At 41.2% G+C, this 202,317-nt stretch overlaps 8 protein-coding genes across 9 annotated transcripts; 3 read left to right on the top strand and 5 right to left on the bottom strand.

Moving 5' to 3' along the window:
- Positions 1-31,834: 31,834 nt before the first annotated feature.
- On the bottom strand, positions 31,835-37,810 carry OOSP4A (oocyte secreted protein family member 4A). The gene is made up of 5 exons (XM_073022844.1): positions 37,744-37,810; positions 36,415-36,593; positions 34,967-35,064; positions 32,902-33,036; positions 31,835-32,128 (listed from the first exon to the last, which is right to left on the bottom strand). Exons 1-5 carry the CDS (start codon positions 37,808-37,810, stop codon positions 32,050-32,052), a joined length of 558 nt encoding a protein of 185 aa, XP_072878945.1. The 3' UTR covers positions 31,835-32,049.
- Positions 37,811-41,307: 3,497 nt separating this feature from the next.
- Positions 41,308-54,551, bottom strand: OOSP1 (oocyte secreted protein 1). Its single transcript, XM_073016888.1, is given in 6 exon segments — positions 41,308-41,466; positions 45,714-45,742; positions 45,745-45,842; positions 47,902-47,999; positions 49,789-49,970; positions 54,476-54,551. Coding segments are annotated over 6 exon segments (642 nt in total).
- A 17,147-nt stretch (positions 54,552-71,698) lies between these two features.
- OOSP3 (oocyte secreted protein family member 3) lies at positions 71,699-75,386 on the bottom strand. The gene is made up of 4 exons (XM_073016922.1): positions 75,314-75,386; positions 73,469-73,647; positions 72,475-72,651; positions 71,699-71,998 (listed from the first exon to the last, which is right to left on the bottom strand). The coding sequence occupies exons 1-4, from the start codon at positions 75,384-75,386 to the stop codon at positions 71,918-71,920; spliced, it is 510 nt and encodes a 169-aa protein (XP_072873023.1). The 3' UTR covers positions 71,699-71,917.
- A 6,439-nt stretch (positions 75,387-81,825) lies between these two features.
- Positions 81,826-97,592, top strand: TCN1 (transcobalamin 1). Its single transcript, XM_007997101.3, has 9 exons — positions 81,826-81,977; positions 84,276-84,458; positions 85,562-85,702; positions 86,601-86,756; positions 89,186-89,376; positions 92,386-92,575; positions 93,600-93,783; positions 95,092-95,210; positions 95,377-97,592. The coding sequence occupies exons 1-9, from the start codon at positions 81,899-81,901 to the stop codon at positions 95,436-95,438; spliced, it is 1,305 nt and encodes a 434-aa protein (XP_007995292.3). The 5' UTR covers positions 81,826-81,898; the 3' UTR covers positions 95,439-97,592.
- A 5,162-nt stretch (positions 97,593-102,754) lies between these two features.
- CBLIF (cobalamin binding intrinsic factor) lies at positions 102,755-118,406 on the top strand. The gene is made up of 9 exons (XM_007997140.3): positions 102,755-103,083; positions 104,414-104,590; positions 105,327-105,440; positions 105,886-106,026; positions 107,543-107,724; positions 110,793-110,970; positions 112,133-112,334; positions 116,188-116,306; positions 118,134-118,406. The coding sequence occupies exons 1-9, from the start codon at positions 103,005-103,007 to the stop codon at positions 118,193-118,195; spliced, it is 1,254 nt and encodes a 417-aa protein (XP_007995331.3). The 5' UTR covers positions 102,755-103,004; the 3' UTR covers positions 118,196-118,406.
- A 10,495-nt stretch (positions 118,407-128,901) lies between these two features.
- On the top strand, positions 128,902-133,544 carry MRPL16 (mitochondrial ribosomal protein L16). Its single transcript, XM_007997153.3, has 4 exons — positions 128,902-129,096; positions 129,784-129,849; positions 131,840-131,988; positions 132,847-133,544. The coding sequence occupies exons 1-4, from the start codon at positions 129,042-129,044 to the stop codon at positions 133,330-133,332; spliced, it is 756 nt and encodes a 251-aa protein (XP_007995344.1). The 5' UTR covers positions 128,902-129,041; the 3' UTR covers positions 133,333-133,544.
- Positions 133,545-136,974: 3,430 nt separating this feature from the next.
- STX3 (syntaxin 3) lies at positions 136,975-183,822 on the bottom strand. Of its 2 annotated transcripts, XM_007997174.3 has the most exons (11): positions 183,578-183,822; positions 165,233-165,316; positions 152,418-152,517; positions 150,604-150,678; positions 148,962-149,029; positions 147,455-147,563; positions 146,527-146,600; positions 146,181-146,315; positions 144,224-144,334; positions 142,293-142,406; positions 136,975-138,829 (listed from the first exon to the last, which is right to left on the bottom strand). In XM_007997174.3, exons 1-10 carry the CDS (start codon positions 183,605-183,607, stop codon positions 142,323-142,325), a joined length of 870 nt encoding a protein of 289 aa, XP_007995365.3. In that variant the 5' UTR covers positions 183,608-183,822; the 3' UTR covers positions 136,975-138,829; positions 142,293-142,322. The 2 variants fall into 2 exon arrangements, with proteins under 2 accessions (XP_007995365.3, XP_007995400.1); XM_007997209.3 differs by lacking the exon at positions 142,293-142,406.
- Positions 183,823-191,618: 7,796 nt separating this feature from the next.
- On the bottom strand, positions 191,619-192,527 carry OR10V1 (olfactory receptor family 10 subfamily V member 1). Its single transcript, XM_073015933.1, is given in 3 exon segments — positions 191,619-191,911; positions 191,914-192,032; positions 192,034-192,527. Coding segments are annotated over 3 exon segments (747 nt in total). The 5' UTR covers positions 192,447-192,527; the 3' UTR covers positions 191,619-191,696.
- Between the last annotated feature and the right edge of the window lie 9,790 nt (positions 192,528-202,317).

Genomic DNA, 202,317 nt, shown 5'->3' on the forward strand with positions numbered 1-202,317 from the left:
TTTTTGACCAATTATGTAAATTTTAAGACCAGCTTGCCAAGTTTTAGCAAAAAACAAACAAAACAAAACAAAACAAAAAACCCTGTTGTTCAAGAGAATGAGAAGACAAGACATACACTGTTAGAAAATATTTGCAAAAGACATAACTGATAAAAAGACTTTTGTTTTGTGGTGGGCAGATCTATGCAAACCTACCCCAAAGTCCAAGGAAGCTGAGGGACAGAAGAAAGTGGCTGACAAAACCAGTTTCTTAGAAACATTTAACAGGGCCTTAGAAACCATATAGCCATGTTTGTGCCTCAGTGGCACTGAGACCAGATGGTGGATCCCATGCCTTTTCCCCCTAGACCCAGAAGAGTATACCATAGGGAAGGGAAATATGTGATTCAGAAGAGATGTGTAGGACAACTGAAGTATGATGACATGAAGGTTGTTTTGACCTACAGGCAGGATTTACACACTCTTACATAGGTAGCAATAGATAAACTGGAAATCTCTTCTTGGAACCAGGGTTAATCAAAAGTCAACATGGCAAATTAGCATTCGAGATGTAGTTGCTTTATCTCCACAACTGTTATCCAAAATACACAAAGTACTCAAAGTTAACAATAAAGAACCAAACAACCCAATTTAAAAATGGGCCAAATACCTGAACAGACACCTCACCTAATAAGATATGCAGATGACAAATAAACTGCATATCTTTATTTGAGAGGTTGCTGCATGTCACCTGTCATCAGGGAAATGCAAATTCAAAGAATGAGATACCACTACACACCTATTAGAATGGCTAAAATCCAGAACACTTGCAACACCAGTTCGTTGCTGCGAGGATATAGAGCAACAGAAGTTCTTACTCAGGGCTGGTGGCAACAGGAAATGGTACAGCCACTTTGGAAGACAGCTGGGTAGTTTCTTACAAAAGTAAATATACTCTTAGTGGCTGCTCCACCAATGCGTTCCCTGGTACTTACCCAAAGAAGTTGAAAACTCATGTCCACACAAAAACTTGCACACAAATGTTTATAGCAGCCTTAATCATAATTGCCAAAACTTGGAAGCAACCAAGATGTCCTTCAATAGGTAAATGGATAAACTGTGGCACATCCAGACCATAGAATATTATTCAGTGCCAAAATGAGCTATCATCACACCATGAAGAGACATGGAGGAACCTAAAATATTTGCACATTACTTAGTGAAAGAAACCAACCTGAAAAGGCTACATATGGTATGATTCCAACCATATGATATTCTGGAAAAGGCCAAACTACAGGAATAGTAAAAACATCAGTGGTTTCCAGGAGCTGGGTGGAGGCAGGGATGATTAGAGCACAGAGGATTTTTAGGACAGTGAGACTGTTCTACGGTACTATAATGGTGGATATAAGTCATCATACATTGATCCAAACTCATAGAATATGTAACACCAAGAGTGAACTCTAGTGGAAGCTGTGGATTTTGAGTGCTGATGATATGTCAATGGAAGTTCATCAATTGTAACATATTTACCACTCTGTGTGGGGGTGTTGATAACAAGGAAGGTGAAGGCAGGGGAAATATGAAATATCTCTGTACCTTCCTCTCGATTTTGCTGTGAACCTAAAACTGCTATATAAAGATAAAATCTTTTTTAAAATGGTTGCAATTTTTATTCCCCTCCCTATGTCCATGTGTTATCATTGTTCAACTCCCACTTATGAGTGCGAGTGTTTGGTGTTTGGTTTTCTGTTCCTGTGTTAGTTTGCTGAGAATGATGGTATCCAGCACACCGGGGCCTGCCAGAGGGTGGAGGACAAGAGGAGAGAGAGCATTAGGACAAATACCTAATGCATGCAGGGCTTAAAACCTAGACGATGGCTTGAAGGGTGCAGCAAACCACCATGGCACATGTATACCTATGTAACAAACCTGCACATTCAGCACATGTATCTCAGAACTTAAAGTAACATTTTTTAAAAATGGTACCCCTATATAAGGCACTTACTATGAATGAATCTTGCAAGACTGGATGTCGCTCTGGGTGAGTCAGTAAGTGAGCAATGAGTGAACGTGAATGCCTAGGACATTACTGTAAGCTACTGGAGACTCTAAACACTTACACTTACACTTAGGGAGGGTCCATGTGGGAAGACATGTGAGTTCTCTAGAAGCTGAGAACTAGCCCCAGCCGATGACCAGCAAGAAAGTAGGAACTTCAGTTCTCCAATTGCATGGAACTGAATTCTGCCAACTTAAATTACCCCAAGAGCCTTGCCGACAACTTGATTCACTCTTGTGAGACTCCAGAGAAGCTAAATGAGCCACTTGGTGCCTGGACTCCAACCCTAGAAACTGTGAGGTAATAAATGAATGTTTTTAGAAGCCGACAAATTTGTGGAAATTCGTTGCAAGAAAAACAAAGCTAATACAAAATGTATATTCTTGTGCAGGGAACTTATCACATTTTCCCAACGTTTTATGATAATTTGGGACTTTCAGATTTTGCATTCCAATACTAAATTTACGCCAAAGTATGAATTTTGCCAATATCTTAGCTCTCTAACTGTATTTGCATTTACATTTGTTCTTTTGGAGCACATAGTCTAATAATTCTTTTTTTTTTTTTTTTTTTTTTTTGAGACGGAGTCTCGCTCTGTCGCTCTGGCTGGAGTGCAGTGGCCAGATCTCAGCTCCCTGCAAGCTCCGCCTCCCGGGTTTACGCCATTCTCCTGCCTCAGCCTCCCCAGTAACTGGGACTACAGGCGCCCGCTACCACACCTGGCTAGTTTTTTGTATTTTTCAGTAGAGACGGGGTTTCACCGGGGTAGCCAGGATGGTCTCGATCTCCTGACCTCGTGATCCGCCCGCCTTGGCCTCCCAGAGTGCTGGGATAATAATTCTTTAGAAGGGGATCTGTATTATTTATTGTAATCCTTATTTGATATTTTGATATCTTTATACCATCAGAGGATATCTAAGGTGAATAATACTTTAAGAGTATATGTTTAAATCTTTTTCTCCTCACAAATGAAATCTAGTTAGCCTGAATATGGGGGAAAAGATTAAAATAAATTTGATCACAGTTACTATTATTCTGTAGACCTTTAGCATCCAAGTTTACAGATAAGCCTGTACAAGTTAATAACCTTTTGTAATGTAGATTTACTGTGTGATTTGAAAATATTTGTCTCTAAAAGCAAGAAAACAAAATGGTGAAAACTTACTAGAAGTGACATAAGCAAGTAAGAAGCCAGTGAAACAGGCAGAATAAGATGCATTGAATATAGGCGAGTGAAATGCTAACCAGAAGGATAGATAAATAGAAAATAGGATGAAACATATAAGAGTATCAGGAGAAAGAGAGAAAAAAATATTTCTTCCATCATGCCATCACTGACCAGACAACTCTGTAACTCCAAATTGCCCTCCAATTAGTAACATCTAGTTTGGTGCCATTCTGGTCCCATGTGTTCCACTGCACCCCCCTCAAACACACACATACACACACACACACACACAATCTCTTGGAATTATGTCATAGCTATCTCCAGTAGCACTTACCATTGCATCTCTCTGACAGAGCAAATGTGTGCTATTGACCCTGAGTACCTTCTGTTTGTGGCCTTGCTCAATCCTCAATGCTGGTCCTTGTAACCTCATAATTAATCAGTAGAGAAGGATGATACAGTAGGGAAAGATACAAAATATATGTACAGTATACACCCCAGGATGCTGCAAGTGTGGTCCTTCCATCCTGCTTGCCTCCTACTCTAAATGTGTTATCTTCCAACAGTGCCTACTTATCTTCCCTTGCCTCTTACTACAAGTTTTAAATTGATTTTATACCCCGTGTGATTTCAGCATCATCCTTTTGTCTATGAGCTTTGGGAGGTGCTGTGTGTTTCAGAGATGGCCTAATGTGCCTAAAACTAATAATGCATTTTCTTTTTGCTTTTGATTTTATTTAAAATTTTCAAGTGTTCAATTTTTGGCTTCCTAGAATTTCAGCAAGCTAGATCTAACTCAGGAATATTTGGGTTGAAAGACATCTAGGGAATATGTAACTTTTAAAATATAGGACATTCATTTACAGAAAGAATTACTGAAACTCAAACAGCTAAAATAAATTGTCCTCAATCTGGTAGAAATGAACCACTCATGATGTTCTAGTGATGTAATCCCCAGAGAAGGAAAATAAAAAATAATTTCATATAAATTGAAATTAAAAATCATGTTCTTATATTCAGGGTTAGAGATATTCGACAGTATGTCAATGAATCCTCTAGTCAGTATTTTGTTAGAAACGGAGAGGGGGTGAAGTAGAAAATAAACAGAAAAATAGAGGCAGGAAAGTAGAGTTGAATGAATAGCACTAAGGGAATGTATTCACTTACTCTACTACCCAAGAAGGAGCCACACTTGAGATATATTTCTGGACTGTAACTTTCATCTACTTTCTCATGAGAGAATTCAATCTTTATCCTATCTGCAAGGTGGAAAAAAAGTCACTCAACACCTTAGCTGGTGTTTTGCTGCCCCCTCCCCCTTGGAATCTTCCTGGCTTCCAGGTCTCTTGTAGTATGAAAACCGAGGCAGGTGTCCCATCCTGGGATTGATTTAGTCCACAAAAGGGCAGGCTTTCCAAAAAGAGTCTGATTTTATCCTGGAGGTTACTTTCTCTTTAGTAGTTGTATGAGGAATAAAGAACACATTGTATTTATGATTTCCTTGTTACTTTTGCCAACTGATTCCACATCCAGAGAAAAATAAGTATGTAGGTTTGAGAGAACACATGAAAGCATGTAATTTTTTTTTTACAAGATTCTTCAGATGTTACCACTTAATCCATCACTTTAAATATTTTCAGATATATGAACAAGAAGTTAGACAAGATTCATTTTTGGTTCAAAGTTGTTATAAATTGTGACATCAATTATAATATTATTTCCCCAAAAAATAGCTCCTTCATATGCACAAAGCGAATGAACCCAAAATTTCAAACTCACTTGAAATTACTATTATTTAGAAAAGAAGTAAAACTGATACAAAAAGGAGCAAAAGAAAACTACAGAAAAGCCAGAAGTAGGAAATAGAATAGTCTACTTTTTTCAGCCTCACAGAGAGAATCTGATTTCAGCTATGTTTATACGTATCATTAGAAAGAAGTGAAATGGCAATTAATCAAAAAACTATATACCACAGTATAATAGTTACTGAGTCTCCATCCAGATTGTTGGGTAATGAGTACACCTTTATCCTTCACAAAATATAGGTGCCTGAAAAAATACCCTGTAAGTCAGGATTTCAGCTTTCTTCACAAAAGAGAAATAACTATTCAAATATTCAAAACTTTATTTTTAAAGGTAGCCTTCACTACAAATTTAAAAGTCTGGGGAAGTTCCTTTTTACCCCATCCAAAGAGTTCATAAACACATGAAATAGAGCAAATTCATTTTTAAAACAACATTATTAAAACAGCGAAAGATAGCATCCATCGGCATTAGTGCAACTTCTGAAAGGTAGTGCAAAATCCTCAGGTAATCAGAGGGCCAAGGTTACAAAGGTTGTCTTAACCACCAGAATTCAAAGCTCAATTCCTTTGCTTAGTTCAAGGAATAAAAATTACATAGTCCAACCAGAGAAAAAATTGCTCCTATAAGGAAGAAAAACAACAGGCAGTAGTACTGATTAGAAGCTTTTACATAAAAATCTTAGATATTTCACTGTGGCTCAACTAGGGAGGAATAAAGGGATGGAGAAAGAGGGAATTGATTTTAAACTGCATAATTTACCACAATATTATAATAATCCCAATTTTAAACTGCAGAGATGACTACAATATTGTAATGATCCAAGTATAGTCATTGCAATACTTACATGTAGCTATTAACAAATAATTATAAAATTTATATAATAGCATCTCAAATTTCAATTTAAGATGGTTAATAGATCCCTGAAATAAGAATGTACAGGTTCTGTACCTTCTGGGATCTAAGGTCCAAGAACTATAGACTATATGAATAGTTCTTAGGACTCAACTTTCCATTCAAGAGTGGAAAGTTGATTTTAGCTCTTCTGTTGTAGGCATTTTGTCCTTGCAGAACAAAACGCAAGAGTTAACACGCATATCAATTACTGTCTTCATGGTAATTCCTGGAAATTTCTAGTCCCATTCTATAGTAATGTTGTAGTCAAATTTTCATTCTTTGGTTGATTGGGATTCATAACATGAATAACTATTGAGTGTTGCTTGCAAATTGGTCACATTTTACTCAAAATAGTAATGAGAAATACTATGACAGAATATATCCCTAATCACCACAAATGCATGGTAACGATGATCCTAAACTGGAATTATATGGGCACATGCTGTAGAATATATGGTGTATGTCACCTTGAACCCTCACCTTTTTTCTCTTAATATAATGGAAAACATTTAGAGTACTAAGTCAAAGTACTCACCTAAATAATACTCCTGGATACACAAATTTCCTGCTTGATAATACTGAGTTTGGACTGTTTTCTTAGATTTATCTGTATTATTCTGTATTACGTTTTGTTCAAGTAAAGGAGGCTTTCTGAAAAACAGGGAGAAAAACATATGCAGGGATTTGAGGCTGGTATATACATTACAGTTATTTTTGTAATGGCTGGGAATATGAGAATAGAAATAAACTAGACATTCTCTCTTTGGGTTTTAAAGGATAGAACACCAAATCAAGTCACTTCATGTTGAAACGGAAATTTGTTATTTTGCAGAAGGCTGAGGAAAAGTTTCTAACAGAATGTTAATTAGAACCTCCCATTACCCCAGAATTAGTGATTGTGACCCAGAACTAAAATCAAAGTAGTTGCAAATGCCAGAAACTTTAAAATTTGCTGGACCAGATCTGGTATCTCTAAACATGTCACCCTATGGTCTATAGAAAATGATGAAATTCTGTTTTGCATTCCTGGCCTGGTGGGTAAGGAGTCTACTGAAATACTCCTCTTCTTTGTGAAGCGAAAGTAAGAGTGTTTTAAATGAAGATTTAGACACCGAGGATACCTGCACTGGAGACTGGCATCTCACTTCCAAGTAGCATCTGCTCATGTAGCAGGCTGGTGTGTCTTCCACATATACCTCTTTAGTATGCGGGGAAAAAAATTGAGAAGTCCAAGAAGCAAAAAGAATAGAGTGGAAGAGCCGTACAACCCCAACATTTGGCAGGTGATTTCCTACCAATACCTGGGATTGAGTTATTTCTGAAGTATAACAACTAGCAATGCTTTATGCATGCAGATTACTAATTATCTGTGTAGGGCTCCCCAAGAAATAAGAGGCTCAGTGATCAACAACCAAGTTAAGAGACTGAGGAGAGGTATCAAAACTAACATCTGGGTGGAGCCGGTAAAGCATTATATAGATTGCCCCATCAAAATGTACACATTGGCATCTCTATGCCTTCAGTGAGCCCTAAAGACCCAAGCAAATTTGAGCTACATTTAGAGTGTATAGTAAAAACTTACTTGATCAAAGCTACTAGAAATGGATGACAACTGTGCCAGGTTGACACTCATCCTTCCTTTCTTTTTATTCTTTTTCTCAACCTTAACACGCCAAGGCAGGGAAGAACGCAGAAGATAAAGTATTTATAGAGTAGGTTGAGCCCTCTTTTTCTCCAATCGTTTGTACCCAGGGCTGGCAGTAGTAAAGGAGGGGAACATTAAATTTGATATGAAATTGAGGTTTTCATTAAGCTTAATTTATCATAGGAGAAAAAGGTAAAAGATATAATGGCATGGGAAGAGAAGACTTTATAGAACAGAACTGAGCTGAGTTACTGAAAAAGAAATACAATCATTTACTTATTATGCTTTTATATAGTTTGGATTATTCAAAAAGTAAATCATATTTAAAATTCCAACAGATACGTAATTGGGCCACATAAATAACTGAGCCAAGAATGAGCCAAGGTACCTCACCTCTGCATCTTCTACATTATTCTCCCATTGCAGAAGTGTTCTCAAAAACAAGGAGAAAATGGTGGTCATCAGCAAGTCTTCATTGTTATAACTCTGGGTAAATCAGAGACTGACTCTGTTTTAGTTTGAAAATTTTGGAAGAAAAAAATCATTTTGAATCCCTTGGGCCATTCTCTTCCCTGGGACAATCAGCGGCAGAGTGGTGGTATGTTCATAGAGGAAATCAATAGTGCCTATGATAGCCTTGGGACTGGGCAGGTTGGAAGTGGTGGGTACAAAGAATGCCCAGGAAAAGGAAAGTTCACTAACAAAATCCTGTTAGAGAAGAAAGAAAAACCAGGCCAAATTCAACTGATGCCCATCCACAGAGAGATCATTTAAACTATCCCTAGCCAGAGGAGAATCACCAATCCCAGTAGTCAGAACCTGAGTTCCTGCGAACCTCACCACAGAGGGCTAAAGTGCTCTGAGTCTCTAAACTTGAAAGGCAGTCTAGGCCATAAGGACTGCAACTCTTAGGTGAGTCCTAGTGCCGAACTGGGCCCAGAGACAGTGAACTGGGGGAACACATGACCTACTAGGACACAAGCCATGCAGCTAAGGAGGTGCTGGCATTACCCCCACCTCTAAACCCAGGTTGCACAGCTTGTGGCTCCAAAAGAGAGCTCTTTCTTCCACTTGAGGAGAGGAGAAAGAAGAGTGGGGAGGACTTTGTTTGCATCTTGAATACCAGTTCAACCACAGCAGGAGAGGGCATTGGTCAGAGTTGTTAGTCCCCTCATTCCAGGTCCTGGCTTCCAGGCATTTCTAGACACACCCTTGGCCAGAAGGGAACCCACTGCTTTGATGGGAAGGATGCAGTCCTGGCAATATTTATCGCCTGCTAACTGAGAAGACCCTGGGCCCTGAATTAGCAGCAGTGATAAGCAGGTACTACATTGAGGGCCTGGGGGGAGCCTATGAGACTTGCTGACTTCAGGTGGGACTTACCACATTCCCAGCTGTGGTGGCTATGGGGCAAAACTCCTGCTTGAGAAAAAAAAGTCCAGGACCAGACAGATTCACAGCTGAATTCTATCAGGCATTCAAAGAAAAATTGGTGCCAACCCTATTGGCAATGTTCCACAAGATAGAGAAAGAGGGAATCCTCCTTAAATCATTCTATGAAGTCAGTATCACCTTAATATCAAAACCAGGAAAGGATATAACAAAAAAAGAAAACTACAGGCTGATATCCCTGATGAATATAGATGCAAAAATCCTCAACAAAACACTAGCAAACTGAATCTAAAAGGATATCAAAAAGGTTATTCACCATGATCAAGTGGGTTTTACACCAGGGATTCAGAGATGGTTTAACACATGCAAGTCAATAAATGTAATACACCACATAAACAGAATTAGAAACAAAAGTCACATGATCATCTCAATTGATGCAGAAGAAGGATTTGACAAAATCCAGCATCCTTTTATAATTAAAACCCTCAGCGAAACTGGCATAGAAGGAACATAGCTTAAGGTAATAAAAGCCATCTATGACAAACTCACAGCCCACATTATACTGAACAGGGAAAAGTTGGAAAGCATTCCCCCTGAGAACTAGAACACTACAAGGATGCCCACTTCCACCACTTTTAATCAACATAGTACAGGAAGTCCTGGCCACAGCAATCAGACAAGAGAAAGAAATAAATGGCATCCAGATCAGTAAAGAGGAAGTCAAACTGTCACTGTTTGCTGATGATATATAATCGTATACCTAGAAAACCCTAAACACCCATCCAAAAACCTCCTAGAACTGGTAACTGAGTTTAGCAAAGTTTCAGGATACAAAATTAATGTACACAAATCAATAACTCTGCTATACACTAACAGCAACTAATCCGAGAATCAAATCAAGAACTCAACCCCTTTCACAATAGATTCAAAAAAATAAAATAAAATACTTGGGAACATACCCAGCCAAGGGCATGAAAGACCTCTACAAGGAAAACTACAAAACACTGCTGAAATAAATCAAACAACACAAATAAGTGTTTCCATGGGATGGAAAACACATCCCATCCTTATGGATGGGTAGAATCAATATTGTGAAAATGACCATGCTGCCAAACACAATCTTCACATTCAATGCAATTCGCATCAAAACACCAGCATCCTTCTTCACAGAACTTAGAGAAAACAACCCTAAAATTCAATGGAACCAAAAAAGGCCTGCATAGCCAAAGCAAGACTAAACAAAAAGAACAAATCTAGAAGCATCACATTATCCAACTTCACACTATACTAGAAGGCCATAGTCAACAAAACAATATGGTACTGGTATAAAAATAGGCAGATAAGCTAATGGAACAGAATAAAGAACCCAGAAATAAAGCCAAAAACTTACCAACTGATCTTCAACAAAGCAAACCAAAATATAAAGTGGGGAAAGGACACCCTATTCAACAAATGGTGCTGGGATAATTAGCAAGCCACATGTAGAAGAAATGAAACTGGATCCTCTTCTCTCACCTTATACAAAAATCAACTCATGATGGATCAAAGACTTAAATTTAAGACCCAAAAACCATAAAGATTCTAGAAGATAACATCAGAAAAACCCTTCTAGACATTGGCTTAGGCAAAGACTTCATGACCAAGAACCCAAAAGCAAAAACAACAAAAACAAAGGTAAATAGATAGGACTTAATTAAACTAAAAAGCTTCTGTGCAGCAAAAGAAATAATCAGCAGAGTAAACAGACAACCTGGAGTGGGAGAAAATCTTCACAAACTATACATCTGACAAAGGACCAATACCCAGAATCTATAAGGAATTCAAATCAGCAAGAAAAAAAACAATCCCATCAAAAAGTGGGCTAAGGACATGAATAGACAATTCTCAGAAGAAGATATACAAATGACTGACAAGCATATGAAAAAGTGCTCAACATCACAATCATCACCACAATGATGAGAGAAATGCAGATCAAAACCACAATGCAATACCACCTCACTTCTGCAAGAATGGCCATAATCAAAAAATCAAAACATAATAGATGTTGGAACGGATGGTGTAAAAAGGGAACATTTTTACACTGTTGGTGGGAATGTAAACTAGTACAACCACTGTGGAAAATAGTGTGAAGAATCCTTTACAAAGTAAAAGTAGATCTACCACTCGATTCAGTAATCCCACTACTAGGTATCTACCCAGAGAAAAAGTCATAATACAAAAAAGATATCTACTCGCACATTCATGTTTGTAGCAGCACAATTTGCAATTGCAAAGATATGGAACCAGCCCAACATGCCCATCAATCAACAAGCAGATAAAGAAAATGTGGTATGCACATACCATGGAATACTACTCAGTCTTAAAAAGGAATGAAATGACGGCATTCACAGCAACCTGAATGGAATCAAAGACTATTATTCTAAGCAAAGTAACTTAGGAATGAAAAACCAGACATCATATGTTCTCATTCATATGTGGGAGCTAAGCTATCAGGATGCAGAGGCATAAGAATGATACATTGGACTTTGGGGACTTAGGGGAAAGGGTTGGGGGTGGCGAGGGATAAAATACTACACATTGGGTACAGTGTACACTGTTCAGGTGATGGGTGCACCAAAATCTCAGAAATCATCATTAAAGAATTTATTTATGTAACCAAACACCACTTGTTCTTCCAAAATCTATTGAAATTAAAAATTAAAAAAATTTTAAATCAGTAGCATTTCTATATATCAACAATAAACAGTGTGAAAAATAAATTAAAAAGTAATCCCATTTACAATAGCCACACACAAAATTAAATATGTACGAATTAACCAAAGAAGTGAAAGATCTCTACAATGAAAATTATAAAACACTAGAGAAAGAAATTAAAGAGGACACTCCTAAAAAAAGGAAAAAATATTCCATGTTCACGGATTGGAAGAATCAATATTGTTAACATATCAATAGTACCCAATGCAATCTACAGATTCATTGCAATCCCTACCAAATTCCAAGACATTCTTCACAGAAATAGGAAAAACAACCCTAACATTTATATAGAATCACAAAAGACCCAGAATAGCCAAAGCTATCCTAAGCAAAAAAGAACAAAAGTGGAGGAATCACATTACCTAACTTCAAATTATACTACAGAGCTATAGTAACCAAAACAGCATGGTAGTGACATAAAAACAGACACATAGATCAATGGAACAGAATAAAGTACCCAGAAACAACAAATCCACACACCTATAGTGAACTTATTTTTGACAATGGAACCAAGAACATATACTGGGGAAAAGACAGTCTCTTCCATAAATAGTGCTGGGAAACTGGATATCCATATGCAGAAGAACGAAACTAGTTCCCTATCTCTCACCATATACAAAAAGTCAAATTGAAATGGATTAAAAATTTAAATCTAAAACCTCAAACTAAGAAACTAAAAGAAAACATTGGGGAAAATCTTCAGGACATTGGTCTGGGCAGAAATTTCTTGAACAATACCCTACAAGCACAGGCAACCAAAGCAAAAATGGACAAATGTGATCACGTCAAGTTACAAAGCTTCTGCACAGCAAAGGATACAATCAACAAAGTAAAGAGACAACTCAAAGACTGAGATAAAGTATTTACAGACTACCCATCTGACAGGGGATTCATCACCAGAATATATAAAGAGCTCAAACAACTTTTAGGTGAAAAAAAAAAATCTAATAATCTGATAAGAGAAAAATTGGGCAAAAGGTTTGAATAAACATTTCTCAAAAGATGACATACAAATGGCAGACAGGCATTTGGAAATGTGTTCAACATCATTGATCAGAGAAATGTAAATCAAAAGTGCAATGAGATATCATCTCACCCCAGTTAAAATAGCTTGTATTCCGAAGACAAGCAATAGCAAATGCTAGTGAGAATGTGGGAAAAAAGGAACCCTCATAGCCTGTTGGTGAGAATATAAGTTAGTACAACCACTATGGGGGACAGCTTGGAAGTTCCCTAAAGAACTAAAAATAGAGCTACCATGTGATCCAGCAATCCCACTGCTGAGTGTATACTCAAAAGAAATCAGTAAGTTGAAGAGATATCTACACTCCCATGTTTGTTGCAGCACTGTTCACAATAGCTAAGATTTGGAAGCAACTTAAGTGTCCATTTTATCCAGGTGAATGGATAAAGGCAATGTGGTACATATACACAATGGAGTACTATTCAGCCATTAAAATAAAGAATAAGATCCCATCATGTGCAACAACATGGATGGAACTGGAAGTCATTAGGTGAAATGAGACAGGCAGAGAAAGACAAACATCACATGTTCTCACTTATTCGTGGGATCTAAAAATCAAAACAATTGAACTCATGGACATAGAGGGTAGAAGAATGGCAATCAAAGACCAGGAAAGGTAGTGGTAGGTTGGGGGAGCGGGGAGGTGTGGTTGGTTAATGCATACCAAAAAAATAGAAAAAAATAAATAAGACCTACTATTTGATAGCACAACAGGGTGACTGTAGTCAATAATAACTTAATTGTGCATTTTAAAATAAGCGAAACAGACCAATTAGATTGTGACACAAAGGATAAATGCTTGAGGGGATGGATACCCCATTCTCTATGTGATTATTATGCAATGCTTTCCTGTATCAAAACATCTCATGTACCCCATGAATATATATACCTACTATGTACCCACAAGAATTAAAAATTTAAAAAAAATTTTTAAACCACAATTTCTCCATCAGCTACCAGAGAAACAAATAGTTTCATTTTATTAATAAAATACATTGAGACAGTCAGCTTTATATATAAACATATATATATTATATGACATATCTACTCATATAAAAGAACAGAACACTGTCCATCAGTCAGACAGGTCTAAGGGCTGGACCTCAGCATATTTTCTAACATCTTAACTCTTATCGGAAACACCTTCCAGCCAAGCAAATGTTAGAGAACCTTAATCTCTGTAGCCAGCTAGACTTACCTTTCAAGGGAGCATCTTACTGGGATGTAAGTTATGATATTCAAAAACATTGGTTGATATCTGACGAAACTCTCAATAAGAATGCCCCATGGGCGTTCCTGAAGAGAATAAAAAAGGTATGAACTTGTTTTACTTAAATCTAACAGTTCAAAAATAAGAGTTAAAGTGTTTAAAATACAGAAATGTTTATTTTCTATTAAGTCAAAGGACAACAGAGCTAAGCAATAAAATGTTTATGTTTAGAAAACACCCAAGTAATAGCTCCTGACATTATGCCACAGACATTTTGTTGTCTGTCAATGTGTAGACGACTCCTGATCACATTTGTTTAAGTGTAAGGCCCTGATTTTGGCAGACCTGTATTATAGGACAGGCTCTGCAACTTACTCTGAGTATGAATTTTGACTAAATATTTCATCATTTCAGAGCAGGTTCTACCTTCCCTACTCATAAAATGGAGATAATATAGCTCAGGGGCTGTCAAACTGTCCAGAGAATATTTCAGTCTTTGCAGACTGTACTAGCTCTCTTGAAAATACAGACCTACCTTATTTTATTGCATTTCACTATCACGCTTCACAGATAATGCATTTTCTACAAACTAAAGACATGTAGCAGTCCTGCACTGAGAAAGTTGAGCACCATTTTTCCAACAGCACGTGCTCACTTCACGTCTCCGTGTCATATTTTGATCATTTCACAGTATTTCTAGTTTTTCATTATGGTATCTATTGTGATTTGTGATCAGTGATCTTTAATGTTACTATTGTAATTGTTTTGGAGCACCAGGAACCATGCTCCTAAAGACAGCAACCTTAATAAATGTTGTATATATTCCTACTGCTCCACTGACCAGCTGTTCTTGTCTCTCTTCCTCTTCTCAGGCCTCTCTATTCTCTGAGACAACAATGTCAGATATTAATAATCCTACAACAGCCTCTAAGTGTTCACATGAAAGGAAGAGTTGCATATCTCTTACTTTGAATCAAAAGCTAGAAATGGTTAAGCTTAGCGAGGAAGACATGTCAAAAGCCAAGATAAACCAAAAGCTAGGCCTCTTGTGCCCCACAGTCGAGTTTTGGATGAAAGGAAAAGTTATTGAAGGAAATTAAAAGTGCTACTCTAGTGAACACCCCAATGATAAAAAAGCAAAACAGTCTTATTTCTGATACAGAGAAAGTTTTAGTGGTCTGGATCAAACCAGCTACAACATCGCTCATGCCAGAGCCTAATTCTCAGAGCAAGGCTCTAATTCTTTTCAACTTGATAAAGACAGACAGGTGAGAAAGCTGCAGAAGCGAAGCTTGAAGCTAGCAGAGGTTGGTTCATGAGCTTTAAGGAAGAAGTCATCCCCATGAAAGTGAAAGGTGAAGTTGCAAGTGCTAATTGAAAAGCTGCAGCAAGTTATCCAGAAAATGTAGCTAAGATTACTGATGAAAGTGGCCACAATAAACAGATTTTCAACACAGATGAAAAACCCTTACATTGGAAGAAGATGTCGTTTGGACTTTCACAGCTGTTGAGAAGTCAATGCCTGGCTTCAAAGCTGCAAAGGACAGGCTGACTGTTAGGAGCTAATGCAGCTGGTAATTTTAAGTTGAAGCCAAAGTGCATTTACCCTTCCAAAACTCCTACGGCCCTTAAGAATTATGCCAAATCTACTCGGCTTATTCCCTGTAAATAAAATCACAAACCCTAGATAACAGCACATCTGTTTATAGCATGGTTTACAGAACATTTTAAGCCTACTGTTGAGAGCTGCTATTCAGAAAACAAGATTTCTTTCAAAATGTTACTATTCCTTGACAACACATCTAGTCAATCAAGAGCTCTGATAAAGATGTGCCAGGAGATCCATGTTGTTTTCATGCCTACTAACACCACATCCATCCTGCAGCCCATGGATCAAGGAGTAATTTTGGCTTTCAAGTCTTTTTTTCAGAAATATATTTCGTAAGGCTATAGCTGCCATAGATACTGTTTCCTCTGATGGATCTGGGCAAAGTAAACCTAAAAATTTCTGTAAATGATTCACCATTCTAGATGCCATTAAGAACATTTGTAATTTATCAGAGAAGGTCAAAATATCAACATCAGCAGAAGTTTGGGAGAAGTTAATTCCAACCCTTGTGGATGACTTTAAGGGCTTCAAGACTTCTACTACTTTCTTCAGTGGAGAAAATAACTGCAGGGATGATAGAAATACCAAGAGAGCTCAAATTAAAAATAAAGCCTGAAGATGTGACTGAATTGCTACAACCTCATGATAAAAATGTAATAGATGAGAAGTTTCTTCTTATGGATGACAAAAAAAAAAGTAGTTTCTTCAGAGGAAATCTATTCCTAGTGAAGATGTCATAAACACTATTGAAATGACAAAGGATTTAGAATATTCCATAAACTTAGTTGATTAAGTAGTGGCAGGATGTGAAAGGATTGACTCCAATTTTGAAAGCTCTACTGTGAGTAAAATACTGTCAAACCGCATCACATGGTACAGAGAAATCTTTCATGAAAGGAAGAGTCAATCAATACAGTAAATTTCATTATTTTCTCATTCAAGAAATTTCCACAGCCACCCCAACCTTCAGCAATCACTACTCTGATCAGTCAGCAGCCATCATCGCTGAGACAAGACCTTCCACCTGCAAACATTATGACTGCTGAAGGTTCAGGTGATCTTTAGTATTTTTAGCAACAAAGTACAGCATTTAAAATTAAAATTAGTATCTTTTTAGATATAATGCTATGGCACACTTAGTAATCTGCAGTGTAATCGAAACATATGTGCACCGTAAAACTAAGAAATTTGTGTAACTCACTTTAATTTGATGGTCTGGAACCAAACTCAGAATACATCTGAGGTATGCCTGTACTCAATTCTGCCAATGTAGCATATGAACTGTCAATATCTAAATGAATGTACCCATACTCCAATAGAACTTATAAACATAGATGGCTAGCTGAATTTAATCCACTGGCCAGAAGTGCCAATTCCAGACATGAGCTATTATTTGTGAATGAGAAATTACAGCACCTACAACATAAATAATAAATAGAAGCATTTCTAAAGAAAAACAAGAGAAGTATATATAAGCACACCTCCATAGTGGTAGATAACATGGAAAGTACAAGTAAATATAAGTGCATCTCATGTACTATCATTTAAATATTCATGGTATACTATTGGAAAATGCCAGTGTCAAACGGAGATAATTCAATTCTTTCGTGCAGTCATAGTCAATATTTGGATATATTTCAACTTTAAATACACATCGTACATGTTTAAACCATGGTATTCAAGGATGTTTGCTAGTACTTCAGATTGCTAAAGTTCAAATATCCCTTTTGGCATTGCCTGTTTATGTAACAATAAGGAATAACTAGGCCCAAGATTTTCAGTCTATAAAATGGCTGTAGTGAGCATGTGTAGGGTTAAGCATTATCCAGGACAGTATTTATCACACAAAAGAGACATTCGAAGTAATCTAAATTTAGCACAAATTGATCAATGTTCCTGAGGAGTCCCAAGGTAATCTTGCTTTAGGAATAGCTGGCAATAGAATTCCAACCACATTGTCAAATACCTGTCTCTCTGCCCTACCTCCACTGCCCTCCACAAACTCCTGTCTTTTTCATCCCGTGTTAGCCTCTTTTTCAGGGAAGGTCTCTCCTCAGGGGTGACAAATAGAAATCTCAGCACTTACTTCCTTCAAGATTATCTGTGTATAATCCCAGTGAAAAAGAATAAACTACGTCCCTAGAAATCTCTGAAAAGTTCCTAGTGTAGTTCCACTTGACCTGCCACAATTATCTAACCTGACAATTGGCATGACCTTTTCATTTATTTCACAAATATTAACTGAGCACCTATATTTTATTTAAATAGCAGTTATATAGTGGTCACATGCTGGGCATTGTTCTAGGTGTTGGGGATGTATCAGTAAGAAAGGGTATGGTCATGTACCTGGAGACAGAGGCAGAATTGGTACAGATAAATCAGATATATTAAAAGTGGGGCAGATGCGAGTCCAAAAAGGAAAACCAAGCTGTCATTCCAAATACAGCAGGAAGATAAGGCAAAATCAACAGATGTGAGGCATCAGACTTGAATGGGTTAAGGGCATGAATGTCCAGTTCAAGTCCCAGCTACTCTGCTTTCTGTGTGACACTTGGTAAATTACTTGCTCACTCTATTCTTAATGTCTGCTTTAAAAATGGAGATAATACTATTTAGCCAAGGGTGTTACTGTGAGAATTAGGTAAGTAAATGACTCAGTACGTAACACATACTATTTGTTTGTTAAATAAGTAAAATATGCACTGACTGCAAGATCAAAGAACTGAAGCTTCTAACATGCTCTTTAGCACTAATTGACACATGATTACTTAAGTGTTACTTCTCTCATTTTCTATTGGCTGTCTGTCTAATGATCCATTTTATTCAGGATAGTTAATAGAATTTCAAGTATTTTGGTTTCAGAAAAGAGAATTGGGTTGTCTTAGTTACACAGCAGTTACATAACCAGGTAGCCGCTATTTTAGTCGGATATTCTGATCAACACCCACAACTGGGTGAAGGATTGTAGTGTTATTTTAGAATAAGATGTTTCCTTTAAGTTTGATTTTACCCCAGTTAATATAAAATTTCTCCATCAAAGGCAAGGGAGATGTGTAGCAAAAAGCTGGTAAAAGAAACATGTTTTCTTTAAATACCACAATTTTGTCTTGCATTTCTTCTACTATAAAATTGTCCGAAAAGTTAGAGAGTAGTCAATATTACATAATATAAAATCAACTATCAATTAAAAAACGCAGTGTTAATAAGTGAATGTGAATCCTAGAGAAGACTGTCATTTGTAAAAATATCAGCCATTCTTACGTATTTCATGATGCCACAAAAATCAAGAGCGTAACGGAACTCAAAGATATCATTCGTCACTCTGGTTACAGGACAGTCATTTCCTAGAGATAGCTCGTAAGGCTGAGGTTGCAGGTTTTCCACAAGAGGTGCTCGTCTAATTTCAACCAGAAGCCAAGATTCAGTACACTCTACAAACACTGATGGAAGAACGAGAAGAGAAAATGTCAGATAGCATGTCTACCTCTAACCAATAGTTCAGAAAACATTAAACCTCTTAGTCAACCTGAATGCCCAGCTCCAGAGTAGATATGCCTTGGATCTATTTTTATGTTTTCTACTGTGAGATCTTGGATTATTTACTTAATCTTTCCATGGCTTAATTTCCTCATTTGAATGTGAGGAAGTCATAGGAGCTCCTTCCTGGGACTCACTGAGTGTTAAATCACAAAGTCTCCAATATAGGACCTAGGGTATATTGAATTATTGCTTGATATTACTAATGAGGAAGACTGCCTGATAATAAAAAGGTTTTTTACATGCTAAACTTGTTATCCAACATGTACACATTGTCCAAAGTGAAGCTAATGAATACCCACCTTTCTTGTCAGAAATGATCTGTTAGAACATTTATAACATGAAATAGGACATTTATGTTGCCCACTTCAAAACAAGTATATAGTCTCTTTACATTTTCAAACAGTATTTCATTGTTTAATATGATCTTATTTATGCATATTCTGCAATTTGCCAAAGTTATATTGATTTGATGATTAGTGTCTTATGATACCTTCTAGTAAAGAAAGTTTTATCCTCACTCACATTTTACATCAGGTTAATTCTGTTTCCTAATCTGTAAGATGATGTAGCATTAAGGCTACATACAGTTTGAAAATAAACTAGACATTAGACTTAGCTAACATTTCTTATCATATCATATCATAATGGATTGCTTCTGTTATGAACAGGTATATTACTACAACCACATAAGAATATCCCTTTTTACGGCTATAGAACCATTATAAAGATTAGACATAGGCACGTTCACAAAAAAATGCCTTAATCAACTATTACTAAGTTTTATAGGCCAATGTGGCCATTGTCTAATGTTAGAAATAAAGTAACATAATGCTTTTGATCAAAAAAACATTTACTAAAAATATTTTAAATCCTATGGAACTTGCTAATCAGAGGAATATACCTGTGATTATTTCCTTTATCAACCCAGAGGGAATCAAGGAAACTTTTCTCACTGCTTCCATCCCCATGCTACAACACTTGTAGAATTCCTTTACATTTTACTTCTTTCTCTTCCCACTCAACAAGACCTTTGAAATGTACTTGCTTACCTGTATCTCCTACCACCTACGTTTCACTAAGATAACTTTGTACTAATTTGAATTTCTTGAAACAAAGGGGCCGCATTCTGAATCAGTGGTTCTCAAAGTTTAATCCTTGTACCAACAGAGTTGACATCCTAAGGAACTTCTTAAAAATACAAATTCCTAAGCTCTATTCAGACCTGTGTTTGACGGGGTTGGGTCCTGGCAATCTGTCCTAACAAGCGTTCGAGGTGAGACATGTAAAAGTTTGACAACCACCATTTTAAACAATTTTTTAAATCTCATATTTTGTCGTAAGCATTGTATTTGAATATATGCTGAGTGATATATTTTGAATATGTTTTTGAATATATGCTATCACTGTATCATATATTCAAATACAACTATATTTAGCCTGAAATAGTCTAGTTATCTAGACATTGTTCTCTCTTCTTTCCTCTTTATTTACCCCTATCTTGCGTCTCTGCTGACTCACGCTGTCAAGTATTTTTCTGTTTCTTCCACTACAGATAGAAGAGGCAACAGGTTTAGTTAATAGGGATGAAGGAGCATTCAAATGACTGCATTCAAATGAAAGACAGTAGAGTACTGACACCACAAAAGGTATTATTATTGCTCCTTCTTCTCAGTTATCCCAAGCTTGTCCCAACTTCTCCAAGTGCTTGATTTTCCATCCCAACCCCCATTCCACTATGTGAACTGATAATAGAAAAATTAGAGGACATTAAAATATGGAGATATCAAACAAGCCCTATTGCCCATTGAGCTTCTATTCTAATGGTTGGGTAAGATAAACTAAAGAACTATTTTAGATAGTAACCATTTTGAGGAAAAATAAGACATGAAAAGGACACAAAATAAGGAGAGAGTTGAAATTTTAAATACGATGATCTGAGATGGTCTCTTTAAGGACACATTTGAACAAAGCCCTCCAGAAGATGAGTAGAAGAACTAGGCAAATAACTAAGGGAAGAACATCCCAGACAATGGGAAGAGAAAATACAAATGACAGGTACGAGAGTTTGCTTGGAGAACCTGGGCAGTGAAGAGTCCAATATTGCAGGAAAAAAGATAGCAAGTGGGGCAGAAATAGGGCATGAGATCAGAGAACTATCAAGGAACAAATTACATGTAGTCCTGGAGGCCATTCAATAGGCACTTGACTCTCGGGGGATAAGTCGTTGGAAGATTTTGACCAAAGGAATGACGCATTCTTTCTTACATTTTGATGAGAGCTCTCTGGTTGCTTTATGGAAAACGTAATTTAAGGGGATGGGGTGACACATAAAACAAGTTACAAGGACAGTGCAATAATTCAAGCCAAAGATACTAACGATTTGGACCAGCATAGTAATATTAGAGTTGATCAAAAATGGTCCAGTTCTTCAAATATTTTGAAGATAGAATCAGCAGTTTGCTGATGTATAGAGTAAGAGAAAAAGGTAGCCAGGATGGTATCACAGTTTTCAGCTTTAGCAACTTGTAAGGTGCAGTTGTAAATACAAATTGAAGACAAGAGGCTTAATTCTTCCCATTAAAAATAAGGAAAGATTTCCCTACTCTCCTTTTGCTTAGAGCATTTACCTTAGAAAACTTGTACTTTCTCCTCTTTTTTAAAAAACGTAATTTTAAAAAAAATATATAGAGCCATTTGAAGAATTAATAGACCTTTTGTCAGCTTTAAGACCTAAGAATGTCTTTCTCAATGACCTGAGGCCATCTCTTTGGAATGTAAACATCAAGGAAGAGGGTGCTGCTATCTCAGTTTCTAGGAGAGGATGAGAGCCTAACTCCAGTAGATGCCTCGTTCTAATTTGCAGAACTATGTCCTATCATAAAGAGATGAAAAGTTCTTTTTCTAGATAAAACCAATTACCTAAAAGAAGTTACCTCTATTACCAGGTAAAAGCTAGGATAAGTTACATATGACAAATGGTACTGTCAAGTCCTCTTTCCTAAGGACTAATTTTTTTAACTTGAGAACACACATAGGGGATTGTATCTGCGTAGCTATATGGAAGAATGAGATTTTCTTTCTTTGCACTCTCTTAGCAGATTGACTGTGATGTCTATTACATTCTTATTCAATAATAGAACTGTTTTACTTCTCTTCTACCACTGTGGAGTGTTTTCCTTGGCTGGGAGAAGATTTTGTTTTAGTTATATTTTCCCAACATAGTCACCATTGACTGATATGAGGGGATAATGTGGGAGAAACAAATGTGGCAGTTAATAGCAGAAGTTCAGTTTGGAAAGGTTAAGTCTGAAATGCCATTAGATATTCAAACAGATGTCAAACAGATAGTGGGAAATATGCATCTGAAGTTAAAAAAAGAATACTCAGACTGGGGGTTAAAAGTGAGATAATTATGAACATAAAAATGATATGTGATATCATGGCTCTGGATAGGATAACCAAAAAAAAAAAAAAAAATTAGAATAAGAAAGAGGTTCTGAGATTGATTCTTGTGTGACCAAGATCAGGCAATGAAGGAGACACTAGAAAAGGAAAGAAAAGAAATGTCAGCGAGGCAGGACAAAAGAGAACAGTATGACCTACAAGCCAAGTAAAGCAAGCTTTTAGGAGACGAATAATCCATCCCATGGACTATGACAAAAATCAAGTAAGTGAGGGCTAACAACAGAGCAACTGTCAAATGTTTTAATGTAGAAATCACCAATGTTTCAGGCTAATTTTTGATGGAGTGTTTTTGGTGAACGACTCATTGAAGTGAAATTTTAAAACAAAGAGAGAGAAATAAGAGAGAGTGAATACGGTAACTTTAAAGAGAAGAAAACTGAGGCAGTAACTGGAAGAGGAAGTGGGATCAATAAGGCCAGAGATGTATAGACGATGGCACAGAGCTCCAGGATGATACAATTTCTTAGGAAAAGGAAATGTGAAGTTTGCATTAGGACACAAGATGGTCGGAAGTCTGGGAGATTCAAATCATGTGCGTTGATTACAATGAAGCTGTAGGCCAAATTCCCCACTCATTTAGAGTTTATTCAATTTTTTCATAGGAAAGGGACCCAGGAATACATCTTTGAAATTTTTCCAAACCTGAAATGGAAGTTTCAATATCCAGTTATACTCACTTGGAACAATGTATCAGCTGCTTTGATATATAAAAAAAATTTTGACGCAGTTCATTTGACCCAGTTAATATGAGTTTGATATGCTATTTGAAAGTGTGCTCTGAAAAGGAATCATTTACAATGAAAGCAGCTGACCACTTTGTCCAAACTTTAAGCCACATGGCCAAAGGCATGAACACCTAAACAATCTCCACTCTAGACACTGAGCAGAATCTCCTGATTATCAAATCATTGTGAATATTTCAGACACTACAAAGTGACAAGCATGACTAAGACACAAGAAAATAAGAACCTCAGAAAGTATTAAGAAAAAATATAATCCATCTAATTATGGATTTAAGGCGAAATTACAGTAGTACAGATGCATGAATAAACTGAGTGAAAACAGCCGGTAGATATTAGCAGATGATCATCAGATTATGAAACCCTAAAGTCAAAAGTATGTAACAAAGCACCCCATTGCTTAATAGGCCACCCTCCAGCATCCTCTCTTTTTTCTTACTATTTTCAAGAGCATGAGTCGACGCAAAAAGTATGAGGAGCCCTCCTAAAACTCCAGAGATCTTCATTGCTGCAGATCGTAAACCAAGGAATCACAGGAAGCAGGTTTCCGCAGGTGTTTATAAACCTCTTACCTCTTCAGCTGTGGGTGATGTTTATCATTCTGGAGCGCACCGAGAAACACTCAGCACCTCATTGGCTTTTCCTCCTTACAGGTGAAGTCTTTATAATCATAATTCAGAAAACACGTGGGAAAATGTGAAAAAGGGGGTTCTAGAATGTGCTCTCTACCCCAAGCACATGGTAAGGCTGAAACGGTGACTTATATAATATTTGATGTGTGTCTGTTGGAATGTTAAGAGCAGGGCTTTGCAGGATGATTTGAGGAGCTTCAAGGGGATAAAAAGAAGACTCATTTATGATTTGATTGATAATATTGTTTACCAATCAAATTAACCACTCTAGGATCTTGTGACTCCCTGGCCTCACAGCCAGTGGTTCTGACCCAGTGAGCCCATTAATGTGTCCTTCCAGCAAGCGCCAGGAGACTCTGATTCAGGAAAACAAATTCACAAAGCTGCGGTTTCAGCTTTGAAAAGCCCCAGTCTGCTTTAATTTTGATTTCCCAAAGTATTTTGTCGTGAATGTGTATGTCTCCAGGTTGCTGAAGAAAAGTTCGTGAGATAATTTTTGTCCAGTAAAACCTAGGAAGGCAAAATCCTGGCAGAGTGAGGGATTGTGGATAAGGATAATAATTTGACCTGGCTTAATATTTTGGGAGAAACTATTCATTATAAAAGCTCCGCCTCAGAAGCAAGAGTTTAATGAATTAGCTGTAGAAATTACATAATATGTTACATAGATTGTCTCATTTTCTAAGTGCGGGATACTTGCTGGTGAATATTATCAAAATTAACTATAGGAATCTTGGGCTGGGCATGGTGGCTTACACCTGTAATCCCAACACTTTGGGAAGCAGAAGCAGGTGGATCATCTGAGGTCGGGAGTTCGAGACCAGACTGGCCAACGTGGTGAAACCCCGTCTCTACTAAAACTACAAACGTTAGCCGGGTGTGGTGGCACATGCCTGTGATCCCAGCTACTCGGGAGGCTGAGGCAGGAAAATCACTTGAACACAGGAGGCGGAGGTTGCAGTGAGCCGAGATTACGCCACTGCACTCCAGCCTGGGCAAAGAGTGAGACTTCGTCTCAAAAATTAAAATAAAATAAAATAAGAATCTCCAAGACTATGTGTTGACATAGCAAAGAACAAGTAAAAAGAGATATCTATGATTGTCAGAAACCTCAAGTGACAGTTCTTTCCACTAAATATTTGTATTATAACTCAAGTGCTACTTCCACGGTACAGAATGGAACGATATCAAGGATGAATCTCTACCTGCATTAAGTACCTAGAGCACAGTTTCTTAACCTCATCACTATTGACATTTTAAGCTAATGCATATTTTATTTTTCTTTATGGTTAGTGCTTTTTGTGTCTTCTTTAACAAGTCCTTCTTACACCAAAATCATGAAAAAATTTTCTTCTATTCTCTTCTGAAAGTTTTTTACAATTAAGCTCTTTATATTTACATTCTTAATCCACTTGGTATTAATTTTTCTGAATAGGGCAAGGTAAATGACCATATGTATATTCAAATGAATATCCAGATATTTCAGTCCCATTTTTAAAAAGTCTTCCGTTATCTACCTCTCTGCAGTCTGTTCATCATAAATCAAGAGTCTATATATGTGTATATCTATTTATAGACTTTATATTTTACTCATGGGTTTTTTTTGTATATTCTTATGCCAATAATACACTATCTTGATTATCAATTTGTACTTCATCTTTATATATGATACATGAAGTCCTCCTTCATTTTCTGTTTGACAGTATTTGACTGCATTTGACCAATTGCAATTACATGTAAATTTTAAAACCAGCTTGCCAAATTTCAATTTTTAAAAAGTTGTGATTTTTAGGAGATTAGAATCAATCTAAAATCCATGAGTCTAACAATCAATGAACATATTGTCTATTTATTTAGATCTTTGTTAATGTCTCAAGGTAAATTTTTATAATTTCCTATAGTTTTTGTACGTATTTTCTTAGATTTACTCCTAAGTATCAGATATTCTCATCCTATTATCATTTTTTCTATTCACTTACTGTTGCTGGTTCAGCAAATTCGAGTTGCTTTTTGTAAATCAATTGTTAACTCTAATAATTTATCTGTAAATTCTTCTGTATTTTCTATATACATAATTATTCACTTGTGAATGAGTTTCTTAATGGTTAACTAACAACTTATCTGTAAATTCTTTTGTATTTTCTATATACATAATGATTCACCTGTGAATGAGTTTCTTTCTATATTATCTTTTATTCCTTAATGTTGCTATGTGTACTCTATCTAGAACCACCAACAAAGACTTTAATAAAAATAGTAATCATGGGTACCTTTATCTTATTTCTTATCGGAGAGAAAGGTATCAGCCTTTTACCCTGTAAAAACATGATGTTTGATATAGGGTATTTTAAACTTTACCAAATTAAAGATGTTTGTTTGTATTGTTTGCTCACTTTTGTCATCATCAGCTGATGTATTTTATCAAATATGTTTACTGCATCTACTGAGTTGACTATATTTTCCATTAATCTGGTATTGTGGTAAAATACTGTGATAGGGCCAAGCGCAGTGGCTCACCCCTGTCATCCCAGCAGTTTGGCACGCCAAGGCAGGAGAATCACTGGAACTCAGGAGTTCGAGACCAACCTGGGCAACACAGTGAAACCTTATCTCTACTAAAAATTCAAAAACATAAGCCGGGTGTGGTGGTATATGCCTGTAGTCCCAGCTACTTGGGGGGCTGAAGCGGGAGGATTGCTTGAGCCTAGGAAGTCAAGGCTACAGTGAGCCTGACTGTCTCACTGCACTCCAGCCTAGGTGACAGAGTGAGACTCTGTCTCAAAGAAAAAAAGGATACTGTAATAGCTTTTTCTAATATTTAGTCCAGATTTCATTATTGATGCAAAACAAATTATAATGTATTATTATTTATATATTTCAGGTTTTTGGTTTTTTTTTGCTTAAAACTTTTACATCTATATTCATTGGTGAAAATGACCTGTCATTTCCTTCTCTTATGAGGTTATCAAGATTAGCCTAGCTTCATAAAGTAAGTTGATAATTATTTCTTTTTCAATTTTCTTGAAGAGTTTTAGATTGAAATTATTTTCCTCTTAAATGTCTTGTAGAAATATTACATGAAGCAAACTGGGCCTTGAATTTGATTTATAGCAGGTTTTTGATAATTTATTTTATTGTTATAAAACTATAGTTTTAAAATAATGATCCCATAATTACTTTTGTTGAGTAATGTACTTCTAAGCATTTGTCAATATCTTCTAATATTTCAGATAAATTTTCATGTAATTGTTCTTTATGTCCTTAACTATTAAATAAATAAATAAGTCTATTTATTAAAGTTATTTATTAGCTGCCTAACCTGATGCCTCTTTTTCATTTCTGATATTCAAAGAATCACAGTTGGCTTTGTTGAGCTTTGTGATTTTTTTTCAGAAATTTTAAAATCTATGCTATTTTTATTTTTTACTTTTTGCTTCTTTTTTCTTTGAATCTATTTTGCTCTACAAATTTCTCGAAATGGTTTGTTAGTGTATTCTTTTCAAGCTTTCCTGTCTTCTAATACATTTCATTCTATAAATCCCTTTCTATATACTGTTTTAATTACATCTTACAGGTTTGGAACTGTGGCCTTTTTGTAATCATTTTTATTTGAAATATTTTCTAATTATTGTTATGACTTTTTGATCATTGATTATTAAGACATTTATTCCTCAATTTATGCACATAATGATATTTAAATATATTTTTTGTTGTTTGGTAGAGACAGGTTCTCACTTTGTTGCCTAGGCTGGTCTCGAGCTCCTGACTTCAAATGATCCTTCTTACCTCGGCCCCCCAAAGTGGTGGGATTACTGGTGTGAGCCACTGTGTCCAGCCTAAAATATCTTTTTTTAATTTTTGAATTATAGAGACATTCTTTGTGTCAGAAAATACACAACATTCTGTATGATTTTAATCCTTTGAAATGTATTAAGACTTCTTATAATGTTGAATATTATCTTTTTTGTGCTGCCCTTTACCCTGCACCTTGCTGAATTCATTTATTAGTTCTAGTAGCTTCTTTGTGGATTCTTTGGATTTTCGATATATAAGATCACATCATCTGCAAACACAGATAATTTTACTTCTACTGTTTCAATTTCGATGACTTTTCTTTCTTTTCTTGCCTAGTTTGCCTGGCTAGAACTTCTAGTCCTATTGCAATCTTTATTTTGTTTTGCTGTTGGATATCTTCACATCTTCAGAAACCATCTAAGGTTAATAATATTTTAAGTTTATATGTTTCCAAAAATATCTATTTTCTCACAAACTCTTTCTGAATGTTAATGCTTTTTATCCATAGTCTTCTAGCATTCAAGCTTATAATTAATTCTGTAACAATTTAACTTTTATAACATGTTTCATCTGTATTATTTGAGAGTATGGAATTGTGCTATCAAGGCAAGAAAAGAAAATAGTTAAAATCAATAAGGAGTAATAAACTTAGATGTAAATAACATAGGCAAATTTATAGGGTATCTTAAGTACGGAAATATTAGAAGAAGGTTGTGAAACACCACAGAATTAATAAAATCTGTTAAATATAGATGAGTCAGTGTGATGGTTGATTTTACGTGTCAGTCTACCTGGGCCACAGGGTGCCCAGCTATTTGGTTAAACATTATTTCTGGGTGTGTTTGTAAGGGTGTTTCCAGAGGAGACAAGCATTTGAATAGGTAAGCTAAGTAAAGCAAAGCGTCCTTCCCAACGTGGCTGGGCATCATCCAATCTGTTGATGGTCTGAATAGAACAAAAAGACAGAGGAACGGAGAATTCACTCTTTTTCACTTGACTACTTGAACTCAGATATTACTGGTCTTCTTCTGCCCTCAGGCTGGGACTCGCATGCTTCATGTTCCTGATTGTCAGGCTTTTAGACTCAGACTGGACCTATACCATGAGCTTTCCTGGGTCTCTAGCTTGTGGATCTTGGGAATTAGCCTCCATGATGATCTGAGTCAACACACACATGTGCACACACACACATATATATGTGTGTATACATATATTGACCTAACATCTGTATAACATTGCCCACCTATTGGTGATACCTAATGTAGTCACATTATGGCCCTCGTATGTTTTTTACTCCTCTGCATGAATTCCATGGCAGTACACCACATGAATTGGTGAGCTACAGCTTTGGGCAGGGAGCTTGCCTCTGTGACACTCTGATAGAGCAAATGCATGTCCCTGACCTTGAGCACCTTCTGCCTGGAGCCCACTTTTTCAATCCTCAATTCAGGTTCTTATAATCTCATGATCACAATCAGTGCAGAAAGATGATGCAGCAGAGATAAGGACAGCACATGAACAGTGCATATTTGAAGATGACAGTAACATGGTCCTTCAATTCTGCCTCTACCCTATCCTAAATGCATCGTCTCTCTTCAAAACCCTTCCCCACTTATTTTCTCTTGCTTCCTTGCTGTATATAGACTTAAATGTGTGTGGTTGTATCATCTTTCATCTATGACACCTCTGGGAGGGATGGACCAATATTAATAGGTCCTGCACTGATGACTTCTACAAAGGACACTTGTGTGTAGAAAACCTTTTTGCTTTGCTTTTAGGCTTGGTGCGGTGGCTCATACCTGTAATGCCAGCACTTTGGGAGGCCAAGTTGGGTGGATCACCTGAGGTCAGGAGTTCAAGACCAGCCTGACCAACATGGTGAAACCCCATCTCTACTAAAAATAAAAAATTAGCTGGGCATGGTGGTGCATGCCTGTAATCCCAGCACTTTGGGAGGACAAGGTGGGTGAATCACTTGAGGTCAGTGAGACCAACCTGGCCAACATGGTGAAACCCCATCTCTACTAAAAATATTTTTAAAAATTAGCTGGGCACAGTGATGTGCACCTGTAATCCCAGCTACTAGGGAGGCTGAGGCAGGAGGATCACTTGGAGGTTACAGTAAGCCAAGATCGTGCCATTGCACTCCAGCCTAAGCAACAAAAGTGAAATGCAAAACAAACAAACAAACAAACAAACAAAAACCTTTTGCTTTGCTTGACATTTTTAAACTGCTCTGTAGGATTTCTCAACTCTTGGTTTTCTAAAATTGAAACATAAGTCTAACAAAAAGACACTTAAGTTGAAAGAATTGAGGAACAGAGAGCATATACATGTATGAATCATTCATTAAAACAAGGAATTGCAGCAACTCAGTTAAATTGTCAAATTTACTTAAAATAGGTGACGCATTTCTCTCTAGAGAAAAATGAAAAATGTCTCATGAATTAAAATGAAAATCATGTTCTTACATTCAAGCATTGAAATAGTTCATATTGTGTTAGTAAATTCCCTTAGGGGCTTAAGAGGGGAAAATGCACTGGGAAATAAACAGAAATAAAGGACAGTAGAACAGGATAGCTCTGGGGGACCATGTCTATTTACTACATTACCCAAGAAAGAATAGCATTTGAGACACATTTATGGACTTCAACTTTCAATTTTTCTCATAAGAAAATTCAATCTTTAATCCACTGGTGAGAACAGATGGAATCACTCGACAGCCTTACCTGGATTTTTGCTGGTCTGGAAATCCTCCTGGCCCCAGGCCCTTTACATCTTATAAACTCCAAGGCAGAGATTCCTCCCTCTGACTGGTTAAGAAAGGGCAGAGATTTGCAGGACACTTTATTTGTCCAGGGCTCTAAACTGTTTGACAGCCTTATCAGGACTAGAGTATGCTGCGATTATGTCCCCTTGTTACTTTTGTCAACTGATCCATAATCCAGAGATTAGGAGTGAAGAGTTTCAAGAGAATCCCTAAAAGCAGAAGATTTTTACCTTCTTTTCAAATGCTGCCATTTGCCTTTAGAGATATTTGGACAAGGAAAATTCACTTTTGGTTTGAAGCAATCATAATGCAGAAACCAACTGCAATTTTATTTCCTCTCAATTCTAGCCTCTTTATATGACCAGATGGATGAACCTAAATCCCCGAACTAATTTGAAATTGCTAACACACAGAAAAGGAAAGTGATACAGAGGGTAAAAAATACAGAAAAGTAGAGATTGAAATAGGCTATTTTCTGAACCATTTATAAAGAAAATTCTAGGCCGGGCATGGTGGCTCACACCTGTAATCCCAGCACTTTGGGAGGCCAAGGTAGCTGGATCACGAGGTCAGGAGATCAAGACCATCCTGGCTAACGTGGTGAAACCCCATCTCTACTAAAAATACAAAAAATTAGCCTGCCGTGGTGGTGGGCGCCTATAGTCCCAGCTACTAGCGAAGCTGAGGCAGGAGAATGGTGTGAACCCGGGAGGCAGAGCTTGCAGTGAACCAAGATCATACCACTGCACTCCAGCCTGGGTGACACAGCAAGACTCTGTCAAAAAAAAAAAAAAAAAAAAGAAAGAAAACTCTGATTTCACCTTATTTTACACATATCATTAGAAGTCAGTGAAATGGGGAACAACTAGAGAATTAGATTATGATACAGTAGTTCCCTTTATCCATAGGGGATGCATTCCAAGACCCCCAGGGGATTACTGAAATTGTAGTTAGTACCAAACCCTGTATAAACACTGTACTTTTTCTTATACATATCTATGATAAAGTTTAATTAGCCACAGTAAAAGACAAACATAGAATATGCTACAACAAGAGTTATGTGAATGTGTCTCTCTTTGGAGTATGTAACAAGTATGAAATGGAATTACGAATTTCCATGAAGATATTAAGACTATGTTAGTATTTTGAGACCACAGTTGACAGCGAGTAACTGAAACCATGGGAAGCAAAACTGAATAAGGAAAGACTACTGTGTATTAGATACTCTATTGCTACCCAAAACAGATGATGGGTAAGCCTAGTCACAATATGCAATTGTCTCACACTTTATAATGCTCTGTGAATCAGGACTTAGGCTTTAAAAAATATAAATAACTATTAAATAAAACTTCATTTAAGAATACCTTTATTATAAGTTTAAAATCTGGGAAAGGAAGGCTTTTCTCCCTACGCCAACAATTCATAAATATGGACAACAGAGCAAGTTTTTCATTTAAAAATATCACATTTGAAATGATAAAAGACAATATCCAGTGACTAGTTCAACTTCTAAAAGGCAATGAAATCCTCAAGCGGCCAGAGTACCAGGTGAAATAGGGTGGCCTCATCCTCCAGAATGTATAGCTTTGTTCTTACACTTAGGAAGGGATACAATTAGGTAGCTCAGCAAGGGAACACTGTTCCTGTAAGGAAGGAAAAGAAACAGTTACGTTGTTGTACTGATGGGAAACTACTAGCTAACTAAAGAACCACCGAGGCTCAACCAAATGGGAACCTGGGAAAAAGGCATCAATTTTAAACCCCAGGAACCATTATAATATTCTAATGATTCAAGTATCACAAATATGATATATACACATGTATATACACATACATGTTATGTGTATATATAGCTATTAGTTAACAAATGCTTAGTAAATGATTATAAATTTTACATGAGGACACCATATCAAGTTTAGAATTATGAGGGTTGGCTGATACGTGGAATAAGGGCCTGTCCCTCTAGCATAATAAAGTCTAAAGATTATAGCCTATTTGAATATTCTTATGGCTCATTTGAGTTTTCTCTTGCTGACATTTAGTTCTTTTAGAACAAAAAGCTGGAATTAGAGTTAACATAGATATCAATTACTATCTTTATGGGAATCCATGATCCCGTTGCACACTTATATTACATGCACCAAAGATGGTTTATCTCTAGCTCAAGAAAGTTAATATAAAAGAACTATTGAGGTTACAATTACAAATCTGTTTTACATAAGGAAATAATGAGAAATGCCAAGATAAAATATATCCCTAATAGATACAAAAAATGCAGTATTCCAATGATCCTGAACTAAAATCATAGGGGCAATAGTACACAAAGTGTGGTGTATGTCACCACCTTACTAAACTCTGGCCTTTTTTATATAAACGTACTGTAAGCATTTATGGTACTAATTCAAAATACTCTTACACATAGGACACTCTTGGACGGATTCCCAAGTCTTCAAGTTTGCGTGATAGTGAGCAGTGCTGTCCCACTGACCTTCTGCATTCACGACGGTTGTCATTCTCTCCCCTTCTCATCACTAAGATTATTGGAAACCTTCTGAAAAAGAGAAAAAAATAGATTTAAGCTTTGTATCTATTATGCTTTTGGAGGTGGAGAAAAAGTTGAAATGTGGAGAAAACTAAATTAAACAGATCTCTTCCAGCTGTGAGAGAATGCTAAATCAGCTAGCTTAGACAAATATGAAAATTTATTGTTTCATAGAATATGAGAAAAAATTCACAGATGGTTGAATACAACTTTTCATTATTCCAGAATGTACTATTGGGACCTGAAGCTAATTTCATAGGATGTCAAATACCAAGAACTCTTAATAAGTGGCTGAAGCAGTTCTTATCTCTAATCATCTCAACGGATATCTACAGAGAGTGATTACAGGCATGAAGTTCTGAGTTCTTGGCCTACGACAGAGGGATAAATGGGGTCACTAAAGTTCTCCCTCCCTTAGTGAAGCCAAATAAAGGTGCTTCTATCAGCTTCTCCAACACTGAGTTTCCTACAGCAAGAGGCTGACATTTTACTCCCAAGTATCTGCCTATGCAGTAGAATGACATATGAGAGACATGGAGTGTAGAAAAGGGGACAGAAAGGTCATATTCTCCCACCATGAATTATAGTATGACTAAGTAATTTCTCCCACAGGTACCAACGTTTTAGCTGTATTTCCAGGATTTCTCTCAAGAATACCTGTGAAATGGGGAGGGGACCGCAAGAAGTCAAGATACTGGAATAAAAACCAAACAAGACAGAAAATGAGCAGGTTGTGTGGAGGCCTACGGTGGCAGTTGTATGGACTAAGAAGGAATCCTTGTTTAGATTGGTCTATCAGGAAATATGCAGTTGTGATGGCCACCCCCTTTCTAAGGACTCCAAAAAACTCACATATCCGTAATTTGAGACACACTTCTGGGTGAAGGTGTGATTATCTAGCCAGCATTGCTGGAAATGGACCACAATTGCACCCTATAACCATGAGATAATTGTGACCCAACCTCTTTCATCCTGTCATACCCAGCAAAACATGAAGAGAAAAGCAGCAGAGGGAAATGTACTACTCAGATTATACTAAACCCTCTTCCCCAAATCCTTTGTGTGTTCTGTAAAACTCTAGGAGTCTTAAAGGAAACCTAAATTTGATATAATACTGGAGATAGGGACCTGACTTGATTTTTACTTATGAGAAGGACCAAAGATGCTGTTAATGAAGAAAAGCAAATATTTCACAGCACAGTTGAAGTCAGTGGTTGTTAAGATAAATATAGCCATTAAATTCTGTGTCTCCAGAGGCCAGACTGTTCAAAATAGGTTGGAATGAACACTCTAGGGGCAGAGAGAACACACGTGCAATTGGGCCTTGTGAACAGCTCACCCAGGGATCTGACCACAAGCAGAATTGCCTCAACCTTCATCAACAGGCTCTCCTGCTTTATTCTCTCATTGAAGAAAAGTTTCTCCAATAAGGAGAGAATTGTGGTCATTAGCAAGTCTTGATTTTTATTTATATTGCAGAAACTAACAAATCAGAGACTAACTCGATTCTAGTTTTAAAACTGAGAAAATACTGATTTTGAATCTCTTGGTTCCTCCCCATATCTGCAGAAAGGTGGTATGGTTTGTACAAAAACTTAAAAGCTCCTATAATAGCCACGAATGAGGCAGTATGGGTAGGTGCAGACAAGGAACACCGCAAAAAAGGAAAGATTACTAACAAAAACTTTCTGATATAATCTCTTTAGTGACTGTAGAATTTAATTCTCATATAGCAACTGAGCCTCATCTACTCGTTCAGAAACTGCATTGAGAGAATCAATTTTTTTAGACCTACTCACATGACCAAACAGAACACCACAGATCAAATTTGATCCAATGTCCAACCTTAGCATAATGTTCGGCAGTTTAACTGATCAAAACACCTAGAAGCCAAAGATAATGTTAGATAGCCTTGATCTCAGTAGTGCACTGCACTTACCTTTGCACATAGCATGATACTGGGATGTGTAAATTGAAGTCAAAATTCGGTGGCTCATACATAATTAAACTTTCAATGAGCATACCTACTCCGTGTTCCTAAAGGTGTAAAGGATATAAGTTATCTTAATTATATTTCTTTCAAATGCTTTCAAATTCCATTTTAAAAATATAGATTAAAAACAAAATAATAATTTTTACTTTTATTTTTACTTGATGACATAAAGTAGGTATGAGTGCAAGGTTTACAACAGAAAAGCAGAGCTAAGTGATAAAAATCCCTGGTTTTAGCAGACATTAATAGCTCCTGCCATAGTAGCAGGGACATTGTATTCAGCAGTTGAGTCTGCATAGACAACTTTTGATCACCACATTTGTTTAAGAGTCAGGGTCTGGGTCAGGCGCATTGGCTCGCGCCTGTAATCCCAACGCTCTAGGAGACGGAGGTGGGCAGATCACTCAGTCAAGAGATTGAGACCATCCTGGCCTACAAGGTGAAACCCCCATCTCTACTAAAAATACAAAAATTAGCTGGGCATGGTGGTACACGCCTGTAGTCCTAGCTACTCGGGAGGCTGAGGCAGGAGAATCGCTTGAACACGGAAGGTGGGGGTTGCAGTGAGCCAAGATTGTGCCACTGCACTCCAGCCTGGCGACAGAGCAAGGCTCAATCTCAAAAAAAAAAAAAAAGAAGAGTCAGGGTCTGATTTAGGGAGACCTAAATTATTCAGTGTGAATTTTGGCTAGATATTTGACAATTTTAGAAAACCAGTTGAGTCAGCCTCATGCTAAATTGAGTACTTGCCAAATGCTAGACTTTTTTTTTTTATACTAGAGATACAGCAGCCAACAAACGATAAAGTCATGCACTTAGATCCAAAAATAGGATCAGTTCACCTAATCTTTACTAGAAACAGATGTGACTCCAAAAAGGAAAAACCAGGCTATAATTACAAAACACAGCAACGATTTAACATAAAGGAAAAAAAACAAAAAAAAAAACAAAAACCAGCTTTCTGGTGACAGGAAAGATTGATTTATCTTATTAATACAGGAACTATATAAACTGATACATTCCATTTTCATCAAAATTTTAGGTCAACAAGAGTTGGGTATTTGTGACACTGTTTCAAAACAAAATGTTTCTCTCAAACTAGATTTAACACAGAGTATTTTAAAAAACAAAAAACCACTATCACAGGCAAAAGAGATACGTTGCCAAAAAAAAAAAAGGTTTTTAAAGTAGGAATGCATAGTTTTTGGGATCCCAAATCCTATTTGTCTTTCCGACAGATAGAAGCAATATCCAAAAATGTGAAAGAGAATAGTCAATATTACATGAACTATTAGCTGACAATTAAAATTTGAATACTGCAGTTTTAGTCATTGGTTTGTGGACCCAAAACAGTCAAAAGATAAATTATTGGTTGAAATAATAACTGCTCTTACGCTCACTCTGATGCCACAAAAAGTTAGAAGATACAGGAACCCAAAGAAATCCACCTCGACCATGTTTACAGGACAGCCAATTCCTAGAGAGAGTTCGTTTTGCAAAGGTTGCAGGTCATTTAACAGTGGCGTTCGTCTAAGTTTGACCTGGAGCCAGGTTTCAGAACAGGTTATAGACACTGTTGAAAGAAAATTTGAAAAGGGAAAACATCAGATAGTATGTCTGCCCCCACACAAAGCGCTCAGGAAATGTTCAACCTTTTGAGCTGAATTCCCAACTGTAGAGTGAAAATGTTTTGTTTCTATTTGTATATTTTTCCACTGGGAGATCTTGGGCCAATTCATCTCTGTGTGGCTCAGTTTTTTTTCATCAAAATGTGGAAAAACCGTAGAAGCACTTCTTGAGAATTTCTAAGCTAAATAAGTCAAATATCCCAACATACTCACTTTGCTTTTAGGGATTGTTCAAATTTTACTAACAGGTCTCATGAATACATTTTTGAAATATATCTAGGTGTAAGTGATATCTATCTGAAATGGAGACACAAGAAAAAGTTTTGATATTTGGTTGCACACAATGGAAAAATAGATCATGTGCTTCCACTTAAAATTTTATTTGGTCAAAATATCTGAGCCAATAAATATTAATTGGTATGTGAAACTCAGGATTCAGAAACAAAATAATACTGCAGTTACTCCGATAATTTTTTTATGATTGCCAACTACGTTAAATTTTGGTTTGGGGTCTTACTTCATTTTCAGTACATTTCTATGGAGTCAATTTTATCATTATCCCATATTTACACATGGATAAATTTAAGGTCACATAGCTGTTAAATGGCAGATCAGGATTAAAACCTATGCAAAATCTATTCAGAGCCTCAACTCTGAAAAGGAATCAAACAATTGAATACAGCTGACTACTCTCTGTCCAAACTTCATACCCCATGGCCAGAAATGTAGACCTAGTAACCTCCTCTCCTAGGCACTGGGCAGCCTCTCCTGATTTTGCCAGTCACTATAAGTATTTCACATTCAGCAAAGTAACAAGCTAGTCTCCAGCAGAGAAAGAACCTGGAAATATTTTGCATGTAAGAAAAATAAAAATGGCACCTTGAGATCAACTTAGAGGAAAAATTCAAGAGGAAGTACAGGGGTAAAGATAAAACTATGTCTGGCTGTAACTTTGCAATCATTAGCTATTAGCAATTGATCACCAGGTTATAAAAAACAAACTCCCGAAGTCAACAATATGTTTTTTAAAAAAAAAAGAAAAAAAGGCCCTGCTGTTAGAAATCGCCATCTCCAAAAATTCCCGCTTTTTCTTACAATCTTGGAGACCATGAATCAACTCGAAAAGCATGAGGAGCTCTCCCAACACACAAGAGATCTTCATTGCTTCAGATTCCAGCCCAAGGTATCACAGGAAACAGAAAACCTAGGGCAATGGGCCTCCACAGGTGTTTATAAACCTCTTACCTCCTCAGCTGTGGGTGATGGTTTATCATTCTGGAAAGCACTGAGAACCCCTTAGCATAGTTTTGGCTTTTCGTCCTCACAGCTGAAGTTCGGTTGGTGCAAAAGTAAGTGCGGTTTTTGCCATTGAAAGATAAATTAGAAAATCAGGAAAGAACATGTGGAAAGTGGTTCTAGGCTGCATCCGCTATCACCATGTCTTTTTTCCCAAGCATGTGGATGTGCCGGAAATTGTGTCTGACATAATATTTGATATGTGTCTATTGAATTGTTAAAGTAGGGCTTTGCAAGATGATTTGAGAAATTCAGGTGGTGATACAGAAGAATTACTTATGAATTGATTAACAATATTGCAATATTGCATATTATAGTCACTCTGGGTTCTTGTGAAAAAAGGAAAAAAAAAAAAAAAAGAGCTATTGCTCTAGCTCCCAAGCAATGATTCAGATCCAGTAAACCTGGGCCAAGATGCGCTCACTAATCGGTGCTTGTAATCAGCTTCAGGAGGTTTTGATTCAGGTAAACGAACCCACACACCTGTGGTCTAAGCTTTGGCAAAAGAGTGCTTTCTGGTTTAATGTTGCTTTCCCTACAAGCATTTTATTATGAATGTGCACATATCTAGAAATATTCTCTAAGGGCATTTTTGGACAATTAAATCTAGTAATGAAAAATTGTAAGATATGGGATAATAGATAATAACAGCATCACTTAGTTCTACATTTTGGCAGAAATCAACCTTCAAAAAACTTCCTTTCAAAAAGTAAAAGTAAAAGCCTAATAAATTATTTTTAGAAATTGTGTAGCATATCACATAGACTGCCTCAGCTTCTAAGTACAAAATAATTGTTTCTAGCTACATGAATCTCCAGGATTATGAACTGATGTAACAAAGAGCAAGCAAAAAGTAACATCTGTGAACATCAGAAACCTCAAAATCCTTTCTACTAAACGTTTTTATTATATTGCATGTTCTTTAAAATTAGTAGGATTTTATGTTAAGGTATCTATCACTTAAATTATATTTGGGAATAAGAGCCTTACAGTAGATTGAATTTATGAAGAATATTTCAGTGGTTTTTATTTGAAAATACGTATCTGTTTTCTTATTTAAGATGTGAATAAATATATTGTTATTTTAAATAGCTAGCTATATAGAAGTACATAAAATAATACTGGAATTTCTAATTCTAATAGCTTACATGCTTTCCTCCTCTGTTAAAATAACCACTAATTTTTATAAGTGTTAAATTCACATAAAATTAACAATTTTGAAGTATATAATTCAGTGGACTTGGTACATACACATGTGTGAAACTATCACCCCATAGTTCCTAAATATTTTCATCATCCCCCCAAAGGAAAACTTATACTTCTTAAGCAACTCCACACTCCTCCTTTCTCCCAGCCCCTGGCAAGCACCAAGCTACTTTCTATCTCTTCCGATTTACCTATTCTGGACACTTTGTAAAAATTGAATTACACTCTTAACTTTAAAAATCATGCTATTTATTTGTTTACAAATAAAAGAGGCTTTATGTCTTATAAAGGGTTACAGACTGCAAGACGGCCATCCTAACAGGCTGGGATGCACAGCCTCCAACACAGTCTGAAAGGCAGGCACATTGCAAGGAGAGAGGAGTGAGATGGGAATTTATGCTGAATGGATTGGCCAAGCATACGTATTCAACAGGTTATAGGAGGAGCTATGAATATTCTCTAGGGTGGTTCTAACACGTAAGTGCTGAATAAGCATGCATGTTATATATGACCCATGTTCACTTTGGGGTGGAGACTTAACATTTAAATGTATCACAATTAGGCCTTCTACATCTAAAGGTCTTTCCAAGACACAAAGTTATACAAGTGTGCAACCTCTGTAAACTGGCCAGAACCAGTTCTTGCTCAGTTGTCTCTTATCAGGAGAGAGTTGCTGAGATGAGTCCCTTGTCCAATCAAAGCTGTAGTGATGGCTTGTAGCACAGGAAGGTCAGCCTCTGGCAGTGAACGAGCTGTCATTGTTAACATCGCTTATCTCAAGGCCAGCGCTTGTTTAGCTGCTGAAAAAGAAAAACCTTGTGGCAGTTAGAACAAAGTTTATTCTTTGAGTGTAGGGGTGCATGACTTAACCATTACTTGGCATGGCCTTGGGTGCTGTTTATAATTTTGTATGCTATTGCCACAAAGAGTTCGTTGTGTCAGCCTCATGATCTTTTTTTGAGACAGAGTCTCACTCTGTTGCCCAGGCTGGGGTGCAGTGGCGCAATCTTGGCTCACTGCAACCTCCACCTCCCTGGTTCAAGTAATTCCCCTGCTTCAACCTCCCGAGTAGCTGGGATTATAGGCACACGCTACCACGCCCGGCTAATTTTTTTTGTATTTTTAGTAAAGATGGGGTTTTACCATGTTGGCCAGACTGGTCTCGCACTCCTGACCTCAGGCAGTCTGCCTGCCTCAGCCTCCCCAAATGCTGAGATTATAGACATGAGCCACCACGCCCAGCCTGATCTCTTTTTTTAATATTAATGCTAGTCAGGTGTTGTGTCTAAACCACAGAAGGGAAGCGGTGTAACAAGGCATGTCCAACCCCCCACCCCATAATGGCTGGAAACACAGTTCTTAAGGTTTCTCTGGGGTCCTCTTGGCCAAGACGGGGGTTCATTAAATCAACTGAAGGCCTAGAACTTTATTTTTAGTTCACATGGTACCATGAATCCATACTTCATTTCTTTTTATGGCTGTATAGTATTCCATTTTATAGGTATAGCACATTTTCTTTTTTTTTTTTTTGAGATGAAGTCTCGCTCTGTGATCTTGGCTCACTGCAAGCTCCAAGCTCCACCTCCCGGGTTCACACCATTCTCCTGCCTCAGCCTCCCAAGTAGCTGGGACTACAGGCGCCCGCCACCACACCCGGCTAATTTTTTGTATTTTTTTAGTAGAGACTGGGTTTCACCATGTTAGCCAGGATGGTCTCGATCTCCTGACCTCGTGATCCACCAGCCTCGGCCTCCCAAAGTGCTGGGATTACAGGCGTGAGCCACCGTGCCCGGCTCTAGCACATTGTCTTGAGTCATTCAACCACTGATGAACTTCAGGGTTGTTTCCATCTTTGCAAATAGTGCTACTCTGAAAGCTGTTGTTCAACATTTGTTTCAATTCCTATTTTCAATTATTTGGGGTATTTGACTCAGCTTTAATTGCCTCCTATTCACCCCCTTGCTGAGGGAGAGATTCCTATCCTAGGGCTATGGCCACTAGCAGGGCCACTGAGCAGATGCACTCGAAAGCAATTCACTGGTGTGTACATTCACAGCCTCGCAAAGGAGAACACCACATAGCACATAGGTCCACATGAGGGCTGCACTTAGGAGCACAGGGAACAACCAGGGGCTCTGGAACATAAGCTTTGTAATATCAAGAGGGTGCGGTGACCCCTAGATCCCACAGGAGCGTATGATTGGTTTGTTTGAATAATTCTGCAGACTGCCAGGGAACTGAAACCCACTGTTCAGAGATAAGCAGGAACTGTATCTGGTCTCCTTGATAAGCAGAGCTGTGTAGCGGGGACCTTATCTGCAGGAGCAGAGGAGAGAGAGAAATGTGCAGTTAGGCCATTATAGCCCTTCCAGTTTCACCAGATGCAGGGATAGCCTGTGATACCAGGCCTTACTATTTATTAGTCCTTACATGACAGCCTAGGAGTGAAACTGCCAAGCTCCCCACAGCGGCTGTATTATTTTACATTTCTTCTTTGTTTTGTTTTGTGTATTTTTTTAATTTTTTTGAGATGGAGTCTCACGCTATCGTCCAGGCTGGAGTGCAGTGTCGTGATCTCAACTCACTGCAACCTCCACCTCCTGAGTTCGAGTGATTCTCCTGCCTCAGCCTCCCAAATAGCTGGGACTACAGGCAAGGGCCACCATGCCTGGCTAATTTTTGTATTTTTTGTAGAGATGCGGTTTCACCATGTTGGCCAGGCTGGTCTCGAACTTCTGATCTCAAGTGATCCGCCCACCTCAACCTCCCAAAGTGCTGGGATTACAGGTGTGAGCCACTGCACCAGGCCTTTTGTGTATTTTTAACTTTTAAGTTCAGGGGTACAAGTGCAGGTTTGTTACATAGGTCAACTTGTGTCATAGAGGTTTGTTGTTCTGATTATTTCATCACCCAAGCATTAAGCCTAATAGCCATTGGTTATTTTTCCTGACCTTCCGCCTCTTCCCACCCTCCACCCTCCAAAAGGCCCCAGTGTGTTGTTTCCCTGTACATGTTCAGGTGTTTTCATCATTTAGCTCCCACTGATAAGTGAGAACATGTAGTATTTGGTTTTTGTTTCTGCATTAGTTTGCTGAGGATAATGGCCTCCAGCTCCATCCATGTCCGTGCAAAGGACATGATCTTGTTCTTTTTTATGACTGCATGGTATTTCATGGTGTATGTGTACCACATTTTCTTTATCCAATCTATCACTGATGGACATTTAGGTTGAATCCATGTCTTTGCTATTGTGAATAGTGCTGCAATGAACATACACATGCATGTCTTTATAACAGAATCATTTATATTCCTTTGGGTATATACCTAGTAATGGGATTGCTGGATCAAATGGTATCACTGTCTTTAGGTCTTTGAGGAATCTCCACACCATCTTCCACAATGGCTGAACTAATTTACACACCCACACTGTTCAAGCATTCTTTTCTCTCTACAGCCTCACCAGCATTTGTTATTTTTTGACTCTTTAATAGTAGCCATTCTGACTAGTGTTAGATGGTAGCTTAAGAATTAAGAACCCTTAATTCTCATCCCACTTAACTTTTCAGCAACAGATAATACAGTTGACAGCTCTGCCTGCATGGCTCCCTGGACCCCACTCTGCCCTGGTTTTACTTCCAATTGACCTTCTCCTTGGCTCATTCAAAGGTTCTGCCTTCTCTCAGCAACCTCTTAACACTGGATATCCCAAGACCTAAACCTTGGACTAATTATCTTCATTTTCCTCACTTCTTTGCTTTGAACTCATGCAATCTTACTGGCTTTAAGTATTAATATGTGCTGATGAATCCTAATGTTCTACATCCAGTCTGGACCTTCTCCCTGTGAACTCCAGACCTGTATATTCAACTACTCACTTGCTCTCTCCTCTTAGAGATCTAAGCAGCATCTTAAACATGACATTTTCAAAATAAGGTTTCCAAACCAACATATTCCACATTTTTATCCGAGATAGTAGCATCTCCTACTTTATAGTAGCTCATAAATCCTAAACTCTCCAGATTCCTCTAACATACTTCATATCTAGCTGTCTGCAAATCCTTAGATCAATTTACCCGACCTCTTCCTATGAAATCCATGCTACATCTAAACCAGGGTTCTCATCCTCAGTACTATTGACTCTGGGCCCGGATAACTCTTTGTCATCAGTGGCTGTCTTAGGCACTGTGGATGTTCAGCAGCATCCCTGGGTCTATACAGATGCCAGTAACACACTAACACCATCACTGTAACGAACAAAGTTCCTTCCAGATACATCCCCCAGAGGGTAAAATTGGCCCTGGCTGAAGACCACTGACCTTGTAGTCATCACTACCTAATCCCTCTCCCTACTTCAGTCCCTGCTTCCTCTTGGTGTCTGTTTTCCATCCAGCAGCCAGGGTGATCCTGATAACAAAAATCCAAGTCAGATCACATCACTCCTCCATTTGGAGCTTTCCAGGGGGTTCCCATTTTATTTCGAACAAAAGCCAAGTGTGTCAATCAACTTTGGGAAATTAAATGAAGTACTCCACTCATTGTTTTAGTTGTTTCGGTTGTTGTTTTAAGATCTCATCTGTATGGCTTTACCTCTCCAATCATGCTGGCCTTGTTCTGCAAACACTCAGTGACTTTACATCAACTGTTTCCATAGTCTTGAGCAGCCTTCCCTCCAGGATCTGCCAGGCTCATTCCCTCACTTCCTCCAGTTCTTTCCTCAATTATCACCTTCGAGGGATGCCTTCCCTGATTCCGTATTAAGGACTACAACCCTCACCCAAGAATTCCCTATCTTCTTTCTCTGCCTCTGTCCCCTAAGGTGCATTTACTCTTTCTTAAAATACTATAGAGTATGTTTTTTTGTAGACTCTGCCTCCTCCTACTAAAGTGTGAACTCCATGAGGGATTCTTTGTGGAATAAATGAATGATTAGGCCCTGTTACCAGGACCAACCACAACTAAGCTAAGGGCATGAATCAGCAACTGAGAAGAGTTAGTAACCGTACCCTTAAAAACCTATTTCTAATGAGCATTGAAGCTTAAAATTACATAAAAGTCAGTCTTGCAATAACTAGAAACAGACATATAGTAGTACAAACTTTATTCATAAATAAAACTTCATAAAGTTAAAAGCAGTGGCAGTGCCTATTTTAAAAAGGGAATAGTGGAAGGCAGTCTGCATTTTATTTAAAATCACAAGTTAGGTTTTTCAGATGGATAACAGTTGAGATCATTAAATCCCCTTCCTGCTTCTCAGATTTTCACAAAATAACACATTAAATCCTCAGTCCTAAGCAATCATGGCAGAGATTCCAAATTGCCTTTCAGTATCAAAGTGGACAGCACAGTTTCTTCTCTTGCAATAAAGGCACTCATTTGATGAACAAGGGAGTGTAGCAGTCACATTCTTACTGAAATGGAAGAAAGACAATAAAATATATGTCCCAATGTAAACATTACTTTGCTACTTCTAAGAGCCTGTTATTCATAAGTAAAGCAATGTATATGTATGGGAGTGAAGGAGAAGGTGTAAGTAGAAGGTAAGGAAGGAGAAGAAAGAAAGTTTATGTTCTATCCTTGAGACTGTAATCCTTAAGTGTTTAATGATTCAAGTGCAAAGTATGCATAAGTGAATAAGGAGGGCCGGGCGCGGTGGCTCATGCCTGTAATCCCAGCACTTTGGGAGGCTAAGGCGGGCGGATCACAAGGTCAGGAGATCGAGACCATCCTGGCTAACATGGTGAAACCCCGTCTCTACTAAAAAAAATACAAAACATTAGCCAGGCGTGATGGCGGGCGCCTGTAGTCCCAGCTACTCGGGAGGCTGAGACAGGAGAATGGAGTGAACCCAGGAGGCGGAGCTTGCAGTGAGCCGAGATAACGCCACTGCACTCCAGCCTGGGTGACAGAGCGAGACTCTGCCAAAAAAAAAAAAAACATAATAAGTGAATAAGGATACTTTTGCCCTCTAAGCTATGAAGTACATCCCAAATGTTCTAGGTATCCTGTTTACTCTCTATTAAACACAACTCCATCCTTTTATTAATAGCCATATATTAATATGTGTGGATTTTTCATAATATGCCTTCATATGGGGCTCAAGAATGAAAAACTGTACTACCTTACAGTCATTTGGTACTTTCTGGAAAGAGTTGCAACACAGACTTATGACACTTCTGAGTTCACTTTCCCAGGGATCATCAACATATCTAAGCCACTTTGTAGGCTCAGTGTTAATACTCATTTATTACAATTCAGAACTTTATTGATATTGAAATTGATAGCTTTTTTCTTTTTAGTTAATTATAGTATTTCACATACTACCCAAAATGGATAGCTCTTACTTATATGGGGTTCCCAGTTAGTAACAGGTTATCAAGACCACCATGATCAATAAAATCTTCAACAAACATAGGAAAGCATGAACTTGCATTCTTAAACCAGAAACATTTTAGGCACAATGCACCTTAAGACAAATGTGTGCCATTTTCTTGACAATTGTATTGACTGCTATCTACGACACACCTGGACAAAAATCATAAGATGCCAGTTTTGAGGGTTCTTACCAAGATTGTGTTGCAGAAGTTACTACCGTGTCTTCAATCGCAATCTGTATCCTCAACTCTATCTCCCATTCATCAACATTGCCAGTTTCCCCATCTCTCGTTTCAGCTACATTTAAGAGAGGATGCTGACTAAAATAAGAGAAGATAGAAAAATATCATAGTGGTTAAGATCTACTCAGATCCTAGCATTTACAAGGCTGAACTTGGGGCCAAATTACTATTATTGGTAGATATATTGATTTCTGCTTCCCACCACCACCCACCAACACACCCCACCCCAGAACATCACAGGCAGTATTTGTGGTGCTAAGAAGCAAAGACTTAAAAAACAGACTTCTGGGTTCACTTCTTGATTCCACCATCTACCAGTAAATGATGTCGACCAAGGAACCTAATTTTTCTGTGTTTCAGTTTTCTCACCCTGAATTTGGCATGATAGTATCTAATACCACAGCTGGGTACCTATAGTCCCAGCTACATGGGAGGCTGAGGAAGGAGACTTCCTTGGACCCAGAAGCTCAAGATCAGCCTGAGCAAAATAAGGAGCCTCAACCACTTAAAAATAAAAAAATAAAAGAATAGTATCTACCTCATTGAGTCAGCAGGAAGAACAAATACATTCCTACAAGCACAGTGCAGGCATAAGGTAAGCAATTAATAAATGTTACCTGCTACTATAATTATCTGCGGGAAGAGTTCAGTGTAATGTGACTTTTCTGTAACTACTCAAGGAAAAAAAAATTCAGTTCAGGATTTTAACCAGAAAAACCTGATTGAAAAATTGCCCAAAGTCCTGCCAAATATATCACACTTGTGCTAAGACCTAATCAAATTGGTTGTTAATGTTCTAAATTTTTTTTAATTCTCAGTTTTTGTGGGTACATAGTAGATATGTATATGTATGGTACACGAGATATTTTGATACAGGCATATAATATGAAATGAGCACTTAGACTTTCTCAAGATGTCAATAAAAAAAAAAGACCCAATCTTAACCCACAAATCCTGTTTTAAGATGTCTCTCTCCCAACACTGTCAGCCCTGCATAGTACGTGCTGATCTTGATATCCTGATGAGTTCAGTATCTTTTAGACTTTATTATACTTTCTCTTATTGCCTTCAGGAAACTTGCAGATGGGCTCAAGTTTAAATATTGGTTGACGAAAACCTATCAGGTTTTCAGTGACCCTGACGCTTATATCAAAAAATAAGTCATCATTTCATTTTTCAATAATATTCCCAGTATTCCTATGTTCTAGGGGACAGTTGTGACAATTTTTGATGAATACAGGGCCAAATGATATGGTTTGGAATCTGTGTCCCCACTCAAATCTCATGTTCATTGTAATCCCCAATATTGGAGGTGGAACCTGGTGGAAGGTGTTGGGGTCATGGGGGTGGACCCTTCATGAACGGTTCAGCACAGCAGTCCCCAAACGTTTTGGCAACTGGGCCAATTTTGCGGAAGACAATTTTTCCACGGATAGGGGATGATGATTTGGGGATGCAACTGTTCCACCTCAGATCACCAGGCATTAGATTTTCACAAGGAGTGCGCAACCTAGATCCCTCGCATGCGCAGTTTACAATAGGGTTCATGCTCCTATGAGAATCCAATGCCACCGCTAATCTGACAGGAGGTACAGCTCAGGTGGTAATGCTGGCTTGCCGCTCACTCCTTCTGTGCGGCCAGGTTCCTAACAGGCCAGGGACCACTACATCTCCATGGCTCAGGGGTTAGGGACCCCTAGTTTAGCACCATCCCTTTGGTGCTGGTCTCACGATAGAGTTCTCGGGAGATGTGGTTTTTTAAAAGTGTGTAGCACCTCCCCCGACCACTTCCACCTGCTCCAGCCCTGTGAGTATGCCCGCTCCAGCTTTGCTTTCTGTTGCCTTATGCCATGAGTAAAAACTGAGGCCTCCCCAGTCATGCTTCCTGTGCAGCCTGCAGAACAATGAGCCAATTAAACTTCTTTTCTTATAAATTACCCAGTCTCTGGCATTACTTTATAGCAAAGCAACAGAGGACTAAGACACCAAAGATCAAGAGATTTGTGTTCCCATTAGACTTTGGTGTCTCCTCCACTCCCCTCGCTGGTTGTACCATTTAATCTTTCAGGTTTGGAATTTTTATCTGGACAGTTAATGACGCCGGGGCTAGGACAGGGGTCTGGTACTCCGTACTCACTTGCGGACAACACACGACAGAGGCATTTCAGCCCGGACAGCAGAGTCTCTTGAGATATACTTAATTTTTGTTTTAAGCAGAAGAACTCCCCTGAGAGGCTACAAGACAAAGAGAGGTTTTAAACCCATATTTGTCTCAAGTATCTCAGGAAACTTACAGGTATTTAAATAGGAATTTATAGATACATCAAGCTTTCTAAAAATGGTCACACTCTCACTAAACTATAAACAGCATCTGTTCACAGGAAACAGGACCATTTTCCAAACTGACAGATGGGTTAAAATCTGGCACAGTGCTTGTACATAAAAGGCAAGCAATACTTGTTATTTAAAAGAGAAAGGAGTTTTGTGATTCACATTCAAGAAAGCAATTGACACCTCTTTTTGAGACACACAATTGTAGTGATACATTGCTTATTCAAAGAGAGCATGGGTTTTGAGATCATATGAATCACATTTGGAATCTTGGAGCTGCCTCTATTCGTCATGAATCCTTGAAAACCGTGTTTAAACAATTAAATCTGTTTTCTTATTTCTATAAAAAAGCAATAATTATGGTGGTAAAGAATAATAGTGATTAAATTATCAGCATATAGTAAATACCTAACAGGAAGAATAGCTGTTTTCAGGGGGGTGGGGGGGAATGGAGTTAAGACAATTAATAGTAAAATATTTTTCTAAGGACATTTAGCATATGGTTCTCAATATAAGGCCCAGTCTTTGACAGCATAGGAGGATACAATGATTCAGAGATACCCATATCCATTACATAATTTTAAATGTTCCTATCTCAGATATATCCTGCTCTTTTTGGATAATTTGAAAATATAAGCATAGATAAAAACTACCACCACCCAGATTATTAACATTTGAATATTCCCCACTCCCTCCAGTTTATATCAAGGTTGATAGTGCCCCCCTAATACATGCCGTGGTGTATTAGACCTGTAATGTGCTTCCCAGATCCCCTAAGAGCTTGTTGACCCAGCTGTTGGGAATGCTGTTGCCAGATAGCCTTCAGCCGTCAGCTCTCACCCCCTCCAGGAACTGTGTAGCTGCTGAGAGCTGTCTTACCCCTAGCCACACCCCCCTCCCAGGGTGGCCCACTTCTGATCACCTACCCAGCAGGAATGTGAAGCCCTGTGTAGGGTCAGCTAAAGCTGTCTTTGAGGCTGCATCACAGCTCAACTTTGCCCTTTGCCCAATCTTCTTTCTCCCAAAAGCACTTCTTAATAAATATTCCACACACTCAACTCTACCTCAGATTTTGCTTTTGCTTTCTGTGTTACCCAATCTGTGGCATTTATCTAAACCTGATCAAATTCTATTACTTCTCTTAGCATTTTATTTGGGATAATGAAAAAAATAAGGAATATCATAGCAAGATTTTACTAACTTTAAACGCTTTTTAAATCAAGTCAAAATTCCAGTTATACTTTTATCAGTGATACGCATAATGACTTAGTATACCCAAAATATCTGATGAGTACGGGCTAGGGCTAGGAGATTACTGAATATTTACTTTGAAAAGGCTTCTGATGCTTGATTAGTGTTACTCCCACCTTCTGTTTGCAATTGACCAAACTTCATGAATTATAACAAATAATTAGTTAGACAAACAGTTGAAAAACCTTGTGGTGCATGGAAAATACTTTCCTCCTTCAAAACATTCAACTCTCCAGCCTGCTCCATCACTAAATGAATAATTAGTGTTTGCAATTACCACCCAACAAGAAAAAAGCATTTAGCATCTCCTTTCTTAACTGCTTCTGTCCTAAATGTGATCATGAAAGAATCTAGCCATATTACAAATAGACACTTAATGACTTCTGGTTTGTATATTGAAGGAACCATAAGACAGTTGGGTTTTGATAGCCATTTCTCTTACTTGAGTTACAATACCGCAGTCCTGAGGATGGTAGAAAAACTCATAGTGGACATTTGGCAAAACATGGGTTACAGGGCAGCCATCTCCTAGAAACACTTCATCGGGGTTCACATACAAATTGTAAAATATCGTGGGTTTAATCCTGGCAAAGAACCAAAACTGGGTGCAGCGTACTTGAATAGCTGAAAAGCAGAAAAGAGAAACTTTCTGTTAGCATGCAATTAGATAGATCAGCTCAAAAAAAATTTAGCATACCCTGTTAATACAAATGAAGAGATCATCCCTTACTAAAACAAAATGTCTTAAGAGGTGAACAAATTTGCAAAACATGGTCTTTGTATTGTTACTTCATCCCCTAAAAATATCCACACATATACTCATCCTTCAGATACTTTCTTTAGTGAATCTATATATAGGGGAAAAAATCAATACAAAATAAGATTTCATCTAACCCTCCAAAGTCACTTATTGTAGAACTAGAATCACAAGACTATATCTATATTATAATGTTTATACTAAGTGTAGAGCATTTTCTGTCTCCCTTGTTCAACTGAAGCTCTTTGAAGCAAGCCCTTTCATTTCTACAGAAGCAAGCAAGTTTCCATTTTTATACCTACAGTTTCATGATATATAAAGACTTGTCCAGAAAACTCAAGGTAGCAACCAGGCTTTTATAGAAATTGAGTGAAAACAGTGCTATCCTTTCCCTTCTATCTTGAAATATCTGGACATTAAGTTTTTTTAAATCTGGAAATGGAAATAATTTTCTGATATAATCTGCTACTTGAATTAGGTCCCAGGGGAAGAGAATTAGAACAAACTAGAAATTATGAGACTGGGTAGGCATGAGTTTTTGTTTTTGCTTTTTTAAGAGTAAGTTTGGCTATTCTTCTAGACTTCACTAAAGGAAAATTTTATCAGTTGCTCTTAAGATACTAGAAGGAGCCTGAGTTCTCAGGAGATACTGAAAACTCAGCAGAGAAACCGAAGCTATATAAATCTGCAATCCTTTCGCAGAAGGGGCTATACACATTGCAAATAACTGTATGAAAAGATGTTTAATACCATCAGCCATTATGGAAATCCAAATTCAAATCACAATATCACTACACACCTATCACAATGGCTAAAATGAATAATAGTCAAGACACCAAATGCTGGTGAGGACACTGAGAAACTGGGTCACTCATACATTGCTGGGACAATGTGAAATGCATCAACCACACTGGAAAACAGTTTGTCAATTTCTTCAAAAACTAAACATACAACAACATATGACTCAAGAATTAAACTCTTGGGCATTTATCCCAGGGAAATACAAATGTATGTTCACATAAAATATACATAAATGGGCCAGGCAAGGTGGCTCACTCCTGTAATCCCAGCACTTTGGGAGGGCGAGGCAGGTGGATCACAAGGTCAGGAGTTCAAGACCAGCCTGACCAACATGATGAAACCCTGTCTCTACTAAAAATACAAAATTTAGCCAGGCATGGTGGCATGCACCTCTAATCCCAGCTACTCAGGAGGCTGAGGCAGGAGAATCACATGAACCTGTCAGGTGGAGGTTGCAGTGAGCCAAGATTGCACCATTGCACTCCAGCCTGGGTGACAAAGCTAGACTCTGTCTCCAAAAAAAAAAAAAAAAAAGTACATAAATGTTAACAATAGCTTTATATGTAATAATCAAAAACTGAAGGCAGCCCAGATGTCTTTTGGTGGGTGAATGGTTAAACAAACCATGGTATAATCATGCCATAGAATTCCACTCAGAAATAAAAAAAAAATCAAGCGTTGATACACACATCTTCGATGAATCTTCAAGGAATTATGCTGAGTGAAAAAAAAGTCAATTCCCAAAGGTTGCAAACTCTGAGCCCATTTATATAACACCCTTGAAGTGACAAAATTGTAGAAATGGAGAACAGATCTGTGCTTGACAAAAATTAAGGAATGGGGAGACAGAAGGTTTGGCATGAGTGGTTCAGGGGGAAAGTAGAAGTGGCTCTAAAAGTGGCATCCTGATTACAACAGAGACGTTCTGTCCTTTGGCTGCATCAGTATTAATATCCTAATGTAATACTGTATTATATTTCTGCAAGATGTTACCATTGGGTGAAGCTGAATAAATGGTATACTTCATCTCTGTATTACTTCTTACACTGTATGTGAATCTACAATTACCTAAAAATAAGACTTTCCTTAAATGTAAAAGCCCCAGTTATTCATATCCAGATTGGCAAAAGTAAGATATCTAAGAGCACCAATTCGAATTAGAGAACGATTGAGCAAGAGAGTTACTTTTCAGATCTGCACCTGTGGCCTCCCAGTTCCATTCCTAGATATGTACACACACACACACATAAAACACTCAAATACAAACAATATTTGTAACAGCCCAAAGCTGGAAAAATTCTATCAACATGAGAACAGAAACAATTTGCAATGCATTTATTCAATGCATTGCATTCAATGGAATGCTAAATAGTAATTAAAATAAACCAGAGCTACAAATGTAAATCTCCAAGTGATGGATAACAAAAAAGCTGTAGAATTAAATAGAAATAGAAGATAAATGCCTGCAAAACATATTTAAGGATCCACAAATTTGATGTAAAATTGTAAAACACACAGGAAAATGAATAATTACCAAACTCACATATGGACAAAGAGGGAAGAGAATAGAATCAGGAATGACCACAGGGACTTCAACTCTACTTCAACTTTTACTGCTATTAGAAAACAAAATTTAAGCAAATGTAGCAAATTATGGATTTAATAAAGCTGAAGACCGGATCAGTGGATATTGATATGATTCCTTACAGTTACTTGCTTTTTTCAACTTAGTTATCCATTTTAAATAGTTCCTAATTAAAGAAAGCATAATGAATACACTAAGATTCTAACATGAACCCATGTCAGGTGTAAGTTGTCTTGTTGAACAGGTAACTTGACAAATATATACAACCTTTCATTGCAATTCTGAAATCTTAACCTTAGAAATTGACAGCCCAGGCAGGAAGCAGTGGCTCACGCCTGTAATGCTAAAGCTTTGGGAAGCCAAGGTGGGAGGATTCCTTGAAGCCAAGAGTTGGAGACTAGCCTGGGCAACACAGCAAGTCTCTATGAAAAAATTTTTTTAAATTAGCAGTTCACAGCTGCAGTGAGCTATGATGGCACCACTGCACTCCAGCCTAGGTGACAAAGAAATAAAGAAAACAAAAGAAACAGAAAGAGATAGAAAGAAGAGAAAGGGGAAAAGAAAAGAACGAGAAAGATGAGAAAGAGAAGGGGAAAGAAGAGAAAAAGAGACAAGAGAAAGAAGAGAAAGGAAAGGAAGAGGAAGAAGAAGGGAACAGGAAGAGGAAGAGAAAGAAAGAGAGGGAGAGAAAGAGAGAGAAAGAAGGAAGGAAGGAGAGAGAGAGAGAGAGAGAGAGAGAAAGAAAGAAAGAAAGAAAGAAAGAAAGAAAGAAAGAAAGAAAGAAAGAAAGAGAAAGAGAAAGAAAAGAAAGAGAGAGAGAGAGAGAAAGGGAGGGAGGGAGGGAGGGAGGGAGGGAGGGAGGGAGGAAGGAAGGAAGGAAGGAAGGAAGGAAGGAAGAGAAAGAGAGAAGGAAAAGAAAAAGCATTCAGCATGGTGATTCATGCCTGTTATACCAGCACTTTGGGAGGCCGAGGTGGGCAGATCACTTGAGGCCAGGAGTTTGAGACCAGCCTGGCCAATATGGTGAAACCCCATCTCCACTAAAAATACAAAAATTAGCCGGATGTGATGGTGCGCCTCTGTAATCCCAGCTACTCGGGGGGTTGAGGCACAAGAATTGCATGAACCCGGGAGGTGGAGGCTATAGTGAGCCCAGATTGTACCACTGCACTCCAGCCTGGGTGACAGCGAGATTCTTGTCTCAAAAAGAAAGAAAAAAAATGATGAAAGGAAGGGAGGGAGGGAGGGAAGGAGGGGAAAGAGGGAGGAAGGGAAAAGAAAGAGGGAGGGAGGAGGGAACAAGAGAGAAGAAAAAGAAGAGAGAAAAAGGGAGGAGAGAAAGGAAGGAAAAGAGAAAGAAAGGCAGAAAAAGAGAAAGAGAAGCAGAAAAAGAGAAAGAGAGAGAAACTGACAGCCTGAGTTTATACTCAGGGCTACCAATCATTCTGGTTTGCTCCGGACAGGAGCTTTTTAGGGCTAACGCAGGAAAAGTACTGGAAAAACCTGGACCACTGCTCACCTCACTTAGGAGGCACTGACTGCTCCCTCTGAAATGAAAAGGATCTATGAAGGACAAGGTAAAGAAAGGCTAAGACGTTATAAGGCTTTCTTCGTGTATGTGACACCCCACAGAGTCCTGAGTTCCTACCACCACCCACTCCTCTGCTTTCCAGGCCACTCGACACTCTTCATATTAAACCTACTTCAAGTATTTGAGCCCCAAGAATTGATATGGTGAGAATAAGATCAAAAGGAACGGGGAGTTGGAGAAAGACGGTCTCAGGTTAGGGCACATTCCCTAGTCTCAGTGCTGGTATGCAAGAGAAAAACATGAGCTCTCAAGATTGCACTTCTAAAAGAGGCACCACCCCTCCGTGTGTCCTTGGCCATTATTAAGATTCAACCAGACCAAAACTGTAAAGAATCCAAAGCCACGTCTTCCAGCCCTCTTTAAGAAACTTCTATTCCCCAAGTCATAAGTTATACCTGACCAGTCTTCAGCACAGGTCCATATCAAGGAATGGAGAAAAAAGAGCCCTCGTAACCCCAGAATGGTCTTCATTTGCCCAGATTGAAAACAAAATCTCACTCAGGAAACAGAAGTTGGGGAGAAGAGATAGCTTTATATGCCAAAATACCTGAAGCCACACACAGGTGTGGGTAATTAACTACAACTTTGACTAGCACACACGTGCCATAAATATAATTTTGTTTCATTTTCTAAGATGTTAGTTTTTACTCAAATGTCAAAAAACAAGAGTAAAAGTAAAGCAAAATGTGCCGAGTATAATAGAAGTCTTCACTTGCTTTAGAGTCCAAAGCATCAGATATAGTTATTTTTATGCACTAAGGTTTACTTTATTAAAACTTCCTATCATCCTATAACATCAGTCTCCACATCTGAACACTAAAGAAATAACTGTATAATTTAATTGTTCTGTGTATCTCAAAAGGCAAAGCCCTGAGAACATGGGAGTTGAAAGATTTCATCTACTTATCACCTGTTCTCACCAACCAATCTCTAAACAGTGGCACTCAATAGATAGCAGAAGCACCGGGAGAGCTTGTTGAAGCACAGCTGAGTGTCACTTAGTTTTCTGATTCACTGAGACTGGGCTGGGACCTGAGAATTGATGTTTCTCACAAGTTCCCAGGCCATGCTCATACTGACCACCCAGGGACCACACTCTGAGAATCCCTGGTCTACAGGGTTTTGCCTTCAGAGTGCATGCTGTGTTGATGCCCATTAGCAGCAATGCTTGCTTCTCAAACATTAAGGAGCACACACATCACCTCAGGCTCCCTTTACAATGCAGATTCTAATTCAGAATGTCTGGGGTGAAGGCTAAGATTCCGCATTTTAAGATTGCAGGGATCTTGCTCTGAAAACTACGTTGTGAGTAGCAATGCCTGTAAATAGTTACTCACACTTAGATTCCTTTCTTCAAAACAGAAGATGCCAACTTAAAAATGACAAATTCAAAATCTCATTACCAAAACAAGCCTAAGTGAATGTTTGGTTCAAATATATTCTGATTTTTTTCACTAATAACCAGTTATTAGAGTTTAGCAACTGTGTCCTACGTTAATAGAACATGGAAAGTAGAAGGTAACCAAAACCGAATAGAAAAGACTACATAAATGCATTTAACTATCCTTGATATTATGTGAATTTTATCATTAAATTTAGTCTGTTCTAAAAGTTCTAAAATGCCGTTAAATGATGGGCTCTTCAAAGGTTGGGACCATTCTGCTATATTTTTATGTGTCCTAAGTTTCACAAAATGGGTGCCCAATAAAAGATGGCAGGAGAAAGAAGAAAAAAATAGAATTAATTAGTTAGCATTTGTTCTTTTTTAAAGTTTGTTGTTTTTATTTTGTTTTTGTCTTTGCTTTTTTTGAAACAGAGTTTAGCTCTTGTCACCCAGGCTGGAATGCAATGGCACGATCTCAGCTCTCCGCACCCTCTGCCTCCTGGGTTCAAACGATTCTCCTGCTTAGACTCCCAAGTAGCTAGGATTACAGGCGCCTGCCACTATGCCGAGCTAATTTTTGTATTTTTAGTAGAGATGCGGTTTCGCCAAGCTGGCCAGGCTGGTCTCGAACTCCTAACATCAAGTAATCCGCCCACCTCGGCCTCCCAAAGTGCTGGGATTACTGGTGTGAACCACTGCACCTGGCCTAAAAAGTTTTGAAATGTTTGCATTTCACTTGTGTTAAAGATACAAATATATTTTAATTTTAATAATTACGCTTTTTAAATTTGATGTGTATTGAGATAAAAAGTACATTAAAACATCATTTCAGATATATTGCTATCTAGGTGGACAGTGCTAAGGTTCAGTTCAAATGAATGTCAAAACGTTGTCCACAGGTACCTAAGGATGCACAAGGCAATGTCTCCGACTTTCAGCCACCTAGTCTTAGCCTCCTACATCTGACAATCTGCAAAACTACTATTGTTATCAAATTGTCAATAAACTAGTAAAGAATAGGCGGTTTAAATCTTAAAATTACTGGTTAAATCACTAGAAGAGCAATACTTTCAAGGTGAGGATGGAAGCATTGAAGAGGTGGTTGTTTACAGTTCTATTATCCTTTTTATTTGTACCCATGAGCCTTGTAAGGAACATGACTGTGCTTTGGTCAAGAATAGGCCAAGGTAGGAATATTAACATCCTTCGTGATTCAGCGAGTTTAGGGCACAGGCGTATAACTCCACTTGTTATCACAGACATGTAGCCATAACATGGGAAGACCACCCCTTGGCTCTAAGCCGCTACTGTCTGTAAAAGGTATAATTGCCCTGCTAACACTGTACATTTGCTTGCACTGGCACCCAGAGAAAGAGAGAACCAAAGCTGTCCATCTGGACAGAGGGAAGCCAGGACATAGCTCAGCTTACTCGTGCCCAGAGAGAGAGAGAGAAAGCCGCTGACCCTGAAGGCAAGGGAAGGCCAGTCGCTCACCTTTGTGTGGAAGGCTCTGGACTAAGCAGCCGTGACAGGGCAGTGTGAGAAAGTTCTTGATGAGCGCTGCTGTTAAATAAAATCATCTTTCACCTGCCTACAGCCCCCCTGAGTGTTCTGCTCATTCACCCACTCCCTTCAGACCTCAACATGACATTTGGCATAGTTGTGAACCTGACAAGCTTCTATCTTCAGGCTTTCATCTTTTTAATTTGTTTTATAATAAATCTATGATTGCTTTCATGTCCTAAAAAAAAAAGTCTTCTTTTTAAAATAAACTTTTTTAAAAATGTTTTAAACTACATTTTAAATACTTACAAACACTAAATACATTAATGATATATATTTTAGTGAAAAAAATTTCAATTTTTGGAACAAAATGGTTAAACAAGAGGTAGCACAGGAAATAGCTGAAAGTCATTATAGGACCTACCCCTCTTTTCCAATGTTGAAATGCTAGAAACCTCCAGATTTATTGGGGGGGGGGTGATTTTCTAATATAAAAACCAAATTGAAGGTTTCCATTGTTCTCAGTATGTCTTCTTTTTGTTGTATCTATTTAAGGTATATAACCTGATGTTTTGATATAAATATACATAGCAAAATGATTACTACAAGCAAACTGACATAACCATCACCTTCCATAGTTACCTCGTCTGTCAGGAGGGCACCTAAAATCTTACCTCTTAGAAAATTTTTAGTACATGTACAATATTATTAATTATACTCCTCACTCTATACGTTGGATCTCTAGACTTACTCATCTTATGTAATGGCAAGTTTGTAGCCTTTGACCTACTTCTCCCCATTTCCTCCCCCACCAGTCTTTTTATAGCTATTCACTGCTATTTGTTTTATTCTGACTACAATAAATATTCATGCATTGTTTTCAGTTATTATATCACTTCAATTTTCAACAACATACTAAAGTCTAACCCTCGACTTCTTTTTCCAGTGTACATTTTTATTCTTTTTACTTTTTTTTAAAGTGAGGCATCACTTTTACAAAGAATAAAATTCACTTTTTAAGTACACAGTTCCATGAATCTTGAAAAATGTATATAGTCACGTAACCACTGCAATAATCAAGATACAGAACATTTCCTTCACCCCAAAATGTACCCACCTGCCTCTTTGTAGTCACCTGTTCTCCAATCCCCAGCCCCAAGCAAGTGCATGTTTTCTGTGTCTATAATTTTATCTTTTCCAAAATGTCATTGAAGTTAGATCATATAATGTGTAGACTTTGTATCTGACTTCCTTTGGTTTCATAATGCTTTTGAGATTCGTTCAAGTTGTTAGGGGTAACTATAGGTTGTTCTTCATTATCATAGAGTATTTCATTGTGTGGCTATACCACAAGTTGTTTAATCTCTTATAAGTTTATAGTCATTTAGACTGTTTCCATTTTATGGCTCTTATGAAAAAGGCTGCTATAAATATTTGTGTATATGTAGATCCTTGTATAGACATATGTTTTTATTTCTCTTAGGTAAATATTCAGGAGTGGAATTGCTGGGTTGTATATACTTAATTTTAGTAGTTGCTAATCTGTTTTCTAAAGTGACTGCATCATTTTGGAATCTTACCAGAAACATGGCAATTTCCAGTTGCTTTTTATCATTACCAGCACTTGGTGTTGTGGGCCATTTTAAGTTTTGCCATTCTAGGAGGTGTGTAGTGGTCTCCCTTTGTGGTTTAGAGTTTCCTAATAATTAGTGATATTGTACAACTCTTCATATGATTCTTTGCTATGTGTATATCCTTTTGTTTTTGTTTGTTTTGTTGTGTTTTTTTGTTTTTTTGAGACGGAGTCTCCCTCTGTTGCCCAGGCTGAAGTGTAGTGGTGTCATCTCGGCTAACTGCAACCTCTGCCTCCTAGATTAAAGTGATTCTCCTGCCTCAGCCTCCCAAGAAGCTGAGATTACAGGTGCCTGCCACCACACCCGGCTAATTTTTGTATTTTTAGTAGAAACAAGGTTTTACCATGTTGGCCAGGCTAATCTCAAACTCCTGACCTCAGGTGATCCACCTGCCTAGGCCTCCCAAAGTGCTGAGATTACACGCATGAGCCACCGTGCCTGGCCTGCCATGTGTACATCCTTTTAAGGAAGTATCTATTCAAACACTTTATTTTTATTATTTTTCATCTTCTTGAGTTGTACCTCATGACTTTTGTTTTGTATGGAAATGTCTTTTTAGAAGAGCCTTGGCTAGTTATCTTGAGTAAAGACACTCATTCAGAATCTGATTATTTCCTTATAATTAGACTAAAACCTTTTTGACAAGAATAAATGCAGTTAAAAATGTTATAATCTTAAGAACATTTCTATAGCTTTTCCATTGCCTAGTTTTTTCTTTTTTATGTCTTAGAGCTTTTTATATATTATATATTTTTCTTTTTTATGTTTTAGAGCTTTTTATATGTTATATATTTTTATATATTAAGGAGATTATCCTTAATATCCTGTGATATAAGATGCAAATATTTTCCTCCTAGGCAATCATTTGTCTTTTGATTTTGTTTGTGGTATTTTTGCCATCAAAGTTTGTTTAATTTTTGCTTCAGATTCTATTTGGTCACATTTTACTTATTGCTTCTGGAATTCGAGTCATAATTACAATAGACTCGCTTATACCTATTTAATATAATAATGAATACAAGCAGGCTAAATAAACATTGAGCATTTTACTTTGACTGGAGTATGACCAGTACAGGGCTGGTCATTCACTATTAACTGTGTCATTTGTTTGTCTCTATCCAGTGGGATCCCCAGACACCTAACTGATTCAAATTCACTAAATGGCTAACAACACTAAAATATGGCAGCTATGTACCCCTTAACACTTGTATTCAGACAGAAAAAAATAAGAAAGAATCCTCTCACTAGCTAAGGTGTCCAGTGGTCTGGCCTACAGAAGTGTCTCCCTGTCTAAGGGAAACAGGATACTTCAATCTCACTCTCAATAAATCTATGGACCAGGGCTCAACAAACCTGCCCTTTCAGAGGCTGAAGATCCTGAGTAATTCCCCTATATGTATCTGCATTCTCTTTTCTTGCCTTGGGTTTAGAGAATTACACTTCTATTTTGCCAATTTTTTTTTTTTTTTTACAAAAAGAATTATTACTCTTGGAAAATTTTAAGGATATGTGACTAGTTATAGCAGAGGGTCCCAAACATTCACATAGTTCTCTTAATGATAGAGTAACTTTTGTTTTTTGTTTGTTTGCTTTTTATGGCATCCTTTCATCAAAAGAAATACATAACAGCTTCATTTATTGTTACATCAAAATAACTTAAGTATTTTTGTACTGACAACTTAGTAGCCATTTGAAAACACTGAAACATATACATTGGAAGAAAATATTTTTATTTTATTATTTAAATAACCACAATTACTAATAATATGTATATGACTGTTTGACACTGCACAGCGTCTCAGCTCTTGAAATCAGATTGGTCATCACCGTCTTCATTTCTTGTTTCACATGGATTTTCCCACGGTGACTGTCCTGGCATTTCATCACAGCAACCACTAAATCCCAAGCTGCACAAAGTTGTAGACTAATAGAAAATAATGTAGTGCCACCAAAGGTTGGGACTGTGGACTACCTTGAGCTGGTAATTTGCATCATGTCTGACAGTTGTCACGTATCACTCACTGTTTCCCTGAAATTTTTTAAATATCCCCTGGTACCGCTGTGTGTTCACTGCAGTCCCTCTGGGATCTTCAGCACAGAGAATACAAACTGTGGTGATAAGATTCGTGTTTTTATAGACAAATGTGACCTATTAATGACCTCTTTAATGGAACAGTAAATTCTCACAAACAGGTATTTTACTAAATGAATGAAAATAACCACATGTGGTACACTTTGTTTTCTATTCTCTTCTCACTAATTTATTAATTCAATTATTCAATAGATATCTATTAAGCAAATGATATGTCAGGGGCATGTCTCAAATAAATGAAAATTTATTTTCACACAAAAACCTGTACACCAATGTTCCTAGCAGTTGTATTCATAGTCGCAAAACACTGGAAACAATTTAGATACCCTTTTTTTCTTGAATGAATATCTAAACGAACTATAGTAATCTATACCATGGGATACTATTTAGCAAGAAAAAGAGCAAATTATTGCTTCATTGGGCTTCATTGGAACATTCTGAATGAATCTCCATGGAGTTATGCTGAGTAAAAAGAGCCAATCCCAAAAGGTAATATGCTATACTATTCCATTTATATAACACCCTTGAAATGAAAAAGTGGAAACAGAGAGTAAATTAGTGGTTACCAGGGTTTAAAAGGGGATGGGGACCGAAGGGAAGTAGATGTAGCTCTTAAAAGATCATTATTATGGATCACTGTGCTGATGAAAATGTTCTGTGTCTTGACTATATCAATGGCAATATCTTGGTTTTAGTTTTGCAAGATGTTACCATTGGGGAAAATTGGGTGAAAAGTACATAGAATCTCTTTGTGTTGTTCCTTACAACTGTGTATGAATTTACAATTACCTCTAAATGATTTTTAATGTAACAAAAACTACCTAAAAACCAACCAATGACTACTTTAATAAATTAAGTAGATAAGACCATTTTCAATGACCCGTAAATCAAACCCATAAAGAAAAAACAACCCAAGGATGGGTCTGCCTTTATGAAAAGGATCTGTGCTACAAAAAAAAACTAGCTGAGCAAAAACAAAAGACCAAAAAAAAATCAAATTTAAATAAATAGGTATCTTTCCACCCTTCTGAGGAAAAATGTTTCAGAGATTTGTTAACATTCAGTCATGACGGTTTTCTTAGAAAAGAAATAATATCATTTACTTCCTATGATGAAGTAAATTGATATATTTCCAGGGACAATTTAGCAATAAATACTGTTTTAATATGTTTATTCTTTGTCACAATTCCTAATATATTATTTTGTCCCATAGAAATACTGATATGAGATTGCAACAGTTTATCTTAAAAGATATCAATTACTGTACTCTTTGCAATATTAGCAAAGTGGAATCAAGTCAACAATCCATCATCTGATATGAGTTAAATCAATTGTGGTATATCAATACAATGCACTGATAGTCAGCAATTAAAATAACAAAGTAAATCTATATACCTACAGTATATATATAACATATATGCCTATCACACATACCTACAGTATATGTATATATACAGTACACATACACAGATTTATACAAAGTTTTCTATAGTATGTATACACATTCCTTAGCAAGAGCTATGGTGTTAATTTTATATATAATATAATATATAATTTATTATATAATATATAATTTATTATATAATATAATTATATTAATTATTAAATGTTAATGTTTAATAATTAATGTAAATGTAATATTATATTAATATATTAAAGGTTAACATACAAGATAGAATATAATATATATTAGTTTATATAACTTATTTATAAATTTTATATTTTTATACAATGTATACATATGCTATGAAAAACTTTAGAAAAATTAACCACAATGGCTATCACCAAGGAATATATTAGATGAGACTTTAATTTTTTATGTTTAACATTTTCGTCTTGTTTGCATTTTATATTATTTCATGAATTTTCTTAAAGCCACCTGTCTTCAATAGTACTTCCACTGCCCCCAACTTCTGACTGAAATATACTTAAAACTTAGGTACTGGATTTGCTTCACTTGATATAACTTTTAAGTCATTTTCTAAAATCAACGACATTTTCAGATCTACTTATCTGATGCTTTTTAACTATTTCTGAAATGACAAAAGATAACATAGTATAGGGTTATAGCTGAAGCAGCATGCTTAAAATATAGTTTTATTCTAATTATTCATAGGCATCGCCCTTTCCTTTCTACAACGGCATCCTTTTTATTTACATTTTAAATAACATTTTAAATTGTCCAAATAAGTCATTAAGTAACTCTCTTAATAGACTGTCTGGGAAATTTTGCCATATCCATTCTTTGACTATATCGTGGTACAATTGATGGTGGCAGCCGCTCCAGTTCGCCTGCTATCATCCCGGCTGCAGCAAGGAGGCGCCACCGGGCCTTCATGCTACACAACAGGCAGGAGCCCTGCCCTCCTGGGTGGGGCTGCAACTGCCCAAACTGTGGCTGCAGACTCAGGCATCCCTGCACTCTTGGGGGCCTGGGAAGGCCGCCGACTCTGCTCTCGCAGGCTTGGAAATGCCGGCCCCTGCTGTCTGGCTTCTCCCTGCTGTTGGCACCTGCTCCAATCTGGGAGCAAAGTCAGGCCAAGCCCAGGCACCATGAACAGTGGGAGGCAGACAGAATTCCAAGTGAAAGGGAGTGAGTTTCTGGTAAGGTCCCTCCTTCGAGCATTCAGCCAGCACATAGGCCTGAGATTCTATCAGCAGCAAAATCAGCACTTCTGATTTGATGCCCAAATTCACCCTAGTTCCATTATGACTGGGGGCATATAAAATGCCATTAATACAGAACCAAAAATTAAAATTACAAATAAGTGTTATATGGGTTTTAGGCTAGTTGAGATGCTAGTGAGCTGGAATGGACCCAGAGACCAAAACATAATTATAGGGATTTAGCAGCAACAGCCTTTTCCATTTATTAATCCCTAACACTCATATGGAGCTGTCATGCCATCCCCCACCTCCAACACCCACATGCTAACTTAGGACAATGGATGATGGCAGAGACCTTGTTCTCTGCTAAAGTGCTGTGGTTAGTGGAGAGTCCAGGCCTCAAAAATAGCTTTGCCATCATACCATATCATTATAATTTCTTACTAGATAGAAATAGTTGGTTTAAACAGGACAGTCTTAGGCTTTGCCTAAAAGTTTAGTTACTAGAACGCAAGAAAGTTAATGTAGGTCTTTCTCGATCCAGCTTTTCCTAGTGACTGTTAGCCAGAAAAATAGAGGCTGAACAAACATTTTAACTCTTTCTTTCTCTTTCCTTTATCTATCTGATGTGCCAACTCAGTCTTGCCTAAAAAATAATAACTGCTCATCTTAGATCTGACTCATGGATGGGTCAAAATAAACTTGCTAGTTTTAGGAGATACTCACAGAGAGTTGGATGGTGCCATTGCCAATTTTTTTACTTGTTATTATTCTTCTAGTGTTTAAACATGAAGCTATATTAGAACAGAAAGAATTCAAAGCTTGAGTGTCATTTTTGGCTTTTTGAGTTCATATCTTCTAAAAAATGGGCCTCTATAAGTTTCAAAGGATAAAGTGGGTAGGGGTATTGTATAAAGAGCTCTACCAGCCAGGCACGGTGGCTCACACCTGTAATCCCAGCACTTTGGGAGGCCCAGGCGGACGGATCACAAGGTCAGGAATTCAAGACCAGCCTGACCAACATGATGAAACCCCGTCTCTACTAAAAATACAAAAAGTAGCCAGGCATGGTGGTGCATGCCTATCCCAGCTACTTGGGAGGCTGAGGCAGGAGAATCGCTTGAACCTGGGAGACGGAGGTTGCAGTGAGCTGAAATCAGGCTTCTGTACTCCAGCCTGGGTGACAGAACAAGACCCTGTATCCAAAAAAAAAAAAAAAAAAGAGCTCTACCTTCTATGCTGTTACTGCACATCTATCCAAACAGGATGTCATGAGCTGCCTTCCCTGCAGATGGCACTGTTTAATGGGTTTAGAAGAAGGAAGCCACAGGGCCCTTTGGAGGGGAAAAAAAAGTCTGGGGTGAATTTGTATTCACTCACCTAACAAATATTTGAGCATCTCCTCCCATTTTTCATTGAATCTAAGGTTTAACTATACCACTATTTTTCATACAAAGATTAAGGAAACTTTATATCTTTAAGATTAAAGAAGCTACCAATGAATCAGGCACACTTTACTACTTAGTCTTCGAATCATTTTATAAAAATTGAAAGAGCTCTTATGGACATTTTTAATCATATCACTCTTGTGCTGCATACAAAAGCAAGTATAAACAAAATGTATTGGTTAAAGTAATCCTAAAATCTTCTTACAGTGAGTCTCACTCTTCTAAATCACTTCTTGGATCACAGTCATCAATGTTCCTGTTTCCCCACAAACATCTCTCTCTTTGAGCCGTCACCACCATTGGTGATTCAATATCTCTTAAAAGAATGCTTCATTCTTATCTCCAGGTTGTATGCCAACTGGTGGTACTTGTTTCTCAAATTTTCAAGCCAGCACTCTCTGACCTTACCAAGAGGTGCCAACAGAAAGTTTCAGATCAAGTTCTCCATGTGCAAATGATGACAGCTACAGCATTCCTGTCCACTGACCAATCATTATATATAGCTGATTACAAACTTTCTAGAATTCTGATTTTTTTTTACTGGTAAAAAAACTGTCCATGTTAGAATAAATGAAATATATCATGTGCCAGTTCTGTTCTATGCACTGGAAATCTCATGTAGGTGACATTATAATGAAAGAATACAGACAATAAAAAATAAGCAAATTATATATCACATTAGATGGTGATAAATGCTATGAAAGAATAAGGCAGGTAAAAAGTTTAATGTAGTACAGAGGATAGGATTTTAAGTAATTTTTTGAATAAGGGAAGGCCTCATTTAAGCAGAGTTCTTTAGTTGTCAAGGGAACTGATCATAGAGGAAAAGGGTTTGGTTGTGTCCCCACCCAGATCTCATCTTAAACTGTAATTCCCACAATTCCCACATGTTGTGGGAGGAACCTGGTGAGAGGTAAGTGAATCATGGGGGCAGGTCTTTCCTGTGCTGTTCTCATGACAGTGAATAAGTCTCACGAGATTTGATGGTTTTAAAACTGGGAGTTTCCCTGCACAAGCTCTCTTCTCTTGCCTGCCACCATGTGAGACCTGCCTTTCACTTTCCACAAAGATTGTGAGGCCTCCCCAACCACGTAAAACTGTAAGTCTATTAAACCTCTTTCTTTTGTACATGACCCAGTCTTGGGGTATGTCTTTATCAGCAGCATGAAAATGGACTAAACAGTAAATTGGTGCCAGTAGAGTGGGGCACTGCTGAAAAGATACCTGAAAACATGGAAGCAACTTTGGAACTGGGCAACAGTCAGAGGTTGGAACAATTTGGAGGGCTTGGAAGAAGACAGGAAAATGTGGGAATGTTTGGAACCCCCTAGAGACTTGCTGAATGGCTTTGACCAAAATACTGATAATGATATGGACAAGGAATTCCAGGCTGAGGTGATCTCAGATGGAGATGAGGAACTTGTTGAGAACTGGAGCAAAGGTGACTCAACATTTTAGCAAAGAGACTGGTAGCATTTTGCCCCTGCCCTAGAGATTTGTGGAACTTTGAACTTGAAAGAGATGATTTAGGGTATCTGGCAGAAGAAATTTCTAAGCAGCAAACCATGCAAGAGATGACTTCCATACTGTTAAAAGCATTCAGTTTTATAACGGAAGCACAGCATAAAAGTTTGGAAAATTTGCAGCGTTACAATGTGATAGAAAAGAAAATCCCATTTTCTGAGGAGAAATTCAAGCTGGCTGCAGAAATATGCATAATTAATGAGAAGCCAAACATTAATCCCCAAGACAATGGGGAAAATGTCTCCAGGGCACATCAGAGGTCTTCACAGCAGCCCCTTCCATCACAGGCCCTGTGGCCTAGGAGGGAAAAGTGGTTTTGTAGGCTGCGGGCCCCAGGTCCCTGTGCTGTGTGCAATGTAGGGACTTGGTGCCCTGCATCCCAGCCACTTCAGCCATGGCTGAATGCAGAGTCTGAGCAATGGCTTCAGAGGATGCAAGCCCCAAGCCTTGGCAGCTTCCTTGTGGTGTTGAGCCTGTGAGTGCACAGAAGTCAAGAACTGGGATTTGGAAACTTCCACCTAGATTTCAGAAAATGTATGGAAACACCTAGTTACCCAGGCAGAAGTTTGCCCCAGGGGCAGGGCCTTCATAGAGAACATCTGCTAGGGCAGTACAGAAGGGAAACGTGGGGTCAGAGCCCCCACACAGAGTCCCTACTGGGGCACCACCTAGTGGAGCTGTGAGAAGAAGGCCACAGTCCTCCAGATCCCAGAATGTTGGATCCACCAACAGCTCGCACTGTGTACCTGGAAAAGCCACAGACACTCAACGCCAGCCCATGAAAGCAGCCAGGAGGGAGGCTGTACCCTGCAAAGCCACAGAGGCAGAGTTGCCCAGCACTGTGGGAGCCCACCTCTTGCATCAGTGTGACCTGGATGTGAGACATAGAGTCAGAGGAGATCATTTTGGAGCTTTAAGATTTGACTGCCCTGCTGGATTCTGGACTTGCATGGGGCCTATAGCTCCTCTGTTTTGGCCAATTTCTCCCATTTGGAATGGCTGTATTTACCCAATGCCTGTACCCCCATTGTATGTAGGAAGTAACTAACATGCTTTAGATTTTACAGGCTTATAGGCAGAGGGGGCTTGCCTTGTCTCAAATGAGACTTTGGACTGTGGATTTTTGAGTTAATACTGACTTTGGGGGACTGTAGGGAAGGCATGCTTGGTTTTGAAATGTGAGGACATGAGATTTGGGAGGGCCCAGGGATGGAATGATATGGTTTGGCTGTGTCCCCACCCAAATCTTGTCTTGAATTGTAACTCCCACAATTCCCAAGTGTCATGGGGAGGAACCTGGTGGGAGGTAAGTGAATCATGGGGGAGAGTCTTTCCCATGCTGTTCTCATTATAGTAAATAAGGCTCATGAAATCTGATGGTTTTAGAAACAGCAGTTTCCCACACAAACTCTCTTGTCTGCTGCCATGTGAGACGTGCCTTTCACATTCTGCCATGATTGTGAGGCCTCCCCACACACGTGGAACTGTCATTCTATTAAACCTCTTTCTTTTGTAAATTGCCCAGTCTCAGGTATGTATTTATCAGCAACATGAAAACAGACTAACACAGAGGCCAAGGAGAATTCCAGGCAGAAGGAACATCAGATGTAAAGGTCCTAAGGCAGGAGCATGCATTCAATGAATGGCAAGAACATCAGGTAGCTACAGCTGAATGAGGAGGATGGAGCAGCAAGGTAGATAAGGGCTGGCATTTTCTAGCCCTCTTCCCTGGGAGACGAGACAGAGTGCTAGGGCCTTAAGGGCCATAATAAAGACTGTATGACTTTTACTGTGAGCCGGATAGATACAATGAGGGGTCTTCCGCAGAGGATGCCACAATCTAACTTGGTGTTATAGACTGAATTGAGTCTCCCAAAAAGATATATTGAAGACCTAACCCCTAGTACTTTAGAATATGACCTTGTTTGGAAATAGGGTCATTGCCTATGTGGTTAGTTAAGATGAGGTCATGCAGGAGTAGGGTGGGACTTTAATCCAATGTAACTGATGCCCTTATAAGAAGAAGGAAAACAGCCATGTGAAGACACAAACACACAATGAGTAAAGGGTTAACAAGTAGTAAGATACAACATGAATGGTTGGCAAAGAATATAATGTTTTGTGTTACATGTACTTTGAAGGACCATCATAGACTCACAAAGCTCCTTAGAGAAACAGAAACTTCAAGGCAGACAATAAAGCTAATACTCCCAGAGTCTGCCTGGGTGTGAGGGGAAGTTCAGGGCTTAGCAACCAAAACAGCTGTCCTGCAGTCAGCAAGTATTTTGGAACTAGTGTGCAAAAGAGAAGTAACATGTATTGAGCAGCTACCATATGACAGTCATTTTGCTTCATTTATTTTATTATCAAAGATCAAATATTGATGACTCTTTCCTATTACTATTGCTTTTTAAATGTTTTAATAACCAATATTAAAAAGCAGGAAATTTTATACCAAACTTCTGCATTCTTTTGAAAATTAGAAGATGTGCATTTGTGCTTTGGCTAAATATGGACTGTACCCTCAAAAAAATGGTTTAGGTTTTCCAAACTATCTCAGTTTTCATCATTTTTCTTCTTTTTATGTTATCTATCTAGACACTATTTATTTCTGAAATTTTTATTCTTTTATAACCCTATCTTTCAAAAATGAAAGATATGTACATAAATGTATAAGATATAGATAACTTCCTATGGATGGGACCAATCCAGGGGGGTGGGGGATCAACGGAAGTGCTTTTTTTCTCTCTTTAGAACTTTTTTTATATATATTTACTTTTTTCTGTTTCGAGGTCCTCTGTAATATATCAGCTCATTTTGAGGGATCTCACTTATCAGTGGTTCTTGGGTTTTCAGGCACTTTATGCAAATGTTGCAGGCTCCTTAAACCAAATATCTTTTAAACTACATACAAAAATATCTGCAAAGGCATTTTTGTAGGAATTCTTAGCAGTAACCACACAATGCAGTAAAAATCTAATACAGAACACAGCTTGGCAGAGACAAAATAATCCATGCTTACCGTAAGCAAATGTTAGTGTGTAGGATGAGCTTCAACAAAAACAAAGGCTATTTTCAGTAAACTTTTACACTCAGTAGTTAATCCAGGCAAGGCTGCTAATGAGGTAGTTCAATGTCATTCCCCCTAACTTAGTGGTAGTAGAAAATGAAAGGTTACGGCTATTCAACTAAGCCAACGGGAAAATCATGACTCTCCCACTCTAAACTATTTCTGGATCCTTGTGAAGAATTTGCCAACTCCCTGACGCTCTCCCTTTTGGCATATGGAATATTTTCACCAACACACACACAAAAACAGTACTGATTCTGACATTGCAAGCACAACACCATTCTCAATTATTTCCCATAGGTGAAGCTTTCACCAAAGGCCATGCTACATCGTTCTGAATCTGCTTCAGGACATCACTATTTCCTCTTTTATCTTTGCCTGGAAATGTAATGTTTGGGCAAAGAAGGAAAAGGGAAAGTAAGAAGCAGGGATGAGTGAGAGACAGACAGCAGGAAAAGGAAATGGGTGGGAAACTGAACACTACCCGCAGAGTAGTGGCCTCTGGCGCACCGCGCGCCCCGCTTAGCCTCTCTCTTTAGAACTTTAAATCTTTTTTTTTTTTTTTTTTTTTTTTTTTTTTAAGACGGAGTTTCCCTCTTGTTGCCCAGGCTGGAGTGCAATGACGCGATCTTGGCTCACCACAACCTCCACCTCCCGGGTTCAAGCGATTCTCCTGCCTCAGCTTTCCAAGTAGCTGAAATTACAGGCATGAGCCACCACGCCCGGCTAATTCTGTATGTTCAGTAGAGACCGGGTTTCTCCACGTTAGTCAGGCTGGTCTCTAACTCCCGACCTCAGGTGATCCGCCCGCCTTGGCCTCCCAAGGTGCTGGGATTACAAGTGTGAGCCATCACGCCCAGCAATCCTCCTTTCAAGTCACACACCGGGGCCTATTATGGGGAGGGGGAGGAGGAAGGGGGGAGGGATGGCACTGGGAGTTATACCTGATGTAAATGATGAGTTGATGGGTGCTGACGAGTTAATGGATGCAGCACAGCAACATGGCACAAGTATACATATGTAACAAACCTGCACGTTGTGCACGTGTACCCTAGAACTTAAAGTATAATAATAATAATAATAATAATAATAAAAGAATGAAGCATCACAGCTTTGGGACACTGATTGCGGTTCTCACTCTCTGTCTGCCTTTACCACCCCTGGCTCCCATTCTGGACTTGGTGGGCTTTTGGCTTAAGGGACAATGGAAAAACAAGAAATATTTTATGAATGAAAGTAACAAGTTCCTTCCAAATGAATGCTATATATGAAAGAGACTAAATACCCAAACTCTATCCACTCTTGGTCCTGATTAAGACAAACATTCTTGCATGTCTTCATTGCTGAAATGGAAACTACCCACTCGTACCACCATTTTCTGAGTTTTCCAGCTAGTTTTCCTTCTTAAATTACTGGGGTTTTTTGAAGAAGGACAGGAGGGGTATGAATATACTGTTTATATTTAAAGGATGATGCAAATATCAAGTAATGTTTTCTATGAAAACACTGGACAGTTTCTATGAACTGTAACCAACTTTAGTCCTAATTAACACACAGATCCTTGCTGGTCCCCTTACTAAAACAGAAAGCAGTAGCTGTGTTGGTGCAGCAGGTCTATGTGTGTTGGTTGCCTGTGGTCTCACTACCACCTGTGCCTTTCTCTGCCCTACAATGTTGGAGCCAAGAGTTCAAAAATTAGATTTTCCAGCCTCCCATTTAGGTTCTGCCAGCTGATGGAGATTAAAAGACGTCTATCTTCACCCAGTTATTTTCAAATAACAAATATCTAGTCAATAAACCCTATTGACTAAGGTTTCCCAATATGAATAGGATCACACAGGCAGGACTTGAGCCCTCAAGGTTTTGTTAGAAATATCTCAAGAAGATCCTCATGAGCATGTTTCAGAATGATGTTATTACTAACTGGAGAGTGGTCATTGAAATAAAGAAGGATGGTCCTAAGGGATCACTAAAGGTTTAGTTCCTAGAGTGCCAAGAATAAAAACTAATCTCACCCTATTGATCTTGAAGAAAGATACAGAAATATTCTGCTATCGCTGTTTCCCAAAGCCATGGGCCTACAGGAGGTCAAACTTTATACTCTTATTTCCTGGTTGATCCAATGGTGTTCATTTCTGTCATGGATACTAAATCTTTCTTAAGGGAATTAAACAACTATGTAGGATTATTCTAAGTCTACTGTATTTAAAACATGACTTGTACACTAACAGCAGGTGGAGGACAGAGACTCTTCCATGCCTACATCCCAGCCTAGGTTGTTTTGAGATTATAACCCAGTCGTCAAGAAGCAAAGGCACAGCATATTTTATTTGTAAGATCAACTCCACATAAAAATTATACTTAGACATCATATTATAAGAGACTATGCAAGGGCAGCATGGCCTGTGTTTAAAAGGAACACTTTTTAAAAATATATGAAGCACTGGGCACTATCCCAACCCAATGTCCTCTCAGGAAGTGGCACCAAAAATTGATAAATCTGTAGTGAGTGGTTCAAAAATTAAATTTTAAGTAAGCTGTAGCAACAGAGTTATCAGGATTGCCATGGAAGAACCTAGAATATAGCTACATTTGCACTCTCATGGACTAATGGATGAGACATATTAAGTAGGAGTGACGGATGAGATACCTCTACCTACAGAGAAAAAAGAAAGGTAGTTAATGAAAAGTTTCCAATGTAACCGCTTGATAAACTTGGCACAGAAAACACATTGACTAATACATTGACCGGTGAACATGGAAGACCTACTATGTGCCAGGGATTAGAGGGAAGGGTTGAAAGACTTGAAAATTTTTATTCAAGTGTCTGAGCACTACTTAAAGTGAACAGTCTATTGACTCAGATTATGTTTAAACTATACTAGAGATTTTTGTCTATTTGTCATAACTAGGGTAAAGGGAGACTTATTGACAAGACCAGGATATATGTAGACACGTGGAAGTAGCATTTTTTCTAAACACGATTGAAATGTAATGTGAGACCCATCACATAGACACTATTTAAACAACAAATACCCTCCTTAGTAGAGATTCGAGCTTTTTCTTCCTTATGTCAATACGATCATTTCTATGTGGACACTGCCACGTTTTGTCTTTTCTAAGGATCCTCACCGAGGAGTCTTGAAAATAAGGAATCTGAGTCAATCCAAATAAGCTAGGGTTGGTTAAGTTCCAGGGAGTATGAGAATTGGTAGAGGGAGGGTCATTCTGGAATTCTGTAAGATTGTTATGGATAGAGCTTGAAGTGGTATCCAAAGATAGTGAGCTGAAAGTTTTAAAGAAGACACAATTTGCACATCAGATTACATTTAAACATAAACCAGTAAGTCTCATTTTGTCTCAATTCATTTTTGTTCCTTCTACTTTCGCAGTAGTAGATTTACTACCACTGCTACCTCTCTGCCTTCTACTTGTCTTTTTTTTTTTTTTTTTAAGGATTAATACACTTCCATTTAGGGGTGTTAGTTCAAACAAACAACAACAACAAAAAGTCCTACCACAGGAAAATGTATTCTAAACAGAAAACGTTAGCTCTGATAAGCTAAATAAAATCCCCAAGACAATCTCTTACAAGCATAAACTGAGAATCCTGGCTCTTTTAAAAGTTGTCCTTCATAAACTACTAAAACGTTAACAGCATTCATCCATTGATCCTGAAGACATAGCAAAGTTTCAGGGATTTCCCCAAAAGTCATCGGGCCATAGTATATTAAGAAAATATCTGGCCGGGCGCGGTGGCTCAAGCCTGTAATCCCAGCACTTTGGGAGGCCGAGACGGGCGGATCACGAGGTCAGGAGATCGAGACCATCCTGGCTAACACAGTGAAACCCCGTCTCTACTAAAAAATACAAAAAACTAGCCAGGCGAGGTGGCGGGCGCCTGTAGTCCCAGCTACTCGGGAGGCTGAGGCAGGAGAATGGCCTAAACCCGGAAGGCGGAGCTTGCAGTGAGCTGAGATCCGGCCACTGCGCTCCAGCCTGGGCGACACAGCGAGACTCCGTCTCAAAAAAAAAAAAAAAAATCTCACACTGACAGTACACACAGTGCTACTGCAGGGTACAACCTAGGGGTTAGTTTATTTTTTGAAACGCTTGCAGCTCTTACCTCTTTCTGAATCCCACACTCAGTGGCAGGGTAATTAAACTCATATCCCTTCGCAGTTACCTTGGTTACAGGACAGCCAGTTCCTAGAAATGCTTCATCAGAATGCAAAATATGATCCTGACCAAGTAAAGTCGGTTCAGCCACAACCCAGAACATAGAGGAAGTACATCCTACTGACACTGTTGAAAAAAAATATTAAAAAGATTTAGATAGCAATTTTATGCTAAAGGACACCCAGAGAAAGTTTGAACATAGCATATCTAAAAACAAAAAAAAAAGATACCGCTGTAAAACAGCCTTGAGAGATACAATATGATCACTCAGATGAAGTGGTAAAATTGTAAATGAAGGATCAGTCCCATTCAAGCTTATCTGGAGACAACCTGTCTCCTCCCCTTCCAGTACTGTTTCCTTAAAAGTTCAACATTGGCTGGGCGCGGTGGCTCACGCCTGTAATCCCAGCACTTTGGGAGGCCGAGATGGGTGGATCACGAGGACAGAGATCGAGACCATCCTGGCTAACACGGTGAAACCCCATCTGTACTAAAAATACATAAAAATTTAACCGGGAGTGGTGGCAGGCACCGGTAGGAGGCTGAGGCAGGAGAATGGCGTGAACCGGGAGGCGGAGCTTGCCGTGAGCGGAGATCGCGCCACCGAACTCCAGCCTGAGCAACAAAGCGAGACTCCGTCTCAAAAAAAAAAAAAAAGTTCAACATTAAGCTAAATATGGGAGGCTGTCTCTGCTTCTTTTGCTGTGTGGGGTTTACTCTGGACTGGGGGAGCCTCAAGCTGGTGGCCGGCCTTGAGTTTATATAATTAGGCCTGTGTAAATGACTAATAGGGCACTGAAGCTGCAGCTTCTATGGCCTCTGACTCTCATCCCTGGCAGACATCTACGACCCACGTGGGTGAAGAGACAAGGGAAACTGTACCCTGGGGCATTTGTTAGACCTGCCAATAAGACGAAGATCTGCACCTGCTCTGTCTCCACCCTGTATCCTTCTGTGATGTACAAGGAAGATAGTCTCAGATTAAAACCTTGTGTGGTGAGTCTGTCAACTCAAAACATTCACAGCTGTGGTGCTACAACAGCATTTCTTCATTTTGTGTCCATTAATTCTACTACCGGAAGCATATCCAAAAAACGTTTTTAGACAAAAACATGTCCCATAGATAAAGCAATTCATCACTGTATTTTCATGAAGAAAAAAACTAGAAATAACAAAATTACATGTATTTTATACATAGTATTTCTATCCATTAACTTTTTAAATAAAGAAAAATATATAGTTTGGATGAGAAAAGATTACTGTAAAATATGGAAAAAGTAAGTGGAATGTAAACAAAACGATTAATATTAATGGTAACAACTTTATGACTTAGGGAGAATAAGAAGTGAAAGGAGAAAGAATGAAGAACTTTATTTTCACAACCTGATTTATGATCACTAACTCATGACCATTTAGGAGGCAACAGGGCCGGACAGGAGGCAGGTGGCAGGATTATGAGTGGGAGATCAGGGTGGGAGGTGGAAGAGCAAGTTGAAACCTTAAACAGAGAAATATTTTTCCACAGGTAGGGTGAATAGGGTGAGAAAACACAACAGAAAACACCTAAATCCAGAGGAAGAATAAAACTAGCTCTTTCCTAAGCATTAGGATAAACTAGATAAATCACTTGCTTTGCGGGGTGGTAGAGAGCAAACAAGAGAAAGCAATACCACTACAGAAGTCAGAAAACTACACTGGAAAGTCACTTCTACTCAAAACAGCAAACAGTAAAAGGCCCATAACCGCTAAGAAACTATGCCTTCAAACAACAAAATAGAAGGGTCACTCGTACCTGACTTTTGCTCAGAAAGAGTCAAAATCACGCACAAAAGGAAAGACGACTGTAACCCCGCAAAATCCTTCATGACGTCAGCTGCCAACTAATGACCCCTGAAAAATTCAGGAAATTGGAAGCGGCTGCCCTGCTTTGGATACTTTTATACCCGCTACCACACCCAGCTGACGACATTTACAAATCACTTTTTGCCAATGGCTCATATTTTCCAGGAACGTATTGTTTTTGCCAATTTAAATTGTTTAATGTTTGGAAAATACAGAAAGTATAAAGAACAAAATTAAAACTCTTTATAAAAACCGCGACTTTTATATTCACAGATAGGATTTTTTCTCCCTGCCGAAACTTGACATTCTCTTGATCACTCCAGAACCAAAATCAGGCTGCAAACAAAGTACCACTGACAAATCTTTGAGAACGGTGACTTCTTCAGGCCCTCAATGTTCCTAGAACAGAATGTTCACAGTGTCAATGCATGTTTATTGAATTGTTGGGAAATGATTTTCAAACTTTAGCAGCATCAAAAACACCTGCAACACTTGTTAATCCACCGATAGCTGAACTGTGTTCTGGAGACTGTTATTCACGGCTGGGAATCGGAGGGCCAAGAATTTACAATTCTGAAAGTTTCCAGGTGCTGCTGATGCTGCTGACCCCAGGATCACACTCTGAGATCGTGCCTCAGGCATGGTCACTTTAGAGAGTATTTATTTCCATGGCTTCCAAATTTTAGATTAACTTTCAAAATCATCTGGAACACTATTTAAAAATATGTGTATCCTAACCCCAATCTAGTCCATTGAGATCTGTTGTAGCTGGAAATGTAAGAATGCATATGAGTCACTGTAGGGTCTTGTCAAACATGCAAATTCTCAAGTCTAACTCAGTGGGGCAAGACCTAGGAATCTGCATTTTTAACAGTTTCCCCAGGTGACTCCTAGAGGCTGACACTTTCAGAAACTCTGAGCAGAAGTCCTCAGGGCTGCTGATGAGGGAGGGAGGGAGGCAGACCTCCAATTCTCCTTCAGTTATTTTCATTTTATTTATATCTGTTTTATGTTAGATCCTATTGGGGTTTTTTTTGAAAACACTAACATTATAAATTCTCAGCATCCTTTGACCTGAAATGTAACATCATAATTTTAAATAAGAAATCAGATGTACCTGGGGCTACCCATTAAGTGACCTCTTTGATGGATCAATAAGGAATAAAACAATGAATCCAAATCCTATTTCTCATCTTATAGTCTCCTGACACTGCCAACATCTATAATATAAACTTTGCAAAACATGTATGTTATCTGTGCTGCTAGTCACTATCTTCTGAGAATCTGGGATGACCAAAAAGAAAATAGAGACCAGTCCAACTAGCATGACATTGGGCCAAGTTCCAGAATCAGTAGTCTACACACAGCCTTCCCATAATAGATACAAAAAATAAAATAAAACAAAAATTCCTTCACCCAAAGAAACATTTCACATCTCCCTCCCAATTGAGCTTCTTCTACACACCCACATATTATAACAGAAAAAAAAGACATGGAAAAAATCAGTTTGCTACCACACCACTTTGAATCACCCTCAGATCTGGGAAGGAAGAGCCTCTGCTCGGGGACCCATACTTTAGAGGGTATCGCTCCGAACTGCTCCATCATGTTCTTCTCTGGGCACAAGAAATGTGTTGAAACAAAGGAACATGCCATCCAAATCCCAAGCCTTCATAATTTCCTGCCCAAATGGCCTTGAACTTACATCCGAGGACTGCTTGAGCCCCTTCCCTAAGTCAGTTCTCTCAGGTGTATATAGCCCTGGGCCTAATGGTGGCCAAGGGGCAGTTGTCTGCTGGAAATACGGACGGAGCTTGGATACAACACCTGGAGTGTCCACACATGTGCACTTGAGGCCCCCTACAATGCAGGTCAGAGTGGGGTTAGAAAGAGGAAGGATTTAACCACGGGCCATGGGCAGGGGAGGGTAGTAGAGTGGAGATAGATGGTGGCTCTCACCACATTGCAGTGTTCCAGTGTGAAATTCTAGAGATTCTAGATTCTGAGAATTCTAGATTAAAGTCTATCTTTCTATCTCATTATGAAAGTCAGTTTGTCAAAATAGCAGACATAACGTATCTTGTTTAACAGTTTCTTCATGTAAAGCTTTTACAAAAATATACATGATATGTGCCTCCACTTGTACCCTTGCTCCAGTCCCCATGCATGTGAGGTGGGAGCAGACTTGGGGCCATTTGTCCTCCACGCAAAGTATTAGGGTGGTGCAAAAGTAATCTCGGTTTTTGCCATTACTTTTAATTTGCAGTTACTTTTAATGGCAAAAATCATGATTAGTTTTGCGCCACCCTAATAACTTATCTTGGGAGAGATCTACTGATTTCCTTGGGAACTCTCTTAGGGCCTTGTCTTGCTTTGCCAATAAGCCTGAAAGGAGCTGAGTTTTACTAAACATCCTTGTGCTTAGGTCACTCATCAAAGTTCACCTTCAGTAAGTCAAGCAAATAATCAGAATTATGTAACTCTTACTTAGCATAGAGAGAGGCGAAACAAAAGGTGTTGATTATTTCAAAGTGGATCTGTTTGATGAGATAAAGGAATTCCGGGTAAATGTTGACAACATACTTAATGCTTGGGCCACTTTGACTTCAACCCCAGATGTTTACATCCCCATGGCATTCTTGATTTCCATGGAAGGCCTCTCTATCATTTACTTTTTTTCTAGTTTGCTCCTGTAAAAACTTCGAATATTTATCCAACAAGATTATCTACTGATACGTGTTATTAATTTATCATTTGGCTTAAGGATCTGAGGTTCCTTTCAGCAAACATTTGATAACCTCTTACATCATAGGCATTTAGCAAGGTACAGTGGAGGACACAATAGTGAACGAGAAAGACGTATCCCGCCTTTGATGAATTCACAGTCAGGCAGGGAGACAAACATTAAATACACACAGTTAAGAAATAATTCTGCAAAAATTAATTGCTATTCTCATAAGTACTGCAAACAAAAGTACAGAGTGTCAAGAGAGTGACTAACAAAAGGCCAGAAAGTACTGGTTCTGAGAGATCACATTTCAAGTCTGGAGTTTTATTCGAAATGCAGGAGGTCAGGAGTTCGAGACCAGCCTGGCCAACATGGCAAAACCCCGTCTCTACTAAAAATACAAAATTAGCCGGATGTGGTGGCGGGCACTTGTGATCCCAGCTACTCAGAAAGCCGAGGCAGGAGAATTACTTGAACCCGGGAGGTGGAGGTCGCAGTAAGCCGAGATCTCGCCATTGCACTCAAGCCTGGGCAACAAGAGTGAAACTCCGTCTCAAAAAAAAAAAAAAAATGAAGTTCTGATACATGCTACGACATAAGTGAAACTTGAAAACATTATGCTGAATGAAAAACTAGTTATAAAAGACCATATATTGTATGATTCCATTTATATGAATGTCCAGAAAAGGCAAAGTATAGAGACAGAAAGTAGATAAGTGGTTTCCTAAGACTGGGAGGACTGGTTAGTCACTGCTAATGGGTGTGAGGTTTCTTTTGAGGTGATGAAAATGCGTTATCATTGATTATGGGGTGATAGTTTGCACATATTTGTGAATACACTAAAAATCATTAAACTGTATACTTCAGTTCAGTGAGATGCCAGAAATTTGTGTCCAAAGGCTAAGAGAGATAAGAATTTAGAAGGAGATTTACTGTGTACAATATTAAATTGCCTCTGGAACCATCATTAGGATTGGATCCCATTATGCCCCAAGGAGACAAGTACAAAATCTGTTCCAACTCACCTGGCCTCTTTCTTTCCTGGAAAGGCCCAGAGAATACTACCTTAACTAGACATTAAGATATGAATTAGTAAAGGGAATTTGTTGGGATTGACAGTGAAAGATTTAGCCATTGAAATTATCTCAGTCACTATGATGCGATTCCAGATGAGCCAAAATTAGATGGCAGTACCTAATCATCAAAGACAAGTTGTAGAAATTACCATAGTTGGCTACAGAATCAGAGTGACAATAGAAGTGTTTTGATCCACAGTGATTTATGACATCATCTAACAAAACATGAGGTAACTGGGAGTGAAATAGATGGTCAGCTGATTAAAATACTGCTTGAACTATATAACTGGAAAAAATTCTAAGTATAATGTGTTATTTCTCTACTGCCACATAACTACCCCAAGACTTAGTGGCTTAAAACAATCATTTTCTCACAAATCTATGTGTAGAAACTTAGGCTAGATTTAGCTAGGCACTTCTACTGGTCTTGGCCAGTGTTATTCACATGACTTTAGTCATCTGGTAGCTCAACTAAAGCTAAAGGCACTTCATTCAATGTCAGGCAGTTGGCAGCCTACAGCTAGCATGTTTCAGTTCTCCTCTATATGACCTTTCTAGAAGATCACAGCTATAACAATAGAATGGTGGTTTCCACGTATGTATTACATAAATACAAGAGAGAGAGAAAGAGATTTATTACAAGAAGTTGATTCATGCAGTTATGTAGGCTAAGAAGTCCCACAGTCTACTGTCTGCATGCTAGAGACCCAGAAAAGTCAGTGCGGTGATTCAGGCCAAACTGAAGGCCCAAGAAGAAGGGGAGCCGACAGTGTAAATCTCAGTTTGAGGGTTGGGGAAGATAAGATGTCCTAGCTTAAACAGGCTGGCAGGAAGCAAAAAAGGGATGAATTCCCCCTTCCTTCACCATTTTTTTCTATTCAGGATCTCAATAGATTGATCGATGCCCACCTGCACTGGAGACAGCATTCTGCTTTCCTGAGTCCACCAATTAAAATGCTAATCCCACGTGGAAACACCCTCACAGATACATCCAGAAATAGTGTTTAATCTGGGCACTCAGGTGCCAGTCAAACTGACACAGAAAATTAACCATCACAGAGGTACAATGCAAATAGTGGCTCATTAAGTCATGACGTCCTTAGCTAGGCTGACAGTATTCTCTAATAGTTCTCAGAACTGTGACAGGCAACACTTCTCACATGTAGCAACTGTCCCGGCAAGGCAGAAATTCACATTTGATGTATAGCTCTCTGGTTTTCCTCCTTGGTTAGGAAACTCTCAGGGAATCTATCTTAGGAGAAAAATCATAGTTTGGAAACCACTATGCCAAAGATCGCCTCATGTGCTGGGTTCTCCAATACTGCCTGCTTCAATTTCAGACTTACAACTTTTATTTCCTTTTTTTTATTTCAATTTTTGTGGGTACATAGTAGGTGTATGCATTTATGGGGCACATGAAATGTTTTGATACAGGCATGCAATGCATAATAATCACATCATAGAGAAGGGGGTATCCATCCTCTCAAGCATTTATCCTTTATGTTACAAACAATCTAATTATACTATCAGTTAGTTAAAATGTACAATTAAATTGTTATTGACTATAGTCACCCTGTTATGCTACCAATAGTAGATCTCATTCATTCTTTCTAATATGTTGTACCCATTAACCCTCCCCACCTCCTTCCCACCACTACCCTTCCGAGCCCCCGGTAACCATCTTTTTATTCTCTATCTCTATGAGTTCAATTGTTTTGATTTTTAGATCACACAAATAAGTAAGAACATGCAATCTTTTTCTTTCTGTGCCTGGCTTATTTCACTTAACATAATGATCTCCAGTTCCATCCATTTTGTCACAACTGACAGGATCTCATTCTTTTATATGGCTGAATATTACTCCACTGTGTATATGTAGGACATTTTCTGTATTCACTCATCTGTTGATGGACACTTAGGTTGCTTCCAAATCTTGGTTATTGTGAACAGTGCTGCAACAAACATGGGAGTGCAGATACCTCTTCAATATACTGGTCCTGTTTCTTTTGGGTATATAGCCAGCAGTGGGATTGCTGGATCATATGGTAGCTATGTTTAGTTTTTTGAGGAATCTCTAAACTGTTCTCCATAGTGATTGTACTAATTTACATTCCCACCAACAGTGTACAAGGCTTTGCTTTTCTCTACATCCTTGTCAGCATTTGTTATTGTCTGTCTTTTGAATAAAGCCATTTTTAACTGAGATGAGAGGATATCTCATTGTAGCTTTGATTTCCATTTCTCTGATGACCAGTGATGTTAAGCACCTTTTCAAGCACCTTTTCCTGTGCCTGCTTCCCATTTAGATGTCTACTTTTACTTCCATTTTTATATGTTGTATGTGTTTGCATGATAAAATCTACTTTATCAGGAAACATAAAACATAAAGTGAAATGGAAAAAAAAAAAGGAAACATTACAGGAAACAGTCATTCACCTAATATATGTTCACTGGGCGGAAGGCAAATAATAGATGTGAACCCCGAAGGTTTAGGACAGGAAACAAAGGAAAGTTATTTCCTCATTCTCCCTAACCACATCCTTCAAGTCTTCTTCCTTATTTATTACATCACATGGACAAATACACTTGACCACACCTCCTGACATTGCTCAATATTTGCTTGAGTGAAAAGAGGCCGAGGTAACCTGAAGGAGGAGCTCTCATTACCTTCTGCCCATCACTTAATAAATAGCCAGTCAATTCCTCAACATTCTGTTACACTGTTGGAGAGATGAGACAGTCACACCAGCTGCCCCTAGTGGGGCTCTTATTGTTTTCTCTTATTCCAAGTCAACTATGTGAGATCTGCGGTGAGTACACTTTGAGCTAAAATTACTCTGGAGTGATAGTCTACTGAATACTCTTGACAAGAGACTCTATGTAGAGTTACCTGAGAAAAGATCCCATTCCAGTTTCATATGTGGTTGGACTCTATGAATGATGAAAAGGGTGGCAGGAGATAGTGAGGAGAGTCTCACAATGCATGTCGTTGTAAAAGGAATTACAGATTGTGTGTTCATTTGCCTCACTGCTCTTTCTATGCTCAGATCCTCTCTAGCACAGCATCCTACCAAATAACTCTCTATTCATGTGAATTTCCAATGACAAAACATGTATGCTCCCAGAAACTTTTCTAGATCATGGAAAATTATCTTTTGGTTTTGATATGCAATCTTTTTTTCCTGAAATTCAACACATGATTTTTGGGTTAACCCCCTTGTAACTCCACAGAAAAAATAATAATAATCTCTTTCAAATAGTGATGACTGCTGTCTTGTCATGAGTTAGTTTAGATGTTCCAAGTTGCATGTCCACCTCCCTTCAACTCTTTCCAAGGACACACGGGATAAAGTTCCATCATCTCTTGCATGGGTGTTAGCCCCAGAGATTGTGTGGTTCTGTAAAAGAACATTAAAGTAAGAGAAAGGAAAACTAAATTCAGGTTCAGTTTGATCCCTTAGTCGTTGAATGACCCAACGTTTCTGAATTTCTTTAGCTTCATTTGTTAAAAAAGGATAATGAGGGGAGATGCTTGAAGCAAATTATCTCCTGAAGTCTGGTGCAGTTCTCAGGTGCATGACTTCTCTTTTCTGAGACTTTACTCTGAAATTAAGCTTCAAACCAGTCCAAAGATGACCAGGTGGTACTATCTGTGCTCTCTAACCAGTAAGAAAACACCACAGAAGACAGGTTTGTATACATACAGGCTAAAGCATAGACTCTTCTGACTCTAATTTTTCTTCTTGGCCTGACATTTCCCCTGTTGGATCCTAAGAATAGGGGATGGCTATGTAGGTTTTGGCTTTCTATTGATTTTAAATAATAATAATAATTAAATTGATCTTTGAGAGTCAAGGAAGCTGATTTGAGTTGTTGACCAGGAACTGAAAAGTCTGTTTCAGGGCCAGAAAATCTGCTGAGCTGGATGCTTCCACAAAATCTCAGAGAATTGACTCACAATTGTTCCATTGTGTCTGCAACAAACCATGGCCTTTCTACAATCACTCTATTCAGATCTTCTTGACTCTTTCTTTTAAAGCAAAGAAAACTGGGCAAGGGAAATTACATTTCCTTGATTCTCAAGTATAGTGATAAAAACTCCAGTTACGCTGGAAAAAATAGCATGTGCAGCATTTTACAGTTTATTCGGTGGTTTCTTGTCCAATATCTATAAGGTAAGTGTTAATAGCCACAATGTTTAAATGAGAAAACTAAGGGTAACACGAGTTCCATGACTTACTATCCACAGTCATAAGTTAAGGAGCACAGAGAGTGGCCAAAATCTGAATCTAAAGCTCACGTTCTTTTCACTCTCCCACTAATCTATTAGGTAATCCGGAGGTGTGTAGGATTTGGGGCTACTCCTCAAGATTATCGAAAAATATATTGAGAAAGTGTCCTGTGTTTTCAATAGTAACTCTTTTTATTCTCCTCTATTTCCTTGGGAGCTCTGGATTCTCCCACTTCCACAGTATAATGTGACTTCCCTCCATCTCTGGATTTGGGGCATGTTGTAGGCTAAAACTGGAGAGTTTTTCACAACCTGCATAATGTTGAATAATGACCTCGATGCCCAGCCAACTGGGCAATCAGACAATAAAGTTTTGGGGTCAATCATCGGTATAACATAGAATTTTTACCTGCATTTTCTCAGCATTAACCCAATTGATTTAGAAGATGGAGAAGGAAAGAACTGAGTCCAGGAAGTAGAAAGTCCTGCTTACTGGGAGTCAGAAGACATGTAGTCTAGTTTCAGCTCAGCCTCCAATTATGGAAGTTTCTTTAAGGAGGCTCTCTCTAAGTTTCATATACAAAATTAGGGAATGATGCTAAATTTCCCAGGCAGGAGTCTGCGAGTACACAATGATAACTCTGCACCAGTTGTTAAAATATGAAAACATTTTCATGCTGGTTGTTAAAGGAGTAATGTCTGGCATGGGGGTAGGTTCAAGACCCACCTTTGTATTATTCCACCAACACAGTCAGCAGCCACTAGATTGGTCTAGGTCTGTGCCATACCTGTTACTAAATATTTTTATATAACCCCTGCTCCAAGTCTTACTATATTCTGAGTATGTGTTTCTTATTTCCTTCCTTCTCTGCCACAGAGGTAAGTGAAGAAAACTACATTCGCCTAAAACCTTTGTTGAATACAATGAACCAGTCAAAGTATACCAGGGAAACCAGCTCCTCTGTCAATGTCCTGTTGTCCCTCCAACTTGTTGGAATCCAGAACCAAAACCTGAAGCAAAAGCTGATCCAACAAATCAAATACACTGTGAAAAGGAGATGTAAGTTGCTGTATTCTCTGGAAGATTTAGAAAAAATCTACCTATTTAAAGATTATCTGCTACTAATCCTAAAAATTATGCATCCGAAATATCCCTGCTATATCCATTCTAATGGGACCAAACTTGAGGTAACAGAAACATAAACATGCCCAAAATACAATCCCACACCACTCACTCTAGAGCTAGGTCTTGCTTCTTTTGGTCTTAAAAATCATTTTCCTTCAAGAAGCCACAAACAAAAGCTATGGATTCCTACCCATTAATGCTGTTATATAAGCTAGTTTAGTTCACAACCACATGAGAATACAGATCATAACTAAGAAAGCTGGTGTTGGAGAGCCAACCATGGAACAATCCAGATTTGGACTAGGTGTGGGTTGGGCTTGAACCAGTCATGTTAATACTGAGTCTCAGTTTTCTAATTAGTATAAGAGGAAATGAAGCCACTCTTACCTACCTCATAATATTATTATAAGAATTATGAGAAGCCTGAGAGTTTTGATACTCTATAAGGAAGAACATAAAAATTCAAGTATTACTATCCTAGCAAGCTGGTACCACAAAGAGAAAGAAAAAAAAAAAAAAAAACACAAGATCTTGTTGTTTATCTATTTTTCCTCTTTTTTCACTTTCATAAGGATTGCATAATTCCAAAACAATTCTGTGATTTTTTGGAAAAGAACAAGATTTAGCTTGCATTTATATAATACTGCTCTAAAAAGCTCTGCTTTGAGGATAAAGAAGAGAGGAATCAAATATTCGTACAGGAATGTATCACATAATGGTGAACATATATGACGGTGGTCCCACAAGATTTTAATACTCTATTTTTATTGTACCTTTTCTGTTTGTAGATATGTTTAGATACACAAATACTATTTGGCTACAGTTGCCTATAGTATTCAGGACAGTAACATGCTGTACTGGTTTTTAGCCTGAGAGCAAACAGTTTCTCAGAATTTATTCCTATCATTAAGTGACATAAGACTGTATAGAGCGCAACAGAAGAAAGAAGTGATAGGCAACATAAGTCTCAAGGAAATCAGGAGGCCCGAAAAATCACAAGCATGTACCTTGTTAAGCTTGAATACTTTTCTTTTCAGTGTCACAGGTAAACTCAGGAGAGCTTGCCTTGATTACACTGGCTTTGGGAGCATGTCATAACCCTGATGAAAACTTAATATATGATTACCACCTGATTGACAAGCTAGAAAATAAATTCCAAGCAGAAATTGAAAATATGGGTAAGAATCAAATATTTAGAGACCCTAGACAACATTGTCTTATCCTCTGCTGATTCAGAACTATATGAAGTTTACCTCCACTCTTTCCTTCTCCTCTTCATCCCATTCATCTCACGATGTCTTTGCAGGGCACTTCCCTTTTTCCCTTTCAGTATGCATCTTGAATTTTCTTTTTAAATATGTTCAGCTGAGCATTTACCCTATGTCAAGTACTACTTTACATATGATGGCAGACAGACATACACACACACACACACACACACACACACACACACGACACCGTTCTCTAATCCTCCAGGAGGTTGACTTTAAGTCAAATGATGAAATACACCAGAAATAACTGAACAACACAGGACAAAGTGTCATAAGTACCAAAATACACAATGCTAGTATATGAGCTAAAGGCGGCCAGAGTTCATTATCACTGGGAAAAATCAACCGGTCATGGTGGCCACTAGTGAGGTGCACTGTTTTATTTCAATTCCTACCCAACATTTATTCTAGTTTTCTTTAAGTCCATCTTCCTTTGAGATGGCCTCCAACCTAGATTTATACTTACAGTTTCAACACCTTACTATGGAAATCGCAAGAGGCTTGGAGGTAGAAAACCTGTATTCTGGCCCTAGCTCTGTAACCACCTGAATATCTAGATAGCATCTTAATCTCTTTAAGGCTATGTCCCCTCAGTAATAAAATGAAAGAAATTGAGTGGAATTTAGTGGCCCTTAAAAGCCCTTACATTTCTCAGATTTTCTGATTCTATGGGTGACCTCCCCCTTCTATTACCCACCTTTCCTTAAATGTAAAGAAATTGAAATAGAGTAAGTAGGAATAGATGGAAAATGCATACTCCATTACCACTTCCATGATTAAGGGAGGTATTTCTTCTCTTTTCTAGAAGCACACAATGGCAATCCCCTGACTAACTACTACCAGCTCAGCCTGGACGTTTTGGCCTTGTGTCTGTTCAATGGGACCTACTCAACCACCGAAGTTGTCAACTACTTCGCTCCCGAAAATAAAAACTATTATTTTGGTAGACAGTTCTCGGTAGGTGAGTTTACTAAGCCCAATTCCCTTGGTACAGAGGACATGGTCACCAGTAGGTCTTGCCCTTTGAGTTCTTCTACCAGTAAGTACTTGGATTTTATTTTCTACCCTCTTTGCTCCAGTCCTCTCAAAAGGGAATTTTCTTTTTGAGAAGAATGGATGATGGATGGCATTTAAGCCTCTTTCTAGATGTGTGGTATACTAGAAATACCCGGTTCCTGCTCCAGCTCTTCTTTGAGTTATATAAACAACGAATGTTAACTCTTGATCTTAATTTTTCCATCTGGAAAATGAGGATAAAGCATGAGTATATTCACAAGAAATATTTTAGAAACGGTAAGTTTTAGAAAAGGGAAATGTAATGGAATTCGTTTAACTTAACACCGTCTCTTTCTCTAGTTTATTGGGACAATTGGGATACCTCGATAGTCTTGAACAATACTACCTCTCCAGTGACAAAGTCCAATATTATAATCAATAGGTTATATATTCACCTTGGGAAATGAACCAGAAATTTCCCACTGTGTCAGCCTTAACATCCAAAAAGAAGTCTTTAGACAGTTAGTATAGGTGCTTAGCCTCTATGGATCCAGATATACAAGTTCATCTTTCTCCAAATTCAAAGTTCAAATTTAAGTTCAAAGCAAATCACCATTTTAGTATTTCTGGATAGTAAGGAGAATGTGAGATTTCTCAGACTTCTTTTCCCATGAGAGAGGAAAGGTCCAAGGAGAATGTGAGATTTCTCAGACTTCTTTTCCCATGAGAGAGGAAAGGTCCAAGGAGAATGTGAGATTTCTCAGACTTCTTTTCCCATGAGAGAGGAAAGGTCCAAGGAGAATGTGAGATTTCTCAGACTTCTTTTCCCATGAGAGAGGAAAGGTCCCATGCTAAAGAACACAGGAGAGACCAAGTATCAAGCCAGAAAACGAGTCCTTATCTTTCCTTCTTCCAATCTCTGGCCTCATCCTCTTTTGTAAAGAGGTTTGCTGGGCAACAACTCTGTTAAGTATTATTTTCTAATCAGTCTAATGAAACCCTTGAGAGGCTTACAAAGATGTAGTTTATTTGATGCATTGTCCTAGGTTTCTCAATCCCTCAGCCAACATGGCTAAAAGATTAGAGAAAGATAGAAAAGATGGGAGCAACCAAGATATAAAAGTGAAATACTGTCCATGTGTATGCACCTACAAATCCATAGGTGCTTTATGACCAAGGTATGTGTAATGAGAAAAATGTGTATTTAAAAAAAAAAAAAAAAGGCAGGGCATGGTGGCTCATGCCTTTTATCCCAGCACTTTGGGAGGCTGAGGCGGGCAGATCATCTGAGGTCAGGAGTTCAAGACCAGCCTCACCAACATGGCGAAACACCGTCTCTACTAAAAATACAAAATTAGCTGAGTGTGGTGGCGCATGCCTGTAATCCCAGCTACTCAGGAGGCTGAAGGAGGAGAATCACTTGAGCCCAGGAGGCAGAGTTTACAGTGAGATCGGAGCACTGCACTCCAGCCTGGGTGGCAAAAACGAGACTCCATCCCAAAAAGTAAAAATAAAAAACACTCTAGACAGCAGCAAGAGAGCTTTAGAGATCTGTGCTACATCCCACCCCTAAACTGTTTTTAAGCTAATTTCCTGGCTATTTACCTGCTATGTGTGTGTGATGGGTCTCTTTTCCTTGGCAAGTTCTTAGATATTTTCCAGCATGTTTGGATTCTCGGACATGCCTGTTCCTCAGTTGGGCTCCACGGCCTGGACTTCAAAGTTCAGGCAGCAGACATATCTTTTCTGGGCCCTTCCCTGTTTCTCTTTCAGTATGCATCTTGAATTGTCTTTTTAAATGTGTTCAGCTGAACATTGACCCTATGTCAAGTACTACTTTACATATGATGGCAGACACACACACACACACACACACACACACACACACACACACACGACACCGTTCTCTAATCCTCCAGGAGCTTGACAAATGATGAAGTCAAATGATGAATTACACCAGAAATAGCTGAACAACACAGGACACAGTGTCATAAGTACTAAAATATACAATGCTAGTATATGAGCTAAAGGTGGCAGAGTACATTATCACTGGGAAAAATAAACTGGTCATCGTGGCCACTAGCGAGGTGCATCTCCCTTAAGTAACCTGGTGGGAGGCCCATCGCACTACAGTATGAGGCATGAACTATGGAGTACATGGCAACTGAACATTGGGAAGAAATCTTTCAATATTTGACTGGTTAGTGCTGGAGAGATGATTGCTGTATCTTGAAATCTTTCTTCACCAATTAGCATGACCAACCACACCAGTTTTTCTAGATCTGTTTTTCTTTCAGCACTGAAACTCTCACATCCCAGGAAACCTCTTAGTCCAGGACAAACGACAAACTGAGATGGCTGGTCCCCTATCGACAATGTTTTGTTTCCTGACAGATACTGGTGCAATGGCTGTCCTGGCTCTGACCTGTGTGAAGAGGAGTCTAATAAATGGGCAGGTCAAAACAGATGAAAGCAATTTAAAGAACATCAGTATTTATATAAAGTCACTGGTAGAGAAGATTCTGTCTGAGAAAAAAGAAAATGGTCTCATTGGAAACACATTTAGCACAGGAGAAGCCATGCAGGTAAGTCAGAGGGTGAAACAGGAGGCAGAGAAGGGAGTCTTCTCTGGAAGAAAGCAGTATCTTATTTTTTATTTTTTTGAGATGGAGTTTTGCCTTTGTTGCCCAAGCTGGAGTGCAATGGTGCAATCTCGGCTCACTGCAACCTCTGCCTCCCAAATTCAAGCGATTCTCCTGTCTCAGCCTCCTGAGTAGCTGGGATTACAGGCACCCTCCACTACACCCAGCTAATTTTTTTCTATTTTTAGTAGAGACAGGGTTTCATCATGCTGGCCGAGCTGGTCTCGAACTCCTGACCTCAGGTGATCCACCCGTCTTGGCCTCCCAAAGTGCTGGAATTACAAGTGTGAGCCACCGCACCCGGCCAGTATATTTTTCCTTTCTTATTGGCCTCCTAAGACCTTACTATCCATTCTGCGGTTCCTATACTAACTTTGATTTTGCTGATATGATTCCCTTCCCCTGCCTGACGTACTCTTCTCATCTTCAGCTTTACTTCCCCATAACCAATGCTTCCAGGAAGCTTTTCCTAACTACAATTTCTCTAAGAAACTCTAGAATCTACTACAATCTACTTTGTTGTTCTATCACACATGGTTGTACACTTTCACACACACAGTAGTCCCCCCTTACCCACAGTTTCACTTTCCACAGCTTCAGTTACCCAAGGTCAACCGAGGCCTGAAAATATTAAATGGAAAATTTCAGGAATAAACAATGTGCAAGTTTTAAATTGTGCATAATTCTGAGTAGTGTGATAAAATCTTGCACCTTCCCGCTCTGTTCCACCCAGGAAGTGACTCATCCCTTTGTCTATGCACGTTAATCACTTAGTAGCCGGTTATCAGTCAACTGTCCCAACATTGAAGTGCGTGTGTTCAAGTAACCCTTATGTACTTATTAATATACTACAGCAATGGTGCTGTAGTATATTATTATAATTGTTCTATTTGATTATTGTTGTTGTAAATCTCTTACTGTGCCTAATTTATAAATTGAAATTTATTATAAGTGTGGATGTATAGGAAAAAAACGTAGTATATTTAAGGCTCAGTGCTATCCATGGTTTCAGGAATCCACTGTAGGTCTTGGAAAGTAACCCCGCTGATAAGAGGGAATTACTGCATTACCTCCATTTCCTAAACTATGAGCATGAGTCACAGTAACTGTGTCAGTAAACTACCTAATCTCACAAAACCAGAAAGTGGTACAGATTGGGATGCGACCTGGGCCGTTGTTCTCAAAACTCACACTCAGCACCTACACTGTCATGCATACGCTCCTTGAGATCTGAGACTTTATTCCTGCATTCATTGAGCCATTGATTTACAAACTCTAAGGGGAAGATATAAGAAGTGATCAAGGAAGGCTTACAGAAAAAAAAAAAAAAAAAAAAAACCTTTACTGCGTCATCAGTATGAAGAGATATTTTCCAGGCTGACTCCGGGCTAGAGGACTTTCAAGGGAGAGACAAAGACAGTGAGGAAAAAGACCCACAAGCACAAAAGAATATTAGGCATTTTAAGGTCAAGGTGCTCAGCATGACCAGCACAGAGTCCGTGAGAAATGTAACAGGAGGCTGGAGGTGTAAGCACGGGTCCAATCATAAGGTTATCTGTTTGTTGTTACTATTTATGTTGTTGATTGCCTTGCTAAGTTTGAACTGAATATAAACTGCTTTCCCATTTTGGCTGCACATTCGAACCACTTGAAGGATCTCTTAGGCAACACTAATACCCAGGCCCACACCAGCCGGCTAGTACAGAAATTTAGAGGTGGAGCCTGGGCCTTGTTCTGGTTTGAAAGCCCTGCAGGTGATACAAATTCACAGTAGAATCAAGAGCTACTTGCCTACAAGATATTGCTGGGTATTTTTAAATATTAATAACATTTAATTTGTTGTTATGTATGTTCATAACATTTATTGATGTGTCTTAAGAGGAAATGTACTATGACCCGGTTTTTCTTTTTTCTTAATATCCCACAAATTCTTGTGGACCACTTGGTGAGCTTAAGAACCTCCAAGAAAAGATGAAAACAGGAACAGTCCATCCCTGGGAAACTACAGAGCAGCATGTTCAAGTCCGACCCACTTTAATTCCTGTCTTGCTCACCCCAATGTCCTCCTAACTTTTACTACCTCACAGTTCTGCCCCTTCAATCGAGCTTACATTCTGCTGCCAGGAGAGTTTCTGTTTAATGAACTATTAGACTCCCCATTGTCAATCAAATAATGTCAGACACCTCCTCATTGTTGTCAATCAAATGAGGTCAGACATCTCACCATAAAATTCAAGCGTCTACTAGTCTAGCCCAACTTCCTTCTCCAGCCTGTTCTTCCACAGTTGCCTCCAATGTTCCCCATACACCAGTTCTCCTAAACCAGGAGGAATCCCCTGAGGAACTTTGCTAAAATGCAGATACTCACAATGCAGATACTCTCATGGTCATGTCCTGGCCATTCCTACCTAACACCTTTGTTCATGTGTGAGTGCAGAGCTCCTCACCTCATCTCAGAAGCCAAACTTCTATCCTACTCTCCAAGGCCTAACTCAAATACCACCTTCTCCAGGAAGCTTTTTTTTAGCTTCATTAAATGTTTGTGAGCTCCTCTCCTCTTTAGAAAGACGCATCCCACTAGATGCCTCCCTTAGGGCAATTCCTCTGGCATCTCCTTTTACAATAGTTTGTTAATATTTATTGAGTGTCTCCTATGTGACAGGTATTTCCCAGCATTGGGATATAGAAACGAATGTGGCAAAATCTGCTTTCATTGGAACTATTATAGCTTGCGTTATTAAGCAGTTCTGACCTCCCTGCCCAAACAGATTTGTAAGCTTCTGGATAACAAGAAAGATATCTGAGGTATCTGAGGTGCTTCCTAGGTAGTCAATGTTCAATTGATACTGAATTAGTTATATATAGGCTTCCCCTTACTTGAAGTGTCTCATATTCACTGTCTCTCTTTGTCTCTCGTCCCCCACTCCCACCCCTGCCCCCCTGCCTCATTAGGCCCTCTTTGTATCATCAGACTATTATCATGAAAATGACTGGAATTGCCAACAAACTCTGAATACAGTGCTCACGAAAATTTCTCAAGGAGCATTCAGTATTCCAACTGCTGCAGCCCAGGTCTTACCTGCCCTGATGGGAAAGACCTTCTTGGATGTTAACAAAGACTCTTCTTGTGTCTCTGCTGCAGGTAAAAGCATTAAAGAGCAGACTGTTCTGCTTTTCACCATAGCACCCAAAGCACGTGAGATTCAGGTGTCCTTTGAAACCAAAAGCGACCAGATAAACCTCCAAAACAAAACAGTTGCCAGAGAGAATTCTGTTTTCATCATGTTATCAGGGATTACAGCCACCTGAGGATTTCTTCTTAACTGAGTGCTAGATGTCCTTCTTAGTTCAAACATAACAAGGCAGACCTGATTCAATAATGTTTATCTTCAAAGGCATATTTTCTGACTGTTGGATATAGAAGGATCTAAGCACCATTCTCATCCTAAATAAAGTACAGAGGATTGGTACCGTGCTCTGACTTTGCACAGTGAGTGATGCCTCAGGGAAATGAGACATCTATGTGGAAGGGATATGCCAGTATTTGAAAATTATAGCATACGTTACTTATTCAAACGACTTTGTAACCAGGTAGAAAGAAAGGAGACATTTCCTTACATCTCTGTCTGTTCCTGGTTCAGCCACTTACAGGTTTAGGAAACTTGGACAAAATGTTTAACCTCTAAGCTTCAGTTTTCTAATGTAAAAGTTGGAAACAAGGACAGTATCTAACATAGGTTTTTGTAAAGATTGAATGAGACAATCCATATAAAATGATTAGTACAGTGCCTGGCACTTCATGTGTTTTCAATAAATGTTAAGCAATAAAAAGGAGAAAAGACAAGCATGATTGTATGCTGTACCAAGGCAAAAAAAAGAAAAAAATCAGGATCCTCTGTGAGAAATAGAAGTTAGAACAACTGAATTGCTTAAACAGCTGGGAGTTGAGCCAAGTACCAACATTCACAAGCTGGTGAGTTTTGGTCTTAGTTTCTGCTTTAGTTATACGAGAAATTTGCCCCTTGACTGATGATAATTGCTCCTTATAGTAAATCCATGTCTGCATAAAGGCAAGGAGTCCTTGGATAGGGGTTGAGGAGGTCTGCAAACTCTAATATCATTTTTAGTTTTCCGAATATTGCTCTGGGCTTTTCTGTCTCTGCCAGGTAACTTCAGCAACTCCACTTATGAGCCTGTAACTGTGACCACTCCTGTCACACCATCATCTATCTCTGTCAATTACTCTGTGAGAATCAATGAAACATATTTTGCCAATGTCACTGTGCCAAACGGTTCTGTCTTCCTCGATGTGATGGAGAAAGCTCAGAAAATGAATGATACTATATTCGGGTAGGTCTGTACCTAACCTAAGGTTAAGGTGTTTGCTGTCACTTCTAAAGATGCAGTAAGAATACATTTGCACCTAAATGCAAAGTATATTTAAGATGCTTCTGGGTCAGTAGCTTTGCTGTCCCTCTGCATCCCACAGCAGGATTTTATAATAGGAGGAGAGATATTTCATCTTCTTTCACATAATAGGTAGTAAATTAATGTTTACTTAATAGATTAATGAATCTCATGGCTCTCTCTTATTTCAGTAAAACTCTTTCAGTAAATGCAACTTCTAAAGTCAAACATCTGAGATCTAGAACCGTGGTTCTTACTCTTTTTGAATCACTGACCCCTTTGAAAATCAGGTGAAAGTAATGAATGTTCATCTCAGAAAAAAATGAACATACACAAAAAAATTGGCATTTGTTTACTTATTTATTTTACAGACGGCATTTTACTATGTTGCCCAGGCTGGTCTTGAATTCCTGGGCTCAAGAGATCTGCCCACTTCAGCCTCCCAAAGTGCTGGGGTTACAGGCATGAGCCACTGCCAAATTTAGCATTTAAACTGGGGGTTTCACAGATGCCCTGAAGCTTCCCCCTGCCCTCGCTTTCAGAAAATTCATAGATCCCTAAACTAAAGTTACTGGTCAAGGAGGTCAAGTAATGGCTCTGCCTCTGAAAAGTATGATTTATTTGGCTCCTTAACTCTAGTTGACAGTTTTTTATCATATTTAACAACATAGCGTAGGATGCTATAAGGAAAATCAGAATAATAATATAATATATATTATAAAGGCTACCCTTGTGGGCTTTAAGGGAGGTAGAAAAATGACTATGAAATATAAAACAGATATTGACCATGTCACTTTTTAATAAACACAACATGAAATATCAAATTATCCTTTCCTGTTCCTCTTTTCTAAGGGAAAACCCACTAACTTATGGTGCCTCTAGCACATGAGGATAACATGTTCTACTGAATCAATATCTTCAGCAGTTACTATCTTGGGGTGGAAGGTTGAAGCTGTTATCTGAAAAGTATCTACCATGGCAGGTTGGGGGGAGCAGAAACCAAGAGCATCATTTCTCTCATTTAGCATGGAGTATCTGCATTAGAATCAGCTAGAGTGTTTATAAAGCATGCAGATTCCTGACCCCCAGCTCATATCTAAAAATAAAAGTATCTATGGATAGGGCCAGGAAATCTGCATTTTTTGTAATGTCATCAAGTGATTCTCAAGTACATTAAAGTTTGAGAAATGCCTATTGTGGGTTTCCTTTGACAATTCTAAGTTCCAGTAACCTCTTGGATGTCACCCACAGTTTCACAATGGAGGAGAGCTCATGGGGGCCCTACATCACCTCTGTTCAGGGCCTATGGGCCAGTAATAATGACAGAACCTACTGGGAACTTCTGAGTGGAGGCATACCACTGAGCCAAGGTAAGGGAGAGACATTGCAAAAAGACCCATGTGAAAAATGCCCAAATGGAGAGGGGTGTGAGCCTTTGTGGGGACTGGGCCAAGGGGTTAGTAGAGATGACATCCATTATTTGGTGATTTCGTGGTCGAATCATTTGACCCAGTTCTCGGCCTTCTTCCTTTTCAGGAGTTGGTAGTTACGTTGTCCATGATGGAGAAAACTTGGAGGTTCGTTGGAGCAAATACTAATAAGCCCAAACTTTCTTCAGCTGCATAAAATCCATTTGCAGTGGCGTTCCATGCCGATTGTCCTTATGCCTTCTTCATTTATCCCAGTCCGAATAGGAGAATTAACCTCCCCTTCTCTCTCTACACATTCAGTAAAAATTGTTAAAAGATTAACAACCATACAAAAAGAGCATGTCCTAATTCGTTCATTCTGAAAGGATTTTAAAATTTGTTAGAGGAAAGTCCACCTAAAGAAGAACTGAAGTGAAAAGAAATGAGACCACATGTCTAACAAGTGGGGTTCTACTCAAGGTTCTCCTACTAACTATCTAAGTGGCATTGGGCAACTGGGTAAAATGGGGATAAGGTTCTAGGTCTAATGTTGCAGCACAACCAATGAGATCAAGCATAAAGTCTGTGAGAGACTGAGCTCTCTGAGGCCCAGATGCAAGAGAAAAACCCATTGGTCACACTGACCTCATACAGGTAGTGGGCAGAAAAACCATGTTGCTAAGAAGAAAGGGGGAAACATGAGGCAGATACATAAAAAGTCCGCTCATAGTTTGAGAAACAATCTCATCCCCTGCATCCAGCTGTCTCCCTTGGATCCCACTTGTTCTTTTACGTTTGTTTTCCCTTTATTTCCCCATAAAATCACCCCAATATCCATATCATCAAAATACACATGCAAAAAAGTCACTTCCAATGTTCATTTCCACAGAATTCACTTTTTTCCTTTTTTCATTTTTCTAATCAATTTTTGTCATGCTAAGAAGTCACATCTTAAAGGAAAAAAGCTGAATCATATCAAGGCAGCACGAGCTTGTACTTATACTGAGTCCTGGGGCTACACGCAGTACAGTCAGAAACCAGAAGGACATTTCAGATACCAAAGGGCAAAAGCTATTTTATGTAAAGTGTGAAGTAACCCATTTAAAGTAATTTCCTGCAAATAAAAACCACAATGAGACACCATGCCACACCAGTCACAATGGTTACTATTAAAAAGTCAGAAAATGCAGACTGGATTAAGAAAACGTGGCACATATACACCATGGAATACTATGCAGCCATAAAAAAGGATGAGTTCATGTCCTTTGTAGGGACATGGATGCAGCTAGAAACCATCATTCTCAGCAAACTATTGCAAGAACAGAAAACCAAATACCACATGTTCTCACTCATAGGTGGGAATTGAACAATGAGAACACTTGGACACAGGAAGGGGAGCATCACACACCGGGTCCTATTTTGGGGAGGGGGGAGGGGGGAGGGATAGCATTAGGAGAGATACCTAATGTAAATGACAAGTTAATGGGTGCAGCACACCAACATGGCTCATGTATACATATGTAACAAACCTGCACGTTGTGCACATGTACCCTAGAACTTAAAGTATAATAAAAAATAAAAATAAAAAAAGAAATTAGAAGAAAAAAAAAGTCAGAAAATGCTGGCGAGGTTACGGAGAAAAAGAAACACATACGCTGTTGGTATGTAAATTAGGAGTGTACATTAGTTCAACCACTGGGGAAAGCAGTGTGGAGATTGCTCAAAGAGCTAAAAACAGAGCTACCATTCAACCCAGCAATCTCATTACTGGGTATATACCCAAAGGAATAGAAATCATTCTACATCTAAATCTAATATAAACCGTGTGTGTGTGCACTGCAGCACTATTCACAATAGCAAAAATATGGAATCAACCTAATTGTTCATCGATGATTGACTTTTAAAGAAAATACAGTACATATACACTATGGAATACTATGCAGTCATAAAAAATGAGATCATATCCTTTGCAGGAACATGGATGGAGCCAGAGGACATTATCCTTAGCAAACTAACATGGGAACAGAAAATCAAATACTGCATATTCTGTCTTATAAGTGGGAAATAAATGATGAGAACACATGGATACATAGAGGGGAACAACACACACTGGGGTCTATGAGAGGGTGGAGGGTGGGGAGAGGGAGAGGATCAGGAAAAATAACTAATGGGTACTAGGCTTAATGCCTGGGTGATGAAATAATCTGTAAAACAAACCCCCATGTCATGGGCTTATCTACATAACAAACCTGCACATGTATACCTGAACTTAAAGTAAAAGTTTAAAATAAAGTACTTTTTAAAAGAAAAATGCCTTCAGGTAGAATTAGTTGAATTATTACTTTTTTTTTTTTTTTTTTTTTTTTTTTTTGAGAGACAGAGTTTCGCTCTTGTTGCCCAGGCTGGAGTGCAATGGTGTGATCTCGGTTCACCACAACCTCCACCTCCCGGGTTCAAGTGATTCTCCTGCCTCAGCCTCCTGAGTAGCTGGGATTACATGCACCACCATGCCCAGCTAATTTTGTATTTTTAGAAGAGACAGGTTTCTCCATGTTGGCCAGGCTGGTCTCGAACTCTTAACCTCAGGTGATCCACCCGCCTTGGCCTCCCAAAGTGCTGGGATTACAGGCGTGAGCCACCGCACCCGGCCAGTTGAATTACTCTAACAATGTCTTCCTTATTACTCCTGTGTTTTCTTCATGATCATCCTAGCTTCCTCTCCTCCATCACTGACACTGCTTCACAGTCAGATTGAACCCTCTTCCAACAAACTGCTTTCTGCTATTGATACTCAGTGCTCAGGTTCAACTCTGCCCTGGTCTTCATTACCCGGGTGTAACACATGACCCTCATGAATGAACAGAAATGGATCTCTGCCCTGGTCTTCATTACCCGGGTGTAACACATGACCCTCATGAATGAACAGAAATGGATTCTATTCCTTGGGTCTCTGTCTCATCTTTAAAGCTAAGTTGGAAAATATATACACTTACTGTGTACCCACAAAAATTAAAAACATAATAACAATAATAATAATAATAAAGCTAAGTTAGAGAAGCTGGGAGGCATGTTACCCTTCCAGGATCCCTGGTGCTGTTAGTGGTCAGATCTGTTTGTAGCCTATACAAGCTATGTGAAATTGAAGGATACTGGTTTAAGGTGAGAAACATGCAAAATGTCAGAATTGGTATTACTGTCCATAAATAGCATGACTAGCCTTTATTTCTAACAGAGACTGCTGAGTTTCTCTCAGCCAGAGGTCTTAAAGTATAATGTAGTAATACTGCTGTCTGATATAAATGCCTTTAATCTCAGAAGCAGACATGAAATAACACTCCCTTAGGTTTCCACTAACATTGGCCCGTGAAACCTAGTTCTGAGGACAGGCACGGTGGCTCATGCCTGTAATCCCAGCACTTTGGGAGGCCAAGGCGAGCGGATCACCTGAGGTTAAGAGTTTGAGATCAGCCTGGCTAATATGGTAAAACCCCGTCTCTACTAAAAATACAAAAATTAGCTGGCCATGGTGGCAGGCAATTGTAATCCCAGCTACTCAGGAGACTGAGGCAGGAGAATCACTTGAACCCGGGAGGCGGAGGTTGCAGTGAGCTGAGATCACACCACTGTACCCCAGCCTGGGCAGCAGAGCCAGACTCCATCTCAGAAAAAAATAAAAATAAAAGTAAGAAATCTAACTGGCCACATTTGCCTTACAAGAAGCTCCTACAGCTTGAGAGTATTACAAAACCTGAACTGAGTCTGAAGAGAGAAACTTCCTTTTGCTGCCACAGCAAAGAATAATCACCACATATAAACCTTACTCATGTCCAAGGAGAGTCTAGGTGCTTTGATACCAAAATATTAGGCACAGGAGAAACAAGGAAATAAATGAAATCCCAGTCAATAGCTAACCAAGGACTGTCAAAATGTCCCTGTTAAGAAATGTATGGCCGGTGTGGTTCCTGTTCTGGGAATTATTTACTAACTGCAACAATTGTGTCATGATCAGTCTTGCAGCAGCCCTGGTTGTAAATGGTAATTTATAATACAAGAAAGTGAGTGGTTAAAGGGCTGGCAGGCCAAGGGTGTGTGGATCATCTCAGGAGGATCAGGAGCAGGCTCTGGAACCCAAAGTCAGCACTATACTGGACTCATAATCCTGCATTAGATTCTTCTTGTTGCTGCAACAGATTACCACAAATTTTGTTACTTAAGACAAATGTATCATCTCACAGTTCTGGAGGCCAGAGTCTCACCAGGCTAAAATCAAGGTATCGAAAGAGCTGTGCTCCTAGAGGTGGCACCAGTAAAGCAAGTTCTTTCCCTACTTCGTAGGGGTCACAAAGAAGGAACATGCAATTGCACAAACGCAATCGGATTGTATTCACCGGCCAGGGAATGGAGAAGGGGAGCTCTCGCTCTAAAGGCACCTTCTCCTTAAGCAATGGGAAGCAGGGGAATTTTCAAGAGTTAGACACGGGGCAGGGAGGTATGTAAGCAGGCCGAGGGTAGAGTTCCAAACACGCAGGCGCAGTCCCCAGGCATACTTCTTCATACCTCGCGTGTACACAAAATGGCAGCAATTCTCTTTTAAGGGAGAAGAATCTAGTATTATAATGATATGTTAATGATCTAAAAGTAACTAGGGGTTGCCGGTCCTAGTTTGCACCGGTCTTGTGCAGGTCTTATCTCCCACTGGTATTTGGCAAGGGATCATGGAACTCCTGCAGCATCCTGGGCGATCTGGAACTCTTTAAGCAGTGGCCCCTATAGATAAAAAGGCTAAGGGGAAACAACCATTTAAGAAAATAAGGAGCCTTTCCAGCTATTTCCTTAGGGCTGCCCTAGTAACAGAGCTTGTAAAGAAACATCCGTTTCCTTGCCTTTTCCAGCTTCTGGAGGCTGCCCACGTTGCATGGCTCATGGCCCCTGTCCACCTTCACAGCCAGCAATTGCATCATTCTGACTTCTGCCTCCAACATCACATTTGCTTTTCTGACTCTAATGCTCTTGCCCTCCTCTGCCACTAACAAGGACCTCTGTGATGACACTGGGCCCAACCAGATGATCCAAGCTAATCTTCCTCTATTAAAGTCAGCTCATTAGCTACCTTAATTCCATGTGCATCTTTAATTCTTCCTGGTCATATAACCCATGTAACATGTTCACAGGTTCCAGGGATTAGGGCATGGGCATTTGACGGTGTCCGTGCAGTGGCATTTTTCTGCCTCCTACTCCTTTACACAGCATGCGAGGCTCTCCACCAAGTAGATGCAAACTGTTTTTCCAGCCTTGTCTTCCACCATATACCATGTATTGGATATATATTGCTACATAACAACTTACTCTAAAACTTAGGGGCCTAAGACAACATGTATTATCCCACAGTTTCTGTGGGTCAAGAATCCAGGGAGGGTTTACCTGGGTCCTCTGGCTTAGGAGGGTCTCTCCCAGGGCTGCAATCAAGATGTCAGCTGGGGCTGCCTTCATCGCAAAGCTCACTGGGGACAGATTCTTTCCTCCCTGGACATCGGCGGGAGGCTGCTTTCAGGGGCCATACGTGGGCTTCTCCATAAGGCAGCTCACACTTGGCAGCTGCCTTCATGAGAACAGGAAGGGCCAGAGAGAGAAGGCAAGCAAGAGGGAAATCAGTCTTTCACAAACACATCCCATCACCTTTGCCGCATTATATTCATTATAATAGAATGTGGCCCCAGGCCAGCCCACACTCTAGGGAAGAGGACTACACAAGGCATGAATACCGGGAGGTGAAAACACAGGCCGTGTTAGAAGTTGTCCAGCAAACCCCAATATGAACCCTGTGCTCTCATCTCACAAAACTCACCCATGTTTCCCAAGGGGGAAAAAAACTGCTTTATTACCCATGTCTTACATTTGCTGATTAATTCACTCATTCAGAAAGTATTTTGTTTCTGCTGTGAGCTAGTTTGTGTTGTAAGGGCTAAGGATACAGCAGTGAGCCAGAGAGACAAAGCCCCTCCCTCGTGGAGCAGACATTCTAGTAGGGAGATGAACAAACGATAAACAACCACACACATAGTGCAACAGCGGGTGATGAGTTACAGCAGGCGAGGGGCATGATGGGTGTCAGTGGAGGGGAGGATGCAGGATCTTAGGTAGGATGTCCTGGGAAGGCCTCTCTAAAAGCTTAGCTCTGAGCAGAGACATGAGGGATGTGAGGAAGCCACCACGAGGCTATTTAAAAGAAGAGGGTCCTGGGCTGAGGGGACGCCACGTGCAAAGGTAGCTGATGTGTTCAAGGGACACAAGAAGTTCTGTGTGATGGGAGCAGTGTGAGCAAAGGAGAAAATGCCTGGAGCTGAGGTCAGAAAGGAAACCAGGAGCCAGATCTTCTACCGCCTTGTAGGTCATGAAAAGGGCTTTGACTTTTATGCTAAGATGGGCGCCACTGCAGAATTTCCCCCTTAAAATGAGCTACTTTACATCCAGGGGAAAAAAAAAAAAAAGGCTCCTTTCTTTATAATTTCAAGATACTATTTTCAGTTCCCTCTTATAAAGAAGTATAATTTGCATTATAATATAGCTACACATCTGAAATATGTATACTTAATGGATCTCACATTTTCTAATTACTTACTTTAAAAGATAATATCTGAAAGCTTTGGGTGTTTGAGACAGCTCTTATCTCCAGATAAGGAAAGAGAACTCAAACAAAACCATTTCTGGGAAACCAAGGTCCATTTCTTCCCTAAAGTCAAACAACTTCAAAGAGTCTAGGCTAGAATCCAGGTCCAGGTAGACATCATTAATTTCATAATACTATGCAGCCATTAAAAAAAAAAAAAAAAAAAAAAAGGATGAGTTTGTGTCCTTTGTAGGGACATGGATGCAGTTGGAAACCATCATTCTTAGCAAACTATCACAAGAACAGAAAACCAAACACCGCATGTTCTCACTCGTAGGTGGGAACTGAACAATGAGATCACTTGGACTCCGGAAGGGGGACATCACACACTGGGGCCTATCATGGGGAGGGGGGAGGGGGGAGGGATTGCATTGGGAGTTATACCTGATGTAAATGACGAGTTGATGGGTGCTGACGAGTTAATGGGTGCAGCACAGCAACATGGCACAAGTATACATATGTAACAAACCTGCACGTTATGCACATGTACCCTAGAACTTAAAGTATAATAATAATAATAAATAAATAAATAAATAATTTTTAAAAAAAATTTCATAAAGCCAGATGTCACCTGTCAGATCCCTGCCTGAGAGCCTAAAAGGGCGTGTTGTAAAGCAGGTGCCTAGGATCATAAAATGAGCTGATGTCTATGAATGGCCTAAATCCCAGTGAAGTAGTTACTAAAAAGCAGCCTGGTGACTGATTGGATACAATAAGGGCTAGAAGAAGTCTTGTTGATACTAGCACATTATCCAAGCTTCCTGATGTCTGACCCAGGACTTTGGTAAAGGACATTTTCTCAACACTGCCTTCACCGCATACCCAGCCCCAGGTTTCTCATATGACTGTGTAACCTAGAAGTCACCTTCAGACACCTTGGAGGGTCTATAGTCGGTAAACTTAGATAAGCTGATGAAAATTTACTTACTTGTATCAGGAAAGGAGAGGTCAGCACAGGGGCAGTTAGGAGAGGCTGGGTTGGGGAGCAGATTATTTAACAAAGGGAAGCACATATAAGAGAAGGTAAAGAAATATTCCACTCGCAAATCGCAGTACCTGTGGATGAGAGACGTGGACAGGAGAGTGAGATGGCCTGGTTTGCCCTCTACCTCCTGAGCCTTCTCTGGGCTACAGCTGGGACTAGTACCCAGTCCCGGAGTTCATGCTGTGAGTATGATGTTTTTCCAAGGAGGTCAGGGAAGCAGTTGCCCTGGGGAGGGGCTGTGACCTCTGACACTGAGCTCTGCTGAGGAGAAAGTGGTTGAAAATAGCAATCACTATAGGAATTCCAAAATGGGTAAGTCTGAGTGTGATTGTGTGCTGTTCATCTTTCCTGACTTAACAGCGTAAGTTCTTTGAGAGGCAAGTCTATACGTTTTTGATTAAGAGAGATGGGGCCAGGTGCAGTGGCTCACACCTGTAATCCCAGCACTTTGGGAGACTGAGGCAGGAGGATTGCTTGAGCCCAAGAGTTCAAGACAAGCCTGGGCAACATGGTGAGACTCAATCTCTACCAAAAAAAAAAATCTTAAAAAAAAGTTAGCTGGGCATAGTAGCATGCACCTGTGGTCCCAACTACTCAGAAAGCTGAGGTAGGAGAATCGCTTAAGCCAAGGAGGTTGAGGCTACAGTGAGCTATGATCACACCACTGCACTCCAGCCTAGATGACACAGTAACACCCTGTCTCAAAAAATAAATAAATAAAAATAATAGAGATGAAAGTACTATTGCAGGAATCATGGTTGATGGTACAAAGACAGACATTCAGTGGCTATTGTGACCAGACACCACTACATACTAGTAAGAGATTTTGGTACTCAGTAAGGATAAATTATATTCCAAATATTTAATATTCTTCATGAAAGAGTGAGGAAAAAAACGAATGCAAGGAAATCAGTGATTTCCAGGAAAGTGATAGAAACTATGAGAAATGTCATGAGCCATATTGCTTGAAGTTACTAAATTTAAAAATCACTTTCTTAAGGATATGGATTATTTGAGAAGATGGAGAAACTAATTGTCCTCAAAAGTAAAATCTCACCATTTTCTCCATTTCTCTTTAGTCACTTAGGATACCAATGCTAACCAAGTATTCGCTTAAAAGGCACCAAAGACGGCCAGGCGAGGTGGTTCACGCCTGTAATCCCAGCACTTTGGGAGGCCAAGAAGGGTGGATTACCTGAGGTCAGAAGTTTGAGACCACCCTGGTCAACATGGTGAAACCCTGTCTCCACTAAAAATACAAAAATTAGCCAGGCATGATGGTGCGCACCTGTAATCCCACCTACTCGGGAAGCTGAGGCAGGAGAAACACTTGAATCTGGGAGGTGGAGGTTGCAGTGAGCCGAGATCATACCATTGCACTCTAGCCTGGGCGACAAGAGAGAAACTGTATTAAAAAAAAAAAAAAAAAAAAAAAGCATCAAAGACACAGGAATAATGTTTTTGAGAAGGAATGAGGGTTAGAAGGTGAGTAAATGGCTTTCCTCTTCTCAGCGGTTCCCTCAGCCCAGGAGCCCTTGGTCAATGGCATACAAGTACTCATGGAGAACTCGGTGACTTCATCAGCCTACCCAAACCCCAGCATCCTGATTGCCATGAATCTGGCTGGAGCCTACAATTTGAAGGCCCAGAAACTCCTGACTTACCAGCTCATGTCCAGCGACACCAACGGTGAGACATCTGAGCCACGCGCACTCTCCCTGAATCTCACACATCACACACCACCTCCAGATCCCAACTCAGTGTCCTTCCCACCCCACTGCGCCCTCTGATTGTACATAAACCACCCAAACACCTTTCCCTACATACCTGGAAGGTACCTGGAACAAAACACATGTGAAGTCAGAGCATTCATGGAGCAGGTCAGTAAAGCAGAGAGAGCTCTGGACTAGATGTCGAAAGAGCAGCCTTCCAGTTCCAGCTCTGCCACTTCATAACTCTGGGATCTGAGAAAAGTCACTGGATATTGCTCAGCCTCACCTTCCAGATGATTCTAATAGCAATAACCCTACTACTGCTAATAGCAATGATAATAATGATAAAATCTCTGTTCTGCCTATCTCCCAGGAGTTGCGTGGAGGCTCAAGGTAGATAAAGTTTAAATTATTTTGTAACTGCAAATTTCTGTATATAAATCTAGATGAGTATTTTGCTGCTTTTCTAATCAAACACCAGGAATTCTCAAATAGCAAATACTAGAGTCATCAAGTTACACAGAGGCCACTATATTAAATATTCCCTTATGTATTCTTCCATATTTTTTTATTTGGAAAGACAGATCAAAAAACTGCTCGTATTATTAAAAAGTCAAAATGCTCTGGGTAAAAAGCAGAGACCTCATCCCTGGCTCCTGGAGAGCTGTCCCCTGAGGATGCCTCAGTCTAACTGTTGTGTTCTCTTCTCGCAGATCTAACCATTGGGCAGCTTGGCCTCACCATCATGGCCCTCACCTCCTCCTGCCGAGACCCTGGGGATAAAGTATCCATTCTACAAAGACAAATGGAGAATTGGGCACCTTCCAGTAAGACCTCACTGGAAAGGAGAAGAGAGTCAGGCACATGGTTTTTCCCAAGAATTTTAAACCCAGAAAGGAAAAGGGTGGGGGTGAAGAGAAAGGAAAGTTAGGGAAGAGACACAATGTATCCTTCACTCTGGTCCTTCTGATAATCACACAAGGGAAAGATTCATTTCCAATCCAAAATGAACTAGAAAAGGTCATGATCCCAAGGACACAAGCTTGTCGAGTCATCACCTGTCTGAAGACAGAGTCATCCCTTTTATTCTTTGCAGATGCCTGATGACATTCTTTTGATAAACACTGTAGTTGCTCTTTGCCTATGCTGTGTTTCTCTTTGGGGGCAGGTTTTCTAGCAATTTCCTTTTCAAAGGCTTGGCTTTTCCTTCTTTGCAAATGTCCTCATCGTGTTGAGTGTGAGTCTGATGAAGGTTCTCTGTCCCCTTCGGAGGCCCCAATGCTGAAGCATCAGCCTTCTATGGGCCCAGTCTAGCGATCTTGGCACTGTGCCAGAAGAACTCTGAGGCGACCTTGCCGATAGCCGTCCGCTTTGCCAAGACCCTGCTGGCCAACTCCTCTCCCTTCAGTGTAGGTGAGTAGGTCACCAGTACCCTGAGCTGGGAACATCAGAGGCATTGTGCACTGAATGGTGGAGCTGGCACAGGGAAGTGGAAAAGGAGAGCATTCCATGGAGGAGGAGCTAAGGACATGAATGTGCCTGTGGATGGGAGATACTTACCAGAAGTTTGTTGGGCAGGAGAATTGAGGAGTACATGAAGGAAGGCGAGGGAGCATTATGTAGAAACAAGGACACTAGATAATACTTGATATGTCTGGCAGCTACAGAATCTCCGCGGGGAACAATAGTCATGTCATTCAAGTCAGAAGTTCTTCCCAAATTAAATACTAATGTCTTGCTTCACTTCTCCTCTGCATCTTCTCTTTAATCACTACTGATGCTCTCACACTCCATTCTTTTGATGCTTCTCCTCAGTACATCCAAATATCCTCTCTCCATTAAACAGCTACTCTCGGAACCCTAACTCACGATGTTTCCCTTCATGGAAACTTGGGGACCACCTTGCGTCTTTCTTCTGCAAGCATATGGCTGCTTGTGAGTGGGCGCTTTTCCCTCTATGACATCATGTCCTCCTTCTGTCCCCTTCTATGGATAATGATCCTTCTCTGTGGGGGCCACTGTCACAGCCCGCATTCATGGTCACCTCTTCTCCTCTGCCAACTCTCTAAGCAATAGTATTGTCTCAGGTTTTCACTCCCTTACACGCGCCCCATCAGCAGCCTCTCTTGTTTCAGTTCCTGTCAGACAAACAGGTGAACCATTGCTCTAGGACCCTGGGGGTCAAGAACAGACTGGTTTCCCTTTCACATCCGGGACCTCACACATTTCTGGGGCATCTCTGCCTCCAAAAGTATGGACTTATTTCCTTCTGGTTGTCAATAACACTATCACCCTTAATGAAGTTATGCAACTTCCAAATGGAGATTAAGGTGAGGAGGGGAAGATCAATGAAATAAAAGATGATATCTGGCAAGTCTTTTATTTCTTCTAGTCTTGCCATCCCAGAACTTGCTCATTTGTTCCACATGTTTATTGCATGCAAACAAGAAAAAGTCCCTTTGTGGGGTGCTTTGGTGGATGCAAAATTCCCACCATCTAAGAGTTCACAGAGCACAGTAACAAAAAATAAAAATAAAAGAGAGCATCAAGATTGTAAAACAGATATATAAACAACAAATGCTAAAGGAGTTTAAAACAGAGACTGCATCTGTCTTTTCTGGCACAAGAGCTGTATGATTGAACATACTGCCTGTCTATATTAATTATAAGCATGAGCTGTTGAGTTGTATGGATCTGGGTTAAGATCTTGGCCTTGCACTTACTGACTGTGTGGCCTTGGGCAATTAATTTTTCTGAGCCTCTATTTTTTGTCTCTTAAAGGGAGATGATTACAGGTACTATTTCATAGGTTGTTCTGAGGAGCAAATAAAATCATAGAACCAGAATGCAATAAGCACACAATAAATGCTAGCTGTTCATATTGCTGTGATGGTGACTATGGTGATCTTATCCTCTCTGTCATTCACAGACACAGGAGCAATGGCAACGTTGGCTCTGACCTGCATGTACAACAAGATCCCTGTAGGTTCAGAGGAAGGTTACAGAGCCCTGTTTGGTCAGGTACTAAAGGCTATTGTGGAGAATATCAGCACGAAGATCAAAGATAATGGCATCATTGGAGACATCTACAGTACTGGCCTCGCCATGCAGGTAAACACGTGCTGAATGTTCTTGGTTGGGTTCCTGCCAATAAGCCTGGATTGCAGAATCAAGAAGCCAGGCTTCTACTAACATCTCTGTGAAAATCCAGCTAGTATGACCTGAGATATATTCTCTGTGGTGCCTGGGCCTCAGTTTCTCTACCGGTAAAATGCAGGTAAGTGTTAATTCCTCCCTACCTCTTATGTAAAGTGTGAAAACAAATCTATATGAACTCATTTCTCTTCCTTGAGAAAAAAAATGAAACAAATAAATCAAGAAATATATTAATTTATTATTAGTAATGATCAGATTTTTTGTAATAATTATAGACTATTGCAATTTTGATATATAAATAATAAGAATATTAAAGCACACCCTCTAAAAATATAGAATTTTCTGATGCAATCTTACCAGCCAAGTGTTCTTTTTCAGTGTTTTTTTATGTTTTTATTTTTTTATTTTTATTTTCATTTTTATTTTTTATTATTTTTTTATTTGAGACGGAGTCTCGCACTGTCACCCAGGCTGGAGTACAGTGGCATGATCTCGGCTCACTGCAAGCTCCACCTCCTGGGTTCACGCCATTCTCCTGCCTCAGCCTCCTGAGTAGCTGGGACTACAGGCGCATGCCACCACGCCTGGCTAATTTTTTGTATTTTTAGTAGAGACGAGGTTTCACTGTGTTAACCAGGATGGTCTCGATCTCCTGACCTCGTGATCCGCCTGCCTCGGCCTCCCAAAGTGCTGGGATTACAGGCGTGAGCCACCGCGCCCAGCCCAGTGTTTTACCTTGATCTAAAAATAGCAAGTTTATACTCAAAATGATTAAAGAAAATAACCTAACATTGACCCAGCCTCACAAAAACCCATAGTAAATGGTAAAGCAGATCTATCTGGCAGCCAAGTCCATACTCAATTCTATGCTTTAATAGCATACATTCCTAGGCTTGGATTCTGTAAGATGTTTTTGGTGTTAATAGTTGCAAATCCAACAACCCACCCTACCCTAGTTGATTAGGGCAGCAGCCTCTACAGAAGACAGATGCACCAATGATAATGGGTAGAAGTAACCAACTCAAATCAAAAACTAGCAGCCATCTGTGGCTGAATCCTCTAATCCCAACCAAGAACTCTGAGCTCCAATATCTCAAAATGTCCTATGGGGATTAATAGGACCAGGGACTCTTCAACTCAGAAAGCCCAGGAAAGGGAGAATCATGGCATGATGATGCCAGCCCTAAACCTAACATAGTTGTGGACTATTAGAAAGAAATTGTCTCCTGGGGAAAACAACAGAGACTAGTATTGAGATTTCATACATTAAAAATTAGAAAGGGATATAAGCAGCCTAAGAATTGGTTCATGTTAAATGTAAGAGCAAAAACAAAATTTGCACTTCAAAGGACCATGTATAGAAGTGACTAATAAAAATAAAGCTCACTTATATGTCACAGTCAAGGAGACTTTGCCATAGAACAAATCCCTGTTTTTTCCATGGCTGAATTTTACAAGAGCTTTTCCAGTGCTCTGGTCTAGAAGCTTTTTGGAAAGGAAAAGGCAGTCTGGAAGAGATATAAAAGATGGTTTGGGGATTTGTGTGTGTGTGTGTGTGACTCACTAAAAATAACCTTGCTTCAATTTAACACTAGACGGGGAAGTGTTTACTTTTGCTAACTTGGTTTGTGAATTCTGTTTGGATTTTATCACCTGCTAAGTACACTCTGATAAGCTGGACCTGGGAATTAAAGCTTTTCCTATCAAAAGGCAGGACCGTGTATACATCCAAATACCACAAGCCATGTAGATTTCTTGTCAGAATATATAATCTTTCCCTACGCTTTTTACTGACTCTATCTGGAGTTTACTTAGGCATCCAGAAATCTGAAATCAATAGGTGTCTAATATATAACATATTCCTAATCTAAAATATTCTGTCGTCAACAATCTCAGCCTATTAACATGCTCTGGTGGCCATAATCAGCACTGTAAAGGAAGGGAGGTGGGAATTACAGCTTCTACATCACACATCACGAAATGCTTTTATACATTAGCCCCTTGGAACCTCAAATGACTCCCTCAACAGTAGACAGAAGTTATTATTTCTATTTTATTCATGCGATAGATAATGCAGCAAAATAGGCAAATGGTTGAATGTCTTAGTGTATTACTCAAGACTCATTTTGCAAGTAGCAGAAACCCAAATCCTTTTAGCTCAAGAAAAAAAAAATGAGGATTTACTGTTCACATACACTGGGAAGTCTAGGGCTGAATTAGGTGGTTTCAGGAATAACCAGAATAAAGGGCTCAAATCATGATATTAGAGGCCACTCTTTTTTCATCGTCCAGCCCTGATTTTCCTCATTCTTTCCTGCTTCAGGGCTTCTTCAAAGTGACTAAGATAGTCACTAGCAGCTTACTGTTTACTTGCATGGTTCCAGTTGAATAATCTTAGCAGAGGGGAAAAAAAAAAAAAATCAGTCGGTCTCCCAATGTCTGTATGTCAGGGAATGACTCTGATTAGTACATGTATCCACCAATCACTGTCATTAAGGGGATGGTGCACCACCATCAGCCCAGCCCCGGTCATGAGTCTGTTCTGGGCCAGGGTTGTGGAGCCTCTGACAGTCCTGACACAAGCACAAAGTGAGGGAAAAGTCCACCAAAGAGGGCACATGACAACATAAAACAAGGGGTCTACTCCATTTATGTGGCTAGACTGCCCTAGACTAAAGCTCCCTCTGGAACCCAGCTTGTCCTAGACTAAAGCTCCCTCTGGAGCCCAGCTCTCACCCTCACTCTACATTCAAGAATCGTTCATAAATATGACTGTCTAATAGTGTTCCCTGGATCTGATCATTGAACAGTTCTGTGTCTGCTGTCTGACAGATACTGTGCTAAGTGGTGGGGACATAGCATTGAAGACAAATGTGTTCCAAACCTTACGTAGCACTGCCTTTGCATTCTGGGGGACTATGTGATCGCAATGATTAGTGATCAAGTTTATCTATTAAGACATGTAAGAGCCAACTCTCAGCTATGCCTAATTCCTCTTTCTCTCTCTCTCCCTTCCTTCCCAGGCTCTCTCTGTAACACCTCAGCCACCTAAAAAGGAATGGAACTGCAAGAAGACTATGGATATGATACTCGATGAGATTAAGCAGGGGAAATTCCACAACCCCATGTCCATTGCTCAAATCCTCCCTTCCCTGAAAGGCAAGACATACCTAGATGTGCCCCAGGTCACTTGTAGCCCTGGTAAGACATCCACCTCTTCTTATGTCATAAAGCAGCAACTTATGCCAGAAATGACATGTGGATCAATGTTAAGTGGCATATAGGCTTGTAATGTCCATTATTCCCATGTGGACAGACCTCATCTGACTCCCAGTCCTTAAGAGTGTGTGCTAGCACACAGACATACCTTCTTGCACTCAGAACTCTGCCCCATATCTACTTCATTCAGCATATATTTATGCAGCTCCTACTATGTGCAAAGCATTTTGTGGGATACTAGAGGTAGGAGAAGCTCCATGGTCCCAAATATCAAATAACATATAGCTTCATTTATTCCTTTGACACATGTACCATCAAACACTATGCATATCTTATCATATCTGCCTTTCGCAAAGTCAGAAGGCATGTGTAAACAAAAACTACAATATTTGGGACAACGACGTAAGGATGAAATAGAAGTTAAAGCCCCATGCAGTGCAAATGCAAACTAGAAAAATCGTGACCAGTTATTGATTTTGTTTGGTCAGCTTCGGAGAAGAACAGAATTCATGTGCAAGTCGAACCTTAAAGATCTAACTATGAAAGCTCAATGCATGCCCCACACCAGTGAGATGGAGTGGAAACCTAGCATGCCACCTTTTAATTAAAAATATCTTTATTTTATCCAGTTACGCATATAATTGAAAGACACTTAAAATTCAAACATGACAGAAATATGCATTTAGAAAGTGGAGGTCTTGCATAAAAACCTTACCACTCCAGAGATTACTAGCGTTTGGTATGGATTCCTCGAACTCTTTTTTTTTAATAAAATGCCAACATAAAGCATCATTCCTCTTGCATTGCATGAACTTCCTAAGACAAGAAGAGATTAATAAGTTTCTTGTCTATCTCAATGCAGAACGTGGAGACAAAATCAAGCAAACTGATCCCAATCCTACCAAACACTACCACACTCACTCAACCCCTTAGGTTGCTTCCCAGTGATGTCCCAACCTTAGCAAGGTGGCCATGGAGTTTTTGCTGGAACTCCATGCTAGTGGTCCAACTACTTTGTTAAATGGTATGAAACTCACTACTTTCTTGAAATGTCTTCTGGGATACGTTGCTAATAACACAGATTTTAAATCTATAACACAAACCCCATAACCTTTGACAAATGTGGCCTCTTTGCCCTTCACAGATCATGAGGTACAACCAACTCTACCCAGCCAACCTGGCCCTAGCCCCACCTCTGCATCTAACATCACTGTCATATACACCATAAATAACCAGCTGAGGGGGGTTGAGCTGCTCTTCAACCAGACCATCAACGTGAGTGTGAAAAGTGGGTCAGTGTTACTTGTTGTCCTAGAAGAAGCACAGCGCAAAAATCCTATGTTCAAGTGAGTGTTACAAGTGTCATTCATCATTCTCTCCAGGCCTGATCTGAAATCCCATTTTTTTCTCCATCCTCTGTTTTCTTAATTCTTTTTCCTTTTGATAACAGATTTTTATTTAATAACCCCTTGAGCAGCTTACAATCCAATAAATAGGTAAGGCTCTCATGAAAACTTAAATCATACAAGTCAATGTATGATGAAGTTTTAAAAACAAAAATTCAGAGGAGATTCGAAAGTCCGTTGCAGAGTAGAACAGGCAAAAGAGACTTTGTAGCTTTAAACCACAAAGAATAGGTACTATTTAGGAAGATGTGGGAAGAGGTAAGTCCAGGAAAAGAAATGACCAGAACATCTGGGCTCAGTGGCACATGCCTGTAATCCCAGCTACTCGGGAGGCTGAGGCAAGAGAATAGCTTGAACCCGGGAGGTGGAGGTTGTGGTGAGTCAAGATCACGCCATTGCACTCCAGCCTGGGCAACAAGAGCGAAACTCTGTCTGAAAACAAAAAAGGAAAGGAAAGGAAAGGAAGAGAAGGGGAGGGGGGGGGGGAGGGGAGGGGAGGCCAAACAAAGCATTTGCAGTAAGACTGAGCAAGGAATTTGGGGCCAATGAATAGGCCAGGTGGACACACCAGGTTGGGTGACAGTGTAAAAGTCTTGAAATACCAGGTTCAGGAGATTGGACTTTGTTTAGCAAGTTTTTGAGTAAGAAAATCCACTTTGTAAAATGTTGCTTAGGTTGTGAGAATAGGAGACAAGGCTAAAACATGGGACATGACTCCAATAATGGAGCTGTGAAGTGATGATGACTTCCTCTAGGATGCATAGACCCACACCAAGGCTCTGTGAGTGATGGGACATAGAGGTCAAGGGAAAGAAGCTTCAAAACTATTGATTAAAGGGTCAAGAAGAAAGAATATCTTTCAAAGAAAGGGATTAAATTCCTTAGATATGTTTAATGGTAGGCATTTGAAATAGGAACATTAGAAGGCTTTTGGAGGTATAGTCCAGGCACAGTGGCTCACGCCTATAATTACAGCACTTTGAGAGGCTGAGGCAGGTGGATCACTTGAGGTTAGGAGTTCGAGACCAGCCTGGCCAACATGGCAAAACCCTGTCTCTACTAAAAATACAAAAATTAGCCAGGCATGGTGGTGTGTGCCTGTGGTCCCAGCTACCCAGGAGGCTGAGATGGGAAAACTGCTTGAGACTGGTAGGTGGAGGTTGCAGTGAGCCGAGATCGTGCCACTGCACTCCAGCCTGGGAGATAGACTGAGACTCTGTGTCAAAAAAAAAAAAAAAAAAAGCAAAAAAAGAAAGGAAGGAAAGAAGAAAGGAAGGAAGGAAGGAAGGAAGGAGAAAGAAAGGCTTTGGAGGTATAGAGGAAGTACCAGGAAAAAAGGTCAGGACGGGAAAAAAATTGGACAGTCATCTCTTAGAGGTGATGACCAAAGTCAAGAATCCATGTAGTAGGTAGCAGATACATGCACCCAGCAAAACCACAAGACATAGTTAGTTATTCTCATTTTACAGATAGAACCCTTAGGGCTAAAGAAGTTAGCAATATTCCTAAGATCACATAACACGTAACTAATAAGAGTTGAGAGCAGAACCCAGGTTGGACTAAATCTGATGCTCATGTTCTTTCCATGCTCCTGTCAGGGTAGGGGAAAATACAGAAATAAATCACAGAAATAAATCACAAAATTAATTAAAAATTAATTTTTAAATTAATTTTCTTAATAAGAAAATTAACTTTTAGGGAATATTTATAGTTTGCAAAAAGAGGAAGCAGTAAATAAACATGGAGAAGTCTAAGCTATAGGAGGAGAGGAGGAAAATGCCAAGTCATGGAAAGGAAAAAAGCAGATATTTTCAAAGAAAAGATGATCCAAATTCTTCAGGAAGATATCAAGAAGGAATACTGACAAAGGCTAAGGAATTGACAACTGAGTGATACCACGTGGGGGTCTATTCCCCCTGGTTCTGTTGAGCACATTGTGTCTGCTGCTTACTGCACGACTCCATAACTTCCCTAACTTCCATAGACAGGTCAGGATAAAAATTGCACTACAAAACTATTTAATTTTTTTTTTTTTTTTTTTTTTTTTTTGAGCCTGAGTTTTGCTCTTATCACCCAGGCTGGAGTGTAATGGCTCAATCTCAGCTCACTGCAAACTTCGCCTCCTGGGTTGAAGTGATTCTCCCCTGCCTCAGCCTGCCGAGTAGCTGGGATTATAGGCACCCGCCACCACACTCTGCTAATTTTTGTATTTTCAGTAGAAATGGGGTTTCAGCATGTTGGCCAGGCTGGTCTTGAACTCCTGACCTCAGGTGATCCACCCACCTCAGCGTCCCAAAGTGCTAGGATTACTGGCATAAGCCACTGTGTCTGGCCCAAAAATATTTAATTTTAAAACCCTCTGAATATACTGTACTTTACTTCTCTGAGCTTAGCTTTAATTTTGTCTAATTTTTCTTTTTCTGATTATAAATGTAATAAATACATATAGCAGAAATTTTGAAGAAAAAAGCATAAAAAAGAAAAATCATCTACAGTCCACACACAATATCACAGCTATTAATACTTTTTATAACTTTTGTAGGTGTTTTTTCCATGCATATTACAAATAGATGTGATCCATCATATACATGGGACAGAGAGATATTTCATGTAAAATTTGTATCTCATATTTTCACTTAACATTATTCCATAAGTAGTTTCCTGTGTTACTGAAAATTATTGATAAATATTTTCATGGCTTCCAAATATTTAATCTTGGATATTCATTCCATGACTCAAACAATTATTTACTCATTTGGGGGAATTTACATTTTTTAAATTTGATTATTAATAGGTGTTTTCAAAATCCATTCATTTTCATTTCATTTTATTCTAAGTGAAGTAATTTCATATTCATTAGTCATTTGCATGTTTGCTTTTAAAAAATTTATTTATTTATTTATTTATTTATTTTGAGATCAGGTTATGACACTGGCTAATTTTTGTATTTTTTTAGAGATGGGGTTTCACCATATTACCAAGGCTGGTCTCGAACTTCTGGGCTCAAGCAATCTGCCCTCCTCAGTCTCTCAAAGTGCTGGGATTACAGGCATGAGCCACCGCACCTGGCCCATTTTCTTTTGTTTTTACTTAACTTTTATTTTAAGTTTTGTGTACACTTGCAGGTTTGCTACATAGGTAAACTGTGTCATGGGGGTTTGTTGTACAGATTATTTTACCACCCAGGTATTAATTCTACTACCCATTAGTTATTTCTCCTGATCCTCTCCCTCCTCCCAACCCGTACCCTCTGATAGGCCCCAGTATGTGTTGTTCACCTCTGTGTATTCATGTGTTCTCATCATTTTGCTCCCACTTATAAGTAAGAACATGCAGTATTTGGTTTTCTGTTCCTGTGTTAGTTTGCTAAGGATAAATGGCCTCCATCCATGTTCATTGCAGCACGATTCACAATAGCAAAGAAATGGAGTCAACCTAAATGCCCATCAATAGTAAACTGGTTAAAGCATTTTCTCATTTGATATAATCTGATCACTTTATCAGATAAAATCGTGCTCAAAAGAGAATATCATTTAAAATGTCTGACGCATTTGTCTGAAGCATTTATCTGAAGCATTTAAAGTGTCCCTATCCTGGCGGGAGGATTGCTTGAGCCCAGGATTTCGAAGCTGCCATGAGCTAGGATCTCACCACTAGCCTGGATAACAAAGTGACACCTTGTCTCTAAAAACTTGATTAACTACTTAATTAACTGAATGTCTCCATCCCTTCATCTTACCCCTTATTCCCTGACCTAAAGTGAGATGTTAATCATAGACAATTTTTTTTTTAGATTTGAAACCACTATGACATCTTGGGGCCTTGTCGTCTCTTCTATCAACAATATCGCTGAAAATGTTAATCACAAGACGTACTGGCAGTTCCTTAGTGGCATAACACCTTTGAATGAAGGTGAGGGAAGAAAAGGCATAGGTGTTATCTTCCATAGTTTGAAGGCTACGTTCCTTAATTATTTTTCATTTAATTTATTCATTCATTCATTTAATCAATTGATAATTATGAGATCATATGTGTATATACAATAATTCTATAGACAGTGATTGCTTATATGTATACAAATATCTATTTTATATATATAAAATCATTAGAGAAAGAGATTAATTCTGTAGGCAGTGATACCTTTTACAGAGAAGGAAAGTAAGTCTTAACAGATATTAAAGGGTCTTGTACAAGGCATGCATCTAGAATGTAAAAGTGGATAATCAAACCCAGGTTTCCAAAGTCCTTGTAACTCTATTGTACAAATGTGCTTTGCACAATAGTTTCACTCAAAATTCATGCTTCTTTTTTACAAAAATCTCCAAAGAGAGGAATGCCTGTATGTGGATGTTGGTGCATGTTTCCCCTGAAAAAATTAGGAGAAAGTGGGAAGAATAAAACTCAGACTTCAGCAAAACCTTAACATTGGTTAAAGCTTTTGCACACATATTGAAATATTCTCCGATTTAAAGAGCACTGGTCTAAGCATGATGTTACCTAGTTAACCTGATGTTAATTGTCACTATGCAGAGACAGATAAAGCCAAACAAAGTCATAGTAGAGCCAAGGTCATAGGCTGGTAAAGTTGCTTCATCATCCAATATTACAGTGGGGGAGGTGTTTTTCTTAGAGTCTATCATGTATTTAACAAATCTTGCCAGTCAGAATTTGTGGAATTGCAGCAAAGCACATAATAAAGATCTCGGAGTCACAGAGGACTTGGTTAGAAGCTCCTTCTCTTATTTAATAGCTGCAGTACATTAGTAGTAAACCTGTGAGCCAGTTTACACAGCTTTAAAATGGAAATAGCACTAATCATTTCTTGGGTTATTGTGAGGGCTGGAAATAATATACTTAGAATGATTAAGTACAGTGTTTTGCATGGCATGTATTCAAAAATATTAATCATCATTATTATTAGTTTTCCCATCACCTTCATCTCAAGAAATGTCTGGATCAAAATATCCCATATACCCCATAAATGTACACACCTATTATGTACCCACAAAAATTTAAAATTTTTTAAATACCCAAAATTTTTTTTTAAAAAAGAAAGTAATTGCCCCAGGAACTTAAATCAGGCATATTCTCATGTCTACCAATTACTTTTCTTCCCTTGGAGAAAGAACGGTAAAGTCCTCTGAGAAACAAAAAGATGCAGGCCTGAAACTGTCATTCTTTCTGTTGCCCAGCTACCTGAAAGGTAACAGATATTGCCATCATCTATCTTTCCTGTCCTGAAAGACAAAAATTCTCAACCCACTGCTCTTTCTTACCTCTTACAAAAACTTCAAAAATGAACCTGAGGTTCTCCCTTGAATGCCCTAATTCTGGCCTAAATAAGCCATTTTAGCAATTACCACCATTTATTGCACAATTACTCTGTGTCAGGTGCTGTATTAGGCACCCAGCGGTCATTATTCCTAATTCTGAAAATAACTCTTCAGAGTAAATATTATTAACAAAATCTTATATGTGAGGAAAAAGAGGCTCGTGCATCTTAAAGGGTATACCCAAAGACTTACTCCATGAATTGGTGACTAGAGACTGGAAACAAGAACACCCTAAATCTCAATTTCATGTTCTCTCCATAATCAAACTGCCTATTTCTCTCTAGGATGATTTTACTCCTTTAAAGAATTTAGTGGGTTCACTGCATCTAGCTCACTGCATCCCTTGGGGGATGGAGATGCTTACATGCACCACAGTCACCTCATATTATTCTCTGCTTATTTCCAGGGGTTGCTGACTACATACCCTTCAACCACGAGCACATCACAGCCAATTTCACGCAGTACTAAGGAAGAGGTGGGTTCAGCTTCTATCAAACATCTTCAAAGGATGGGTGAAATATTTTCCAGTTCATTTTAAATCTATGCAAAAAAGTGAATGCCTGTGATGCTACCATATTCCTGGTAAAAACATGGAAAACCACTATGTAGAATAAAAATGCAAAGTTCACTGGAGTCTCAACATCTATGATTCACGAAAATAAAATTTTCAGCTTCTCAACACAATGCCTGCCAATCATCGTTTAAACCTAAGGTGAGGGGAAAAGGGAGAGTAGCTGATATTTTTGGATATCATTCTGATTTCTAGATTAATTAAATAGCACACTCCCTATTTCTACAAATGGTATATTTCTTAATGTCATATTTTCATATTATACCAAGTACTCCTTTTCAAATTGCCTAATGTAAACATGACCACGTATGTACATACATGTGTGCATGAAATGGCCAAACATTTCAACATATAAAATTCCATCAAAATATAAAACTCAATCAACATATAAAACTTCCAGATGGCTCAAAACTTGGTAAATGATTTTATGTCTTAACTCTTTCCTTCCGTTTCCAATTTTTTTCGTTAAATTCATATTTAAAATATATATTTAGATCATTTACATATATAATATGTAAATTAACTTATATTCAATATATTATACATAATTTAATATATTATATATTTTATATGATTATCTATAACTGAATATATTTTATGATTATATATAATTTATCATATTATATATTTTATATGATAAATAGATATAGATCTTTGAAAAAATTTAAGCTTTCAAAGATAAACATAACTCTAATCTCTGCTGGTAGGAGTCAACACTGGTACAAACTTTCTAGAGAATAACATAAAAATTTGTATCAAAAGACCTAAAATGACCGGGCATAGTGGTTCATGTCTGTAATCCCAGCACTTTGGGAGGCCAAGGAAGGTGGATCACCTGAGGTCAGGAGTTCGAGACCAGCCTGGCCATGGCGAAACTCGTCTCTACTAAAAATACAAAAATTAGCTCGGTGTGGTGGCGGGTGCCTGTAATTCCACTTACTTGGGAGACTGAGGGAGGAGAACCACTTGAACCCAGGAGGCAGAGGTTAAATGAACCGAGATCACACCATTGCACTCCAGCCTGGGGAACAAGAACAAAACTCCATCTCCAAAAAAAAAAAACCAAAAACAAGCCTAAAATATACTCACCTTCAGCCAAAAAAAAATCCCAATTCTGAAATTTATACATATATATATACATATATATGTGTGTGTATATATATATATGAGGACACAGAAATATACAAGAATCAAAAAGTCAGCTGTAACTATTATAGATCAGAGCTTAGGTGTACAGCCACAATACACTTCCTAAAACTGAATCCCAGAATCAGATAGACTGAACTGCCCAGGCACACGCCTCCCATCTGGGCATCCCAGAGCAAGTACCTGCTCTCTGGTAACAGTCTGGCTCCTAGGAGAAGAAGGTGTGGGCCACATAGGCCCAGGTCCTAATTTCAAACTTATCTATTAGGTAAATCTCTCTATCCCAGAAAAAGGCCAAGACTGTCACTGTAATAGAAGGAAATCTCAGGGGTGGTGAGTAAAGTGCTCTCTCATAACGTAACATAATGTTTATAATATGGAAAAAATAGAACAATCTAGATGTCCAACAATAGGACAATAGACAAACTCTGGTGCATCCATATGATGGGATACTTAGAAGTTACTAAAATTCATGTTGAAGATAAATTCTTGCCGACATGAAAAGACGTTCGTGATGAACATGAATGAAGTGAGTGAATGAAGTGAAGGAAAGCAACTCCAAGTAAATGAAGGCAAGTACACGACTACATTATAATATTATCCATGCTGGAGTGTTTCAGTGGTGATCTCTGTGTGGCAGAATTATTGGTGATTGGGTTTTTTTGTTTGCCTCTCTGTTTTCTAAGTTTTAGCCATTCAACACCTAATAATTGAGCAACTGGAAAATGGAAAAAAAACCACATTATTTTATACAAAGATTATTTTTGCTTGTTTAACAATAAATTGGGCAACCAAAGAGATTTCTCTGTGTGTGTGTGTGTGTGTGTGTGTGTATGTGTGTGTGTGTAGAGTTTGCTCTAATAATAGAAATTGAAGAAACAAGGCTAGGGAGGAAACAGAGAGAAATCACAGATTTGTTTCATATAATGAAAACTTTGTTTTAGCTACCTATCTAGGACTTAATTCTGTGTGTGTTCATCTATATTGAAAGAGCTAGAGACAGGGAAATGGGTTCGAAAGTTGTAATTCTGTTTTGAACAAGTGCTTTATCTGTTTGTTTGTTTATTTATTTATTTTCGAGATAGAGTCTTGTTTCATCGCCCAAGCTGGAGTACAATGATGCGATCTTGGTTCACTGCAACCTCTGTCTTCCGGGTTCAAACAATTCTGCCTCAGCCTCTCAAGTAGCTGGGATTACAGGCGCCCACCAGCACGCCAGGCTGATTTTTGTATTTTTAGTAGAGACGGGGTTTCACCATGTCAGGCTGGTCTTGAACTCTTGACCTCAGGTGATCCACCCACCTTGGCCTCCCAAAGTGCTGGGATTACAAGCATGAGCCACCACACCCAGCCAAGGAAATGCTTTAAAATGTACTTATATTGGCATATACTATAAAAATGAAGGTGGTTGTCATAAGTAATTTTCTTAAAGTGTGAATATACAGCAAAAGAATATCATCTTAAGTACTTTAGGGCAGGAAGTTAAGTACTTTGGGGCAGGAAGTCACATAACTTCTGTTTATAAAATACACCTCGAACCTGGGCAACATAGGGAAACCCTATCTCTACAAAAAATAAAAATAAAAATAAATTAGCCAGTCATGGTGGAACATGCCCATGGCACATGTCAGCTACTTGAGAGGCTGAGGTGAGAGAATTGCTTGATACTTGAGCCCAGGAGGTCAAGGCTGCAGTGTGCCATGATCACGCCACTGCACTTCAGCCTGGGCTGCAGAACCAGCTCCTGTCTAAAAATACGTATCTTCTTTAATATATAGTGTAAATGTATATGTATAAAATATACCATTATATACACTTACAATATATATTTACATATAACATATAATAATAGGTATATATACCTATTATTTAAAAATATATGATAGGTATTATATATAGGTTTATGTACAATAAATATACCTATTATATATAAATCTATATAAATACATAATATCCATATAATACACAATATTATAGTTATGTATTATATATTATATACTAATATAATATTTATGTGATGAGATATGATATATAAATATATCATACATATGATATATAAATATATATATTATGTATTTATATATCATATATGATATATATGCTTGTATATCATATATGTATCTTATACATACATGTATATATGCTTGTATATCATATATGTATCTTATACATATATGATAAGCTTATATATCATATATGAGTGCATATATATAAAAATACCCATTTTCCAAGACTTATTTCCATTTCTTAATATGTTTCCAATACATTTTCCAGCTTGTTTCTATTTGTCATTATCTCACAGACTAAGGATTTCTACTCTTTCCTTGTTCATTTGGGGATCACTACACGGGCGCCTGTAGTCCCAGTTACTCGGGAGGCTGAGGCAGGAGAATGGCCTGAACCCGGGAGGCGGAGCTTGTGCTGAGCAGAGATTGCGCCACTGCACTCCAGCCTAGGCAGCAGAGTGAGACTCCGTCGCAAAAAAAAAAGGATGTATGCACATAGATTTGGAAGATGAAGTAAATACATTTATTAAACACTGTAGTGTTTCATTTCACTTGGAAATGTAATGTTTACTTCAATTTTTATGAGGGGAGCTTTATGGAAAGATGCATTTGTGTTTATTATGCACTCTGTTTTATGTTGGGTAGTAGTAAACTCTCATAGGAATTAATGAGAAGAAATGTGTAATATGATAACTGTTTTTCTTCATATTATTTCATATGATTATCATTAGAGGGAATTGTTACACTTTAATTCATTCTTCTCTATTACACTCAATACATTAGGATAGAGAGCTTATTATAAGCAGTATGCATATCTCAGAGAATACAATTTATATTTTGAAGTTAGAATGCAAATTCTAACTTCAAAAAGTAAATTAAATTTTAAAAATAGAACGACACAAAATTACTGAAGATACCAAACAAAATCAGTACTGAATATGCATAGAAAGTACCTGTCAGGAAGAAACCTAACATTACCTCTGAGGTTCTTCTGATCATTATTCTACTGCTTCTACTCACGTTTTTCTCACAGTCTCACAGAAAGGATCATTTTTGCTTAACAATGTATCTTCACCACCTAGCACAGCACCTGGCATAAAAATTTATATTGAATTAATTATTTTAGTTCAGAAAACATAAGTTACCATTGGAAAACATAGTCTACAGATACAGTGTGAGAAGAAATCTGATCTTGGAATCAAAAGATTTTGAGTTATCACTCCTGTATTCGCTCATAAACAAGCTGAGTGACCCGGACAAGTCTCTAATGAACTCAAAGATCAGTTTCTTTATCTATACAATCAGAGATTTGGCATAGAATCATCTCTAAAATTCTCTTAATTTTTGGAAAAGTCTTAAGAATTGTATTCTTTCAGATGTGTAACAAGCTCTCTATCCTAATGTATTGAGTGTACTAGAGAAGAATGAATTAAAGTGTAACAATTCCCTCTAATTATAATCATTTATGTGTGCTCACTATTGCATAATGCGATTGCCAAAGCACGCATTTGGTTGGGGTTTCAGTGGCTATAATAAGCACTTTGTGACCTCTACTGCACACACAGGGTAAAGTCTTGTATGAGTCCAGGAGTTCATAGACCAGCTGGGGCAACATAATGAAACACTGTCTCTATGAAAAATGTAAACATTAGCCAGGCCTAGTAGCACAGGTCTATAATGACAGCTACTTGGGAGAGTAAAGTGGGGAAGATTTGACCAAGCATGACTATTTTGTGAAGATGCAGAAAAGAAAGAAGGGAAGATTGCTAACAAATACCTTCCCTCCATTTAGGGATTGTATAGAATTGCACTTGCCTTTAATTAGATGTATGAATAACAAGCATATGGTTGAAGTACACTGTCGAGGAACTGGAGCTAAATATCTGACACTTCCAGTTCCTTCAAATTGAGATCCTACAATTATGTGAAATAGCAAAAGCCTCAACTCGGTCAGAAGTGCAAATGGTTCTGAGATTAAAATGAAAAAAAGAAAAGAGAGGAATGAGAATTCTAGCCAAGAAAATAAAAATAGAGAGCGTGGAACTTAACAAAATAGTTCTAAATTTTATCTTGAAGAACAAACATGTTAAACATAGCCAGTATGTTTTTTATAGATTGCAAAAACAAAGAACTTGATGGAACAGATATAAAAATGTGTAATAAAGTGACAATGACTAAAACAATGTAGCACCAGTCTCAGAACATGGGAATGGAACAAAATGTCAAAAGGAATTCCCAAAAGCTGTGAGAATTTAGTACATTATAAAGTCACATATTAAGGCCGGGCCTGGTGGCTCACACCTGTAATCCTAGCACTTTGGCAGGTCGAGGCAGGTGAACTATTTGAGGTCAGAAGTTCAAGACCAGCCTGGCCAATGTGGTGAAACCCCGTCTCTACAAAAACTACAAAAATTAGCCAGGCGTGGTGGCACGCGCCGATAATCCCAGCCACTTGGGAGGCTGAGGCAGGAGAATCGCTTGAACCCAGGAGGCGGAGGCTGCAGTGGGCCGAGATCACTGCACTCCAGCCTAGGGAAAAGAGCAAGACTCTGTCTCAAAAAAATAAAAAATAAAAATAAATAGGCCAAGAGCGGTGGCTCACGCCTGTAATCCCAAGACTTTGGGAGGCCGAGGCGGGTAGATCACGACGTCAGGAGATCGAGACCATCCTGGCTAACATGGTGAAATCCCGTCTCTACTAAAAATACAAAAAATTAGCCGGGCGCAGTGGCGGGCGCCTGTAGTCCCAGCTACTCAGGAGGCTGAGGCAGGAGAATGGCATGAACCCGGGAGGCGGAGCTTGCAATGAGCCGAGATCGCTCCACTGCACTCCAGTCTGGGTGACAGAGCAAGACTCTGCCTCAAAAAAAAAATAATAATAAATAAATAAATAAATAAAGTCACATATTAAATGAGAATTTTCAGCTTTGAGAAAGAATTATGTTATATCCCTACCTCTGGCCTTTGTAAGCAGTATTAATATATTTTGACTTATTATTATTATTTTTTTTTTTTGAAACGGGTCTTAGTATGTTGCCCAAGCTGGAGTACAGTGGCACAATCACAGCTCACTGCAGCCTCAGCCTCCGGGGCTCAAGCAATCCTCTTACCTCAGCCTCTCAAGTAACAGGAGGCCAGGCGTGAGCCACCACGTCTGGCCAATATTTTATTTGTGTAGAGATGGGTTCTTGCTGTTTTGCCCAAGCTAGTCTCGGACTCCTGGGCTAGGCAATACTCTCATCTCAGACTCCCAAAGTGTTGGGATTACAGGCATGAGCCACTGCACCTGGCTGAAAGTCAAAATTCTTAAGACAATTACTGACAGGTTTTTACTGCATAAAAATTTTAAATAGTCCTACCTCAAAAACAATCAAGATATATTGAAAACTGAAAACAATTAAAACATACAAACAGCTGGGTACAGTGGCTCACACCTGTAATCCCAACACGTTGGGAGGCCGAGGCCGGCGGATCACTTGAGGTCAGGGGTTCAAGATCAGCATGGCCTACATGGTGAAGACCCATCTCTACTAAAAATACAAAAATTGGCCTGGCATGGTGGTGGGCACCTGTAATCCCAGCTACTCAGGAGGTTAAGGCAGAAGAATTGCTTGAACCTGGGAGACAGAGTTCGCAGTGAGCTGAGATCACCCCACTGCACTCCAGCCTGGATGACAAGAGTGAAACTCTGTCTCAAAAAATAAATAAATAAAAATAAAACATATACAACCTAATAGGAGGTACTATACTTAATACATAAGCAATTTTGAATTGATAAGAAAAAAAGCAAAAGAATTTTAAAAATAGACAAAGTATACAAGCAAATCACACACACAGAAAACAAATAGACAAAAATATGTGAAATCAAGGACATGAGAAAAAGTGTGACATCACTTATCATTAAGGAAATGCAAACTAACCTATAACCAGTGTGTAGGTTATATTAAGTAAAACTCAGGGAATGGCATCAGAAATCAACTTTAGTTACGACCGGTTATCCAAATCAACTCTGTGAGGCTGGGTTGGGTTTGATTTTGTGTGTGTGTTTTTTGTTTGGTTGGTTTTTGTATTTTCTCATTACTCTCTTACTTAAAACATAAAAATTAAAAAGTTGTGTTGTCACTTCTAATCACAGAAAACATTCTCACTTCAGTACCTAAAATGTCTAATACTATGAAACAGTCACAACTCTGAATTCCATTTAAAAGAAAAGTGACTCTCCTCCCCCAGCTCGGCCCTGCTTCAGATAGAGAGATAATAGTAAAAACAAAATGGGGAGCATGGGGTGAACCTGTTTTCTCATCTTGCACTTTTACTAATCAATAAGATCTTTCCTATCCCCAGTCTGTAATCAATAAGATATTTCCTATCCCCAGTCTGTCACTATTTATGATGCCTCTGAGATGGTGGCACCTGGTGTGAGCTGAATAGGAACCCTCAAAAAGTATATCATCTTGAAGACCTAACCCCCAGCATTTCAGAATGTAACCTTATTTGGAGACAGTATCTCTACAGAGGTAATCAAGTTAACACGAGGTCATTAGGATGGACTCTAATCCAATTTGCTGAAATTTTCATTCACACAGACAGACATATACAGAAGAAAGATGATGTGAAGAGACGTAGGAAGAAGACGGTCATCTCCACGCTAAAGAGAGGCCTGGAAAAGATCCTTCCTCACAGCCCTTAGAAGCAACAAGCAACCCTGCAGACACCTTGATTTCAGACTTCCAGCCTCCAGAACAGTGAAGCAATAAGCTTCTGTTGTTTAAGCCACCCAGTGTGTGGCACTTTGTTTCGTGTTTGTGTGTTTGTTTGTTAAGGGACAGGGTCTCACTATGTTGCCCAGGCTGTTCTTAAAGTCCCAGGCTCAAGTAATTCTCCCACCTCAGCCTCCCAAAGTGCTGGCTTACAGGTGTGAGCCACCACGTCCAGCCTGTGGTACTTTGTCATGGCAGCTCTTAGGAAACTAGTACAGCACTCAACAGTACTTTCCTTCTTAAAGAAGAATTCATAAAGCACTCATGAGAGAAAGAGGGTGCTTTAATAGTGATATCCAGTCTCTAAACAAACAAAGTGCCACACACTGGGTGGCTTAAACAACAGAAGCTTATTGCCTCACTGTTCTTGAGGCTGGAAGTCTGAAATCAAGGTGTCTGTAGGATTGCTTGTTGCTTCTAAGGGTTGTGAGGAAGGATCTTTTCCAGGACTTGTCTTTGACATTTTGAAGTGCTAGAGGTCAGGACTTCAAGATATCAAATGTTTCACATGCATAAACACACGCGTGCGTGCACACACACACACACACACATGCACCCCTGCTGAGGATCTCTCATCTGCCATTCCCTTGATGCAGGCAAATTCATCTCTGCTGAGTTGTTGGCTGGTTGCACATGATTCTTCCCTCAGGCCCAGGACATCCATCATCACACCTACTCCACCTTCTTTCTCCCTGTCTTTGATGTAGTTCTGTTGGACAGGATGTAAGAAACCCTACCTTGGCACTCTACACTGGAGTCCACACCTAGTCATGGAGTCCACACCTAGTCAACAGGACATGCACACCTTTGCCCCACCATCAATGGAAATGTGGCTACTTCCCAACTGCAACTCTCTACTTTTGATGCCACAGGCAGCTTCTACCAGCCTCCAAACATACCATTTTCTCAAGCCGGTGTCAAACCCCAATGCCCAGTGTCCCTCAAACTGCAGAAGAATTATATTAAACTCTCTGAATGATCTAGAAATGTCTTTCACTGGGCTTGAGAGAGCACCCCTCAACCCTTGCCATTGAATAGAGGAAGGCATGAAAGTCACAGTACTCCAACAACTCTATTAATGAAATTTTTATTATAATCTCCAGTCTCCACTTCCTGTCTTGGCTTTTCTAGTGTTTTTTACAGGCTGGCAGAGAATGGGCAGCTAAAAATAGCAAAGCCAGTTCCTACCACCTGCTGCACAAACTCTGCCTAAGAGGCCCAGCACCTCACTTTGAAATGTGGAGATTACCTTGTGGTCCCAAGCAAAACTGAGGCAGAAACAATCGCATTTTAACATCTTGTTATAAATGTAACATTGAGTGGTGTTTTTCACCTTTCATATTGACAAAGCTCTAGGAAAATTATAATATCCTTCTTTAGCAAGGGTGTTGATCAAAAAAGCACTCTGATAAGCTGTTCATGGAGGCCAATTTTGCACAACTATATAAAGTCAAAAGATTTAAAATGAACATTCCCTTTGATCCATAAATTTATCCTTTTGAAAGTGCCCAAAAGAAATACAAAATAACAAAAACGTACAAGGCTGTTTACTGCAGCATGGCCTATAACAACAGATTTGTAAATAATTTAACTGAGCAACAATAATTACTCATTATGATGAACACATTCATAGAAATACTTTAATATAACCAGTGAATACTGAGACAGAAAACAAGAAGACTAATTGGCATTGTTCTTTCTTCTTGGTCAAACAATTAAGGAGTTGATGCATTCTTTGCACCTGTTGATTTAATAGATGAGATCAGCTGAAATAGCTTTTTTGTAAAACTTTAGTAACTCTTCCAGGTGACACTGAATTTATTTTACCTTGAAACCTCTGGAATAAGTGTAGACACATTAATTTTCCTCATGGTACTATGGTAGATGCTCAAGAGAGGTTTGTTGAATGAATAGTCACCTAGAAGCCCAGAAGCCCACTTTGACTTGTCCCACTTTTCTGAACCAAACCAATGTATTTCTTAAATGCATTTGATTGATGTCTCATGCCCCTCTAAAATGTATAAAGCCAAGCTACACCTCTACCACCTTGGGCACATGTTCTCAGGCCATGGTTGCTCATATTTGGCTCAGAATAAATCTCTTCCAATATCTTACAGTGTTTCACTCTTTTCATCAACAATATTGTTCATTCACTGAGATCTCTGGAATCCCAGACTGTGCTCAAATTCTGATGGTACTGTTTTCCTGTTGTGTGACCCAGAACAAGTTAAATTATTTCACCTTCAGGATGGAATCTGCAAAGTAAGTATAATGACTTATCTCAGATTCGTTGGCACGATTAATGAATGAGGTACTCAATGACACACTGCAATTGCCCTATAAATGTTAAACCATTGCCAAATCTGGTATTCTCCTAATGTCTTTGAGGGGTCCCCTAGAAAAAGGTCTCAAAGGCTGTGAATCCTAAGGGACCACTTTGCTAAGCAACCGGCAGGCATTCACAGTTGTACTCCGCAGAAAAAAATAAATAAATAAAACAAAAGACTCCCCGCCCCGCCGCCCTCTTCTGGGGAAAAACTGGGGATTGGAAGAACCCTAGAGGGCCAACAAGGCACCTGGGCGTGGCTGGGCGGACAGCGCCTTTGACCGGCGGAACTCAACCTCCGCCGGAACTCAACCTCAGTCGCTCGAGTTTCTTTCGCTTCCGTCGGGACTCTGCGGGGGTGGAACGGAGTGAACACAACTTCCGGCCACACTGAGCGGTGTCCTGAGCTGATTCCAGCTAGGCACTAGGGCGCCGCTGCCTACCAGGGTGGAGGGGACCGCTGTAGTCGCTGTGGGGACCTCCGCGCTACCGGGCGTCCGTGACCATGTGGAGGCTACTGGCTCGCGCTAGTGCGCCGCTCCTGCGGGTGCCCGTGTCAGGTCAGAAGTCCCTTTTGGTTCCTAAAGACTTTACCCCCCCCTTCCTCCCCCACCCTCCAGTTCTTTTTCTCCCTAACCCAAAAGGCGGCTCTGCATATGCTTGGTGAAGCACTGGTTAAGGACTACACTATCCCACCGCCGACTTCCACCTTAGGGGTTCGTGCAAGAGGGTCACAACTGCGTCTGGGAGTCGGCGCCCAGAGACCCCGGCTGGCTTTCTGCGAAGCCTAAGCCTCTGAGTACGTTTAGTGGAACCCGCATCCCAACCTCAAGACTCTTCCGGCGGAAGTACTTTTGGGCCGGCTTGGTGGCTCACGCCTTTAATCCCAGCACTTTGGGAGGCCGAGGCGGGCGGATCACTGGCGGTCAGGAGTTTGAAACCAGCCAGGCCAACATGGTGAAACCCCGTCTCTACTAAAAATACAAAAAAAATTAGCTGGGCGTGGTGGCGGGCGCCTGTAATCCCAGCTACTCCGGAGTCTGAGGCAGGAGAATCTCTTGAACCCGGGAGGCGGAGGTTGCAGTGAGCAACCCCTGCAATGAGATCGCGCCACTGCACTTGGGACTGGGCGACAGAGTAAGACTCCGTCTCAAACAAATAAGAATAAGAAGTAGTACCTTTGGCCCAGGTTGTATCGGGGTCCTGGTCTTGTTACCTTCGTCGTTTAACTTGGTTTGTCTTTGTAGATTCTTGGGCACCCCTCCCCGCCAGTGCTGGCCTAAAGACACTGCTCCCAGTACCAGGTTTTGAAGGTGAGAGCTTGCCTTTCTGCTGTTTGTAAATCTTTTCTCTGATGGAAACCAGGAGAGGGTGGGAGATGACATAGGAGTGTTCTTGTGTTTCCCGTCCCCGTTCACTCTTTCAATAACTATGTTTTTAGAGCGTACTGTCTTGCCAACCAATATTCTGAGCACTAGAAATAAAGAACAAAGGAAACCAAAAAAGTTCCCTGCTCTTAGGGAGCAGCGTCTAATGAGATAGCTCCCCTAACGCCTGCCACTGGTGTGTGGCCCATGGTCCATTCAGCCAGTAGTCAGTTGGCCTGAAATCTGGATTTTTGGCCAGGCACGGTGGTTCACGCCTGTAATCCCAGCACTTTAGGAGGCAGAGGCGGTGGATCACTCCAGGCCAGGAGTTGGAGACCAGCCTGCCAACCTGGCGAAACCCTGTCTCTACTAAAAATACCAAAAATTAGCTGGTAGTACACACCTGTAATCCCAGCTTCTCAGGAGGCCCGTGCACTCCAGTCTGGGCAACAGAGTGAGACTTTGTCGCAAAAGAAAAAAAAAAAAATCTGGATTTTTTATGTTCTCTCCAAATAAGGTTCCATATATGCAGTCATCTAACGATGTCTGAAAAATCTGTTAAATGTAAGATAAGCCACAATATTGTAAAACTAGTTTACTTTTTAAAAAAGAAATATACTGGAACCCTCAAAAAAATGAATAGGGTCTGTACATCTGAGGGTCTTCTGTACAGAACTGTTAAACCACTATATGTTTGGAAAGTACATTTGACTTGTAGGTGAAAGAAAGCATTACTAAGTTTCTCTGTAGCTGCATATAGAAGCTGAGGGACAGCTTCTGAAACTCTGATAGTAATAATTTGATATTTCCTCAAACTCTTCTGTTTTGTATTTGTCTCCATTATAAAGCCATACTTGGTTCACTTTATAAATTTTTTTAAATAATTTATATGTTAATTTTTTTCCCCAAATTGTCAAGGATGATAAAGATGTCACATGTCTGGCCTGAAGTTTTGTCCGCCCACCCAGACCTGGCACACTGACCTGTGCAGGTCTCAGCATGAAAAGTCCCTGCATATATGAGAGAAAGAGCATTGATCAAAGGATTCCTAGGTTGGAAGTTTCTCAACAAGAATGTGGCAGAGCTAGAGAACTTAGATATTTTTATGTACAATGTAGTATTCTTCCACTACCCCCATTAACATCCAGAGAGGCAGAGAAATATGTGTATATATTTTTGTGACATGCTGTGTAGTTTGCTGTTGAACTGGATGGCATAGACCAAATTATAAAATGTTTCTAGCCCTTGGGTTCCTCTTCTATAAAATGGAGATTAAAAATACTACCTGCCTAATGTCCCGTTTGTTGATCTGGGTAATAGTGATGTGTGTTCATGTGTTCACTTTCTGGTAATTCACTGAGCTGTATATTTTCAGTTTGGCCCTTTGATATATCTGTGTTAAACTTTGACAAGTTAAAAATTTTTAAAAAGGGAGCCCTAAAAGAATATCAAGGCTATACAGTTGTCTTAAAGATTAAGCGAACTAGTGATTTCCAAAAAATCCCTGTTACAGTGTTAAGCACAGAGTTGGTCATTAATAAATGCATTTGGATTCAGAGGACAAAACTTTGCTATCTTTAAAGTTTTAGAAACATTTGCATTAGCCACTGTCATAGCCAGAAGATTCCATTGTCACTAAAAGCATCTGCAAAAATGCAATATACCTTTAGAATTACTATTCAGTGGTAACTTTTAAGACTTGCAGGCTGGATATGGTGGCTCACACTTGTAATCCCAACACTTTGGGAAGTAAAGACAGGAAAATCACTTGAGGCCAGGAGTTTGAAACCAACCTAGGCAACATAGTGAGACCCTGTCTCTACCAAAAAACGAAGAAGAAATTAAGACTTTCTCCTGTTACAAATCTTTCTAGGAAGAAAATAGATCTTTTGAGATGTGTAGTTTTACTTTATCCTGGTTGTCTGTGTCCTTTTAGATGTTTCCATTCCTGAAAAACCCAAGCTTAGATTTATTGAAAGGGCACCACTTGTGCCAAAAGTAAGAAGAGAGCCTAAAAATTTGAGTGACATACGGGGACCTTCCACTGAAGCTACGGAGTTCACAGAAGGCAATTTTGCAATCTTGGTGAGTGAATTCAGCATCAAGCAGCAATGGGATGGAAGCTAGGGAATAACAAAATCTCATACTCCTTGGGATAATTTAGTCTCTTCCTTTACAGTTTGTATTAGAACTGCCACCAGTAGCTCTTTAAACTGATACGTACAGAGGCTACTGAGTACCCAGTAAACATTTGGGTTATACATTTTTTTTTAATGGAGAATGAAAATAATGTAAAAGCGGAAGGAAGAGGCTAATTTGCCCCATAATCAGATCATGAGATCTTTTCAAGCCCTGGTAAAATAAAACCACCCACAATTTAAGATGTGGAAAACAGCTGTTTCCTTACTTGTTGAGTAGCTTCCATGAAGACTTGATGTCAGCAGCTACACAGATGGGTGTGCACTAGGATTTATTTTCCACCAGGCAGCCAGATATTCTCAAGTCCCCTTCCTGCAGCCTAATCACCCCCACTGACCTCTCAGAACCTCCTGCCCACTCTCCCCATTCCTCACCCTACTTCATCCACATTGGCTTCTGTTCAACTTGCCAAGCCCTCTGCTGTGCCAGGGCCTTCACATAAGCCTTTCTTATGCCTGGCACACTCCTCTCTTTTCCCTTGGCTAGTTGTTCTTTTTATTCTGGCCTTAGCTTTAGATGTCACATCTTCAAAGAAGCCTTCCCTGGCTCTCCACTGAAATGGGTCCCCCTTCGCTGTCTTTATTACTGTGTACCCTAGGCTTTTCCTTCATGAGACTTACTAAAACTAAAGTTTTATTTTCAGTTGTATCATTGAAGCCACAGTTACTAGAAGAGACAAAATAATAGAGCCCATAGAAGATATCAAAGTCTGCATGTGTTTCTAATTCTCCCATTCACTTTTAGGCATTGGGTGGTGGCTACCTGCATTGGGGCCACTTTGAAATGATGCGCCTGACAATCAACCGCTCTATGGACCCCAAGAACATGTTTGCCATATGGCGAGTACCAGCCCCTTTCAAGCCCATCACTCGCAAAGGTGTTGGGCACCGCATGGGGGGAGGCAAAGGTGCCATTGACCACTATGTGACACCTGTGAAGGCTGGCCGCCTTGTAGTAGAGATGGGTGGGCGTTGTGAATTCAAAGAAGTGCAAGGTTTCCTTGACCAGGTTGCCCACAAGTTGCCCTTCGCAGCAAAGGCTGTGAGCCGCAAGACTCTAGAGAAGATGCGAAAAGATCAAGAGGAAAGAGAACGTAACAACCAAAACCCCTGGACATTTGAGCGAATAGCCACTGCCAACATGCTGGGCATACGGAAAGTACTGAGCCCATATGACTTGACCCACAAGGGGAAATACTGGGGCAAGTTCTACATGCCCAAACGTGTGTAGTGACTGTAGGAGATAACCGTATATAGGCTATTGGAAGAAGGATTCTGCATTTCTGTTCCCCTCAGCCTACCCACTAAAGTCTTTGGGTAGCTCTTAAGCCATAACTAAGGAGCAGCATATGAGATGATTTCTGAAAAACAATGTTATTTGTTGATTTAAAAAGAAAACTGTATTATATTTTTACTAAATAAAATTTGAACATCACTTCAGGATATAACTTCTCATTGGTCATTCTTAATCCCTTAAAAGATTAAGAAATAGGCCTGAATGACTGTGAAGAGTTCTTGGTTCTCCCGGGGTGTAAGATGAACATGAAGGCTGAAACAAATGTTTGCATTTCCCCATCTATGATGCAAGTCTCACTTAAATGTTTATACTGCCTTTTATATGTACACACTTCAGAAGCCGGTTTCTGTGATATTTTACTAGGTTTAAAACACATTTTTAGAGTAAGAAAAAAAACAACACTACATAGATCAATTGATTCAACATTTATTGATGCCCAGTTACCCAGCTTCTCACAATCTTGGAAGGGGGATGTTGGACAATATGCAAGGAACATACCCTTTGCCTTTTAGCAAAAAACCAATAACAAAAGTTAGAACTGTGTGGCCTTTTCTAGGTCTGAAATTCTCCAAAGATGGAGGGCGTTTGGCTCTGTGTGCCCCTGCAGAATCTAGTACAGTGCTATGTGCCATGCAACACGTAAATTCTTACAGCTAGTGAATGAGGGCCCCCTGGGACTCAGATCCTCACAGCTCCAGCTCCCTGTTTGCCCAGATTAACGTTTTCCAGACCTAACCAGCTGCAGTGTTCTATCCCCTATTCAAATTAAAGGAAGCACAAATTAATAGAAGTATTAAACCATTGGCTTTTGAAGGTGGGTAGAAAACAGCACTGACCAAAATATTTTTAAATCCCACTTTCTTAAAAAATAGGGTATCAAAGAAATAATTTACTTTCAAAAGTACAAACTTAGCAGTTGTGTGCTCCTCACCGTTGTATACTGTGATTTTTTTAAATGAATTTTTGTTACATAATCACTAAATAAGTTATCTGCACTAGAACTCATATTCACATAGCTGGTTTTAAAGCTGAACACAACTGAACCTTGAATGGAATTGGGGATGTATTTAGAACAGTTTTTATTTTTTTTTTTTTTGAGACGGAATTTCGCTCTTGCTGCCCAGGCTGGAGTGCAGTGGCGCTCAGCTCAGTGCAATCTCCGCCTCCTGCATTCATGCAGTTCTCATGCCTCAGCCTCCCAAGTAGCTGGGATTACAGGTGCAAGCCACCATGCCTGGCTAATTTTGTATTTTTAGTAGGTATGTTGGTAAGGCTGGTCTCAAACTCCTGACCTCAGGTGATCCACCTGCCTCGGCCTCCCAAAGTGCTGGGATTACAGGCATGAGCCACCATGCCCAGCCTGTAACAGTTTCTTACACATAAATTACTGGCCAGCAGTTTCAGCTAGCAACACAAATCAGGTGAGAGGTGAAGTGAGTGATAACCTCATTTCACCTTTCTCACCCGACACCTTTATCTGTTCTTTGTTATGGTTCACAAAGTGTTCTACTGATGTGTGAGTTCAGTCATACTATAAACCTGTCTTTTTTATTTTGTGGGCCTGTATTTCGTTACTGAACCACAGTTCTGGGGCCAGCCATCTTCTCCACAGATTAAGAGGCTGTTGCTAGAACCCCACCATGACCACCCACAGAAAAAGCACTTTAAAGTATGTTGTGGTAATGGGGAGAAAGGTTGGTAGCATTTTTGCATGAGTCGATCAGCCTATTCCCAAGCGGCTTTACACAGCCTCTGATAGTAACAAACTGTGTTCTCATTCGTACCTTAAAGAGTTGAGGAGTCAAACCCAAAGACTTGTCCCCACCTGAAATTAGAGCTTAATTATAAGTAATTAAGTCAGCAGGTATTTGAGTACCTGTAAGCAGCAGGCACTGTGCTAAAAAGTGGGAACACAGCAGTGAGCAAGATAGGCATGTGCTTATCCTTAAACTTCACTTTTAAGACTACTACTGGAGCCTGAAAGAGGAAACAGATGTAGAGTGGTCAAAGGTGAGACCTAGAGGAGCTTGAAGAACAGAAGTGCCCAGACTTGACCAACTCACAGCAGTTCAAGTAAGATCCTGCTGAGTCAGGTGTGCTACGATAGCTGGCCCCTTCACAGCCACACTGCACGTGCAGGCTGTAAGTTTCACTTCCTAAAGAGGCACCCACTCCGCTTTCTTCTCTACCCTGCAGTCCTCCTTTAAGCCATCTGCCTAATCAGCTATGTACCTGTACTCCCTGTCCCTGTCCTCCACCCGATTCTGTATAAGTTTGTTCTTCTTTGCATAATTCTTAATAAGTAGTTGATTGGTGCCCTGTTTCATAAGAAGTTTCATAATGGAAAGAGGAGAAGCTGATGAGGAGTCTGCGTGGAGAAGTGATGGTACCACAGAAGTGGAAGGAGGATTAGAAATGCCAGTCGATCAATCTGAGGGCTGTGGGAGATAATAGAAAAATGGAGGAAAAAAAAATCACAGATTATATAGCATGGTGTTCGTGGCTGGGATCACCAAATCCCTCTCACCCGGGGTAAGGGACTATACACAAGGCTGTGTTAACTTTCATTAACCTTGAAAGGGAAGAAATTTAATTTGAATTTACTGTGTGGCCGGCCCTTTTCCAAAAAGTTGAAGATACACCTAATTAAGAATGAATTCTTGTTCCTTTTGTCACTTCCAGATACCAAGGCTCAAACTGTTTAGCAGGAATCAACATCCTTGACCTGTACAAAGCATTCTGCCACACCAGGTTGCAGGACAGACTGCCGCCTTGTCCCCCCATCTCCTCCCACAGACTACCTGCTAACAGCTCATTCTTCACTCACTGTTCTGTCTCTGAAACATCCCTTTCCTTAGTTTTCTCTAACCTTTATTAGCACCGAATCCCACCCAGATTAAGGCACCTAGAGTGCCCCCAAGACGCAAAGGTTTCAAGTAAGTGAAAGGCGGCCTGACCGTCCCCACAGATGGCTCACCTTTTTCAGGCAAATATGCTCCCAATGGTGGAAGCTAGGATGATCGCAAGGATAATACAGCAGATCATGATCATGATCTTCTTCTGCTCATCCAGACAAGGAAAGAAAACACATGAGAAACATCACCGCAAAAAGTATTCTGCAGGGAGACGAGTGCACGTGGACATGGAAGAGGGTACGAAGGCAGAGAGCAACAGAAGGAAAAAGGAGATGGATCTGGCTTCTAGGACCCAGAATGCCAATAGAAATGTTATTTTTGGTGAGACATTCAAAAGTTAGATCAAAAGGATTCCCAGAGGATGTCTGGTGTGGTCATTCCGCCTTCTAGATAACATCATGACAGATCTCTCCCATTTTCTCCTACAGCCAGACACTCCCAAGGACTGAGCCAAATTCTTTTGGGGGGAACACCTCAAATCTGAAACACATAGTTACCCTGCATTCTGTGAGAGTTAAACCGTGTTCAAAAATTGCGCTTTTGAATCATCTGATCCAGCACATGGCTTAAAAAGATGTGAACTGCATTCTAAAACCTGAATAAAAATCACCACATGGTGGCACCAGATCAGTGTTTCTGCATGGAGACAGAGCCAGAACTGTTTCACAATCAATACAAAGTCATTTTTATTTTTAAATTAGCAATAAAATAATCAAGTTTACATTTAAAAAATACAAATAACAACAAAAACCTTCACATGTCGTATTCCAAACTGTAAGCCCCAGGCCTCAATGGAAGAGGAGAGCAAAGGCCTTTAGTGATTTTGTCTCTTGCGGCTGGAACCCATCCACTGTCTGACATCATAGCCATGGGCAAGAGGACATCCCCTTGGCTCTGTCTGAGTGCTGGATTGTGACCGGCAGCAAGTAGCCTTTGCAAAGGAAGCTAACGGACAGTGCCTGGATTAAGGGTGCTCACCCTGTCCTAGAAAGCATTAAAGTCAAAGCTGAAAATATACATGGTACCCAAAATCAAGGAGACTGCCAGAGAACAGGAGGGGATCTAAGGGATTTACCACTGGGTTAGCACAGACACTACACTTGAAGATTTCCTGGCAGCTGCTGCTGCTGCTTCCATGATAAGAATTGAGTGAGACAAAGAACCTGCCAAACTCATTAACCCAGTAGCAGGAAGAGCTACTGTGTAGCCTGTGGTGTTCCCCAACTGACTCAGCCCTCCAGATGAGACATCCTGTAGGCCACATGATTATCAAATTACTGAGGGATGCTCTCAGGACAAGCCTAGCATAGGCAGCAGGTGGGGAACGGTGTCAAAAAAACTATACTTTCTGTCTGCTAAGCAGAAGAACTTAATTGGGATCAGTTTAGCTCACTCCGGAGTTCTCATTTTATTCTCCCAGTATTCATCCAGAAAACAAGTTTCTTGATGATATGGGAAGATCACATTTCCACAGGGATTCATTTGCAGGTAAGCAAATGTCCTTTACCCAATTTTTATCCTGGCTCAAAGTTGGCTTTCTTTTTTTTTTGAGGTCATAATAGCTTCCATTTTTATTTCCTACTTCCTGAGAGAGACACACGTATGTGTACATACATCTCATACACAATTAGAATACATCTGGAACACATGAGTGAATATACCAGTGTCATGAAATATTTCCAGAGCTTAGGATTCTAGCACCTTGTCCCTTGCCCAATTTAAAATCCCTGATTATTTGTGGCCCCAAGGCAATAGTTTCACAAAGCATCACCTTCTAACAATGAACAGCCAGTTTCTAAGACTCAGACATGGAAACATATTCCATATCCTCAGCCTTTTGCAAAGCATAACTTCAGCTGACTGTATCATCCTGGTCCCTCCTTGAGTAAATACGAGAGACTACAACACAGAGAAAAATCAAAGTTGCCCCCCAAGCCGAACAACTAAGAGCTTAATTTAAGGCTGAATTTCAAACAAGTCAGCTCTTCAGACTAAAATGACATCTGCCAGTCCCTCCTGTTTTCAGGACATAGGGACAACAAACAGGATTGGCATCCTGCCAGGTAGAAGACGCAGATCCAAGCCTTATTGTTGCCAAACTTAGAAGAATCCTTCTGCTTTGTTAAAGATACTCCCCTACAAAAAAACATCGCAGTTTCTGGGAGAACACTCCATGAGGTAGAAAAATACAGCACCTTGGGAGGGTCTCACAAGAGCTTTCCCAGGTGCAAGGCATAATCTGACACACCACAGGGAGGAAGGAAGCTGGGTAGTTCACACAGTCCAGGAGAAAAGGTACTTGAGAGCTGGTGGGGCAGGAGGAGGCTCTGAGGAGAACTCAGGGTCGCATCAGGTAGATCACATTCCCCCAGGGCTAGATTGTTAGCTGAGTCAGGTCCAAGGGTGGTCGCAAGGAAACAAAGGAACGGGTTGCACTCGCTCTCAGGAAGGCCATTCAGACTCCATTCTCATCTGAAGACAAGGGCGGCCACACCAGGCTGGAGTGAAATCAGTTTCTAGGAGGCAGGGAAAGGAGGAGCTGATCAATACACACAAAGAAGGCAAAGGGCAACAGAAGGAGTCAGTCACAAACCTAGAAGGTGGGGAGGAAAGACCAGCAATCACTATGAAATACACAAACCCAGGACAGAACCTGGAGTTAAATATCCTACTATACAAAGGACAAAAAGCCCTACTATGAGAGGGAAAAAAAATAGAAAAGCCTCTAGGCCTTTTATAAGCCTTATCACAGGCTGTCCACACCCATGGAGATGTGGTGGGAAGGGACAATCCCTAGTGAAAACACCTGCTCTGCAGGTCCCACAGCAGCACCACCACAAAGACAGGCTGCAGGAGCTGCTTTCGAGTTCTCGATCTTCATGAACTCCCTGCTGCCTTTCTTTTAGAAAGCAGAAGGGCACAATGAAAAGCACACGGAAAAAGTTCAGGGGTCGTATTATGGTGGCTCCACCTTATGAGCTATGTAGCCTTGGGCAAGTTCCTTAACTTCATTGCTCTTTCCCCGTCTGTAAAATGAGGATACTATGAACTTAGAGCAAGCAGCTGGCGCATTACTAGGAAATATAAACACACCGTCTGCCCTCCTGTTCAGAGACCTCTCCCCCTTGGGTGACATGGAGGAAAAGGGGAGTCCAGACCTAGGCAACACATCAGTTTTGACTTTATTAGGGAACATGGAATAAACTACAAAAAAAAAAAAGCAGCTTAACAACTGCTCAGCAATTTAGCAGATTAAAGATACGTTAGCCAACCAAAAACAATGTATTAATTAGTCTGCTCCTCTTTGAGGAGTTATGTCCTGAAAAATGATTCATACACCTTCTGAAGTCCTGGAATTAGGAATAGAAAGGGGCACCACGAATTTGCATATCATCTTTCATCCAAGGATATGGAAAAATAACAACTATTCTGTCTTTTTAAAATTTCAACATCTATTTCAATCAGATTGTTCAGAGCCAAAACAAAATTTAAACTTCACATGCAAAAAAGTCAAGGGCTAGACTCCAAGTGCCAGAAAAAAGAGGGGGAAAAAAAATCAACAAACCACCTGTCTATGAGAGGTTGCTCATCTCACAGTTGCTTATCTTTCAAGATGAAGTTGAATGCTCAATGCTATAATAAGCTGACTTTTAGATCCTCTGGTCACATGGAAGGAAGGAGGAATAAGAAGAGACACACTGAAACAAATATAAAAGGAAGGCACAGCTCTGGGTATTGGCAGGGTATTATGTGCCAAGTCTTAAAAATGTTTATACCTCTTATCTCAGTAATCCAACTTATATGAGTTAATAAAGACAAAATTTAAATGAGAAAAATATTAAATAAGGTCACACTGTTAGCTATAGCAAAATAACATAAACCTCCAACATTGTGAAAATGTTAAATATTTGAGAGGATGACCACAATCTCATATTGGAAATTAGATTTACAAAGAGATTTTAATGCTGTGGAGTGATGCTTATAATTTTGTAACTGGGTAAAAAACTATGGATAATATAGTCTGAACTATGTAAAACTATGTCTGAGTGTGTGAACATGCCACAAGGTTATCAGCAATAATAATAAAAGTTCATTAGTTTTATATTTTCTGTATTGTATAGGTTTTTTTTTTTTACAATACATGCTATATTTTATTCAGAAAAATATTTTAAAAGTCACTGGCTGGGCGCAGTGGCTCATGCCTGTAATCCCAGCACTTTGGGAGGCCAAGGCAGGTGGATCACTTGAGTCCAGGAGTTCAAGACCAGCCTGGGTGACATGACAAAACCCCGTCTCTACAAAAAATATAAAAGTTATCCTGGCGTGTTGGTGTACACCTATAGTCCCAGCTACACAGAAGGGTGAGGCGGAAGGAACACTTGAGCCTGGGAGGCAGAGGTTGCAGCGAGCTGAGATCACGCCGCTATGCTCCAGCCTGGGCAACAGAGCAAGACACCATCTCAAAAAAAAAAAAAAAAATTTTTGTTTTAAAGTCACAAAAGTCTTAATAGTCCCAATAACCAGATTGATATGCTCACTACTATTAAACGTGATTCAGGCCAGGCGTGGTGGCTCATGCCTGTAATCCCAGCACTTTGGGAGGCTGAGGCAGGTGAATCACCTGGGGTCAAGAGTTTGAGACCAGCATGGCCAACATGGTGAAACCTCGTCTCTACTAAAAATACAAAAATTAGCCGGGCAAGGTGGCAGGCACCTGTAATCCCAGCTACTTGGAAGGCTGAGACAGGAGAATCGCTTGAACCCAGGAGGCGGAGTTTGCAGAGCTGAGATCACGCCATTGCACTCCAGCCTGGGGCATAAGAACAAGACTTCATCTCAAAAAACAAACAAACAAAAAACAACAACAACCAAAAAAAGGTGATTCAGGCTGGACGCAGTGGCTCAGGCCTGTAGTCCTAGCACTTCCCGAGGCTGAGGCGGGCGAATCACCTGAGGTCAGGAGTTCGAGGCCATTCTGGCCAACATGGCAAAACCCCACCTCTACTAATAATACAAAAATTAGCCAGGCACAGTGGGATGCGCCTGTAATCCCAGCTACTCAGGAGGCTGAGGCAGGAGAATCGCTTGAATCCAGGAGGCGGAGGCTGCAGTGAGCCGAGATCATGCCACTGCACTCCAGCCTGAGACAGAATGAGACTCTGTCTCAAAAAAACAGTGATTCAGTGGTAAGTCTATCATTTTTAACACATTTTCAAGAAAATTAATAGTCTAAATTATTTTACCATCACTATCCTCTAAGGTTCTCTAGGCTTTACAGATAAGTGGCTACCTACTTTTACAAAGAGAAGCTAGGTCCACTATTAGCTGTGTGAACTTGGCCCTGTTATTCAACATTCTCTTTGACTGAGTTTCTTTGTCTGTAAAATGTGCATAGTACTGTATCTGTCTCAAAAGACATTGTAAGGATTCAATGATATATGTATAAGGTGTTTAGTACATTGTCTGGGACAATGCAACACTCAAAAGTGTGTTAACTGTCATCATTTAAGACCCAGTCAGCAACAGAGAAAACTCTGCAGATCCAAATCCCAATTCAGAGCTTCCTTTACATTGAAAAGGATACAGAAAGTAAAGCCCAACATCCATGAAAATCAGTAAGAATTCAGAAGACAGACTCCAGATCCAAGACAGAGACGTACCCAACTTAGAAGCATGCTTCCTGAGTAAGGGGAGTCACATGGGGTGCTCAGGTATGCTAGGAGAAGTGGTGAGAAATATGACAAGACAGAGATTGGCGACAGAATCTTCAGGATAAGAACAAACAGAGACCTCACCCATGTACTGCAGCCAGAAACCAACAGAACTGTAAGGAGATAAAGAATCCACAGGCTACTGAAAGTTTTAGAAAGCTCAGTGTCCAAGGACAATCACGGGGAAAGAAGAGGAATTTGAAATTCCAAGCTAATTTCCTCTTGAGCAGCCAAATCCAGAGTCCCCAAGAACCATTCGTTTACTTACATTTCAGTGCAGCAGCCTCTTAGGCCACTCTTACTTCGACCCAACGGAAACTCCAATAATCAATGCTAAAATGCCCAGCAACACAACTACTAGCACAATGATAATTATCAATTTCTGGAGAGAGGAATAAGACAAAAACAAATCATTACTACAAACAACCAAAAAAATAACTACTCATCCAAAACCCAACCCCTGTCACCTCTACATAGAAAATATCTTACCAATCTGAATAAGAGGCCTACATCTCTACATAAAGACATCCTTCTAGGATACTTTATTTATTTTTAAGACAGAGTTTTTCTCTATCACTCAGGCTAGAGTGCAGGGGCATGATCATGGCTCACCACAGCCTCGACCTACTGGGCTCAAGTGATCCTCCTGCCTCAGCCTCCTGAGTACCTAGGACTATAGGCATGCACCACCATGTTCAGCTCATTTTTTTTATTTTTGTAGAGACAGGGTCTTCTCATGTTCCCCAGTCTGGTCTCAAATTCCTGGGCTCAAGCAATCCTCTCACCTCGGCCTCCCAAAGTTCTGGAATTATAGGCATGAATTGCCACACCCAGCCTAGGACACTGTAAATTTCTTAAATTACCTCTAGGCTAGGAATGCCAGCAGAGGGAAATATGGGGCCTCTCTCAGCTCTCAGCTCACACTGCAGTTCTGTGTATATGGACAGATAGAATCAGAGCCACTATCATGGGGTCTCTAAGGAGCAGTTGGCCAAGATAAAAAGTGACTGACTGATTTTTTCCGTTTTAAGAGGGAATGTAAAGGCATTTTTGATAGAGTTCTAATCTCCTACTTTTGTCCATTTGTCCCCTAAAGTACATTCCTACCTGTCAGGCCCAGTACACTGCCTGGATATCACAAAATACCACCCAGCCTGGATTCACCATGTAAAATAACTATCCAGTCCCCTAAATCCCTGCATAAGCAATAGGTAAAGTTGGAAGAAAAACAAAGAACTAAAGAACAACAGTATCAGAGCCCAAGAGAACCCATCAAAGGAGAAAAGTCTAAAAAGCAGAAGCCACCAGAGCTGAATACCCACAGTCGTGAGCACAGAAGCCCAGAAGTCCTTAAGCAGCAGGGGCACCAGAGGGTGGGCAATTACCGTGGGGGTGGAAGAAAGAGAATGATTGGGATCTGAACTTGAATCCCAGCGCCTCTACTTACTACGTGGCCTGAAGCCAGTTACTGAGTTGCTGACCCTCAACTGTCTCATTTATAAAGTAGAAATAACAGGTGCTCCATCAGATATGAGATAATGTATACACAGCAGTTAGCATGTGCTAGGTACAAGGCAGAGAAAAAGAGAAGGGAGGCGGGGCTTGGGCGCCTGGAGTGGAAGACAATGAAGAGAAGGTTTCTGAACAGAGGAGTCAAGTGTAACATCTGAAAGGCTCATGAGCTAAGTCCAGGAGAAGATTAGCAGCAACACCTGGGCCGTGCATCCATCCTACAGAACTGCCTTTCAAGTGTGGGTTCTTGGGGAGATAGCTTGTGAGCCAGATCCATGCAAGGCACACCTGGGAAGGAAGGGCAAGCAGCCGGTCTCTAGGAAAGGCTGAGGGAGGGGTTGATGAGGCCACGACAGGGAGGGAGGCGTGGGCTCAAGGACACAGGTGGGCGTGGCCAGGGAGAGGAGATGCTAGTAAGACAGCTGAGACTAAGGACAGCTGAGACGAAGGTGCTCACCCTCCGGGCTTCACTCTGATACTTGACAGCCTTTTTGGTATCTGCCACGGCCCGCTCCACGAAGCCCACTGACTGGTCCATGTTGTTCTCGATACGGTCAATCATGGATCCCTTTCCCCAGATGCAAGAGGTGGTGGCAGCAGAAACAGAGACAGGGAGAGGGAAGAGAAAGAGCGAGACACAGCAAACAAAATGGACTCTCTTCTCTGAAGGCCACAGGAGAGTCTCACCTTCCGGGCCTGACTCTGGTATTTCACAGCTTTTTTCGTTTCATCTCGTGCCTTCTCCACGTGGTCCACTGTGTGCATGACGTTCAACTCTATGTTATCTAACATCTCACCCTGCAAAGAACAGACTCTGGTCACACCCAGCAAACGTCTCAGGTTGGTCCTAGCCGATGTGGGGAAGGGATTCTCTTTCTTATAATCTTCGGTGGCAAGAGGAGCATCCAGAAACCTTGATGCATGGCGTTCCACAGGACACCCATTCACAGTCCTTGGTGGTGGGGTGGCGGTCACTTGTTCAAGAAGCATTCACTGAATGTTACTACTTCTCTGTGACCAGCACGCCACCAGGCATCTAGAACATACTGTCTAGATGCCTGGTAACTACCTATAAATATACTCTGAGGTATCCCCAGACAACCTTTGTTTTTTTTTTTTTTTTTTACACTTAAGCACATGGAGAGGAACCGAAATAAGGATAACTCATTGTTCTCAGGACATCATTAGGAAGCTGGCCTCTTCCTGGTCATTCAGACCTGAACCAACATCATTCAGCCTGAATTGAGTACATTCACTAACTGCGGAAGAGTGCCTGGCACACAGTAGGTGCTCAATAACTATCTGGGGTGGGGAACATTTGCTTTCTCTAAGTTATTTCCAGGCCCTTTAACTGACAGACATTAGGTTTACCCAAGCTATTTGGTTATATCTTCCCTTCCAGACAGTGGTCTCTTGATAAGCTTCCCAACCATTTCCTAGCAATCACTTCCTGATAGCGAAGTTTGATCATTCCAATTAATCTTAGTCATCTTAGGAATTCTCAACTACCCGACCCAACTCTATCACTTTATGGCAGTCTGTAAACAGAACAAGGCACTTACCACCATTTGAATCTCAAGCCAGTTCCTCGGCAAGGCAGTATGGGGGAAAAGAAGAGGTGGAATGGAGGGACTTGAGAAATGGTCTCAGAGGCCAGCCGGGAATGGGGGGAAAGCACCCAGACCCTCAGCAGGAAACCAATGGCAAAAACTAATCAAGCCGTGCTCGGGCTTCAACTAGGTTTTGCAGTCTGCCTAATACGGAAGCAATTTTCTCTCCTATCCAGGTGTCAGAGAGGCACAGCACCATGACCCTGTGGCACACTTAACTGTCCCATAAGAACTAGGAACCATCTGACTATGTGAAACTCGCACCCTATGCAGTCAATCCAGAATTCTATCCCGAGCAAGCATGCCTGGGACAAAGTGAGCTGTCAAACTAAGCACCAGAAGTGTTTCGAGTCTTTCTGTCAATGCTATTTTACTACTCCTTCATTCATGTTGTTGTCTGCTTTGTGCCTTAGCAAAAGGTGCCAAAATTAAAAAATAAAAAATAAAAAAATAAAAACAGGAAAAAAAAAGGGAAAAAAAAATTTCTGTGAAACCTAAGTTTTCCCTGTGAACTAGAGAAGATCACATTTTCAATGTCACCAGTGAACTAGTCCATATCAGGAGGCTGTTTTAAAACATCACCATTAGGAGCCCCCATTTCTGATTTTTAAAAAAGAAGAGAAAGAAAAAAAGACAAATCCTGGAAGGTCAGGCTGCAGTGAGCTGTGATCACGCCACTGCACTCCAGCTTGTGCAACACAGCAATACCCCATCTTAAAAAAAAAAAAAAAAAATCAAAACTCCGGGGGAACTAGGTAAGTGACAGAACACAAAACCCTGTATCAACTAGCAGTGACTGCAAGGCCAAGGGGATGGGGAAGAATGACAAGGCTAAGGTCACCCAAAGTGTCAACATTCAATTTGAATGCACACTTTCCCACGGGATTCTGTTTCTCCTTTATGCAAATTCCCAATGGTTCTCCGACCCTACCTCACTGGCTTCCAGTATTCCCTTCCTCCCTGTTCTCAGGCAAAAGGGAAAAGCCTGAGTTTTCCTCTCCCCGCTCCCCACGCTGGGACTCAGTGCCACTTACCTGATTCTCCACCAGCATGGCAATGTCCATAAACATGTCATGAAGCTCCTTGATGCTGCTCTCCAGCCTCACAATGTCCTTGTGCCGTCCCTCAATCTCACTGAGGGCTTGCTTGGAAATCTGAGAGTCAATGATCTATAACAGGCCACACACAGACAGACTGTCAGCTACCCCCGCGAGAAAGCCTGCCCCTGCCACAGCCCTCACACACACTCCTGGGGAGCTCCTTGCCTCCCTGAACTCTCTGCACCTGTGGCTCCCCCTCCACCTGCTGGACTGCATGAGCTCCACAGTGGCCTCCCTGCTCACAAGAGGGATGTGCTATCCAAGCACACAGGGCACTCACCCCAGAAGTGAAGATGGCCGGGTTGCCACTCTCCAACATCTCCTCCAGCTCCTCATCTGTTGTCTTTTTGCCAGCTTTGTAACAAAAGAAGTAGAGCGTCAAATATAAGATCATAGTGAAACACCATTTGATAAGGTCCCTGAAAATCAGGAACGTGACTTCCCTATAAAGACCATGGCCTTTACAGCACTCCCCCAATTGGCTCCTGACTCATCTTATTTTTCCCCTAACCCGAGCCATCCTTAACATTATCAGCAGTTACCTTCCTAAAGCACATATCTCATTACAGTGCTTCCCAGCTCAGAACATTTCCTTGCACCATTCACTACACTATGGCGTCCAAGACCCTCATAACACGCTAGTTCATGGGCAAGCCCTCCCTCAATCCATCCTAACCTTACGCTACTCCAGACACACCCTTTTTCCAGACCCTGGACAACCTGCCACTGCTGAACACACTTGCTCTTTCTTGATTACGTTCGTACCATTCCTCTCACCCAAGGCACCTTCCACTCCACAGGGCCCTGCCTTCCACATTACTAAATTCCTAAAGGGTATGGCTTTATTTATTTCTCTAATCCTCCCAGCAACTTACACCACACTTTTTATTGCATAAATGTGCTTTGCTGTCAAACAGACAGCAAAATGATACAATGAGTCCACAGGAGAGCAACTATTTGGCAAGTATTTCCCCTCTATATAGGAGACAATGCTGGACCGCATACAATAAAATTACTTGGGCCTGATAAACACAGTGTCACCTTTCAGCCTCCAGCACGGCATTCAGGATGTGCCAGTGCTGTAGGAGCTGCCCTAGACTTAGGCACAAAATGTGCTTGCTGCTTGCTCTACCAGGGCCTTGAAACTTGGGATGGACAACCAGGTGGCAGGAAAGGTGGAAGGCACACGCCAAACCTCAAGTACATACTAATTTCGAGCTGCCGCTGGATTCGCCCTTTGCTTCGTTCTCGAAAGTCCACCTGAGCTTCATTGTATTTGGTCATCACCTCCACAAACTTCCGAGAAAGGACAGAGTGCTGTGGGACGATGTAAAATGCAGTCAGCCCCCAGTGGCTCTGTAACTGTTATAGAACCCCTCCCCACCCCCACACAGCCATCTACAGTAGCACTGGACTTGGAAGTTTACTGAAACTGGTTTACTGCTGACCTCACATGGTAACTATGAGGCCAGAGGTCATGTCTAAATCTCTGAGCCCTACATCCACATGGACTAGCAGCATTTTTCTGGCACAACACCTGGCCTGCATTCTAAAACTGTCAGATTCCCTTACCACATGTCATACTTACCAAAGATCTTTGAGTTCTTACCCTAAACTCATCTCCCCAGCTTTTCCTGCTTATAAGTAGATGCATTATCTCAACAGCCCTGGATGCCTAAGCTAAAATCTTCCTAATAATTTTTATTCCTTGCTCACCTCTCAGCATCAAGCCCTACTTACTGGTTTCTCCTTTGGAAAATCACCAATATGTATACTTTTTCCAAACTCGCTACCACCATGCAAATTTAGACCAAAACCCTTGCAAAAACCTAACTAGGGACCTTCCAGTCTCCAGCTTCTTTCCCACTTGTAAACAGCTTTCAAATGGCTACCATAATAATCCTCCTAATACATTGCTGCCTGAAGCAAATGCCTGTAAGTTATAACATCAGATCCAAATTCCCTAGAATGGTCCTCAAAGACCTCTAGAATGTGACACTACGTTATTATGTGTCCGCTATCCCACAGCAAACTTTTTTCTCCAGAAAGCCTGCTGTCTTCACGTCTGCCCCTTACATCTACCCCTCACCACTACCAACCACTGCTGCCAACGCACACACATGTGCACGCCCCACTCCTGCCCCTGTGCCTCTCAGAGAGGGGAAACTGCTTCCTGAGCCTGTTCACGTTGGCACTCCGGCCCAGCCTCCTCTGGCTACCCCCAATTCTTCCTGAGATCTTTTGATGCTGAGAGCACCATGCATGTGTCTTCTTATCCCGTCCTCCTGCTGGATCTTAGGTAATAGCTTTCCATGCCACTTCAATGGCATGCCAGTTCTTTAAGGATAAGGATCATATCTTTGATGACCCCTAAAGTGCCTGGCTCCAAACTGGACAACCAATGACTAACAACTGTTTAGAAGACATTAATTTCCTCTCCTGCAAAACAAGGAGGTACACTAAATCCTAAGCTGTGCTCTAGGAAGCCTGAAGAAGCTGTTCAGGGGCCTCCTTAGAGAAGGAGAGTACAAGAGAGGGGCCAAAAGGCTGGACTCTGGCCCTGACCCCTATTTCAACCTGGAGAGTTCTCCTTTATCAGCTCTTCAAATTGAGTTTCAGATAAGGATTGTATTTAAAAAAAAAAAATCCCTCCACAGCTAAGGAAAAATAATAAGAAATTGGTCTAGATAATCATGAGACTAGGAGAAGTCTTACCTGGGATTTCCGAATCCGAAGGTCTGCCGATGACCTGACCTCATCTTCTTCAATATGCTTCTCCATGCCTAAAGAGAAGAGGAAGGTTATACTTGCAACCTATCTCCTCCTCCAAGAAACAAGCTGTTCAGTGAAACTTCCTCACTCATTGCCACACACCCAGCCCATGGAGATGTAACAACAGGTAGGTGGCACCTCAAAAGGTCAGCTCCCAGGTGAGCCACAGGACATGCATTCCACAGCCTTTACAATGACCAGGTTTTGGCATAACAGTTAACAGCTTGGGTTTTGGTCACCATGAGACTTAGGCTTGAATCCTTGCCCTGGCACTTACTGGGTGTGACTTTGAAAAAGCCACTTAACCTCTCTTAAATGTACCTGTTCTCTCATCTGTAAAACAGAATAACAATAACAGTCCCTCCCTCACAATACTAATATGAAAATTAAATGAGAAGACACATAAAGTGCCTAGCACAATGGCAGGTGCACTATCACTGTTATTACTGGAATCTGCTACTAATGACCCCTCCAGTTAAAATAGTTATTGCAATATACTTGGGGGGAAGAAATGGTGAATTGGGCTGAGCAATAATGCTTTCTCTTCTGATCAATAGCATGCATGCACCAAATACACTGGGCAAGAATGCAGGCTCTAGCAACAGAACTAAGTAAACCTTCTAGGCTCTGGAAGAATTGAATCTATGACAGTAGCTTCAATGAACTATATGCTCCCAAATGGGGGGAGTGGGGGTATAGGAAGGTGGTATGCCTAGCCCACCAAGAAATATCTGTAGACTGAATGGTATCTCTTGCATCTATATATCTCTAAAACGACTATTCAAATATATGTAGGTGGCTGGGCATTGTGGCTCACACTTGGAATCCCAGCAATTTGGGAGGCCGAGGCAAGTGGATCACTTGAGGCCAGAAGTCCGAGACCAGCCTGGGCAACATGGTGAAATGTTGTCTCTAATAAAAATACAAAAATTAGCTCAGTGAGGTGGTGCATGCCTGTAATCCCAGTCACTTGGGAGGCTGAGGGATGAGAATCACTTGAACCCAATAGGCAGAGACTGCAGTGAGCCGAAACTGAGCCACTGCCTTCTGGCCTGGGCAACAGAGGAAGACTCCGTCTTAAAAAAAAAAAAAAAAAAAGTATGTAGTTGCCAGGGAAATAAGACTAATAAGAGAAATGTTGATGGGCCAAGTGCATCCCAGTTACTCAGGAGGCTGAGCAGGAGAATCACTTGAACCCAGGAGGTGGAGGTTGCAATGAGCCAAGATCACGCCACTGCACTCCAGCCTGGGGCACAGAGTGAGACTCTGTCTCACAAAAAAAAAAAGACAAAAGTTGAAAGACTAAGTTAAAGGACCAAGTCACACAACTACTCAGCAGCTGAAAGCACATTTTAATTCTCATCTCCTAGCTTCCATTCTGGACTCTTTCCAGTACAGTCAGGATTTAAGAAAAGGTAAATTTCTGGGGCTACAATGGATCATTGCAAGGACAGAGCCCGAACCACAAAGATGGACCAAGTGGTGTCACTTCCACCGAGAAGAGTTTCAGTTCGGAAAGCTGGACCCTAGGGGAGCTGAGATAGATGGTGTGGGGACTGGCTTGTTTCCTTCGTTCCCTTCTTACTCTTCAGTTTGTTCCGGACGTTGTTGGCCCTTTTCTTAATCTCAGTCGTGAGCTGCTCTAGGTCATCCTTGGTTTCTGGGTAAACAAAGGCAGGAAGAATCTGTTAGAAAGGAGAGGACTGATTCCTTTGTGAGCTACAGCAATCATCATCAGACCAGGGTAGCTTTCTCAGGCATCCACTGCCCAGAATGGTATTTATCCCAGTGCACTCCCCAGAATCTGTCATTAGAATCACAGAGTGCTTATTTTTTTAAAGGCATTTTCCAGGCACCCCATCCTAGTCTACAGAATAAAAACACCCAGGGTTGGAACCACAAAATCAGCCCTTTCAACCCTCCTAAGTAATCCCGCAGCACATAAAATTATGAGAACTCTGTTTTTAGAGGAAAGAGCCTACCATGGGGGCTTCAGTTGAGAAGGTTCTAGGGAGCTTATGGGGAAAAGAGATTTCAACCAAGGCTAATCAACTTAAAATGAGGCAAGTATTTATGACATACCTACTACACACATCCTAGGTTGTATGGAGCAAACTAAGTATTAGCTATAACCATTCATTCAAAAGCCATCCTTCAGCCCCCTACTACAACTTTGGAACAGAGCTAGAAACTATGGAATCAGAAAGAAGATCTAGGTTTTTCCTGCAAGGTGTTTAAAGTTTAGTGGGAGACAAGAGAGAAATAAATCAGCAGCTCTAATATGCAGCGTGGAGTAAGGTATGAGTTCTGGTCAAGGTGTGCACAGCCTGGAGGGATCTGGAAAAGCTTCTAAAGACAGTCGAGATGAGCAAGACTGAGTCTCAAGGACTGTGAGTTGGCCCGGTAGAGAAAGAGACTAAGAGCAGGAATCCCACGAGAAGAAACAGTAAGTAAAGGGTATGAGTGAACAGGAAATATCTGGGGAACCACCAGAATTGGTCTGGCTGAAGCGTGGGGAGCAGGAGGAGGATAGCAGGAGGCAGGCTGACTGAGAAGGCAGGAATGTGATCAAGACAATGTCCATACGCTCTGCTAAAGTGTTCCCACTTCAGTCTTTAGGTAATAGGGCCCATGGGAAAAATGAAAAAGTGGATGACACTGTCAGGCTTGCTCCCTGTTCCTAAGGAACCGAAAATATAGCCCTAAACCACCCGTGTCCAAACCACGGAACGCACGGATTTTTTTGCTTCTCTGTGGTGGCAGATATCAGGAAAATTATGTGCAAACCTTTCTTTTAGCTCATCAGCTATCATTAGTGTTAGTGTATTTTATGTATGGCCCCAAGACAATTCTTCTTCCAATGTGGCCCAGGGAAGCCAAAAGGTTGGACACCCGTGCAAACAATTAGGAGAGAAAAAAAGTTTGCCTAGGTGGTGGTAACAAACAGGAGTTTAGGGATAGAAGGAATTTCTGTGAACTTGAACCATTTTAGAACACCTCATGAAAAAAAAAATGGACTTGGTCTGGTAGGATTCGGAGAGAGGCCTAGGAAAAGCATTTCAGGCTGGGGAAATAGTACAAGCAGAGGCTCAGAGGAGGGATCGGGCCCAGGGTATGTAAGCAGTAGTGGGAATCGTCGCTAGTCAGGAAGAGGGACTAGCTGGGAAACAGGAAAGTCTGGCTAAATGGTTGGAGTGGGACCATGAAGAGAAAACCTTGACTGTGGCCAGGCAGTAGGAGCACAGGTAAGGTAAAGGAGAGGGAAATGAGATAATATGTACACTAGTGCCCTGTCACTTGTACACTTTCCTGCTGCTCACCAAGGGCAAGAAAACAAGGCTGGCTCAGCCCCAAGGAAAGGGTGATTGTTGGGTGACTCAGTTCTAAGTAAACACTCACTTGGCTCTGGAATCGGTGCAGAGAGAATGATACTGTAGAGTTTCTTAGCCTCCTCCACATGTTCTGAGATCTTGTCAATGTTAAGCCGAGTTTCCTCAATCTATAATCAGAAAGACAATAACTTCCATCATCAAAGAGGAAGTACAGGTCCATGGCTGAGATAAATGCTTGGCAGAGCTGCTGGTGAAGGCTGCCCATCTTCTGGGTTTGTGGAAGAAGATAATGACTTAAAGTCTTCAGCTGCCCAGTGAGTACCCTTTCCATGGTTAAAGTCATCTCAACAGACAGTTGTTAAAAATCCATACTTGTTGCTCCCTGAGAGTAACACATTCACCCACTTTGGATGGAAGGATTCAGGCCAAAGTCAAGAAGAGCCAGGAAAAACCATGAGGAATGATCAGAGGGGGAGAATCAGCAGACCTTAGTAGGCAGAGCCTTAAAGCCCGAAAAGTGAGAACAGAAAAGAGTGAGGATAAAGGAGAGGTGGAAAAGGAAGGAAGGAAAGAAGTGAAACGAAAAGAACAAACCTAGACAGTGAAAAACACAGAATGAGAGGAAGAGAAAGACAGAAACAGGCCGGGTGCGGTGGCTCAAGCCTGTAATCCCAGCACTTTGGGAGGCCGAGGCGGCGGATTACGAGGTCAGGAGATCGAGACCATCCCTGCTCACACGGTGAAACCCCGTCTCTACTAAAGATACAAAAAATTAGCCGGGCGTGGTGGCGGGCGCCTGTAGTCCCAGCTACTCAGGAGGCTGAGGCAGGAGAATGGCGTGAACTCAGGAGGTGGAGCTTGCAGTGAGCCGAGTCTGCGCCACTGCACTCCAGCCTGGGCGACAGAGCAAGACTCCGTCTCAAAAAAAAAAAAGACAGACAGAAACAGACAAAGAAGACAAGGAGATCATGCCACTGCATTTCCCGCCTGAGCAACAGAGTGAGACTCTGTCTCAAAAAAATAAAAAATAAAAAATAAAAAATAAGAAGAGAAAAGAAAAAAGAGAGAAAGAAAATAGGAGAAAAAACACTTGAGCTCTCCAGCCCTCAAATCAGTACTTTTGCCACTGTTTTTTAACAGTTTGCAAAACAACCTATAAGACTAGATCGGTACCATTATTCAAATGAGGAAACAAGTTTAAAGAAATAATAGATCACATAGCTTGTGGTAGGGACAGCATGCAAATAGTGCCCGCCACACTCCAACTGGGATGCTTTTTTCCATTAGATCGAAAAGTTAATTTTTTTTAAACTATCTGTACTGTTTAGAAGCATTCCAGCACTACCCAGCTATAAAAAGGGCCACTGTTACAACCTCTGAATACTCACTGATACGGTTTGGCTCTGTGTCCTGACCCAAATCTCATCTCCCATAATTCCCATGTGTTATGGGAGGGACCCACTGCGAGACAACTGAATCATGGGAGTAGGTCTTCCCCGTGCTGTTCTCGTGATAGTGAATAACTCTCAGAAGATCTGATGGTTTTAAAAACAGGAGTTCCCTTGCACAAGCTCTCTTTTTGCCTGCTGCCATCCATGTAAGATGTGACTTGCTCCTCCTTGACCTACGCCATGACTGTGAAGCCTTCCCAGCCACGTGGAACTCAAAGTTCATTAAATCTCTTTCTTTTGTAAATTGCCCAGTCTCAGGTATGTGTTTATCGGCAGCGTGAAAACGGACTAATACACTCACAGACTCTAGGGGTGTGACCACCTCAGAATCTACTGGCCCCTCTTAGAACTCATGTCATTGCATCACACCATGTTTCCAGTTCCACCACATGACTGTCTTGCCAAAGCGATTACACTGTTTTAAAGGATTAAGGGGGGAAAAAGGCTTTCTAGAAGAAAACACACTAAACATTTTTAAATGAGTTTATCAAATTTTAACAAGCCATGAAGGACTTAGATTTTGCATGTTCAACAGATTGGTTGTCATAGAAATTTTCTCATCTGGAAAATTATTTTATAAACTGAAGAGTATTCTGACCCAAAGTTTAGTCAACAGTAGAAACACAGGAAGAGATAGGAAGTTTCTAGGATGAGACTCGCAGGCCTCAGGCTCAGTGTCACTACAGGTATTTGGAGACTGGATAGCTGATGCTCACCCTGCCCTATGCACAGAAGAACTGGTCCTGGGGGCTCTATCTGCAACCTGCCTATGAGACTTCCCAGGCCCAGGGGGCACTCCATTCCACCCCGCCCATTCTCCACCCACTGTAGCTGGTCTCTTTCCTCTGACCGCATCAACCTCTCTATCTGGAGGCATTTCAAGGAATCTGATTTCAGAGAAATATAGTCAGTTCACCAAATAATCACAGGACCTTTTTGGGACTTCAGGATGGGCAACTGGCCAACCATAGAGCTTTCTTTTTTTGAACTTTGTGGCTTTGCTTTTTCTTAGAAGTATTGGTTTTCCTCAAAGGTGACTTTCTGAGTATTTAATGGTGTGAAATGGCAGCTACATGTGGTTTCCTTTTGTGCATTTGCCAGATAATCAAAAAATCATGAGGCAATTGCAGGGAAAGGGTATAAGAAACTGACAAGTGCACAATCTAAAAGTTTAAGGGCTATTGCATGTGCTTGTCTGGGGTTAAGTATACTGACATCTAAAATTACTCTGCATATTCATATATTTAAAAACTAAAATTGCCTAAATATATTCTTGAATCAGAAATGATGCTACGTCCTTCACAATACTTCTATGAGGCTATCATCATTATCTCCTTTTTATACATATGAGAATACCAACTCTCAAAGAAGTAGAGAAATTACTCCAGGTTATACTGCAGAAGGAGGCAAAACCGAGGTTTGAACTCAGGAATACTAAATTCTATCTCCTGAACCAGGTAAACACCTAAGGAAGGCTCCTATACCTTCTCTCCCAAGTTCATGCATATTCAGCCCACATCAGGTTAATGTGCATGTTTAATCCACTGTTTTGGGAAAATGGATCAGTTGCCTTTCACAGAGATCATGTTCCTTATTTCTCTGTCTTCTCACCACAGCTCCCTATAGAAAGCTTTTTACACAATGAGCCCTCAAGTATTGTTGACCAATGAAACCAATCTAAAAGTGTTTTTTCTAAATCACCATATAAAATTTACAGCTAATACATTCCCAGTGCCTTCTCATTGTACATTGTTTATTAAAATGGTTTTTATTTTTTTTGTTTTTTGTTTTGTTTTTTTTTTTTTGAGACAAAGCCTTGCTCTGTTGCCCAGGCTGGAGTGCAGTGGCATGATCTTGGCTCACTGCAACCTCCACCTCCCGAGTTCAAGTGATTCTCCTGCCTCAGCCTCCCAAATAGCTGGGATTACAGGCGCCCACCACCACGCCAAGCTTTTTTCTGTCTTTTCTTTTTCTTTTTTTTTCTTTGTATTTTTAGTAGAGACAAGGTTTCACCATGTTGGCCAGGCTAGTCTCAAACTGCCGATCTCAAATGATCCACCCACCTTGGCCTCCCAAAGTGCTAGGATTACAGGTATGAGCCACCATACCCAGACTAAAATGTACTTTTCAATGCTTTGTTAGTAATATGGGAATCCAGATAATATAGGATTTAAGGAATTAAGATCCAACAGATCATGGGTTCAAGTTTCTGCTCCATCTCTCTTAGCAGTTGTATGACCTTGAACATACACCATAAGCATCCCTAAGCACCAGTTCTCTCATCTGTGAAATGAGAATTATCACAATTCCCACTTTAGAGTTTCTGTGAAGATTAAATTAGACAACACATGCCAAATGTTAACATAAAGTACATACTAAGTAAATGTTAGGTGATGACAATGATAAACACAAAAATGCCAGCAATTACTGCACATTTATCATATGCCAGGTACTATGCTGTGCCTTTACAGGCATGTCTCGTTTAATCCTTATAGCAATCCTGTAAAAAAGTCTTAACAAAACAGTCTGACCTCATCAGTAGCCACCCAAGGAAATCTAAGGTCAACACCCAAGTTAACCACTCTTCATGCTGGGCGTGGCCAAATATAATTACCATATTATACTAACAACCATAATCTAACTAAAAGGAAGGGGTTATTTTCGAGATATGGATGGCCTCTTCCCTCTGGACCTAATTAGCCCATGGAATCTAATTAAACAAGGAAAAGCAGAGAAAGTACTACTTTGTGGAACTGGCAGCTTACATGGGGTAAGATGGAAGGCTAAGCAAACAAGCTTTGTTTATTCTCCCTAAGAATTAAGTCTCGGCCTCTCCTAAACTCCCAGGTACCTTGTACCTCTAGCTGAGCATTAATTGCTGCATATTTACATATTGAAAACTTATTCCAAGGTGACAAGAGTAATGCGACTGTAACTGTCAAATGATCCCTCCTTTTCACAATTTATACACCTTTACTTTCCCCCCAAAATGACAGAATCCCAAACAGTCTTCATAGTGGAGCTGCTCAGTCAAGTCCTCTTTAATTTGTTTGCTTCTTTGCTTTAGAAAACAAATGTTGATGAAAAGGGAGGGAAAAGGCCACCTCGGTCAACCAAGCAATGGAAGTTGAGTCCCAAAGGCGTTTTATCAAGACCAGGACTAGTGTTTCAATTCTCCTTTTATGAATGAAAAGAAAAGTATGATCTCAGAGTTATACTGACCAATGAAAACAAGTATTCTGAGACAATAATCTCAAGTAAATTAAGCGTGTTGGGGCTTTGCATCACTCAAAATTTAGTCCAGAAAGTGAAAACCTATCTAGTTATTTTAATCAAAGTACTATAATAAAGCGATTGTTTATGCAGGGATGGAAGGGTCAAGAAGCCAAAGAGAAGTCTGCTGGGGCACTCTGAAAATTAGCAACAGCAGGTCAGAGGGAAAGAGAAGGAAGGTAGGGTCACCAGAGCCTGAAGCCAGAGCTGTCTGATGGGGGCCAGACCATGGTGGAGCTGACCAGCAGAACTGGGACTACGGAGGCAGGGTCTATTGAGAAAGAGCTGAGACCATGAAGAAGGCATGTCTGAGGTGGAGAGAGAAAGGAGGAAAATCATGGTCTCTTCCCTCCTCAAGTCTTCTGCTAGTACCTCACTGTCTTAATCTGTTCAGGTTCCTGTAAGAAAAATAACATAGCCTAGGTGGCTTAAACACAGGATATAGGAGAATAGGAAGTCCACTGGCAAATCTGATGTCTGAGGAGGACCCTCTTCCTGGCTTGTAGACAGCTGCCTTCTTCCTGTATCTTCACATGGCTGAGAGACAGATCATCTTTCTCATATCTCTTTCGATAAGGGTACTATTTGCCCTTATTACCTAATTACCTCCCCAAAGCCCTACCTCCAAATACCATCACATTGGACTTCAGCATATAAATTTTGAGGGGACATAAACATTCAGTCCGTAACACTCTCCTTAGTCAAATATACCAAAAGCAATTGGTAGGGGAACCCGGGAAATGTAGTTCCCTGCAATAGAGAGAAGAGCAGAGGAAGGACAGTAGGGAATGGGCCTGAATGCAAATAGGCAAATGACTGGCAAGGGCATCCTGCCTGCCCCATTGGAAGAGCCCAGAAATGCAGAATCTACCAGTTTGCTTGGTAGGTCACTGTCATCCAACATGCTACTTAAAGAATTAAAAAGTGTTTAACCTGCTAGATTTAATGTGTGGATTTCCCAGTTGTATTCACTTTGTGGTTCTTAGTTCTAACAAAAATCAAGCCTACCTAGCAAATCCTTATGCTTCAAGACTGGTCACCTCATGCCTCCTCTAGCCAGGTACTGTTCCACCCACCCCTCACCCCAGCCCGGCTCTGCTGCACTGTGCCCACAGTTTATCCACCCTTACTTTTCCCAGAACTGATTCAGAACCCCTCCAGCACTAGGTCCACGTGTTGCTCAACTTAGACTACTTGATCTTCATCACTGTTAAGCGTGTGGGGTCACTCAGTAGACATCTGTTGAATAAATAAATGAACGTAAGTAACTGCAGGAGACAAGCATGCTGCTTCTATCACTACAAATGGTCTGTGTTTTTTAAGCCTACTTGCTATGGACTGAATGTTTGTGCTCTCCCAAAATTAATATGTTGACGCCTAATCCCCAATGTGATGGTACTTGGAGGTGGGACCTTTGGAAGGCATTTAGGTCGTGAGGGTGGAGCCGCCATGACTGTGTCTGGTGCACTTACAAGCAAAGGCCAAAGAGCCAGCTTGCTCTTTCCACCATGTGAGGATACAGATACAGCAAGACGGCAGTACACAACACAGAAGAGCGTCCTCACCAGAACCCGATCATGGTGGAACCCTGGTCTCAGACTTTCAGCCTCCAGAATTGTAAGAAATACATTCTTATTTTTTATAAGCCATTCAGTCTATGGTACTTTCTCACAGTAGCCCAAATAAGACAGCATTCAAAAAAGTAAACTCTCGGCCGGGCATGGTGGCTCACGCCTGTAATCCCAGCACTTTGCGGGGCCAAGGCGGGTGGATCACCTGAGATCAGGAGTTCAAGACCAGCCTGACCAACGTGGCGAAACCCTGTCTCTACGAAAAATACAAAAATTAGCTGGGCATTGTGGTGGGTGCCTGTAATCCCAGCTACTTGAGAGGCTGAGGCAGGAGAATCACTTGAACCCAGGAAGCGGAGGGTGCAGTGAGCCGAGATTGCACCATTGCATTCCAGCCTGGGTGACAAGAGCTAAACTCCATCTCAAAAGAAAAAAGGAAAGAAAAGAAAGAAAACTTTCATCCTTATTAATAGAAGTTCCATGTTAGAAAGTGTTGCTGTGAAAAATTAAATGCTAGGATAGCCAAATTAAGCTGGTTTATTACAGGACTTCTTAGAGCTTTCAGTAAGTTAATGTGCATTTTAAGTTTCCAAGAGAAGAAAGGAGTAGGAAGCATTTCTCAAACGTGTTTATATTTGATCACAGAAGGCTTTTTGCATCTGACATTGCTATCCATGACAACGCATTTCGACTGACCCAACAAACAGCCATTCCCTAACCCCTTCCGTTTCTTTTCTTTTTAACAGAAGTCGGACTTTGTTTCGGTAGTGGCATTGCCAGCCCCAGAGGATATATCATGACGTGTTTGATGGCGATCCTGGCAATCCTGTCCCTTTGCTGAGTACTCACTTTCCTGGTGTCCCTTCCAGCTAAGGAGGCCCACACCATGTGAGCCAGTGCTATCCAGGAGGCCACAAGGGAAGTCAGATTGGAGGATCTGGGCAGTTTTCCCCCCGATGAAAGGATCTTTGGACTTTTCTAGCTGCACCCTTTCTTAATGCTTGCAATGCTGTCACAGGGTGATGCCAAATAGAGTTCTGACTCTGGTGGTTTCAAAACACAGGCAGGTGGGACCTAGGTACTGCTCTCTTCATCTGGCAGGCTTGTGACTGCTTTAATAATAGAGCCAGGCAGAAGTGAGGAGCTGTGTAACTTCTGTAGCTGGAACACTTGCCTTGCATCCCTGAGCTTCTATTTAACAAGTTCAATAAGCCCTAAGTGGGCCAGCTATGAGAAGCCCAAGCCACAGAGAGAAGGCAAGTGTAGGTGCTCTGATTGGCAGTCTCTGCTGAGCTTTTCCCTTGAGCCACCCCAGTAAAGGCACCAGACAGTAAAATGTAAAAAGCCTCTATAAGATTCTAGCCTGCAGTTGTTCAAGTCTTCCCAATAAAGGCCCCAGAAATTGTAGAGCAGAGATAATCCAGACTTACTTTGCCCTATTTGAATTCCTAATCCACAGAATCTGTCAGCAAAACAAAACAGTTGTTTTATACCACTCAATATTGGGGCTATGTTGTGATATAACAAGAGATAATCAGAACAGACTCTCTCTCTCTCACAATCCTAAGAGAGAAGCCAAGAGGATCATAGCGATGCTGACCTAGAACCCCAAGCCGACCTCTAAACGGCACCAGCCCTAACTCCAAACTTCTTCATATGCAAAATAATTATGTATCTTTATTGCTTAAGCCACCGTTAGTCAAAAGCATCCCAAATGATAGGCTACACGGCTGCTCAGGATCACAGATTCAGGTCAAAGCTCTCATCCTTTTTCCCCTAGGCTCCACCAGCCGACTTGCCTGTCTTTCCACTTCAGGTCTTTCTCACCCTCCACAAACTGCCATCAGAGTGAATTTTCTAAAACACACTCTGAGCCCATCACTTCCTTGTTTAAATCCTTAGAGGTTTCCCATCACTTTGCAGTGGTGCATAGCTGCAGTAGGCGACAGAATTATCTGGAAGAACTTCCTAAAAATCCGAAAGTCTGAGCCATTCCAGTCCCTAAGAATCAGGTATGTGTATGTCAACAAACTCCCCAGGTGATTCTGATGACAAGTCTAGTTAAGAACCAGGGAAATCTTCCCTCACCTTCCTCTCTCCAGGCAGAAATTAATGCTTCCTCTTCTGTGCTCCCATGGTAACTTCCTGACACTTTTCTTACCACATAACAACGTTTTAAAAATTTCTATCACCCTTACCAGATAAGGAAACACCAGAGGGTGAGAATCCTGTCACACAGAACATTGGATCCCCAGTACCTAACACGCTGTCTTGATGACAGTAAGCGCTCAAAAAGTTTGATGAATAAACGAATATACAACAATAAACCCCTAATGTTTCTGTCTCCAAAGGCAGGTCTGTTTCCTCTGAACATGACTCTCTGCCAACTGAGCAAACAGACCAAGAAAAATATAGACAACTGCAAATTAGACAAAAATGTGGGGTTTATCATTTACCAGGCTCTGGCTTGATCAGTCAAAGTGGCCTGAAAACCCAAGGGCCAATCTTTTTCTCCAACGATCAAGAAGCTAGAGAAGATACAGTGGAATCTGACAGAGAAAACCACATTCTGAAAACCCTGGTCCTGTGACTTCATGTGCACCTTGCAAATGACTCTGTGACCAAGCTGTGATTCATGCTCTCAGCAAATAACCAAGGGTGACCTGCTGGAACCAGGCCAAAAAGTAAGTTTTATCAAGAGTGCTCTCCCAAGAAAGCAACTTAACTATATAACCTGCAGGGTGTAGTGGGCACGCTCACCAGTCACATAGAGGCAGACAATCTCTCATTTCCCCAAACTTCTATTCTCTGAAACATAATTTGTCACAATGTCAAGAGTATGTCTACACCACATTCTATAAAATAAACTCTGTGGTCTGCTTATTCACAAGTACATTGGGGGACAGAAGGATGATGAGAACTAAAATTTACTGAACATACCTACTAGAAATCAGGCACTGTGCTAGGTGCACCCATACCCTTTCTCATTCTATATCCATAAAAACCAACAGGTAATATTCTTTTCAGAGAAAACTGGGGTTTAAAGTAATTAACTTTTCCAAAATTGTACCACTGGTAATGGGCAGAGCTGAGATTCAGACCACATTAGGTGGGGCCAGAGCCTACTTAATCCACTCCCTCTTACTTCTCCCCCAGGGGCTTATCCTCTCTGTGCTCTATCAGATCCAAGAAAAGAGGAAAGTAACGCTGCTGAACCCCATGCTAAGTACTTTGTGAGCGTTAGCTCCTTTAATCTCCACCAAATCTATGACATGAATACTTTTCTCCCCATTTTACAGATAAACCCACTGATACTTGGAACAGTTAAGGAATGTGACCAAGATTACACAGTTAGCGGCAGATACGGAATTTAATTCAAAGATCACGTTCTTTCTACCTCCCCATGCTGTCCCTCTTCTCCACCCTAAATAAGTTTCATGGGGTTTTCCCCTAAATGACAGACACACATGTAACAAAGAGAAAGCAATAAGCAATGAAGCAGTCCTGAAGGTCTTGTTAAATCTTCAAAGGCCTCTTCAGAAGTAGCTATCACCCATCCAGTGCTTTTCTGTCTGACAATCCTTCCCAGACGTGTGCTCTCTCATGATCCTCATGGCATCCTGGAAAGGTAAGTACCAACACTCCCAATTTCCAGAGCAGGACATTAAAGCTCAGAGAGCTTAAGCAACCTGACCAAGGTTACACTACTATGAAATGCTTGAAAAGTGGACTCAAAGCATGTTTTAGAGACCAAAGCCCACCATTTTCCCACCTAACAAAGAAGGTCCTCTCGGGGACCCTCTGGCTCTGAAGAAAAAGGAGAACCCAGTTATTGGAAAAGATTCCGCATCTTAGGGAAGAATTTTTTTTTTTTTTTTTTTTTGAGGCGGAATCTCACTCTGTGGCCCAGGCTGGAGTGCAGTGGCCAGATCTCAGCTCACTGCAAGCTCCGTCTCCCGGATTTACGCCATTCTCCGGCCTCAGCCTCCCGAGTAGCTGGGACTACAGGCGCCCGCCACCTCGCCCGGCTAGTTTTTTGTATTTTTTAGTAGAGACGGGGTTTCACTGTGTTAGCCAGGATGGTCTCGATCTCCTGACCTCGTGATCCGCCCGTCTCGGCCTCCCAAAGTGCTGGGATTACAGGCTTGAGCCACCGCGCCCGGCCAAGGGAAGAAGTTTTTTAATGTATCTGGTTCTCCAAGGTAGACTGAAACAAGCTAGAAAGACTTCAAACATCTCCTTAAGTCCACCCCAACCACGGAGTGAAAGGATATTGTCCTTCCATAATCCACGACTGGAACACATTGAAACACATTGAAACAACACAAAGCCTAAGTGTTGTTTGATCTCACTATGACTCTGGTGGACCCGCCTGTGAGGAGGGTGGGGATCTGTGGAGAGTTTACAGCCAACTTCCCAATCAGGCCAGCACACACTCAAGTTTGTTCTTAATTCCTGTTTATTACTCTAACACATAAATGGGCACGAACCGTCAAGCCCCACTCCATTCCTTTCGGAAAAAAACTGGAGGGCTACTTTTCCACATCCACAGTCTAGAGGATGGGAAGCATCACATTCTCTCTGCAAAAAGAGCACGACACCTCTTGTTTTCTTTCCAGGGAAATTAAACACCTAAGAAACCATAGTATGGTGGCAGAAACTTCAACAATAGTGAGCTTTTGTTTTTGTTTTTTGAAGTATCATTCATTAAGCACATATATGCCAGATGCTATGCTGTGTTACAAGCATTATTCCTCTTGGTTTTTTTGTTGTTGTTGATTGTTTGCTTTTGAGACAGTCTAGCTCCGTCACCCAGGCTGGAGTGCAGTGGCGCAATCTTGGCTCACTACAACCTCCGCCTCCTAGGTTCAAGCGATTCTCCTGACTCAGCCTCCTGAGTAGCTGGGATTACAGGTGCCTGCCACCACACCCAGCTAATATTTGTATTTTTAGAAGAGACGGGGTTTCACTGTGTTGGCCAGGCTGGTCTCAAACTCTTGACCTCGTGATCTGCCCGCCTCAGCCTCCCAAAGTGCTGGGATTACAAGTGTGAGCCACCGCACTTGGCCTGTCTCCCTCTTAATCCTTATAAAACTCTATGGAGATTTTTGTTGTTTATTGTTTTTTTCTTTTCTTACCTAAACATGAATTTCTTCCTTTTTTTTTTTTTTTTTTTGAGACAGAGTCTCACTCCGTCGCCCAGGCTGGAGGGCAGTGGCCGGATCTCAGCTCACTGCAAGCTCCGCCTCCCGGGTTCACGCCATTCTCCTGCCTCAACCTCCCGAGTAGCTGGGACTACAGGCGCCTGCCACCTCGCCCAGCTAGTTTTTTGTATTTTTTATTAGAGACGGGGTTTCACCGTGTTAGCCAGGATGGTCTCGATCTCCTGACCTCGTGATCCGCCCATCTCGGCCTCCCAAAGTGCAGGGATTACAGGCTTGAGCCACCGCACCCGGCCCTTTTTTTTTTTTTTTTTTTTAGGGGACAAGGTCTCACTCTGTCACCCAGGCTAGAGTGCAGTGGCATGATCATAGCTCATTGCAGCCTCGAACTCCTGGGCTCAGGTGATCCTACCTAGAGGAAATTACATTATTAATGCTAATTACAGGTAAGGAAGCCCAGACACAGATTGTTAAGGAATGAATGTCCATGAAATCAACAGCTTCTCAGAAACAGGGCTGAGATCTGGGCCCAAGTTTACCCAGCTCCAAAGCCAATGTTTTCATCCAGTTGCCTCTACAAGCTCTCCTCCATCACCTACCTATCATAGCACCATCCCATCAAGGACCTTTAAGATCAGAATACGTGGATCTGTAGACATGAACCCATTTTTGCCCCTGTTGAACTTTTACAAAACGGGTAGTTTTGGTTTCTCAGTTACCACTAGAATTAAGTCAGAGGGACCACAATTTTTTTTTTTTAGACAGAGTCTCACTCTGTCACCCAGGCTGGAGTGCACTGATGCGATCTTGGCTCGCTGCAAACTCTGCCTCCCGGGTTCAAGTGATTCTCTTGCCTCAGCCTCCCGAGTAGCTGGGATTACAGGTCCACCTGGCTAATTTTTGTATTTTTAGTAGAGGCAGGGTTTCGCCATGTTGGCCAGGTTGGTCTCAAACTCCTGACCTCAAGTGATCCACCTGCCTCGGCCTCCCAAAGTGCTGGGTGTAGGCGTGAGTCACCATGCCCGGCCCAAAAATTTTCAAAACTACACATTTGATGTATCTGAATCACAAGCCTAAAGATGCAGTGTTTTATACTCATGGTTGTGATCCTATGGTTGATTCTGTAATTGTTATGTACTTAAAGCAAGAAAGGATATCATTAAAATGTTGTCATACGGCGTAAGACTTTAAAAGCATCTCTTCAATTACATATAATTGACCCTTTGCTGACTTTCTTAACAAGATTTTTAAAAATCCAGATTCAAGTAAATATTGAAAAGAATGCCATTTTAATTTCTTTGGCCATCCCACCCTAACAAAAGACTGTGACCTTCCTCTGCTACCCTGAAAAATCTAAGGTTTTTTATTCTTACTAAGGAAGTAGTGTTTCCTTATGTTAGAAAAAAATACAGGAAGATTACCTACCTCAGAAAAGAACTCGTCCATAAAAGCCGTGTTGTCGATAGCAATCTCGACCTCATCAGTATCATCATCCTGTGTCAACTGCTTCTGCAAAAGGCAAAACAGAGCAGAGTGAGACAAAAAACACAATAAATGGCTAACATTACTGAAAGCTCATGAAGTACCAGGAGCTATATTAACCATCTTACACATAATTTCCTTTGAAACTCATAACAGCTCTATGATGTATCAAACTCTGGTGTCTCAACGTCTGAAATTAAATCCTACCTCTACCAATTGCTGTTTTGTTTTTGTTTTTGTTTTTTCAGAGGGTGAGGGGGAGAAAGGGAAGAACTGGCAAGTTACCTATCTTGCTGTGCCTACGTTTCCTTATCTGTTAAATGCTGATAACACCACTACCTGCTTCATAGGATTGTGTAAGGAATAAAACAGATAATGAATATAAGATGCTTTTGCATGGTGCCTGGTACACTGTAAGTTCAACACATGTTAGGTCTTGTTGCTGTTGGTGGTGGTGGTAGTTACTGTAACTCACTACAGTTGAGGAACCTAAAACTTAAGGAGGTTAGGTAACTTGGCAAAAACCACATGGCTAAAACATGGCAACAGGTAGAAACGAACTCATCTTTTGGATCTGAACTCCAGGGTTGCTAAACTCTTCTCCACACTGTTCAAACAGGTTCCAGACACAATTCCTACAAAGCACAAGCTTTCAATCTTCACGTTAGGAGTAAAGATTTTCCTGTTTTCAGAAACCACCTATCACAAAGGAAACAATGCTATGTCACTCCCTGTCAGAAGCTCCTGTTTATAAGAAAGAGGAAGCTCTCCCCCAGCCCCCAGCCACCTCTGGGGACCTAAGCTTTCTCAATCTCATTCAACTTCCTTTGTAAAACTTCACAAAATGGTCATCTAAAGGAAGTGATTCCATTCCCACCCAGCATAAGGGCCTGAGCTGTTTCTACATTCCTCTCCAGTGTTCCTCCCGGACAGCTGCTGCACAGCGCATTAATCTCTGATTTCTAAGCACAGAGAACTGACTGTTGTGAAAGGTGGAGGTGAGGCAGGAGATGAATCCCCCATACCTGCTTCTTCACAACTTTCAGCAGCCTCTGACCCTCTAAGTCCAAGATATATCACTCTCAAACGCTCAGAACTCCATAGGCAATGAATGCCCCCAGGAGCCTCTTTCCTTCACCCACCACCATCCCCCTGAATCCACACAGAAGGTGTTACTGGGAAATCCTATGGTTATTTGGGATTCTCCAGCCATGTGGAGAGTCTCTTGATCGGCTCTCCCAGCATCTCATTCTCTGGCTGGTCTGCAACAATCAGCATTCCCAGCTTAATAGCCACATTCAAGGGAGTTGAATTTGAGGGCACTGCTACCACCTCCCCGATCATCTTCCCAAAATTCAGAACTGACCATGTGCCTCTGCTACGTAACATCATCCAATGACAGCTCAACTCGAATTTGAAGTCCCAGTGCCTAACAGAGCACATGGGGCCCTTTAAGATCCAGCTCCACCCATACTTCTCCTTCTATGATGCACACTCTAGACCAAGCAAGCACTTGGACACACCATTTCCTGGACACACCATTCTTTTAGATCACTCTATCGCACGAGGTGTCCTCCTGAAAGGCATTGGTCCAACTGACCAAAATTTCCCTAGCCCTTAAAATTCAGCTCAGACAACCTCTCTATGCCTGACCTGCACATGGCTCCCGCATGCAAAAGTTAAAACCTCCCTAAGCTCCCACGGCACTTTGCACAAACTTTCGACACCAACCATCACAGCCCTTTACTCACCCCTTTATTCACCCCTTTACTCACCTGTCTTTCCACACCGACTACAAACTCCTGGAGATTCTGTTACAGTAGATACTTCCGGGTGTTCCGTGTGGGCAGGGGAGGGGCAAGTTTATGGAGGAGGACTCATTTTGTTGCCCAGGCTGGAATGCAGTGGCGCAATTACAGCTCACCCCACCTTCAACCTCCTGGGCCCAAGTGATCCTCCTGCCTCAGCCTCCCAAATAGCTAGGACTGCAGGCATGCACCACCAGGCCTGGTTAAATTTTTTTATTTTTTTGTAGGGACGGGGGTCTCACTAAGTTCCCCAAGCTGGTCTCAAAATCCTGGTCTCAAGTAATCCACCCGCCTCAGCTTCCCAAAGTGCTGGGATTACAGCTGTGAGCCATTGCACCCAGCCAGAGTGGATACTTACATGTGTGTCTGTGTCTGCTCGAAACACCTTCCTCTGTGGAGCAACCCCTCACGCCCTCCACATGATTTGGGGGAGGCGATCAACCATGACCCAAGCTCCCTGAGGAATCTGAATTGTGACAGGAGTCTGAAGTGAATGGGCCCGAGTCGGTCGATGGCTGCCCCCAGAGATGTCAGTGAAATTCCCAGAGCTGCCCTTGTTCCCATGCTTCCCACAACATCCCTTGGCTTTGGGCAGGTTCTACAGATCTTCCCTAGTCTTCTTTCAATGAGTTCAACAGTATCCTCCTAACATGTCTTTTTAAGTTCATTTAGCCAGACTTCGGTTTTGTCACTTGCAATTAAAACTGAGCACTGTACTTGTCATTAATTCATTTATTCCACATTTCCTGAGTGCTCACCCTGTACGAGGCATATAATAGAAATTTAACCAATTTTAGCTGAATAAGTAACTAGCTTCCACAGAGACTGGCAGCCAGGATTCACCATCAGTTTCTAAAGTTTGAGACAAAATGTTCCCTTCATCAAGTATCACCAACTCTCAGGCCCCTCAGCAACCTCTAGAGAGTTCCAGCTCCCAAGAAGTTCAATGTAACCCAGTCTTCCTCTAGGACAGTGAGTTAATAAGCTTTTTGGGGAGTATCCTTTCTTCAGAATCATCTAGAGAATGACTGACGGGACAGACCTCAAGTATACCCATACACACACTCCCCACATACACACACACCCTATACATACACACACTCCATGCATACACCCGCCCACCCACACTCCACATACACACAACCTACACATAAACACACACCCTACACACATACACTCCACACATACACTCACCCACATACACTCCACATACGCACACCCTATACACGTATATTCCACACATACACCCATATCCCTTCATATACCCTTCATACACACACAGTACACACACACCCCTTACACATATACCCTATACACACATGCTACACACATACACACACTCCACACATACACCCACACCCATTCCATACACACACACCCTACACACACTCCACACATACACCCACACCCATTCCACACACACATACCCTACACACACTCCAAACATACACCCACACCCATTCCACACACACACCCTACACACACTCCACACACACACCCACACCCATTCCACATACACACCCTACACACACACTCTCCACACATACACCCACACCCACACTCACACACACTCATAACCCTCCTACACACATCTACAAGCTCCCACACACCCACACCCACAACCCACACCCCACTACACACATACACCCACACTCCAACACACCCCCTCCACACATACACCCACACACCCTCCCCCGACACACGTAAACACACACACACGTATAACCTACAAGATATCAATTCAGTCTTCTTGTAGGTTATACATGTGTTAAGGAAATGGGAAGAGGCTACCATCATGGGATGGTTTAAAGGAAGTTTCCAGCAGCTAGGAACAACTGTGACCTGGAGCACGAGAGGTAGACACCAATCACTCCATCATGACGTAAGTTCTCGAGAACCCCTAGTGTCCGTACAGGGATTCCCCACATCCACAATGGCTACTTCTTGGCTTTGAGCAGATCTAGCCAGGCAGCCTGGTGGCCTTCAGTGAGAATCTGTGAAATGGGCAAAGGGAAACCTAGGTCCAAGGCCTGCTGTTACCAATTACTGGCTGGGATGCCTCAGTCAAGTCCCGAACCTCTTGGAGTTTCTAACCTGTAAGCAGTAATACCCCCACAGGCCTTACGACCTTTATGAGGACCGAAAGAGATCACATATGGAAAGCACAATACCAGGCATATATCAGCGCTTAACCCCACTGCCCCACTGAAAAGATGTGGGTGTACATGAGCAGAATCTCCTGTAAGTCATCACTGTCCGCGTCCATCCTCATCCTCATCCTCCTCCTTCTCCTCCTCCACAGGAAGTTCTCAAACTAAAGGCTAAGTCAGTAAGATGGGCTCCATGGCAACATAATGGCCAGCGCTCTATACCACGGTCCATCGCATGCTACTTACTGAACATTAAACAGATGGTTTAACCCCTCTGAACCTCAAAAATATGGAATCAACCTAAGTATCCGTCAATGGATGATTGGATAAAGAAATGTGATTGATAGATAGATAGATAGATAGATAGATAGATAGACAGACAGACAGATAGATAGATAGATAGATAGATAGATAGATAGATAGATAGATAGAGGTAGACAGATAGATAGATAGATAGATAGATAGATAGATAGATAGATAGATAGAGGTAGACAGACAGATATGGCAGGGGAGTAGATGACATGAAATTACTTAATGGATACAATGTATAATATTTGGACGATGTATACACTAAAAGCCCAGACCTCACTACTATGCAATATAGCCACGTAACAAAACCACACTGCTACCTCCCCTTAAAGTTACACACATGTAACACACCTCTGAGCCTCAATCTCCTCATCTATATAATAGGAATAATAGAGTATTTTTGGACCTTGCTTGAGCAGCAGACCCTATACCACTGCAACAGCCTCCTGCCCATCCCCACCTCCGTTATCTCTCTGGTCCAATCCCATCATATCCCTGTTTCCCAATACATGATGGTTCCCTATTAATTACTGTGCAAAAGTCCTCAGCCTGTCTGTCACAACCCTCTGGAAGCTGACCGTATTTATGCGTTTAGCTATATTCCCACTCTTCTCCCCCAGGCACCTTCTGTTCATCAATTTGATCTCCTCACTGTCTTCTGCACACATCCCATTGCTTCCTGCTCCTGGGCTTTCTTAATACCATGCCCTCTCATTCTTAACCACCACCAATAGTCATATTAGCACTATGTCCCCTTATTCCCAACCACAACCAATATTCATATACTCCTCTGCTATCCAAATACAACTCTCAAGGCCCAGCTCAGGTTCCATTTCTCCCACCAAACTTGCCCCACTTCATGTTTAACAAATAGTTTTATGAGTTGCCATCTCAACTTCAAGCTCAATTTTAACCAACTTGAGGTCAGGGATATTATCTCATAAGTGCTACTAGTAGCTCCTGCACACCTGACACAGGGCGGGGCACATAGAAAGCTGAAGTTGGTATCAACTGCCTGAATCTGCCTGTCACATGCGATGTGACTGCATGCCTACCAGCACTGCCAAAACGTACTCTTTGGTTTTACTGCAACAGAGAGAATCCCTGCAAAATCCACCCCCCTTCCCTGCCTCCTCCTTCTATAAAAAATATATGCTACCTGCTAGGGATGCTGTGAGAATGCAATATAATATTTTAAAGTTCCCTATGGAATGTAGAGCACACAGTAAGAACTCAAGAAAGCAACCATATATAAGATCTAGCCAAGTCAACTTCTGTACAGCTTTGACCTGGATATGAGTATCTTTAGATACAGGACTTTCAGAGCTGAATGCAATGTTAAAGATTTTACCATCAAATCCCCTCATTTAGAAAAGGGGAAACGTTGAGGTTGCATTCTGGGCCCCTAAACTCTTTTTACTTTCTGTTCAGAGAGGAGGTCTGCACAGAAACCAGGGGCAAACCAAGGCCCAAGATGAAATAATGAGTTACTGACACAGAAAGGAATAGAACCCAGGTTTCTGGATTTCCATTTTCCCATGTAGAGTTTTTCCCACTGTAGCATGCCACTTCCAAAAATACAAAATAACAACAACAAAGTTTGGTCTGGATCAGAAAATTCAAGGAAGAGGCCATCGTCGCATGTTATCTGGAGTCACATGAAACTGCAGCTACCAGCAGACTTCCCTACAGAGCAAGCTCAGCCAATCCTAGGGCAAGGGCTCCTGCCCCTCTGACACACATGCGCTGTCTTGCAGATCTAGAGGCATCAGAATCCAAGGGCAAGGAAAGCACACAATGCCCTTACCTTCAGCCCACATGACTGAGCCAAGAAGAGAACTTCAGCATCTTTATCAAAGAATCAACGTATGCGGTAATAGGAACATTACAGGAGCTGCAATATCAGCCACAATAAAAAACATACAAGTAAACCACAAGCCCAGTCATCCACTTCCTCCCCTCCCCAACCTCCAGATGCCTCTCGCCCCAGGAGATGAGAGATATCACCAATGACTTAGGCAACGCTGAACTCCAACCTGGGATCTATTTCCCCCGACCCTACCCCTCAAGTGTGCCCACAAATCCAGAAAGGACAGCCAGGGCTATGACCTCCTCTCTGGACAGAAAGTAGAAAGAGTTCAGGGGCCCAGAATGCAACCTCAAGCAACTGAACTGCAATTCCTGTCTCTCAAGGCTGTGTCTTTGTCTCAACTGCCTCCTCTATCATTGTTAGTCTATCTGACCACAGGTTCCTCTCTTCGTTAGCTCATATAATTTATAAAAATATCTGCAACCCATAGAGCCCCTAGTGGGTGCTAGGTGGCCACAAGACACTAGCTGCTTTGTGTACACCATGTCAATGAATCCCATCTGCAGTATGTAGTTGAGAACGTGCAGGTCAGAGAAGGTATAAGTTATTCAAGGTCTCCCAGTTACTGATTTGCCGAAACAGGGCTCAAGCTTAAGTCATCTGTCCTAAGCCCTTCTTATCGCACTGCACGCTGCTCAGGGCAGCCTGTCACTGAGAGCAGCTGGGGCCCAGAAGCTAAGCAGCCCAACCCTGCAGAAAGCATCCTGGGCTGAGAGAGAAGAGCTGTGGCCCTTTGGGGACAACTACTGTTTCCATTAGGCCTTTCTCATCAATTAACAAGGGGCTTGGTTTTCCAGTGCAGATCTGTGGAAACCCAGGATACTTCACATGTGCCTCAGAAACCCCACTCAGGGTACTCAGGGAGTGGGAAGCCAATGGGGGGACATAGCCGTCCTGAGCCTCACCCCCTCTTCAATCTGCAGAGCTTTACTTTTATCTGCTTTATACACTGGGATTGAATAAAGATTTCATTTTAAGAAAGAGTCCTCCTGTCACCAAAGAAAGAAAAAAAGTTGGAAAAATCACAGAAAGAGATGAACAAGTGCTTTCTAAAAACAAAGAGTCTGTCCCTCCAAGTTAAAACACATCTGCAACATCAGTTTAAATCATCAGTGTCTCCTTAAGAATTTTTACGAATCAGAGTCGCAAGGCAGAATGAGACAAAGAAAAAGGAAGTCATCCCAGATGAAGAGCACACTGTTCACCAGCTCTGATTCTCTTCCTGCCACAGGTGCCAGACCCCAGGGAGACAAAAGGGTCCCAGGACAAGGCAGAAAGCCCAAGAGCCCCCAGGAAAGTTTCTGGGTCAAAGAAATAACAGACAGGAAACGGTATATATGGTCCTTAACTTCCCACAGTGGGGCATTAAAGGTTTGTGGGCCGGTGGGGCAGCACCCCTCCTGGCACAACCAAGTGAGTACAAATTCTTGCACCTTCTCTTCTCCAAATTTAAACAATTATTTGCCCTGGAGACACAGATGCTTCTTTATAAATCCAGATTATCTCCCAATAAATTTAACTCAAAGAGACAATGACACACCTGTATTTTTTTGTTGTTGTTGTGTTTTTTGTTTGTTTGTTTGTTTGCTTGAGACAGAGCCTTGCTCTATATCCCAGGGTGGAGTACAGTGGTGCAATCTCGATTCACTGCAGCCTCTGCCTCCTGTGTTCAATTGATTCTCCTGCCTCAGCCTCCCAAATAGCTGGGATTACAGGCACACACCACCACACCCAGCTAATTTTTCTATTTTTAGTAGAGACGGGGTTTCATCATGTTGCTCAGGTTGGTCTTGGACTTCTGACCTCAGGTGATCCATCCACCTCGGTCTCCCAAAGTGCTAGGATTACAGGCATGAGCCACCACACCCAGCCTGACACCTGATTTTTCTTGTCCTTGCTACCCACTTCTCCCAACTGCCTCCTTCCAGATAAGGGTCTGGGGACTCCTAAAGACAACCACCACCGGCCGGGCGCGGTGGCTCAAGCCTGTAATCCCAGCAGGCTTTGAGAGCTTTGGGAGGCCGAGGCGGGTGGATCACGAGGTCAGGAGATCGAGACCATCCTGGCTAACACCGTGAAACCCCGTCTCTACTAAAAATACAAAAAACTAGCCGGGCGTGGTGGCGGGCGCCTGTAGTCCCAGCTACTCGGAGGCTGAGGCAGGAGAATGGCGTAAAACCCGGGAGGCGGAGCTTGCAGTGAGCCGAGATCGCGCCACTGCACTCCAGCCTGGGTGACACAGCGAGACTCTGTCTCAAAAAAAAAAAAAAAAAGACAACCACCACCACTTACAAAGGTTACACAGACACACAGAGACACACACACACACACACACACACACATGCACACTGCCCAACATCTGGTTTTCCAGTCCCTCTTCTTTCAAGAGCCAGAAATTCTGAGTGTAGGTTCTCAACAGGCACCCCATGCTCTCTGTTTCCTATGTAAAGAGTCAAATGACTCTTCTCCAGTGCCCAGTTCTCTCACTAAGCTGTGCTTTCTCTTCCAGTGAAACCCTTTCAGAGGGCACACTTCCCCTTTTCACTTAATTCCATCTTCCCCAACACACTCATCAGATGAAATCAAGAGGAAATTGACAGATGATAATATCCTAAGTGAGCCTCACACTTTTACTTTGAAGAAAGCTCTAGCTGAACAACTGGAGGAAAGAATTAGCCCTATTTGAAAGATGAAGACATTGCAGAATACATCCTATCAGTGAGCCCAAGGCCAGTGAGCCAGTGGACGACTGGACAAGAGTCAAGGTCCCTGAGGACCCCACTCCACTCAGTGTGCCCTAACAATAATAATAATAATAATAATAATAATAGATAATGTGTGCGTGTGTTGTTGCAGGCACTTTTGTGGTTTCAAATATATTAATTCTCCCATTAACCCTATCAGGGACAAATATTACTTTCCCCATTTCCAGATGAGACAACTGCTTAATTAAACAATTCATCCAAAATGATTCAGCTAATAAATGACCTTATTAGGACTCACAGGCAAGTCTGTGGGAGCCCAGGGCTCCTGCTGTTCCCCACAACACGCACTTGAAGGTGCCCTCCCCACTCAGGCTCAGTGAACACACTCTCGCTCATTTCAGGGGATGCCACGACATCCATAAAACTAAGTTGGATTAACCTATATGCATGAGTGAAAAAGATACCAGTGTATATAATCTAACTCAGGCAGTCAGATGTATCTCTGTACCTCTACAGAGATATAGAGCTGAAAACCTGGCTCTACCATTTAATAGCTATATGGTCTTAAACAGGTTACTTAACCGCTCTGTGCCTCAGTTTCTTCATTTGTGACATGACAAGAATAATCTGCTCATAGAATTGTTGCAAGGATTAAATCAGTACTACACGTGACATGTTTAGAGCAATGCTAGGCACGTATTAAACGCCCTAGATCATGCCATCTAAAGCAGAAAATTGGGCCTTGTTTTTGCTAAGAGTTTCTATCAAAGATGCAGTTCTAATGCCAATTCTTAGACAGTGACACTAGATGTCTCAGGAGGAGAGAATTTCATGTATTCATTGGCATTTACCTCATGTGCTTTAAATCTGTCATTTTTCTACTATATGCTTTTAAAGAAACAGAGCTCCCTCTCAATTCTTCTTCCACTACTTCTCCCAAATTTTGATATTTACCACTATTGTGATCGTTCATTTCTTTTTCTTTTTCTCTCTTTTTTTTTTTGAGATGGAGTTTCACTCTTGTTGCCCAGACTGGAGTGCAATGGCTCAATCTCGGCTCACCGCAACCTCTACCTCCCGGGTTCAAGTGATTCTCCTGCCTCAGCCTCCTGAGTAGCTGGGATTACAGGCATGCACCACCATGCCTGGCTAATTTTGTATTTTTAGTAGAGACGGGGTTTCTGCCATGTTGGCCAAGATGGTCACGAACTCCCAACCTCAGGTGATCCACCCGCCTCAGCCTCCCAAAGTGCTGGGATTACAGGCACGAGCCACCGCACTAGTGGAACAACTAGTGATCATTTGTTTCTAAATAGTTTGTCATTTCTACTTTGATTTATCTTTAGCCCAACAGTTATTGATTTATCTTTAGCCCAACAGTTATTTAGTAAGGCATTCTTACATTTCCAAAATGGATTCGCCTGGGGAGGACAATTATTGTATTAATTTCTAATTATATGACTGTTAGGAAATGGCCTATATGACTTTTAGTCTGTGAGATTTGGCATTTTCTTTGTGTCTTAATACATGGTATTTCTTAATCTCCTATGTGTGTTTCAAAAGAACTTGCATTCTGTTTGTCGGATACAAAAATCACTGAAGTCCAATCCTCACATGCCATCCTACCTGCTTTTGCTTCTCCAGACCTGAGGTGGGTCTAGAGAAGGATAAAAAGTCCCAAGAAAGTAAGAAGAGGGGGAAAACCCTCTAGGTAGACGTTATGTATATTAACAAGGAATCTGTGGCTAGGAAGGTTAATTCATCCAGAATCACATAGTTAATAAGGAACACAGCCAAGATTAGAAACGTGGGTGGTCTAATCCGATGTTCACTCCTTCATTAACTCAGGGAGGCATCTCAGGGTCTCATCACCCATCAGCACAGCCACAATGTTCCATGCAAAGTAACAGATTCATTTGTTCATTCATTCAGCCAGCAGTATTTACTGCACATCTAACATCTGCCAAGCAACAGTCCATGAGATACAACACCACATGACACGTGAGGACAGTGCTTAGCCCAAGGAAGTATACACCCAAGAGAAGACGCAGTGCCCAACCTTGCCTGAATTCAAGGTCGAGCCTGCGGAAGATGGAAGCTTATTTGAGAATGTTGGCAGAAGTGACTCCTTGGATAAATTTTGAGGAATGAGTGGATTTACCCCAAGGAAACCTACAAGAAGGCCACTCAGGGTGAGAAGATCAGACCTTCTTCCTGCTTTCTCTCTCATCCCAGGAGCCATTCAAGAAGATTCAAAGAAAGCCTTCTTCTTCCTCCTGGAGATTTCAGGTGTCCTTTAGATCCTTCCTCCTCTACCCCACACTTCTTCCCTCTCTGACTTCCTCTCCCTTCCCGTCTCCTGTCCTGGCCTCTGGACACCACCACGGCATTCAGTTCTCAAGGACACAGGAGGAAGAAAGGAACTAATACTGTCTTACTCCATCCTCAGCCTTCTCCCCAACCCCTCCTTTCAGCCTCTGTCCCACAAACTTCCTCCCCTCATGGTCGTTCTAGAATACTTAAATAACAGTGACAACACATAACCTTCATTGAACACTCAACATGTGCTGAGTGAGGATCCTTCTAAGATGTGTGCTTTCTATTGCCCATGATAGTTAACCCCTAGGCCAGTCTTCTGGGGATATTGCCCATCTTACAGCTGAGAAAACTAATGCGTAAAGACACCAAGTGACCTGCCCAAGATCCTGTGGACAGTGGGCACCTGAGCTAGGAGGGGTGCCTGGGCAGCTGGCTACCGGGCCTTTATCCTCAGCCATCTGCAGTGTTGCCTCTTAACGGCTGCTCCACTACCACCCCAGCTGTAGCATGTAGCACCGGCCACAGGAAATGTGCTTCCAGAGTACTAGAAAACAGATGCTGGAGCCCTGCCGACAAGGTCACAAAAAAACAAGGAGAGACTAAGCAATTGTCAGATGGGCCAGAGGAAGCTAAGGAGATGTGACAACCGAACGCAGTGTGGTGTCCTGGACATCCTAGAACAGAAAGAGGACATTAGTGGAACAACTAGTGAAATCCAAACGAAGTCTGGAGTTGGGTGAATAGTAACGTACCAATATAAGTCTCTTAGTTTTGCTAAGTGTACACTGTGTACACTGTAGTATAAAATGTGACCAAGTGAGGGAACCAGGAGAGGACTAGACAGGAACTCTCTGTACTATCTTTGCAACTTTTCTGTAAACCTAAAAGTAGGCTAAAACTTAAAAATTTATTTAAAAACAAAAAACTCCTGATGCCATACCGAGCTGTCCTAACCCAGACAGCTGAACATACCCAGACAGTATTTGCTCCACTAATCTCTTCAGGTGGGGGGCTGAATTTCATACAGTTTCCAGGTGGAGACTGGGGAAAGTTGCCAAGGAAATGGTCCAATGCCAAAAAGCAGGCTGCCCTGAGAGAGGAGATGGGGTGGGGGTAGTTGCAGAGGGGCCTAACATAAAGGTGGCCGGAGGTTAAGGCCCCTCAGGGACTACAGAATCTGCGGGCAAATACATTTACAGAATATCCCCATTCATCGGCAGGACCGTTTGGTTTACAGCTTTACAGGCTTTGGGCTGGGAAGGTACAAGAAAGAATGAGACACACGTGATCTCTGCTCTCCCCGAGCACAAGAACTAACAGAGCCAATGGTATCTGCAATTGCAATACCATGTGGCTATTTGTATATACCACCAAAAATAAAGTTTGTGGGGTCCAAGGAAAGGCACGGTCAGTGCTGTCAGCCTGGGAAGCTGGATGACACTGGAACTGAGACTTTGGAGATATGTAGGATTTTGCCAGGAGAAAAATGGTGTAGCTAAGTTTTCACCATCCATGGTAGCCACATCTTTGCCTTCATTGTCTTTCTAAATGAGGGGCAACCTCATTTCCATGTCATCTTGGGCTAGGTGTTTTACGAGCCTTGGAACTCCGTCCTTGGGGATGTACCTGTAAGGTGTGGCTTCATTAGCAAACATATAGGTTCCCTCAGTAAATGTTCCACTTCAGGTAGGTAAAGGTTCACCAGCCCACAGGGAATGGAGCAAGAAAAATAAGTCATAATGATGAGTAAAGGATGTTTAAGGGTCAAGCTGTTGTTGATTAACTAAGAGACAAATGTTTAATACATGCCTACCATGCAGAGTGCTAGGCACTGGGGCTCCAGAGGACTATAACTGAACTACTGTTGCATCAGGGGCATATAGTGCAGTTAGGGAGATGATCAAATAAAGCGTAAGGTGATATGAAGAAGCAAGACACACATGTTCAACTCTTGAGCCCACCACTTCCCAAATGGGGATCTCAGTCAAACCTGAGCCTCAATTCCTTCACTTGTAAAGTGAGAATAATATCCCAATTCCTTTGCTTGTAAAATGAGAGTAATACAAAAACCCACTTTGCCTTGCAGGGTTGAGAGAATTAGAGACAAGGTATGTAAGGTATGTAGCACAAGTCTGTCCAATAGTAATTGCTCAATAAATGATCATTGTTATTGTACTTGATGGGGTGACAAGAAGTACTAGAAACATTGACCTTAAAGACAAAAGAACCTAGAAGATAAAGGGTCCAACTTATAAAAAGCAGTGGACAGTGGTTTCAAACCCACTCCACGTTAACAAAAAAAAAAAAAAAAGAGACAAAACAAAACAAAAAACACAACCCACTTCAAAGCAACATGTACCCCTTGAGAGCTGCAAGAATGGAGGAGAGTATTCTAGGTTGCAGTTAGAGAACACTACTACCTATAAAGAATAAGTTTTGGAAGATGAGTAGAAATTTTGACAAAAGGCAGGGAGGAAGCTTTGGAGGAGAGAGAAGACAGCATGAACAAGTGTCCCTCCCTTAGCTCCTGCCAATTCCCCCTACTTCCCCCACACTCACAGGAATAAAAATAAAATTAATCCCTTTCTCTCATCCAAGCATTTTCTGGCCTCTGGCTGATGGGGCTGTAATCCCCACTCAATCCCCATCACTCTCAGCCCTGCTTCCCGTCTGCTCACAGAAAAACAGCTCTTCCAGAGAACGAATCCTCCTAGGTACAGAGAAGAGGGGAGGCAGGAATCCTGACTTCTGTGAAATTTTATGACTAGAGAAGGACAGAATCTCAGTGAAGTGCAGATTGGCATGAAGGTTCAGTTATGATCCAAAGCACCTGGCACATAAAAGCGGCTCAATAAATATAGATTAACAAATTAAGCTTTAAAGGGGAAGTGCACAGCTCCATGTTTCTGATGGGGTTACAATGTTATCCTAAGGAACTATGATTCCACAAACATCCTGGAGCTTCCAGTGGGGAAGGAGGCCAACAACAGCCATTTAGGAAGCAGAAAGACACAGAGAGAGTAAAAAGTCAGTCTGGCCTTTAGAGCCCCGGGTGGTTGATGTCATCACTGTGTCCCTATTAGTGCTAGTCTTTGAAGGGCCATTCCATCCACATCATTTCTAGTCCTCTACAGATCAGTCTCTAAGGGGGCCCAAAGGCTTCAGCCTCTATTCCATACATCACTGGCTTCTCCATTACCATCATCTCCCTTTGATTACTGTTGGTCGTCTTGGCATGTACTACATGTCTTTGTTTTCCCTATGTGATCATTTACCCTTTGACACTAGGACTTGTCAATCCTGCCTAAACCTGATGTCCAGCAGGATGCTAGGCACACAGAGGTCACAAAGCTCTGATCATGGTGGTCAGCAGGTACTATACACATGCGACTCTGCTGATGCTCCCTTGAGTTTTTTATGTGCTTGATGGTTTATACACCATAAACCATCAAGTGACAAGGGAGAGTGATTAAGACAATCGAAGATCCTTGCCTTTCTTGTTAAGCCTCAATTTACTCACTTGTAGAATGAGACTAATAGAAAAACCCACTCTGCTTTGCAGGGTTGAGAGGATTAGATACAAGGTACCTTTACATATCTGGTACGTAAAGTACGTCACGTATCTCCAACCACCTTTACATAGCTGAAAAGGTCAGATTGGGCTGGAAGAAGCAGCTGAGCTCAACCACTACTTTGTCTTGGGAACCCACCCAAAGCCTCATGCCCATCTCCCATCTTCCAAAGACTGGCCAACAGGGTCTTCCTGTAGTTGCTTCTATCACAAGGATGATATCCTCATATCTATTTCTTCTGTTTCTTCCTACCTGACCACGAACTTTCTAAGGGCCAGGAACAAGCGTTTATCACCACTACACTCCAGCATCTAGTGCAAGGACTGGCACACAGTAGGTACTCAGTACTCAGCAAATGTTTACTGAATGAAAACAGGGCCATGCAAAAGATCACTAGAGCAGGAACTGTCTGGACTCAGCAGATTCAAAGTTCAGCTGCTGAGAAGTCAGAGAAAACCATGTCCTGGGCTAGGCTAGGTAGAGGCACTGCACATTCCTGGCAAGCCTGTCCTCTGTCACTGAAGAAGCAGGTTGTTGAGGGAGCCCGCCAGGAAGAGCAGTGCAAGAGACCAGGTGAGTCAGGTCTTGTGACCATGGCCTCAGGAAGGGATGCCCTTCTGTGTGGACGCTGCTACCAGCAGGCCAAGACAGAAGAACTCACAAACACAGTGGTGGGTGATTGTCCTGGATTATCTCATTTTACCCTCACAATGATCCTATGGGAAAAGGGTGATGATCCACTTTACAGGGGCAACTCTGAGGTCTCAGTCCCTGTAGACTTCAAAGCCTTAGGACAGGCTCACAGACAATTAAGCATTTTATAAAACCACACATTCTTAAGGTTGGTGAAGGCCTTATATCTCCTAGCTCACCTCCCCTCCAAGAGATGCTCAAATTCCTACAACATTCAACCTCCCAACAAGCTTCTTGCCTCCTTCCCATGCTAGAGGGTGCACCATCTACTCCATCCTTGGGCGGCTCTGTCTACTAAAAATGCTTTCTTACAGATTCCTCATTTCTACCCATCAACCCCATATGTTCTCCTTGTATCTACCCAGAGCAAAGCCAATCTCGGGCACAAAAGCCCTCCAGCTATCGGGAGGCGGTTACCACCTCCCCTCCTCAAGATTTGGAAAGAACACCACAGAAAGAGTTTGCAGAGGCTGCTCAATGTGCAATTTGTTTCATGAAGGTTGACAAATGCTTTTAATTGATAACGGAAATCAGAGGGAGAAGATGCATATCTTGTTTCAGTGAGGGTGACCCCTGGGAGTCAGGCTGGGGAGAGGGGATAAGAGGAGGCGAACTGATATCAAAATCCACATAAACCTTAACAGTCTTCACAGAAAAACCTATAACACCACCAGAAGGGACTTCTGAGATCAACTAAATTCCTTGTGGTACAAAGGAAGAATTGAGAAGCAGAGAAGTTAAGCGACCCAAAGAAAGACAGTGATCGGAGTCTTGGAACCTGCCACCTGTGTCCCTTTGTCCCGCGCTGCCATGCATCTGCTCCAATACGCTACAGAAGCCACCCTGTGATTTCAGAACAATCCTCCCATAACAACACCATCATCTCCAGTCTCGCTTTCACCACATCCCCAAGAGGGAAGGGGAGGAAACCTATCATTAATTCTATTTTACAGAGGGTAACCATGAGGCACCGAGGAGAGGCAAAGAGACTTGCTCAGGGTTCCCAGGCAAATTAAATTTATTCTTGGAACTGAAAGCTCAGTTAAGACTCTTCGCTCATTGTTGGCAATGAGCTACTGAAAGGGGCCATGGAGTATCTTCCTCTGGAAATGGATTTCCTAACAAATGGAAGAGTCTGCTGTTCAGTTTTGTACTTTTTTATGGTTGCTGAATGTGCCGACACAGAGAGATCTTCAAAATCGTACTCTTCTTTTCCTTCTGCCTCCCCAACCAGCGTGCTTCAAGGGAAGGAGCACCGTGGAGAGTGTCAGGAGCCTGGGTTCCTCTCCTGGGGGTGCCCTGCCTGGTTCTGTGTCCTAGGGCATCCCTCCTACCCCATGAGTACCAGTTTCCCCATCTATAAAACAGGGGCAATAAACTCTGCCCCATCCGTAACCTGGACGCTGTGAGGCACAGATGACTAAGCATAAGACTGAGGCAGGGAGGTCACTCCCACAATAGGCAACTGTCCCTTTGCTTCTCTCACTTCTCCAGCTCCCTGCCTCCTCTACAGCCCTGCTACCCAGAACAGGTGAAACAGACATGAAGGTCTCATCCAAGCAAGGGAGGAAAAGGATAAACTCTTGTAACATCATCCCAACAGTCCCTGACATCTGCATTTTCCATAGAGCACTCACAGTTATTAGCATATTTCACCATTTATTAAGTCCCCCGTGCCATGCACCATAAAAGTGTTCTTATGCATGTTCTGCTGCTTTTCCACCTCACAACTACCCGTTTTACAAATGACAAAACTTAGGCTGGGAGTTTAAGGGATTGCCAGTAAGCAGTGGAGCCAGAGGCAACCCCAGTTCTAATCCAGTCCAGTGCTTCCCAAACTGTAATGTGCCCGTGAATCACCTGCGGAAATGGATGAATAATTAGATTCTGATTCTGCGGGGCCAGACTGAGGCCTAAGCTGCTATACTTGTAACACACTCCAAAGTACATGGACTAAATAAACTCCTGAGTATCAAGGGCGAGATTTTAATTTTATTAAGGTAGAACCTGTGCCACTGAATCTTCAAGGCTTAGCACTAGACCTCCCCCATAGAACACACTCAATAATTATGTACTGAATGAGTCAATGAGTATCTGGCTTAAAAACCCATGCGTTAACCCTTCTCTGTATCAAGTTCCATTGTATCATCAGATCCTCCCAACAAATTCCTTGGGTATGATCACTCCCATTTGACAGACAAGGAAACAGAGGCTTAGAGTAAGTAGCCTAAGGCTTTACAGCCTTTGCGCAGCCAAGGCTGGAGGCAGTCTATCTTCAGATCCTTGGACCCAACCACAGCTGTTCCAAAAGATGCGGCGGCGGAGGGGGAATAGTGGGGACAACAATTACAGACCACCGGTTGGAGAGCAGCTGACGCATCCCAGCATGTGACCGGCTCACAGCTCCAGAGGTCACCAGGGAGCTCTGAGCTGCTCTCTGGAGGAAGGGGCAGCCAGGCCTGGAGCCCCTCAGGAGGCAAACAGGAAAGGGAGGAGGCTGGTCCTGGGCACAGTGCCAGGCAGCAGTGGGCAGGTGGTGAGGGGACCCCTGACCTCACGGTGAGCCCTGCCAGGCCCCAAGCACCCTCTTCGGGAACCAGCTCTGGACAGACACTGTCCAGCTTGCGGGGTGGGAGGGTTAGAGGCGTTCAGGAAAATCATTGCCTAGCGATGAATCACCCGGCACATGACCCCGCAGGGGAGGGTAGGGGAGGGTGCGGAACCGGCGCTGGAAGCGGTGGGGGATTGGGGAGGGCAAACCTCGGGCTCTGGCCCCCTCCAGCCTCGACTTGGGGAGCAAAGGGAAGCACCTCTCCCACGCAGCACCCCTCCTGGCAGCCCCCCGCCTGCAGCGAAACTCACGGCCTTCAGCTGCTCCAGCCGGTCCTTCATCCTGGAGCCCAGGCGCCCGGAGGCAGGTAGCGCGTCCCAGGTGAGCGCGTCCCAGGTGAGCTGCCGGAAGCGGCGGCCGGGCCCGCCGGGGCGAAGGAGCTGGAGGCGCAGGCGGCGGCGGGCGGTGGCCGCTAGCTAGGAGGAGCGTCCGAGGCCACGGGAGGCTCCGCCGCACCGCCCCCTCCGCCCCCACCGGCGCCGCGCGCTCCAAATCCGGCTCCCGGGCCCGCGCCGGCGCAGCGCTGATCCGCCCGGGACCCGCCCCTACCTGGCCGCGCCCAGCGCTCCTTCTTAAAGGGCCCGTGTCCCGCCACCGCCCGGCCGCCCGGAGCGTCTGCAAACACCCCTTTCCCTAACCCAAGAGCCCTCCAGACACGCTTGGAGTCCGAGGAGAGGCCCCTGCACCGGCGGATCCTGCCGCAGGGCCGAGGGAGAGCAAGAGCGACTGTCCGGCTGCGGTCATTCGCTGTCTGTGCCGGGCTCCTCGCTAGGATCCAGTTCTTAGCCGACTCGTTGCTAGGCGGGGACAAGCTCCCGAAAACAAATAAGCCAATGTGATGTGGGCTACATTGGGTGGCAGTCGAGTGTTCTAAAACTATCCTGCCAGGGGGAAGGCATTCCGAGTAGCGGGATCCCGCGCAGCCTCAGGGCTGCTGGCACTGAAAGTGGGGGGATGGGGGAGGTGTCCAGAGGAAAGACCTGGAGATCTGGAGATACAGGACGGTCAGGGTGGTCCGAGAATTTGGATCTTTTGCTTGTTGGAAATCGGGACCGCTCCGAGAAACGTAAGCAGCTCGATGTTGTTAGTGCCAGTGAAGACACTTGGCACTCACAATTTGCATACGTTTGGGAAAGCATCGTTTCTCAAGAGGACCTCGTTCCCATGTCTGTAAATCAGAGATGATACCCACTTCGTAGTTTGCTGTGAAGCTTGTGAGCGAGGAGGGGCTTTAAAATACAGGGCTTTGCACTGGAGCGCTCCCCCTCCTCGCTGCCTGCGCGGTGTGCAGGTAGTTCCCAGGCGGCTTCTGCTTCCGAAAAGCAGATCGTCCCTTTATCTCGTCTTCTCCCCGCCTCTCCCTCTTCCCCCTACCCAATTTGTCTTCTTGGGAGCAAATGATACATTTATCAGAGTGGAGCTCCACAAACGGACTGGAGACCCCAAGATTTAATTCTGAAGAATAGGATCTGCTCTGTGCTTTCAGGTTAAAAGACTGTAAATATCTTTGTAATTCTAGCAGTACTTTGCCCTCTTATGCCATCTGAATGCGTGCTCCCTGCTGACCTCATCGGCTCCCATAAAGATACGGTGCTTATGGCAGAGGTCGGGCTTTGAGCCGGCCCGGCGGGTCTCGGCCCTAGTCCTTTCTCGCGTCCCGCACACTTCCTTCTGCCGGCTGTGCTCCCAGGGCAGGGTGGCCCCGCCTTAGTACCGGGAGGGCTTCCGCGCCCCCTGGTGGTCATACTAGGAAAGGCGAGTAGATCAGAAATACTGTCCCACCTCCTTCCCCTAACACATTTTTGGGGAATTTGGGGGGGTTGTTTGTTTTTTAGACAGAGTCTTGTTCTGTTGCCCAAGTTGAGTGCAGTGGCGCGATCACGGCTCTCTGCAGTCTCGATCCCCTGGGCCCAAGCCATCCTCCCATCTCAGCCTCCCAAGTAGCTGGGATTACAGGCGTGCGCCACTACACCTGGCTAATTTTTGTGGGGTTTTTTGTAGAGATGGGGTTTTGCCATGTTGCCCAGGCTGGTCTGGAACTCCTGTACTCAAGCGATCCGCCCGCCTCGGCCTCTCGAAGTGCTGGCATTACAGGCGTGCGCCACTGCACCCTGCCCCTTAACACATTTTTGTTAGTGGGGATAGGTAGGTCTCCGCGCTTCAGGAAAATAGAGTCTTCCGAGAGAGGCTGAGATATGAACAACCCTTCACGTTAGGAATCTGAAAAGGACCATTGGGGTCTGGAGTAAGAAATTTTTCTTTCTACAGCAGGAATCAAGGGTGACCTGTCAGCCTCTGCTCAGAGGTTTCCTGTTACAGGATACTTGTTTTGAAAAGAGTAAAATCATGACTCCCCTACAAATACAAAATGTACACACATCAAAGACTTCACTGAATTAAAGGAGGAGACCAGTAAAGGGCTAGCCCTGTCCAGAGGAAAACACAAACAGTACACACATGTATAGGCAATCAGGACTGCTGAAACGAACATGTTAATAAATGCACAACTGGCCGGGTGCGGTGGCTTACTCCTGTAATCCCAGCACTGTGGGAGGCTGAGGCAGGCCGATCACTTGAAGTTAGGAGTTCGAGACCAGCCTGGCCAACATCGTAAAACCTCATCTCTACTAAAAATACGAAAAATTAGCCGGGTGTGATAGCTCGCGCCTATAAATCCCAGCTACTCGGGAGGCTGACGCAGAAGACTCTCTGGAACCTGGGAAGCAAAGGTTGCAGGGAACTGAGATCACACCACTGCGCTCCAGCCTGGACAACAGAGCAAAATTCTGTCTTGAAAAAAATTTTTTAATAAAAATAAATAAATAAATAATGCAGAACTGGCCTCCTGAGTGCTGGGAGAGCAATTGCACTTCTACCAGGCAAAATTCATTTGCATCTCTATGGACAAGCATCATCGGCATTCCTATGAATTTTCTGCAACTTACCAAATTGGAAAATAGCTGCAAGATTTTATAAGGCGCAAATCATTAAAAAATCAGGTAATCCAGAAAGGTGCTTTAGTTCAGGCCTAGTATGCCACAGGACACCCAATAATTTTTGGGGTTTTTGCCATTTTAACTTTTTTAGTTTTTTTCCAGACATTCCCAAGGTGGCACCTTCCATAGTTATACAGCTTCAACTGTGTTAAAAGTTCTTTGTCCGCTTGAGCAACATAGTGAGACCCCATTTCTACAAAACATACACAAATTGAGCCAAGTGCAGTGACTCACGCCTGTAGTCCTAGCACTTTGGAAGGCCAAGGCGGGTGGATCACCCAAGGTCAGGAGTTCAAGACCAGCCTGGCCAACATGGCAAAACCCAGTCTCTACTAAAAATACAAAAATTAGCCAGGCCTGGTGGTGGGTGCCTGTAATTCCAGCTACTCGGGAGGCTGAGGCAGAATTGCTTCAATCCCGTGGAGGGTAGGGGAGCGGAGACTGCAGTGAGCAGAGATCGCACCACTTCACTCCAGCCTGGGTGAAAAGGCAAAACTCTATCTCAAACAAACAAACAAAAATGGGCTGGGTCCAGTGGCTCACACCTGCATTTTGGGAGACCAAGAAGGGTGGATCACTTGAGCCCAGGAGTCAAGACCAGCCTGGCCAAAATAGTGAGATTCCCATCTCTACAAAAGAAAAATTTTTTAATTAGCCAGGTAGGCCGGGCACGGCAGCTCACGCCTGTAATCCCAGCACTTTGGGAGGCCGAGGCAGGTGGATCATGAGGTCAGGAGATCGAGACCATCCTGGCCAACATGGTGAAACCCTGTCTCTACTAAAAATACAAAAATTAGCTGGGCGTGGTGTGTGCTTGTGGTGGTAGACACTTGTAATCCCAGCTACTTGGGAGGCTGAGGCAGGAGAATTGCTTGAACCCAGGAGGCAAAGGTTGCAATGAGGTGAGATCGCGCCACTACACTCCAGCCTGGCGACAGAGCAAGACTCCGTCTCAAAAAAATAAAATAAAATAAAATAAAATAAAATAAAATAAAATAATTAGCCAGGTATAGTGGTGCACACATGTAGTCCTCAGCTACTCCGCAGGTTGAGGTGCAGGATTGCTTGAGCCCAGAATTTTGAGGCGGCAGTGAGTATGATCACGCCACTGCACTCCAGGCTGGCTGACAGAGGGAGACCTGTCTAAAAAAAAAAAAAAAAATTAAAAGTATATGTATTCCTTTAAAAAGAGTAACAGGGTATTCATAATGAAGCACAGATAAAGGGCAATTGGATAGTTGTGGCTTTAAACTCCTGTAATTAAAGAAATAAGCCATCTAATGTGAGTATTTCCTCGTTTGAATGTTTGAATAGCCATACTGAATTTTACTGCACTTTTATAACTTTGTTTTGTTCTGATATCTCATGATCACTCAGGGAGGGAGTCAGGGTAGATATTACTATCCCCATTTTATTACAAATTAAATTAAGTGCAGAGAAATAAGATGATTTCCCCAGGCTCACATAGCGTGCTGATAGACACGCTGCAAAAGGCAGTGGTTGCCTGCCCAGGCTGTGGAGCCAAACTGCCCAGGTCAATTCTCAGTTCTATCACTAACGGTTGTGTGACCTTCGGCAATTGATTTAATGCCCCTGTGCCCCAATGTCCTTATCCTTAAGCAAAAATAATAATAATGCCCATCTCAGTTGGGCGTGGTGGCTCACACCTGTAATCCCAGCACTTTGGGAGGCCAAGGCAGGTGGATCACTTGAGGCCAGGAGCTCAAGACCAGCCTGTCCAACATGGTGAAACCCTGTCTCTACTAAAAATACAAAAATTAGCCAAGCATGGTGGTTCATGCCTGTAATCCCAGCTACTCGGGCGGCTGAGGCATGAGAATTGCTTGAATCTGGGAAGAGGAGGTTGCAGTGAGCCAAGATTGCACCACTGCACTATAGCCTGGGTGACAGAGCGACACTCTGTCTCAAAAAACTAATAATAATAAATAATAACAATAATAGTACCCATCTCATGGATTTTTGTGAAGATAAGTGAGTTATATATATGAGAATTGTTAATTCCCTAATTCAGTCACTTTTAAAAAGTCTGCTAACCAATTATAACTGCACTGCTTTCTCAGAGAGCATGGGGAACTGAGAAATGCCTGGAATATTTCATTCACAGATACAATAATAACCATTGGTATTCAGAGTCAGTATTTTCCAACATAAGTTCAGCATTCTCCAACATAATGCAGCATTTATCAACATAAGTTCAACAACACAACCCATTTCAAGACATCCTCCAAGGGAAAAAGAGTTTGGAAAACATGGCAAAATACATCCCTCAGCTTAGGGAATCATGACTGCACATTTGCATCTTATAGGCTCTGAGTAAACCTATGGTAAAATACTAACTTTAGTTTGATCAGCACAGTATTCATCACACTTATTTGGCCATATAACGTTTATTTCATGGAAACCCCTGTTATCCAGAGAGCTAGAGTCCTACAGTTAATACTGACCCAGTAGAATATTGCCATAGAAGATAAGAAGGGTAGCAAATATCTATGAATAAACCCAAAAAGATTCTTCTGGTTCTTTTCTTTTAAAGAGGGCAAAATTCCCATTCTATAGAATATGGATTATGTTTTTTGTCTTTTGGGCTTGTGATACTCTTTCAGAAAAACAAAACTTATAGCACCCTTTTCATACTTTTCCAGATAAGGAAACAGAGACCAAGGGAGACGATTTCCTGTTCTTGCATCTTCCAGTTTCCTCCTTCAGAAATGCCCTTCCTGCTCCTCTTTGCACAGCTCGAGAGCTGGAAACCTGTCAGGGTGCAGCTCAAATACCACCTTCCCCCATCAGACTCGCCTTGATTCCCTTCACTGTCCTTTCTCTGAAATTTCATAGTCTTATATCACGTGGACCTTGGTGTGACTGTGGTGTGAGTTCTTGAATCTTACTAAACCTTTAACTTCCTTCAAGACAGATGCTGCTTCTTACTTTTCTGCTTCCTGATCCAATCACAAATGGGAACATAGTACATAGTAGAGTTAAATAAAGAGTTGTTTACTAACCGGGCGCGGTGGCTCAAGCCTGTAATCCCAGCACTTTGGGAGGCCGAGACGGGCGGATCACGAGGTCAGGAGATCAACACCATCCTGGCTAACACGTTGAAACCCCATCTCTACTAAAAATACAAAAAATTAGCCGGGCGAGGTGGCGGGCGCCTGTAGTCCCAGCTACACGGGAGGCTGAGGCAGGAGAATGGCGTGAACCCGGGAGGCGGAGCTTGCAGTGAGCTGAGATCCGGCCACTGCACTCCAGCCTGGACGCAGAGCGAGACTCCGTCTCAAAAAAAAAAAAAAAAAAAAAAAAGAGTTGTTTACTGTCTTTTGAGTATTGTTGAATAAATAAATCACCAAATAGTCAATGGGTAAAAGAATAAATGAGCTTCCCAAACTCTACAAAAAACACAATAAGCCACAGATACACTGATAACCATTTGCTGGCGACAACTGACAGTCACAAAAATGACCATCATTCTTCTCAGACTGCTCGGTCATGGTAATGAGTCCTTTCCATTCCCACTATCCAGTCAGTGTTTATCTTCACTTAATTAGCTTTGCTCTACTTTAATCCAGATTTGAACCATCACGTGCCGTCTCATACCCAAAGAGGCTCAAACAATAAAGCAGTTTTTACATATTATGCATACTTAGCCTGGTATAGACAGAAAAGGAGAACATGAGATATGTGTAAGAGACACAAAGAGAAGGAAAGAGAAATGAGAAGGAGAAGGAGAAGGAGGAGAAGTGGGGAGGAGGAGGAAGAGGAGGGGGAGAAAGGAAGGGAGAAAGGGGAGGGGAATAAAAAGTCATGGGGAGAACATTTCAGAGACAGACTGATACAGAGTCAGAGATTTATATGGAGACCAGTACGCTCTGGTATAAAGGTAAGAAAAGAGGTCGGGTGCGGTGGCTCACACCTGTAATCCCAGCACTTTCGGAGGTCAAGGTGGGCAGATCAACTGAGGTCAGGAGTTCGAGATCAGCCTGGCCAACATGGTGAAACCCTGTCTCTACTAAAAATACAAAAATTAGCCAGGTGTGGTGGTGTGGCACCTGTAGTCCCAGCTACTTGGGAGGCTGAGGTGGGAGAATGCTTGAACCTGGGGGAGGGAGGCTGCAGTGAGCCAAGATTGCACCACTGCACTCCAGCCTGGGCAACACAGTAAGACTCTTACCTCAAAAAAAAAAAGAAAAGAGACGCTACCCAAATCCCAAAACTCCAGTATTTTCCCCATCACCTTTCCCTGGAATAGAAATTAGGATGAAAGATTATTAATTAAAAAAAAAAAAGCCAGTGGTCTCAGTTTCATTTGAATCCTATTCCTGGCTTAGCCTCTGCCCACATGTGCACTGTTTGAACCTGCTGAGAACCTGAGAACAACATCTGGAGATAAATCTAAGGTAGGGCAGATTTTATATGATGGTGAAGATGGCAATAACCACATTTACTACCATATCTCCCTTTTTATTTCTTTATTTTTTTTAGATGGAGTCTCGCTCGCTCTTGTTGTCCAGGCTAGAGTGCAGTGGCACAATCTTGGCTCACTGCCACCTCTGCCTCCTGGGTTCAAGTGATTCTCCTGCCTTATCCTCCCAAGTAGCTGGGATTACAGGCGCCCACCACCATGCCAGGCTAATTTTTGTATTTTTAGTAGAAATGGGGTTTCACCAGGTTGGCCAGGCTGGTTTTGAACTCCTGACCTCAGGTGATCCACCCGCCTCGGCCTCCTAAAGTGCTGGGATTACAGGCGTGAGCCACTGTGCCCCGCCCATACCTCCCTTTAACAGTCACAAAGTATTTTCACTGAATATATATCTAATTATCCTCAGAAGTAACCCCAGAATTTAGATCCCACAGCTATTTTAATCTCTATTTTGGAGGTGAAGAACCTGAGGCTGGGAAATGGAAAATGATTTTTTAAAAATATAACTAAGAGGCCGGGCGCCGTGGCTCAAGCCTGTAATCCCAGCACTTTGGGAGGCCGAGACGGGTGGATCACGAGGTCAGGAGATCGAGACCATCCTGGCGAACACGGTGAAACCCCATCTCTACTAAGAAAATACAAAAAAAAAAAAAAACTAGCCGGGCGAGGTGGCGGGCGCCTGTAGTCCCAGCTACTAGCGAGGCTGAGGCAGGAGAATGGTGTGAACCTGGGAGGCGGAGCTTGCAGTGAGCTGAGATCCGGCCACTGCACTCCAGCCTGGGTGACAGAGCAAGATTCCGTCTCAAAAAATATATATATATATATGTATATAACTAAGAAGTAACAGTATAAAACACCATCAACTGTTGTCCCTCATCTTTCTGGCAGTATACCATGTGTCTCCGCCCAGCGGTGTTGAAGAGCGGCCTGTGTTTAGAGCAGCAGGACCCTCGTCATTGCTCTCTTCAAAGCATCCTTAAGTTCTCTGTTCCTTATGCTGTAGATCAAGGCGTTAAGCACAGGAGTAATGAAGGTGTAAACCACAGATACTACCTGGCCCCTCTCAGGATAGTAGCTAGAGCTGGGACACAAGAAGATGAGGCTTGTACATCCATCCTGGAGGAGAACCATAGTCAGGCGGGAGGAAAGGTGGATAAGGCCTTGTGCCTCCCCTCTGCAGAGTGGATCTTCAGGATGGCAGCCATGATGCAGACATAGCAGAGAGTGATGAGCAGGAAGGGGATGGTGAGAACGGTCATGCTGACCACAGAGTGGTTTATGGACCCAGGTGTCTGCACAGGCCAGTCTCATGACAGGGAGGACATCACAGTAGAACTTTTCTTTGCTGCTGCATAAAGGGAGTTGGAAGATAAGCATGGTCAGCTGCATGGCTAAGAAGAACCCCAGCAGCAGAGACCCCAGGGCCAGCTGGACACACAATCTCCAGCTCATGATGAGGCCGTAATGGAGAGGATGACAGATGGCCACAAACCAGTCAAAGGCCATGACGGCCAGCAGGATACAGTCAGCACTTCCCAGGAAGATGAAGAAGAACATCTGGGCTCCACAGCCGGGCAGGGAGATGAGGTTTCTCCCCATGGACAGGACGTTGCCCAGAGTCAAAGGGGCAATGGTGAAAAAGTAGATCTCCAGAGCTGCAAAGTTTGCCAGGAAGAAGTACATGGAGGCTGGGCATGGTAGCTCATGCCTGTAATCCGAGCATTTTGGGAGGCAGAGGCGGGCAGATTACCTGAGGTCAGGAGTCCAAGACCAGCCTGGTCAACATGGTGAAACCCCATCTCTACTAAAAATACAAAAATTAGCCGGGTGTGGTGGTATGCCCCTGTGATCCCAGCTTCTGGGAAGGCTGAGGCAGGAGAATTGCTTGAACCCAGCAGATGGAGTTGTAGTGAGCCGAGATCGAGCTGAAGGGGTGGCCTGCCCCTCCACACCTGTGGGTGTTTCTCGTAAGGTGGAACGAGAGACTTGAGAAAAGAAATAAGACACAGAGACAAAGTATAGAGAAAGAGAAGCGGGGGCCCAGGGGACCAGCGCTCAGCTTACAGAGGACCCACGGCGGCCCTGGTCTCTGAGTTCCCTTAGTATTTATTGATAATTATCTTTACCATCTTAAAGACAGGGGAGTGGCAGGACAATAGGATCAAAGAAAAAGAGGAAATCGGCAGTAAGACATATGAACAAAAACCTCTGTGACATGAATAAGTTTAAAGGAAAATGCCGTGCCTTGAGATGCATATGCAAACATCTCCATAAACCTTTTAGCAGCATTGTTTCAGCCTATCACATGGGGAGAAACCTTAGACAACACCTAGCTTTCTTAGGCAGAGGTCCCTGCGACCTTTGGCCGTGTACGTGTCCTTGGGTAGTTGAAATTAAGAGAATGGTGATGACTTTTACCCAGCAAGCTGCCTTCAGGCACTTGTTTAACAAAGACACATCCTGCACAGCCCAAAATCCATTCAACCTTGAGTCACCGCAGCACATGTCTCTTGCAAGGACAAGGTTGGGGTTAGGGTCACAGATGAACAGTATCTCAAATACAGAACAAAGAACAAAATGGAGTCTCTTATGTCTACTTCTTTCTATATAGACACAGTAACAGGCTGATCTCTCTTTCTTTTCCCCACACGAGCCACTGCACTCCAGCCTGGGTGACAAAGTGAGACCCAGCCTTTAAAACAACAAAACAAACAAACAAACAAAAACACTGCATGATTTTAATGGCTGAATAATATTCCATTGTATGTATATGTCACCTTTTGTTTACCCATTCTTCTGCTCACGGACACTGAACTATTTCCACTTTTTGGCTACTTTGAATAAGGCTGCTAGGAACGAACATTGGTGCACAAATACCTCTTTGAGTCAGCACTGAAATTTCAAACACACTATATCATTCCCAGACCACAAAGCCCTCTACTTCGATCTCTTGCCTGGTTGTCAAGAGTACAGCCTCTAGTCTAGGTTCCAATTCCTGATCTGATTGACCAAGGGTATGACCTTGGACAACTTGTTGAAGCTTTCTGCTGCAACTTCTTTATCTATAAATATAACGGTAGGACACAGCTCAAAAAAATTGTTGTGAGAATAAGTGTATCTGGCTCCCAGTAAGTTCTTCATAAATGTTAGCAATAATCATTAATACTATGAAGTGAACTTCCTGGGAAATGTCTCAGGATGTGCTAGGGAGGCTGAATGTTGCCCCCCTGGTTCCCTTTTCCCACCTCATAGGAAACAGGGGATGTAGGGAGAAACTCCACAGCTAGACCACCTGGGTCCCATATTTTGGGGTTTTTACCAAAGCATTTTTGTCTGTGGATAATTGCTAGTTGACCTTTCTGTGGGGGGAGTGAGGCCTGGGACCCCCCAGTTCACCACTTATTGATGTCACTCATAATGTCTGTTTTGAAGACTTACTTGTTGTTAGTATCATTGGCATATAATGCCACTTCATTAGCTCCAGGAGGTTAAGCTACTGTGAATGTTTCAATTCATTTGTAACTCCACACCAGGAAGTCCCTCACAGGGTTAGGAAATCCCAAAGTCCATAGGGTTCACTGGTCCATTCCCCAGGGTTTAGACCACATAGCAGCCCAATCAGCCCGATCTTCCCTTTACCCTTCCTTCCTTGTCTTCTGCCCAGAGAGGCTGATGATCACATCCCTACCTGAAGCTGAGTAGAGCCCGAGGTAGAATCCTCTTCTTACTATCTTGGGAACTGTGGAGTCGAATCTTGGATAAACCACCTTTCACCAAGGGAAGCACACATTTAGATTCTGTTAGTCCTTTCCTGCTGCTGCTTCAAAAGAGAAGGCGGTGGGGCTTTCATTGTAGGTTCACTCTCAATTCTGTCTCCTTCTCATATCATTTCTGGAGAATTCCCTGCCTACTTTGGTTCAGTAAAGCCCCAAGAGGATAACTTAGCTTTCAACTTGACCATCCCCAGTAGGGTTAATGTTTGAACACAAATAGGAATTGTTTAAAGACAAAATAGTCTAAACTGGTTTAATTGCTACTAGACATATATACATATTTGAGACAGAGTCTTGCTCTGTTGCCCAGGCTGGAGTGCAGTGGTGCGATCTCAGCTCACTACAGCCTCCACCTACCGAGTTCAAGCAATTTCTCCTGTCTCAGCCTCCCAAGTAGCTGGGACTACAGGTGCACACCACCACGCCCAGCTAACTTTTGTATTTTTAATAAAGATGGGGTTTCACCATATTGGTCAGGCTGGTCTCGAACTCCTGACCTCAGGGGATCCACCCACCTCGGCCTCCCAAAATGCTGGGATTAAAGGCGTGAGCCACCATGCCCAGGCTAGACTTAGCTAGCTATATTTTAATCATTGCTTAAGTTTTTATTCTCCACATTTAAGATAGTTTGGCAAGATAGCCAGCTTTAACTCATCAAAGCAGAGGCCAATTTTGTGCACCTAGACAAATCTCAGAATCATTAAATTTCAGCCAAGTGTCTCCTGTTAAATGAAGCTTAATTCTGATACATACGCTTTCCCCCACCCTCCTCCAAGAAGGAAAAATTATTCCATGCTTCATGCTCTGCACTGGCTTTGTGCCTGCCCCAATTACAGCAGTTATCACTCTGTGCTATTATGGGACTTGTTGCTCCACCTGTACCAGGATAGGTCCTCAATGAGAGTAACTAATTCAACTAGGTATTGCATTGCATTTTCTCATGTGGTGCTAAGCATATAGCACACATTTAGCATTCACTGATTACAGAACATTATATCATTGGACATTCCTTCATTCATTCATCTAATGTTGTTCAAGACCATACATACTTTCTATAACTGAAGTGTTTTATGCAAACTGCTGATATTGATACCTGGTCAAGATTGTATAAAATATACAAAATAGGTCAGGGGTGGTGGCTCATACATGCAATGTCAGCAATCTCAGAGGCTGGGGCAGAAAGATCACTTGAGCCCAGGAGTTTGAGATCAGCCTGGGCAACATAGCAAGACCTTATCTCTACAAAAAAAAAAAAAAAAAAATTATTTTAAATTAGCCTGATGTGGTAGGGCACACCTGTAGTCCCAGCTACATGGAAGACTGAGACGAGAGGATCCTCTGAGCCCAGGAGTTTGATGCTGCAGTGAGCTATGATGACATCACTGCACTCCAGCATGGGTGACAGAGTGAGATCCTATCTCTTAAAAAATAAATAAATAAATAAAATTTCCAAACTTGCATTATTCATGAACAACCTTCATGATTTATGTTTTATCTCAGTTATTGATATTATTAACTTAACATTTTTCTTAAATTCAACTCACTCACTTTTTGTTACATAACATTGTGTATTGTACTGTTTATATATATTTTATCCCTCACTTTTAAATAAACACAAAAGATGTTTAAATCCTTATTCATGTAGAACCTGAAACTTTCACTTCTAATACCAACAGCTCTGAAAACTCTGGAATCATTGTTGAAGAGAAGGACCTGTAAGTCCTTACACCTGTAAGGGTGTGTATGTGTGTGTGTGTGTGTGTGTGTGTGTGTGTGTGTGTGAGAGAGAGAGAGAGAGAGAGAGAGAGAGAGAGAGGAAGAAGTTTGGCAGGAGTTTTTCAAAGCAGTCTTGAAAAAAAATACAAAACCTTTCCTTTTCTTCTATAATCAGACTCCAGGGAGTTTGGAAGAGAAAGTGATGGGACCCCAGGTGACTATGAGGCTATTACTATGATCAATGCATCATTTTCTCCCACATTCCCCATTGATTTACTGACAGCCTCTAGCTGACCCCATCATTTCAACCTGAGTCTCCCAAATGCAACCACGAACCCCAGTGGACACATTTGGCAAGTATGGGCTGTGTCTGTATGGCTTGAAGGGGGGCCCAGCCAAGCTTGCTATTGATAAATGAGGCCTCAGCAAACACCTACATCTCCTCTCTCTAAGAAGAGTAAGTATTTACACTCCAGTAAATGTTCTATCCCCCCAAAGATCTTTTTATTCATTTTTATTTCTATTATTTATCCATATATCTACTTATTTTAGAGATGGGGTCTCACTATGTTGCCCAGGCTGGTCTTGAACTCCTGGGCTCAAGCAATCTTCCTGCCTCTGAGTCCTGGATTGCTTCAAATTACAGGTATGAGCCACTGCTAAAAACTAAGAGTGAGGAGTGAATTTCACTTCAAAAAATTATTAAATCATTGGATTTTTACTGTTTTTTTCTTGAAATTTTTTGGTTTCTAGGTCAAACTTACCTGGGTAACAATCAAACCTTAAAATATATCTAAAGGAATTGTGTTCAGTAATGCAAAGATGGACACGAGTCTAACAATTTGCATTTTCAGTTTGCTTATAGGCCAGGTGCCCAACACTTTGGGAGGAGAGATGAGAGGATTGCTTGCATCCAGGAGACCAGCCTAGGTCACAGAGTGAGACCCCATCGCTACAAAAAAAAAAAAAATTAGTCGAGTCTGGTGACACGCACCTGTAGTTCCAGCTACTCAGGGGGCTGAAATGGAAGGATTGCTTGAGCTCAGGAGTTAAAGACTGCAGTGAGCTGTGATCATGCCACTGCACTCCAGTCTGAGTGACAGGGCAAGAAAGATCCTCTCTCAAAAAAACAACCAAACAAACAAACGAAAAACAATTTGCTTATGAGTTGACTTCTACAACCTGGATTCTGTTACAGTAGACTTATTTCATTCAGAGCTAAAGGACCATTCCACCTATTACCGTTTCCTTAAGTCTTTGCTGTTGGTTATTTACATAGCCATTTCTCTGAAAGTATTCCCAGAAGATTGTCTTCATTGGGCTAAAGTCATAGGTGGTTAAAGAAAGAGTTCTCATGATCAAATGTTTTAGGGAGCTTTAACCCTACAAAGATTGTTTCATTCTAGGACGTCCCAAATGAAGTGCATGTCAGTCTTCAAGAGGAAAACAACGTCAGTATGCACTTTTCTTCCTCTTAGCCATGGAACTCTTTTTTACCAGTCATTTGAGGAAAGTAGGCACCTGAAAGTAAGCCAGCATTTTAAGAAATGCTGATTTATTCTGTTCTAGAAGAGAAGATGATACAAACTCTTACGGTAACTCCTTTTCAGCAGCATTTGAGAATTCTGATATCTCGTGGCTACTGGAACTTGACACACTTGCCTTCTTAGCTAATAGTCACCTAAATAATGTAAATGCATTTCAGAAAAAAAAGAGAAATGGATTTTGTTTGTAGGAAGCAACAGAATCAAGACCCAAGCCATCTGAGATCAGACTTAGCAATTTACATAGGACTATTAGGTCCACAGTCTCACTTGATGGTACTCTCTTTTTTTTTTTTTTTTTTTTTTGGACAGGGTCTGGCTCTGTCGCCCAGGCTGAAGTGCAGTGGAGCGATCTCAGCTCACTGCAAGCTCCGCCTCCCATGTTCAAGCTATTCTCCTGCCTCAGCCTCCTGAGTAGCTGGGACTACAGGCGCCCGCCACCACGCCCGGCTAATTTTTTGTATTTTTAGTAGAGGCGGGGTTTCACCGTGTTAGCCAGGATGGTCTCCATCTCCTGACCTCGTGATCCGCCCGCCTCCGCCTCCCAAAGTGCTGGGATTACAGGCGCGAGCCACAGCGCCCGGCCTTGATGGTACTTTCAACAGGCCTCACAAGCAGGCTGATTTTAGAGATGAAAAGAGACATTGTGTCTTCACAGCCAGAAAATGGATGCACAGCAACAAAAGGAGAGTTAATAGAATTTACAACAGTTCCTGACACTTACATGTCTTTTTTCCCTTAACTTCTGTATGATTCTGTATGGTTCATTCAATTTTCTTTTCCAGGTAGAAATAGCTTCTTGATCAACAATATCCAGAAAGAGTCAATATGTTCTGAGCAGCAAGAACCTTGCCATTTCTTCTTTTTTAAAAAGAGCATGCTTGAGTTCCTTCTTCCTCATGCTGCAGATCAAGGGGTTTAGCACACGAGTGACGCATGTGTCAACCGTAGACACTACCTTGCCCCTCTCACAAGAGAAGATGGAGCTGGGGCACAAATAGGTGAGGCTTGTTCATTGTGCTGGAGGAGAATTAAACCAGGTGGAAGGAGCAAGTGGGGAAAGCCTTCTACCTTCCCTCTGCAGAGCGGATATCAGGATGGCAGCCACAATGAAGATGTAGGAGCGTGTGATGAGGAGTTAGGAACAATTAGGACATCGTCACTGACCATATGATTTGTGTTATAATTTGACATTTACAAAGTTTCATTTATATTTTATTTCAATCCTATAAAGATACTACTTTACTTAGTCTCTTGGGCAATAGTTAACATTCAGCTCTGCAAATGGCAAAACCACAATGCACAGAGGTGAAATGATTTTTCCAAGTTTGCACGGTTCATCAGTGTCTGATCTGGGATTTTAACCGAGACTTTTGACTTTGTATTTAATCTTCCTCCACTAATATGGGTAATCCCCAAAAAGAGACCGTGAGTGTCAGACGGGGCCCTCCTAAAACTGAGTTACGGCCTGCCAGACATTTTTAGTTTAAAAAAAGAAAGTTGGCTGGGCACGGTGGCTCATGCCTGTAATCCCAGCACTTTGGGAGGCCAAGGTGGGAGGACTGCTTGAGGCTAGGAGTTCAAGACCAACCTGGCCAACAAAGTGAGACCCCATCTCTAAAAGAAAAAAAAAAAAGGAAAGTTTATTTGTTGTTGTTTGTTTGTTTAATTACTACCTCTATAAACTAGTTAGCCATTCAGACTATTTCCTTCACATAGTTAATGCCACTAGGGTTCACTCCAGTGGCTCAGACCAATGAGTAAATAAAGTTAAATTAGAAAATGGGGCCTGGGTGCGGTGGCTTACACCTGTAATCCAACACTTTGGGAGGCCGAGGGGGGCAGATCGCCTGAGGTCAGGAGTAGGAGATCAGCCTGGCCAACATGGTGAAACCCCATCTCTACTAAAAATACAAAAATTAGTCAGGCATGGTGGCGGGCACCTGTGGTCCCAGCTACTCAGGAGGCTGAGGCAGGAGAATTGCTTGAACCTGGGAGATGGAGGTTGCAGTGAGCTGAGATCATGCCACTGCACTCCAGCCTGGGCAACAGAGCAGAGTTGCCCAGGACTCCATCTCAAAAAAAAAAAAAAAAGAATACTCCTGCTTGCTTTTGTTGTCCATGTCCATGGAATATCTTTTTCCATCCCTTTACCTTAAATTTATGTGTGTCCTTATGTGTTAGGTGAGTCTCTTCAAGACTGCAGAAATTTGGTTGGTGAATTCTTATCCATTCTGCCATTCGGTATCTTCAAAATGGAGCACTGAGGCCATTTACATTCAATGTTAGTATTGAGATATCAGGTACTACTCTATTCATCATGCTATTTCTTGCCTGAATACCTTGTGTTTTTTCATTGTGTTATTGTTATACAGGTCCTGTGAGATTCATGCTTTAAGGAGATTCCATTTTGGTGTATTCTGAGGATTTGTTTCAAGATTTAGAGCTCCTTTTAGCAGTTCTTGTAGTGCTGGCTTGGTAGTGGTGAATTCTTTCAGCATTTTTTTGTCTGGCAAATACTTCCTCTTTCCTTCATTTATGAAGCTTACTTTCTCCAGATACAAACTTCTTGGCTGATAATTGTTTTTTTAAGGAGGCTAAAAGTAAGACCCCCAATCCCTTCTAGCTTCTAGAGTTTCTGCTGAGAAATCTGCTGTATCTGATAGGTTTTCCTTTTTAGGTCACCTGATGCTTTTGCCTCACAGCTTTTAAGATTCTTTCCTTCATCTTGACTTTAGATAAACTGATGACCACGTGCCTAGGCTATGATCTTTTTGTGATGAATTTCCCAGGTGTTCTGTGAGCTTCTTGCATTTGGATGTGTAGACCTCTAGCAAGGCTGGGGAAGGTTTCCTTAATTATTCCTTCAAATATGTTTTCCAAACTTTTAGATTTCTTGTATTGCTCAGTAAAACCAATTATTCTTAGGTTTGGATGTTTAACATAGTCCCAAACTTCTCGGAGACCTTGTTCATTTTTCATTTTTTAAAATTCTTTTTTCTTCGTCTTTGATAGATTGGGTTAATTCAAAAGCCTTGTCTTCTAGCTCTAAAGTTCTGTATTTCTTTCTTTTTTTTTTTTTTTTAGATGGAATCTTGCTCTGTCAGCCAGACTGGAGTGCAGTGGTATGATCTTGGCTCAGCTCACTGCCACCCCCCCGCCTCCCAGGTTTAAGCAATTCTCCTGCCTCAGCCTCCCAAGTAGCTGGGATTACAGACATGCGCCACCACACCCAGCTAATTTTTGTGCTTTTAGTAAAGACAGGGTTTCACCATGTTGGCCAGGCTGGTCTCGAACTCCTGACATCAGGTGATCTGCCCGTCTCAGCCTCCCAAAGTGCTGGGATTACAGGTGTGAGCCACTGCACCAGCCTAAAGTTATTTCCTCTGCTTGTTCTATTGCTGAAACTTTCCAGTATATTTTGCATTTATCTAAGTGTGTCCTTGATTTTCAGAAGTTGTGATTGTCTTTTATGTGTGTTATCTATTTCACTGAAGAATTTTCCTTTCATATCCTGAACCATGTACCATGTTTTTGATTTATTTAAATTAGACTTCACTTTTCCCTGCTGCCTCCTAGATTAGCTTAATAATTGACCTTCTGAATTCTTTTTCTGGCAATTCAGAGATTTCTTCTTGGTTTGGATCCATTGCTGTTGAGCTGGTATGATCTTTTGGGGGATGTTAAAGAACCCTGTTTTGTCATATTACCAGAGTTGTTTTTCTGGTTCCTTCTCATTTGGGTAGACTATGTCAGAGGGAAGATCTGGGATTTAAGAACTGCTGTTCAGATTTTTTTTGTCCCCTGAGGTCCTCCCTTGATATGATGCTTTCCCCTTCCCCTATAAATGGGGCTTCCTGAAAGCTGATCTGTAGTAATCATTTTTGCTCTTCTGGGACTAGCCACCAGGTGGAGCTACTAGGCTCTGGGCTGGTACTGGGGAGTGTCTGCAGAGTCCTGCGATGGGATCCGTCTTTAGGACTTATAGCCATGGATACCAGCACCTGCTCCAGTGGAGGTAGCAGGGGAGTGAAGTGGACTCTGTGAGGGTCCTTGGTTGTTTTTGTTTAGTGCACTGGTTTTGTGTTGGTTAGCCTCCAGGCAACACCATGGAATACTACTCAGCCATAAAAAGGAATGAATTAATGGCATTCACAGCAACATGGATTGAATTGGAGACTATTATTCTAAGTGAAGTACCTCAGGAATGGAAAACCAAACATCATATGTTCTCACTTGTATATGAGAGTTAGGCTATGAGGGCGCAAAAGCATGAGACTGATGCATTGGACTTTTGGGACTCGGGGGAAAGGGTGCGGGGTGGTGAGGGATAAAAGACTACGCATTGGGTACAGTGTACACTGCTTAGGTGATGGGTGCACCAAAATCTCAGAAATCACCGCTAAAGAACTTATTCATGTAACCAAACACCACCTATTCCCCAAAAACTTATTGAAATAAAAACATTTTTTAAAGAAATGAAAACCAATCATGTCCAAATCTTGTACATTAAATGTGAAA

The sequence above is a fragment of the Chlorocebus sabaeus genome, chromosome 1 (genome assembly GCF_047675955.1).
Source record: "Chlorocebus sabaeus isolate Y175 chromosome 1, mChlSab1.0.hap1, whole genome shotgun sequence".
Classification (NCBI taxonomy): domain Eukaryota; kingdom Metazoa; phylum Chordata; class Mammalia; order Primates; family Cercopithecidae; genus Chlorocebus; species Chlorocebus sabaeus.

Excerpts from the sequence above, each read along its gene's own strand:
- OOSP4A (XM_073022844.1), bottom strand. The coding sequence starts at position 37,810 with ATGAAGATCTCTTGTGTGTTGGGAGAGCTCCTCATGCTTTTCGAGTTG. Across the intron at positions 36,594-37,743 it reads GATTCATGGTCTCCAAGATT|TGTCTATAACCTGTTCTGAA; the intron begins GTAAGAAAAAGC and ends TTCTTTCAACAG. Across the intron at positions 33,037-34,966 it reads GTATCATGCTATGTGCAAAG|AAGGTTTCCAATAATCTTAG; the intron begins GTAAGTGCAGTG and ends TCTCTTTTTCAG.
- OOSP3 (XM_073016922.1), bottom strand. The coding sequence starts at position 75,386 with ATGAAGGATTTTGCGGGGTTACAGTCGTCTTTCCTTTTGTGCGTGATT. Across the intron at positions 72,652-73,468 it reads AGTGTGGGATTCAGAAAGAG|TGTGTCTTCTTTAAAACTTT; the intron begins GTAAGAGCTGCA and ends TGATGTGCAAAT. Across the intron at positions 71,999-72,474 it reads CTTATTTTCAAGACTCCTCG|GTAGAGGTATCTCATCCGTC; the intron begins GTGAGGATCCTT and ends TTTTCTCTGTAG.
- TCN1 (XM_007997101.3), top strand. The coding sequence starts at position 81,899 with ATGAGACAGTCACACCAGCTGCCCCTAGTGGGGCTCTTATTGTTTTCT. Across the intron at positions 84,459-85,561 it reads ATACACTGTGAAAAGGAGAT|TGTCACAGGTAAACTCAGGA; the intron begins GTAAGTTGCTGT and ends TTTTCTTTTCAG. Across the intron at positions 92,576-93,599 it reads TTCTTGTGTCTCTGCTGCAG|GTAACTTCAGCAACTCCACT; the intron begins GTAAAAGCATTA and ends TGTCTCTGCCAG.
- CBLIF (XM_007997140.3), top strand. The coding sequence starts at position 103,005 with ATGGCCTGGTTTGCCCTCTACCTCCTGAGCCTTCTCTGGGCTACAGCT. Across the intron at positions 106,027-107,542 it reads CTCCTCTCCCTTCAGTGTAG|ACACAGGAGCAATGGCAACG; the intron begins GTGAGTAGGTCA and ends TGTCATTCACAG. Across the intron at positions 107,725-110,792 it reads GTACTGGCCTCGCCATGCAG|GCTCTCTCTGTAACACCTCA; the intron begins GTAAACACGTGC and ends CTTCCTTCCCAG.
- MRPL16 (XM_007997153.3), top strand. The coding sequence starts at position 129,042 with ATGTGGAGGCTACTGGCTCGCGCTAGTGCGCCGCTCCTGCGGGTGCCC. Across the intron at positions 129,097-129,783 it reads CCTGCGGGTGCCCGTGTCAG|ATTCTTGGGCACCCCTCCCC; the intron begins GTCAGAAGTCCC and ends TTGTCTTTGTAG. Across the intron at positions 129,850-131,839 it reads CCCAGTACCAGGTTTTGAAG|ATGTTTCCATTCCTGAAAAA; the intron begins GTGAGAGCTTGC and ends GTGTCCTTTTAG.
- STX3 (XM_007997174.3), bottom strand. The coding sequence starts at position 183,607 with ATGAAGGACCGGCTGGAGCAGCTGAAGGCC. Across the intron at positions 150,679-152,417 it reads TGCACCGATTCCAGAGCCAA|AAACCAAGGATGACCTAGAG; the intron begins GTGAGTGTTTAC and ends TTGTTTACCCAG. Across the intron at positions 147,564-148,961 it reads TTCGGATTCGGAAATCCCAG|CACTCTGTCCTTTCTCGGAA; the intron begins GTAAGACTTCTC and ends ATCGTCCCACAG.